The sequence below is a fragment of the Leptosomus discolor genome, chromosome 8, assembly GCF_034619465.1.
Source record: "Leptosomus discolor isolate bLepDis1 chromosome 8, bLepDis1.hap2, whole genome shotgun sequence".
In the NCBI taxonomy this organism is placed as follows: Eukaryota; Metazoa; Chordata; class Aves; order Leptosomiformes; family Leptosomidae; genus Leptosomus; species Leptosomus discolor.
The window spans coordinates 20888856-21177213 of record NC_141398.1 but is presented as its reverse complement, the minus strand read 5'-3'; the positions used below and the strand labels follow the sequence as shown (position 1 = coordinate 21177213).

Here is a 288358-nt window from a genome sequence, read left to right as displayed (position 1 = left end):
GATGTACATTTGCTGGACAAGTTAATTTAGGAAGGAGCTATAGGGATTTTAGCCTCCTACTTCTATCTCTGAGTTGAACATTAACAGCCCATTTATTCCCAGCAGAGTTCAGCAGCCTTCTCTAAATTCTCAATCCCAGCTGTCACATGCAGCCTGTCTCCTCAGCTACACCAAAAGTGTATCAAAGCATAGAGGTTGCATCTTTATCATGTGAAGGGGAGAATTTTTTGCTGAACGTTTTACATCACTGAGTGGCACTGATCAGTGTGTGTTGATATTTCGTTACTGAATGTGCGTTTAGCAACTTAGCTAGGCTCCTTATATTGTTACACAATAAATTCATAAGGATTAAAAGCCACTTCCTAATTTAGTGACGTGAAATAACCTGCATGGTTATCAATCACAGTTTATTTTTGTATTTGTTTTGGTTTTTTTTCCTTAGCTAAAAATCAAAAGTTGTCAGTCAGAGGGAGCAAGAGAAGCTTGAGGTTAAATTGATTCTGGGTAGTACCTGAGGAACACTATAGCCCTGGCTTTCCTTCAGGACGAGAAAAACATTTGCCTGCAGAATTCTGTTCTTTAGCAGGAGCCTGGCAGTGTTGAAACACAGAAGACATTTACCCAAAATAACAGAAAGTTAGTACTTGGGGCTGGTTATACTTTAAAGAAAACTTTAAAGTCTAAGCCAACATTTCTGCAGCTGTCTGTCATCGGAGGTTCTGAGCAGTCTTTGCTAAAAATAGGACAGCTGGCAACTAGTGAGCTAGCTGAGGGACTGATAGAACAGGCTTTCGTTAGGTTTTCTTTTTGACCTTTGGGCAATTGCTTCACCTTCCTGTGCTTCTCTGTCTTCGTGTTTCTCGTGTAGCCAATAGAATAGGCAAAGCTTCACAGGCTGGAGGAGTCTTGTTCAAATACAGGTACATAGAGGACTATAAAGATGATACCTCTTGGAACTAGGGTTTGTGTACATCTCAAGACAGATGTGTTCAATGTCAGTGAGTATTTGGCACCTCTGTAAGTTAAGGTACTTGTGTAAATATCTAATTGTAGTTAATCAGTTTTGGCCATGATAGCCAGGAATGAAATCTCAATTCCATGGTAGTTTGTGTCAGAAATAACATCAATTTAAATAACACTATAATTCTATCTTTAATTCCTTGCCATCCTCTTCCTTTCCTAAACTCTCTCATTTGCTGACCTGTTCAAATTCCTAATCTTCAGGATGTTAAGATGTAGGAAGCAGATCTCTTCTTCATGGCTTGCTCCATAACATGACTGGACTAGTCAGACATGATCATAGAGAAGTTTATGTGCTCAAGTCATTACATCTGAATTTGAACCTCGTTTCAAGGCATGCACTCTGGAGCTGAATGCAACTCCTTTCACTGAGCCTTCACGGCCTAGCAGAAGGAGAGGCTGTTAGCAAGTGTGAACTCTGTGTTTGGGATCAAGGGGACTTCTGAGCTGGTTTCTCTGACTATCTGAAGTTCTCTTATGTCCCAAAAGACCTCTGGATAATTTGGGTTCTGTGCTGTATTGTTTTCTTTAATTTTGGACTAGTGCTGTTTAACTAAACTTCAGCATTTTAATAGTCTTTGGCCTTTTGTTTTTATTTTTTGATGTCTCCATCAGTGCAATATTTAGCCACAACTTAGGCAGATTTTACAGTTTCTGTGCCTATAAGTAGTATGAGCATTAGATAATGCACTGGTTTTTGATGAAATTAATGCATAAAGGATGGTCATTATTCTGATTATTCTGTTTTAATTTATTTCTAAAATCGTATTTACTTCAGCTGCTCTTTGCTTTTGACTGTTTCCAAGGGAGTATCTGCTGAGCTGTTAGAAATTAGAAAAATCTTGCTTCGTAAGGGGAAAGTGGGCATAGCAATTGTAATGTGCTATCAAAATCCTTTTCAAACAAAACCATTCCTTTGTCCTCTTAGTAATTGACTGATCAAAACCGAAGATCCTGTGCTCCATTGTTTAGCAGTTTTTTGACAGAGAACACAATCCAAATCAAATCTAGAATATATAATTAAAAACATCACATTCAAGTCTTTTTCCAAACTACCATGTGTTTACTGCTGTTGTAGTAGAGGTAGTTTTTGCTTTGAGATGGCACATTATACTTTTTCTTCATCACTTCCTACTTTTCCAGGAGAACAGGAGGGAGAGTGTACAAAAATTTGGGAGAGGAAGAGAAGGAATAAACTTATGCTAGGAATTTTACAAAGCAAACTGGGCTTGTAGGGTGCAGATTCACATCGTGAGATAAGATGGGCGCCCACTGGTTTTATAACCTGTGCAATGTGTGCAATATTATGATATTTGGACCGTCATCTCTCATCCTTTTGCAATGTATTTCTCTTTGGCACATTTCAAAAAAATGAGAAAGTAGTAGCAGACATTTTTTAAATGGGGAAGTGCAGCATTGGAAAGACTGTGTTACTTTGGTAAGAAATTAATCTTTTTCTCTCTGTTTTTTTCTCTTCTTGTTTTCTTTCTTAATCCTGAAGTGACTGTCCAGCAAGAATGTCCCTGTCTGGTTGGGTCAGAACAGTTTAGTCAAAGCCCTCTACAGGCTTTATTGAGATTTCATCATATCATAACATATATAGGGATTTCATCGTATCATATATGTATGCTTGGGGAAGAGTGTCTAGAAAGCGGTCCAGGGGAAAAGCACCTGGGGGTGCTGATTGACAGCCAGCTGAACATGAGCCAGCAGCGTGCCCAGATGGCCAAGAAGGCCAATAGCATCCTGGCCTGTATCAGCAATAGTGTGGCCAGCAGGAGTAGGGAGGTGATTGTACCCCCTGTACGCAGCACTGGTGAGGCCGCACCTCGAATCCTGTGTGCAGTTTTGGGGCCCTCACTGCAAGAAAGACCTTGAGGTGCTGGAGCGTGTCCAGAGAAGGGCAATGAAGCTGGTGAAGGGTCTGGAGAACAGGTCTTATGAGGAGCAGCTGAGGGAACTGGGGTTGTTTAGCCTGGAGAAGAGGAGACTGAGGGGAGACCTTAGCGCTTTCTACAGCTACCTCAAAGGAGATTGTAGCGAGATGGGTGTTGGTCTCTCAAGTAAAATGGTGAGAGGAAACGTCCTCAAGTTGTGCCGGGGGGGTTTACATTGCATATTAGGAAAAAGTTCTTCACTGAAAGGGTTACCAAGCACTGGAACAGGCTGTCCAGGGAAGTGGTAGAGTCACCATCCCTGGAGGTATTTAAAAGATGTGTAGATGTGCTGCTTAGGGACATGGTGTAGTGGTGGACTTGGCAGTGCTAGGTTAACAGTTGGACTTGATGATCTTAAAGGTCTTTTCCAGCCTAATGATTCTATGAGGTTTTCTCTTTCTCACTTAAATGGGAAAATTTGAATTCCAATGTCATTGCTTTTATGAAGCTAGACACTGCAGTGATAGACAGCCCTTGTGCTGTCTAGGGAACCAGGGCTGCTAATAACTTCTCACTTGTCTACAAACATAAAAGCCAGCTACCATCTGGTACTTAGCAATATATAACAACCACCCTTACCTGTGCTGAGAGGTAATTAGCCTGCCCTCTATTGCTTTTTCACATTAATAATAATAATGAACGTTCAGCCACTAGCTTGGTACAATGAAAAACTACAGGGTTTAAAGGGCCCTAAAAAGTAATCTATTATAACTGTGTTTTCTGTTCTAAAAAAGAAAAAAAAAAAAAAAGCTGGCACAGAACAGTTATGAAAGGTAAAGACATTTCAGATCATAAAAATGAGGCTTTCGGTACGGTTCTCCATAGCCTCCTTCTAGAGAAACTGATGTGTTATGGTCTAGACAAGTGGTATGTGTGGTGGGTGGGGAGCTGGCTGACAGTCTGCACCCAGAGGGTGTTGGTAGATAGCTCTTTTTCAAACTGGCAACCTGTCAGAAGTGAGGTCCACCAGGGATCAATATGAGGCCCAACGCTGTTTAATATCTTCATAAATGATCTGGATGATGACATCAAGTGTACCCTAACGAAGTTTGCTGATGACATCAAACTGAGCACACCTGGGTCAGGGCAATACCTAGTATCAATACAGGCTGGGGGATGAAGGGATTGAGAGCAGCCCTGCAGAGAAGGACTCGGGGGTATTGGTGGATGAAAAGCTGGACATGAGCTGGCAATGTACACTCGCAGCCCAGAAAGGCAATCGCATCCTGGGCTGAATCAAAAGAAGTGTGGCCAGCAGGTAGATGGAAGTGATTCTCCCCCTCTGCTTCACTCTGGTGAGACCCCCACCTTCAGTGCTGCATCCAGATCTGGGGCCTCCTGCATAAGACAGACATGGACCTGCTGGAGCAGGTCCACAGGAGGGCCATGAAAATGATCCAGGGGCTGGAGCACCTTCCCTATGAGGACAGTCTGAGAGAGCTGGAGTTGTTCAGCCTGGAGAAGAGAAGGCTCCGGGGAGACCTTATTTTGTCCTTTTAGTACTTAAAGGGGGCCCATAAGAAAGATGGGGGCAAACTTTTTAGCAGGACCTGTTGCAATTGGACGAGGCGTAATGGTTTAAAACTGAAAGAGGGCAGATTTAGATTAGATAGAAGGAAGAAACTTTTTACAAGGATGGCAAAATACTGGAACAGGCTGCCCAGAGAGGTGGTAGAGGACTGTCGTGGTTTAAGTCCACCCAGCTGGCAACAAAGCACTACACAGCCACTCTCTCACCCCTGCCCCGTCCCCTGAGGGATGGGGAGGAGAAAATACAACCAAAAGGTCAAGACAAAGGACAGGGAGGGCTCACTCACCAGTTATGATCACGGGCAAGAGACAGACTCAACATGGGGAAAACATCAGTTTAATGAATGACCACCACCACCACCAAGGATAATGAGAAATATACTCAGGTCTTAAAAACATCTTCTCCCCACCCCTCCCGTCTTCCCAGGCTCAGCTTTGCTCCCTCTTCCCCCCCAGCAGTGCAGGGGGCAGGAAATGGGTGTTACAGTCCGTCCATCACAAGGTGTCTCCGCTGCTCCTTCCCCCTTGGGGAAAGGGGCCCTCGCAGCCCTCCCCTGCCCCACCGCGGGGTCCCTCTCCCGGCAGACAGCCCTCTACCCACTGCCCCAACGCGAGTCCTCCCCGCGGGGCCGCAGCTCCCCAGAGCCCCCCAGCGCGGGTCCCTCCCGGGGCTGCCGCCCTCCCACCGACGGGCGGCTCCAGCGCGGGCTGCCTCGGAGCCGCGGCTGCTTTGGGCCCGGGCCCTGCTCCTCCGGCCCGGGGCCCTCCGCGGGTGCAGGGCGACCTCTGGGCCACCGCTGGGCTCCAGGGGCTGCAGGGGCTCAGCCGCCACCCCACCGCGGGCCGCGGGGGAACCTCTGCTCCGGCACAGCTCCCCCTCTCCTGCCTCACCGACCTGGGTGTCCGCAGGGCTGTTTCTCTCACATCCCCCTCCTTTCATCTGCTCACAAAGGACTGCTCAACAGTTTTTTCGCTCTTAAATAGGGTTATTCACAGAGGCACTGATTGGCTGGCCTTAACCGGAGGCAGGTCCGAATGTGAGCCGTGGGAGCTTCTAGAAGCCTCTTACAGGGGCCACCTCTGTAGCGCCCTCCCCATTACCAAAACCCGGCCAGACACAAAACCCCCACAGAGTCCCATCCCTGGAAACATTCAAGGTCAGATTGGACAGGGCTCTGAGCAACCTGGTCTAGCTAAAGATGTCCCTACTTACTGCAAAGGGTTTGGACCTTTAATGGCCCCTTCCAGCCCAAACTATTCTATGATTCTGTGAGTGGGGAAGTGAGCACATTGGAAGGGAAAGCCACCCTGCAGGAAGACCTGGATAGGCTGGAAGAGTGGGCTAACAAGAACCTTATGAAGTTCAACAAGGACAAGTGTAAGGTCTTGCACCTGGGAAATCATAATCCAGGCTGGGATCCACCTGGCTGGGGAGCAGCTCTGTGGAAAGGGACCTGGGGGTCCTGATGGATAACAAGCTCAATATGAGTGAACAGTGTGCTGCTGCAGCAAAGAAAGCCAACAGGATGCTGGGTTGCGTCAACAAGGGCATCACCAGCAGAGACAAAGAAGTCATTATCCCACTCAACTCAGCACTGGACAGGCCACACCTGGAGCACTGTGTTGAGTTTTGGTCCCCATGTACAAAAAAGATGTGGACAGGCTGGAGAGAGTCCGGAGAAGGGCCACAAAGATGGTCAAAGGCCTGGGAAGCCTGCCATATGGGGAAAGGCTGAGAGAACTGGGTTTGTTCAGCCTCGAGAAAAGAGGGCTTAAGGGAGACCTTACCACCATGTTCCATTATTTAAAGGGTGGCTACAAAGAAGATGGAGACTCCCTTGTTACAAGGAGTCACATGGAGACCAGGGGTAATGGGTGCAAGTTACTCCTGGGGAGATTCCGGCTGGAAACAAGAGGAAATTTTTTCACAATGAGAACAATCATCGACTGGAATAATCTCCCCAGGGAAATGGTGGATTTCCTATCACTGGACAGTTTAAAGATTCTGCTGAACAGGGTGGTGAGCTATCTTGTCCAGACTGTGCTTTTGCCAAGAAAGGGTGGACCAGATGATCCTGGAGGTCCTTCCAGCCTGGTGTTCTATGATTCTATGACTGAAAATCAAAGTTGAATCTTCCGAAAGAAATCTCACAAATCACTGAACAGTTAGTATTAGAAACCCACACCATTCTCCCAACTGATGGTGTAAATCTCACCATATGGAATAAACTGAATACAACCAAATGGTTCTGAAAGTATTTATTCGTGTAAGACACAGAAAATCAAGAAGTTAAGAAATCTGAAGCTAAAATGTGAGAGAGTATCAAGAAAATAAATTACAGGAAGGGACTAATGTCTCTTAAGAACTACTGGAATAAAATAGAACTGTGGCTAAAATCCAAGTACATACACACTTTTTTTTTGAGTTTCTCTAACAAGTCAGCCTGTACTTGGGAATATTTAATCCAGCACTCTTCTTGGGAGGTTTGCCAAGTATCAACATTTGGATTGGGCTGCTTTATATTTTGCGGGCAGAAACTGGCCTATAGGAGTTGAATATGAGAAGAGAAACCATGATAGTTCAATCGGGTACATGCACTGTTTATAGTGGTTTTGTAGGTATAGTAGCTTTTGTAGCTATATTTTCATACTTAATTTATTTCAGAATTGGTACATACAACCTTTATTATGTGGAACTTAGTTATAATTTTAAAATTACTCTATATCCTGCCTTTAAACATCATTTAATGGACTGAAGACTGAATTGAATTCTACTGCAAAAAATGATAGAACTCTTCATATTATTAAAATATTAAATATATTTTTCTTTCTGTTACTAGCACAGGGGACAGTCTCTTGACTTCAGCAAATTTCATTTCAGCTTCATCCATCTTCTTACACTTTTTACATTAACTTCAGGACCCTGTGGAAGAAAGAGTTTATAAAGTGAATTCTGGATCAAAATATGTTTTACCTAAATGTAGCATTTATACGTATGGTGATTTCAATTGTGTAATTTCTACATTCAAAGTGTCAACACATTTTGAAAACAAATGTGCCATTTACAAAATTTATCCTAACTTTGTATACTAATTGTGTTGTTTGTTTGCCTACTTAAATTTGTATAAAACCATGTTCTCAACTTCATATCATGGCTATTTTTAAAAATTGTGCCATGTATTCTTGGAACAGAAATATATTGGACTAGGATATTTTTATAGCAGTTTTCTTCAAATAGAAGAGATACTGATTCCCACTTAGAAATGCCCGTTTCACCTCTGTACTGACAGCTGGGCTAGTTCCCTGCCTTAAGGCCACGATTAAATTTTGCCTTACTACACTGACATTGACCAAATCAAGAGAAATACAGAGTCTGATCTGCTTTTGTAATTGCTATGCAGATTGAGTAATCAGATGTAGACTATTCCCCTTGCTCATTCTTTTAGACAGAAACATATGTGAAAAGAAGCACAGGCCTCCTCTTCCTCATATGACTGAAAAGTTTCCTTTTTAATGAAGGAGGTTGTGAAGTAACACCAGCTAAAACTAAAGGTATTCAGAACAGGAGCCCATGAAAAACTTGAGATGACATGTCTTTCAAGAGTGTTTAGAATGATGTTAACTGCTAGTATTAATTTTTTTAACAAAGCTGAATACTTAAAAGATGGGAGATTATAGAAAGGGATAAACCTTTAGAATCTGTATAGACTAGTTAGTCTGATGCAAATCCAAGGAAATTATTTGTATGTCATACTACAGCTTAGAAAGTGCTATATGTAATTGTGTGAACCCACCTTAGTTGTATAGAATTAAGTCTTCATAAACAAGACTTTCTGCTAACCGTGTCAAACATCTAATTAATACATGTGTGTGACTTGATATGGCATACTCAAATTATGTAAATTATTTACCAACAATATTGTGGTTCAAGCAACCTTGTTTTATATACAGTTATTGTCTCATATTAGGCAGATTCAAAAATGAAATAGTAAAAGCTTTTCATTAAGGGGATGTCTTCAGGACTACCTGAGCGCAAAAAGAAAAATCTACCTAAGAATTAAGGCAACTTTATAACTTTCACTAGAAATCTAAATAATTAAGGTTTGTCCCTAACCTTGTATTGGTAGTTTGCAGGTCAAGCAAATACTGGCACAGTATGCAGCTGAAATACACACTGGTTATATAGTAAATTTTGAGGAAGGCAAGACACAGCTTGTAGAGTGATCCTCTAATCTATCTTCTAATGAAAGTAGAGCAATTCAACAGAAGGAAATTTAATACTACAAAATTAAGGTTTTTTATAATCTAGTTTCCCTTATGATGGCAGACATTTTTTCTGAAAATACTCTCAGAAAACTGCTAATGAATCATCACAGAAAATTGCCTCAAAAAGAATTTTCGTTACCCTACTACGGTAAAAAGTGACTGGATTGGCCCTCGAATATGTAGCAATGGGACTAAAGAAAAGAAAAGAGAAAGTGATCTTATGTCCGCACACACATAGAAAGACCACTGTTAAAATACTGTGTATAGCTCAGATGGTTTTATTACTAAAAGGACGTGAAGAGAGCTACACAGTACTTCTAAAAAGAAGGCAAAACAATTATCCAAGATGAGAAAAGTAAGTCTTCTGAAATGAGAGCTGAAGAGTTCAGTTTATTCCAGCATGATCTTTAGATATAGGTACAATATCGATAGACAAGATAGCTGAAAATTACAGGGTTTTTCAGCCTTGTTGACAAAAGCATAACAATATGCTTGATTGAAAGTTGTCAAAAATTATCATTTTACTAACATATGCATACTAGCTGTCAGGATAATTAATGAAGCTCAAGTAATAAAGGTAGGAAAACCAGAAAGCATATTACTACCATAAAGATGAAGAATGTTTCAAAAAGAGAAGTTTTAATCCTTTTTTTTTACTTTATTTCGTTGGTTTGGGGAGGGATGTTTGATTTTTGTTGTGGTTTTTTTTTTGTTTTTTTTTTTTTTTCCTGTGTTTTTTACTTTTTTTTTTTTTTTCTGAAAAGGTTTGTCAGATTGAGTAGTGCAAATGGTTGGGTTGGGCAGTGCTGTTTATCCTTCTAGCCTTAGAACTTTTCTGTATCTGAGTTACGCTAATCATTCTTCAAAATCCCAGACGAAAACTGTATCACTCCATTCTGCTTCCACATGCTTGTCAAAACATTTCCAACTCTCATTAGATAATAACACCATAATCACATGTCAAGGCTCCAGGGCTTTAGCCAGTTACTTGCTGGGTTCAGGGAGGACTAGTTTCCAAACAACCAATGAAAGAAATTTTTTCTGAGCATGGATACATGTTTTCCCCAAGACTTTCTCTGGTTTGTCCTGGACCAAATATGGGACATGGAATAGGGTTGGTGGTCCAGTACTCTTTAGTGACATGGAAAATCTATTTATGCATCTGACTTCTGTATCTTTCTTATAAAGCCAGGATCATGCTAATAAGCAGATTTACAGCTAGAAAGCGAAGATAATTTTATTTCATCTCATCTTGTGTAAGGAGCCTTGAAGGAGTGATAAATAGTTGTGTTCTTCAGCCCAGGATATGGATTGCCCTCGTGGGTCAGCCAAGCATATCTGATCAGTTGCCTCTGCCATGAACTTCTCAAGCTCCTGGTAGAGCCCAGGGCTCTCCCCTTTTCTGCTCTGCTTTACAGGAGTTCAGTCTCGTGTGCTTTGTCCTACACTCACTGGCCTGCAGTTTACAGCAGGTCAGATTAGGACATCTAATGGTTCCTGTTGGATTGTGACCATGCAGATCTACAAAGCTGCACTGGCATGCTCAGAGTATGTGATTCAGTGTGCGTTTCATTGCCTGCTCGCTCTGGTTATAATTTGTTTATTTTTCCTGTTGTTCTTTTGTTTACTAGCTTGAGCCCATGGGTTTCAGCTTTTCCACCTATAGTCATTACAAAAGCATCACTAAAATACTAAAAAACTAGAATATGGTTGACTTCTTTAGTGCCCCTAATCTCCGCGTTCTTTTTGCTTTTCTGCACTTTCTCCACTGTAAGGGCTTTTTGCTTGTTAAAGTATTTTAACCATCTATTAGAAGACAGGGTAGGTTTCCTAAAGAACTAGTACTGCGTTTCAGGTTTCTTTTCAGATCATGTGAAATTCACACCCTGTGAATTGTTCAAGAGCTGGATGAGAGGGAATTTTTGAATTGGAGATTTTGTGAATAAGCAACCCCTTTTTAACCTTCCATCCTGTGTCTCGTTTAAGTTTATTGTTTGTATATTGTCCTTGTTCTGTCACAGTGTAGTAACCGTAGAACTATATTTAAAATATTTAAAATTAATAAAATTGGATACAGAAAGTATTAAAAAGATTGTGGATTATATTTAAAGATTAAAAAGTAATTGACACAATTCCGAGACAGCTCTCATAGCAAAAAGAGGTCTTTTCTTGATCTGCAAGGAATAAGATAATGTTGTAGCAGTCTTACTCAGGCAGGGGGAAAATGTACCAGCAATGCAAATGCATTGTATGAAATTCTGTGAATTTGAGAGCAAACCAAAGAAATGGCCACAGCCAAAACCAGTAAATATTTTGAAATTTGCATTTCCCATACTGAGAGTAAAGGGAAAAAATGCAAACAGGAAAGAATGAAAAATAAAGATATAGAAAAAAATCAAATCATTTTAAAGTGGCACTGAAAATAGACAAAGAGGGTACAGTGTGAATAAAAGTAATACCTGAAAACTCTGCACCTAACTTTATTTAAACACCTATGAAAAGCATCAAAACTGAAAGACATAGATAAAATTCTAATGGTAAGGGCATATGGAGTACACGACTATTCTACAAGAGCTAGTGGCAGACAAAAAGGCTTAAAAATAAGTTTTTTCTATTTCTGTCAAGAAGAAGCCATTATAGGGAAGGCTAGGGAATTGAATGGGATAATTTTTCGAGAGAATAAAATACAAATATATCACAGGATCTCTGTTTCATCCCTAGAAATGAGACAGGAATTAAAAAATAGCAAATCCTGAGAGATGGGGAGGTCTCCTTCTGTGGTTTCCCCAACAGGCACTTTTTTGTATATTATGGTCAATCTCACAATATGAGGGACTTGAAAGACAGAGAAATTTCAGAGGGAGAATTCTAAGAATATTTTCCCTAGTTATATGAAAGAAAACCAGAGAAGGTAGTATGTAGCTCAAACCAGCAGTTTGAGCTTAAATTTTAGAATGGAAAAAACCCTAAATATTTTGTATTGCATGAGATCCTTTGACAGAGATAGAGAGAAGTTACCTTAAATTATTTCAGTGAATCACTTGTGTGAGTGTATCTAAATATCTTCTTTTTAGTGTTGTGTGGTCCCCAGGTGTCTTTTCCTTGATTCGGCAGTCAGATATATACATATATCCTTGCAGAGCTACATTGACTGATAGTCGTTTGCTCCTAGAACATGCAGAACATTGTAATACTTTCCACACACCGAAAATAAATCTCCGCAGTAGGAGTGTTTTACATCCAAATTGTATGCTGAAGATGTAGATGTTGTTTTGTCTATCTTTAATCTGCTAGCAAATTGCCGTCTTTTCGTAGTGATCCAACTGCTAGATGGCCATCAACTGTAGTGTACATTTGTAAATGGTATGTGGAAACAGCAGTGAATTTGTTAACAGTAGCAGAATTTAATTCCCAATTCTCATTCCATTTATCTCTGTATTTTTAAAAGGTCCCACTAATGATTTCTTCATGTAATTAATCATGTTGACACAGTTCGAAGCAGTTGACTTAAATCTTGGTTGTGAAGTAAAGCATTGGTAAACTCTTGCTTACTGTAGCTTCAGTGAAGTTAATGGTGAATTGAATGCACTATGGAGCTCCTCAGTGTAATAGCTTACAGGACTTGATAGTGAGTTTGTAAAACATTTAACATAAATTATTTTAGTGTATCTCTAGTGTTCACTGCTAAATGATCTCCAGAATGCTGCTGGAGAGTATATCAATTATTCTCTTAGCATTGTAGGAAATACACATATTCCAGCAAAGTATTTTAATTTTGTCACAAGTAATTCCTACTAAATATTAAAATAGTATTGTAATTAATTAACAAATAGTGGTATGTTTCTGAAAGTTGAAGTATGCGATAACATTTATAAAATCTAACCTATATAAATGTCCTAAAAGTGTACTGTTGCAAGCAGATCACCAGTAACATTTTAAAGAGTCCGCGAGCTCATGGAGACCAAATTTTGCCCACTCTAATTGTGGAACCTGCTCGCTGTAGAATAATTAAGCCATACATACTAACCTTTGCAGAATTTGAGGACTAATCTGGTATTATGATCACAAAAACTAAAACTGCATACATAATCAGTCTCGTAAAAGTATGTGTCTCCTTTCTGGTGCATGATGGCATTGAAATTAGCAGAATGTAAAGAAATTTGTTTTATTGCTAAAACAAATGAAAATCCCTAAAAAGTGATAAAAATGGTGACCATGTGCTCCATTAAACAATTTGATATTGAAGCTCACGTTTGCTATTAAGCAATGGAGTACAGGAGATACCAAAGATACTCTGATATTTTTAGAAAACAAAGAATTCCACCAAGGGTAGAAGAGGGAAAGAAAGGGTGATAATGAAGCTACAGATACTATAGAAATAAGAATTCCATAATTGGATTTTTTTATAGTGTGTTTTGCCTTCTTCCTTTGTTAGAGGAAAGAAACTGATTTCAGGGAGTTTATCTGTGGACTGCCTCTATAAGAAAGAGCAAAATGAGATGATCGTGCATCTTTCATCTGACGGCTATGAAATATGGAGGAGTGTCTTAAATTTTGAGGATGATGTCTTTGAGACTGACTAAACCCTTTTATTTTTCAACTTCTATATTGGCAGTTATATCCAACTTATCAGGCAAGCCAGGATTGTAATCTCTATAATCATCCCAGTATCTTTTTGTTCTTTTAAACATTCTCAATTAAGAGCATTTTGATCATTCTGTCTCTAGAGCCTCTCACTCAAAATATTAGTTCAACATGTTACTCTTCACAGAAAATGTGCTAGCTGAAAAGACAGACTAGTGCTAAAAATGTATTGAAACCTGCAACATGTTATAAAGACTTTTTCTCTATTTTAAGGTAAGCCAGAAATTTCTTTCAAGAAGTGTTTTGGGTTTACCTAAAAGCCACATGGGATGTCACTTCAATGTGCACAAAAAATGGTGGCATCTCTGAGGCATTAATGAGATTTCAATCGCTAAAAATAATGTCATGACTGCTGCTTGTTTATTGATATTTCCCTGACATTATGAAATACTGTCCATTTTACAAGTCAGTCAACAATTTTTAATCACAGTAGACTGAGTCGTCAATTCAATAGTGCTAAATTTTGGCATACTGTGGATCAATAAACATCATTTCTCATCCATTTTTTTCATAGTTTAGTCTAGTGTATGAAGTTTTTAGATAACTTAGAAGATACTATCAGCAATGAAGACATGGCGTACTGTTTTGATAAGCCATAAGCAACATAGGAGACATTATAACAATACAGCACTAAAGATAGAAGATAGATAAGGAGATTGCAAATTCAAAACCGGAACCAGTTGCAGTATACAGATGATTGGCTTGCTTTCCTTTAACAATTGTCTTGAGTATAACTAAGAAGGAAATCTGTTTTTCAGGTATTACTGTGAATTTTTTTTGAAAAACAAATACATTTTTTAAAACTATTCAATGTTTTTTTCCATTTGCAGATTTTTCTGTCTATGTATGTTTACTATGCAGTTACTATGATGGTTTAGTTGCATTTAAGATGTTCTAAATGCCTAACTGGTGGTCACTTTAGTAATAAAATAGTTCTCTTATCTGTATCAGGCACCAGTATTTGGTTTTGTCCACAAATTTATTGCATTATATATATCACCGGTTTTGTTTGAAGGAGGAGTGTAGTGAAAGAAATGAGACATTTTTACAAAAATTGTTCATTCTCTCTCCTAACTCTTGTCGAAGTTCTACCAAGGCTTTTTAAGTTGGCTGTAGGCTCTTGCAGTACTTTGAAATTCATCCATTTATATGAATGCTTATTAGTACTATCAGCAGTTTAAAGCCAAGGTATCTGTCAGTGCTGAAGCTGGCCTTTGCGGATCTGAAAGCCAGATGGCTTTGCCTTCTGTTATGCTCCCCCCCGAGCTGTCCCCAGTGCTTGATAACCCTTCAGAGCTGCCAAGGGCTGCGTGTTTCCCTGTCCTATTGTGCTGCTGGGCTCACTGGGTAAATCTAACCCAGCAAGGGTTTCTTAAGAGGTTTTGCACATGGTAACAAATGAATCTTGGAGCAAACCTACCCACAGGAAGTAGAGGTATAACCAGGAAAGGAAAAAAAAAAAAAAAAGAGGAAAAAATAAAAGAAGAAGAAAAGTTCTGTCTATCAGATGACTGTGTTTCAAGTATAAGCCCCTGACATGGGTTATAGGTCTTCAAGATACTTTTGCTTGCGTGTATCGACTCCTGGGTTAGACCGTGGTAGCTGGTGAAACGCACACAGCGCTAGCCGTTTGTCTGGTTCCTGGGTACCCTGCTGCCCTCAGGCTTGCAGTGCCCCTCGGAATCACCCCCGTGCAGCTAGTGCTGCACCTAGCACATCCTCTGGCTTCACCCTCTAGGCTTGGGAACAAGTTTGGACAGCCTCAGAAGGCAGTTGCTCTCAAGCAGTGTTTCTGCTTCTGGATCCTTCTTCCTTCTCCTTAGCAGTATGAGGATTTTAGAGAAATGTTTCTGCTGTTTCCAGGCAGAAAAGTCATACTTGTCCCCTAACTATTTCTGAAAATACATATTCTGTAACAGGACTTGTATTTCCATATTTCCATTGGACTTATATTTCCATAAAAGTAAGCGTGTTAATAACTGTAACATTAGCTAAAGAGTGGTTTATCTTCCAGCTGTGGTGATTCTTATGAAACTTTTACAATGGATAGGGTTAAAAAGCATGCACTACAATACAAGCAACAAAATTAGAAAATACATTATTAATTAAAGGGCATATTAAAGGACTTAGGTCTTGGCCATGCAAATAAACCCCTAAATTTAATAATGTCTGTGCTGGAATTTAATAATGCCTGTGTATTAATACTGATATTGCATTGGGACAGAACAGGACAATGCTGGAGATCAATTTTTGCCTATTCATTTAGGTTATGGTGATGTACTGATTCCATTAAAAGCCACTGATAAAAACAATTTTAGATGAGGTACAATGTAGCATGCAAGTAAGGTCAAAATTAAATGAACATTAAATGAAATTAATATTGACTAGTATTAACTTGAATCATCTGAACATAAAACAGTCCACATACTGCAAGTGTTAAAATACGAGCAGTGAAATGTTAGATGCATAAATATATGCACACTGTACACTGAGTTTTCATTTACAGCAATCAACTTCCACTTTTATCGAAGCATTTAGAAGAATGAGAAAGGATCAGTAATCTATAGCCCTATATTGTAAAGGACTGGAAGGATATACTAAGTAGATGTTCAGCTTTGAAAAACTTGCTGTTAAATATTTCTATTTTAAAAATTATTTAAAGATCAACTGGTTAATTGTACCTTATCAATCATAATTTTAAATAACGTTATGGGTTTAGATCATGATTTTCTGCTACACCAAAAATTAATATTGTAAAATGAGTATTTTTCTTATTGAGTATATGTGTTCTCTGCATGCATATAGCTATGTCAGAGCCTTTTAGTAATAAAGGCAAGTTTCTGCTATTTTTTTCCTTTTCTCATTGCTGATCCTATAAAGCCAAGAATTTGACTTGATTGTCTTCAATACAGCCAATTAAGAATAGAATTTCTTCCCACACAACAAAGAGACTGACTTGTTTCTTGTGTGACTCTCTTGAATGCAGAGGTATTGCAGGTGCCTATTGGAGCATATTTTTATTATTTTCAATGCAGGAAAGGGAAAAGAAAGTACTGGTCTGATTTTAAGATACCTAGCTTAGTTTTGCAGATTCAAAGAAAAATTTAGATTGAAAGCCCCCCTCAAGGCTTCTGTTACTTCAGACTTAAATTGGATTGATTAAGAACTTGTCCGGTTGAGTTTTGAAAATCTTCAGATCTTGAAAATCATCCTGTAGTATGTCTCTGAGCAACCTGTCCCAGTGCTTAACCTCGCTTCCTGTAAAAAGCTGCCTCCTTATGTCTCATGGGAGTTTCCTTTATTGCCACCTGTGACCCCTGTGCCCTGCCCTGTTGCTGTGCACCTCCCAGGAGAGCCTGGCTCTGTCCAACTGCTCACTTTCTGGTACTGGCAGACTGCGATTAGATCCCTGCTGCATCTTCTCTCTCTTCCCAGGCAAAACTGACCCAGCTGATGCAGCCTCACCATGTATATCAGATCTTACAGCAACTAAACCACCTCAGTGGCTATTGCCCGGTATGTTGGAGTGCCTCTGAATGTCATCCCATCCCTACAATGCATTAACCACTCCCTCCCATGTGATATCATCTGTCAACTTGCATACTGTCCTACTGTTCGTGTTGTTGATGGAGATACTGAATAGTATTTGGACCAATACCAACTCTTGAGAAGTGTGTTTCCCGGAGTCTTACAGTCCAGTCAGACTTCCACTACTTTGTGGTCCATCTAATCCATAAGTCATTAGTTCGGCTATAAGGATAATGTGAGAGACTGTGTCAAAAACTTTGCTAAAGTCAAGGAAACATAACAGCACTGCTTTGCTGGTCTGTATCTGGTCATTTCATCATAGAGGAAAAGTTGGTCAGGCAGGATTTGTTCTTGGTAAATCCATGTAAGTTCTTAGTATTCCAAGTAAGCTAATTGCTGTCCATGAGCCTGGAAATCTTTTCTGTGAGGACTTCCTTATAAAGTTGGTAGGGATTGAGGTAAGGCCTCAATTACAAGGCTGATGGGCCTTGTAATTCTGTGAATCTTCCTTCTTGCTTTTTTCTGAAGGTGGACATGGTTTGCCATTTTTCAGTTTCTGGGGAAATCCTCTGCTTGTTTAGTACACAGCAGGGAGTATTTTCCTAGTGGTGACAGTCATTCCGCCCATCTTCTGGATGTGTCCTGCCCCATTTTGTATTTCACCAGTCTACCTACATATCTCTAACAAGTTTGAAAGAATGAGAGATGGGAAAGATGAGACATTTTATCAGTAGATTGAACAGATTTTCTTAAAAACTTCCATAAGACAGTAAATGAAGATTACCAAATACAGAAGTCATTAACCATTGGAATAAACTACCATGGGAAGTGGCTGATTATCCATTTCTTGAATTCCTTAAAGCAAAACTAGTCTCGTCCTGGACCTTAAGCATTAATCAAACCTCGGTAGTTAGGCTTGCTACCAAAGAAAGTGAGTGGAGTATTTTGTCTTGTCTTGCGCGTGACTCTGTTATTTAATTGTTCCATCTTGGTTAGAATCCATGTTGCCATTGCGATCATTTCCTCAGAGGGAGCCACTCTTCAGTAGTTTTGATTTAATGGTAGAAAGAATCAGAAGAGTAACATAATAACAATAGTTTATCTAATGTTATATCGAAAGAGAACTGACATTCTACTTTGTGAAAAACTTCTTTCATTTTGGGAGATACGGGATCAAAAGTGAAGTACTTTAGCAAGTCTTTTTGTGGGAATGTCTTTATATGATGTGTCTTTCTGACACCTTTAGTGAACAGATGGGTAGTAATCGATTATGTGTACAATTTGGGCACTAAAGAAAATATTGTCATTTTTTCCCCTGCTAGCCATTTATCTATTTAATTCTTTGACAGAACAAAGGGAATGTAACTAAATGTTCTGTTTTAATTAAAATGAAAGTAGATTTATTAGTTAGGGAAACTCTGTTCTGTTTATGCTTGGGGAACAGAACAAACATATGTCTCTGCATCATTGTTTGTCACTGTCTAGCATGAGGTTATTTCTTGTTGCTTATATGGCCTATTAAGCAGATCACACTAGATATATTCTTTATTTTTTATTAATTCTAAATTATTTTAGTGCGCAGTAATAAGTAAATGGCAGAAGAAAAGCACATACTGAGAAGCATTCCAGTAGGTGTTGTTTTTAAAAAAATCTAAATAAGTGGCAGTCATGACATTGCCTAAATGGAAGCATGTAGCTGGCTGATGGAACTGGAGTGTTTCTTCAAGTAAAAACATGGAGAATAAGAATCAATTTGTTTCTTGACTGTTGTTTCCACTTCTTCAATTGTCTCGCTGCCTGGCTACAGGTGGGGTGGGGGTTTACCTTGGTGATATCAGAGACTTATCTCCACTGGATTTTTAAAACCTTCAGTAAAATCTTACGATTTCCCACTTGTGGTAAGCACACCAGAGGGGGACATACTAGCACCAGGCCCAGGCACTGCAGGATTGGAAGGACGTTGTGCCCACACAGTAGGCCTTAGTGGGAGAGAATCCCCATCAGCTACGGTGCATTAAGGCTGCCCCTGAGGACTATGCTATATATTCTTTAGCCTTGTTTTCTCATTTGACACTTCTAAATGAAAATGCTGTCAATGTAAGCTTTCAGAATTTGGAAGTCACACAGAAGTTTATCCTTTGTTTCACTTCCCCTCAATTTCTTCCTCTTTCATAAATCTACTCAGATTTATCCTTTTCCCTGCTCTAATCGGAAACTAGGTTAATCCAGTTAGTAGAAGCACTGGGATTAGACATTAATTGACTCTACAACCCTGTACTAAATACAGTTGTCCCACAAGATGTAGGTGATTCAGCAACTAAGAGCCCTGCTACGTACTTCAGTAATTTTCAAAATTCAACTTTGGTCCCATGTTAGTGCTCAATATAATTAAAAAATATGTCTACTATAAATATAGTGCAGATTTGTCCCCTTGTGGCAAAGAAGGCCAACAGCGCACTGAGCTGCATTAGGAAGAATGTCACCAGCAGGTCAGGGGAGGTCGCCCATTGCCTCAGCCCTGGTGAGACTCATATGGAGTGCTGAGTCGAGTTCTCAGCTCCCCAGTGTGAGACACACATGCATGTACTGGAGCAAGTCCAGCAAATGGCCATGTAGATCATTAACAGATTGGAACATCCATCACATCAGGCGAGGGAGAGAGCTGGCACTGTTTGGCCTGGAGAACAGGAGGCTCTGGGGTGGTCTTACCAGTATGGTTAAATACCTGATGAAGGGGTGGGGTAAAGAAGAGGAAGCCAGACCCTTCTCAGTGGTGCCCACTGACAGGGCATGAAGCAATGAGCACACATTGTTATCTTTAAACATGTTGTTGATCCTGTACATTTTTGCAAGGAGCGAAACAGTATCTGGGTGCATCCTCATATTGGCAAGAAGTGGTAAAAAGAATAGCTGGTACAACATGCAGTACAGGGGAGGCATGGAGCACTCCTATGTTCCAGTGAAGATTCTATATCAAAAATTACCCAGTTTTTCCTTAACATAGCTTCAGCATGTTCCAGCATTGTGGTTTCAATGGAAAGGATACTCTCACTTCAATAGAAATCTCATCATCACCTTGTAACATTTTAGAGTTCTCTTTTTTGATCTGCTGTTAGCCTACCGAATGATGAGTCTAAGAGAAGCAATTTCTTTATCTTAGTGAAGATAAAAAGTACATAATATGCCCCAGAAATCATGTACTTTAGGATGATATTACAAAAATCTGGCTTTAGAATGTCCCAGGAGCTTTTGCCTGTTAGTATTTACCTTCTGCTAAGCAAAAAATTATTAAAGCTCCTGTTACAGTGGGGAAGAAGGCTGTATCTCATTAGCAGCTGTAAAAGCCATCAAATTCCACCAAATATTATGTTCATAATTTGAAATCAGACATCTTTGTAATCATCTGATATATTATATGCAGTATCTAAACAACCATTTGCAACAATCCAGAGAGAACCTTGACCTATAAGGATTTAATATCAGCCTGTAAATTTAAAAAAAAAAAAAAAAATTGCCTGTATTAGTTTCAGAAATATCAGGATAGTTTCCTTACCAGGTTTAAACTTACAACAATACCGTGTATTGCATGTAAACCTTATATAGTTACCCGGAAGCATCCCATTTTACAGTGGTCACTGCATTATATACAGTTACAGGGTTGTATTGGTTTCCTAGAAAACTTCCCAATTAAGCAAGTTTCTTGATTGAATGGAGTCTATTATATATGCTTGTGTGAAATTCCACAGCATGGGCAGAAAGATCTACTGATGATCTCAGTCAAGCACTTCATTGCCTTTAGCCAAGTCTTCTTTCTTGACTTTCCCTTGGTGTTGTGATGCAGAAACTGAGAGATTGAAACACTGCTATTCTTCTGTTGCCCTTTATGTATTTTCTGGGCTTTCCTGCATTTGGAGGGCGACTGATTAGCTCAGTTTTATGGTAACATGTAGCAAAAATGCCAGGTATTATGTTGTTTTCTCCAAGTCCTGTCAGTATGTTTTACCTGTCATTTCATGCAATACTAAAGGCAAATGGCTGTATTATCACAAGTTTTCTGTGACTGGCAACTGTTATTGGCATCATATATCTAGGAACAGCTGTTGTTGTTTTATTAGAAAATACTCCAGTGATGCTTAGTGTAGAAGGAGCCAAGGCAGAATCAGCATCATTGCCATTCCCTCTGTGATTGTGTAGATTGTGTAGAATTTGCTAATTTGTATTAAAAATTTATTTTTTATAATCAGCTATTTTAATTTTTTAGAGGAAATACATGGCTTAAAGAATATTCAGAGGGAGCATATGCAAAATGAATTGTCTTAATCCTATTCCCTCTGAATATTTGTGCACGTTACCAAATTTAAAAAAATAAAATACATTATACAGTAGGCATGATCTGAGAACCCTTCAGAAAGTCTTCATCAGGAACATGAAGATGGGTCAGTTGTGTGTTCATCCACTAGACAGAGTTAAAAATTTCTGTCCCTCCATTTTGTATCAGAAAATGTTGTTTGGATAAAAATGAAAATTTTGACTGCTGTGATGAATTTTGGTATGATTTTCTATTAGAAATCTAAACATAGAAAAGCAACGATTTTTTGAATGCATTTGATTTTTAAGTTATCTTTGCATTTTTATGCTATATTACTTTTAGGTCCTCTTCTCCATAGAAATAGCAGTGATATGGTGAGTCAATTATGTCCAGTTTTGGTGCGTCAACAAATAATATACATTATTTTTATATCCTACTTGCCATATTTTACTTTTAAACTCTGTAGGACCAACTGTTAATTGCATTTATTGAAATATTTTTAGATTATAGTTTCTAAAGAATTGTCATTAGTAGATCACAGAAATTTATAAGAAAATTCATTTCTGCATATATTAGTAGTTGTAAGAATATTTATTAATAACTCTGTGTGAACAAAAATGTTTATCAAATAACAAGAGAAATAGCAATTTGAGGGAATGTCATTGTTCTCAGACATATCGCTGGGATTGGTTCTTATGCACTTCAGCTGAGAACAAAAATAATGATTTAACCTAGTAAAAAACCCCAACCCAAAACCAAAAAAAAACCCACAATCAGTTACCCAGCCAGTGTTAACTGCTATTTGTTTTCAGAGGTGGTGTTATTCCTCTTCATGCGTTGTGAAATTGGTGGCACGCAATGGTAGAATACTTTTTTTTACCCTTTCACTCTGGGAAAAAGGTCTGTAATTTGTTTATAAGACCAGAAAGTTCCTGCTGAGGGTCAGGGTAACTGGGATATTCCCTAGTGCTTTTGAACAAAACCATGAAAAATCCCAGTACAGTTGTTCTTGGTGTGTGAGCAGAGGTTCTTGGCAGCGACTGCGCACATGCCTGAGAACAAGGCAGAGCTGGGCTGAACTTGGCAACATCCTTACCCCAATACAATCTTAGCCATTCGTAATGTATCTAGGGTACAGGAAATTTGTAATCTATAAATGACCTGGATTTTTCATTGCTTTATGTATTAATGAATCACTTAGTCTTTTGGTTGAAATGTTAGCTGAATGATCACTTCTCTAGCAGCTACCTGCAAGATGATCAATACATGTTTAGCATATTAAACACCAACAGAGAGAGACTGGTTTTGCAGGCATATCCTATACATGATTAACTGGAGCTGTTAATCTAACAAAGAGAATTTCAACAGCAGCAAAAGCATAACTTTTTTTTTTTTTTTTTTAAATCTGTAGAAAGTTGATTACTTTTCGGTACAGCTATATATGCCCCTTCATAATCAGTCCACCTCCTTTTCAGTATTGACCTTAAACATATAACAAGTGCACAAGTTAGTAGGTACAAAAAAAGCCCCTTCTTTTTTCCACCCCTTGTAGTCATTGTCACAAGCTCTCAAGTCTAGGAAGGGAACTTTCTGAATGTGATCTGTAAGGCTGTGTTTTGATATACTGCTAGAATTGTGCAAGTCTACTGGACTCCTGAGATAAACCCTATGCACACAATGACTTCACAGGTTATACCCAAATTTCCCTGGAATTCCTCTGGCAATATTACTGCAGTCCCAGACAATAATTTCATTTTGAGGTTCTTTTAGTGAGGATTTTTTTCCCCCATGACAAATTTAGATTCCTTTAACATTCAAACTGATTAAATGATTGGCCTAACACGAATAACACCAAATCTCAGTATTTAGTCTTGAAACATAGGCTTAAAAGAAATGTCAGAGTTCATTGACGCTAATTGTTCAAACTGTCAGCTTCTTCCTTGAAATGGCGTAATTTTAAATTGTTAAGGAAATTTTTGACCATTTTATACCAAATTAGCCTGCAATACTGGTTATAATCTCTTTACACTGATATTCTTTGCTCCTGCCTGAAAGAAGTCCCTGAAATACGTAGCTATGAATGCATATGCATGTATTTATTATATACATATAAAAGAAAAAAGAACTCTGTGGGTTTTCACTTTTTGAATATTTTTCTGGAGCATCAAGACTTCCCTCTGCTTGTCATACTTCTTATTGCAGAAATAAATGAATCGATGACTTATGCTCTATCTGGTGAATCTCTTATCATAATTCTGCCTTATTCACTGAAAAATGCTGAAAAAAGACCTTAAAATAAAATGTTTTGTTTTCAGCTGTATCCTTGGGTTGTTACGCCTAAACAGCATTTCATCAAATGGTTGGTAGGCTGAAAGGTAACGCTATGTTTTGCCTCTTTCCCTTTAAGCAGTGAGGAGGGCATCTTTGGAGGGTGGCTTGGCATGAATTCTTTCTCATGTGAGATTGTGTGGACCTGTAGAGAATGAAAGGGAAGGGGTGTCTTTTTATTCCTTTTCCCCTCCTCCTTTTTTCCCCTCCATGTTACTAACGTAACTATCTCCCTGCCAAGGAGATTTGAAAGTTGCTTCTCCCATAGTGCAGTAAAATAGTGAAAGCATCTGGATAAAAGGAGCCCGTCTTCCAGATCACGAGATCTGAATCTGGAGCTATGCAAAACCTAACAGAATTTGCATAAGAGAGAACATTCTGAAGACTGTGTATTAAAGCATTGATTCATATGTGCTGCAGTTGCAAGCCAGAGGACATATAAATAGAAAATGGAAACAGCTTCTATTTCATTCCCTCCGAGAGCTTACATCTCCCAAATTCAAACACCTAGCTGTATCTTGCCTTCAGTGCCCTACCCTGCTTGCAAAACCATTTTTAATGTATATCGCTGAGCAGCTCAAAGTGATTTTGTTTGAAAACTTCTCAGAATCCAGCACTGGGTTTTATCCAGACTTGGATTTAAGTGATCTCAGTGAGCAGTGTTGTTCTTTCCGTCTAATCTGGCATAACAGTTTACCTTCCAGTTATGATGAATTATAGAATGACTCTTTTCAGCTCTCCTTTTCCAATCTAGATAATTTATACATGGAGTGCCTGTCGTTTATACTTTGGATGCTGCTTCTGACCCATAACACCGGTAACCAGTAGCTTTCTTTTCTTCTGTCCTGCTGTTTCCTACCTGGGCTTTGGGGCTGGAGCAGGCTGTGGGTTCACGGCTCACTCCAGGGCATGCGTCCTGCTGGCTAGAAGCAAGGTTCCTCTGTGCCAGGAGGGTATGGGCCGGGGCTTTCACTTATATGTTAATTACATTTTTAATACATTGCCTTAGCAGGTTGGATAAGCAGAGTCTGACATGTTTGCTCCGTTACTGAAAACCTGAATCAGGAGAATGCCATTAATCTTAATTCCAAATAAGGTGTATTTGGAGTAAAAATGTTACACGAGGTCCAGATTTTGGAATGACTTTTGCATCAGCCAGCCTGCCTTGCTCCAGACCAGATGGAAAGGACATAAATTATCCACCAACTTACAGTTTATGGTGTAGTAATACGAACATAGGGGTGTTAAAGGGCAGGAAATCTTTAAGGGAGTGGGGCTGATCTGGAAGGGGAGGGGTGGCCAATATGAAAGCTGCTGTGCCCCAGCAGGGAGGGAAAGAGGCATTAAAGGGCATCATTCAAGCCGAATCTTGCAGCCACCGCCGGGCCATGTGGATGGCTGGTGAACGAGCTGGCAGTCGAACGTGTAGCAGGCTGTGACGACTTTGCACGGAAATAGGAAAATTTATCGCCGGCTTGCCACACCGGTGCCGTGCTGCCCGCTTTCGGCGGTGCGCCCCTTCCCTCCGCTCCCACCCCACCCGGCAGCCCAGCCCTCTCATCCCCCGGCCCCCCTTCCCGGCACCGAATTTAGGGGCTTGCTGTCGCCAAGCCGCAGCCGTCCTTCTTCAGCAGCTCCCGCACGACACGGGGGGGTTGGCAGCCGCGCCGCTGCCGGACAAAGACGTGCCGGCGCCCGCACGCCTCGGTGATACCGGTAGGGATGGGGGGGCGGGTGGGTCGCGCCTCCTCCCGAGTGCCGGGGCCGGACGGGGTCCGCCAGGGCGCGGGGGAGGCTGCGCGCTGCCCTGGAGCGCCGGGGAAGGGAGGACGAGGCGGGGAGGGGAGCAGGCCGGGGGCGGGCGGGAGCGGAGCGGGGGCGGGCGGCGGCGCAGCCAATCGCCCGGGCTGCTGGCGCTGCAGGAGCGGCGGCGCGGGGCCGGGGGCTCCGAGGGACGCAGAGCCGGGGCCGGTGCCTCTCTGAGGACGGCGAGCAGCGGTGCCGCCAGCACTGCGAAAAGTCCCCATTTGCTTCGTATAAATTAAAGTGCCTTGTCACCAGTTAGGGCAAGTCAGCCAAGGTAAGGCTCAAATGAAATGACGCTTTACTATGTGGCAGCATGGGTATTTCTGGACAGCGGTGCTGCTAACACAGCCTTCTAAGCAGTGCGAAATATTTTGTGCAATAATGCTGTCGCAGTGGGTCCACAACCTGTAATTTGTCTGTCTTAAAGTTACCGCTGATACGTAAGCCTTACCCTTGTGGGGGTGCGGAATCGCGTTTGCTTATCCGAGGCAATTACAAAGGGACCCGCAACATCCAGGCGTAGAAAGGTACCGGCGCTCTGTGTGTGTGTTTGTGTGTTACCGTGCTCGTAATTCCTACAGTTCTGCTGCTTAACTTATGGGAATAATGTGCAGATGCATTTTGATGGTGATGGCAGGCAGATTCTTTAGCTCAACTCATGTACGTGAGCCTTTCTGTACAAAAAGCTCGCCATGTGAAACGGTACGTGAAGAACATTAAGCTTGATATTTGAATAGCAATTTAAGTTCGGGGTTTTTTCCCCCATGTCTTCAATATTATGTGATAACTGAGGATTGAAATCGCAGCAAAAAAAGACCTCTTGCAGATTTACCTTTAGCTGCTTGTTAAAGCTTAAGCAGTGACCCAACTTTACTTCGTGTAAAGGGCACTGTAAATAATGCACAGCCAGAAATGAATCCTCTCTTCATTTCCTCCTAGCCCACCCCCATGGTATCCATCTTAATGAACAAAAACTACTACGTGCCTTTAGTTCCCACCACATTTCACCAATTGCACTGCCAGTGGTCTGGAACTGAGTGTTTTTGCAAGCAAGGAGTTCTTCAGGATGACTTCGCTAATGTGTATCTTTGAAAATAAGCTAGTCCTGAACCTCTTCTGTCTGTGTATGTCTGTGTGTGCCTTTGAGAGTCTGGTTTGTGTACATGAGTGACAAGATACAAGGACAGGGCACGGAAGCCAATGAAATGTGGCAAATGTACACCCCTGCATGTATTTCTCTGAGTGGGTCTCTGTACAGCACTATGAACATTTCTTATATTGTAATGTAGTTCGTCATTCAGATTAGGGTTTGGGATAAATCCAATTTCATGAGCATCAATGCCCCATTAGTTTTTCATGATCAGAAGAAATACGATGGAAAACACAGGTAAAATTAATACTTCAGTTAGCACAGGTGATAAAATCACTGCCTCTATTCAAGGTACAGATTTTATTTTTCATTCCAAGAGACGAAGCATAGCTCCTACATTTCCAAGGCTTTACTTCTGTGCTGCAGTCAATCATACACGGTTGTGTGAAAACACTGAAGCCTTCCTTCTGCAATAATTGTCCTTCTCTTGAATGACAGTAAATGTTTGTCTTCAGGGATAATATTAAATTCATTTAAAAGTTTGACATATGTTTGGCATTTTGCCTAACTGTAAAGGTATGAAGACTGATTTAGAGAAATAACCCAAAGGCTTCTCTAACCTACTCCACTGCCTTTGAGAGAATATTTCATTTCAGACTTTTCTGAGAAGACATGGTATGTTATAGTTACCTAATGCAAATTAAGGTTTCCTATGGAAACAATGTAATGGTTTTCTTTTGTAGTTGGTTAAAATTACTAATCATCCTACTTAAGGACTCCAGTAAATAACTTTCTTTTATTTCTACTTAAAAAACAGACAAGTAAACAGAAAAAAAAAAAAACCAAACCCAAACCAACTCAACCCAGTCACTGTTCCTCTAAAATGACAGATAGCAGTTTCCTTTAAATAGGAGCAGACCCAGTGCACAAGCGTGGCTTAGAGGGCACTGTGTTGCTGACTGCCCCATTTACAGATGAGATTCAAAACTAAATTCCTTCCCCTTGTAGGTGCTGAGGATCCTATTACGCTTCACCAGGATAAGAGTGCTGACCCTGCTATTAGGACAAAATGCCAGTTGAAGTTTTTATACTTTGACCAGTTTAATTTTAATATAGTTTAATTTGAGAGCAGCATTCTTTACTACCTACAATAAAATTGTTGTCTAGTGGTTTTGTCTTGCAATGCTAACTCAACCACTTTGTTGGTGCATGCTGTGCTAGCTTATGATAATAGTTCTGGTGAACATATGCAGTGTTATAAAACAACTGGGGATAAATGTCTTCAACATCCAAAATAAGTATGTGTGAGTGCATCTGTGCGTGCCAGAGAGGTACACTTATTATTGTACCAGTACTGACATTCCTGTGGCACATAACATTTATGTAATACCCTTCAGGGAACAATCTGTATTTAAAAGTGATTACAAAAAATTTTTTAAAAAAATCATTTTGTCTCTGAACTCGGTTTAACTTTAATCACTGGTTTTAATAAGGACTGGATATTTATCAACAGCTAGAAATAAATACATTAAAAATGTGAGTAGTTGAGTTGTTAGTTCTCAACATGGTTGTATGGAAGACTTCAATACATCTCAGGCTGATAAATGGAATTCGAAGGGTATGAAAAATCCTGTTCCACGTCTGGAAGCTTCTTCTCTGGTTAAGAACTACTTTTCTGTTAATATAAGTAGTGCTGCAAATTATCAGTTATCAGATTGAATCAAACCAGCTAAATACCAGTGAGTCATCTGTTCCATGCAGATGAACATGAGCTCCTGCTTGGACAGTTAACAGCTAGTTAGCTCTGCAGACCTGTCCTGCAAGGAGGCCTAAGCTAAATCAGCCATGATGACATGTTGGGGTACAGTTTGCTTGTAGGCAATGTAAAATAAAGGTGGCAACAGACATGACAGGGAGGAAATACATAGCAAAAAAAATCAATACAAAATGATTCTATTAATAGGAGAGATTCTGTTCATCTTCTCCTAGAGGAAGGAGATGCATATATGAAGGTCATAAGCGGAAATAATATGAAACCCCAAAATTGCCTACAAAGGTTTATATAATCCAGCACGTAAATCTCACTAGCATTAATTATAGTAGAAAACTTATTTTCTTTGATCAACAGTGTTCTAGTTTAAAAAGAGTGTAGTCCAGTGATAAATCAGGGTGAAGTGTTTTAATTTCACCACTTATTTGATGGTCAATCTTGAGTCAAGTCTGTGAAGCACTCTTTAACTTCATGTCTGACATGAACATTGCACAATAATTACAGAATGAATATTGTACAATATTGTTTTAAAGAAATACTGCAGAGCCTAATACTAGAGTGTTATGGTCTCCATTACTCTGTAAATTGGTTTTGATTATTAACACAATTTTGCTCTCAATTTCCAGCAAACGAAGCTACATGGAATTTGAAAATTCAATCCAAGAACTGGAGTAGAATTTTTAAGAAGCTCCTGAATTGGGAGCAAAAAAAAAATCATGTCTCCCCTAAGGGAGAAGGAGGACTGGCAGAATGACATATTTTTTCCTTCAGAAACAGGCTTTATCAGACCAGCTGCTGATACTGAGATGCTTTAAATAACGTACTGTTACTTTTTTGGACTGGTCTTAATATACAGATAGAGATTCAATAGGAATTTAAATGAAACCTGTTGGGGATTTGAAAGGACTGAGGTAACACTACACTTGCTACAGTTACTACACTCCCTTTAAACCCCCGAAGTGTCATGCATAAGCCTGATCTGTTTGGGTGTTGTTCTTTTGTGGAGGGAGGGAGTTGCTGTTTCAAGTTTGATTTTTTTTTTAATAATGTGTGCATTGAGCACAACCAGAACAACATATTCATGTGTCTGTGTAAGTAACTGATAAGCAACTTGGTGGCATTTGCACATCTGCAGTTCTTGTATACTGAAAATGCGGTGAACAGATGCTTGAGGCCTGTAAGAACCATGAGTTTGCGTGATGGCAATTGCCATCTGTATTTTTGTGGAATTTCTTCAAACCTGTGCAGAGTTACGGCTGGGTTTGTTATCACAGAAAAGGCAGAGCATTATTCTACAATTACAAACTTTAATCTTCTCTGTTTATGAAAATGTTTGCTTCTTTTAAACAAATATTCTTGCAAAGGGGAATATGTTTAGGTCACGTATTTTTTCCATCCTCTCTCCACCTTACTTAGATTTCAGTATAATTTATCCAGTGCTTGTATGGACAAATTTTAAAGCGTGTTTGTGAAGTGTCATATAAAAATACCCACACTAGCTCAGTTACTGGCTGCATTTCTACCATAGGACTCTAGTGACCTGTGAGATTTTTTGGTCTGTGTGGTACTGCACAGTCTGTAACGTTGAACCCTGAAAGTACTTTACAAGAGGGATCAGTCACATTGTCTTGACTTAGCAGAGGGGAGGAGTGAGGTGGTAGGACAGGCAAAGTTTTCCTTAGGACAGTCTGCTGGACGTGGAACTGGGGACTGCCGTGTCCTCCTCCGGTTTCCCTGTCAGCAGGGGGACAGTGGACCGGGCATTGCAAACCGGCCAGCTTCAGGTTTTTGATGCACTGTGGTGGTGTCTTGTACTTGAATTGTTTTGAACTGTTCTGTGCAGAAACCTGCCTCTCCCTGCTGGTGACATAGGTAACTTGAACTGAAGTATGTGTCTAAAAGTAAGTGGTCTAAATATCGCCCATGGTTTCTTCTCCCTGTGCACTATTCCTGTTGAAAACACCCAACTCTGTATTTGGTTGTCTCCCTGTTTCGATGTTTCCAGGTATATTACAGAATCACAGGATGGTTTGGGTTGGAAGGGACCTTTAAAGATTATCTGTTCCATGGACAGGGGTATCTTTCACTAGCTCAGGTTGCTCAAATCTCCATCCAGTCTGACCTTGAACAGTTCCAGGGATGCGGCATCCACAACTTCTCTGGGCAACCCGTTCCAGTGTCTCCATCACGCACTGTATTGTTTCATAGTTAATTGTCGCTAAGCCCTTATAGCCACAGTTATGGATGCATATATGGTTACACACGCACACATGTATTATTTGGGAAGGTACAAAGAAATGGAAATCAGCTTTTTAAAAAAACAACAATGCTTGGTACTGTTAAAAGCATGTGAAAGTTACTAATCACATTGTGTGGCAGTACAATGAGCTATTCTTTGACCCAAGTCTGCTTATTTTCAGATGGGAATGTATATTTCCATAATTATATTCAATGATTTATTTTGAATAATATTCTATGATTAGACCACTTAACTGAATGAGTAATACATTGTTATACCAAAGTTATTCAGTTTAATTCACATCTTACTCTTATTGGGTGGTTGCAGAGCTGTGACTGAAAATCTTTTGGTCCAAGAGACTATGAAGTGCCTTTCATTATCAACAATTATGCCTTGCCCAGAGGACATAATTTTGTTCTGTCTTTTCCCTGTGAACAACATTTCTGTATAGGGCGGTTGTTAGAATGAGGCTTAAGCTGACTTGGAATTGGGGCAGGTGGTGAAATTTATGACAGGCTTGGATTTCTGGCTAGGATTTGATCAAACTTTCTGTCATGTTCTGCTGTTGATGATACCCAGATTGATAGAACAAATAACTAAACAAAAATTAGCAACATAGTGACCATCTCTGTAGTAGTAGGGCAAGCGTTGGAGATATTTAGAACCAGGGTTGAGACCCTGTCTCAGTCTATCTGGTGCTATTTGTAAAGTACAAGTGCTCCTTCAGTAGAGAACCTTCCTATAATTAGTAAAAGTTTTAATAGTATGGCAATGGTGGCAGGACAGGAAAAGTCTTGCTATTAATTTTGAGGGTGTCAGAGTGTGTAAGTGTGTGTGCGTATTTGAAGGAAAAAGTAGTTGCTGAAAGGGAGGTAGCTCCTTTAGTTTGTTCAATAGTGAGAAAGATTTCATTTGACTGTAAGAAGGTATTTTTAAAACTGATATATTGTATTAGCACCTGGGAACTGCTGACTCTTCTAAGTGTAAAATCTTGGCTTTCAGGAGAGGTGAAATAAAACTAGGGCATATGAGCAGCACTGTAGCATGGCAGCTATTAACTGCCCATGGGAACTGCCAATATTTAAAAATAAAAAGGAAACTAATTTGTGTCTGGATTACAGTTCTCAATCACTATTTCTTTTATGTTTTACATTTTGTTCCTTCTAATAAATAAGCCTTCTTACTGGAGTCATAAAAAAAAGCTACACATCATTTATTACATGCAATTTCCACACACTTTGCTGATATTTATTTGTTATATATTTGCTGTTCATTAAAGCACAAATTTTTGCATTCATTTTAGGGAATTTGAGCTAAGAGTTATTAACTTGCCTGTTCAGCCTAGAGAGATCTTAAATATTTTTGTATTTGCATGGCAGAAGGTGTAAAATAATAATTTTACTTAGTGCTGTATGTTAACTTGGGGTTTTTTATGTTTTGTTTTGTTGTTTTGTTTTTTTTTTAATTGTGAACTGTCTAAGACTTACAGAAAACTGCTGCATAAATGTAATGTTTGTTCTTACACTCATTCATTTTCATTGAATGCACAACTAAAGCTTTGAAATTCAACATAGCTTTGTGTTAGAAACCCTTCTAAGTGGTTTTGGAAAGTGGTAAGACAATCTGCAGGCAAACATATGTTTTCAAGTGTTGCTCAATGTTTCTAGCTGGTTGAGCTTCTTTCAGTGTCAGGTAAAGACTGCAAAGTATTCACGGTACAATTGATTCATACAAGGTCTAGTGTTTCCTAAATAAACTGGATTTATTTGTTATTCCGTGTGTTCTCAGGACAGCTATCCTAGGCATAAAGTTCACAGTGCATTAACACGGTGAGTGCCTCAGAGTTGCCCCAGGGAACAGCATGGTAGGAAGGTGGTTACTGTTCCTGGAGAAGATGATGTGACCTGCTGCCAAAGTGCCTTCAGGCAGCAACAACCTCTTTCTTCCCAGGTGTTTACCAGGCGTGTTATGGGCATGCAGGCTGTGTGTAGGTTATGGATAGGGAGCGGGTGCCCAGTGCCGGCAGGATACCGTGGATCAGTCCCCGGCTTGCTGCTGGGTCATAAACAAGTTGGCCTGGCGGTGTGTGTGGCTTGTGTGCTGTAAATAGCATGCTCTAGGTTTAGAGGATTTAGAGGGCGTGATCCTGTTACACAGAATCACAGAACATTGGGAGTTGGAAGGGACCCCGAAAGATCATCTAGTCCAACTCCCCTGCCAGAGCAGGATCACCTAGAGTAGATCACGCAGGAACGCGTTCAGGCGGGTTTTGAATGTCTCCAGAGAAGGAGACTCCACAACCTCTCTGGGCAGCCTGTTCCAGTGCTCTGCCACCCTCACAGGGAAAAAGTTTTTCCTTATGTCCATCACCAAGAAGAGCCTGGCTCCATCCTCCTGACACCCGCCCTTTATGTATTTATAAACATTGATGAGGTCACCCCTCAGTCTCCTCTTCTCCAAGCTAAAGAGACCCAGCTCCCTCAGCCTTTCATCATAAGGGAGATGTTCCACCCCCTTAACCATCTTTGTGGCTCTGTGCTGGACTCTTTCAAGCAGTACCCTGTCCTTCTGGAACTGAGGGGCCCAGAGCTGGACATACTATTCCGGATGCAGTCTCACCAGGGCAGAATAGAGGGGGAGGAGAACCTCTCTTGACCTACTGACCACACCCCTTCTAATACACCCTGTTACATGAGTATTGTCCTCGAGGAGGCCTTTCTCTTTCTCAGATCCAGCTGAAACAACTGCATCACGCTAATACTAACCGTGTTTTACACTGTAGGTGAAAAACATAATGTCAGAGACTTCTTGACCTCTTAAGGAGGAGTAAGTAGATGGATGGGTGTAACCAGAGAAGCAAGTCTCTGAGATCTTATGGTGAAATTATGCAAGATGACTCAGCCAACAGGTTTCTGCTTTTTTGTAGGGCTTGTTTTTTTGGGTTTGTGTTTGGGTTTTTTTTTTTTCCTTTCCAAATACCCACTTTTTTTCTCCTGTCAGAGAGCTATGACATTTTACATGAAGGTTTGGCAAATTCCAGACCTAATGTAATGAGAATGGGGGGAGCAACAGAGTGGATGTGGGGAAAGAAAAATAGGGCACCTTTATTTCAGTAATCTTTCTTTAGCCCTGAGGCAGATGAATGGAAAAGATGACTAGAGGGATGTTCCTGTGTACGTGCCTTTGAAAAGTAACCTCCTAGACAGAAACCTATTTGGGAGGTTTGTAAATACCTCTCAAGCAAAGCCAGCTGGAAGAGCTTTGTTGGCTGTATAGCCTTGCATTGTGACTTGAAGGCTAATGAACTTGAGCTGACTATATAAGGTCAGGCAAGGACTGATTTCCGAAAGCTATCAATGCCCGCTGTGCTACTGAAGTCAGTTTGGCTTGTGTTGTTACATTATGGTAGTGTGTTTGGTCAAATATACTATGTCATGTCAACATGCCTATATGTTTCCTAGTTCTGAACCGAGACAGGAGAAACTCCCATTTATGCCTTTTTTCTTCGGAAAAAAAAAAAAAAGTTTAACATTTTTGGAATGCAATGAGTTTACTGCACAGGACCATCGTGTGATAATTATTGCTCATTACATTATAATGAGCACTTGCTTTATTCGTTGTGGAGCTTATTATATTTTAATGAGTGTTGTGACTCCCCTGCAGAATAAAACTCAAGAATGTCCCTATGCACGTGGCTCATTTAAATGGATGTATTACATGTCTTGGGACTTGTGTATACAAACTTATTTGCAACATATAGCTATCATTTTGCTTTTAAAAACAGGATACTACTTTTCTTAATTTTGCAGAAATCCAAATACATGGATGCTTCTATACTTAGTATTCATATTTCACACCAGGTGAAAGATGAGTGGTTTTATTATAAGACTCTTGTATTAAAGGACAACTTGTAAATATTTTGTTCATGACTTCAATATATTCATTAAAATTAAAGCTCATGAATTAATGTGATTTGGTACATGACTCTCTCCAAATCTACAGGTTTCAGATTCAGATTTATGTTTTTTGAAAAATATTAATAAACATTTAAGTACGTTTATGGCACCTGTAAAGTAGATAAAGGAACTTTAAAATAGAATTGGCTTTTGTCTTCTAAGGACTGTTGACATTCTGGCATCACTTTTTCAGGAAAAGGAGAACTAGAAACTGAATGTCATACAAATTGATTTGTAGACAAGGTCTGAAGACTGTCATTCTGCCTAGTCGATCTTTGTAGATTGCTGGTGATCTTTTTGTGACACTAAAGCTCTTGATAATGACATTTCTGTAATGTCCACTTACAGTGTTAGCCCTAGAGGGAAACACTTTGCTCTTCTCTATCGTCTCCTGATGTTGCCACCCAAGCAGCTTCAAAACGAGACAGACTGAATAATACTGTGCTGATGACATTCAGACTTAAAAATATGAACTGATTTTCTGATGTGGCAAAGTTGCAAAACCTGAAGCCCACCTTCATTTTCTTACTTTAAAAACTACAGTATTAGTAAATTCAAACTGATAGATAGCTCTTTAATCAAACTGTATTTTTATTTTCTGTACCCTTCCTCTACTGTGTCACTTTTATTTGAATATCTTTTACCATCCACAGAGACTCACAAGCAGGAATTTACTGAATTTATGAGTACACAGCAATTATTTATTGGCTGATACAAACAGCAGATAGGTAAAGCTAACCTGCTGTTAGGCAGAACATTATAATGCCTGCTAACTTGGATGTGAGTTACTGCTGAGTCCCTGCGCACCAGACAGTTACCACCTGGTGGGGAAGTGTGAACCTCCATTGCTGCCAAGGATGGGACAATCATTCTTGCTGAGGTTTTGTCTTTCCAAATACCCACTTTTTTTCCTCATGTTATTATACTTTTTCATGACTTTTTCATTACTGCCCACTCTATATTTTCGCTTCTGTCTTTATTTTAGCTGTAGCTACATTAGAGGTCCAATTCTTCGCTTGATTTTCGTGGAATCCTCAACATACCTGACATTAGAGCACATTATATTTGCAACAAAGATAGACTTTGATTAGTTGCAGAAACAAAGAACTTTAAATGGATAGTTTAAATCCAATTTGGCCCCATCTGTGCTATAACTGTGAACATACTTTGTCTGCAGGAAGTGTTACCTTATGGACTGCATATAATGACTGGCCTTTTAAGCTCCTGATCTACCATATATCTCATGCCTCATGCCAATGAAAGGAAGTGTCGTAAATGTATATGTATACGTATGTCTTCAAAAAGGGCGAGAAGGAGGATCTGGGGAAATACAGACCAGTGAGTCTCACCTCCATCCCTGGAAAGGTGATGGAACAGCTCATTCTGTCTGTTATCTCTAAACAGGTGGAGGAAAAGAGGATTTTCAGGAAATCATGCCTGACCCACCTGATAGCCTTCTATGATGGCATGACTGGCTGGGTGGATGAGGGGAGAGCAGTGGATGTTGTCTACCTTGACTTCAGCAAGGCTTTTGACACTGTGTCCCATCACATCCTCATAGGTAAGCTTAGGAAGTGTGGGATAGACGAGTGGACAGTGAGGTGGATTGAGAACTGGCTGAAGGACAGAGCTCAGAGGGTTGCGATCAGTGGCGCTGAGTCCAGCTGGAGGCCTGTGGCTAGTGGTGTGCCCCAGGAGGCCTGTACTGGGTCAGGTCTTGTCCAACATATTCATCAACAACCTGGGTTGTTTGTACCAAGTGTGCTGGTGGTACAAAACTAGGAGGAGTGGCTGACACACCAAAAGGCTGTGCTGCCATTCAGCGAGACCTGGACAGGCTGGAGAGCTGGGTGGAGAGGAACCTAAGGAAGTTCAACAAGGGCAAGTGTAGGGTCCTGCACCTGGGAGGAATAACCCCATGCACCAGTGCAGGCTGGGGGTCGACCTGCTGGAGAGCAGCTCTGTGGGGAAGGACCTGGGAGCTGTGGTGGACAGCAAGTGAGCCATGAGCCAGCAATGTGCCCTTGCAGCCAAGAAGGCCAGTGGTGTTCTGGAGTGCATTAAGAAGAGTGTGGCCAGCAGGTCAAGGGAAGTTCTTCTCCCCCTCTACTCTGCCCTGGTGAGGCCACATCTGGAGTGCTGTGTCCAGTTCTGGGCCTCCCAGTTCAAGAGGGACAGGGAACTACTGGAGAGAGTCCAGCAGAGGGCTATCACGATGACAAGGGGACTGGAGCATCTCTCTCATGAGGAAAGGCCAAGAGACCTGGGGCTCTTTATCCTGGAGAAGAGAAGGCTGAGAGGGGACCTTATCAACACTTACTAATATCTAAAGTGCGGGTGTCAAGAGGATGGGGCCAGGCTCTTCTCAGTGGTGCCCAGTGACAGGACAAGGGGCAACTGACACAAACTGGAGCACAGGAAGTTTCACCTGAAGATGAGGAAAAACCTCTTTACTCTGAGGGTGACAGAGCACTGGACAGGCTGCCCAGGGAAGTTGTGGAGTCTCCTTCCCTGGAGATATTCAAAACCTGACTGGACATAGTCCTGTGTAACCTGCTTTAGGTGAACCTGCTTTAGGAGAGGGTTGGACTAGATGATCTCCAGACGTCCCGTCCAACCCCTACTGTTCTGTGATTCAGTGATTCTGTGATACCTGATGTGCAATTCTGCTGAGTAATTTCAGCAATAGATTAAAAAAAAAAAAAGCAGAAAGGAAAGGATAAAAGAGATGAAATAAAGAATTCAATAAAGAAGTAAAAGTATGTAATTTAAGAAAGAGATTGAATCCTTTTTTTGGTTATGATACAAGAAAAGAAGGGCATGACTAAACATGCTTATTGCTCCTCTTGAAGTATTGTTCCAGATTATTGTAGTAAAGGTGTCAATTAGAGTCAGCTCCTTTATGCCTCCTTATCTTTTTCTTTTCTCAAGAAGATGTAGTTAGTTTTACAGGTTGCACATAACAAAGTTGATTTTTTTTTTTTTTTCTCAAGAAGCTACTTATGCAGTAGGTATCTTACTCCTAAAGAGGATTACAGGCTTAGAGCCAATAATCAGTGTTTATGAATTATTTTTAGGATATTGTGAGCAATATACCAGATATTGAAAATTATACCTGTCTTCTGCTTAATTTGTGCTCACCAGGGCAAGGTATATTTGCATATTGAGTTGGATCCAAATCTTGAAATGTGTTGAGATCCTCAGCCAAGGGCCTCAGCTTTTTATTGGCACTGCTCAACAGCACAGAAAGGACTTTTGCAATGGAGGTGGCTTCTGTTAATATTAAACTTCCCATCATACCGACCAAGGGGCTTCTCCACAGCTACCATCATTATTGTCACCTTAATAAAATGCACAGAAAACTTGTATTCAGGAAGCAGGCCTTTACAACATGGTTGACAGCAGAAGCCTTACTTAAGAAGCCTTCTTCAGATGTATATATCTCATTTTTCGATGTTGGATACCACCCTTGTCCCATCTGCAACTGCTGTAACAGAAGTGCTTTACAGATTTAGGAAACTCTTCTTCCATCCAATTGCTTGTCTCTGTGTATCAAAAAAAACCCAAAACTTTTTTATAATAAGGAGGTTTCTTCTTGCTGTGAGGACTAAACGAATTCTGCATTTCAAGTCTTTGCATAAATTCAGGGAAAGAACCCTACTAACTAGGATAATTTTTCCAATACTTGAAAGATGCTAAGTGGAAAACATTAATCTCTTTTGTAGTATGGTCCAGTTGAAAATTATCAGGTTTTTGTTTTGTTTTGTTTTCCTTTTCAGCTTACCTTAAAATGACTGATCTGTTTATACCTGTTACATGTTCTCATGCAGATATTTCCTTTGTCTTTGTATCTGTTCCTTAATGCATAAACACATCCTTTAATTTTTATTGGCTTACTCTGTAAGGTGTAAATAACAATAACAAATGCACCATTGCTGTGTGAAACATCTCAAAAATATTGTTGTAGAGTAGATTCCCAAAGGCCCTGTGAGACTGGCATCTTAGCATTATTCAGTCTGATCCTCTACGGTTTGCACTTTTTCAGTTCGAAAGACCACATAATTCTCTACTGCCTAAAGGCCTGAGAGATTCGTTTTTCTCACAAGCAAAATGAATAGGTATTTCCAGCTACCTCCATTTTGTTTAAAGTTTGTCTTTGAAAGCTTAGCATGATGAATTTGAGATTTTCTTTCAGGCACATACCTATTTCTTTCCATTACTTATATTTTAAGGTTATCCTTGACACTCCTCATTGCTGAAGTGCAGTAGAGGATTATTGAACTCTTCTTTGTCAGGTAGCTCCGACAGAGTGCGGTACTACTTTTTCTTTTGAAGACCTTTTTATATCTGAAGTGGCTTGTGGTATCTTTGATGTTGCCTAATTGGAATCTCAGAAGTGAAAAAATAAATAACTGAATGGAGAGGTGAGCTGCATGCCTAAGGTGGTGCATAATCTTATTTTGCTTTTAATCGTTCTTCTATTCTTACACCTTACGGCCAGGTAGCCCTTTAATACTATTGCTTTATTTATCCCTATCACCTGTGCCAGGGTTTGAGTCTCTCAATTATCTGTCTCCCACACCTTGAACAGAAGCTCCTGAATTTGCATTTGTCTTTATGCTACCTCTGAATCCCGCTGAAAACTTTTAACTGGCCTCTTTTTTAATGTCTTGCCTTTCTTGAACAGTTATTTTTCATCCTGTCTCACCTACTTGTCTCACCTACTTTAGGCTTAAGTTTCTTAGGACAGGACCATCTGTCTTAAAACTCTGAATAAATACTGCTCACACAGGCAGCTCAGCAGAAGTCCTGCACCTGGTTTGGCATTATCAAGCACAATGCTATGGGCAGGCTGCCAATGGCCCTGCAGAAAAGGACGTGGGGATCTGGTGGGGAGTGAGTTACAGACGAGGCAGCCTTGAGCCCTAGCAGCAAGAAGGGCTTCCTAATGCCCAGGCATGGCTGGTGGGTCAAGGCAGGGGATTCCTCTCTTCAATTGAAGTGGAACAGCTGTGCCCAGTTTGAAGTGCTCCAAAACAAGAAGGAGGTCAAGAAAATACAGTGTTGTGTAGAAAGCCACTGAGGTGCTGGAGGACCTGTTTTGCCAGCAGACAAGAGAGAAGGCACCACAAGGAGCTGGTTACAGGAGCATCAGAGGAGCCAGAGCTGGACTGTCCTGGGAGGTGCACAGCAACGGGGAAGGGGACAGTGGCCACAGGTGTCAATGAAGAAAACTCCCATAGGCGGTAAGGAGGCAGCTTTTCACAGGGAGAGAGGTTAAGCACTGGGACAGGTTGCTTAGAGAGGGACCTCCGTCCCTGGAGGTTTTGAAAAGTCATCTGGACAAGGCCCTAAAGCAACCCAACGTAACTTGGTGGTTAGCCCTACCGGGAGTCTGGACTAGATGATCTCCAAAATATCCTTTCAATCTACATTTCTGCTTTTCTTGTCCAATCTGCAGTCCTGTTTGCAGTAAGTGTTTACTTTATCATTTGCTATATTTTAAAAGTAACAATGTGCTGAGTTCTGTGGAGTTATGTAGAGATTTCACAGGGATCACATCCAATTCTAAGTCTTTAGCAATATACTTCTTTAGTAGTCTTGATATGGGAATGAACTGCATCTATTAAGTGCTTATTTCTAGTCACTTTGGATGCGAATGTCCACTCCAAACTTCAGTAATTGGAGAAACCAGATTAGATAGACTCATTTTTGGAGGATACTTTTTTACCTGCACTGATTACAAAGCCAAGTGCCCTTATTCCAGAAATATATATTTTTGTAGAGATTTAAGAGTATTTGTGGAGACATAGGAGCATTGGTGAATGGAAAAATTCAAGACTTGGAGCCACAGGAATGATAAGTAGGGCTTGCTTGTCATAATGGCAAAAGCAGAATTGATTTATAGAGTTTGACGTCTTCAAGGCCAAAGGAGAAGACAAACCTGTGAAGGTGAAACAAAATATTTGACATCTTGGAGTAAGATACAGAAAATAGTCTGATTACCAGGAGGACCAAAGATTTGTTTGACATTGGAGTGGTATGTGAAGGAAAGAAGTTGAAGCCCCATGAACCAAAATTACTCAGATGGACAATGTAGCATTCTAGAAAATAATGATGAGAAAAAACTTCTTTCTGCGCTTTAAATATTACCTTAACTTCTAAGACAACCCTCTTATTTAATAGGGCAGAATTTAAAGTCCCCCTGATTTCTCTGAGTTTAGAATTATTTTTTTCCTCTTGAGCGGCATACCACTAAAATTAAGAATGTTAATTTCCAACATGGCCTGGGAGAAAATACTGATCTGTAGTGTATTTCTCTGTGGGTTGGGGCCTAGCTAGCATTAGGTGAAAGGAAGTGCCAGCTGCCCTGAAGGACTGTCTCTACTGCTTCACTTCTGTGTACGCTTAATATTTTCCTACTTTCCAGTGCAGCTGCATTTGATAATCCTAAGTAAATGCTACGTGTGTAGTGCATTATGCAACCTTTGGAGAAATCTCAAACCACCTTATTATTATTTCCCCGTAGCGTATGGTAAATACTGTGGAGAAAATAGGTCTCTTGCGGATGGACGTTGCATTAACCAAGATACCATCTTTTTCATTATTTGTGATCTTTTTCAAGAATAATACTGTGTTATATATTTGTCTGCTTTAAGTTCTGTGGGAGTGTGTTTTTAAAACAGAATTATTTTTAAATTATTTTACTAAGTTGATTTGATCTTTTAGTTTTAATGTTTTAAATTTTCTCTATCTGGAATGTGAGACATATTCTTAGGCAAGGAATGGCTCGGTGTCAGCTTAGCGAGGTTACTTTCTGTTATGATTTGCATGGACTACTGTATTTCATCTTCTTTCAAACACTATTGAATGTATCAGCTGGCACCTGATGGAATCGTAATTGAGTTCAACTGCCAGCTCTGGCTAGTTACTTCAAAATAATCAAATGTTTCTATTTCCTAGAAATGGCAAGAATACTGAATAATTTTTGCTCTTGCAATATCCCCTAGAAACCCCTAATTTTTTTTCTGCTTTTTTGAATGAGGAAGGGTAATTTAGATGGGTTTTTTTTCTTCCCAGCATAGAAATCAAATTAGAATGTGTTCTATCCAGACAGAAATTATGAAAGTAGCAACTTCACTCTTACCTTTTCTTTCTTTTCTGTGGAAGCAATGTGTCATCTGTTTGGATTTATTACAGATTGCTGACCATGGAGAAAGAAAGCATGGCATATCTCTGGTGTTTATTCGTGATTACCTGGGTTTTTTTTTTTCATAATTTGAAGGGTTAAAGATGCAGAGTTAGCATTGCAGTAACATTGCTTTGCAAGTGCCTTTGATAGTCCCATCTGAAATTTATGATGTCCTGTACAGAACCAAGCCTACAAACACCTCCTAGTCCAATTATTTCCCACAATATCTCAGTAAGATCTTCTTTTTCATTTCTAGGTGTTGTGAAATGAGCAGAGAATGAATCTTATTTGAAGTAAGTAGAGAGGAGAAGCCCAGCCTTCTGGCTAGAGCACTGGTCTGAAGCCCAAGAAGGTGAATTCACTGTTTCTTACCTGTTGCAGCAGAGCAATTTTTAGCTTATGTAGCGGGCACCATTTACTTGTGTTTAATGATTAGTTTTGCTTAGACACATATGCAAAGGAGCTGAACCACTGCCTGATTTTTACCACTGGCTTTGTGGGACTTAGCAATAAATGGTTTCTTAAAGACAGGCTTTACATGTACCCAGCTCATAAGCTCTGGAGCCAGCTGTTGTGGCTGTAAGATGACCAAGGAAGGGGAAGAATCGGGAAGCCCCAAGATAAAAGTATCTGGACTGTCTCTTTAAGTGACTCTACTCACAGTACCTTCTCTCATTGCATAGTAAATCTGAAATGCTGCTGGGTAAGTGCTTCATGTCAGCCACTTCCTTGTGTGAACGTGGTCATCCTGGAGTAAGTCTTGTAAGGATATCATTTTATTAAATGCCACCATCTGCCCTGTGAGAATCCTCCTGGTTTCATATATTTGTTGGGTTTGGCTATTCCATAAACGTAAGATAACGTAGAAAATGGAGGAATTGTTTTTCTCTTTTTTTTAGTTCCAGAAGGCAGAGGTTTTTCGTAAAGCCATAGCCAGTCTCTAATAGAGTTTACTGTTGTGTCCATGGTATTTTGCCACTTCTTGCTCTCATCTGTCCTCCAATACTTTAAGACTGTGTCTGAAATGCTGTCTTGGATGCTGCTGAGCTTGGTGGAAGGATTAGAGCTATGAGCCTACCTCAGCTGCTCTTCACCACATCCTGCCAGAAGTTATTATATCCTCCTATCTGACAGTAGAATTGCTTCTGTAGCCTCTCCTTAACTTGTGTCTGTCAAATAACCTGCATTTAAAACCAAGATTTAATCTGATCCTAAAAGTTTTGGCTGGCACCAGGACTAGCTGTGCATGCAGTTAAGCTAGTGGATCTGAGGAGGCAACAACATGCAGAAAAGAAAGATGTTAATGAACAATTGAGGCAGGTCGTGGATGGTAACTTTTTCACTTAACTCACTGTCAGCCAAAAAGATATCTAGTAACAACTGTGTATTTTTAGGAGTGTGAAAAGATGGGTGGAAAACTAGCAAAATATGTCATAGATTTGATGATAAAATACGTTTTTCTAGACTTTCTTTTTTGATTCTTGTCTTGCTGTGATTGGCTCCAAATGCACATTTTCCTCCTCATAAATTGAATTTTTATGTGGTGAGTGAGTGGGCAGTGATACCTCAAGGTGAGATTAGTTTTTATTTTAAATGCACAATTTCAATGTAGAGAATTGGGGAATGAACCCTGCTTAATGATCAGGGCTCACTAAATTTGACTCTGAAAATAATGAGCCAGAAATTTTGCTGATTAATGCCCGATGAAGCCTCACTAGAGTCAAAACTATTGCCTGGAGTGTAACTCAGAAATAGTTTGTGAACATGTGCAGAAATCTTTCTTTGGCAATTTTTTTAATTCTCTGAAGTATTTCTACTACCTGAAGGTCTGCACCATTGCTGTCAAAGGTAATGACTTGGCCTACAGGTAGTGCAATTGATGTAGTGTCCATTGAGTCTAAAGATTTATTTTTTATCTCCTCAAAAAACTTCTAGCCAAATGTTACCCTGGAACTTTTGAGGTTGTTTCCGATACCGCTGTAGTGGCGATATGGTTACATGTTCTTTGTCATACCTCTTAGAAACCCATACTCAGGAAGATAAAAAAGAATATAAATCTAGGTGGATGTATGTTTGTATGTGGTTGTGTGGTTATCTGTGCTCATATGAAGGCTTACTTTCTGGTAAATACCCATAAAAAATACACGTGTGGAAAGACACAGGAGCTGCACTGTCTATATCTCACCATATTATTATTATTATTAATATTGATAGCCCTTTTAAATTACATTCATTGTTTATCTAGTGATTTCCTAGAGGAGTACTAAGTTTGTATACATAGTTCCCATGTTCTAATGGGCCTAGAATTGACTCATTAAACAATGAAATAGAGGTGGTTTTGTCGCTAGTTATACCAGTCTATTATTAAGGAAAAAAAAGATGATGGCCTACATAGTGCACTTTTGAGAGTCTGTTCCACTTTCATTTTGTCAGTAGATACTGGTAACTGGTTGGGGCTGATAAAATCATAGGCGATTTCTTTCTTGGATCAGATTGGTTTTGTGCCTTAGTTAACTGCAGCACTGCTTATTTTTGCTCTTAGTTTACAGTTCTTCACAGCACAAATATTTTTACAGTCACTGTAATCGCAGGAAGTTTAGTATACAGATCAAGTCAAGTTTCCTAACAGAACTTTTATAAAGAAAATCTCAAAAGTGGTTACTGAGCGTGCTTGTGTAGTGTTACAGCCTTATTGAAAATTGTAGAGGGAGGAAGATCTAGGCATTGATCTCTACTTTCACAGATTCGTAACTTTATGTAGTGTGACTAATTCTGTTCCAGTGGTGGGACAACTTGGTCTGTAATGCTGGGCATCCAGATAAACCTGCAGAGAAACAGAATTGGATAACCTGCTGGCGAGTAGATGACAAAGGTTGAAAAAGCATCTAAGACTCAATGTTGTAACTTCTTTCCTTACAATGTATGTGAGGTATTTGACATGATATGGGAAGGTTCAGTTGTTAGATCTATAAAAGCACCCACCAAGTGTGACCAAGATAAAAGGCGCACAGAGTGGAAGGTCATATTTTCTTCTCAGATGGATGGTTCTTGGTGTGCAGGTGATTTAGCAACTAAAACTTGTGGAAAAATATTTTTGTGAAAATCTTTGATTTTTCTCCCAGGGAGATCTTTTTGTTGTTATATCTTTAGAAGAAAGGGTTTTTTCCCTTTCTATTATCAAAGATTCTGAAGTGGCTGATTACTATTGTAGGCTAACCTTGTCTAACAAAGTAATATCTGAAGAGGTGAAAAAGTGCTGAAAGTAATGCCAAAGAGTGAAAAATGTCAAGAAGTCAAAAATGTCTTCTGGATAGGTTAATAGTTATTTTCAAGAGTGCATAAGTGAAAGGGAAAGAAATTAGGTCTGTTGGGCCTAACTCCAAAATACAGTTTGGCTGTGAAGACTAGCAGTGCTCCACAATGACAGGGTTTTGTCTGAGAAATGTAGCCAGTGATACAGCAAGAGCCTAAAGCAAGTCAGCTGGCTGTAGTGCAGATTTAGTCGTCTTGTAGACAGGTCAAGCATTTTTTCTTTTACAAGTGCATTGTTTGTAATTATTTTTAATGTTACTGAGTTTTGTGGGTTTTCTTTTATTTTGTTTATAATTCAAAAATCAAAACCGAAATAAGAAACGGGATTTGCTGAGGTTGCCCTGGCTCGAGATTGCAGGTTACCACAAGTAGGGATTTCTAGCACGCTCTCTAGAGCTTTCAAGGGTAAAAGATGTCATGTAGATTGGTTTCAGAGCTCATATGAAAACATTAGCAGAGAAAAAAAAAGCCTTCCAGTGGTTCTAAAGAGGATCCTTATGTTTGTGCAAAACATTCAACAGCATACAGGAATATTCAGGACATAGTTTTTTACATTTCTGTAGAAGATCTCCATGCTTAAAAAACATCGTATTCCCCAGTCACCATTTCTTGGTCAAAGTGGGCAAGAGGGGGGAATATAACTCATTATACTAGGACTTATTTTGTACTGGTGCATTTCGACATTCCTGGAAAGTGGGATATTTTGAAGAAAAACAAATACCTTGATTAAGGTTAGCCCTGAAGGAAATGCAAACTCCCCAAATTCCTGAAATCTGATACTGTGTGATGAGCAAGAAAAGAGAAATGTGTCTCGAAATCTGAAAGTAACAAGTAACCTGGAAGATATTTACTGTTTAGGTCATTAACCTAATATGTATTGTACTGTATCAGTAACAGCAACTAAGTAATCAAAGAAAGAAAAAGAGGAAAATGAACCTCAGTGTATACTCTCACCACTGCAAAAATGCTGTTTAATACCTGGAAAAATTCTTTTGGTAGCCCTTTAAACTCAGTAACTATCTCAGGATTTGGCTACAGTTTATATCTGTTTTTGGTTTATTTTGGTTTAATCATAACTGTAAAAATAACATACATCATAGGAAATAAAGTTTTGGCATGACATTGTAGTATTTTAGTTACAATTTTAGGACCTGCTGTGCAAAGCTTTCCCCAGGGAAAGACCAACATGCAACTTACTTTTTGGTAACTCTGTGAAACACTTGTGTTTATAATATAAAAAACAAACAAACAAACAAAAAAAAACTACCAACCAAAACTAGAACCACCTCTTGATGGTTTAAAAAAAAAAAAAAATTGAACAGGATTACTATTTTACATTAATGATAAATAATCTGATTATGTATTTAACTATTACAAGGATAATTCTTCAGTTACAAATATCCTACTTCATTGTGCTGGTTAGTCAGACCAGTGCATGGTTACAAACATTGTAGAGAGCATCTAGAACTGGAAGATTTAGACCAGCTGTGTGATTATTTTTTTGGAAGGTCTTGAAGTCATATTTTCAAGTAATGAGCACCCACCACTGGTTTTAAAATTAACAGAATTTCTCATTAAGATATTAAATAATGGCAATTTTAATTCTAAATGGGCTAGATATTTCTAAATAAGGGATTTCACCTAATATTGTAAAATGCAAAGTCTTAGTTTGCAATTCAGAGGTGTATTTTGTTTCGTAGTTATGTAGTCAATAGATTTTAGTTTATGGTTTAGTAAGGTTCACTTATGAATGATGTTGGCTGTGGACATTCTTGTTGATTATTTCCATTCTATGAAAGGAAAGAAACGACTGATGGGTATAAAGATGATTGTATTTCAGATGAGCCTGATAGGCAGCAGGCACCTAGCTCAGCACTCTGAGCTGTTGGTGTCATGCTTCTGAGATGCAATTCAGTAGCATATGTCAACGCTTCTGTAATATTATTCAGTGTTTGTTCATTGTATGGATTTGCTTTGTCATGTAAATGAACAGAATATGGAAAGAAAAGAAGTTGACATTTATATAATGAAGTTATTCAGATGTTTGATACATACTACTGTGAATTACCATGGTTTATGATCTTTCCTACCTTTCTGCTTGAATGTCAGTCATGAATATGGTTCTGTTGGGTTACATACTGTACAGCCAAAGAAAAACATTTCAAATTGTACCTTGCCCTCATTTTTGAAGAGTGAGAAGCATTTTATGTCATGAGATGATTTACTAGTTGACATTTGGAAAGGAGGTCTATCTAAATTCAATCTGTTGCCTTTTAACCACTTAACCAGTGGTTTGCTAGGTCACTGTTATCTAAGCTGTAAAACACATCCAGGATTGACAGTTAACTACGTCTTCTCAAAAGTGCAATGATGTGTTCATATATCTAAAACCTGTGCTTTTTAAATGTTGCGAATAATATATTTTTGGTTTTAGATTTTGTGTGTTCTTGAACTACTAGATGTTTTTACATTTTTAGTTCATCTTATAGTAAAAATGTATAATTTACAAACTAAGATTTTAATTTTGTGCTTTGAGGCCAATTTGTGCAAAAGGATGCAGTCACGTATCCAACATTCGGAGGCATCTCTGTTAAAACAGCATGTTTTTTGTATGTTTTGGCTTCTGAAGCTCATTTTAGTATGCCTTAAATCTTTTCTTTTTTGATAAAACTTGTATTCTCCTCATTGCCTGATTATCTTGTTGTCAGCAAGGTCTTTTACTGATTAAGATGGCAGACCTGTAAAGTGCATAGATTTTCTCAGCCCCATTGATTGCCAGTGCTGAAGAACAATCTAGTCTGTGTACATGTGATATATTTTCCATATATATATGGCATATCTTTTTTTGGCAAATACCATATGGAAAGGTGTTGACATTCCATGTCACCCTTCATCTGTTTTTACCACAAAATGATGTCTGAAATACAGTATTTCTGTACACATAAAGGGGCAGAAAGTAAGCACATAACTTGCACTAGTCCAGTAATTCAGCAAGCATCAGTTTGTGCAAGTATGCCTGTAAGTGGTAACTTAAGCAAGTGGTCTGTTTTACTTGATTAATTTCCCCCCCCAAGAGAAAAAAACTGGTCGGTGTTGAAGTGGCTTTATAATGAAACTGCAGCAAAGTAAAGCTTTTATTATGGATTCACATGCTTAAAAATGTTAGTCTTGGCATGGAATAGTGTCAAATTTTCTTGTCCATCCTGTCTAGTAAGACTGTATATGAAAATTAGTATCTTCATGATCAGAAATGTCTGGGATGTGTGGATTTATCTAGTTCAACAGTATAAAATTTGCATGGAATCTTGCTTCAACTTCCGAACCTCTTGGCTGTTCTTGCTTGGTACAGTAATAGCAGAGAGTGTTAGATTATGTCAACAACTGCGTGGAACATTGTATATGGAAATGCTGATTTTCAGAGACATGTTTATGCTAAAAAGAAGTTTGTTTAGTCATAAAAAATCTGACATACTCAGCCACAATTCTCACCATCTTCACTGCTCACCCACTTTATTTGATGTATGGTCTTCTTTTGTTGTATCATTTACCTTTACTGCCCAAACTATAAATCAGACTTTATATTCACCTAGTAAAAATGCAGTCTAGGTCTTCCTCTAGAGAAGCAGGAGAAAAGCTGCAAGTGTGAGCCAGAAATCTAGGAGCTGGGATAATATACAGGGAGAATTTGTAAGTCAAACTCTCAAATGTACAAGTTCCTTGAGGCTGTAGGCGTTAGTTTTCCTCAAGAACATTTTTCCTCTGAAGAGTCAGGCTGATCAGAATGATTATTCCTTTCCTGTTACACTGGGATAGTATTCAGCGGTCTCAGTGCAACTGCTCCATAATGTCTAACAGGCTAATTATACCAAAGACACAATCTAATTAATTACCTAAAGCTTACTGTGAAGAGCTGTTGTTCATATTTTCTTTACTTGTGGTACAGTTAAATATTGTGCAGAAGTATGCTTCTAACACCTTGTCTGTGAGGCTTGAAAGACTTCTGACAAATCTCACCCGGATTTGGATAACACTGAAGACATTTTAAGGTTTTCTTTTTTCCTTTACTATATTGCATATTCTGAAACATTAGATCATTATTGCTTAGAGCCCTGTAGAGGTGTGGTACAAAAGAAGATATCTCAGATAGAGAGTAAAAACTTGGATTCACATGCTCTTGCATCCGTACTACCACAGACAGATGCTAAACTGACCAAAAAATGAACTGTTCAAAAAAAAAAAAAATCTTTTGCTTTGTGTCCATTGATATTATCTTTCATATATTATTTGTATTATGGTACCATCTACAGGCTGTTGTTAGGATAATGTATGTGGCTGGGTATTCTACAGATAGAATTAAAGAGTCTTTGTTGGAATTGCTGTGTTTCGTAGTTCTTTATAGTCTAATGTTACAGCACTTGCTATTTAAATGTAATTACTTGTATGGTGTTGTGTCCGTGGCTCCCTAGAAAAACTTTTTAAGTATATTTTGTAGAAGCATGATTCATAAGTGCTACATTTTTAGCATGGTGGTAAAGGAGAGATTTAAACTGGAGAATGAAGTAAAATTTATGGAGAAATTGTGAGCTTGAAGTATGACATGAAAGAAAGTTCAGAGAGATTTGGAAATTCAGCAGGTGTATGTTGGACCTAGACAGATACTAAGATGAACGTAGTGATATAGAAGAGAAAGAGTAGTGAGGAGGGAAATTTTAAGTGAAAAGAAGGGAAGAGGCTAAGGCTGCCTTTCTCTGATCTAGCAAGGGTTGGACTATCTCCCAAGAAAGAGCAAAATGGTAATCCCTTTACACTGTGATCTTACATTTGTCCTGGAAATTAAAAAATAATAGTTTGTCTTAGTGTATTATGGTGAATTTTTTTTGTGAGTCCTCACTATGAAAGGAGACAAATTATTCAACCAGTTACATTACCTGGAATGGAGAAACTTCTGATATCTAGTGGATAATTATAACTTGAAATAGTGTGTACTATTTGCTCATATAGCTGTATAAAATTTATGGGGTCCATACTGGCTAATGAACAAAGTGAAGCAGATAATAATATCAGTTGTTCAACTATTTTTCGGTTTTCAAATACAGTTTCGGATGGTGTTCTTCTACCACTGGAACCTGTTTCTTGTCAAGGACTTGAATATGTATTTCCTAGATATCCTGGTTCCAAGTGTTGCTTATTAGAAGCAGCTTGTGCATAATAAAGGTCTTGATCAGGTCTTTTACTGGATAGGTAAGAGCCTGTTTTAGGTACTAGTCATCCTTGGTCCTCATTGAGTATTGCAGTGTTAGTGATACTCTGATCACTTTGCACATATAATGATCAGATAGTATTTAACTGTACGCAGGAGGATGTTTTATCAGCAAAGGGAATGAATCCAAAAGATCTGATCTTAATTGTGATTCAGGCAGTGGATATCTCATTTGCAGTAATTTCTTCTGTAAAAATTTTGTATCAATGTTTAGTGGATAGCTGAGGTGAGTAATACAGTTAGATTCCTTTTATGGTCTTTATTTTGAGCTGTTTCTGTAAGGAGGGGACAACACACCTGAATTAGACCATGTGTGTTAACAGTGGTTTTATTTCTTGAAATTTTTGCATGTCTGTAAGAATTACCTCCACACGCCAATAAAAAGTAATTTTAACTAAAATACAATCTGTATCTCTCGCATCTTTCTAGTGTGGTTGTATGTATGTTTCTAGTCTCTTTTTAGCAAGAGCTGATGCATCTTCAGGTTGAATTTGGACACATTACCATTTAGAATAAACAGATACAAAATTCTTGACGTATTCTACACGGTGGAAATTCTGAGTATGGACTGACTTCATATGTTTCTTCAGAAATCTAACTTTGTATTTGTGTTTGAATAGTGAAGGAGTTGCACAGATTTTCTTTCAGTAAGTTCAAAAAGAGAAAAATTCATCTCATATGTAGATGCTTGCTTTGCAGGTTGTAACCAGGAGGACACTTTTCTCATGTTTTAGATTTAATAATCTAAAGTTGAGTTATGTGTTCAACATTCATACATTGTGTATACCATATTCTGAATTCCATCCTGATTAGCAAAATCTTAAATTTTGGGCAAAGGCAATCTGGGATGTATATTCAAATGTCTTTTACATTATTACACAGCTGCAGCATGTAAAGGAAAAGGAACTCAATCTAACAATACATACGGTCTGTGTATGTATGTGTACCTGTTACCTTGCCCTCCTCCACTGCTGACAACTTTTTGAACCATTGGTCAGTTTGTGCCAAATTCCACAGCTCATTAGAGATCTCAAAGATGTAAAGTTTCCTGTAAATTGTAAAAAAATAAGTGTTGTTTCTAGGGGGAAAGACTGCTATGTGAAACTACTTGAGTTATTTTGATTTTGTTTTTATGATATAGCTATGTGTTTGTAAGCTTGTAGTGGTTATGAAATGTCTTTCTTTCTAGGGCTGTTGCAAAAGAAGGTGCTAATTGTATCACAAAGGGACAGTCTTCAAAGTTAAAATGGTTTGCAATTAAAAGGATTTCAACTGATGCATTTTTGTAATTTCTGCTGTAAATATATGATGGATAAAAATCTTGTATACTAGTTAATATGCTATTCAATATTATATCAGAGTGCCTCACCAAAGTGGTGAATTTATTCCTGAGTTATGCTAGTACATCTGAAAGGAGATTTTATTATTTGCTTTACTGGACTTTATTGAAACTTCTGGGGGATTGTTATGATTATTTGCTTGTTCTTTTACAGTATGCTTATATATAGCTGAAAATGCTATGTAGCAGCTTTTAAAAGTGCAATTTGAAAGCAGAATTAGAAAATATCATAAAGAAGCCTAAGTGAAATCCTATTCTGAATGAAATGCTGATAATTGAAAAATAATTCTAGATAACTGAAGTATTTAGAGCTTCTCAATGTGAGGACACAGTAAGAATATAAGCTTTAACTGCAGAAAAAAAATCTCAAAATCGAACGAGAGTAGAGTTGCTTTAATCTTGGACTATCAGGTGGAGTGATTGATAGTCGGGAATGTGGGTATAGGAGAAGGAAACTATCAAAAGGATGACAATTTATGAACCATTAAAATAAGAGTTTTAGAAGCTTATGGAAAATAAAGTTAGGAAAAAGATATTTTCATCACGTGGACCAACAGTTTACTGTCAAATACGTATTTATAATACATTCTTTTCCGAGTTATTACTTAAACAATTCTAATGTGCCATTTTTTTCTTAGATACAAAGAAAAGTTGATGCTTTTGCAATTGTTGTTCAATACGGTGAACTCTAAATTTTCTGTCTTATATAGGCAAGAGTCGCTTAACGATGTCTCAATTGCATGCCTAACATACCGCTATCACCAAAACGTGCTAATGAAAGACTTCATCCAGCAGTCACTTTCTAAAGACCGGATGTGGGTCACCCAAACCTTACATAGTTTAGTTTAAATCGTAGTTTGTTCAATGCTTTAGTTATAGATGGTGTTTGAGCAGGATAAAGGACTGTGCACACTATGGAACTGTGGTTCACAGGCTGAGTGCCAAGAAAAGAAAGACTCAGTTACCAGAAGCAAGCTCTGAAAACAAACTAATTCTGGATACGGGACGAAAAATGAACAGATTTTCTCTGTGTGTGTGTGTAGGGAGTGGATTTATGTATTTATAGATGCCTGAACACAAGTATTGGTGAAAATAGAAGAAACTCTGAGTAAAAGAGTTGTAATTTTTTCCTGTAAAGAACATTGATTTAGGATTATTTCAGTGAATAAATATTTGCAAAGCAATAATCTGAATTTGTTCTTACAGTGAAGACTATCAGACCTTGAAAAACTTGGAAGCTTTCAAATGATAATTTAAAGTAATTAAGCTCTTACTTCTTGTCTTTTGAAAACATGACTTAAAGACCTAGATCAATTAGATGTTGTTAAAAAAACCTTCCACCATTCATGTCATGCTATTTCATTTACATAGCTAACCAAGGTTAACACTGGGGTTTTTTTCTTTGACTTCCTCACTAGTGGAAGAGTTTGAAAGTTTCCTGTTTAATGTAAACTTTCATGATTGTTTATTAATTCTGTACTTAAATTACATAACCAGGAAACTGTCTATGGTGAAAATTTCAACTTTTGAGTGAATGGCCCATTGGTGATGATTCTGCTGTAACTACTTTCAATAAGCTAGTACTGTAAGCCAGAAGGTGAGCATGATGCTTATTCTGTATGTAAATACCTGAAACTTTCCTGTTTTGGATTTCACTATACTTGACAAGTTACTTCTTTCTTTGGTCGTAAGTGGTCTGTGTTTTCAAGAGAACAGAAACCTTGAATGAAAACTGTTGTTTTGACCATATATTTTACTTCTGCATTTTAGGAGTTGTTTTTCATTAGAATGTTGATGGAGTGTCTACTGACTAGACGTCTGCAAAATTGTATCACTTCAGTCTCAATGGAAATGGGACAGTTGTCTGCTTTCTTTTCTAACCCTGAATTGTATGTGTTGTTAAATAAACAATTTAAACCATATAATTCATCAGGTGAAACATTTTAGCATCTGAGAATATTGCTTTAACAGCTATTGTTGGGTGATCCATTGTAACCAATCATAACAACCGTGATTATTCAGGAGGCTTACATAAAAAATAAGATTGTTTCTTCAGCCAACTGCATAAGAGAAGCCTTTGACTGATCAGCTGCGCTCTTATCACCAGTATAAACCAGCAAATGAATAAAGCGATAATGAACTGTGTATTTATCAAGGAGGCACTGTAATAGTGTTGATTTCAATACCTTGTTTAGCTGATGAGCTGATTTTTCTCCGTTCCCTCTGGAGTGCAATTCATATACACCAATAAGCTTCTTTGCAGGCACCCTGCTAAACTCATTGCTTGTATGTATTTCAGTATTGAGAAGTTTCTTAATACCCAAAATGGCAATGAATTATGCATCTCAACACTGAAATATTTTGTTTTGCTAGACTTTTGATAACAAAGCTACTGCTTTATAAATAGATGGATGCAATCTGAACAAACACAGATAAAAAGTCATATACTTTTTGAGATTTAATGTGACCTGTTGTGTTTTATATACTATCTGAGTGCCTAAACAAAATAAAAATTACAAACTTTTGTTTCCAGCCCTGGATTGTAGAATAGGCTTAAAGTATACTAAAAGCTAAATGCCTCTTTTTTTCAGCCTGGATTTTGGGTATGCTATTTGTCATCCCTAAATAACCTCTTTAACCTTCTTTGCACACCTGATATTTGATATGAAAAAGCTTCTATTTCTGAAATATGAAAGTAGGTTTTTATTTCTTTGTAATAGAATGTTACTGTCATACAAAAATACCTTGATTCCTACTCATGTGAAATAATACCCTTTTGAAAAGTGTATAGTAAAAATGTATCTGGAAAAAAACCAACCTAAGTTCTTGAGAACATGGTTTTTTATCAACTGTATAATGCATTTTAGAAAAGGCAGTGTAAGTTTTTGAATCCATTATGTTTCACAGAATCATAGACTATCCAGAGCTGAAAGGAACCCATCAGGATCATCCAGTCGATCTACTGATTCCACACAGGGCAACCTAAACGTTAAACCATATATCTAAGAGCTTTGTCCGAATGCTTCTTGAACACTGACAGGCCTGGGGCCATGACTGCTTCCTTGGGGAGCTTGTTTCCAGTACTTAACCACCCTCTCAGTGAAGAACTTTTTCCTAATATCCAATCTGAATTTCCCCTGATGCAGCTTTATTCCCTCACATCCTGTCACTATCACCATCACCAGAGAGATCATCACCTCCCTCTCCGCTCCCCCTCATGAAGAAGTTGTAGACAGCAATGAGGGCATCCCTCAGGCTTCTCTTTTCTAAGCTGAACAAACCTGGTATCCTCAGCTGCTCCTTCTATGTCATGGCCTCTAAGCCTTTCGCTGTCTTTGTTGCCCTCCTTTGGACAGATTCTAATATTTTTATATCCTTCTTATGTTGTGGAGCCCTAAAATGCACACACTACTCAAGGTGAGGCTGCACCAATGCTGAGCATAGTGGGACAGTCACTTCTTTCAGCTGGTTAGCTAGGCTGTGCTTAATGCACCCCAGGATACGGTTGGCCTTTTTGGCTGCTAGTGCAAATTGTTGGCTTATATTGATCTTGCCATCAACCTAACCCCCAGATCCCTTGCACTAACATTGCACAAGCAGAGTATTTTTTTCAGAATATAACCAGCGTAATTTATCAGCTTTTTCTGAGATAAATGGCTGGATAAAGACACTCTAGTGCATATCTTTCACCTGTTGCCTATTGTTAATGCTACTTATTATGCATTAAGAGCTTACTGCACCATACAAGATGGAATAGCCTCTGCAGTTGGGATCATCTGCTATAGAGGGAACAATGAGTTTTACGGAGAAAGCATGGGGCAGAATATAGTCACTTTCTATCAGGCTTACCTTAGTAACTTGGTTTTCCACGGGTTTATTTGTTCAGCAGATCTGTATTGCTCACATTTTTTTTTTCTTCTTGCTAAAGAAGGAGCAACAGAGATATGTTCAAATCAATTTTTAAGTCTTTTATTATGACTTTGATGTACAAATACCAAGCTGGTGACTGTGTAACTCTGGCCGCCCATATAGTTATAGTTTTTTTTCCTGGTTGTGGTTCTGGTTCCTGAAGAGTTGAGTTAAATTAAATAACCTTGACAAACATGATACAAGTATTTGGAAAATATAAGATAAACAGAATTCTCGATAGTAGGTACATTACAACTGAAATCTTCAGTCTGCCTCAGTGGGGTCTGATTGACTTATTTAAGCTCACACCAGAGCACGCTGCTCTGCTCTAAAAAGAGCACCTGCCCTTCTTTTGCTGTATGGAGCAAGTAATTTATTCCAGCTCAGATAATAACTCAGCTTATTTTCTCTGCTGTTCTCTGTACGGTTACTTGCTGATATACTGAGCAGAGAAGGAAGCATGTGGGTTTTCACTCCATATTCTTTTTACCCTGCTTGATGAGGGGAAGGATGCTCTAATAAGTTGAGGCCTTATGAATTTCATATTCAGTTCTCTGATCCAAAAGGTGCTCAGGGGTGTAATGTTGGAGACCACAAAAATAAATAAGATAAAATTTATTCTGCAATAGAAGGGTTTGAACTCAGTAGCCAAATCTTCACTCATGTCTTATAATTTTCTGCTAAGGCAATAACGGCACTGCAAGGATGAGGGATGGACTCCTCAGAGTTGTCCTCTGTAGGGATGATCCCTACTTAACCACAGAAAGTTAGTCCAAATTTCAGTGTGAAGCACAACTGAAGGCTTGTGCTGTACCTCTGCAGTTTAGGTTTCCTCAGGTTTCTCCACAAAAAGGGAGATTCCATTCTCAATGGGCTAGAATTTTGCCCAAATGTGTGTTATATTATCACTCTGCTGATGTGTTTGAGATATGCATTTAAGGCATTTGAAAATAATTTAGGTGTAATATACTTGCCATGCTTTCAATCTTCCTATTCTATGACTCAGGAAAGAACATGGGTTTATGTAAATCATGTTTTAAGTTTGCTTTGTTAAGGCCCCTTGAACAAAAGTTTTGATGACTGTGCTTTTCAGATATATATATAACAATAAAATAGCATTATAGCCTGTTTGGGATTTGTCCGTGTGTGTGATTTCCTGACATACCAGCTCTTGTTAATCAAAATATTTTTTCATTTGAATCTACTTGTGAAATACTTTATTGAGCTTAGAGTGTTGAACTTAATGTCTCACAAGATTTTAAGCAAATTCTTTGCTTGCTCAGTAAGTCATTTACATGTCTGTAGCCATCACAGTTGTTAAGAGACTGTTCCTTGTTCTTCAGAAAACAGAGTCATTTATGCGATCCTTGGGTGTTTTTTTTCTCTCCATCGTTTGAAAGCATTATAAAGCTCTCAGTTTTTTCTCTTTGCCATTATTAAAGAATCCGTAGATATACTCGACCAGATTGACTAGTAGTTGTTGGTTCCTTTACAAGAAATAGGAAATGGATGTTGGATTTGTACTTGCACGCCATGTTAAAGTCAGATTGATGAGAGCTACTTTGAAGTTTCAAGGGGTAAGAAAAAGGGGGTAAACAGAAACTTCTGATTTAGCAAGTGAATATGATCAAAGGATCCGTGTGAGCTTTAGGGTGGTTTGATATTTATATCTGGGACATGAGAATAGTAATGTTCTGACAAATAGGTTTGAGAATAGTCCTGGACATGCCATCTGTATTGTCCAGGGTAAGTAGATGAGACATATTGAAACAAGGAATAGGAAAGCCCTCTCTGTCAGTCACTTGCTGTAACCATCTGAAAGAAAAATAGCTTGCAGAATGATTGTGATAACCAATTTTCTTCTTAAAGTAGAAAAAAGAGAACAGAAAGGACTATGGAATGAACATTCCACTTAATTTCCATAGCAACCAGTAAAAACGAATGTTTGGCAGCAGTACATCTTCTTTGAGATAGGCAATTGCGACTCATGAGGTTTAATTTGAAAAAAAGATCAAATTCAATACTTTTTGTTTAGGAAAAAAAAAAAAGTGAGAGAAATCCTGGTATTCTAATTTCTAGTTATGAACACCTTTTCCTATACAATGCATAAATATAAAAATATGTAGAATACTATATTTGTGTTTGAAAACAGATACTTTTTGTTCATTTCCAGAATACTTTTTGTAATACTGTTAGCATTGTAGGAAGAGAAAAGTGTTCCACCTTGTATGAGGAGTTATTGTGCTAGATTCTGAAAGGGAGAGAAGATTCAAGTGAGAGTTTAAGGTATTGGCCCTGGATTACATAAAACATGGCACCAAACATTATGAAACAAGGAGAAAAGTACAAGGAGTGTTTTAGCTACGTTTTTAAGATCATCAGCTGCTCTGCCTGAGTATGACACACTTCTACCAAGTTTTGAAAAGCCCGTGTCATGAATTTACTGATATTCTGCTGAAAGACAGAATAGCCAAGTTAACACTAAGGCAAAAATGGAATCTGCAGGACATATCTTGTGATGACAGTGGAAACTTTTAGTGAAGAATAGATCTAGGGAAGGTGATTTTTTTTTTTTAGGTAGATTTTTTTTTTTTTTTTTTATGTTATATATCACACCATCTCATAAATATGAAGGGGTAGTATTTAGTTATCACCTTTATCACGTTCTCTCAGGCTTTTATCATCCATACAAGCTGCAGCAAATAGCCAACAGTTCATGTCCTCCAAAATTCCCAGAGGTTTGCTGTTTGGGTTTTTTTATTCATGTATTTATTTGGGAAGAGTTATGCTAGCATCTAGGTTTGCATCTTTCATAAGTTTAAGTAAAGTTACAGGGGTATCCATTTAGTACCGTAAGTGAACTCTTCATACTATAACACATCTTTGTCCATAGCTGATTTATTATTTACCATGACTTTTAGTATATCACAGGAAGTGCAAGGTTTTGTACGAACATGTTTCCTTTCAGTTCAGAGTGGGTAAGTGGGAAAAGAGGCATAATGCCATATATAATTATTATGTTAGAAAATGTGAAATATATCACAGTAGTAAAATTAATCTGCCCTCTCAATGAATGCACTGAAAAATTTGTTCTATTTCGGGGAGTGTTTGTTCTGCAGTTAACTGAGTACTTTGAACAAATGGCTTGTTCTTTTCTGCATCCTATGCATAAAATAATTCACCGTGACACTGACACACTTTCTCTTCAGAGCCATCACAGGGTATTATAATTCCATTCCTACAGTGTTGTGGGAGTTAATGCATTCGCTTAGGCAGAGCTGGAGCTATGCCTTGTGCCAGATCACACATTTCACGATGCCAGCTAAGAAGATAATTTAGTAGGATGATTTCTGCATACAAAGAATCAGTCTAAGAACATTTTCCCTCCTTTAAGTATTCAATTCATGCCTTGTCGCTAATTATGAAGATAGAAAACAGATACCTTAAGCTCCTGGCATTTATCTAGCTCAGCCATTCATTTTGGAGCACTGAGCAGTGTGGGTTCCTGTAGGGTGCTCTGATTATTGTAAGAATCCCAAGCTATAGTAGAGGTGCTTAACATTAATGTCAGTCATGCATAGAAAAAACAGGTGTTTTCTTATTACCTGCCTGAAAACTACAGATGTATCACATTTTTGCACCCAGTTTTATCTCTTAGCAGACCAGTATTATGCTTCTCCCAAGTAACAACTGATAGGACGAGAGGAAATGGCCTCAAGTTGCGCCAGGGGAGGTTTATATTGGACATTCGGAAAAATTTCTTTACTGAAAGAGTGGTCAAACATTGGAACAGGCTGCCCAGGGAGTGGTGGAGTTACCATCCCTGGAGGTGTTCAAAAAACATCTACATGTGGCACTTTGGGACATGGTTTAGTGGGCATGGTGGTGTTGGGTTGACAGTTGGACTTGATGATCTTAGAGGTCTCGTCTGACCTTATGATTCTATGATTAGCAGCATTCTAACAATGTTACATCTCAGGTTTGATATTTGAGTTGAATATGTTTTCTTTCTCTAAGTTTACCTGTGTCAGTATAATGTTTGCCCCAAATACAAACACCTAAATAGGTAAATTGTCTTTTCCTTTAATTCTTTGTGTCTTAATAATGAGAACTCTACATTGCAGCAATGACTTTTTCTACAATGGAGTATATGTTTCCTACCTTATATTTTTATATTGCCTTTCTTCACTTCTCTGACTTTCAGTGGTCTAACAGAATGCAACTATCTATTTTGAAAAAAAAATATTACTTTCTTACGCATTACTGAATAAATAAATATAAGCTTGCTGCTAGTCTGTGACAGAACAAAAAATACTACTAGGTATTATAAGACTCCAGTGAGGAAGAGCTTTCCCAGCATAAGAGGTTTGAACCTTATAGACTGTTAGATATTTGTTTGTTGTTATTTAATATCGCTGATTTTTTCTTTTTATTATATTTTGTCAGTGCTATACTGTGCGTTTTCAAGCTTGTATAAAGCTTGAAAATTAAGTATTAATGCTTGTATATTTCAAGTATTAAGTATTAAAGCTTGTATATTTTTTTCTTTTTTTCTGACTTCTAGTGGTGAAAACTTGGGAAAAGATTCTTTTAGAACAAAATGAAGACTTCTGGAAAATGTAGTTTCAAATCATTGAAATAATCAAATAATTGATTTTTTTTTTTTAGAATATGACTAATAAAATATATTTTCAAATAGTTTGAAACAATTATTTTAAAGTAACAAGATAACATGTTTCTTTTTCTGATGTAGTCAACAGCAATTTCCTATGGAATTTAAGCGTTGTAGAACAAAAACATTCTAACCTGATTCAGCTTTAGCAATATATGTATTTATACCAATGGCTATGTGAGTAAAAAACAGAGAGGTTTATGACCTGGGACCAGTTCTCTGGAGTAATTTTGTTTTGAAGATAGTAGGAGTTACTCTTATCTTTGGCAAAAGGCATAGGGTTCTGCTCATGAATTTACTCTCTGGTAATGACTCTTCATGGTTGTTTGACCTATATCTTCTCAACATCCTGAATTATAGTATAGAATGGAGTAAAACTTATTTCATGATTAGTATAATAGTCTTAAAAATTACTACCTTAATTTAAATAGAAAACTTTTCAGGTTGGTGATATTCTATGTGAATGCTTAATAATTGCAAAAACCCAATGTTAAACTGACAAATTTCAGAATCCAGACCAAATTAAGAAGGAACTAAAACCTCTTAATTATACAGAGCTTCACAGGTGTAGAAGCCAAATGGTCTTAAACTCTGCCTCCATAAAGATTCAATGCTAATTGTTTTTTTTTTTTAATTATTATTATTAGAGAGTCTTGTGAGCACCAACACACTGGAAAGATAACACATATTCAAGCCAGTGATATAAACATGTGTGTTCCTAACTATCTTTTTTTTTCTTTCCTTCTAAAAAAATATATTCTTTAATTTCAGAACAGTCTTAGTGTACAAATAAGGAGTGAAACAGTTGAAGGGGTGGTTATGAAAATGGTAACAGTTTATTGTCTTGTAAGGTATCTGTGTTCTCTGGTCTATAGTTGAAACATAGTAGTGCTTTGGGCTTCTCTTTTGGATTTTGCATGACCTTATAATTAAGATTGAATCAGAAATATTTCAAGGCAAATTAGAGTGAAAGAGAAGGTACAATACAATGAAAAAACCTCTTAATTATTGTTATATAAGGGGGGTGTGTGTATGTAAACATTTTATGTATACTGGAGAGTTACCTTTTAAGTTACATTCTTTGCAATTCAGGGGACCAAAAGAGTAAATATTATGGACTAACATTTGCAAATAACAGGACAGTTAAACTCAAATGTTGTCTTCAGTCAAGAACTGAGATTCCGTCTGCTCAGCTCAGTTTCATCCAAGTGCTCTGAGCTCATTAGAGTTAGCTTGTTTGAACATTTTTCCTTTTTTAAAATCAGAGGTAGTGTGGTAAAGCAGTTGCAGGACCCGTTTTAGAAGAGAAACAGACAGGCAGGAGGCCTTCTTAGTTAGTAGGCAGAGAACATTTGGTTATAGCGTTTTTTGAGTTTTACTATATAATGGCTCCCTTTTATTTCTCCACCAAGAATAATTTCCAAAATTGCTGAGATCACTGGGCAGTCAGCCATGATTCCTGGCATCACAGGCACAGCTGCCTTTAACCTAGAACCTCAAGGGAAGATATATCACATGAAATTTTTTGCAGATAAGGACTTCTACCCTTATTTTCCCTCCCTCCCAACCCTACACCCTCCTCAGTCCTCTTGGTCATGGGGTCATGACTGAAAGAGAAAGTAGGGATTTTGCCTGTGCAGAAGCTGAAAAATTGCCACCATTATAGCCAAGAAATGTGTAGGATTTCCAATGGCTATCTGCAGTTATAGTGTACTTCCTGAGTTTCACAGAAAAATGTTCTTTGACAGTACACTGACATTAGGCTGGGAGTCTTGCTTAACTGCATGTCTTTTTTCTCTAATGAATCAAAGAGTTTATGAACTAAGTCACATATTTCATTCTGATGTGTGTTTTCTGCTCCATTTATTAAAAAGCTATGAGCTATTTCTTCAGAAATTGTTTGAGGGGGGAAAAAACCAACAAAACCAACAAACCTTGCAGGAATCAGAGATGTAAACCTAATGTTACTGAAGTCAATCACACAAATCAAACTGATTACAATGTGACAAGCATTTACTCCTGGTTTTCTCCACCAACTCATAAAATTCAAATTAGTTCATTTTTTATCTTTTTATAACATGTTCTTGTTTATTATAATATTCATCGAAACATCTCGGGTGCCTTGGAATTCTCAGGGTATATAAAAAAGATGACAGAAAGTGCTTCCTAAATCGTACCAATCATAATCCTTAAGCGTACACATACACTTAAAACTAGTTGTCCCAAAAGGACTTTTTTCCCCTGTATTACAGCCATCAAAACTCCAGCTGTTACCTTGGTGTCTCTGTGGTTGCTCTTCCCCTTCAGTAGAGATGCTTGTCTCTTTTGGCAGGGCCATCATAGTAATTTTATCTACCCTATTTTAACTTAACTGATTGTCCAGTTGACGGTTCCACACTCGCGTCCAAGACACTGTGGAAATTATGATCATTTTGAGGCATGAAGAGGATTATTGATGTTGTGTACAAGCCTGAGTATTACAGACCCCTATTTATTACCATTTTTTTCCTTCTTCCTATGCTACTATTTACATGACTGTAGACAAAGTCTATCCTGTGTATTTGTATACAGTGAAAGCCAAAGGATTAGTTAAAAGAAATCTGCTTCCCGTGTGATTACCTTATTTTATTTTAGATCAAGTATTTAAAGAAGCAAATAAAAAAAACCCTTCAGCACAAAATGCCATCACAGATGTTTTTATAGGATGTGGTTAATACTGATCTTTTTGTAGTAAGTAGAGTGTCTGATAGTGACACATCCTACAGTTGAATTTGTTTACTTCATTTACCTTTCACACATGAAGAGTTTGTTTGAATGGCCTGAGGAGAAGGAAGATCTTTTATGCTGGCCTTTGATTTTTACTTATATAAAAAAGAATCCTAAGATTTTAATTCTCTTAAAATGGTAAGTCATGGGGGAAAAAAAAAAAAAAAAAAAAGAGAACTTTTAATAATAAGCCTTTACATTTTCAAACTGATGTGAAAACAGCTGGAATTGTTTTGTGTTATTGGAGAGGAAAGAAGGAACATAGGAAAAGACTTCCCTGCACTAAGTATGGTCTCTATTTCCTATACCTCAGTCTATGTTGCCTCCGTGTTAATGACTCATACACCCTGATAGGAAGAGTCACTGCTGAAGCTGGTTGAGTCTTTGTGTTGCTCATTCAGCTTCCTGAAATGAATAACAAAGCACAGCTTTTTAATGGCATAAGGTGGATCCCAGTGAAAGGAACGACTTCTTATCCTGGATCCTGATTTTAAGACCTGACCCCTGGAAGTCACACCTTCCCTGTCCTGAATCTTCTGATGTGAAAACTGCAGCAGGGTGTCTTCTGAGCCAAATGTCATTCACTGCAGATCAAACACACTGCTGCAGTCCCAACTGAACCGCTTCAGGATTTAGGAGAATTAACTGGAAAAAGTGTATTTTGTAATGTAATTTCATTTTGTTATGAAATGTAACTGGTTTTCTTATCCAGTAAGCGAGCAATCCAACCCAGATACAGAGTGCCCTTGCATGGTCTGTGCTATGTGAATGGAAGAAGTAGGAGAGAACCACTGAGGATCATATTCTATGGCCTGGAAAAGCATGCTATGTGCAGGAATATAAATAGAGTCCGAAGCCAAATTTTGGTTAAAATTGGTGTAGAATATGTTATGTATACATGTAGATAGAAACTCACGCATATCTAGATATAAATAAATGGCTTATTAAAAAATGTTTGCTCTTTCCTTCCCTTGTGACCTTTTCCCAGTTCCATGTCTTCCAGAGTTGTGTGCTTATATAACAGGGAGACAGGTGTTGTTGTTTGTAGAGAGATTCCAATTTTATTGTAACCTAATGTACAGCCAAACTTGAAGGACTCTTTCAACCCATTCAAAGTCAAACAAATACAGTTGTTTATATTCATATGTTGTAACTTTGATGAAGTATTATTGCACACACAACATACTTTGCTTTGTCCAAATGAGCTAAAACCTCCACCCTTTTCCATCAGTAGCATCACTTTTGAAGATATTTCTGTAATAACCTTGTTTCACAGCAGCTGTCAAACAAATGAAAGTCATGTATGCTGAATGATGTCAGAAAAACTGCAGAGAGGGGATGGGATATGTGATGGAGGATATTTTCATCTTGAGCTCAGTTTTGTGAACCAGGTTTAATAGAAGAACTGAAATCTTTTGTGCTGTTGTGTTCTGGGGTGTTGCCTTGCAGCATGATTATTTGCTTTTCTGTTATGTAGACTTAGATGATAAAGAGATATCTTGATGACAAAGTAAATATTTGTTTCTGGTACAGGGGACGGTCTGGGGAAAAAGAAAAAAGAAAATTAAAGCAAAAAAATAGGTTTATTTACCTCTTGAAAGAATTTTCTAGTTTTACAGACTCATATCTTATTTCTGGAATTGTGATAGCAGCAGATTATGAGCCTTAGTTTTTCTTAAAGAAGTCTTGAACACCGTTGTTTCTAAACTTTCCCGTAGTGGTAAGCCCTAAGAACAAGAAGAAATTCTCTTTAGCAATACAGCTGTGATTGTGCCCAAGTCTTTCCACTGTGGAGCTTATCATACTAAGGAAAACGTGATTAGCATTACTCCTCTTTATTTGCTGCTGAGCGTTTCAGTGAGTATATGAGAGACCTAAAAGTAACATGAGTATTTTTACATTTTCTTTTGATGCTTTCATTAATATTTTATAAGCCTGTTCAAAATAAAGTAAACCACAAAGAAGTACATACTAGCTTAGTGACTGGGAACTTCTTTTCTTATATAGGTACAATAAAATATTAATTTTTATTTCTGTAATTGAGTGTGAATCCAAAGAAGCAAAGAAACAGAGATTTAAGCCTACAGGACTTGACCTCTGCATAGTTGTTAGACTTTACATCTCATATTTGGGGAGCTTCCTTATTATTTGAAAAATAAATATGTTTCATCAAGAAATGTATATGTGAGATAATTTTATATCCTGCTGTGAGTTAACTATTGCACACTGCTTTCTACTGCATGTGGAAGTCATACATGTCATGTGCGTTATAAAAAGACTTAATGATCTGTGGACTCTTAATAAAGTGAGTGAGGTGTTTTGCTTGTGGCTATGTCTAGCAGATACCATAAAAAAGGGCACTGAGCAACATGCAGAATAATTTTTCTTCTATTCTTGGCTACAGTGCCAGCTTTATTTGAGCTAACTTTCAGTGACCTTTCTCTCCCTAGTTCCCACTTTCCCCTGAAACAATCCAGCTTCCTCAGCTGTGATCTTCTCATCCGCTAATGATGCCCCTGGAGGTACTGGATTCACAGAGAGGATCTCTATGCAGTTCACCTGTTAAGTATTTAACATTCATAGTAGACTTGTCTGTCCTCAACATGTACTTTGGGTGCACTCACTGATGGCTGCACTCACTGTCTTCACTCCAGTTGTAAAGTGCACTCCACAGACCAATAGTTTGTATGGCAGCAAGTTGCAGATCCATATGCAGGGGGTCTTAGTTGTCTAAGGCAGAATACAAATGAATAGCAAAGACAGAGAGTCTATGTTCCAGCCTGCACAGATGAATGAAGAGCAAACTAAGTGTGAGGCAATTGCAGGCAGAGAGAGGAGGAACTCATGTGTTTATACACTTCATATAAGCTTTTTTTCTCTTGACAGCCTTTTTGTATACTGTCACTATTTTTTTAGAAGACCTTTTTTGGAAGAATCATTTGGCCTGTAGGCTAGTCAGCTCCTCCTAAAAGTGTGTGAGAGCACAGCATTCCATCAGTGCCTTTTACTCCTTTTATATGCACTTTCTCAAACTGCAGTTTCATGAACCAAACAATTTACTTTAGAATTTCAGCTTTAATTGACAAAGAAAATCGGCAGAATTCTGCTTCCTTTGGAATGTAAGAAAGATTTAAAATATTACCTCCCTGTACCCTCCAGGCTCTGCAAGCAAATTAAAAGAAGTCATAATTCATTATGTTAACTGCCCTGCCCCCCCCAAACTGACCTCTGGTAATTTAGTGCTTAGAGTTATCAGTATTAAACTTCTGTAAGAATTACTAAAATTTGAAGCACCAAAACAAAAGTTACTGTCTTGATAAACCATATTTCTGTGATGAAAGACAGCAGTATTTTTAGTTAATGTGCAAAATGAAATAAAAGAGAAGTTGGAAAGATGCTTATCTGTGTACACTTCTCACAGGAGAATGATATTTGCACATGAAGTGTGTGAGACAGTATGAAGATACAGTGGTGCATTTATTACTGGTCAGATTCTCCTTTATTTCTTTTCTTGCTTTATAGTAATCCAAAGCTGTCATCCTAATTATATATAAATTCAAAAATCATTTATTTAAAACAAAACAAAATAAAACAAAACAAAAAACCACTATTTTTTTTTTCCATTTGTATAGCAGACCATCTGCATGCTACTCAAAGGGAGTGAGTGAATAAGTGTAAATAAAGTGATATAATAAATTTTAAAAAGACAGTTCATTCAGCTGAGTGATGTACCTGGTAGGATTTAGTAAACCAGTTCAGATTAAATGAATAATTCTTCAAAATACAGATCTTTTAGTTATACATAGAAACAGACATAAATGTATCATTGGCATGCGACTCCGTTATATCTGAATAAAATGTTAACTGTCCCTTTATATGTGGAACGTGCTTTAAATGGGGGGTTTTTTTGGTCCGCTGAAAGAGAAAAGAAATGAATAATGTGTGATTACATGGTGTATTTATTCTGTGGATCTCAAAGTACTGGGGAAAACAAACCCTGAGGTTATTGTTCCCATAAAGTTGTAGGATTAAAATCAATCACTTGGATTGTAAAAATGCATTGGAATCTAGAACAGTCTTTGAGGTGCAGGCAAGTTAATTAGCGCAGAAATAGTTCTGTCCATAAAGAATGAGCACTGTGCCATTTTATGTTAGAAGTCACATATAAAAGGGACAATAACATTCTGGGCAATGAAGTGGCTTCAATGCACAGAGCTTTGCCTTGGTGCAGTTGACAAGCCAGTGAAGAACTGTGGGTAATGATCATGGGGCAGACCAACCTGAGTAACATAGTGACAGACATCTGCTTCAGCTGCTTAATGAGAGAGTACAGGGAAGATGGAGATGGATACTTTACAATAAACCAAAATGCAATGGGCACAAGCTGAAGCATGAGAAATTTTGGTCAGAAAAAAATAAATATGAGCGCAATCAAATACTGAAACAGGTTTCCAAGTGTGGTGTGGAATCTCCCATTTGAAGACACACTAAACTTGCCTGGACAAGTCCCTGAATAACCTGATCTCATTGTCCCTGCTTTGAGGAGAGGTCCCATCCATCCCAAGTAATTTTACAGTTCTATTATCGCTGTTTAAAATAAGTTAAATGATTAAAAAAAAAAAAAAAAGGCATGAATATTAAATAAATATTTAAAGTACTTAACTTTTAATCTTAAAGTTTCCTTTATTGCTTGAATGTATAGCTTTGTTGTATTTCTGAGCAACTAGATAGGAACTCTGAAATGCACCATTGCCAGTTTATTTCTGGCAAAAATGGCAAAAGGCATATGGTAAAGCTCTTGTTAGGAGCTCCTGAGTTTTCCCTTCTGACTTCTGGAAATGGGCTGTGTTCAAAAGTGTCATGGATAAGCATTGCAGTTGCTTCTGACTTTATCTGAATTGAAATCTACTGTCAAAAAAAAAAAATTGAAATTTATTCATTATTTATGACAAGTCCACAAATAAATGGAAGCAAGACCAATCACACAGTACTGGGTTTGTGAGCGTTTTTTGGTCTTTCACTCAGTTGCTAAAAGATTAGTAGAGCTTTTTGTATGACATATTTTTGTTACTAAGAACATTGTTCAGTGAAAACCATTTTATGCATTTTTATTAAAAGAATTCATGCCTTTCTTGGAGCCAGGACCTTAGTATCACTTTGTTATTTCACTGTACTATTTAAACAGAAAGAAGAAAAACCACAAAAATATCCCAGGTTAACCTGAATACGAGCCTGCAGCGAGCATTCTTAAACATTAATATTTCTAGCAGTAGATTCATATTCTGCTCCTAGTAGAGATATCTCAATATCTGAGGATATAAATAAAATAAACTGCCACTGGTAATTGAGACTGACTTGGATATTAAAGGAGGGGTTGGTTTTTTTGGTTGGATTGGGTTTTTTTAGAATCCATTGAACTGAGAAATGTGCTCTCATCTGGAGAAAATATTCCACTTCTGTTAATTTGCCAAGAATTCTGGGCTCTTAGGAAATACATAAATGCAAACCAGAGGTTTATATCACTGTGAAGAGCGAAATACTTGCTTTAAGTTTTGTGAACATCTCTGTTTAACTGCAGTGATTATACTGCGTTTAGTCTCCAGCCCTTCACAGTTATGCAAATTAAACGTATTTTCTTTTAATGTGCCTGAAGTACACGAGCAGTGATACATACTTAGATTGTGTCTTAGATGTGAGTGTAAACTTTATTTATGCCAACTAAGAGAAAGAGGTATTTATAGAACTTTATTGATAATTCTTGATACTAGAGTAGTGGAGACATAAATTTGTATACATTGTTAACTGCAACATCAACAGCATCCTGATAAACCTTACAGGGCTTGACTGTCAAAACTGTCAAAATTCTATCCAGGGACATGTTGCTAGCTGTGTTGTTGTTTTCTACCTAGAGATGGACTGAAGGAGGTGACCCTTCTGTGGGATTTATTCTAAGGCTTTGCTGCAGGACAGAGGATCAGACTGTAGCTATAATTTTACTTCCCATTAGCTGTCAGTTGGAAATCTGTTGGGAAGATGTCCTATTCACAGATTTATTTATAAAAGGGCCTAAAATTACATATTTGAGCATATTCAGTTGACAGTTACATAAAAGTAATGACATGGTGGAAAGGAAATAAATACTTTGAAGCCCATGAAACTTAACTTAGTTTCATGAGTGAATGGAATTTTTCTTAGAACATACCCTCTGTGGGATGAACATAATTTAAACATAGATGAAACAGGAAATAGTCTTGTAATTACACTTATTAAAGGACTAGTCTAACATTAAGCAGCATGTGATAATTATTTTTTACACTTTTATTCTTCCATATTCTGCAGTTTTCAGTTTGCACTATTTTGCTTAAAGCATTTGCAAGTGAATGAGTTTCTGACATGACAGTGAGCGTGTGGTGTACCTGAGAATCCTCTAATAACCTCTTATGAAGTGGTTATTTCACAAATACTAAACTTGATTGATTGACTCAACTACTTTGCAGTAATCATCGGGGGTAGTGGGGAGAATTAGTTGATTGTTGGGAAGATTTTTAGCTTGGCAGGTGATTTTCTGATTGTGCTAAGTCAGTTACATCCTATGTGAACTGGTAGCCTCTCTGATTTTTGCAAGAAGAATGTGAATTTTTTTTTGCTATGCAATTTCAGTTACACATGCAAAAATCCATCTGTATGAATCCAGTGCAATTATCTTTGAGTTACACTGAGAGGTGGGTATGTCCAGCTCTGACATGGATATAAGCTGGGGGAAAGGAATGGTATTCTGAATCAGTGAGAATTACATTTCCAGTGGAAACGGAGAATGCCTTTAGAATCTGCCCTATGTGGGAAATTTAGATTAAAGTTTGTTTATTCTGTTGAGCTATAAAGCTAAACCCTGAGACTTGACATACACCGTACGATGATTTTCAATGATCTTTATGGACCCATGCAAACTGCGGGAGAAGCTGGATCAAGCTCTGTGTGTTTCATTTTGTTCAGGCTTGGGGGTAAACTGTTGATAGAATTTAAAGACTTAAGTGAAATAGCAGTTCCTGCCTGTAACTTATAAATCAACAAACCAGTTGTGCATTGCTATATAATATAAAGGATTAGAACATGAGTACATTTAGCAGGGTAGTTTTTATGTTTTTTTTTTTTTTTTCCTTTTTTTTTTTTAAGCAATGTACATTAATTATTAGGGGTACCTATGCAGATACCTCTCTTCTAAGCACCACAAAAGTTGCATTGGAAAAATAACTGTTTTCTTTTTTTGTATATTTTACCAACACATCTCCTTACTGTTCTGGTCTTTGATCAACACTATGTCCCTTCTTCTTGCTTATAAGTTATCTATGTAATAATGTTAAGACCATTATTCAGGAAACCTCTTAAGCAAAAGCAATATGCTCATGTGCTCTTTCTGAAAGCTGTTACTTCATTACAACATGTACTGGGAGGGAGAACAGGTTAACTTCCAAGGGTGATGATTCAAACTGAAATCCTGTTTTCATCCCAGTTGCAACTGTACGTTCAGCTCATAAGAAAACACATTGTCATGGTTCCTCCTCCTGACTTGTACATTGTTTAAATAGGAACAGGATGTGGCATGTCCGTTACAAAGAGAAGGGAAGCAGTACAGTGGATAGATGAGCAATCTTTTCTGTTCTGTGAAATAGCAATTCCCTAATACTAAAATGAAAGCTTCTACATTTTCACATCAGCGGGATTAGACTACTAGCAGTCATTGAAGAATGCCATGTCAAGTCACTGAACCGTCTTGCTTTGCTGATCCTTATTTTTCATGTGATGTTAGAACCACATGGAAAACACTGAACAATGAATGGGTGTTACAATTTGATGGAAAATGGCCAACAGGATAAAATAACAAGGAAAAAAAGAAAGAAAGTAGCACTCAGAGAACTTAACCTCTTCAGCAGGGTTTAGTTAACTATCCCAGTTAACTACCCTTGCCAGTTACCTGTCCTTGCGGATGTTCTTTTCTAGGAAACAGGCAAACACTTTTTTAGCTTTAGTTTATGAAATGTTATTCAGTGATTATCTAAGTAATCTTCATTAACATAATCTTGAATAATTTCACAACTCGTTCCCTAATTTTTCAAGCCTGAATTGATATGAATAGTACTTTTCTTTTGCATTGCAGTCTTTGTATATGAAATTTGAATGTAAGAATTTTGAGGTTTCAGGTATACAATTTGTGGATTTACACAAAGCAATTTTTTGAAAACTTCAGACAGTTGAATAACCTTTTTTAAAAAGATTTTTTTTCTGCTATATAGGCAAAAGGGATCATATTTCATTTTCGGGTATCAGATCAACATTTCATACAAAATACTTCTCTCAACAGAATGATTGTGCATTTGAGATTGGAAAAAGTTTTGAAAGCCAGGTTTGATTGTGTGTGTTTTAATAAGTCTTTGCTCACCTTTTTCTGAATTCTTTGAAGTAAAGCAGATCTTGTTTTAAGGAACGCAGAGATTAGGTTAAAGAAAAATCTATACAGCTTGGTCAGACCTCTGCTGCCATTTAAACAAGTTATGAATACTTATCCAGGCCATGTGTTTTATATTTGCAAACTGTTTGGAAATGACTCTTGGATTAGTATTGGATATGAGCAACTCTAAGTGTGTTTTGGTGTGAATCATTAGATTTTTGTAACTTTTACTTGAAAATGGTATGTTTTGTATTACCATGGTAATTACTTGGTATTACCAACAGAATGGCTGTTCTGTTGGTAATAATTTGCTTATTCCTATAGATTGTACACTTTTAGTATCAATTGACCTATCAGTCTTTTATGGGTATCATATTCATACCTCTTTGAGGTAGAAGAGGGTTATTACAGATAGAAACAGAAATTTTCCAAATCCCAGGATAGTATCTCTACTTTTGGAGACTCTCCTTTTTTTTATTTATCCACCTCTATTCAGATATTGTGCAAAATGGTGGGAGGGAGAAGGGAGAAGAAAGACTTTTTAGTTTGTAATGAGAGAGCAAAGCTCTCTTAAGAGAAGGCCAGGAGTGTTTATGGGTAAATCCTTATGCATTTTTTTAGTGTCTCCTGATATTTCACTGGGAACTACTGCGTGCATAACACATAAAAGTCAAACCAGGGGTTTAGTTAGCAAAAGACAGACTTGAAAAGCTATAGTTTGACATAAAGAAAATCTTAAGAAAATGTTCCCAAAGGGTTTAGGTTCCTCCAGTAAGTGGCCTCGGCATCTTTGAAAATTCCGTTTTATCCACTGTCTACCTACAGATATTGACCTTTCTGAGTCTAGTGAAAAATTGAATAATCACTGCGTCAATGAACATGGTCTACACAGGAGAGAACCAAACCAAATCCAAAAAATGAGTTTTTCTAGAAATTAAAGTTCAAGAAATATATTGCCACCTTCCACTAGTCAAAAGGCAAAACACACTTGCCTGACTTTGAGCTTACTCTTAGAAGACCATAGAGTATAATTCTTCCAACTCAATTTCGATAACAAAAGCAAAATACTGTCCTGGAGCTAATTTTCCAATTAGGGAGTGATTAGTAGAAAACAACTAGCAAGTGACTGATATATTAGATGGAGTTTTGAAAGAAGCTCCATATATGAATAGAACAGTTTTCTTGCATCTCGTCTTCATCTCTAGCATTCAAAGCTTTTTGTTGTATCCTTTTTTTCTTTTTTTTTTTTTTTTCTCCATCTTCCAGTTTAATTGTCTTGGATGTTTCTTGGTGTGCAGGAGAAAATGTCAAATTTTTCAGAAGAACTGGAAACTCCAAACTGCCTGATTGAGCTGAACGTTCCATTGAAAGTGTCTTTCATGCCTCAGCAAATATCCCTGTGAAGTGAATAAATTCATTTTGAAATAAGAGAGCTATTTAAAAACATTATGCTTAACTCTGTTCCCTGGTAATTTTGTCTGCAGTAGAGACTTGCATCTTTGCAAAGATTATTTAAGGAAAGGTGGCATTTGGCACCTCGGGTATATTTGTGAATGCAAAAATATTCTTGAAAGTTATTAGCTAATGGCACATGAGTTAGCACATCCTTATCGATACAAGAGAGAAAAGTAGAAGGGAACAAATAAACATTATGTCAAAATTGTTTTAACTGTTTTCTTTAAATCTTCAGAAATTTTTGCAGAGAGGAATTTTAATTTTAATCTTAACATTTTAAAAAATAGCCTTCTCCCTTTCCTGATGTTGATTACTCGTCACTTCTGGATGTTTTCTTCAAGTTCTGGTCAGAACAACTGTGGCAAATTCACACTTCTGTGTTATATGTGCGAGTCCCTCATAACCTTACGTGATTGATAGGCTGTCACTTTGCTTCTAGGTCTGCCCCGCTTGTGCCATTCTTTGGGCTTATTCAGACGTTACGTACACCCAAGAAGGTGATTGGAGAAGAATGGAAAGGATTTAGCTGTACTTTCCATATACATAGTGATTCTGGAGAAACAGGGAGAGAGGTTTTTGGATGGTGGCTTTGAGCTAGCGTGTCTCTGTGACACTGTGAGAGTCATTCCTTGTTCAGAACAGTGACTGAGAGCACCATACATCCCTAAACTTTGTTGGCAACAGACCTAAAATAGAATATATATTGAAGAAGTCTTGCTGACATAATAATTCTCTTTTTTTCCCACTAGGATTTCAAAATTAATGGTGAAAGATGCTTTCTGAGGAATACAAAATGAAAAAATGTTTTGATCCACTTAATAATCTGCAGCACTAGTTTTTTACCGCGAATTATATACAAGAATAAATTGGTTTCATTTGGAAAGAATAAGCAGGAATCAGCACCAGAAAAATCCTTTTGCCATGCAAGGAGGAGATTAACGAAGATACTTAAATCTGGATTTTCTCAAGTAGTTGTTATTGTTGCTATAAATCACATTCCTCAAAGACACTTCTAGGCAAGACAAAAATTATAGTTTAGAAAAAAATCCCTTATTGTTAAGAATAGGTATTTGGTAACTCCTTACTTTATTGTATTATTCATATTGCAAGAAAATACATATATTTTTTAAAGTTTTAATGCTATGGGTGCTTTCACCGCTTACTTGCAAAAGCAGGGCAGGTAAGATAGTCATAAACTTACCTGTTGGGATTGTTGTAGGTTGTAACCTTGTTTCATTATCTTTGTACAACATTGAAGTTAACTTGTTCTGTTTCAAGTGAAGATCTATGTTTTCACTTTGAATTTTCAATTTAGATGTGTTCAGAACCAAACAAAATATTTGTATATATGGGGAAAAAAACTTGTAAAATTTATAAAGGTTCTAAGGGGTGTTTGTATTTATTGTGTGGATCTGATGATAGCAACTCCTGCTGCGAAAGCACACTGAATAACTCCTAGAGAAGCACGTTAGAGCTTTGAAAAAATATTTATACCCTGAAAGGAACAGGCAAACATCTTTGAGTCACGTAACAGTAGAAATCCCAAGAAACAGTAGTTTGTGCTTGGTCCAATTACTGTGAAGTTGTATAGTTTCATTCTGTTATATACTATGAAATATTTAAATGTCAAACCTCAATGCAAAATCCATGCCTTAGTGTCATAACAGGAGGCACCAAAGTACTGGTGAGTTTCAGGATTCCTCAGTTTCTGTATGTGGAATGCAAACACAGCCTGGAGGTTACAAGGCACTTTCCCTGGATCTGCTGATTTTTGCCTGGATCTGAGAGTTTAGAAATACTGGTATTAAGTGGGAGCTAGTTCATGTTATTGAGCTGATTTTGTTTGCTCTGGTTTTGTGGTGACTAAACACTGTTGAAGAGAGAGTCAAGTGGCTTATCAGCTGATTTATTTTCCCTGCTTCTTGAACTTTACTAATTATATATTGTGGCATAAGTGTTTACTTAATGTTGATTATACATGTAAACCTCAGTTATGGTTTTCTAAAACCTGTCACACGTTTTCTTAGTAAATATATTCCCCAAAATCCTTTATATTTATTCTTTTATACTTTAAAAGTATACTTTTATTCTTTCTTTCTCCCCAGCCAGGGTAGGGAGAAAAGTTGTCGCACTAAAAGCCTGATTTCGTTCTGCTCTTGCACATGCAATCCATTTGCTCAATGGGATTCCAGCTAAGTATAGAAACAAGAACAGCACACTGGGGAATACATGCACCTAACAGAGATGTGAAAGCTTCCAACCTTAAGCTTTGCTAATTGTAAATAATCTTAGTGATCTTACTCTGCTGCATCTCAGGCAAGAATTAGAGAAAAGAAAAATACAGGCCTTGCTCACTTCAAACTTAATCGATAATATCTGTCCTAGTATTTTAAATTGCTGTCTGTATGTTGTATTTGCGTGAAGACATAGAAGGCAGTGCTGAACTTTACTTCTTTTCTTAATCTGCCAGGAACTTTTCTGTTGACACGGTTGGGATATGAGTTAAAGCATAATTGCTTGCTGTGATTAGGAATGCATGGCAGTTTACAAAACATAGCGCTGTGTGTTCTGCTCTGTACAATGAGCTTTAGTCTGTTCCTGCTGTAAGCCCACTACAATTGCTGGAGCCACACAAGGGATGAAGCCTCACACAGTTCAAGTAAAGGCTTTGATTACATACTCCCTGTTTTGTCTAATGTTTGGTCAAAAGATGTACTAAATTGTTTAGGACACTTAATTTTTTTCCTTTAACCACTTAAGAAAGGAATTACCACATACAATGTTTGTTCCTGCCTGGTAATAATAACTATGGCACAATGGCTGTCATAGAAGTGACTTGAGAAATAATTGAAATAACCATTTCAGAACCAGAATTTCAGCACTTTAACTTGATTCCCAGAAGTTCTTTCCTAAACGTTTCCTCTGTCAGTCACTGTCAGCACTGGTGCATGTCTAAGTAGCCTTTTCTTACAAGTACGGAAAATACTTCTGTTAAGTGAAATGTGTTCTTTTTTTACTGTGCCCACATTTTATAAATATTTTAAATTTTCAAAGGATTATCTAGGATCATTCTGTTAGCAGAGATTATCATTATGTGTATTGTAATTGGATTTGTGATGCTACACTCTAATTTTCTACAAAACAATTGGGAAAATATTAATAATGATACAAAGCAGATGGTTAGTTCAAGCTAACTATATTCTTCATTAAGAACTGCCCAAATTGTAACATCATGAAGGACATCTGTAGGAATCCAGAGCATTCAGCGGCTTCTGCTAGATACTATACATGAATGGTTTGAAATAAAGTAATTGGTTTCCAAAATCACTTAACAGGCTTTTTATTTCTGCCTGAGAATAAAATTGACACTGGTAAAGCTAAGCCATTTCTAGAGTTTAAATTTCTGGTCTTAATTATAATAATATCAATGAAACTCTTGCACAACAAAGAAAGGATGCAGGATGAGGAAAGCGAACTTGAGAACTGACAGGAATAAGCAAAGTTAGTGGGTTGGTATGATCAATAGACACACTACGTTTGGTGTTCCAACAGTGTCTACTAGAAATTGCGGAACACAGTTTCATCTTAGAATAAATAAATCCCAGACCTCAATGCAAAAAACCTGCAGGAGTTACCCTAATGTTTATAAACAGAGTTATGAACTCGTATCTCTTGCTGTCACAGTGAGCAGTTGAATATTCCTGCATTTGACTTAAATTGGTGTAGTTGCAGTAACTCTGATGGAATTTGTCGTGCTTTATTTTGCTAGAGTTCAAGAATGTAAATACATTCTTTCTATTTTTTTTTCCCCAGTTCTAGATCAGTTTTTAAAAAATGAATTTCCAAATACACCTTATAGTATATTGTACTGAACTGCTGAAGGAAGAGCAGGTTACGTGGTTTAAAAATTGTTTAAAAATATTCATTCAGGCCATTTTAATGCAAGAATGATACAACACTATTTGGAATATAGAAGGTAACAGACATGTAGGTGGCTGAGGTCCAGCTATTACAGATTGAGTGTTAAGAGCCTGGTATGATTGGGTTGATTGTTTAGCCTACTCTTTATTCGTCATTTAGTGATAAAAAGCAAGCAGAAAATACTAAAATGCTGAAGATAACCTTTTCAGATTGTCCTTGTGCAGTTTAGTATTCAGCCAATTTGTTTGGGGCTCCTAAATCCATTGAGCTGATCTAACATCTTACTGCTCCAAGTGCTACTGATCTCCTTGATAACTCGTTTCTTTTCATTTCCTGACCAGTTCCTTAGCTGTTTCCTTGTGCTAAGCAGCTGCTCCCACAATCATCACGCTGAACAATCACCAACACTTCTTGCAGCCCATCATTTTTCTGTAGAAAGGTTGTTATTTAATACGGTTCAAACTCAGCTTATTGAATATGTAAGTATGAGCAAGTTCATGGCTTTAGTTGCCGTAATGGTATTGCTTCAAACTATAGGCTTTGGGAGGTTTAGATCCTTTGCTACAAAATTTGCTTAGCAATACATCAGTTGTGTTCTAGTTGCTCTAGAATCTTATTGGGATACCAGTAAGAAAGTAGGTCTGTATAATATTGATCACACCTATAATTTGAAAGAGAAATAACAGGACTAAAAACAAGAACAATGTTAATAAACCGATTTTACATGTTTTGAAAACAGTGTCTGATTTCTATATATGACTGTGGTTTTCATCTGGTGATTATACTGCAGTTCAGAAAGGAGAAAAATAATTTCCTATTTATTAAAAGTGATTTAAAAATTTTATTTATTAAGTATTGGCAAATGTACTCATTTCCCTTTTCTATTCATGCTTAGAGGAAGATTCAGTGCTGCAATTGGTTTTGTGGGATGCAAAGGAGAACTAAATAAGACGCAACTTTTCCTCTCCAGAAGATACTCCATTGTAACCCTTTCCAAAAGGATAGGGGAAATCAAAAGCTGCAGGAGAAATTTAGGAGGTTTTTTATACAGAAAGTACAGTCTGGTTAGCTTTGAATTCTCTGGTAAATAGAGCGTTTTGACATTCTTTCTGTCTAGAAAAAGGGGTTTGGAATTTCTCTTTTCTAATGACTGCGTTTATCGGTTGGAACACTGCAAAAGCACTGGAACTGTAGGACTCAGGTTGTTAACAGCATGGTACTTCAACCTGTAAGTTTCTAATTTTATTGCTGAGATTTTTTCTCTTTATTATCCTGTTTTGCAGAGTAATCAATTCTGAGTATTGTCTCCAGTTTCATATGTAATAGAAATATTCATATGTAATTCAAATATTCTCCAAAAATAATTATTAATATATTTTAAAATTAGTAGCCCTTAGTATACAAGTTTAACTTGCTGCAGCCTTTTTTACTTCACCTTGCATATTTCCATACTGTACTTTTCCCATAAAAGAATTTAAATACATCCTGTATTTAAGAGTTGATATGAAATCATTTGGATTGAACCAACAGGGGAAAGTGAGCAAAGGGAAGAAATTGAGAGAGGCAGCTGTTCAGGCAGGTACAGCTTGATGTATCTGTGGAAGAAAGGGCTCTGATAGCAGCTCTCACTTGTACTTTTCCCTGTGATCTAACAGCAAAACTGGTTGGTAGCCCCACAGCCTTGCTTTACCTCTTCTGCTCGTCTGTTGGTGGTTTGCAATCTCCTTCCCCTTCATTTCTCTGGGAGTTCTAAAAAAAGAGGATAGAAAAGTGTTTTGCACTTTCTATTCCTTGACCTTTCTTCCCAGGTCTCTTCTGCAAAGTTTGTAGCAGTAATATTTTATTTCTCACGGATTAGCCTTGGGAAGCAGAGCAGTGGAACCACCATGCCGGTGTCCAACATTGCCTCCTGGGTCCGACTCTGTTTTCATTCTGCAGGACTTGAGCACACACAGAAATGCCTAGCGGAGCAGCTGTGCTGACAGGTGTCATTCTGGAGATGAGAAAGATGACAATAATTTGAAATAGGTGAGGAAGGGAGATTAATTAAGCACTTGATAAAGTACTCTGTCTTCAGAAAAGAGACATTATTTTTTGTTACGGGATCTCTTATCTCTAACCAGAGGTTTCCTGCAGTGCAAGAATATAAAATATAATAACACATTTTAAAAAATATTTCTCCCTAAGAGAAATAAATAAGGTATTTTCTTGATAAAATTTGAATTGCAGCATTGGCAAGTTCAATACTAAGGAATTTTTTTGTGTGAAAATAAAGCAAAACCTTTGGGACATCAGTTGGTGGCTAAGGTTCTGAGAATGCATTGGATGTTAGAAAAACCTGTTTCACCTTCTGCCACAGCTGTTCAGCAGTACTTCTACAGGTTGCTTGGTGTCATGGGGGATCTGGGGGTGAGGCAGCCTCAAGGAGCACCACTCTGCTAACTGCCATAGGTTTTCACTTCTGTGTTGGCTGGGTATTGCCAGAGGACAGCTGGGGCAGGGTACGATACACGTGTGGTTTTGGTACAGTGTGCATGTTCATACCTGCCACAGTCGCAGTGCCCCTGCTCACGCTCAGCACCACAGGCTCAAGGCAGAGGCCGTGCAGTGCCAGCAGGGGCTGTGCCCCAGGCCCCTTGGGCAGCCCCTCTCCCCCGCAGCAGTTCACCCCTGGGCTCCTCCTGCTGAGAGGCTGCTGCCCCCTTGTTCATGGTTTTACACCTGGGTGGTTCACCGGGGCCTCACTGGTCCTGTCACCCCCAGCCATTCTCTTTAGCTTTCTCCATGTCTAAAGCCAACGAGCAGTTGTTAGCCAGCTTGCTACTGCCTTCTAGTCTCCTGCTCCAAAGGCATTGCAAGGATGCGAAGTTGGTAACAGTTCATCCGTGTTTCCCTCCTGCGTGTACCTACGCTAGTAGAGTGAGCAGATGTTGCTCAGACCTCATTTTATCCAAGCAGTGCTTTCAAGTCCATTTTACCCCATGACATTTGGCATACCTCATTTTTCTGTTTGTAAGATAGACATAATGGCTGCTTTCATTCAGAGAATGTTTTTCTTCAAAAATACATTTTAATGTATTTCCACTTATGCAGTACAGGGGCTGTCTACTAGCAGTGTGTAAGGAGTGGGCACACGTAGTGCAACAGGGCTGTTTGCATCATCACTTAGCATCAGCACCCACTGCTATGAATAGACAGCAATTTTGTAACTGGCAGCGGTCATTTAAAAGCTGTGTCTGGTGTTGACAAGAGGTACAAGAATGCCACTGACTTTCCTTTTGGAAAGCAAACTGTTCTTATTTCACATTTTAGTAGCAATGAGTTTTACATACTTTGTGAAATATAACTGCATTTAAGATAGCAACATCTAACATACATTAGGTCTGAAATGACAATTTAAACTTTCATTTTCTAAGATGTTATCTGGTGGCTTCTTGTCTATGTTTAGACCATAAACAGAGCTAAGCTGTAACAGTTGCTCTGTCACCCAAAGACCCCTCACCAGCCAGGAAGGGGGAAATCAAGAAAAGGAAAGAAGACCCATGCGTTGAAGCAAAAATAGATTTAATGAAACAGCAGTCATACTAACAAAGGTGTACAGAGTTATACTCAGCTAAATGGAAGATGCAGCAGTTGTAATTGACAGGAGAGCAGTCCTCAGGAGCAAGGAAAGGCCAGAGGAAGAACAGAAGGAACCCCAGAGGAACACCCCTTCCTCAGCAAACCGTCCCCCTTTATAATGCCCATGCCATGATGGGATGGGCTGCACCTGTAGCTCACTCAGGTCAGCTGCCCTGGCTGACTCTAAACTGCTAACGGCCTGCCTGGCATGGCTGGGCTGTGATGCTGTCCCAGACAAACCAGGACAATTGTAAATGAACTTACTGTAAATTGTAGGTACTTCTTCATGCTAGTTTTACAGGAATAATTCTAGCATATTTGATTTGTGCTAGAATTGCAGTTATTAATAATTGTGTTCGATGGCCAGTGTTAGCACTGCATTACTTGTTGATACTGATATCTTTGGGGCACGTTAAGTAATCAGAAGTTACAATGTATTTCAGAAAATATAAATTTCTTACTGCTGCCTTTTTTACAACTGCATTTTATCCAATGGAAATTCACAGCTTTTGTATTAAGAGAAAGATAAGTCAAAAGTTTTTTCAAAGAAGTTTAATACTGCGTCAAGGGGGCAACATATTTGTACTTGCAAGTCAAAAAAAAAAAAAAAAGATACTAATATGGTGGTAAGCGCAAACCCTGGCTGATCCTTTAACACAGTAGGCCAATGGAGAAGGCCTTAGAAAAAATTAATTCACAGTTGAAATATTGATGGCTCACAGTATGGTAAAAAGGCAGAAAATTGAGCTAATGAGAAGGTGATGGATTTGCTTTTTTTAATATTATTTACATATATGTTTTTAATATCATTGCTCTGGTGTTTTTTTTCTTTCCTGTTGTCTAAAGATGTTAACTGTATGCCCTGTCACAGTATCCTTGTGAAGGGATTTTATGTTCAAAGATTCTTATTAATGGTTATGAGAAAAAGTTTAAGTGTTAATACCACTGTTACACTGCTCTTTACTTCCTCTGAAAGAGATTTTTTTAGTAAAAAACCCTCTCCCTCAGTTCCTGGAATTCTGACACATGTGGGTTTTTTGTTTTTGTTTCCCAGCAGCTAAAGAGGCAGAAGGTTTGATTTGCAAGTCATTTGGAAAAGGAGTAGAGAAGTGCCCTGTAACCACTGAACAGTAAGTGCCTGTTTTACCTGCTATTTTAGCCGCAGAAGTAAGTAGGATACGCAGATGGATTGGTATGAAACTTTTATAATACTGAGAAGCATATAAAAATGTGCACACATGGAAGCCTAACTATCCTGAAACTGAAATACTTCAAAAAAAAGGCCAAGAGATCTGCTTGGGTGTAATTATGGATCAGGTCATGAGCAGTGTTGAGGTATGCAGAGTAAATTATTGAAAGCCAAAACTGAGAAGTACATTAAGTGACATTCTGTTAAATTGATTCAGATACTAAGTAGTTTTAAATATTCAATATAAAAAGTCTCTAAAATTAGAGGGCGCAGTTTGGATGTATGCACACAACTCTGCCTTTGGAAATGAGGAACTAATTGAATAAAGACATCCCTGTCAGCTGTATTTGCATGCTACTAAAAACGCCACTCTGTTTTATACTATAAATGATTGTCAGCTTTGTTTGCAGCATTCTTGTCTGTAATTCAAATGCTTTTTTGAACCATGTCAGATTTAAATTTCTTTTTCAAAGTGCAGGTGTTAACTGCTTTCTGTTTCTCCCCAAGAGAAAATATCTCTGCAGCAGAGCAATATGTAATGAATCTTACAGGGTAGATTTGGGTGTGAGAAGCTAAAGTGGAACACTAGTGTATGAAGCTTGGACTTAGAAATGTTTAGACATATTTGCAGGTCTGTTAAGCACTTAAGCTGTTGTTTGAGGACAGTCACACAAGAAAAATATTTCAACTCTGCACGTAATATACGATATCTTTAAAACCTTCGCTGCTTCAGCAGATTAGTTTAAAAGTGAAATTTTTGCATTTCTTGGAATTGAAAATATGAAAGCATCTGAGGCAGAAGTTCATAATGCTAGGCTGTAGTTTTATTAGCTTAGGAATTACAAACATGGCTTTAATATATTGTGGTGCGGTCTTTTGTTTATGCACAAGTGCAGGGGATGAGAATGGCATAAGATCTCCCTGACTCTGGGACAAGCTGCTCTCTGCAGCTTTTTGAATACATAGGGCCTTGACCCTTTTAGAGCAACAAACAGCAGGCTTGGGAAGCAAAGGAACAGTGTCATATTTTAGTGCAGTAGGACTAGCTGGAAAAAGCATGGAGAATGTTTTTTTGTTGATGTAACTGGGGTGCAGATTTGACCCGGTCAAACCAATCTGCTTGCTTATTGCTACCAGGTGCACAGCTCCCAGCTGTGTTCCTCTCTCCTTTGTGGTACCATGTCTGATGCTCATTCATTCCCTTGGGAAGCCAGTTGCAGCACAATAACCAGAGAAAGACTGACTCAGCCAAAAAGCTGAAAGGTTTTCTGTCCATTAAGTGGGCTTGATTGAAGTGAGATGGCAGGAAATGAGAAGAAAACCAGAGGAAGTGAACTGTGTATTTCAATAGCTCTGGAGTGTTGGAGGAAGTCATCTGGCTTGCCTAGCCACAACCTTCATTCGTCCATGAAATTTAGATTCAGTACCTCTGTCTCTGATGGACGGCACATTTTCTTGCCTTCTCCTTGGGCTTTGAGTGGAAGCTAACTTCAGCTGCTGAATAATGACTACTAGTTTGCTAGAAAGGAAGGAAGGAAGGAACCGAGAAAGTGAGAGAATTGATAGATTACACAAACTGTAAGGGTTGTAGGCTGATAATGGAAGATTAGGGTATTTTATAAATAAATAGTACATGTTTTAGGAATGACTCTAATAATATAGGCCATCTCCTGTGGTCAGTAGATGTATGGCTTTAGAAGTTACCTGAGTACAAGTTGCCATGGGGATGTAGTTGCATTACTGTATTAGAAATCGAGGCCAAGACTTTGTGGTAGACAGTAGTGATTGAATTGTAGAAATGACGGAATAAACAGAATGACAGAAATAAAACCTTTCAATATTATATTGGAAAAAAGTACGATGCTTATAAGACTTCTAAATTCTTTGCCTGAGTTTTGGGGGCAATAAGGTAGCTGATGATGTTATTGTCAGAAATAAAGATTCTGATCTTAGGGTACTGGTACAAATCCTGCCCAGTCCAGCAGGATTAGAAGAGTTACTACCTAGTAATTTTTCTACACATTTGGCACTAATGACTCTCTTGTTACAGATTTTAAGGGGAGAGATATGAGGAAGTACCTGTATTGTGGTCTTCTGTATTTCCAGAAAGACTCTTCTTCAGGACAGAACCACAATACATTTGAGTGAGCTTGTGTCAGGGATAAAGAAAGATTACTTTGACATTAGCTACCCAGGGCCTTGCCTGTGCATCTGAGAAAGTTCATGGTTTCTGAGAGTGTTAAATCAGTGATGAATGCTTGTTATATTGGTCTGTAATTGTGCAGAGTGGGAGTGTATTGACACCATAGTACATAACTGTCACTGTGTTTATTTAAAGAAATACTGATAAATGAAGATGAGCTGTTGTTATTGTGTGTTGATGTTATTCTGGCATGTACATCTTTGATGCATTGGATTTCATAGTTGAGCGTCAAAATAGAAGTACAACTGTCTCATATATTGTTTGCTTTCAGTCATTTATTTTGGTACATATCAAAGGATTGATGCCTTGTGGGCTGTGTCTTACTACTAGCATGTGCAGACAGTCCCCTGGAGTCCCATTTCCTTGCTCCCTGGTGAAAATGCAGTAAAAAAAATTAATAAGAAAAAAAGTGTGATCTCTGGTGCGTTACTTTCATAATGCTATTACTAAAGCAGCTGTAGTAGATGAGATGGAGCTCCATCTGTCTGTGACTTCCTTATTCTAAATTATTGGATCTTGGTTATGAAGAAGTGATTTTTATCTTTGCTATTAATGGAAGATAGATAGCCAGTAGAAAGTGGATTTTAGAAATGCAGAAATAGAGAGATTTCCTGTATTTGGAATGCTTGTGTTTAGAATAAGATAGTGGAGGTATATAACCTAATTACATAAAACCAATATGATTTTGATTAGTTACATAATAAAAATAGCAAAAGGTAAGGATGAAAGGGGAAAAAAAACCCACAAGACTTTTCTGTTTAGCTATATAATTCTTTTTGGCAAAATTTACTTATTGACAGAATTGGATTAGTTTTCTCTCGTGCATAAGGCAAAAGACCTAAAGGGCATGGCAGCAATGAATGGAATGTGTGCTAGAAGAAAGTATGACTAGACAGTGTTATGGACCTAATGTTCCTGAGACAGACCAGTGCTTTGCATCTGTTTTTATCTACTAGCTAAAGTAAATTAATTGCTAGGATTAATTTTGGTAGGACATGGAGATTGCATATTTGAATGATTTATTATCCAAGGTATATTGAGTTTATCTTACAGTGTATGTATAGGGTATATTTATCCTTTAATAACCAAGTTTTAAATAGGAAAATTATATAGCAAATTCCCTTGTTCATGCATTAAAACTCTTGTATCCTCATAGCAGGCCAGATTTCTCAGACATTTGTTTGAATACATGCTGAAATAAATAGGGTTGAACTCTGTCACTTAATAATGCATTGGTCTGCTCTTGATCTTTTTTGCAAAGGTAGATGTCACTGATTGGCAATGTCTCCAGTATACTGCAGATACACTGAAATGCGCTCTAAGAAAATTAGCTTACGTGTATATCGGTGTACATGTAGTGTCCAAGCGCCGTGCGGGCAGCCATTTGCATTCTTACCCAGATGGCTGGTCGTGTTGTGCAGGTCCAAGGCAAGTCCTTTGGTCTCAGAGCTGGAGAGCTGCTGTTTACAAAAAGTAACTGCTCTGATATGTATTCCCCATTCCAATTTACAGACAGAGCCTTTTGAGTTCCTGTTTGCATTTTTCCTCTTTTTTTTTCTTTCTCTTTTTTATTATATACACCTTATCCAATTCAACTGTCTCTTGTATGTTTTTAAAGTAAATATAAATTCAAATTTTGAAAGATAAGATGAAAAAAATAACCAAGTGACACACTTTTTATTAGTTTAAATCTTGGATTCCAAACTGACCAACACAATTACAAAACCACTTGTATAGAAGGTTAACACTGCAGTTTAATGAAGAATTCTCCTTTAAATCCTTCCCCCAGTGTTTGCCAAGAGTAATGTTTATAGTGTAATCTAGTATTGAGCTTCTTTTTATTATTTCCTCTCAATTTAATTAACTGAGGTAGAGAATATCTGTTTTCATAAAATGTTGTAAAAAGTATTAGGTAAATAATTACAAAGGTTAACGTAGTGCTATAAAACTTAGATCTTGCTATTTTCTAAACTTCATATCTTATATTAGAAGGCTCTCTAGAAGGGGAAAAAAAGAATATTTAACTCTTTGGAAAAGTAGAACAGATGAGTGTCATTTTTTACACTCTGTTATTTAGAGAAAATACTGTAAGATATTTATAGTCTATTAAGTCATCAGGCTTGATTCAGAACTGTGTTGTTTCTACAAGCATCTTATTTATTTTCATTACCTTTGGTTTAAGCTCTAAATGTGACAATTTTTCCTGTATGTTTACATCTGTGTGTGTATATTTATCTTTTTATATGTCCGTTTACGTTTTCGTGCATAAGAAACCTGCATTATTACAGTGATCAAGAGCCCTTCATCTTCATGCAAGGGACATGCACAAACTTTAAACACCAGTCAGCATTGCTTAAATATGACATGTCTTTTACAGACTCTGTTCAGTCTCAAGACATGTGTAATTCCAGCAATGTCAGCACCTTACAATACAGTTTTAGAAAGAAAACTAATACGCAAATTTTAAAATTACACCAAGCTGCATGATGATGAGTAGGAGATGACTTCATAATAACGAAAAAAAAACAGCTTTGGTCTTCTCCTTTAAGAGAGAGGTGCTGTCAGAAAACAGACAAACAAAACATTTCACTGATGTTTCTTCAGCCTAGAGTTTTGTTTGGGATAGAGCATCATTGCTATTCTAGCTCTTATTCCATCAGGCATTACCTGAGGAGTAAAGATGCTCATGACAGACCTGTTGGAGTAGCCCCTTAGTCTCCTACTTGCTCAGTTGCTTTAGCCTCCTGTGCAAACAATTTCTCTTATCAAGAAGGAAGCTTCCTAAATGCTGTTATATCTGCATCAGATGAGCATCCTGAACTTCTTTTAGCTTTTTAAGCTTTTCTAGTCACTATGTGTTTCTTGATACAGCTGTTCTGTTGTGAAGTTTGTGGCAGTTTGTTTGATAACTGCTTATGTCTTTTAATTCTCAAAGGGTGATTAGGGTTTGCTAGTACCCTCATCAACAGCCCAATCACTTTCTAGTAATAGTAGATCTGTGCTAGAATATGTGGAAATTTGTGTCAATTATGAAATGAAATACCAATTTACTTTCATCAAAAGTAGCAGAAAACCAGAGAAGAAACATGAAACACTGAAATGTGAGAGAACAACCACTGGTGAAAAGCTTGAATGTCACTCTGATTTGTTGGTCATGTGAAATTATAGGTACACAATTTTGAGTTATTATTTCTCTTGATTGTTTTCATAACAGGTATTCCATCCTTTAAAAAAAATCTGGAAGCTGTTACACTTTTCCTTTTTTATTGTTCTATTACTCATTAAATTATGCACTCTCTACTATCTCCATTGAATGACTACTTTGCATGACATAGGATATCACTTATTACAGCTTGCCCACAGGTATTTTACGTGTTGTATTTAGGTACCTCAGTCTATCACTTTTCATGACTTGCTTGAATAGAGTACTCTGGGAACGGTGTAGTTGTAAGCAGTTTGAGGTGTCCTCTGGGTGCAAAGAATCCAGTTTGTTGGTTTTTTTTCTGTTAAGCATACGGTGAATGATTTCTTGAAGACCTTCAACCCACACTGGAAAGCCTAATATCACATACCATGCCTCTTATTTATGAACAATCTGAAAACAGTCTTACAATATTTCACTGCCGTTAGTCTATTATTAATGTGTTAATGGAAGACGAGCACATTTTTAAACTGAATGCTGCATTCCTAAATTTGCCTGGTTCATTAAAGTGTGTAATGTTATTTGTCTACAGAAGTTGTTCTTCCAGATGCTCCATTAAACCACCAGTGACCCAATCTTTAAAAAGTTCAGTGTTGAGCTTAGTTTTAAGCAGGCAATCCTATTTATGTGAATGAGCTTTTCGTTAATAAGCCTAAAGTAAGTCTTTTTTTGTTTGCATAATCAGAAGCTAAGACGTGATCCCACTGATTAACCTTGATACTCCTTCACCTTCTGTTTCTGAGGATTTACTGGTGTTATGACTTGAACATTAAATCTCAATTTGTCTACCTTGGGAAGTTGCGTGGACAAGAAAGGAAGCTAATATTTTCACAAGAATGCAAAAAAGTTGCATATACAAAAACTATGGCAATTCAGTGGGATTAGTGTATTTAACACTTTTCACTATTTAAACCTCAATACAAACTAGTACATGAAAATTGTCATCTGTTAAACATGAACTTATCTTGAGACCATTAATAAGGTTTTCGTGATATGTTTAACTTCAGTTCAAATTAAAAATCAAATACACTCACATTTCTAGAATAATGAAGAACTATTGAAGGAAGAACATTGAGGTGATTTATATCTAGATAGAACTAATGGAGGAATAATGTAAAAATTACAAAAGACTGCCTTGGTTGAAATGAAGGACAGGATCTCTTCCTTAGAAAAGAATGTTAGGAAGAACAATAAAGAACAATCTGAAATAAAAGCATGAAAATATACCTTCCTGTTCTGAAAAGATGAGTGAGAAGGAAGATGACTTTGTATGTTTTAGTATTAGCACATGATTAATTTTTTAAAAATTACTTTTATATGCTCACATTCATGAATTAATTTAATGAAATACTGTGTGTTCAAAGATACCATTGCGTGCATCAGGATTGAAAGAGTTGGGTCTTTTGTTTTGGTGTCCTTTTTTAGCAAAGTAATGTTTCTGAGAAAGAAAGTGGTGGTGATATGTGCAGCTGTTGGGAAAAAACGAAGTATCAGCTAGTCTTAACAACAAAAGAACAAGTTACCATCTTCTTCATGTCAGCATTGACTTCTGCTGGTAGCTGGACGTACCCTGTTATTTTCATATATATTTTTACCTGTTTTTCAAATACCATACTATGTAACGTAAACTTTCTCAAGACAGAAAAACATTCCACTCATCTTTCTACCCATTTCCCTCTCCTAAAGAAAGCAAAAACCCAAAAGATATACAGTGCAAAAATAAGCATGCATATAAGCAAGCATGTTCTGTTAGAAGAAATGCAAGATTAAAGAAGTTCTCAGTTATGATGATTTCAGTTGTTGAACTAAAATTTATTAATCACACCTATAAAGAGTTTTTAATGATTGAGTTTGGGTTTTTTTTTCATAACTTAGAGCAATGGAAATGGGAAAGTGAGTAAAAATGAATTTATCAGGGAACTTTGATTTAGAAATTGTGACAGACCAGTGCAACTACTGAGAAATGGGAGCTTGTAGAGATTTGTTTCACATAGGTACACACATACATATCCATGTCTGTGTGTGTGTTTATACAACCTTCAAAAAACAGAGTATTTTTAAATGGAAAAAATAGTTCTTTGATTTTCTTGTAGCTATAGGTTCTAATGTTTAATAAGAAGAAATGGACTTTAGAACTACAGAAAGTTAGTGGCAAAGAACTGAATTAGTTGCATTTTCTTTAAAGTCACTGTTTTCCTGTTGATTTCAGTGGATTTGTAGAATTTTTTACTTACAGATTATTTGGTCCTGGATTATGCTTGGGTGTAAATTTCTGAAAAATATGGGATGAATTTACTAAATGAATAAAGAAGCAGTGATCACAGGCAGGAGTACTTCAAAGTATCTAAGTAGATGTTAAAGATGTTTTGCTATTATAATAGCAGAAAGGATAATTCTGATAATATACAGTAATTGGAAGTGTGATGCACTTCTAATGTAGCCATGCGTAACTATTTCAATACATTCTCCTAAGAAATACTGTAAAATACCGCAGTCATTTCCATGTCTTCTCAAAACTCACTTTCAGATCTTTTTCATTTAACTCTTCTGTTTCGGTTTGACCTGAATTTAGGACCTCATTCCTTTCTGAATTTGCAATACAACAAGTTGGAAAACTTATGAAAGTCTTTTGTTGGGATACTTCTGAAATTTTCAGTATCTATAGTGGCTGCACTGATGGAAGATACAGAAGTTGTTTCTTACATAGTACAAATCATTGCATTTTCATGTTGATGTCCCATGATAGAAGACCTAGTTATCTGAATTTGGGGAATCCTCCAAAATAAGAAGGATCTTCAAAAATAAGATACTCAGAAAAAAAATCCATTCTGCTAGTCTAGTTTGCCCCTAGGTCAAAAAGTACAAGTAAATGCTTGATGCTTGTGTTCATTTCTACTACAAAGTAACAATAAAAATACTTATTGCCACAAAGAAAGCTGTAATTTCTTCCAAAGTAAAAGAACATTTAAAATCTGACATGCACAATTGCATTTACTCAGTCTGTTGAGACAGGCTTCTGTGAGACATTTGGTATTTTTATAATTATTAGAGATTTTTTTCTTGCCGAGATAACAAAAGTAGGTGACTCAGATATTTCTATATTTGCAACAGTAATTATCCATAGAAAATTCTAACACCAAATTACTCTAATTTTCTTTTTATTTGTTTGTAACTTATAGGCAGACACTTCCTGTTTATGTACCCACAAACACATGCACCTTTATCTGTGTCCCCTTCATTCATCCATCTGGGCAAAGCTGCCTTTGCAAGTTATGTGACTTTTCTGTGTAACAATTCTGACGTGTATACTTTGCAAAATGAGTTGATAAGTTATATTGTTTGCGTTTAACAGATAACATATTTTACTATAGATATCTATGAGGAAGCTGTGACATTCCATTTGAAGAATTATGAATAACTCAGTCTAAAATGGAACAAAATACATTTATTGATGGACATGATAAAGTGAGAAGCCTGATGGTTTAATACTGGCTGAGCTGGAAGAGTGAGAAGAGGAGACAGGAAGATAAGATTTAAAAAAAAAAAAAAAAGTTATGCTTAGTATGTACATTTCAAGAGAGTAGAGAAAGCTACATACAGTGAAAGGATGAGTGCAGTCAAAACCAAGTCTAGTTGGTAGTGTGTAGAAGAAATAAATTTTTAAGCAAATAGTAAGAAAACAACATACTAGCAAAGATGCTGTGTGGTTGACAGTAATGTCACAGGAGAAATCAAAGATTTAATGAGACCTTAGTTAAACTGTGATGTGAAAAAGCATATTTTTAAATACAGACTTCAGATTTAGACTCCACATATATGGATGTCTCCTTTTCTCTTTACTTATGATACTTACTGCTATAGCTGCATGAGAGAAATCCTGGAACTGCCAGTGACTGTTGAACAGAGCTCCTACTCACCTCTGTGTCATTTAAAATTCCTGGGTGATAGTTTTATTTCTGAAGAGGATTTTCTTTTATTGGGGTTTTTGTGATTTCCGTGATTCCTTTTTTATTTGAACTGAAGGGTATAGATCCAAGGAACGACCAGATTCAGCAGTTGCAGGAGTTGATTCACTTTGTACACCTGTGAAACAATGGGTAGGGTTTAACTGAATGGATACCACTTAATTATAGGCTTTATGAAATATATTTGTAATAAAAAAATTAATCTAGTCCTGCAGAAACTGTGAAAGAATCTACGGAGGTCTAAAATGAAGAGAGTGTCGCTGGTGTGTGTTACGGGACACCTGAGAGGGAAAAGTTGTTAGGTGGTGTCTTGGTTTGAAAGACAGGTGTCTGCGGAGGAAGGCAGGAGCCTCCTTTGAAATGGAAAATGCAACCCCCTTCCCTCCAAATTATTATAATTTTGAAATTAACGGGCGTTCAGGCAAAGATATGGGGAATAGGAATAACAGATCTTTACTAATATATATATATGTATATATATATATAACACAAGGCAGGGGAAAAAAAAAACAACCCACTGGTTTACACTGACAGAGTCAGAAATACAACCTGACACCCTGTTAGGGTGGCAGTAGCAGTCTGATAAGATGCTGGCTGCAGTCCTCCTGAAGCGATGGATGTAGTTCTGTTGAAGCAGCGATCAGGTAAAAGAGTCTGGTCTTCCTCCGAAGGTCCAGTGGCAGGTAGGTAGCTCTTGTCCTCTGGAACTCCAGTGGGGGGAAAAACTCCTCTGGGAATCCGGTGGAAGAAGGCTGCTAGGGTGTTCGAGATCTCAGTTTTTATTTGGCATGGACTGCTTGGCTCCTTCCCCCCGGGCGGAGCATCTCACAATGGGATGGCGAGTCGGGAGGCAGTTCCCTGATGGGCCATTAACAGCAGATAGTCCAGGAGCCAGTTATCTATGGGTCAGGGGATAAAGCATTGTTGTGCCCATTAACAGAAGATAGTCCAGAGGGGGGAGGCAGGGAGCACCGCCCCACCTGGTCTCAACAGCTCCTGAACATGGTAATAGAATACTTTTTTTCTTTTGGCACATTTTACACTGTAATCTAGGACAGGTGGTATCCTCCAGAGGTTCCTCCATCATTCCAAGGAGAAGAGCTGCCAGGCCTCCTTCAGCAGCTCCAGGGAAGTCGTACCCTGTCCCTCTAACTGCAGAAGCAAGTCAGACACTAATACAGTGTAAAAACCGTGGTTATTGCCCTGCTCCAAATGGCAGTGGTCAAGCACTGGGCTGCTCTACAGAGATCTCCAAATAACATTGATCACATGATTTTCTGCCTTTTATATTTCCTCCCCCGCATTTTTTCTTTCAGGTTCTTCCATTTTGGCATCTCCTTGTCCCCACCCAAAGAAATAACTCGCTCATAATTATCTTTTCCTTATTTGTTTTAGTCTTTCTACAAATACACCTAAACTTGTTATTTCTGGTAGTGTTTCCTAGGTAGTCTCAACTTTCAAAAGTTATTACTGAGATAGTTACCTAGGCAGTGTAGACCTTGCAAGACTTGACTGTCCAAAAGAGCCCCCATATTCTTCTGGAAGAGTCTGTGAAGTTCAGCTTTTCTTCACATAGGTCTCTAAAATCCAGCCATTCTTCACGGCTCGCTCTGTAACTTCATGCAGTTATCCGTTTCACCCAGCAAGTTTTGTCATATCTGGTGGTTTCTGACCTCCTGTTCAGTTAGCTTAGCCCCAAGCCAGTGCGTGTGTCCTCTTTCCCACAAGCTTCTCTGCAGCTAAACAGTTGCATCCAGCCTAGAAGCTGACCCTGCTTTGAGCAGGGCATTGGACTAGGTGATGCTCAAAGATCCTTCCCAATGTGTTTTATAGGAATCTGTGACTTCACACACATGGTGTGAGTATGTTGTAAAATAGGTAGATAAAGTCTTCATGCCACTTTCACTGAAGCCAGGAGCCATTTGCTTTGGTTTCATGTAGTGCTCAAAACAAATCCAAACTCGAAATAGAATTCAGGTTACTGTTTCTTCTTTGCAAAGAACAAGAAAAAAGATCTTTTATTATTTTGGCAGTAACTGACCCAAAGAGAGTCTTACCTGTCAGAAGTTGGACACTCTTTGACCTCTTAATGCCGATTTCTCAAAATCCGAGGTCCGTAAACGGCATTCTGAACACTGAAATATTTTTTTTATAAAATATATAAATTGCTCTTTATGTGTATTGCTGTTATTAAGGATTTTTTTCATATCTTTATTGTGGGTTTTTACTCCTAGAACACTTACAACTTGAAACTATATTAATATAGATTAAAAAATTTAAAAGATACACAAGAATCTCTCTTCCTGAGGAAAGCAGTTGATGCTGATTGCCACTGAACTTTAAGTAAAAGCTTATCTTTGCTGAAATTTGAGTTTTGCCTTTCACCTATTGGAACTGGAATTTTGTCATTTGAATCCAGCATACAGAAAATTACCTAAGTCAGTAATAATTGTGATGGACTGTGATAAATAGAAGTGATTACTGTTTGAGGAAGAAAAATCCTCAAATGAAGAGCTTACTGGGAAATTTCAGTCAAGAAGTTATTTAACTGCAGTGTTTCAATTTGCTAAAAGCAAAACTATATGGAAGGGTTGTTTCAATTTTAAAAAGGCTCAAATTTATTTACTTATGCAATTTAAATGTTTTCTAATTTAAATGACCTTTGCTTTGCAACCTAGCCGATTTTAAATGTTAAAACTTTCTATTTTAAAAAAAAAAACCAACTTTGGTTTTGTTGAATAGAAGTGGCTTATCTACCTTGTCTCAGTTTTGTTTTCCTTCATTATTTCAGTAATGTTGCTACATTAAAAATGGAACGAAAGATCTGTTTTTCTTCCTGTCTTATGAAGTATAGATAAAAAAGTAGATTATCTCAGAAACAATGGTGACAATTTATGTTTTGATTCAAAAGGAAGAGAAAAATTGGCCAGTAAAAATGTATTTTAGTTGTTTTCCAATATATCACATTTAGGCATATTTTCTCACTGCTCTTGAAACACTGGAAAAGGAATGTTTTCAAATTTCAAGCATATACAGCAAGATTTGATTAAAAGGTTTGTTCATTTAGTATTTTTCTCTAAAACACTGGAATATAGGTTTATGTGAACATATTTATTGTTCTTCTAACCTAAGAAATGTATATATACTCCGTATTATGGATTGCCAAAGTTTTGGTAACAGTATGATGAATAATGTACATAATTTTAACGAGTTTTGAATACAGTGCTGAACTGGTAGCAAACTATGGGAGGTAAACGTCTTTAACTCTTTCTTAAGCATCTAATGTCTACATTGAGTCCCTTCACTTTCTTTATTTTTTTTAACAGTCATTTGGGCTGCTGCTGTATCGCTCAGAGGAGCTCTTGCTATTCATTTTTGAGAAATAATTTGTTAGGACAAACAGTACCTGTGGATTATACACAAGGGGGCTACTGCAAGTTCTTCGTATTTAAACTGGGTAATTGCTCATCAGAGTCTCATGTATTTGCTTTGTTCCGTGATTGGGTGACCTGACCTTTATAAATGGGAGGAATGACTCAAGAAATCACTGAAATCTTTATTCTGCTAGCAAGTTCCTCAGGAAGAGAAACAGAAGAAAAGCCTCTGCTGCTTTGGGAATATAAAAAGATCTTGCATATCCGTATTATCCTTGACTAGCTACATGGACTCTAGATATAAATGCAGATGGATTGGTCTCTGGTTGAGGAAAAGAGGAAGATGTGAGTCAGATTCATGAATCATCTCTCTGTGTTTCACAGTTGTTTCTTTCACAGCAGGTAATGGCTAGCATGACTGTATGTGTCATTATAGAAACGGTGGATGGATTTTACCTGACTAATTGGGTTGTTACTGTGTCATGGTTCTCAGAGTCACTCTGTGCAAATAATATGGCTGTAGTTGCAGAAAAAAATTTCTTCGGTTGGTGATTGTGGCAGAGCGCTTCTGTTGTGCTGAAGTTGCAATGTGCCTGCTTATCATATGTGAAATGGTTTTGTATGCCAACCGAGGACAGGCATTGAATCCCTTAGTCTTGTTTTAATATCATATTTTCACTAACTGTTTGAACTGTTTGTTGTAGCACTGATTGCATTTATATGAGCAGTGCTGTTTGCAAATTAAGTACTTTTTTCTGGTTTGTTTGCAAACCTGCAGATCTGCCTTTGTTTAAGGAAGATCATATGTTTCTTTACTCATTTCCACTCTCTTTCATAAAATGTATTTGCTCAACAGGGTGACAAATCCATTGGTTTGTAGTGTTTAATAGTTTCCGGTACCCATTCATGAATATAACAATGCCTTTGAATAACCCTTTTCAATGTATTTTCTAAAATCAATGAATCTTTTAAACTGTCTCTACAGTTAACCACTCACTGGAGCCATTTATTGCTAAAGGCAGCATAGCAGATCACAGTTCATCTTGCACATCATCTAACCAAAGCATCAATTAGATACACTTTGAAAAATCCTCTTATGACCATAAGACTGGAATTCCATAGTTGTTCTAATATATTTCCAGCATAACAGTGCAGGTGAGGATCTTATGTGACCTGCCTGTTTATATTCTGGCAATGAAAACCTCTTTTCTGATGGGAATTTCAAGGGCTGATAGGGTTTCAAGGGCTGAACACCCCCTAATTTTTTAAGAATATTATTTTTATTTTTTATTAAAACCCGACCATTCCTCTTTGAAAACCGTTTTTTAAAAATAGTTAAAGAAGTTATCTTTATTTTTGTATTACGTTGGGCATCAATGTGCCTAGTATCCTTTATTTGGGCCATGTGGTATCAATCTCCTTTGCCATATAATGTGCTGGATTAGTTGCCTAGCTGTAATGTGGCTATTTTTTACTTCTTGTGTGTGGTGCCTCAGTTGATGCTATCCATTAAGAAATCCATTAAAGCTTGCTTTTAGTGATAAGCTACTCATAAGACCAGAAGAGAGTACCTTGATTACTAGTCCACGTTGCCTTTTATAAATTCCTTGAACTCCTATTAAAGCTGCTGTTTTAAGACCTTAGTGCAAGATGATCTTAGCAGTCTTGTTTATTAAAAAAAAAAAAAAAAAAAAAAGTAATGATAAAGCAGATGGCAGCCCAGTAACTGTTCAGGAGTTTCTTTTGCCACAGGCAACATCAAACCCTTTTGAATCTTTCTTGTGACTATTTATCTCCTAAGGCTGTTTCAGCTTTTCACACTCTCCCTTCACCTTCATGGTGCTGTTAGGTAGGGTTCCAGTGGGGTTTTGTCCTCTGGGGCAGCCCATCTAGGTACAACACATGACTAATCTACTTCAGCCTGGATATTAGGAAGTAGTTCTGCCCAGGGCTGCTTGCCTTAGCTCAGCACTTCTGTTCTGTTTTAATTGCAGGTGCTGCTAGGCTTTCCTTCCAACTTTCTTCATAATAAAATCTGAATTCCAGTTCATATGCCTCCTTCTGTAAGGAATGTGGAGCCTCTTCTATAAGTAATCTCAAAAACTTTTATTCTTACCATGTCCAGTCTGTTTTATGGCTCCAGCTAGTTTAAGTGATGCAACCTATTCTAGCCAGCAAGGTTAACTTTTAAAGGCCTATTAAGCTAACAGGGAGTCTGGATTCTGAACTGCTTTAATACTGGAGATAAAAGTCAAGGAAAAATGAAAACGAACTTTTATCTAGAACTTGAATCAAACCAATGCTGGCTAGTTGTTAGGGCGGCAGCCAGGATTTTAAAGGAAAGTTTTGAATTTTTTTATTCCATCTTGACAAAATAGTCAGAACTAAAAAAAGAAAACTAGAAATATCAGTGTGTTAATGTTGGGTGAAAAGTCATCTCTAGCCTTATCTTCTTCCTTTTCAGTCTCAAGATATTATTAACATAATATAATTCATTTACAAATGAGAAGATCGCACTGGTCTATTGTGGTAGAAGTAAAGAGGTGTTCATACTTGTGCTGTGTTGAAAGTTTAGATACAAACTATCTAAAATCAAAGGTATAATGCAAATAAGACAAAAAAAAGGACCAATTAAGTCTCTGAAATCCAAATTAATTTAAAACTGAGAACATAGTCAGCAGTTGTTTTTGTTAACACAAAGGGATGACTAAGCTGTATTTTTTTGCAGTCTTCACAGAACAATAATAGTTTATTGGTTTCTATGACTTAGAAGATACTGAAATTTTACAAAGTTGAGTCAGTAAAACAAGAAATGTTAATTAATAAAAATCTAGCCATAAACCTCATGAAGTATATCACTGAAGGTAAAAGGAATATTTGGAAATAATATTTGCCTTGAATGGAGGAAGAATTGGAGAGAGAAAAAGAGACATTCTTAGGTTTAAAAAGTAGCCTGGATTATAAGCACTTAGGAAGAAATCTTACGTGATTCAAACTGTAGAGTTAATGGAGCCTTCTGACATTATCTCTGTGGTGGTTGAAGTCAGTAGGAGAAATGGAGCCTCATAAGTATAGATTGTTGGACGTATGTGTGTCAGTCAAGATACTATTGAAAAATTCATCACATGTTACTATCTGAAATAATTTTATGAATTTAAAATAATTTAATGCCAACTCTGCAGCTGAATGCTACTGCTACCTTTAAAAAATCAAGTGGGGAGAGTAGTTTATTCATTCCTAGGAGATGACTAATTTTAGGTACAACATGAGGGTATGTATACCCCATATCTGTGCTGTCAAATTGTCTTTCTGTTATATAGTATAATAAATTACTTTCTGAAGGACCAGCTAGCTTGCTTTCCCGAATGAAAGATTTGTGCCTGGAGTTTTGGTTTTGCTGTTTTAAAATGCCTAAAAATGTGTGATTTCCCTTTCCTTAATAATATCCCAGAATACAGCTGCTGGTTTTTGTTTCTTCCTGGGCTTTTGGTCTGACTGTTCCTTTCTTTGAGGGGTAGGAGGTAGAGGGGGAGAAGAAACAAAAAAGGAGGGCATTTCCTTTCCTTTTCTTGATTTTTATTTGGCAGTGTCAGCAAGAGTGGTGTGCTCATCTAATTCATTAATTTTACACAACGTGTTTCTCTGATTGTAAATCAAACCTAAGAATATCACAGCTTTTCACATGCACTGCATAACAGCCTGTAACCATTAAGCCTATGCAGTTGTCCTTATGCTGTTATATTACTTTATATTGTATATACTTTTTTTTTTTTTCCTGAATCAAATGTGTCATCCATTGACTTGATCTGTGAGTTGTAAGTTAAAATGTAGAAGAAGAGCTTTTTGGGTATGGAAGGTAAGCTTAGGGAAATAAATAGGGGGGTTGTACTTCCCATGGCAATTTCAGCATACGAATTCACAGAACATATTTAGTGTGGAATTTTGTTTCGTAATTTTTGTTTCAGTTAATGTTTTCTTTATGTCAGCTGTCTTTCTCTTGATCTGTATTAACTGGATTTCTTATATTTCACAGAAATTGTACTGCTAGTTTTTTTTACTCGTACATGCTTGAAGGTCTGAGAGAAAAAGCATCTGATAACTTCACATATCAGCTTTCACAGCTTCAGCTATTTCCACTTAAACTTTCCAATTTGGTCTCTATCTTGATTTTTTCCAGTGAATTTTCAGTGTCTTTGTATTTTATTCTAAATCTTCTTCTATTATTTATCTTTTCATAATGTCTAATTGCTTGTTAGGTATGGATCCCTTTTGATTTTCTCACTTTTTTCCCCCCACTCTTTTTTCCCCACAACAGAATTTCTACTGCCTTATATTTTAATTTTTCATGGAGGTTTTCTTTTGTGGTTATTTCTATTTATTTTGTAAAAGTGAGTTTATGTGAAATAATTTACTAGATGAAATAACAGTCGGTTCTAGATTAGCAAAGACACTTTTTGGTTTTTGGTGATTAGAAGTGATCTTTACCAAAAGACACACACGAAAGACAAGAAATAACACATCTTGACATTGCACAGCCGTCAGCTGGGTTTGTTGGCTTAAAGAGGTGATGAGGGTGGTATTCAATGCTGTTTTCTCTCTGTTTCTTTAGGAAACTGATTGAATTCCAGGATGATAAAGATTAGCTTTCAGAATAGTAATATACTTACATACAAATTTTGCAATAAATTGGAAGTTCAATATCTCATGCAGTTACCTTACAAATTAAAGAAAATTTCCTTATACGATTGAAGTAAAAAAGTAGTCCGCTTTCACACTTCTAGAAGATCTGACAATATAGAACTATAGTGTCAAAACATTTGTAGTTACTGAAGTTATTATTAAACTATTTTAAGAACATTTTATTTTTTTTCATAGTTTTTAGTCTCATAGCTACAACGTAACTACATCAAAGGGGCAAGACAACAAGATGTAATACAGTTCTTAAATGCTTTCCAAAACAGTTTCGACAGTACTTATGTCAGATTGACTAGCATGTGCAGAAGGCGCTGTTTTTCAGGAAGCACTGATGATTATATATTGTTTCTGTATCTTCATAGGCTGAGAAAAACTTGATGCTTGCTCAGCTCTACCAGGCTTGGGAAAAGAGAATAGAGATCAACTATAGATGAACCATTTCCCTTAATCTGCCTAGAAATTTCACTTTTTTTCTGCCAATTACCAGGGGTCCACAGGAGTACTGTATATTCTCTTGGCAATCTATCAACCTCCTCTTCAGAAGGATAAACCAAAAAATAATATCCAATTTTTCTTTCTGATACTAGCCTATTATTCTGTCTTTGGTCTCTGTAATAATAATAATGATACATCATTATTTCTGCAGTGCTGAAGGGTGTAACGTTGGCAATGGACTGAGCACAACCAACGCAGGAAGAATGAAATATTTTCCTGCCTGATTATTTATATCTAAATAATGATGTTGACTTGAAGCTGGTTGGAGTTGATAATGGAAGAATCTGTTCTGATGGGGAGGAAATCTAAAGGGCAGAGTGCAGAGGAAGAAGTCAGCAAGTATACGAGAAATGCAATTTATTACAAGTTCCGTAACTAATTGTCACTCTGTCACCGTAGGACTGAAAAGGGTCCCTAAGGGATGTGACAAAAGATGTATAGAGCTGTGCATCTGCAAAACTGAGTCATTCAGATGAATTCAAATATGTGGCCAATTTGATTATGGGAGATGGGGGACACTGAGGTTCAGGACAAGTCTCTGCTACTAAGGATACATCTCCTCATGATGGTGAGGCATACACATTTTGCATCACTGTGCTCGTACTGGTTTCCTGGGAATTCGTTATAGTGACTTGCCACCACACTAACCAGTAACTACTCTGCTGCAATGATTTCCAGCAGTGTTGGTGGAACTTTCCCACCTCATCTTATTTAATTATTTATTTTAAATTTAACTCACTCTGACAGTCTCTTGAAATACCCAATTCATTTTCATGAGGGCTCCCAGGAGACAGCAATAACTCAAGTCTACTCTGCAGGTGCATACATCATTATAACAAAAACCATAAAGCAGGACACTAATCTGAAGCTGCAGACGAGAGCACTGAGCAGTCAGCATCTCAGTATGTTTGCTTAAGGCAACAATTTAAGGGATTTCAGAAAGTTCAGTCCTTTTTTTTCTTTAGTGACTCACAGTTCAAGTTTGTCTGTTCTTTGCTTTACTGTCTTTTCTGTGTTAACCATTCAAGGTCTTTCCATCCATACCTCCCCTTGCAGACACCAGTTTGCTGTCTTCGTGGCAGAGTTGAGGTTTCTTTTGCAGGGTGGGGCAGGTTTTTAATGAATGTTTTAAGTAGGAGGGTGCTGAGTAAGTAAGAATGAGGACCTTTGTACTGAGCATTAATTAGGCTTTGGTTTTAAAAGATGTTTACCAGAGCAAAAACACTTCAAAGAATCTTCACTAAAAATCCTTCCTCTTTTCACTGTTGAATTTGTCATACTGGAAATGATTCTCCAGGCTTCACACTCAATTCAGTTGAGGCCTGAAGTTCTAAGCATGATTATAACAGGAAGTAGACACCATTGTCATCTTTCTTTTTATACTATTATTATTTTAAAAATATTTTTTCAGAATAAAGAATTTCAAAACTTTATTTTGGGGGACAAGTGTTTAACAGTTGATATCTGAATTGAGTTAAATAACACTGGTTTTGGCAAAACATAAATTTAATGCCAACTAGTTAGTGTTCATGCTAAGAAGTACAGATATTTTTCAGATGAAGAAGCCTTTCATAGTTTGCCACTTTTTCCTCTTATTTGTCCAAGTCATGTATGAGCCAGACTATAAAGTAACACAGTTTACAGGCTCCATCTTGGGATTTTTTTTTCTTTCTATGGATGACTTCTGAGAAGGGGGAGAAACAAAGTTCTCTATAGTAAATCTTGATTTGTTGGTATCTTCTGCATTGTTTATATTTACTTATATTTATTATTTACTCTTTTATAAAGCAAGAATTTTCCGCCAGGATGGTCCCCACAATTTTTATAGTGGAAAGTTCACTAGTAATGATTTCAAATACATTTTAAATGTGGCCTTCTGAGAAATCTCAGTGCACTTTATATACCACTTTTAACTTATTATACACTGCTTACAGTCTTATTCAGGCTCCCAGGCATTGCCCAAGATGGAAAAAAAGTGAAGAAAAATAATACTTGAACACATAGAACTGCAGCCTTATCATTTTGTTATGTACTACTTAATTTTAATGTACGTCTGAAGTATAACAATGACTAACCTATTTAAATAGCTCATCTGTAAATACAGAAATCTTTAGAAGGAGTCTTTGCATGCCTCAAGGCAAAAACTGAGTTCTAGCAAGAATCAGGGAAAAATGCAGAAAGGCAAGGAAGCCAAAGAAAAGTATGTAGTTAGAAACAAATGTGAGTCCCGTGGTATACCTTCTATATACGTAAGATGTATTATATATAGGTACATATACATATATAAATACAACATTTAACAGTAAAAAATTCAATATCAAATCACATTTCTACTTAAGAAGGTAACAATACATCATATCGTATGAATCTGTTCTGAGATGGCATATGAGGCTTTTAAGAGGCCAGTGGCTTGGTCTTTCACCTCAACCTTAAGGGTTGAGGGGAGATCACGTTGATATAGAAATAAGAATCAGGGTAATACTAAATGTCTAAAAATTTCTTTTGTCGGTGGAAAATATGATACAGAGTTTCTTTTTGAACTCCTGCCCAGCCACAAGAGACTGGAGTTCGTCCTTTACTTCAGCATGATCCACCGTCCTGAACCAATAGCAATGGAAAATATGTCCTTTCTGGGTATTTCTAATGTACAGCAGTCTTGAAGTATTCTTCCGTTATTCTAATGAGAAAGTGTATTTAGATGAATACAGAAGAAAGTATGGTTGGGCTTCCAGTATTATTACGTATTTGAAAGGAGCATAAGGTAAAAAAATCTGCAGCCAAAAGACAGTTGATAAGCCTCCTTCCACTGCAGTGTTTTTCCATCTGATCTCTAATTTCTTGTTTAGTTCTTCTTTAGAGATTTTGAATTTGGTCTGTTGGCTTCCCATGAAGCTTAGAAACAAAATTAGTTTCATCGTGTTTCTGTTTACTTAACTTGTAATGGCTTTATGATACTCAAACAAAGCCAATACTGGAAGACAGTTCTAATTTTTGTAGATATAGTTGCATGGTTTGAGACTCCTAATTGACTGATCTTTGATATCTTCAGATAACTGAACAAATGGTTACATTAGGGTAACTGTTTCTCTGAGGTTGAAGAGCTATTTTATTCCTTTCAAGGTACTTTGCTTTAAGCAGTACATCAACTTATATGCACATTTTCACATTTTACTAATGTAGTATAAAAAGTTACATTTTCCTTTTTGAATTTTAGAAAATATTGTCACTGGGAACTTAAATGCTTTTATAAAAATAATACTGTTCATCTAAACAGTACTTCTGTCAGTGTGAAATAATTTTGTGAGGTTGTAGTATGATACTGGTTGGAATGTATGTAAAGCACAGGGTGTAAAAGAGCACATTTTGACTGAAAGTTCCTGTCAGTATACTCTTAATATTGACTCAAAATCCTCAAAGACCATTTTGGAGGCTTTCTTTCAAAACCCATCATCACCTTGGTATTTTTCACCATGCTGGATCTCTATGTGGTGTATGGAAGATCAGAACTCATGTGAAATGAATTACCAATCACTATTCCAGAAGTCCCTTCCAACTCCTACCATTTTGTGATCTATCTAATGACACTGTACCGGTGATTTTATTTTACTACCAGACCAACTCAGTGATTTGCAGGTAAAGGCCAAAGGAACTGTCCTGAATCATCCAGTTTTAATAATGTGAATGTTTTCATAGCTTGGAAAAGCCATGCTAATTCTTCAGGCATTTAATAAAAAGAATATGAAAACATTTTTACAGGAAGGATTGAAAATAAATTTTAGTTACAATGAGAGGGTCAGAAACCTGAAAATTGCTGGTTTTAGTGATGAGTAAGTGGCTTTCTTTTCTTTCCCTATTAGAAAATGGTTGGCTGTGGAACTCTATTATGAAGACCTCAGAAGAAATACCAAATTTTCCAGTCAGCTTTTTATAATGTAAATATAATTTGAGCTCTCCCAAATGGGCAGCTAAACCATGAACAAGAAGAAAAACCCATTTTGGACTGTGTTTCTGAACCAGGCTTCACCTTCTGTCTCGGGAACTTATTAAAGGATTACAGCTGAAAAAGACAAGAGAAAGAAAACTGTGAACAGGAAGCTTATCCTACAATGAAAATTGCAAGTACATCTTGTATCTGCCCAGTCCTAGTTTGTCTCTGTTTTGTGCAGAGGTGTTATGGAGCTGCTCACCATGGCTCCATCAAGGTGACTAGAAATCAAACCAAACACGTAGAAGGTGAAACAGAAGTGCATCATCGTCCGAAGCGTGGATGGGTGTGGAATCAGTTCTTTGTTTTAGAAGAACACATGGGACCAGATCCTCAGTATGTAGGAAAGGTAAGGTCATTGTCTTCATTTTGGTTTTGGTTTTGGTTTTCCTGTCCCCTGAAGTGTGGCACTGATAGAGGAAAACCAGGTATCTCCTTAGATGGCACCTCCTTTTTTTTATAGGAGGACACCTCTTGAATTGCTATATACATGCACAGTGAATTTGCCAGTTGTCTATGTATACTTTCTGTGTTTGTTATAAAGAAAAAATATAAATAAAAGTAATTAGGATGAAGATATTAAAATATGGTATAATAGCTCTTCTTCTGAGCTCAGCCAAACACAGAGTGAGTGCAGCTGATCCTCTTAGATCAGATTCTAGAACCACCAAATGCATGGGGCTTAAATATGTCGCTGCTAAAGACTTTTCCAGACTATTTCAGAATAAGATTCAGTTCTACTTCAGGGCATATTATAAATAGAGTTTAGGCTCCATAGAGTATTCATTCTACTCAGGGTAGGGTGGAAAAGGACTCCTCCAAAGGGAAATCCTCTGTGACTGTCTTCATAAAAAGAGGCAGGAGGTGTGTTATTTGTTACAGTTCCTTAGAAACCTATGAAAACAACAATGTTTTGGCATATATGGTGAGCTTCAGGCATAAAGTTCATGGTGATGCAGTTGTAGGCTGGCCAACTGAAGTCTCGTTTATCATGTGTAATGTTGTCTGTATAACTTGGGTTTTAAATTTGCATTAAAATAACACAAAACTGTATATATAGCTTTATTGCAAGATGTATAACAGATGGAGCTTTTCTCCCCCAAATACTGTCTTTCAGCATTATGATAGAATTTTGTATTACATAGTCTAATGAATCTTCATTTCTGTAATGAAGATGGAGAGACGTTGAATATGAGGGGTGAAGAAAGATGGTTAATGGAGATGAGAGCATGGAAAAGGAATTATTTAATTTTAGTTTACCTTTAAGTTGGGAATCCCATAAATTATGTCTTAGAGAATTAAAAATATCCAAGGGAACCAGTATCTTCTGAAATCACAGATGTCTGGTAGCAACGGCATTCTGAAATTTGAACAGTATCGTCTGAGCTAAAAATAGCAAGCGGAGCATCTGTATTTAAGACACTGCTAACACAAATACCAAAAAGAAAATATCTAGTTATGCCAACTTTAGTAGAATACCAAGTATTTCAGCATACTGAAAATTGTTGAGGTTTGTGCAGGAAAGTGTGTAAACTGAGGAAAGACCTTTCTAAATGGAGATTGTGGGTTGCATTGAAAGAGAAGCTTTAAAACGGGTAAGGGGATGAGGAGATGCGCTTCCAGACCCATCTGAGACTGATTAACATTTTCATGAATGATTTTGGAATAGAAGAAACATTTTACAAACATATTGTTGATGCAAAGCTGTGCAGTAGAATCAAAACATTGTCTGGAAAGAGCTAGATAGCATGAATAAGGTTTGGATATGGAGATACAGAGTAAACCTCGGGACCACAATGTGGTAAGGCTCTTACAGAATGATATCATGAATTTCTGTTATACACTGCTGGTATTCAGGTATAAGTGACAGAGGAAGAGAAAGATCTGGTCACCACCTCTACTGTCATACCTTAAAGAAGGTAAATATGATGCTAAGCTGCAAAAACTGAGATAATCAAAACGGAGATAAAGTGGTGTTGAAGCCACTGTAAAAAATAATGTTAACCTGTTTACTGCTCTGAATACTTTTGGCCAAGAAAAATTAATTTTTATATGAAGCTATACAGAGAAAAAACAAATACTATGGCTGGGGCGGTGGTACAGAATAAAATATGTTTGTTCAGTTACTCCCACAAATAATAATGAAGAGCACATGTTATACTATAAATACACTTCAGAAGTAACCACAAGGGAAGAGAAGAGCTATTTAAGTTGATTCAGCTTTTACTTGAAAAAAAAAAATGAGGTTTTGGTGGCCATGAGTTCATTTAGAATGGAAATAAGAAAATACATGAGATTCTGAAAGAGTCTACTAATAGGAAGAGTGGAAACAAAAATCTGAAGGGGTTTCTAAGTAAAATGTGCTTGTCTTTATGAAAGCATTTATAGACATGATTGCATGCAAGAACAGAGGCCTGGATTCAATGACCTAAAGGACAGTCCCTTTCAAATTTCTGTTCCTATGATAGTATTATATATTTTCTTTCATCCTCTGACTGCTCTATTAATGTTACATTTATGGAGATCAATGAATAGGATTTCTTTTAATCCTTCGTGGTCAGAACGTGACTACATGCCTTGTTTGAGGACATTTCTTCCTCTGTACTTACCAATTTTTCTCTGCTTTTCCTCAAAGAATTCCATGTAGTATTCATAATTTTCTACTCTGAATACTTTACAACATTAGTAAGCTCACCTTTGCAGAAGCTTTGTGGGACTTAGAAGCATCCCTACTCTATTTTCCATTTGTTGTGATGGTTCTGATGACCTGATTTAGTGCAGAGATCAATCATTTTAGCTCAGGCATATATTTATAATTCAGAAAAAAGCAAAAGCCTGGCTGACACTGATGTAGTATTAGTAATCAACAAAATTTCAGTAGTGGTCATTATGCATGAGTTCCTTTTCATTTTGAAACACGGATGTTTTACTGATGTTGCATTTAATTGTACACACCTTATCAAGGTCTGATTCTATGTGCCTTTAATTTGACAAGAGGTTTTCATGCAAAGCCCCTCAGTTTATGAAGGAAGGCTGTCTGAGCGGTTGACTTTTAGTTCCATGCTTCTGTTCAGTGGCAGCATGCTATCAACTCTGCCAGTTATTAATTCAGTAGGCTACCCTGCTTCACTGGTGAGTTTTGCCATTTGAGATCTGTCCTTTCACATTTTTCATATCCAATTTGGGAGTAACATCACAGAAAGCAGAGTCATTATGTACAATGCTGTTATAATGATTACAGTCATCATCATGGAAATGCACACTGAGGACAAGAATAGGGTAGGCCTGCAATGAAAATGGTAAGTTTTCTCATTCTTATTGTGAAATGACTGTCAAGAGGATGGATTATTTTACTGCTGTCATCTGTTATACAGCAAGTGTTAGGACAACAAGTCATCATAATATTTTAAGAGCAAATATTTCCCCATTCCTCAGTCATTATTACTTTTCTCTAAAAAAATGTCATTTGGAGACTGGAAATCTATATAAAATTAATCCATATTAGCCATACTCAGAAGGTTTTTATAGGAACATGGCAAAACACAGGTCCTGGAAAAATGAGGTTGTGGTAGAAATGAGAAATGATCCTTCTGTAAATGTTAAGTATTTTCTGTGGTTCTGGGATTATTGAACTGGTTCCCTGCTGTCAGTTGCACTTGGGGGAAATCTTCAATGTTTCAGGGTATGTTTTACTGAACAAACAACTCCAAAAATAGTTTTGCATAAAAAAAGATATGTTTAAAGAATTTCAAACCACAGTGACATTTTTTTAGAATGATGAATTATTCCAGTGTTTCTTGAAAACTTCCCAATGATCAACAGTATCTGTTAGTTCTGACAGACCGCTCCTCTGTGGGTGCAAGTATATTTGTGCACATGCAGTGGAGAAACTGTGGAAATTTGATTAAGCAGAAACAAATATCCTTGTCTCAGATAAGCAGCTTGAATCCACAGAACTGAGCATTCAGCTACATGAGACTTCTTGCTATTCTAATGAAAACTTGGCTGTGAGCACTGAAAGGGGCAGAGCTAGCCAGTGCACCATGACCTAGTGAGGAGTCAGAAACCGACTGCACGAGCTCAGAGGAATGAAGATCCTCCTGAGGAAATCTAGAAAAACTTGTGCTGTAGGGCTGCAAGCTTTAACATTTCTCAGTTGCTATGGCGGATACAGTTTGCATTTCTCCTGCATTTTTTGCGTGCTTCCAGGTTAGATAATTAACATGTCAGAATACGGAAAACAAATAACAACTTTAGGAAAGCAGAGAAACAGAGTACATGTTTCAGTCCATAACCTTCTTTATTTTGAACCTTTGCACCTCTTTGTCTCCAGAAGGTCTGGTCCTTCTGATATTTCTTAAAAGTGAGTTGCCCTGGAAGCACATCATTAACTACACATTCCCTGTCCTTTTCACTCGTGAGAGAAGTAAATGTGCAGTGGTAAAGGGAAGATCAGTGTTGCTTTGAAGCTGAGTGAGTCATGCTATTAGAGGCAGTAGCAGAGGAATATAATGAACAAGACTGACACTTGATTCCTCTGTCAACCCTTTGGGTCTGTGAAATACCTGACATATACCTCTTAATCCACTTCAGGTGTCCTCTGAGGGGTAAATAGGAATGGCTTTTCAGGTATTCAACTCTGTATTGTTTTTCAACTGCATTTTTCTTCACAAATTTGGGGGGTAAGGGGAGTGACACTTAGTTCTTACATTTTTACCTTTAATTCAAAAACACTTTCTGATTTGTGTTGATGAGGGAGATATGGAACAGTTGGAAATGAGTGTGAATACAGGAAAGGGAAGAGGAACGTTACAGCTTTTAAAATGTCCTAAAATGCTTGAACTGAAAGTTAGATTAGGAAAGAAATCCCAGGTGTTATATTGGATTTTCAAGGCAGTGATTCTAATAATTTGTTATTTTAGTTTTGAAACTAGAAATATGGCATAACAGTCTTGTCATTCAAAATTCTTTTCCAAAGTAATACGTGAAATGTCATTGCAGTAAATTAGTTCTAATACAGGAGAGTGAATCTAATCTTCCCTGATCATGTGAAGACAATTTCACATCTCAGATTTAATGACAGTAAGGGGAAAACATGTATGCTTTAGAATAAGTCCTAGGGAAGAAATAAAAGTTTTTTACAATCAAAATGCTTTTATTCACTGTTAGAGGCTTACCTAAAATAAAGCATGTCAGATATTTCAGCATTTTAAACATAAGCAAACAGTTCCGAAATTTATGCCTAATAAAAAAGGGGTTTTCTTTTGTGATAAAGAAAATTAAAAGAAAGTGTAGATGTTGTAGTCTAAAGATTTTGCACATCGCTTGTTACCCATTTTCATGCCTTTGTAAAAAGGCAAGCAAGTGGCATAATCAGCATCTAGAATAAAGTGCATCTCATTTTCTACCTTTTAGGTAGTTAGTTTCACAAATAATATATTTAAATAAACTAATTTTCCTCTATAGCTAACAAAAATGTGGTAGCAATAACAACCTAATTATGCATACACGGATTTTTCTTTTATGGACTTTGGTTATTTCTTTAAAATTTTATACTAGAATAGACCTATGTAGAAAATAAAGTAAAAAGAAAAGGAGAGGGATTTTGGCTCAGCAAGCTTTAAAATCACATAGTTCATGAGTCTAGTGTGAAAGAGGTTAACTTACTAAATTTTCCAAGGCTCTTAGAAAGAGGGAAGACTAGCACTGAATGAGTACACTTAATATTTGAGCAAAGATTTTACCTTCACCATTTTTAATTCAATTTAAGGCTGAGATGTCTCTGGCTTCCTTCAAAGGAACCTTCCTTCAAACCTCTCTCAGCAAATCTGTGAAAGATTAAGATTATATATGTCTGCACTGGAAAAGTAGAGGTTTGTATTTTTAATAGATATCTTTTAATTAAAGAAAAGCTTCCCTGTTATAGTTTCTCCATAGGTCACTAACCTCAGATTTTATAATACTTCCTATTTACTTTGGTCTTTATTGTTTTCTGCTGTCTGATTACTCAAAATCATCTTCCCTGTTACAGCATTTTCATTGCATTAGGACACTAACCTCAGATTTTATAGTACTTTTTATCTACTTTTATCTTGATGTTTTTCTGCTCTATGATTACTCTGGTCCTAATTCTCGTCACCCTTGCTATTGCTAAATAACTTTTTGACTCAGTGGCATTGAAGTTGATGGAAAGCCAGTTGCATTGCAGTTCTTTGACAGAAAACGGCTTTATAAAGACTGACAAGGGCATTTTGACTTGACAGACCAAACAAACAAACAGAAAAGCATGAACGTATTGAAGTTCAGTCCTAGTCCAAAGACATGGGATAAAGTGTTTACCTTGTTTAACTTAATTTAAGTCAATGTGGAATTGCACCAAGAAGAAACTTGGTCTTTTATGTCAAAACAGCAAAATTGAATCTAATATGTCAAAGCAATAACTGTTTTTGTGAGAAAGCTTTATACAGTCTGTCAGTTCTATATTGCAAAACATCAGTTTGCTATGTGGAGAATGTTATTTCAATTAATCGTTCAAAATAATTTTGTCATGGTGATCTAATCTTCCGTGAGATTCGTATGGACTGAAAAAGTCTGTACAAAACTTGACCTCTTTTTTTATTTTATTCTTTGCTTCTTACCCTTTCGTGATTTGACACACCAGCCTCTGAAGTTCTGTGGCTTTTACATCTTCTTTGCACTGAACAGCTATAGTGATGAAACCAACGTCTTTTAGGTGGAACTGCCATTTCTCACTTGAACATTTCAGCAGTAATCTTTCGTTGGGAAAGCTCGCATTGTTCCTACCTAGCCTTGTGCCTTCCTTTATTCTGTTTTTCAGTTCGGTCATATACAGGGTTTACCTGCCCGGCCGCCGCCGGCCCCGGGGCCATCTCTGCCGGGCGGCACCCGGGCGGCCCCGCGCCGGCCCCAGCCGGTTCCCGCCGGCTCCAGCGGCCCCAGCGCGGGGCACAGCCGAGCCCCTCGGCCACGGGCGGGCGCCGCGGGGCCAGCCCGGGTCAGAGCGGGCACAGCGCTGCCCGGCAGCCGGGGCTGAGCGGTACCGGGGGAGAAACGGCCCTGCGAGCCCCGCGGGGAGAGCGGCGGGAGGGGCGGAGGGGCTCCGGGCCCCCGGCAGAGGCGCCCCGGCGGCCCCGGGAGAGACCCCGCTGGGGCAGGGTCTTCCCTGCAGCCCCTGGGAAGGGCCCGGGCTGGGGCGGGGAGCGGCGAGAGGGGGCGGCAGCGGCGGAGACGAGCGGCCCTGGGCTGACCGCAGCCCCGCGGGCCCCGACCCCTGCGCCCCTCGGGGGGAGGAGGTGGAGGAGTCGGGAGTGAAGGAGAGCCTGGGCAGGAGGAGGGTGTGTGGGGAAGGTGTTTTAGCTTTTTGCCTTTTTTCCTCTTGCCATCCAACTAAATTTTAATTGGCAATAAATTAAATTAATTTTCCTCATGTCGATTCCGTTACAGTAATTGGTAAGGGACGTCCCTGCCTTTATCTCCCACATCCCGTTGAGGAGGGGAGTGAGAGAGTGGCTGGACGGGTGTTCAGCAGCCATCCAAAGTTGACCCACCACGCAGTTGGCATGGTACAATTTGCCTTCTCTGTAACTGCATCTTTAACTTATGCCATACTCTATGCATAGCTTCTGACAATCTTTATATGAAAATTGTGTAAAATGTCAAAATACTTAGTTTCTATATTTAAAAAAAAACCCAAACAACAAACACACACAAAAGAGGTGGTGCATCAATTACATCCATAAGATGTGTCAATGAGCAAATAAAGATAATTCTGCATCCTTTTATGTTAGTCTTGAACTTGGTAACATTGTTTTAAGGATATTTGCCATCTAATCTTAAATCAATAGGTGATGAAGCTGAAGATAGGTTGACAAACTCAAGTGTGAATTAGCATGTCAGTTACTTCTCAAGTACCTTCTCAACCAGATTTTAAGGGAGGTGCTCGTTCATGTTTATTGCATGTGTAACTTTTCACACTCACATGCCTTGTTGTCTTTTTAAAGATGCTTCTGCATCATTTGGCTATTTTGTATATTTTGTGATCTCATTTGAGATATATTTACAAAAGGAATTGTCAGCTGGACTTTTACTTAGCTTGTTCATACAATGACAGGAACACTTCTGTTGGATGCTTGAAACTAGATTAAATAACCCTATTTACTGTACATCAAGTTATAAAGATAGAAAAAAGTGCAGGAAGTCAAACACGATAGTTAGGCAAATAGGATGCACATCACCACAGTTAAGTGTTTTCTCCTTTTCTTCATCTAGAAGGATGTGACAAGTGAAACCATACAGAATGTGGTTTAGCAGGAAGATGTCCTCTTTTTCTAGGGTGAAGATGGCTGTAAAAGGATAGGGATTCCAGGTCTAGCAGCTCATTACTTCATCCTAAAATGTCGGGGGGGGGGGGGGGGGGGGGGGAAATGAGTATGAGACTGCAATATTTCTAGGCTCATAGCGGAGTTTGCAGAGGGTTATTTGTGTGGTATTTTCTGTACGGCACTAAAGGTAATGACTCATACTGGTGGATTTTGAATGTATTGCCTTCTCAGCAATTGCATCTTTGCCTTATTAGGTACATGTTTTTAATGACAATAAAAATTCATCAGAGAATAAGAAGTAAAGAAGGAGATCTAAGGTTTAAAATTAAAACTTCTCCATTGTTTTTAATCATACACAGGCTATGAAACTAAAATCACAATGGTGACTTTTCAGATTAATCACCTTTGTAAATATTTAATTTCTAAAATACATGTGTTTTTTTCTAATTGTAGTAGAGAACACCAGCCTGTAAAAACATGAAAACACTATTCCAGATTTTCTTCATATTTTTTCTGCTTATCAGGATTATCTCTGGTTGGCTTTTGACAAGCATTTAGTTTTAATTTAAATAGTTATTCCCACTAGTTTATCAGCTGTGACTACTTAACGTATTTTAAATAGCAATGAAAAGGACACAAACACCTTCGTTTGGAAAGAAAGTGCAGAGGTGTTATTTGCGTACAGATTATGCTCGATGATTTACAGCCAAGAACCTGAGCAAAGGTAAATCTGTATGTCTGGGGTTAAAACAGAACACCTTTAAAGTCATCTTTGTATTCCTATGATGTCTGGTCCCTTTGCTAAAGAGTCTATTCACTCCAGAGTTTAGATGAGGTTTTCTGAGACAGATTGCCTGTACAGAGCTGTGCAAGACGGGAGATAGGACAGTTGCAAAGATGTCTGTCTGCAGAAAGGTATTATTAAAGGACTCGGGGAATAAGCTCACCAGAAGAGCTTGTTCTAAGTCTATTACTCAAGAGTAGTAGTGAAGTTGTGCTATATGCTGTGATGTGTGGATATACAGTCTGTGAGATTGTAAAGTAGGTATGTTTATTCAGCACTGGGCAGCACAGGGGCTAGTCCCACCAAAGTTGTGTTCGCCTCAACGCGGCAACTTGTCTTAGGTTTATACAGTTAAGTGTTACATGTACTAAGTTTTCCCAATACGCCTATCCATATGTATGGCCTATCCCTGCTTCGTATTAAAATTAATCCCAAGAAGTCATTTCCATACACTTCTCCCATCTGCGCTTGCGCAGTGCCTCCTTGTGGTGGTCGTCGGGGGTCATAAAGATGAAGGCTGATGGCTCCTCTTCTTCACCTCTGGTAATCCCTTGTCCTTGCGCAGACTCAGTTTCTCCTCAGTTCTTGCCCAAACTTCAGGGTCAGTTTCAGCCGGTTCTTAAGACAGGTTCATAATTCTTATTGGGGACTGCCTATTGTAGGGGGCCACAAGACTTCTTGCTTCAACTAATTTGTACAATGGCTAACAGAAACATTAAGCAACATCTATTAATTCAATTCCCTGGGCTGTACAGCAATCTAGATACTCATTAAGCAACTCCTTGTCTACTAAGATTCCCTTAACTCCTTCTCTCAGCTGAACATTTGTATGAAATCTCAATTTTTGCTCTTACAGTAGTTTGAAATTTTCCATTAAGTTACCAAAAAAAAAAAATCCTAATCATGAGGAATAGTAGTTTGTATTCATAAATTTACACTTGGGATTTATCTTTGGTTTAGTGTATACTTAATTTGTGTGGTATGGGGTATTGATATGTCCTTGCCTGTTAGTTGCCAGATATGCGTGACCTTAACTGTTGCCAAAATCATAGAATTGTAGAATCATTTTGATTGGAAAAGACCTTTAAGATCATCAAGTCCAACCATTAACGTAATATTGCCAAGCCCACCACTAAACCATGTCACTAAGCGTCTCATCTACACGTATTTTAAATACCTCCAGGGAGGTATTTGTTTTGTTATCTTCCAGTGATTTAATTTACTCCATACTTAAGCTATCAGTATAAATAATACAGCTTTTCAAAGTCTCATATAAAAGACATACCAATAATTACAGTTCTACAGAAGAGATCTTTTCATATTAGTCAAAGGACATACATGAGCCATTCTTGTGATAATGTATTGATTACAAAAGAGGTGCTGCCCACAAACAACTCTTCCTTCAAATTAGGAAAGCCTATTTAGGACAAGGTTTCTGTATATGTTTACCAAACAAATAGAAATGCTTATAAATAATATAAAAATAGTATCTTTTGGAATGCATGGTCCAATTTTTTTTATATAATTTTTTAGGTATGTTTGTATTGCCATTTTTGTTTTACTAATAGTAATTATACATTTTAATTGTAAAATTCAATAGTATCCTAAAGAGGTATAATTTTGGACCTCGTAAAGTAGTACAGAAGCAATGTTTGCACACCTTGATGTATGAATACTTTCTGTCTGAAAGCCTTGAGTCAAATCATGACAACATCACTGCTTCAACAAATCAGAGAGCATCTGTATGGATGTTTCAGATGTAATATTAAAACTACAAGAACATTGTCATTACCCTGCTATTGAAATAACAAAATTGCTGATGATTTGTTGAGTGTGTTCCAGTAGCTTCAAAGGCAGGAAAAATGTATCAATAATAAGGGGCTTCACTTACTCCCTGGAAGGCAGGATAAATTTTACATTGAGGTGGAAACCTAATATCAAAATGCTCTAGCCATGATAAATGACTGCTTCGTAAATTATCTAGTCATCAAATCTCCAAACGAAGAACTAAAGCTAAACTTAGTCTTAAGTAATGCTTAAAGCAAATGCAAAACTCCTGCCAGAAAGATGTGAAGGGCTAAAGGAAGTTGGAATGACTAAATGGCACAGTAGAGAGGGCAAATAAAGGCAGAGTCTTTTAAGAAGTGCAGTTGTTTCCAAATGAGAGAAATAGCAAAGGACTAAGAAGTCTTCCATGTTATTTGTAAAGCACAGTAACCCATCAAAGAAAGTTTGAGGAAAAACTTGCAATAAAAAAAAAAAAAATTCTTCTTTAGAAACATCAGGATTATTATGTCTGCCAGCAACCATTGTGCCAAAAGACAGTTGGGGTATAAAAGGTGTAAAGAGAGCAAAACAAGGCTGTTACAGAAAAGCTAAAAGGTTTTTTTTAAAACCTCTTTACCGTGGGAGACCTTGGGAAGCACAGCACAGCCATTTCATGAGGAGTGCATCAAAGGAAATCTCAGACTGAGGCACTGTGGAAGAGGCAATGGAACAGGTCAACAAATGAACAGTAATTAGTCACGTACCTGGTGCAGCAATCCAAGAAGAAATACCCAACCCAGTAACTGTGGTGTATTAATATCTAAAACTACTTTGGTGCTTGAGGTCCAAAGTGTGCAGTGGTATCAATATAATAAACAAATAAACAAATGCAAAAAAACCCAAGACCCCCTAAAAACTAGCATGTGGGGAAAACCAATACCATTTAGCATTTAAAACTCTTTGTGGGAAGTAGGGTGAAGAGCTAGGTGGCAAATTTCATTAATTTTGCTAAGCTATTGAGAAGAAAAAAAAGGGAAAGACCAACCATAAAGAAATGCAACAGAGGGATCTTCCAAGACTGCCTGAAATTCATTACAGGTAAATGTAGAATGGAGCACATGAGCAGCAGCTGAGTTGAACAGGTTTAACTGGGTTGACAGTTACCTCTCATTAACAAGACTGTAAGGTTATGACCTCTAAGATAAACTTCTATCTGCTAAGTACTTACAAACAATCTAATAAACAAACTGAATATTAGAAATCATTAGAAAAGGGAAGAAGAACCACCATCAAATGTCTTACTGTATCAAGCCACAGCGCGCCTGTGTCTCAGACACAAAGCATACCTCTCATTTTCTTATCCTTTTCCCCAGTCTTGCAAAAGAAACATTTCTGAGAAGGGCTACAAGGCTGATCTAATGTATAGAACAGTTTCTGTATGAGTGACTAATGAAACCATCAAAGTGTCACCTTTATTTGAGAATCTCCACATTTTCAATGAACAACTTGAATTCTGGAATTACAGTGTTTATGTACAACTGTTGTCTGTCTGAATACAGGATTTTTTATGAGATGGGATTGCTTTACTTTCTTGGAAGTAGTATGAGGAACACCTGAGTAGGGGAGGGCTCTTCTGATTGAAAAGAGATGAAATGAAATGGATTGGATAGTAGCCTAGACAGTCATGACTAGTGTGAGGAATGTGAATCAGGAATGATTTTTCACTTTCCATTCCTTCCCTCCTACAAGCAGTAGGAGTCATCCAAAAAAAATAGCACGGTGAACTAGAAATAAGGAAAACGATGCAGTTCTTCACCTATGAAATTGGTAAAACTGCTTAGTATAGGATGCTTTGATCTTTAATGCCACATCAGTGTTCCTAATTAGTCTCTCAATAATGAATTGAGGTAATTCAGCAGGTAAAACCATGGCACATTGAGATTAAGAGCAAGCCACAGTTTGATGGGAAATCCGTGCATTCAAGAAGTCAGAGCTGCGTGTCCATAAATATAGACAGCTGAGTGTTAGTTCAAATAAATGTTAACAAAAATCACTTTTGCCCATCACACCTATAGCACAAGGATTTGTTGTCATATTAAATATTTTTCCAAGCTTGATTGTGTCAGAGGCTATTATGGATAAATTCAGCATTTCTAGTGCATCCTCCCTTCTTAGATAACTTTTCCTCTACATGTCTGTAATAGCATGAGCAGATCTGTTTTACATTTGTAGTGGGTCTGCCTGAGATGCAGCCCTCACCGTGCTGTGCAGTGGTAGCTAGGTAACACACCAGTGTTTTGACTACTACTGAGTAGGGCTCACCCAGCATCAAGGGTATTTCCCCAACATTTCCCCAGTAGGCTGGGAGTGGGTAAAAACTTGGGAGGGGATATAGCCAGGACAGCTGACCTAGACTGACCAAAGGGATATTCCATACCACATGACGTCTGCTCAGCAACGTAAACTGGGGAAAACAGGAAGAAGGGGGGGACATTCATTTCACATTTGTCATCCGGAGCAACCACTACGCATACCGGAGCCCTACTTCCCAGAAAGTGGCTGGACATCGCCTGCTGATGGGGAGTAGAGAATAGATCTTTTGTTTTGCTTTTGCTTCCATGCGCGGTTTTTGCTTCATTAAACTGTCTTTATCTGACCCACATGCCTGTTGTTATATTTTCTCTCCCCTGTCTAGCTGAGGCGGTGAGAGTGATAGAGTGGCTTTGGTGGGTACCTGGCATCTGGCCAGAACCAAACTACCACAACATTTTGTTTGGAAGAAGTAGTTTCTCCATTTTTCCTCTATATTGTGTGAAGTCATTGTGACATGTTTCAGAGCACAAGGAATACATTCATTATAGATAGTTTTCATACTTAAAGGAAACTGGCAATTTACAGTGACTCATTCAAGGCTTGTTTTTATTTAAATCACTAATCATAAGGATCATGTAAAATTGGGATGTAGATTCCAGGTAAAAGCTGAAATATGCATGGTAGTGTTGTTTATAACATTAACAACAGTTTGCGGGTTAAAAAAAAAAAAAAAAAAACCAAAACCCAAACACAAACCAAACTGGAAAAACCCTTCCGTCTTACAAGTGACTGATGATTCTTAGTGGCTCTAATTTAGTACACTGTTTGGAAATTGAATGCTGTTGGCTTGTTTGATTTGTTTCTTTCCAGTTTTGGCTTCAGGGAGTAGATACTTGGCACTTCCAGACAATCAGATCCCACTGAGAAGCCTCTGTGTAGGAACCCTAAATCAGTGATGCCCAGAATTCTCTTCCTCCTCTATCTTTGTTTAAAAAAAAACATTGCTAGATGTGAAAATTCTGTAATTGCTCTTAGTTGTGGCCACGTTCTTACTAATACAGCTATTAACCTTTACCTTGAACTATACAGTCTTTCATCTATTACGTATCATTTTCCCCTTGGTGAATCCCCTGCAGAAAGCAATAGTTTTTGTTAGAGACACTTCTGTGTCCCTCAAATATAATGACTTCTCTGACTTCGTGATAGATGTTGATAGTTATTACAATGGTTAATAGTCACACAAAGAATGGGTATCACCTAATGAGGCAGCATACACAAATGTACTTGACTGGAAATCAAAAAGAGTAATGCTCCTGGTTCTTTCACAAAAGAGATGTGCTATTAAGTAGCAATACACAATGCCAGCAGTAATGCACATTAACCTTACTACGGCTACTTTTTCTTTTGATCTTAGGTGTGGCTTTTGGGGAAGAGACATGATCTTACTATGTATTGTATGCGCTAGCTGAAAAAATCATCCCAATGAGGTACTACAGTAATTCAAGTAATCCTTATCTCTGAAGCTGCTATTTCAGGGGAACTTAAGTAGTTCACAAGGCTTGTACTGACCACTTACACAGTAAACAGACATTCTGCTTCATGTCTCAGCAGTGTTCTAACCTAAAGGATATTAGCATTTATTTGTGTTGATTTTATTTTCTATGGGAGAACGATGTTTTTGTTTGGCAGCCTTTTGTAGCAAACCATAACGAAACAAAAATCCCTAGGTGGAAATGTAATACGAGTATCAAACCACACAGCTACCCTAGGGAGAATGTAAAAGTTTCCCTTCTGCTCAGTACTTACTGAGTAGTAAGTTCCTTTTGTAACATGATTTCTTCAAAATTGCTACAATCGTTTCTAGTCTCTAAAATCAATATTCCTCACCCGAAAAAACCCTGAAAATTTTAAACTCACTACTATTCAAGAGGTATCTTCATCAATTAACCCCCATAGTACATCTGTAGGTGCAATATTGGTTTAATAAACTGGAAACATCTAAATGACAGTACTCTTCCTCCAAGAAAAAATTTCTGTGATGTTTCAGTCTACTGGGTACCAAGTAAGTGCAGAAAAGGAATCTTCTCAGTGTGTCATTTTACAGACAGGAGGGCAAGAGTGCTCCAGTTTGTCAGCCCTTCTGTTCTGCCTTGAATAATCTTCATTTGAAATGCTCCTCATTTCTCATGGTATTCTCTTCTGCTGAGTTGTTTCCAGTCAGTAGTTTCTGCGTTTTCTAACACCTGCATCCCTCCCCCGTCAGCAGTGCTATTAAGAAAGTGGAGACAAACTTTTTAAAATCTGTTGAGATTCTGCAGAAATGCTTTCTCCTCACTCTTCATTATTCAACTGGATTCCCTTCACTTCTTGACATTTCTAGGACTGGAGTTCACAGTTTCCAGCAATTTGTGATTGCATTTGCTAGTTCTTTCTTTGTGTTGTTGTACAGGTGATTCTAAAAGGTTGTCTTGCTCTGACCTCATGTGGATCCTTTGGAGGTTAAAAGATGATTCAGTCTCCATATTACCTCAGCTCTGTGTGGCAGCTGATGAAAGATCATATTAGTGTGTGAACAGAATAGTATGTGTATGTGGGCATTAGAAGCTAAATGAAAGCTGTTCAATGCACTTTTCTTCAAACCTTTCTCATTCTGAAACATGCTAAATAGGAAGATAATGTATATTTCAAGACTACATATTACATTAATACAGCTACATGAACTGCTAGTGGGAAGGAACATAGAAGAAATGTAAATTATTTTGATTTGGTTTGTCTACAGTCTAGGGTCAAAAGATTCTTGAGAGATATTAGCTATCACACCTTCACAGCATGCTTCAGAAACTTAGTTTTATGAAGAATTCAACTGAGGCATTGGGAAGTTAACTGTTCCCAAAGAGCACAGCATTTATTTAGGGGGAAAAAAATTTTTTAAAAAATCAAAGTTTATTCTTCAACATTGATTCAGTTGAGTTGCATCTTTTCAGACCTCTTGCTCTAACATGTACCCTCTGAGTACACGTGGAGTGACAGTTTTCCTGGCTCTTGGCACCACGACAGGCAAATTCTTTTTACGTCAGACAGATGCAGACTTGTTACCAGTATCTGCTCAAATATGGCTGAAAGCCTAATCCTAGAACACAAAACAAGGGAATTAACAAGCAGTGTTGTACCCTGAAATGTTAAGCGCTCCACTGGAGCCAATCATTAACAGGTAGTCATGCAGTGTAAAAGAGGACTCTGCACCTACCATTTCCTTGTTTTCTTCTTCTATGTGGAGATGTTGTGCAGAGAGAAATCTGTATCTCTACTGTCTTGGTTTAGCAGAGCATAAGCATTATAGTGTTGGAGATCTGCAACAGACAGTGGGTGTAGCATCTGCTATGGTAATTAATAACATCTAATATCATATTAACATCTTAGTTTTACATGGTTATACTGAATTCTGAACAACTCTAGCAAACCAGGCTAATGTGACAATAATCTGAATTTCACAGACTGGCTTCTCAGCTGATGTAAATGGCAAATCATTGGATTTGTTCTCTAAATTGTATTTGAAGATCTCGCCACATGTGTAAAAATTCAAGGAGAATTGTATACAGCATAATGGTATGTTGAGATCTGTGTCCTAGTTGCTGTTTATTTCATGCACCTTCTGAAGAGTTTCTGACAGAAACTAGTTATGAGTTGAGTCTGTGAAGCTCTCCCAGAGGGGAGATTATGAATCAGCTTTGTATGGTAAGGTGTTTCAGGAAGTACGTGTGGTTATAAGATGACACATGAAGAACTTGGTTTCTCTTCTCATAGTCATTGGAGAAATATCAGGTGTGGAGAAAAAGTGGATGGGAAATACAGAACACAGGTTGTAGTAGCAAGAGAAAGTGCAAGTGTTGAAAAAATTTACCCAAGTGCAATGTCTGTACAGATTAATCTCAGATCAACCAGAGTTCAGGCGTAAAATCACAGTGAACTTGTTTGGTCACCCTTCAGGATATTTCATCAGTTTTTGAAAGCCTTCTGATTTGGGTCAGCTTTTTCAGTTCTGTCCCGCTTGCATGAATATAGATATCTTTAGGCTTTTACATTAGTTATATGAGACATGCCTGGATTTTGAAACAAATTAAAATGCTCACCTATGAGAATAAAATGGATGACTTGTCTTTGATGTCTATGCAGAACACTTGTAATTCCTGTGAAGTTTCCGTATCTGCAGATCCCTAAGATTTGCCTAGATTATTTTTTTTCTTGTTGTCTTTCAAGTTAAAACAAAACAGTTGCAAATCTGAAATGTCAGATTTAATTATGAAAAATGAAATTAAATCACAGAAGCTTTGGGCTTCATTATAATCAGTATTTCTACTTTCTGGGAATTTTGCAGAACCCTGACTGACCTCAGAGAAGTTCCTGAGCATCGCAGCAATGTTTTACATTTTTTATTAACATCCAGCTGACCAGCAAAAGCTACATTTGGAAGTGACTTTTGTTTGATAGGTTTTTGTTATGTGGAGGCAGCAGGACCTGAGTGAGGTAATGGGTGAAAGATTCTGTTACTCATCCACTAGGAGTTTCAAAGAGTACAAAGGGACAATTCTCACCCATTCTCCAGAGCTGGGGTGCCTATCAGAGGACACACTGAGAAGCTATGTGACTGGATTAATCATGCATATGAGAGGTACAACAAATACAAGTTGATTAATGAATTGATTAGTTAATTAGCCATGTTTATTGATTAGGTGACTTGTGAGTGTCTTGATTTATGGCCTTTAATATCCTGACAAGGAGGGAAATTGAGCACCAAAGACATTTGTTTGCACATATTTGTGAACCTCCAGATGAGGGAGAAGAAATGATTCCCAGTTCAACTCAAAATTTAACTATATGACTGGAAAATAAAATGTGCGTAGTAGGAGAAGAGTTTTTCTTTTCTTGCTTAAACTAATTAGAAACGTGCAACAGCAAGATCAGTGTTATATTTTGTATAAATTTCACTGTTCCTTTTTATTTCCTGTCTGTCAAAGATGTCAAGAATTTTTTTGTGGGTCAGATTCTCACATGGTATTTTTTACGTGGGATCTGAATATTATCTTCTGTAGAGCTACTTTATTCTGTGTGTTAATGGCTCTAAATTGGGGCTGCCTACTAATTTTTTTTCCAGTTTTGCTTTCATAAATGCTTATCATGTTGAAGTAAGTTAAACTGGTTATGAATTTTTTTCTAGAAAAGGGGTTGCTGTGCCTTGAGGAGTCTGATAGTGTTCTGAGGGCAAGGTGGAAGAGGGGGTAGATGGCATCTGGAGTCAGTAGGTGAAACAGTAGAGAACACCGCTGAAGGGTATTCCCCTCACTGACGGGAGTGATTTTTTTTGCCTACTCCAGGATACTGTTAGTTCTCAGTCTCCTGTGAGGAGCAGTGCAAGTGGTGCATTCTCTCATAGCTCAGGACAGCAAGAAGGACCGTGCCTGGAGTGATGGGGTAGGAGTCAGTAGCCAAAACAGAGAAAAAGGACAAGGCACAATTATGTGCAAGAGAACTTGATGAGATGGGATTGACAACCAAAGCTGGAAGCATGAGGAATATGAAAGCTTCAAATCAGTTTTGTTTTCACCGTTTATTTGCCATTAAATTACCAGCTGCAATTATGAACCAGAATGAATGATCCTAATTTAAATTGCACTGTCACCTCTCTGAGTTCTTCAAATTACCAGAACAGTGGAAAGGAGTATTACCTATGTAAGAGTCAGTAGTGTTACATTTTTGATAGTACCTGTGAGTTGAGTAATCCTGCTGACTGACATTATCTTTCATAGTTTTAACATTACCCTTTTAAAAATAATGAAAAAGAAAATGAAATACTGTTTTTAGGGTGTCCATCAGTGTACAGATGCCTGAAAGCATTAGCATTATTTCTTTCTGTCCTGCCTGATAGCTGCAAAAGGGAAGGAAGAAGCTTTTGTCATGTTTTGCTTAAAAATGATAAAAGATGGAACCCCTCCTAATGGGAGGATCCCCAAGCAGCTGAGGAGGTCTCACCACTTTGTTGGAATAATGGGCAAGAGGTAAAAGGACACATATAACAATTAAGTATATATCCCTATGAGTTCAACATGTGTTCTTTTCTTTAAATGTTCCTCCATAGTGAAGCCTCACCTCGGTAAAAACTTCTGTTGTTCTCCAAAGTGGTGAAGTTTTTTTGATGAGCTCGTATTCTGTTTATGTGCAAATACAGCAGAATATTGCCCTGTTATGTGTAGACATGTATTATTAAAAAAGAAGAATAATTAACACATAATAAATGCCTCTTAATACTAGCATTAGTGGTATGATCACACATTATTTTTGTATGTAAGAATATTCTTAGGGGGGCTAATCCTAAACCTAAATATAAACATAAGAAAATGGATAAATCTGTTACTTGTCAAACCTTACACTCCTTAAGAAACTGAGCTAGAACAATCTCTCTTACAAGATGCTGTGGTAGTATTTCAGCACTCCTGCCTGTAAGATAAATTAAGAGTTGCTGATGTACAATGAAATAATTATTCCCTGAAAAAATGAGACCCTTTTTCAACCTTCTGTAAATGCTACCTTTGAACGTTAGAGTCTGATTTATTCATAGAATTGAACTAGTTTACATATCCTTAATGAAGGCAAGATCGCACATTAGAAGGAGATGATTTATACATGAAATAGCTAAAATGCATTTTTAAAAGGCCACAGAATTGTAGGTCAGGAAGAAATCTCAAGAGATCATCTGTTCCATAACCATAGCCCACTATGGGACCGGCTATCGCTAAACCTTTCCTAACAGATTTTTGTCTACTCTGTCTCATTTTGTTAGTACTCTTCTGCATCATCTCATTAATTCATTCATTTTCTCTCCCACTTTCATTTTTTCCTTTTTTTTTTTTTTTTTGTCCAAGATGGTTGTCCATATGTCAGAGTTACTTGAGTATTAACTACTAAAACTACATGCACAACTTGGGGATGATGGAGGGAAATAACTATTATTATCGCAAACTAAAATGGGAGTCGTATCCAAAATGAATTAGCTAAAAATCTTGATCTAGCTTAACATGGTTGTTAAGTGCTTAGTTATTAAGTGCATAGGACATCAGAAAATGTCCTAAGAGTCCCTGCCATGGTGCGATCTGTGCTGGACATTCCAGGACCCAGCTGATTGTGCTCTGGAGCCCCTGAACCAATGCAGATTTTGCAGAGAGGGGTACCTCTTCCATGCAGAGGCTCCATGGAGAATGTAGACTTTTAGAAAAATCTAATTTCAAATCCTGGGTTAGTAGGTAGTATTTCTGATAGTCAAGTCCAATTACCTCACCAGCTAAGGATTTGAAATATCGCCTCTTCTTTTGCGTGAGGCAGGGGAGCACAGCTGTGAAAATAATTTGCTGCTCTACCACGAAGAATAACTTTATTTTCTAAAGGAGTGAACAACTAAAGAAAGCACTTCAGGTTGGGGAGAAGGAGGAAGGTGTTAGATAAGATACCTTTACAGATTATTGTAATAACAAGTTGATTTTTAAACAGTCTAACAGAAAAGTTTTTCCACTCCTTGCTGTTGGCAATTGGATAATATTAACAAAAATGTTAATAGCGTTGTTGTTGTTGTTGTTGTTGTTGTTATTATTATTATTATTATTATTATTATTATTATTGAGGATTGTCCAGAATAGGAGTGAGAAGGATATTTTTCATGAGCAGACTAGTTTGGCCAAAATCTTCCATTGGTTACTGAACATATACTGGAACTGAAATCGAAAGCTAGCTGAAATTCTTTTGTTGGATGTATTCATACACAGTAAGCCAGGCTTACTGCTGGTCAGGCTACATATGAACAATCCATATTCAGTAGAAAGAAATTTGCTGATTTATTGTCAGGTAGTATTTTTTTTCTATTTCACAGGCTTTCATTTTTCCCAAGGACATTTTTAAAACCAAATGAAACTTGAAAAATAATTATTTTACGTGAGGAGAAAAAAAAATACAGAACTCAGAAAACAGCATGAGGTGTGTATGTAATGTTAGAAGTAAAATCACACACAGAGGTAAAGCTGTAACTTTAAGGCATGAATGGACTTAATCTATAACTAGGTGTGCTAATCCCAGTGTACTATGGGCTATGAAACTATTTTCTGGATTTTTATCATTAATTAAATTCTGCTTTCACAAGGCTTCACTTGTCCTTGAGCATTTTGAGAGTTTCACAAGCAAGTATTCCCTTCATATGCTAATTTTCTGAATAACAGCATGATACTGAAGGCATCACTTCCAGGGAGGAAATAAATAGCATGCAAACTCATGCTTTACTGGATGTCTGTGTCCTTGGTGTCTTTCTGCAAAGCTGTTATCACAGCCGTATCATGTGCTTTAAGCTGACTGCCGGAAGCTTTTTTCTTTATATTAGAAATACATACAGAATTGTGAAAATTGCCTTAATTCTCTCTTCAAAAGAAAAGGCAAAATGGGAGTTCAGTGTTCTAAAATATTTGTATTTCTAAGCTGCTTTTCTCAGCTTGATCAGGATTGCATGTGTGCTGTATATGTGAATAGGTGTGCATCTGCCTTCACAGAGTTACATATGGATATTTTGGTGGGGAGGGGCGGGGCGTGCTTTTAAACAAAATGCATTTGTTGCCTACCCATGAAGCCTTTGGATGTGTTTAGGAAAGGCTGAAACACAGATGGCCCTGAGCCAGAGAGCTCCTTTACTTTGAATTATTTATGTTAATGAAAAATCTATATTGGCTGCCTTAATACTAGAAGCAAACAGTTTTGGGGGTTTTTTGTTTTTAATTAGAAAATTTCCAGTTTAATCATACAGGAGTGGTAAGTGCATAAGTTGTCATAATTACTAATTTATGTTTATCTATATAGTGTTGCAAATGTACACTTTTGCACCCTATAACTCTCTATTCACTGCAAAGTTTTGCACCCAATTACCCTCCCAAAATTCTCCATATCATTCAGCAAAAATTTTAAACGCCAGAGGCTGATGTTTAAATTTTAATATATCCTTGGCATCACAGTTGATCTGCGCATTCAATGTGAATACAGTTGGAGGCAGGCTTTTAGGAACCGTCGTGCACGTGGAGTATATGGTTGAATGTTATGTGCTAGGATACATAGGAGAACACAAGGTAAAGGAGGGAAGACCAAAAGTGGAAAGATATGATGGCAGTTTTTGAAACATGGAGGGATGTAAGATAACCTGAAGGACTTGAGGGGAGGGTTTGATCACATGGGGACGTGATATTTTGGGCTGAGGATGGGACTTCTGTCTTTTTGGAGTAAAGATTAAATACAACAAACCATCTGCAGTTTCTGGGGGAAAAAAAAAAAAAAAAAAGGTAATTCCACTCTGAAAACTATCTGAACTCTTTACTTCACCAAACTTCTCCCTTTGATCTCTTATACCACCGAGTACTCTGCAGCTTAGAATTCAGCTTGGTGAGAGGTCACTGCTCCCACCCTGACCTTGATTATGCAGACAGCTGGGCTTGCACAAGCAATTAATAAGGTAATAGCCATCTCATGTATGGAGAACCATCATCTTATCCTGCCATTCATGACCTAGCTTGAATTAACACTATGGAGGCTTGTACGACTTAGTGCCTAAGTAGTGTTTTAGCTATGTGATGTCTGCAGATGTTGCTGACAGCTGAAGGATTATCATTGGTTAGCTCAATAGGCCTTCATCCTCAGAAAATGATGCATTATGTCCTTTTGTTCCTTTTTCATTCAGTTTGAATTCAGTCCTAGGTCTGACAAGGGAGCAACTCTTTTTTTAATATCTATGTCCAGATAGCTTGCCATTACTTTAATGGTATCTGAGTAGTGCTATTCTGATATGGCAAAACATTGCGTGCCTGTGTCAGCGTGACTGGTTCCCAGAAATGCCAAATACTTCAGAGGCATTAAAACAATGGTATTCTTGAAAATATAATAAAAGAGTGAAATAATTTACTACTCTTTTCCAGGTCATCTAACTGCAGATATAGGAGATTATTCCACCACACCTTGCCCTTATATTTTCCTACCATCTTCAGTTCTGAAAATCTGAGGTCTGAGATTACAATTTTCTTGCTTTATGATCTTACCTGGGTTTATTTTAAGATTTATATCTTGTCATACATTATATATATTTATAAAATGTGTAATATGTGCATTAAAAATCAAAGCAATCATCTTTGAAATTGACATTTATTATTGAAACAATAACTATTTTCCATAGTTTTGTCTACCAGCGGTAATGACCTGATCCAAAGTCCACTGGCATCAGTGGGATTTCCTTCATGTTCTGCATTTCATAATTCAAAAGAAAGGAAAAGCATCAATGAAAGTGATAAGCAGCAATTCTGAGCCCACTCCAAAGAAATAAATACACTAATTTTTCCCTTTTTCTAATTTTAAACATCTGTAGGAAAAATCAGCCATCAAATAAAGGAAGCTAGAGAATTTAGTTTCAAAGCATATTTCACACAAATTACGAGGAGTGATGTAAGACACCTGCAACATTTATATGACTTCTTTAGGAGGTAGTTGTAAGCCAGATAAAAAGTCACTCTAAAATAAAACAAAACTGATTCAATGCTAGGGTTACTAAACTTTAATGGAAATGATTAGTGCCCAGAATGTAGATTTTTTTTTCCTACAGCTTAGGTCAACTCAGGAATTTGTCCTTATGAAAGGCAAAATATGTCTTATTGGCATTTCAGAGGAATAGTTTTGATACAATTTTTCTTGTTTAACTTCTCCCATCAGCATCTGTTATGATGCTGAATACTTATTCCATAGGTTTGCTCCTCATGCATAGACAGGAAATTCTCCACAGTGTGGATTTGTGCCTGAACAAAGATTTTATTTATATTAACAGAAGGGCTGGTAGGCAGAAGGCATTTCCATTTGCAAATTTTAGTTTTCAAAAAAACTCCAGAGTTTTCTTGAGCACACCTTTAGTGAACGTGATATTTACTACATTTCCAATATTTGTCTCAGTTTTCTTTAGTTCTAATAGTATGAAATCGTTAGGGTTGGAAGGAACATATTTCAAGCTGACTGAATAATGTTAAAAATTATCACTTGAGACAAAAAAAAGTTGAGCTCTTATAAAAGTAAAATTTGTATTTCTGCTGCCTAACTAGCAGCCTGCTTTGTTACCATGAACTGTGGTGTTAGGGCTATTCTGCGTCAGTGAGCATAATAACCTACTAGATTATTCCTTCTGTGGAATAAGTAGTATTTTAGTAATATGAGTGATATTTACTCACTTTAGGATGGCTGATTGAAAGCTTGTGTTCTCAGTAGGTGCTTGAAGTGCCAAACTATATATTTTTGTTGTTATTTTTTCCTGAAAAAGAATAAATATTTTTCAAATTCCTAGTATTAGTGTAATTAGGTTAGAAAAAAGACACTGGGAGATCAGAATCAGACCCTCAGGTCTTCTGCTAGGCCATATGGGCACTTCCTTCTGGGCTCCTTAAATGTAAAGGAGACAGTCTGATGTGGAAGATGTGTCAATGAATTGACTGTACATCCAAAAGAGACTATAGGTGCTCCGTGTTGACACCTCATGGTACTGCTGGAAAGAATATTTAGTAATAGATATATTAATGGTCATTGTAATTCCTTTCAGAAATTGACTATTTTTATATTAATTTCCCTGTCATTTTACACATACTGTTTTAAAGCATCATTTGTAACTAACTGTTTCTTGGCAGCCAGTAGCTTTATCAATCCTATTCTGCCTGAACATTTTTTGAGAGGGTACAAGGTGTCAAACAGTCTCTGGAAAGTAAAAATTACTGAAATATTCATGATAAATGACATCTGTATGGATTGATATGTCATCATACACATAAGAAACACTAAGGAGAGGAAGATACTGCCTCAGAGTGGGAGTAGTTTGTTTATGGCATTTAAAGTACTTGGAATACTGGTCATGGAGAAAGGTCAGGTGTTAACAGACTTTTTTTTAATGACTTATTTTAATAAGTGATAGCAGTGAATGAAACAGCTTGTCTGGGATTCCTTACATGCACAGAAAGAGAACATTAGTGTCCCTATTGGAATTAGATGATGGTGAATATAGGACAATTCTTAATGAGAAACATAAATTTTGTGTTAAATGTAACATGGAGAATATATTACTGTTCACTTCAGTAAAGTGATGAGGCTCTGACTTGCTTTTTTGAAATATTTTCTGTTAAACACCTTCAAAGGGTAACTCTGTAAGAAAATAGTTCTCAATTAGCTTTTTCTTGTGCTAAATGCAAGATAGTTCCATGGTCAGGATATGTCTATCATGCAGACACGTGAAAACAAGTTCAAGTATCAAACATACATGACTTTACAATAGACAGCAAAGAATATAAATATTTTTTCAATGAGAAATTTAGAACTTTGAGGAGAAGGTTTTATTTAATTTTAAGCATCCATCTATCTAAAGCTACGTAAGATAAATTCTTCAGAACACTTCCTGTGTTTTTTAACATAGGAGAATTTTCATGTAAAAATATTGCTCAGAAATACCAAATGTTATACAATTTTACATCACAATTCCATCTGCAGATACCCGATTCATAGACATAGGTTCTTCTTGTATATCCTATTATACAAAACTATACCATAGCTGCTTTTAGAAACAGACATGTCATGGATTCAATGCAGGAACAATTAAGCATATTTGAAATTTAAATGTGGGTGTCTCGAAATTTGGAGGGCTTGGTCTGTTTGGTTGCTATTTCAAAAGTCTAACGTAATTTCTTTTCCTCATTATTAGAATGTGTGTTGTCAGTCACAGTGAAGAATGGTTGTTGTCTGTGGAAGGATGTAAATGCTCTGTATTGTGCTGAAAAGATATGCAGGACTTGAAATTACATTGTCAGGTGGAAAAAGTAGCAAAAGATTACATGTTACACTCTATAGGAGTGCTCTTAACTCAAAATGCCAGTCAGTCAAAAATTGTGATATAAAACCTGTTTGTAAACGTTTTCAGAACTTGTGTTTTACTTGCCCAGAAGTTGTACTGAACTAAATGTAAATAATGAAGGGTTTACTCTGCCTTACAATCACAGCCTTGCAGTGATGGCAGTACAGATGTTTATGGCAGATAGGGGTCATGATGACTCTAGGAAGAATATGGAAGCAGTAGCACACTAACCCTTTGAAAAACCTGCTTATTGGTAAGAATTACTGATTGAAAAACCCTGTGCTCAGAAATTGTGCTACTTCTTGATAATGCGTGTGTGAAGTAGGGAAATACACAAAAAAGATTCTTGAAATTCCCCGGTTTATGTCCATATGAGATCCAGAAAGCTTTTGTAACAGTTCACAAAAAGCATGCTAAAGTTAAGGACAGTTGTTTAGATTCCTGTTCCCTGGGATTGATATGTTCCCATTTCTTTATTCCTGCTACGTAAAAGCATAATGAACACTGTAACGGTCATGAGCACTTTGTCACCTTTTTTATAGCAGTCATTACATGACTTATATCTTTGGAAGGGGCTAGTGATAAGCTTCTGCTGTGAACATGGATATTCTTCTGACTTACTCAACAAAGATGTTGAAAGCAGCACAGTTGGCATTCTCCATTATCAATGGATTTTGAAGCACTAGTGACCCTTTAAAGAAATTTGTGGAAACATGTCCGCATCATGAGGATGCAGGGCTCTTTTCCTGTATTATGTAGTATTTTTTCCTTCTAGCAAACAGCAAGAGTACTACATTATAGGAAGGAGAAAAGTATCTGTGATCGGAAAAAAAATCATATTCTCTTCTAAGGGAGATACAGAAGAAGGGTGGTCACTTGTGAGGCTTGTAATGGAAACTCTACACAGAAGCAATTTTTTTACAAATCTAAATTTCACTCAACAAGAGGACAAGCTGTAGGCCACATAAAAGAGATGAAATGGCATTGCAGATGCCTTCAAGTGTTAAATACTGTAGCAGCAGTGAATCGATACCCCAAAAAAATCAGTATTCTGATATTCAGTGTTGTCATACCATTTTCTAATACTTAAAAAGTATATAACAAAGAACTCTTAACAAATACAATCACAAAAAAACCCCTGAATAATAAAAACATGCATTTATCTTACCTGAAAAAGTGCATTAACATGAGTTGATAAGGAGTTCACAAATATATGGAGATGAAATCCTTTTGAAACAGTGGTCTCTTCAGTTCTTGATAATACATGGTTGTGCATTCTTTTCACTTTCTTCAGAATGAAACAACTTTTTCACCTGAAATAGAAGCCATTGGACAGTAGCTAACCTGTTTTCTTTCCACAGTCTTATAAATTTCTCAGCAAATTAGCTTCAAAGACATCAAAACCAAAAATGTATGAAAGATTTTTGGAAGGATGGGTTAAAAGGAAGCTGGTAAATTAATTATCTCTCCTTGAACTTTTCCACTTAATATTTTTTTCCTAATCAAGCTCTGTAATTGAGTAAGTAATGGAGTACCTGGCATAAATTTTTCTCTTGTTAGTTTTACATGGCTCACAAATACTACATCAGAAAATCACACATTTATTTTTATCTTCACAATATTATTTAGAAAGAGCAAAGGAGAAAGAAGTAATTTAGAGTATCACATGGGTACACTGCAGAGTTGTTTTTCCTGAGCTTAGAAATGAATATACTGTCTTAAGATCTTTCATAGAGTAAACAGAATTTGCTGTAGCGCTGTCAGACAAACAAGCAAACAAACAAATAAATCATACTTAAGAGTTCGAATACATTACACTTACAGCTCTGTGCTCCAGTGAGCTATTTCTATCACTGCCGTTAATATGAGGAGAAGCTATATACATGGAGGTCATGCATAATGTGGAATTCATTGATCAGAGTTTTAGAGAACTAACAGTTCTTTCTCATTTGGAAAAATTGGAAATAATCCTTAGGTTGGCATTTCTGTTCAGTAAAGGCAGATATGTGTTTTCTTTTTGAACCACCCTGTTACAGTGGAGGTGTTCCCTTTTTTCCCTCTGTACTGCAAATGGAAAGGAAAAGCAGAATTTGATTGTCGCTTTGTGCACATAAAAAATAATAAACATTAGTAAAAACCGCAGTGAGAGTAGCTTGATTGAGCAGACTGAGCAGGCACCAGAAATGAAGATCAAAAGCATCTGTAGAAAGTCTACAGAAAGAGTGTGTAGAAACAGAAACTGTGTTTTTACTCCATCGTTGTCACAAATGTGCAATGTTTTCCAGAGTAGAGTAGCTTTTCACTGCTTCAGTGAATTTCCAAGCCCCAAACTCTTGCATCTCTTTGTGTTTTCAAAGAGTACATGCACTTCACATTTTTCTGACCTTGACCTTTTCAATGTCCTGAGCATATGAAAGCAGGCACACTTCTCCAGATAATGCAAATTAGGATACTGGTACCTAGGGCTACTTTTTGTATCTTTGAGGTCTAATGCGTCTGTGACTATGTAGCTGAACAGTAAGGCATTTATAAACAAAGCAATGCTTCAGTTAGAAGTTTGCAAGACCTGTGCCAGAGAGTAGTACCATGAACTGAAGCACTTTTATTGTATGCTTGTGCCTATTTATAGGAAAGGCACAATTTTTAGAAGTGCTTTATACTGGCATAACACCTCCTTACTGTTTAGTAACAACACAAACTGAAACAAAACATTCTTCTTCCAGTGATGCTGTGGTGTGGCCAGGGCTTCTTTTAGGAACAGTGTATCATCAAGGCATTTGGATTCAGACCGTCAAATTTATGGTTCTTCTACATGGATCTGGGAATATAAGTTACCACCACAATTACAGATTTATTGATTGTGAAGTGAGGTTTTGGTGACAGTGAGTGTGAGGAGATGCTGAAAACTGAAGACCACTCAATTTTATAAATTTGTCTAGAGAGCTTGAAATAGTTTTCTGCATGGCTTAGTGACATACAACATCAGAGGGGAGAAAGGAATCATATATTGCCAGAGCAGAACGCAATGAAATAATATTAACATCGACCCATGCATTAATTTCCTGTTCATACACATTGAAGCCAGACTTTTGACTACCATACACACAAACCTAGCAGAAATCTGGCCTAGATCTTGATAATTATTTGTCTGAATGTAACAGTGAAGCGTTCATTTAAAATCTTAACTTTCACCTCTCATAGTTTAATTTTCGTTTCCTTTCTTTTTTTCTTTTTTTCTCTAGCGAAGATGCTTTTCTGATGGCATAGAAAAGATGAGTTTCTCAATGTCCTGAAATTCTGTTACCTTCCAGGAATTTTTTGTGGCTTCAGGAATCCATCCCTTCCTACTTTCTTTTTTGCAGAATTGAGCATTATCTAATGATATCACAACTGGATAGACCAGAATCTGGCTTGGGGTTTTTAAAATCTGAGTATTTTTTTAACGTCTGGGAAAAATTCAAGTCTGTGAAACTCAGATTACTTCTCTTTGAATGAGAGAAAATTACACTTGCCCTGTAAGGAGGCTGCAAGATCTGAAAAAATAGAAGCTCTGTAGCCTAAGACATTTTAGGATTTTGCTTACTTAGAAGTAAAGATGATATGATATGACAGAGTCAAGCATTTGCCTCACATGAATATCTTGTGGCCATTCTGCATAAGTATCACTGCAGATCAGCATTTCATGGGTTAAAGGCAGTGTGGTTCCACTCTGAAACAACTGTCCGGGCTGAAGAGCAGTACTGAGGAATGAGGAGTCTTGTTTTGTTTTCTGTTTAAAAATAATATTTTTTCAAATAAGACCCAAACAAAAAGACCAGCTTAATTTCAGACATGTTTTAGAGTAATGGTTCAATAAGCTGTATTCACTTAGACCTGGGACCTGCAAACAAATCTAGTTACATAATTATAATTTCAGAATGCTTTCCTTAGCTTTAAAACCTGTAAAACAAATATACTTTCTATGCCCATCACAGCATTTGACTGAGTAAAAGACGTCTGAAATGAAAGCTTACTGCTGTGAAGAGAGTTCAGATGAAAACTTCAGCAGAGTGGAAGTGTTTTTCTTCTATATTGATTTAGACACACAGTACACTGAAAGCACAATTTTGGATTCTGTTTTTCTTAAAAATATATAGTGCTTTTTGAAAACAAAACAACAGGTTTATACATAAACGTTTATTGTGTTGGTTTAGGATTCCATTTTCTATTTTTCTTGTCATTCACTGGAGGAGTCCTTTTGTACAGAGTGAAAATAGAAGCTAATGTTGACCACTTGTGTCAGCTTTAGTACACCTGATGTTATTTTGGATGTGGTTGCTTATGCACCTGAATACTTCTGCCATTACCCAGTCTCCCCAAAAACCGCAAAGAAGACGACTTCAGATAAGCGCATCTTGCAAGAACAGATGTTTGTATGCTGCAGTGTTATACTCTGAAGTTAATACTGTTTCTGTTTTGTTTTTCCTGGATGATTGCAATCCAATTATTTTTTTTCTATCTCAGAAAACCCATTCAGCAGATGGGGGCAATTGCAATTTTGTATTTTCTTCCTCTGTTTGACAAGGGTGTGGAATAGCTTCTTCTCGATTTGTGGACACTGCTATAGATAATACAGTTATCTCCTGGGCTAATGATTCCCTCTGAGAATTCCATCAAAAGGTGTGACATTGCCCAGAGCAGTATATTTCATTAAAACATATTTTATAGCTCAGACCAAAGGAAGAAAGTCTGCGGCAAATCTGAGGACGCTTTTACTGCATAGGCACAATGAACATTTCAGTAGTGTCAGCTAGACTCTGGTTTTGCAGTATGCACCATTCAGAATAATTTTATATGCGGTTTTTAGTTCTACTAAGTTATTGTATAATTTCTTTTAAATTACACGTTATGTCTACCTAAACATTGGAAGTCAACATGATTGTAGCTCTTAATAGAGAGATTTGAAATTTTTTTTCTCAATGTTTTAGTGTTACACCATTAATTCTTTATACGTATCTACATTTTGATGTTTTCGGTGAAGCATTAAATAGTTCTGTGTAACAAAATTAAAGTAACATGCGTACATTCTTTTCTAATATATTCTCCTGTGCTTTGCCTAAAGCTCATAGCTCATGTTGTTGCAAACAGTTTTGTCATTCCTCTAGGTGGGGCACGCGATGGAAGACTTTGCTGTGGTAGTGTTGTGCTGGAGCCCTTTAGTTGTCTGGTTAAACTGAATGGCAATGACAACAGAATTGAGAAGGGGAGTTTCTGCTGCTTTCCTTGAAAGAACATGCTTGCTTCCCAAACAGAAGACAATACTTTATTCACAAGAGATCATGGTAGTGTCACTACCAGAACTTAGGTTTTGTTTTTGGAATTCTGTGCATATAATTTTTATTGTTTATTATTTGTCAACAGTAAGTTTTAAGTTAATTATCTACAGTTATTTCAAAATAATTTAAGTTTATATGTACATAACCACTTCTACTCTGATTAAATTCATTAGGTCAGTGCAACAGTTCTTGATTTTTTCAAATCAACCTCATATTTGAGTTTAGCACATGTATGGGAAGCTCTTCATGATTTTTTTTTCCAACAGAACAGCACATGTCTTACATCCAGATCCAAGAATTTATTGGTAGCCCAATTAAAACATTGTAAAAGTCATTGCTAGTCTACTTAAAAAACCGCTCACACAACACAAGAATCCAAATTGATCAAATAAAGCAGTCATGGGGAAGCAGGTGTGCAATTAAATCACTAATAGACAGCTTCTAGTTTACCACTGCCCCTCTTGCCTAGGCTTCTTTCTTGTTCTTCTGGTCATGCATGATTTCCTGGTTGTGGCTTATCTTCCTTAGGCAAGCGCAGGGGAGTATGGTTATCACTGTGAGTTGTTAGCATCCCACATTTCCAGCAGGAAGGATGTTGACTTCCTCATCAATTTTTTCATTGGTTTTATAGCACTTATTAGTGTGCTTCTCTCCCATTGGTCCCTGCTTCTATACTGTCCAGTAATTTCTGCCTATTTGTGGTCATTTGCTTGACAAGTATGTATGCTTACATGTTCGTATGTGTGATATGGCTAAGCGTTAGCTATAACAATTAGGTAAAAGATGCATGAAGATGAAGGGTAGTAAATAAGACCAGTAGCTAAGCAGCAGCCACTTGACCATTTAGATTTGCGATTAGGCTTTAGCCACCTGATTACTTTGCAGTTACTAGCAGCAACAGTACTGTATTAGCTGGGCAATAAGTCTACAATCTGTGCATTCATTTTACAGTAGTTGATATGCTGGTGGATCAAATTTTAAGTATTTGAAGATTTGTAGGATCAAAATTAATATAGGAATATAAAGAAAACCCATTAACTGGAATGTTTGTTAGACCTCTTAAAATTATGCCTTTGGAAAATGTAGCCCTTCTACAGTTTCTGCAGGAATACTAAAATAAAGTTAAGCAGTTAAACGGGCTGATGGAAGAAAAATGTTTAAGTCTCAGCAAAACAAGGACACCTTGGTTGCTATTCTGCAAAATCGGTCATACACTGCTGATATAGCCTAGTTAGAGATTGAGGAACCATCATAAATCATCCTGAATCCAGGCTGTTATTAAATATGTCAAGAAGTGGAGCCCACTGGGTTGATAAAGGTGACAGTCCAGATATGCTCTTCAGCTGTTATTTTCACTTTCTTCTTTCCATAAAAATTCAGAGAAATAAAGACAGGAATAATGCCCAACGGGATGAAAATTAAATACTTCCTGGTGGCTTCTGGTTGTGGACAGATTCAGAATATTTAAAAGGTATGTTCTTGTTAGGAACATAACCAAATGAGCCATGATAAGTAAAGTTTTCAGAAGCTAGCCCGTCACTTAGGATAGAAACTGCATTTCCACAAGGAGTTAGGAAGACTGCACTGGCTGGAAGTTGGGGGATTGGCGACATTGCTGTTGGGGAGCAACAGAGTAAGACAGCTCCTTGGGGCTGGGGCACTGGGGGTCCCCAGGCGGGTCATGGCAGGGCCAGCCAGGAGCAGGGCAGCCGGGGGCCTCTGAGGCAGCCACAGTCCTGGGCATCGGGTACCTGGTGATGGGACCAGGCCGAGGCTGGGCCGGGGCATGGTCCTGCAGGTGGGCCCAACTTGGCGAAGCCTGTGGCTGGGCAGGGCAGGGCTGTGGGGAGCTGGAGACCAGCCCTGCTGTGGCATTGCTGGGGCAGGGGCTGATGGCCCTGGGGGCGCTGACATGGGGTCCTGGGGCATGGGCAGGTTGGGGGGAGCCCTGGGGGACAGAGAGGGCTAAGTGATGAGTGCAAGTTACAGTCTCTACTGGTAACTATTGGTCTGCAAAGTCATTTTTAAAATAGGGTTTGAAGTCTAAGGTGAGATTACTTCGGGAAGCAGTTTGAAACAATTTAAGAAGAAAAAAAAAGCTTCTTTAGTAGTTAAAAAGTTAATATCACAGATCGATATATAATCATCAGATGAGTTGGTCTATCATAGAAGCTAAGACCTACTGAAAGACATTTTCAGTAATGTTTTCATAGTTCTAGTTAAAACCTCTGATACAGAAATCAGAGCTGTGTTTTAATGTTTGGCATATTTCCCTTGTGTTTCTTGTCACTGCTCATTGCTCATCTCAACATTATGAGTAATCGTGTTTCATTTGCAATGTGTTTATGTTTCTTTTTAAATTAAGAGATTCCCACAACATTCCAACTCTCTATTTCTGACTGGCACAGCAGGGGAAAAAATAACACCACATTTTGTGTTTATCTAAGCTATTCACTCACATTATTACAGTATGTGAATGTCTCATCCTCTGTTGTATACATGTTCTTGCAGTAGTCATTGGCAGAGGGGGTGGCATCTCGTTGAAGTGAAATGTCCACACCCTTTGTAGGGATCTGGGTTGAGATGACTTCCCCAGGTCACACGAGTTAAGTCTGAACTGGTGAATGGAATATGGATTGGACTGAGTCTGCATTGCTTAGCGGCATGCCCCTGTCTGTCAAATTAATCTGAAAGATAAATAGTTACAGCAGTCTCGAGTAGAGAGAGAGAGTACGCTATTGTCCAGCTAGATTTTTCTCCCTTGCTGTCTTTTATAAGTTATTGTAGACATAGCTACAGAAATACAGTCTCCCAAACCACGTATTTGTAACCTAAGCAGTGAATCACATTTGTTCTAATTAGAAATGCTTTTGTGGAATAAACCACCTGTTGTGGAGGTGATTTCGTAGTACATAGGGAAAAGAAAGAAGTGTGCCATGCTCAGGGACACGAATCTTTCATTAACCTGGTAGTCATTGTCTTAAGGAGAGATTTCCAGGGGTTCTTTCAGCATAACACATACTGCAAATAAGTGTTTGAGAGAAGCCTTGATATTTTTCTACTTGGGCCAATTTGTACTGAGATGGAAGAATTTAAGAAGACAAACAGTTTTTTAATCTTTACTTTACAGAAAATCTGAAATATAAACCAACTGACAAAGGAAAAGCACTTTGTTATGCAGAAGTGCTATGCAAAATCCTCCTATGTGATTTTAAGATTCAGCATTAGAAATTAAAAGGCATAAATCAAAGTGTTATATTTCAAAGAATGTAGGAAATATCAGGAAGTAGGAGAGCAAGCACTTTTCTTAGCTTTCTCGTGTTTTCAATTGCTTCCTTACAACTGCAGTATAAAAGACCCGATTGTAAATTGAAGGCTTTTAGTGTTTATTAATACCCAGATAATGTTCTTCTAATGACATTCCCTGCTGCATTTTTTGATTGAAGTTTTTTGGGTAACATGATGTTTAGCATGTATAACATATAATTGGTTGGCCATGCAATCAGCTGAGAATCTTTTGTGTTTCTTAACTTTTATTACCTGTTAGATGTAAATACCTGCTAGATGTAAAAACCCTCTGACTCAAAATGTACCTGGATTTTCTTCACTGCTGAAAAGTACAAATAGTTGTTTCTTTGCAACAAAAAATATCTAATGTTATTAATTTTCCCAAATCTTCCATGCATTTCATGCTATGACAGTGAGTTTCTGAATGTGCCTTTCTGCAGTATGGTATTGGAATGCCACGTCTATGTTGATATTTGGGGTTTTTTAAGAAAGTGTACTTCTTAAATTTGTCATTTTCCTGGGCATACAAATATTCTCCTGATTTTCTTTTTTTTTTTCCCCACCCTTAAATTAGAGACAATCTTTCTGAGGCTAATGTTAACATTTGCAAACAACAACACTTACGAATCATTTTATCAAGAAAGGAACCTGCAGCAAAAGAAAAACAATTCTGATGGTTTCTGAACAATTAGAATACCAGCAAACCAGGGTTTAAATACCAGAATACCTACTATTTTTGTCTTTAGGAATAAATCACTTCAGAGGACATTTTGATTTTATAGGAAGTTTGGATCCCTGTCATTTTACATTGAGTGAATTATTCCTTTGGTAATAGAATACAGTATTATTCTGAGGATAAGAAGACATGTAACCAGAATTTTGCCCATCACTACTGTAATGGAAAGGTGTAAGACTGTCCTGCTGTCCTATAAAAGCAAAGCCAAACAGACGCTTTGTTTCTTTCTTTCTACCATTTTCAAAATTAAAAAAAAAAAAAAAATGAGTCCACAGTTGTGACCCAGTTTTGTTTTGGTTATTTGGTCAGATCTTGTGGCTCAGATAAGTATATGGTACATTGACTGAAGTTATGCTGAAGTTTATATGAGCTGATGATCTTAATTTTATTAACTTCCCCCTCCCAAACCCCCCTACGGGACAAGATATAGATTATGTGTGACACCATAATTTCATAGATTTAATACGTGAGAGGAAAATTACATTAAGACCCATATGCTTACTCTTTTACAGATAGCAAGCTAGATAGTTTTAAAGGCAAGACAAAGACCTGGCAAAAAAAAGGTACAAGGAGAGAGTGAGAAAAGAGCAGCACCTGTGTATCTTATGATTTAAGTCAGAAAAAAAGTTGTTTTATACCTCCAAAAGTCTTGTTTTCTCTTTATCCAGCCCAAATGGTTTCTGAACTGAGAATGGAAAGGGGTCTGGAAACTGACAGCTTGTGTTCTGTTAATTAAGTATAATATCTGACATTCTGCTTCTGCTTTGCTCAGATTCTGTATAGAAACTTAGTAATGCCACATTGCAGATACTGAGAGATAGTGAGGGCAGTGGGATAAGAATAAGAATGAGTGAGTTCTTAAAACCAGTTTCCCTTCTGATTTAACATCACAATATAACTGCACAATGCTGAGTCTGTTCATTTCTGCATTATCATTTTGTTCTCATTGTGCACCTCAATAAATACATTCTGTTCTGTCATTTTAAAGAAAAAAAAAACCACAAAGCCTCTCAATCTGTGAAAAGATCACCCCTCCTTCTCAGAGAACACATGTTCATTTTTAATCTAAATGGGCAATTCTTTAAAGTCAAGTTAGAAGCACTGAGACTTAATGGGTAGCTTTTTGATGTTATCTTTTAATACAGCAGGGTGCTTAGTAACTGTTCCTTCCCACCCCCCCAATAAATATAAGCTTTCTTCTACTCAAGGAGAGTTATAATATACTTAACATATTTTATAGCACAAAATGTGTGTTAGGAACAATGAAAATGCTGGACATATCAGTCGAAGTTCTTTATTATAAATAATTTAAATATAAGCAAATTAGGTGACTTTCTAATTAAGAACAAACAAACAAAGCCCAGATAAAATGGCAGTGGTTTGTTGAGGGATAGAGTAATCTTGGATAGACCTCTGTCCCTGCTGCTCTATGCAGTTTCCTTTTGTAGTAAATGGTGCTGTCCTCAGGGCCACAGAAGATAACATGGGTGGTGGGACAGAGCTACCATCATTGAAGCAAACAATCCTCAGTGTGACTGCTTCAGGCTTAGGGCTTAAGGCAGAGTTTCTAGCAGTGAGTGCCGTAAGATAACTACTATGACTAAAACCAAACCAAAATGAAATAAAACCCACCCCAGTTGCTAGAATATTCTTGACTTAGAGAAGTTTTCTAGAATGGACCTAGAACTCAAGAAATTCCAGCTTAAAAAATGAACTCTGCTGGGTGGAAATGACCCTGAACAAAATGGTTGACTTGCCAGAAATAGCTCATGAGAGATTACAGCAAGAGCTGGGAAGGTTAAAAACAAAGTAGAATGATGCTAAGAGTAATATTATAGTTTTTATATCTTATGTGCAATAACCTTTCATGAAATTTAATATATCATTTTATATGACTTTATGTGTATATGTTCTACAGCTGCACTCCAATTCCGACAAAGGTGATGGATCAGTCAAATACATCCTCACTGGAGAAGGGGCAGGAACTATATTTATTATTGATGACACGACTGGCGACATCCATTCAACCAAAAGCCTAGATCGAGAGCAGAAGACACACTATGTGCTTCATGCCCAAGCTATTGATAGACGGACAAACAAGCCACTTGAGCCTGAATCTGAATTCATTATCAAAGTGCAGGATATCAACGACAATGCACCAAAATTTACAGATGGACCGTACATTGTTACTGTGCCAGAGATGTCTGAAATGGGTAAGGAAAACAAATTGTTCTATTCAACAATCTTTTAATAAGTGAAAATTAATCAGAATTAAACAAATATAAAGAAATGGTAGTTTTCTAGATTATTTTAGACCAAGGTGTCATATGTTTATTTACTTTTATTAAGTTTCTTATAAAGTGAAGTTCAAAACAGTCCTGATCTTTGGTTTTCCCTGTTAGAAATGTAGTTCAGATAGTTTTACTCTTCAGGGTGCTACATTATACAGTCAATTTTATTTATTTATTTCTTCTCTGGTGTTGAAATTAGTTTATAACTTTCCTGTAATACCACAACATCAAAGCTACGTAACTAGGCTAGGACAGACAGATGGGAATACAACTTTTGTGCTAGATAATTTTTTGAGAAAGGTTAACTATCATGACTGGTCTTTGTGAAATATATCTGCTGCTTTTTGTTACTGAATGGACAGTACACATAGTTACCTCATGAACACACGCTTTTCCCTTTCACCCCAAATCCCTACATACCCCATCTAAGAAACAACCTTCAAGTCCAAGATGTGTCAAACTTTCCCTAGTGAAAAGTAGATAATTTGTTCTTTTCTCATTGCTCTTTGTCTAATAAGGTGATACACTTTAACTTCTGCAGAGTAGAATTTTAAAAATTAAAAGGGAAAAATATTAAAATACATGTAGTTATTCAGCTCTCATAACAATATTGATCATATATATGAGAATGAATATTGTCACTGACTCTTAATGGTTTGTCATCATTCGATCACTTTGAATGGTAATGATAACTCATATAAGTAGATCAGAAAATAGCAGTAGTGTTTTGTTCCATACTTGAAAGTCACATACGGTATTTGGTTAATACAGTTATTTTGGATGAGAAGGTACCTTGTGTAACTTTCCTGATGTAGACAGGTGAAATTAATTTTAAACTGGGAATCTGCATGCGGTTCGTCTTCTGTGGTACCACCTGACATTATTCTGAGTTCAGACACACATGGTTGTGTGATGAGGGAAGTTTAATCTGTTTGTGGAAGTCTGCATACTGTTTGAACTGCATACAGTTTCACAATGCACAAGGAAATATTTAACATGGAGAGACTAAACAGGCCAAAACCACAGCTTCCATTACAGATGTGCATGGTGAAAACTGCATTCCAAACACATCTACAGTTCTTCTCTTGTGTATACAAATGAAGTGTGGCATATGAAATATTTGCAAACATGTAGTAATCATACCAGTCCTGGAAAGACCAAAATATATTAAATCTTACTCCTGAACCATGGAGTTCAGAGCTGTGACAGTTGGGAAGCAGAGACTTTTGCACCAGTGGCTTCTTCATTGACCTAAAGGCTGTTAATCTTGTATAAAGTAGAGAATAAATGTCCTTTCCTATCTACCATGCAAAATCAGGTTGTTAAATGGACTCTCAAGCTCATGTTTTGAAAGGATATAAAATATCACGTTTTAAAAGGATATAAAAATTTCCCCCATTCTCTTCCTCTGACTTTTTTACTGCCTCCTCATTCTTTATCTCACTGCTACTGCCACTACACTGACACATAGGAATAGTTTCTTGATTTTCTTCTCAAAATGACCTCCATACTTGATGTTCTGAAAAATAATCTACCTGTGTGCATTGTAATTGTCTTGTTCTAATACTTTGTTCTTCATAGGTACTTCTAGCACCTTTCTCCCTTTCCAGTCTCCTTTCCACCTCTCCCTTTTTGGACTCTTCCAAGTCCTCCCCCAGTGTGCTATTTCAGATGTCTCTCCAGCTGTGGAGAGCTCTAAGCCTTTTTTCCTGTGGTCTGTCTTGCAACAAGGATACATGAAGGGGAAAACATCTTTCATCTCCACTTACTTCCTTCTTTCTTCTTCTTTCATAGGTCATTGTTCCCATATTACCCTTCAACTTCACTTTTATGAGTTTTCTTCTTTCCATAGTCTGTTTCCCTCTAACTGGGAATTGTTACCTCATCTTTGTTTGTAATTTCTATTTCCCCCTCCTTCCACATTTTATTATCATTATTTATTAACATTATTATTTCTAATAGCTTTTTCTGGGTCTTTACCAGAAGAACAGTCTTTATTAGCCATTCTTGTTTCATCATTATCTAGCTAATAAAGATTTTCAGATTATAGATCAAATATATTTTCATTCCTTAAAATAATTTGCAAATTGTACATTGTTCTCTTAAACCATAGCTTCCTCTCAAATACTGACTTCCTTGATCTCATCTTTTGCTTCTCAGAGCTAAAAACACATAGGTCTCCATACCATCTACACAATGATGCTAGTGTGTATAACAGGACATGGTTTTATTATAGAGTTCCCTATTTTAACCATCTAAGCATACTATTGCAAATATAATTCTGAAGAGAAATTTATGGAAGTACAGAAAGGCATATGTCATAACACCAGGACTATTTAAGCAATACACCATTGTAGGAACTATTACAGTGAGGGGATAGAGCTCCCAGCAAGAATATTGTGGGCCTGTATGAAAACTCTTCCGTTGTCTTCAATAATTCACTGTAGCACAAAGCTTTACTGTTGCAGCTCATTTCTGTAGCATCTAAGCTGTTACCTCAGTTGTCTCTTGTCACAGTACAGCCTGACTTGACATGAAATTAATTTCCTTTATCAACTGTCTCCACAAATGCATAACTCTGTCTTCCTCTTTCTTCAGTTTCGTTTGTCTTTAATGGAGACCATTTTAATTCCTTGATTATTTCCTTCCCGTGTGGAAGCCTTTTATTTTCTGCATAGGAGAAAAGACAGTGGAAATGAAATCAATGTTATCCTCAAAGTCAAAAGCAGCTAATGGAATTGGGTTTTATTTGTTTCTTCTATTTATAAAAATTATCTTTTTTTCATCCTCTCAAAATGTAGTATTCTTACACAGACATTAGTCATAATTCTGTAGTAGTCTTAGTCTTGGTATTACTGTACAACTATGTTATACAAGTTACTGTTTTCCAAAAAACAGTTAGTCTGGAATGGCATTTTTGGTTATAAAACAGTGAATTATGCTAAACCAAGGAAGTTTTAGTGATAAAGCATTAATGAGTATGTTATATAAATTAATTTTTTTGCTAGTTGTACCTGAGGTAAATCACTAAAATAGTATTCCACAAAACTTTCCTGTTGTGTAAATAAAACAGAATTTTCATATCCTGCCATCTGCTGTAGGCATACATTATGTTTTCATTGCAATGTTATGAACATTTTTTTTTCCTTATTGATTTGTTGTGTTTGTTGCATATTGAAAAGATTTTATTGCTGCAGTCTCAGGAAGACTAATTCTGTTACTGCTTCCACAGGATACTCTTTCTGTCAGATAATAGAGATCCCTATGCCAGGTTTATTCGTTCTGTGGTTAGCATGTTTTTTGACATTTAGCTGTGGAGTCTATACATAGCTGAACTTCCTGTTGCTATTTGATGAATTTCTAAGGATGTTTCACAACTTTAAAAATGTCTTCTGCTTTTTTACATGGTCATTTAAAGAACTTTCAATGTTACTGCCTCTCCATAACAGCCCTTGTGCTGAGTGGCATGTGGTATTTTTGATCTCCATTATGCTGTTTATTTTCAGCAGCAGGTTCCTGTCTGTCTCCTCAAGAAGTTAGCTGGTATTTTTCCTACGAGTTGAGCCTTTCTTGATATACTTGTAAAAGCTGTAGGACCTTTATGGCTTTTCTTTTGTTTAGGTTACTGATGAGATAGTACAGGTAAGTTTTGTTAAATTATTTGCCCAATAGTAGATCACAGTGTTCACTGTGGCATGAAGTGAAGATATTATTTATGCTTTATGTACTATGCTGAAAGACCTGAAAGAAAACACCTATTCCTTGCCTTCATTTAATGTTTTTCCTAAAAGTTGGCTCAAGAACTAAGGTTTATATCTGAAATGATTTCTTCTGCAGTGTAAAAAAAACAGATTTATTGAGAGCTATAACTGTGCTTTGTTTTAAGGTTTATAAGTCATTGTTATCTAAATGTGAAAGGAAATAAAAACATTTTTCAATCAGTAAAAGCTTTCCATATCTGCTTATTTTCAGGTAGCTTCAAAATGACTGAAATACTGCATAATAAATTTTCTAGTGTTGAGGTCATGCATAAGAAAAGTATTCCAAATAAATTCTGCCTAGAAAATTAGTAGACCTACCAGACTTTTCTGAACTTCTTTCCAGGGTATTATGTGAGGTAGTCATAATTTCAGATAAGCTGAAAGACAATATTCATGGTGTTCATAAATAAGATTTGTATGAGAAATGTCTATTTGTTGTCTTGTGTTTTTGATTTTTGTCTTCTAATGAAGATAGCTCACAAAAAAAAAATTGAGGTTTTCTACAATGAGGACATGGATCAGTAATAAAGTGACTGGACTCAAAGAGTTGATTTCCTCGTGAAATCGGTATTTTCTAATGAAAGAAACTAAAACGTGTTGACTTGTTAGTGTTTTAAGACAATTTTAAGAATTAGTTTAGTTAGGCAGGAAATCCCTGTGTTCATTAAACTTCACCTTTTTTTCACTTCTTTTACTTTTTGTTAAATATTGATCTATTGGAGATTTTAACAGTGCAGCAAACTATGGAAAATCATGCATACAGATTTGCATTCTCAACAGACATTTTATCGAACTGCCTCATTAAACTTTAAAAATTTCTCTTCAGAGAGATATATAGAAGTATTTCCCTTCAGCTTTTCTTTGATGTATAACTTTACAAATTTTTTATTGTAAACATATTTTAAAAAATAGAAAAAACAAAAGATATTTTGAAATAAAACTACATTTTGGTTTCTCAAGTGAAATTATCCTTATTTTTGATAACAGAAAAAAGGGAAAGCTTACAGAGTGGTGTTCAGAGCATGCAGACATATTTTATAGCTCTGTATAAAGCATTAGTGAAGAAAACAGAATTCCCAATATGTAACCTCTAAACTGTAGTGGGAAATCATGTGGAATGGTAGTTGTAATCTGAATAAAGAAAGCTTCCACTTTGAGAAGACAAAAGTGTTTTTTATTGTCTAACTGGAATGTCAAAATGCTTTCATAGCAAAATTTTGAGCTTTTCTTGACAGGCACTTTCACAGTAGGTTAGTGAATAAAGTGTGGAAGGTATGCCTCAGGGTCTGATGTTCGTATCTGTTCTGAGGTCTCCAGGGAAACTAGATCCTTGTTTTTTGTATTAGATTCTTTTCTTCAGAATTGTTAACGTTAAAAATAGCAAGGCAGCTGTACTGTATACTTTTCCAGCTAAACCCTTCATTACACATAGCTCAACAGCAAAAACTGATGCTGTATCTGAATGGTACAAATATATTTGGCACCATGGTTTGTCTGTCATGTTGATGAGCTGAATGTTGCTAACTTTGAAGGGAGTAAGTGGAAGGTAAAGGTACCCTCTTTACCTTTTTTCTCACAAGGCATTCTAACCCACAGCTTTCACAAGCTGCTTTTTCTCTGTGCTCAGCAAATCAGGCAAGAGTTAAGCAGAAGGCCAGTATGGGGATATCTTATAAGATGCTGAGGGTGCTTGTGTAATACAGTGAAAAGGTTAAGCATCTGCTGAGCTACATTGCACTGAATGAGGGTTTGAGAGGTGAGGTGGGGGGTTGAGTTAAAACTTGTGATTCTGAGTGTTCTTTTAGATGGAAAGAGAACACTTTGGCACTATTCAGCGACACCAAATTACTATTATCAAGTGTTTCTTCGGAGAGAGATACAGATGTATTAGAAAATCACTGTGGAGGATTTTAAGGCATAATAGCATTCCATTCCTACCAAAATGACCTGCCAGCTGCTTATGTGAGATATCACCTTTCACTAGCTCTAGTTCTTTGGCCCACATCAATGAGCAATACAAGCACTCAGATTCTATCCCCTAACATTTAAAATAAGGAGAGGAGAGAAGAAATCTCTGAAGAATGAAAGAACCATGAAATCTCAATATTTTTGGTATTTTCTTCTTCTGAAATAGCCAAAATCTGTTCATCCATTCCAAAATCTGCCTTGATTTTCTAGAAGTCTGGGGAAATGTGCAAATGAGAACTGAAGATTGTTACACAAGGTTGACAACTGCTGGTAACTGTTTTCCTGGAAGCACAAAAATCTATAGATTAAAAAGGTACAGAAGTTGTCCAGCAGTCTGGGTAGCAAACTCTGGTAGGTGACTGACTATTCCTATTGGCTGAGTATGTTTTTGTTGTATGCAGTTAAGAAAATAAAAACATTGTGTATCAGTAACACATTTATTAATCTTTAATGATTGCACAAGATTCCAACAGAAAATAATGAAGCCGTGAAGAAAGGTAAACCAACAAATCAGTGTGGATAGGCCTTCACCCTTGAATGCAACACGTTTAACTAGAAGACAGAAAGGTCACAGCTTTTCCACCTCAAGTTAGACATTATTGCCAAACTGGGCTACAGAAATATATCATTACAGTATTTAGATAAGCTGTAGAATAGGGGGGAAAATCCAATTTCTGTTCTTTGAAGTGACCCGATGTGGTTTGCAAGAACTCTTATTCTAAGTTTAGATAGCAAATAAATATGACTGAATAGATTCCTGGAACATTTTAAGAAAATTACACTAACTTTAGTTCATATTTGTTTACCTTGCCACATAAACCCAAATACAGTAATTTAGTCAACTTTACTGTTAACACCTGAATAACTATGAACAGACTGCTAGCTCCAGCTTGATTCTATTACAATATTCGACTTCAAATTCATCAAGGTATTCTTACATCTGCTGTGTAAATATATTTATCTATGAGATGGTTTGCATTTGGGCTATTCAGAGACCAGAAGACATGATATTTCAGTATGCAGACCTATTTGCTGTACCTTTTACTAAATCTGCAGTAGAGATACAAAAAGCAACTTTTGGTGTCCCAGTTAGTGTAGCACAAACAAATGAATAGTTTCTCAAACAGTGAAGAATCCAAATCTGCAAAGATTTGCATGCTTGCTTTGCTGTACTCAAAGTGAGACTCCAGGATTTTAGGTATTTCTGTTCCCGGTGTGGACACTAACAACTGATCTATGAAGTTAAATTGTTGGAACTGAGGAGCCAACATCCACACCATATGTTTTTGGGAAGTCTTATTTCAGACCATCTCTTGTCTGGTCTCTGAGACTAAATGCCCATTAGCAGTCAGAATAGATCAGATGTGCTGCTCAAGCACATCTTCTGGTTTAGTTTCATCTGAAGGAATCTTGTTAGCATGCTCTGAAACTGTTCCATGAAGCAAATCAAAGTGCAACAAGTGGGGGAGATCAAGAGATTCAATTCAAAAGCATACTTCTCCTCACAACTAAGATGTGAAATTGAACACCCTAGAGTGGAGGTGATGCCTCAGTGGTTAATTTAACGGAGAAGCCACTTTCAGATGCAGAATTACATGAGAGCAGTCTGTTCTGTTATTATTATTTGTGTATTTTAATTTGCAATCTTTCATATACTGATTTCTCATGTGACATGTTGGGCAGTGATAGCAAAAAGGATTCATCATTAAATGTCTTGAAAAATACAGTAAAATGTAAAATCACTTGTCTTTATTCTATCTGTGCAGTACTGACGTATTTTATTTTCTGCGGTGTCGCTCATCAGTTATTCCACTTAGTGACATGCTAGAAACTGTGATTTTATTTTTGTAATGGTATTTATTAACAGCATACGACTATTTGTCTTTTGAACTCCTTACCTTTCTAATTTGAGTCCATCATTTGACTTCCAACAAGGTTCTAGGAGTTGCTTCGTTTTCAGCACTCTGATATCTTCCAATAGCTATATTTTTTTGATTCCGTTAGTATCTTTTATTGATTTGGGGGCATCTATGCAGTTTATTTTAAATATCCACCTCAACATTATATGGTGGTTGAAGATAATCCTGAAGTCCATAAGTATGAATTGTTCAGAAGTCTAAGCGATATCCAAGTTTGGGGTCTATATGTCTGAACATGCATAAATATGCATGCTTTATAGTTACTATTTATGTTTATTTATGTGTAGTTGTTACATATACATAGAGAGGGGGAAAAAAGTTTTTTTCAAATGAGTATGAAGACTTTTCCTTAAAAATACGATAGGATAATAACATATAGAGGAAATGTTACTAATGTCTGAATTGTAGAATGTGAGGACTGTAAAGGTTTCAAAAGTTCATCTAAAATATTTATATTTGTCAGAAAATTATATTTATTATCAATTAACTTTTATTTTCCTGTGTATACAGGTACATCTGTTCTACAGGTGACAGCCACAGATGCAGATGACCCTACATATGGAAACAGTGCCAGAGTAGTGTACAGCATTCTTCAGGGACAGCCATATTTCTCTGTTGACCCTAAAACAGGTGGGAATTTTGTGTTTCTGTCAGTGTAATTTGACTAATATGTTGCAGTTAACTAAGTCTAGTGGATTAAATCCAATGCACAAAACACGGGTGGGTGGGTTGTGTTTTTTTTAAAATTCCTATTATATCCTACTTCTTGCTTTAAGACTATGAAATTTATGAGTTGCTGTGTTTTGCTGAGTACTATAATAAGCCTACTGTGTACAGAATTAATTCTGCATCATGCCATGATGTGAGCCATTCAGCCAAACTGGAATAGCATTTTTTCATCTTTTCAAGCCTCTGTTTAGGAAGTGACTCAAGTGTGCCTAATACTTTATGATTCTAAATGCCATATTTTTCCTGAGGCGTAGACTTGGGAGGATTATTGAATGTGTACTTCAACACATATACCATAATAAATTAGTATCTTTCTTGTATTTATAAAACTGTAGTATTGCCATTTTACTGAAAATTCATTCTATGATTCAAGAAGTAGAATTAGCTGAAATATTTATGCTTAAACTCTGTGCATCGCCCTCTCCTTTTTTCTACAAAATGTAAATTATGTATAATGAATCCAAATTGGTTTCTTTAAAAAGAGAAGTCTCTTTTGGGGATGGGGGTTGTAACTAGTTTTGGATTTTCTGAAGAGCATTATCTTGAATATTAATATGATGATATATTTTTAGTACACATCTGTAGTCCTTAATAATGAGGAAAGATAATGTAATAAATTCCTTTTTTCATCTGACTTTTGTAACTGTTTTTCCCTATCTATATCAAAGCTTTAATACTGAGGGGAAAGAATGAAGTACAGTGATACCTATACTTAACTGTAGGGAAGAATATTGATTTTTAAAATGTGCTGAAGTGAAGTAAGTATAGTGTAAATAATTTTCTTTGTAATGTTTTTACATTTAAGTGTCTTTGCTTGTGTACATTAGTCTCTGTGGAGGTATACGCTTGCTTCATTACAAAAGAAGTGTGTCTGTGCCATCTCAGCTAGCTTTGAGGTTAGGCTAGCTTTGAGTAGGAGGCTGGACACAATGACCCCCAGGGGTCTCTCTCAACCTAAATTATTCTATAAATTTGTGAGCTCATGTTAGAAAAGCCTAAGAGTGCAAAGCCTGACAGGATCATGTTGGAGGACTATATAAGGTGCAGGGGGCCAAACTTGATGCAGGCTTCATGGTGTTTCAGGAACGACTGCTGGCACACACCTTACCCAGCCGTGTGCGAGAACAGTCTGGCAGGATACTGTCTGGCACAGGCTAAAACCACTCTGGGGCACATGTTAACGACTAAGAGGTATGGAAAATCAGTGGTACAGTGCTCAAGATCTCTCTGCCCTTGTGCTACTTAGAAATACAACCCTGGTCTCCATTTCTACTTCTGTTTTGGCAGTCTGAGGCAATGGCCTATAATTTTTTATTTTGATAATGGTTTGGCACTGGTAGTCTGGAGCTGCTATTCAGTCAGTGAAGAATCATAATGGATGTTCTCAGTATTAGGTCTGTATCACAAAAGAAAATAGTGTTGTTATGTCACTGTTTGTATGTTATAAAGAAAGCAGATCTGAGTGTATTTTCAATCCCCAAGCCTTAGGCTTTGACAGGGATGTAATAACATCTTATGAACTTAAACTGTATTTAATATGTATACAGTATATGAAAATGATGCTCATACCTTAGTCTATTAAAATGGCAAAAGAATAAATATCTTATGAGGTAAGTAGACAGTGAAACGGTGAAAAAATGGAGAAGGCTTTTTGATTTGATAAGTTGTCTTTTTATAATTGCAGAATAGCAGTTAATTTAATTTGGCGTGATGTAATGGGAAGAAGTAAAATATTGGAAATGATAGGAAAGTCTTGAAGAATAGAGTGTTTCACTATGAAATTTCACTTTGAATTTCTGGATTTTAAGACTCATTTTCTAAAAACATCACTCTTCTGAATTTGGAAGCGTTTCTGTGACCTATTTTTCCTAAGGCTTCAATTGTTCAATTCCATCTTAATTACATTTTATCTGGAAGTTTTCTGAATTTACACTGACATGCACAAACTTCCTTTACAAGAAAGGAGGGACAAAACAGGGAAAAAGAGAAAGGTCCCAACATTCTAGACTGAATGTGATGTTTGTGAGGCCTAAGATCTTTTATGGCTATCAGTAAAACTTCTTGGAGCTATCAGATGCAGACATCAAACTATTCATAGATCTAGTGTGAATACTTATCTTAAAAAGTCCCCTGCTCAAGCTTAGTGCTGCCTAAACTTGGTTTTAAACAACTTACTACCTGAAGACTTTTAAGTTCTGGATTTTTAGGAGCTTAGTTTAGAATAGTTTACATAGGATTTTAGAACTCATACATTTAAAATATTAGTGGGCCAGCATCAAATTACAAACTTGGAAGTAAAAAAAAGATCTGTTCTTGGCAGGAGAACATCTTTGTTAGCTTATCTGATAAAAGGCTCCTCTCCACCTACCCAAATGAGGGCGGAGGTGGAGTGCTGGGAGAGTAATCCCCCTGCCCTAATCAGACACTCCAGCCTGGGCTCCTCCTAAGGTTGTCCCAGGAGAGCCTCAGCTCCATGGGCTGGGTGTAAAACCCATCATGAGGAGACAACAAGAGATGCTGATCTGATCACTCTACAGGCTGAGGGAGCTACTGCCTACAGGAGTATGGGATATGTCATGGGATGCAGGGAAGAGCTTTATGGTATTGTGCTAGACTTGTTACTGGATATTTAGGGAAAGGACCGTAGGCAGGGAAAGGGAGGGATTGAGACAGATTAGAGAGGAAAAAGCGAGGGAAAATAGAGGGATAAGTGGATAAAAGGGTCCAGTCGTGTGTAAACAGCCTCTTGCACAGCACCATTGCCTGGTCATGCCCTGTGCTTGATCAGCACAGTCTGTCCTGTCTTATTATGTTCCATTTCTGTTTTCCTGACTCTATCTGTATGCATGTGTGCATGGAGATTTGAGTGCCAGCAAATGGAGTTGGACCATGGGTCAGGGGGGCCTGTGTGTCTATGGTACCAACAAACTGGAGAGTGCAGAGTGTGTGCTTATTACATGGATGTCTATGTCAGTGTGGGATCACTACTGAGTCTCAGGCTGGAGAAGCCAGCGAGTTGGAGTGGCTTGGTCAGCAGCTGGAGAGGCCAAGAAGTCCAGACCAGTCTGGAGCAACTATGTGATCTGTGGGTTGACTGAGGCCTGTGGCATCTGTGTGTCTATGTGCATGAGGCAAGGGGAGGCCAGGGACCCAGGAGACAGCTCCTGGATAGCCTAGCTACCAAAGCCAACTACTAGGGGCTCGTAATGTATATGTGGGGTTGTCATCAGGCACTGGGGGTCCAGGGACAGTTGCTGGATATGCTCAGTGTGTGAGGCCCATTACTGGGGGATCCATAGTGTGCTGGGGTGAGTGAGGATGTGTGAGTGTGTCGAGGATTAACAGGGGTCTGTACCTGCAGCTGGAGGCAAGCTGCAGGCCTTGGACTGGTATGTCCGGGTGCCAGCAAGTGTGACGACTGGGGATCCAGGTGCCAGCTACTGTATAGACCAAGTGTCTAAGGCAAGTTACCAGAGAGATCCATGCTGAGTACATGTGTATATTTCCAACTATAAACTGTCCTTCCGCTTGATCATCTGGAGAAGGATGAGGCCATTTGTGCCATTTGTGTTTGAGCACTGAGTGTTTCAATCTATATATCACCTGCTGCATGAATGTATTGCATCTGTGTGTGTGCCTCTTAACGCACACTCAGCCTCACTACTGCTTCCAAATCATGGATTAAAAACAGGGGGCTGCAGCAACCTCATCTCCATCAGGCTATCAGATTTGGCAGCTCCCAGCAATCTTTAGTTTTAAGTTGGTTGGCTCTAGGGCCTCTGTTTTTTTTTATTGCATTTTGTTTTCTCCCCTGGGAAGAAGGAATTCTAAACTGTGTAGAAATTTGCTGCAACTATGTTGTTATGACTGTGAATGGCAGAACTACTGTCCGTGCATAACGTAAAGTGTAAGATTTTCAAAATCCTTTGAACTTGAATGACTTTCTATAAAGTGTTTTATATTTGTGTTTATTAATTTTTTATTAACTTTAATGATTAGCTGTGGGATGTAATAGTATTTAGCTATGCAATTAGTAGTTAGCGGTGACAGCCTTTGCTCGTTTCTGTTTGCTTTCCTCCCCAATTGCAGCAAAACATTCTGCTGAATTTTTATAAATAAGTATGTATTAGTAATGCTGACATAAGAAAGGGATGTCTGTGTCTAGATCCTAGGTATATTTGCAAAGGTTATGTGTATTGGATTATATTATTTTTAATATCAAAATATTCAGGGAACACAAGAAAACATGAGTCACTTATCCTTTTAGAGTACCATTAACCTCACTGTAAAAATAAAATAAAAAGTATGTAAAAATAAAATAGTGAAGAATTGAGAAAATAATTTATTAATATACTTAGTATTTCAGTATTGTTCCCCCCCCCCCCCTCCATAGAACTTTGAACTTCTTTTGAAATGCCCAAATATATTTGAAAACTTTTCCTGGGAGTTTGAGTGACAAATTTAATACCCCACCTTTCCCAAACCATGAGGTCTTTTGAGCCATGAACTTTATGTAGGGTCTAACCTTGTTTGTTCTTTCCTTATGTCAAGTGTGGCTCATCAAACAGCAACAGTCAACATTTGTCTGGTAACCCAACCCCAGAAGCTCATTTTTTTCCTGAGAAAACCTCAAATTAGATTATGTGCTTTTTCTAGCAGCTATAGCAGCCCACTTTCAGTTGCCACATGCTTCTGGAATGAAAGTGAAACCTGTAGTCCAATTCCACTGCTTACGTAGTAAACCTGTGTCTGGAGGATGTTAGCTGCACACAGCTCTTCCCAGATGCATCAATCTTAATGAACAGAATTTAGAGAGTGAATTAATCTGTGCGGCATTTGTCCTTTCAAATCAGCAGTTCTGGTTGTAACTGTGATGAAATAAGAGATAAAACCTTCATTCACTCCAGTTTTGATTTGAAGTGTGAACATGGGTGCGATGGGAGAGAAACATCTGTGATTGCATTGAATGAATGCAAAAAAAATTAGATCTTTGTATTTATTTGTATTTATAATAATCTGCTGTTACAGCAGTAATATTACAAAGATCTGAATCATCTATCAGCTTGGTTTTTTGAGTTTTTTTACTTGAAGATATTAAATAGTAAGGAAATATGTATACTTATTTATGAAAGAATGTCACTGCAAATTAGTACAGACTAATTATGAAGTGTGAGAAGAGTGTCAACCTCCTTCTGCTTTCTGTCTTCACAATAATGTGAACAATGCCTTCAAGTGTCCCTGTAAGAAATGACCTATTCACTAATTATCTAGTTTAGTTCCTGACTGAGAGCACAGTACAAGTAATAAACATAGTCAGTGGCTGAATAGATGCTTCCAAATATAGAGATGCACCTTATAAACACCAAGTGAGCAGCCTCTGAAGTTCAAGACATTTGTACTCATCTGTAACTGTTATTCTTATCATTTTCTGGAAGTTCTTGGCCATAGTTCATATAGGAATGGCAGATTTTGTACATTATATTGAGTGTAATTTTAAAGTTGCATGTGTGTTCCTCTGCAAAACAAAAAAAAAAAATTGATTGTTTATCAAGTTACTCATAGATTTGATACTTCTAAATAAATACTAATGCTTAAAAATTTTGTTAATTAGAGGACTCTATTAAAATTATGGTCTTTTAATACCGAGGTAGTAATTATGGATTTAATGGATTAAGGTCTACCTTAGAGAAATTAACTTAAATGGGAGTAAAGAGGAATTGCATAGACTTCCCAGAAGAAAAAGGAAGAGCACCTTTTGTGTGCTTTAGCAGAACAGTCTGTTCTGGTATCCCAGATAAGAATCTACTGTGCTAATTGGAGTAATAATAAGGTATTTCATGACCCTATGTCTCTGCAGTACATAGGAAATCATACTAGTCAGTAAATAATTTCAGAAATCAAATTCTGCCATTTACTTGAATGTGCATCTTTGTTTTTTAGATCAAGAATCCTTACTTCTTTTAGTTGAAATATCTTTCTTAGTGACATGTATTTAAAATAAACGTGTTTGCTGGGGTTAATGATCCCTTGCTGATACACAGATTGGTTCATATTAGAGTGCTAACTGAAACTGGAGAGTCCTATGTTTAACTACCTCTTTGCTTCATGCTGATAAGCTCCAGTACAATTTCTATGACCTTACAGGGCTACAGAGGTGTCTTACATAAATTGAATACTTCTACTCTAAAGAAATACTTTATGATGTCCCCCTAACTCCACAGCTAAGACACCACAGCTCGTGCCCACGTTCCTGTAGTGGATTTAAAGTAAATTTAACCTCCTCTATCACATTTTTTACACACGGGTTCTTAAACTGTTATTGTTCAATAACTAAATCTTATGAAAACAGTAAGGGCAATTGCATTAGTCATAAAACTTTGCTACTAACACATTCTGTTTGAGTTAGGTGATGACATATCTATAGTGAACCTTCAAAATCTCACTTGCACTTGTGTTGCAGACCACTTATTTATAACTCTTAGTAAAAACTCCAACTTAATTATACGTGATTGTTTTCTACTTAGTATCAAGATGAGGTCACAGTGAAGAATCAGTCTGAAAGCTGAGTTATTTTTATGTAGTGATTGTACAGTGTGTAGGATTAAAATAAATTTATTTTGTGCATGGGTACTGTAATTTTGTCTTGAAATTGCAAGAACTGTATTCCATATTCAGGTTTTCATGTATTTATTTTCCCTCAAGGAATTTCTGAAGTGTTGTAACAGAAATTAAATCTCTAGCATATATCATTGCCAAAGTCTATATTTGTAGTCAAGAGAATCACTAGAAATTCAAACTCAAAATTTGAAAAAGTCCTATCTCATTCTTCTGAATCTACCAGGTACTGTACAATGCACTCCTCCATTCCTGAAGGAACAGAAATATGTCCGCCATCTAAAAATATTGTCATGAACACTTGTTTGAGAATGTCATCTGACAGCTCTAAGCTAAGAGTAATATAAATATTTTAATTTCCTTTGCTTTCAGTTTTAAGTAAATACTGGATTTTTTACACCTAGTTTTCACAATTTTAAGATAAACTCTGAACAATGGATTCAATTCTTACAGCTTCCTTGTGTGTTAAATATATTGATTTACTCTTACAGTTTTCCCTAGAGTTATTCCAAGGGTAACACAGGCCATCAGATGGATAGGCAGAGAGATATGAGCAGCTGAACAATCCACTGTTTCTTTTCATTTTCTAGTGGTTCTGTTTTGGTACAGTTGAGGATTTTATGAGAGCATTGGTACAACTGAAACCTTGTTGTTTAGGTCTTGTTTTCCAGTAGCAAGGAAACTGCACAGAAGGGTCCTTACTAATCAAAAGTGTACAAAGAGGAGGGGCAAAATGGTGTGCTGTAGATGCCTGATAAGGGTAATTCCAAAGCAGTGGCACTGCTTCGGAGCGAAAGTCTGTACAACTTAGTTCAGTGTTTCTTATAGTGACTAGTATTTGCAGGGCCATCCTCTTCCCTTTGTATCCTGATGCAATTTTTGCCATCCACCCCCAGGAGATTTTGTGGTCTGCCTGCTGGAACAGGGCTTTGACGAGCACAGGGATGGATTGCTCACTTGTCAGGACCAGTGTTCTGGCACTGTAATTTCTTTGCTGGTTACCTACCACAGCTGTATCTTCCATCATCAATCATATAGTCAAAAAGGAAAGGCATAGGAGGCAGAAAAGCAAGGGCAAAAAGATTGCCTGGTGTTTTAACCTTGTTTTTCCTCTCCTGTGTGATGGACCATGTGTATTGGAGATTAATTTCAGAAATAGGGCAGAAACTATTCCTTGGTTGTTCCACTCTTGTTTGTTTCTGTGTTTGTTACTTTTTCACATCTGGTGTTGTGAATAACTGCTGTGGACAATCTGTGTTGTCCAGCTACAAGCTACCCTCTTAAAAAAGAATTTAAAAATAGGCACATGCTTCTGTAACCACTAATTGGCAATTGGCAAGTTCCCAGATCATATTGACTTCCTAACCAGAACTATTGCAATATGGTAATGCATTCCTTTTGTAGGTAGACACCCTTTTCTTATTTTTTTTTTTCTTTAACCTTTAATCTGTAAACAAGTATTTTTGAACTTACAACATAATGCCTGGTTGTTGTGGGCTAACCCCAGTGGGCAGCTATGCCCCACACAGATGCTTACTTGCTCCCCCCACAGTAGGATGGGGGAGAGAATGGGAGGGATAAAAGTGAGAAAACTCACGGGTTAAGATAAAGACAGTTTAATGGGAAAGCAAAAGCTGTACATGCAAGCAAAGCAAAACAAGGCATTCATTCACTGCTTCCCATCAGTAGGTAGGTGTTCAGCCATCTCCAGGAAAGCAGGGCTCCGTCATGTGTAATGGCTGCTTTGGGGAGAGAAGTGCCATAACTCCAAACACTCCCTCTTACTCCTTCTTCCCCCAGCTTTTATTGCTGAGTGTGATGTCATATGATGTGAGATGTCCCTCTGGTCAGTTGGGGTCAGCTGTCCCAGCTGTGTCCCCTCCCAACTTCTTCTGCACGCCCAGCCTGCTCACTGGTGGGGCAGCATGAGAAGCAGAAAAGGCCTTGACTCTGTAAGCACTGCTCGGCAATGGCTAAAACATCCGTGTGTTATCCACACTGTTTTGTTTACAGATGCAAAACACAGCATCATATGAGCTGCTATGAAGAAAATTAACTTTATCCCGTCCAAGACCAGTACACTGGTGAAGCATTGTGTTTATTTATTCAGCCACATTTAAAGCCCTGTTGTGAAAGCAGTGGGATGTACATGATCATGTAGTCTGGATTCTCTTGCTGCATCCTTTATGGTCTTTCTCTTAGGTATAAAATTGCTATCTGCTCAGCATTGCGAGGTTTTGCTTTTACCTTCTGTGGGACGTTGGAAAAGGTTCCTAATGTTAATGTTTATTAAGCTTGGTTTTCCATACTTCTAGGTATTCATATCTTTTGAGATGTACTGAGGATAGTAAAGAGCCTCCTGTTTTTTTGAAGGTCTAAAATACTGTGTTGTATCTGTTGCAAAAGTTAAAGATCTTCGTATGAGAAAAACATTCCATTGCAAACGTCTGTCAAATGTCTGTTTTTGCAGAATAGAATTACTTCTATGAACAGGTGTCTCTCTCTGTCTTTGAACTTTTCATGAGGGATATATGAACCATTAATTGTAAATTCCTTGTTTTTAAACAAGGAAGACTAATGTTCCATCCAAACAAAGTGTGGAAATTGCATGTGTGATAAAATGTGTTTAACTTCAGGGAAAGAGAATGAATAAGATTTCACCCTAAAGCCACAAATACATTTCTGTAGTTTTTAGCTCAACTGGGATGAGAGCCAGGACACTGACTCAGAAGGTTAATACACTAGACTCTTTAAAGACTCTGCCTCTAAGGACCAGTCCACATGTTAGCAATACTTCAACAGATCAGTCTTTACTGTTGTGGAATTAAGCCGTGGAATTAAGCAGTGACTTTATTGCCTTCAATTGTGCTAACAGGTGTCCTTTTTCTACACAATAGGTTAGTACTGGCATCTTTAGTTCTACAAGAAAGAATTACTGGAACATTGAGTCATCTTTGGGCTTTTTCCCCCTTACATTTTTGACTGGGGGACTGAAATAAAGCTATAGAGCAAAGCATTAAGTTGAACTTTGTAAAGGTGCTTTAATTCATACACAGCTCTACTTCTTGATCCACATTTCCCTTTTCCAATTTAATTTTCCCTTTCACAAGCTGTTGAGGGTATTGGTATTGTTAAAAATAATAATTTTAGAAATGCAGTTAAAGAGTGGCAATGAAACTTTGCAGTGGCAATGAAAATGAGAAGGAGCAGTATTGTGATAATATTCTATAAGCTATGTTGTCTGCGAGCTTGGTAGTGTTAAGATGCCTGCATATGGTTGGGAACACACTGGTTATATTTTTTTAAATGGCTTAACTTCTTGTGTCCCTATTTTATAACTTTTTACAAATATATTGTGTTAATAATGCTATTGCTTTATTAATAAATTTAAGCAAGTTCACATATTTGCCTTTTGTATTTTGAGAAATTACATTTAATTCACACTGGAGGTAGGGAAAAGACCAGTAGTGGTAGACTTGTGAAAAGGAAATGAGGCATATAGAATTGATTGAGGACACTGTTTCCTTTAGTAGCTGCAGATAAACAAGAGTTTTTTATAATGCACACAAATCCTATGATTTGAAAACATAGCTGCTATCAAAATTAATGCATAATCTACATTAGATCAATAAATATGCATGCATCTGGTTTCCCATCAGTCTTCACCTTTTAGAACAATGCATACATTTTCAATTACAGTCTGAATAAATGTGGCTCATAAAGTCTTGTAAGAAACCATACAGACCAACAAACCTAGTATGATGATGATGCTTTTCCAAAGATTGTGTGCAAAGATAATGCTTTTCAAGAAATACTGTCCAGCAAAAATGATCCCACTGCATTTGAGATACCTCCCAAGAAAAACTGAACAAAAGCTTTATAAGCTCCATATCTATTGACCACCTACTTAAAACAAACAAGCACAAGGTCTTTATGAACCAATTTTACACCGGTTTTAACACACGATAAAAACAAAGATGACATTTGGGAAACTCCTATAATTCAGTTCTTATCTGAATAGGAAGGAAAAAAGAAACTACATCCAGAAACCACTAACAAACCTGTGATCTGTGCAGGAAATTTGGCCTTTACCTGCTGTATGTCAGCATTTGTCCTCCCTTTGATATTCAACTTTGCAGCCTTCGCATGGTCACTGCCTATGTGAACAGGGAACACAAAGCCTGACAATAAGGTTTCCTGGTTTCCCTTAAGTGGTGTTCATCTTTTCTGAACTTGCTTCAGAGTGCATTTTCCTTCCCTTGCTAATGTTGTCAAGGCCAAGAGCAGCAGCAGAGGCAGTACAGTGGGCTTTGTCTGATCTTTAAGACTGAAGATAGGCTCTGATCAAACACAATAACCAGCAAATTTACCTCATGTCTTTGTAACCAACTTTGTGATTTGCCAGCATATTGTAAATTTAAAATTTAGGAGAAACTATAACCAGACTTCCTGAGAGTCTGTAACTTCACTTCCAGGAAAGGATACTGTTCAGTACTAGTTTCTTTTTTCTTATCCTTGCTTACACGTGTATTCTGTGACTTAATTAGTGAATGATAGTGGGTGTTAGGTCTTTTTTTTTTGTGTAGGTCAGGTTAATCAGCGTTTGTCCACCACCATATCTGGAACTGGAATACTTACATGACAAAAGCACACACATTTATTATCACATCAAAGGCTCTGTCTTTATTTGTTCTTTCCAAAATTCCATATAGACTTGCCATTCCGTTTGTCAGGGTCCAGAGTCCTCTAACAGAAAGCCCCATCCTGGCAGGGGCCCAGGACCCCATGTTAGACCTGCGGAGCCATCAGCCCCTGCCCCAGTGAAGCTGCAGCAGGGCCAATCTCCAGCTCCCCACAGCCCGGCCATGGGCCCCACCGAGCCAGGCCCAGGTCCCCGTCCCCAGGGAGGTGCCCAGTGCCCAGGGCTGGGGCTGCCCCAGTGTCCCCAGCTGCCCTACTCTTGGCTGGGAGTGGGATGGGCCCTTGGGTGCCAGGCCCTGCCGTTACCCACCTGAGGAGCCCCCAACACCTGGCCCCAGGGAGCTGCGAGCGCCTGCAGTGCCCTGACACTGTCACAAGTGTTGGTGTCAAGAAAGGTCTATAAGATGGCTGGTTTTCTTCACATTTTTGAACACGTGAGCAAAACCTGTCCCTCAGGCAAAAAGAGTTTTTCAAATTCCCAGCCAGTACATACCTGCTGCCGTATTTTAAACATTAGATAAAGCCTCTGTCGTTGAGAAGTGTCAAACTAGAAGAGGGAGAAGCAGAGCTCTGTTTGCTACCCATTGCAGAGAAGTGCAGCCCACTCTGCAGTCTTTAATTTAGGTCCCCAAGGAAGTCCTTTGTTTTCTTGTCACATAGTTCTGTTTTGTTTTTCTCTTGGTACAGAATTCATTGTAATATTTGTGGTCACGATTACAGTATTAAAATATTCTAAAGATGCTGTTCCTCTTCCTTTTTCCTTAACTGGTCCATAGAATTCTCGGTATTTCTATTACACAGTATGTTGAGAGCATACCTATGAAATGTTTGCAAGGGAAAATTCAATTCCATCTGTAACATTGGGGAAGGTGTAAGAGTAGAAGCCTTCCTGGAATTTAGTAAAGCACTTGCAGTCCCGGAAACAGATATAGCCATCATGGGAGCAGTCCTAAGGGAAGAGGGTAGATTAAATGAGGTTTTGCTCTCTCCCAAACTGTTGTTTCAAGAAATACATTTTAGATCAATAGATAGCATCTAAAAGTGTTTGGGCAGAAAATGCAACAATTCCCTATATATCTAACCACCATGCGAGCTAAGCTTCACTTTACTTGAATGGAAGATGAAAATAAAATGAGGGACTTGCCAGATAAGGCTGTTTCTTCCTGAGAAATCTCTCTCTCTGATGAGATTTTCTCTAGGTTTTTCTCTTCAATATGAAATGGCAAAGACTGGTAATACAATACAGGTCCTTTCACTTGAATGCATTTCCCAGCTCTTGGCTGTGATCCATTTGTAATCAGTTCCGATAAAAAGTTAATATCATAGTGAAATGGATTGTCTGAGCCATAATGTTCTGTAAAAGTAACTGAGTCACTGAAAGAACATACGAGTATGTTTAGTTGTCTAATCCTTTGCATTTACTTAAATACATTACCCTTATGTGTTGTAGAGAGGAAGCTTACATTTTCGAGGTGGACTTCTTTATGCTAAGTATCTAGCTTGCTTTGTACTTTGGAAGAAAAGAAAAACTGCTTTAAATTAGGAAAAGCAGACAAAACTCATTCTGTTGTATTTTTATACAGAACTTTGTACTCACATATAATGGCCCTTTTGGATATCTTTTATAAACCTCTGTTTTATTAAGTAGAATAGATTTGGTTCAGGTGCAATACTATCTCCTAGGGATTCTCAGTGGTGTTGACAATATATGTCAACAATTGCATCTTCTGATTCTGAGAAAAATGACATAAAGTACTATATATTTTTTTTGGAAGTTACTCCAAAAAATTTTTCTTCTAACCTCAAATTTGTGTAGTATAGCACATTCTGCAAGAGTTTCAGATTGCTCTGGTGAAACAACAATTGCAAGGTATACTGAGATAATAAAAAATACTACAATACATTGCAAAATGCTATAAGGTGTATGTGCAAATTATTTTGTGTAATCGCTGCCATGAGAAATGATTAGTTATAGGTACATAAATTGATAAGGTAAAGTCTCATCTGTAAACTATTACAAAAGATGAAAGAAGATTAAAAAAAATTGTAAAATACATTTTTTTCTGAAAGTTGTAGACTACTATTACACTACACTTGTTAATTTTAACATAGTTATACATTAAAGTACAGAAAATATTCATATCATATTCAACATGTAGATTTGTTTATGTTATTCGGAGACGCCATCTCCTTGTTCAGCTAATATCTTATTAAGTCAGGAAACTAAGAGCAAGTGCACTGTAATATGAAGTACATGTGTAGTACAATTGAATTTGGATTGTGTAATTGTTTTTAAAATACTGTTTCTTGACATAATTTTGGATACTCATCATTCTTGTAAATTCTGTCTTTCCACTTCTCTTCAGGTAGAACCTTCTTTTTCCCTGGTAATATTTTCCATGATAAAGATCTTGCAAGTGATTTTTTTTTTTCATCTGGACTGCTGAAACAAATGAAACAAATGTACATAAAATCAATATCTCGTAATTTTAAAAGAATTCTGGAGTTGCTTCTTCTCAGTGAAGAGCAGATGAAAAATAAAATCTTAAAACCATGCAAATTTAAACATAGATGATTGGGCTGTGACTTTTTGGTGTGGCTTGAAGAGGAGGTGATACATATTTACCATCCACGTGCTCCTTTCAGGATTTATTGTTCTTTAAAGACACGAGGAACAATTAATGTCTTGTTTCTCATAGGATTGGCCTCCAGGGATAGTAATTTTTCACTTGCTTGTGTGTCAGATACCCATTACAACTTATCTTCTGTTGAAGCAAACACTGAAATAATGGAATTGACTGTATTTTTCTTTATCAGCTAACCATACAAGAAGTGAAAGACCCACAGATACCTTTCATCTGAATGTGGCTTAATCTGACACTGCAGGAATTTTGATCCACTTTGAATAGAAACTCCCTGGCAAGACTTTAGGAACGCTCCAATTTCCACAAACCTTAGTTGTGGGGTATCTCCTGCATTCACCGAGCATGGCATTAGGCTGCTTGTCAGAATCTAATAAGATTTTTTTCTTGATTCATTTTCAATTAATAATAGAACTAACAGCTGTTGCCAGAGGACAGCCACAATGTTGCTGTGTTTTTAATATTTTCTTCTTTTGAGTCTGAAGATCCTTTCTTTCTGACGGGAGTCCTCGGGGTGAATTTCAAGGCCTTGAAATTAAAAATGATTCATGTAGCTGCTGACACAAATTCCTAGGCAGAAGCAGAATAACAAAAATCAAATGTCCTTTACATTTTCTCTCAAGTCAGCTATCTTACTTAAAAGATCCTAAATTAGTAGTGAAAATTTCATTTTTACTAGGACTGTACCACACAGGAAGAGTATAAGAAGTAATAGGTAAAAAAAGAGTAGTGCTTTTAAACTCATGTTAGGTGTTAAGATTTTTTAATCTACCTCACCTTTCACTGCATTTCTATCTATTTTTATCTATAGTTGAGAATTTTGCACCATTTGTTGGTACAACAAACGACTGTTGGTGATGACAAATAATTCCTCCCTGTAGAACATATGAATTGAAGTACTCATTGGCACAAACATATAGAGGAAAATATTTTTTTGTTACAGGAGTTAGGACTTGAAAGAATGTCTAGCCAGATATTTTTTCCATACTTGGATTTTTTATGGCACTTTTAAAAGCCAGCCCATGGTGTTGGCTGTGCTGCAAGCTGCTACCTGTGGCTCAAGAGGATATTGGAGTACCTGCCTCTGTAGTGCCATAGTCAGCTCAATTCACTTCATATCTGGGGCCTTCTCCAGGGCTTGTTCAGTTTACTTGTGCAGAAGGAGACTGCAGCATATTCTAACCCACTGGTGTCCCCTGCCTTCATATGTGCTTCCTGTCCTCGGGAGCAAGCAGGGGCTGAGGGCGCTGGTGCCAACTTGAGCATTGGTGGGACTCATGAAGGGAGCAGCTAGCCTTTGAACTGGTGTTCCCTACAGCTGTAGGCTGCTATAGACGTGCTCTGCTCACAGATCCTGCCGGGTACACAAAAGGCTTTGTTGGTGTTTCTCTTTTTGGCTAGTCAAAGTGGAAAGAGGCAGATGTTCCATGATCATAAAGGTCTTTTCCAACCTAAATGATTCTATCATTCTATGTTAGCATTTCCTTGTGCTGTTTCTCATAACATGGGCACTGAAACACCCATATGTCAAATGGCAGGGAAGTCTGTCTGAGGATCACCAGTCCTCATATTCATGGCAAAAAGCGTCTTCTATCTGGTGGCGATCATCATCGTGGTGCCTGTGCGACATTGTAATGTCATCTGGTTTCATAGGAAACACTTCTGATCTTGCACTCCAAATCACTTTCATATAGATTCAATTTTGCAAGCACAGAAACATATATATATATAATATTGTGTTACTGTTCTGAGAGAATGGCTTAGTGGACCACAGTAGACCACAGTGCAACCCAAAATACAGTATGATGGCATTGCTACTTTTTCATTCCCCAGTGATAGGCTACTTCAATGACTTAGAGATAATACAAGTCAGTTTTAGAAAATCTGTTTAAACTGTTAATTTCAATGATACTTTGTTTTACTATTCCGTGAAATTTATATTAAGCTTCTGAAGTCTAACCTTTCAGTACTGAGTCAGAAATTATTAAGACAGCAGCACAGGATCTGACTGTACTTTATTGTCTTTGTGTGAGGTTTGTTTTCTTCATTTCAGGGTGTCTTCGTTTTCGCATTAGAAAGACCAACAGAATAAAATCAAGTCTATTTTAAGCAGAAAGGAATTAAAAAAACCCAAAACCCTAACATATTTTTTTCCAAATCTCTTAAAATATCATAATAACAAATTTAAAAGGGTCATTATGGAATGTTTTTTATTAACCTTATAGTTTTAACTGAAAATAAGTGATTAGTGCTGAGGATACTTTGAATAACTGTATTACAAGAAATGGTGAAAAATTCCATTTTTATTGTTTTCCTGAATCAAGATGAGATTGTTAGTAATGAGTTTAATAGGTATAAAGTTTCAATCAAGAAATAACAAAATAAGGTATTTCTGATTCAACATCAAACCTCTGATTTGCAAGAATCCTTGTTCAGATTGGTAGTGAGAATGTTTTTTCAGATAGTTTAGTGTAAGTTAAGGGATTCCTGTCTAGTGGAAAAGTGAGGAGGAAAAACTTTTCCTGCTCAGCTGCCTGCCTCCCCCTGCTCCTCAACAAAAAGCACACAAACTGCCTTGTATATGAGGAAACTGCATGTATCTTTGAAAAACATTTTCTACTGAAAGTTTTCAACTAAACTCATAATTTCTCTTTCATATATATTGGTTTTGCTACTTGTCAGTTTAGACAATCCACTCCCATATCTATTGATAGTTTATGTTCCGTGATTCAGTAACTGTTTATGAAGTAGTATGTAATAATCTTATTTTGCTATTCTGCTTGTTGGAAATGTGGGTCTAGTACTGAGAACACAACATTAGAAGTAACATGTTAAAACTTAGAAATTCAAATTGGCAGGTGGTAGGTTAGACTGCTGATAACTCTCTGGATTAAGTATGTAGAGCACAAATTCTGCTAACTGGAAGAAAGTATTAGCTCTCAGAAGTTTGTTGTCTTTTAATATATTCTGAGCAGAGCTGATAGCAATGCCTATAGTTAAGGTTGAATAACAGTTTCCATTAGAAGGCATATAGATTTTGTTAGATTTTATTATTTAAGATGAAATTATCTTTTATGTGACTGTATGTCTGATGATTATGTTAGTTCAGCAAAAGCAGTTTGTAAGAATGTGATGAGTGAAGGAAATTATTTTTCTATTATTATTTTTCACATTTTGTAACCATTTCTGGTTTGAAGTGAGGGTGTGGCCATTGAGAGAAACATATTTCTGGAGCTAAAATTACTAGTATATTGTAATATCTTGGATCCCAGTTTCAATTAACTCCCCTGTTTATATCTCGAGTCATTCTGTGCAATACAATATAGTGCGATTATAATATCCACTATGAAAACTCTTTCTGGAGCTACTCTCTCGGATGAGATTGTGTGTTTACAGTTGTACTCAGCATGATAGAATAAATCAACAAATCCATTCAACGATAGCTCTGATTATTACTAATACACAATGCTAGTTCATGACTTTCATAATTCAGACCTGTTTGAACTGGTAGATGAATTTTTTCTGTTTTGTTATTGTTTGTGTATATTAATTTCTTTAATCCCAAGATAAAACCCTGATCTTGTAAACAGTTCTATAGGTGCTTAGTTTTAATGCTAGCCTATGACTACATTGGCTAATGCCCTGATGTCTATGAAATGGATAATGCAAGCAGAATATTTTAACTGTTATAATCTGGAGTCTAATAGATGTGAACTCCTGCACTTCATACACATAGACAGTGCTGATGTTGTTCCAGGAAAAGGAGAAAAATACTTTCTTGTACATTAGACTTCGTTTTCTCCCTTTTTCATTACAAATAGGAGGTGAAACATTATACATGGTTTTGTAAAATTAAGAAGCTATGAGGTAGAGAAGCATGCAAAAGCTGTTTCAGAAGGATGGAACATCGGATATTACCAGTAACAGGATGACTATATTAAAGAATAAAAAGAGGTTTGGGCAAATAGGAAGGTAGAAAAAAACAACTAATGTAATTTTTGAGAAAGGTATTATTTTCAGGATTGCAAGAACAAAAACTATTTTGAATGTGATGTGGAAGAAGAGTAAGAATTGTCTCAGGGGTGGATATGAACTCTGTATGTTTCAGGTGTCTGCATTAGAAAAAGATGGGATTTTAAGAAACCATGAAAGAAAGTACTGCATTAATCTAGACAAGACAAAATGAAATAGTGAATTAAGATCTTACTTGAAGTAGAACTGAAGTATATCATTATAATTGCTATAATTTGCCCATCTGTGAGGCTAGATACTCATTCCCTTGGGACTGTATTTACGTAAGGAATACCTGTCTTGATTTTTTTTTTTTTTTTAACCATCTACACTTAGAAAAAATCTTGCCTGTCAGATCTGGTACAAAAGAAAAGAGTCACTGGAACCAAAAATTTTGTTGTCCGTGTTTCTGGGTTTTCTCATTTAGGGGCATGAAGTGGGCTGTGGCTCATACCAAATGTTCCGGTATCTTATTTTCTGACATGCTCTTATCCTCTGATGACTGGAAGGACATTTAATACATAGCCCAAATCCAGGCACTTCTTTTTCATTAATACTGTGTGAGTGGACACTGTTGTATTGGTTGTGTAACATGGGCTGGCTCACGAAATCATCCATCATTTTAATGCATAACAAGTTATGCTTTTAGTTGTGCCTAGTATGAAAGGGAAACGACTATAAGAAAACACAATTTTGAAAATCCAGTCTCTAATAATAGTTTTACTCTACTAATTCATGTAAATAGAAAAATGTGGATAGAAGGAGGGAACGTTTTATTTATTTTTCTCCAATTTAATATACTTTCGCACCCTGACTTTCACCTTCAGCCAAACTAATTTATTTCTGACTAAACTAGTTGCTGTCTTTGGAGTTCATTATTGACATAGTGAAGACTTAAATACAAGTGAACAAAATAAGCTAATCCATTTGACAAAATTCAAGCCTCTTTGCTATGTTTAAGTCCTGCATTGTAATTTTGTACTGCGTTTTTATTCTCAACTACTGTACCAGCTGCTGCTGCTTCTGGAAAGAAATGTTCCTGACTTATCATTTCATGAGTTGTAGCTGCCCAAGAGAAATGGTTAGATCAAATAGGGTCTACGGATTGTCCTCTGTTTTTAGTATTCTGCCCTTTGTTTCCCTATGTGTGACACATAAGTCTTCAGTTGCTGTCTTTTTGTGCATATGTGTGTTCCTTGATCTCGTAGGCTGTTCGTATTAAATACATCACAGTATACTGGATTCCTGAGTGACTGCAATTCAAAATCTATGCAAGTCTTGCTTTTGGCACAAGTTGCCATCTTCTCTTAGAACTGAACATTCCTTTCAGACCTAAGCCTATATTATATTAGACATCTTTTATTTGATTTTACTTGAATGAAGACATGAATAATTCAGTCTTGATTGAGAAAATGGAACAAAGAAAATCCAAATGACTTCTAATAAACACTATTGAACAAAGAAGACTTAAGAAATCAGGGCATAATAAAAGCCTTCTGGGTCACAGTAGTGATCCAGCTAGCCCAATATCCTGTCTCTGACAATGTCAGTGGGGAGATGCTGATTAGGGAGACCACATTAGCCTGGGCACTTTCTGTAATCTGCTCCCCTAATACTTTCCCAGCATCCAGCACTGTTGCGTTAGGGTTGTAAGGGGATGGCACCTTGACTAGTCCTCACACTATCCATTTGTGAATCTGCTGTCCAAGAGTTTATCCTTTTCTGAACCTGCTGGTACTATCCTGTGGTAACAAATTCTAAAAGTTCGCTACCTGCATTTTAAAGAAGTACATTCTATCTGTTTTAAACCAGCCTCTCTCATGAGTTTAATCAGTTGTCAATTCTAGTGTTGTTGGATTTGGTGAATAATAGTTCTGGTTTTACATTACCTTGCATTTATTACCTAGAAGAGCTTACTGTCATCTACTGACTCTGAGATTTCACTTAACACTCCTTTGTCTGTGACAGAAATACTGAATAGTAGTGCAAATAAAACTACAAAAATAACATGATGTAACAATCCTACTTTTCCTGCAGCAAAATGCATTACCTTTCTGATTCGTAAACCTTGAGCATGTCTTCCTGCAGTTCTCAGTCAATAGATCGAAGAATGTCAGCCTCTCTGGTCCCTCCTCATAAAGCACCTGCACCAGTTTACTTGTTCATTTCTATACCTTACTTAACTCATGGATAGACATGTGTTCTTACACTAAGGCCAGAACTTCTGTCAGTACTCAAGATGTGGGAACATTGTTAATGAGTGGCACGGTGTCACCTCTGTCCTATTCTTAATACCTTTCCCAATGTGCCCAACATTTTGTTGGATTTTGTAGTTGCCATTATTCCTATAATCTAGAACTGCCAGCAATAACTAAAAACTTTTACTTATTTGTAGCTGCCAATATGCATAGGCGGGGTTTAAGTAAGTTTTTCCTAGTGTATTACCTTACATTTCTGTGCACTACAGCTCGTCTTTCACCTTTCTGGCCAGGTTTTTGAGCTTCTTATAGAATTTCTCGCTGGTGTTGGTGTTGTAGGTGGTTTGAGTTGTCTTCCTGATATTTACTGATATTTTGCTGATTATTTCCCTCTTGGCCTTTTCAGGGGCACAATAAATGATAGCTGTTTCTCCCCTGTGACTTGCATCAGATTGAATGGGCTCCTTTTCTGTATCTATCAGCTTTCTTCCCACTCCTAGTTTAAATACTTTTCTGTGACCTTTATAATTTTCAGTGCCAGCAGCCTGGCTCCATTATTGTTTAAGTGTGGCCTGACAGTTCTGTCCAGTTTTCTTTTGTGTCAGCGGTTCCCTGGTTCCTACTTTGCCAAAATTCTTCCTCTCTACACCATACTCTCATCCACAGATGAGACTGTAAATCTCTACCTGCATCTCAGGTTTTATATATGAATGTGGAAGTTTTCCATGAAGATTCTGGACTTAAGTCTCCTGCCCCTAAAAGCTTGAGTCAGCCACCAGAGCACCCTTTCTGCACTTTTCTGCATCACTGATAGCAACATGAAGCAATGTCTACTGTGTCCTCCCCTGCACCTTCCAGCTCTCTAGACATATTGGGAGACCTATGTAACCTTTACACCTAGCAGACCAGTTAATCTGTGTCCTCTCAGATGTCACAAACTTAATTACCTATGTGTCTAATAGTTAAATCTTTCCACCACCACCACTCTTTCCATCTTTGAAGTTCCTCTGTGGCAAGGATGTTCTTGGAGCATCATGCCAGAGATCAAAGCAATTTCAGTGTCAGCACGGGTCTCAACCAATGGATTAGATCCCTTTTTCTCAGCTACGTGCCCTCCTTTGCTGAGACTTCTGTGGCCAGAACTTTTGTCCACTGCTGCTGTGTAAGAGAAACTGTTCTATAATATTCCTGTAGACCTCAGCTATTGACCTTTCAGATTTTCTTAGCTGTTTCGGGGAGGCAGAATATTAAAAAAGGTATTATCAAATAAATAATCATGTTTGTGATGGTGGGTGTTTATATGATCTGCTCACAGTACACAGATAAAAATTTATCAGTTGACTGAAGAAACTGTGTTTATATTACTTAATATTGACAAACTGAGTGGGAAATGATGGAGAGGAGGGACCCTGGCACAGACTGATCTGGAGTGCTTGAGAAATTGGCATAGGCTAAAATATCACTGAACTTTATATTGTACACTTCCTAATATTTGTTACTAACTTCTGTGCTTTGTCAGTTACTGGTACCTAGTTAACCTCATTGGTGAGGTTGGGATTCATCTGTTCAAATATGCCTTTCTGTGTCTGTGCTAGTCAACCTCAAATCTTTATATGGTTTGTTGAGGGAAATGGGAATTTCTGTGAATTCTCATTTCATTGAAATGTCTAAAGCATCCTAGAAGTATCTAGTTCTGTTGGTTAGAAGGAAAATCTACAATGAACTCAAGCTTAGTCATTGCATGTATTTAAAGTTAAATTAGATGAGTGCACAAATGCCCAGGTAACATGGAAAGAGGAATTGCTGTTGGCTTTAGCATGCACTGGTCCATGCCTTGTCTGGGTAGCAGGTCTATTTTTACTTGAATAACAGATGTACAATCACTTCAGAATTTCCTGAAGAAATTCACAGAATGACAGAATCACAGAATCACAGAATGTCAGGGGTTGGAAGGGACCTCAAAAGATCATCTAGTCCAACCCCCCTGCCAGAGCAGGACCACCTAGAGTAGATCACACAGGAACGCGTCCAGGCAGGAAAAACCTGTTTCAAAATCTTGGGGATAGCTCTTAGGCCACAATCCTGTACTTTTTCCTTTAGTAATCTTTAACAATCTTCATTTAAAAAAAATTATAAAAATTATTATTTCTCATATATTACTTTTTACTGGATCTCAAGGAATGAATAAGTAACATTGATCCTCCAGCCTGCTGCTGTTAATAAATTATGTTTTAGCAAATGAAGCTCATAGTTTCTTTTTTCTGTGGCTTTTCTAGAACTCTACACTTCAACTTTCTTTAGTGTGAAAAATTTTAACACTACCTTAATGATTAACAAATTATTTAATTTGATAATTGAGTGATGAGACCTTGCCCCTTCCATGTTTACTTGTCTTACTTAGGAGAGTGTCATCTCTTGAAAGGCTTTAGAGAATGCTCATTAGCAATGCCAAGGGAAAAGAAGTTTAAAAGCCTAAAATTTGTTCTCTTTCATGCCCAAATGGATGCATCGGTGGAACATTCAAATCCTTAAAAAGTCAATGTTTTAGCATAGCTTACATTTTTTACTCTGAATCACTTTTTTTCTGCTCTTCTAGAAAGATTTGTTTTCTAAAATTCTGTTACTTATATATGTCCATCTATTTAAACAGACCTTTCTGTGTCTGTGCTAGTCAGTCTTGAGTCCTTTTATGGTTTGTTGAAGCAAATGGGTACTTCTGTCACTTTTCATCTCATCGGAAAGTCGACAGCATCCTAGAAGTATGTAATTCTCTTCATCAATTGAAAAGATATTTCATCGATAAGAAGGCAATATGACTTAAATATGTGAATGAGAACGTAGAAGTTACCTCTTATCAAAACTGTATAAATATCTTCCAAGATGCTATATTTTATTAATAAAATTCTGAGTTGAAAGTTATTATTTAAAACAAAATTATATAATATTTTATGTAAAAATATAAATAATTACATTAAATATAATATATAAGTTTATAGTAGATATAATGTATATATGTATAATACAGATTTTGAATAACATTCATACAGTAGAAATGTAGAATATAATGTTGATTGAAGGATAGCTAGGACACTGGAAATGATACATAGGAACATTTCCCCTACCTAAATCTTTAATTAATTTGCTATAAGACATATAATATAATGCTTTTACTTTATTTGACCTTGGTATATCCTCAGCTTGAGTATTGTGTCAGGTTCTTGGTACTCAAAAACGATTCAGATTGTTTGGAAGGATCCAGAAAAGCTGACAAGAATGCTAAAGACTTCAGGAAAAATTTTCTGAAAAGAAATATTGAAACCATTGTCCTTGTTTGGTCAGAAGAAAAGTGACTGGGAAAACAAATGACAAGAGTACTCGAATATCAAAAAAAGACTGTAGCAAAAGGAAAATAATTGTTTTCTGTGCCTGTTGCAAATGGAAGTGCTAATTAATTTTAGATTTCCAGATTTCATATAATGCCATCCTTTATTCTAATTTAAAATAAACAAAAAAAAAAAAAAAAACAAAACCAACCCCTAAACAAAACAAAAAAAAGCCCAAACACATTAGGTTTTACATAGGAAAAAAAATCCAAACCCTATCAACCAAACAATTACATACTGGAATAGGTTAGCCGAGAGGATTTGAAACTTTTTATCATAGGAGATTCTAAAGTCAAGTTAAATAACATCTCGTAAGCATGTGTGATGTGAGGTTGCATGTGGGGACATGGAACCTTAAAGGTGTCTGGTGGTGTGTGGAGAGTGAGCAAGGGAGGGAGGGAGAAAGAGGGAGAGGCTGCAAGCCTCCCATGGCAGGGCTGCTTCCAGCATGGAAGGCAAACCTTCATCTGCTCTGTTTGTTCAAGCTCAAAGTGATGTTAGTGGGGGAACTGCAGATCAAGCCACCTAGTGCCTGGACAATAAAGGAGTAGCTAAGAGACACTGTGCTACAAATGTGAGAAATGCAAGTGCCACAATGGGAAAGGTATGAAGAGAGCTTATGTATGAATGTCTTCTGGTGAAAGAGACATGCTCTTTATGGCAGTGTTTTTGACTGACGTTTGGATAAACTTATTTAAATTTATCAATGAATATAACAACGATGGCAGCATGAATAGAAAAGCAAGGCTAAGAACAAAGTTCATGATCAACTTACAGGATAACATTTTAAAATTCTAAAAGAAATCAGTGAGACTAGAATAGCAACTACATTAGTGAATTAAATTAATTCAACAAATACATTATTTGTTGTATGCAGTTTGCATAAGCCTCCTTCATAGAAATGCTTTTTTTCGATAATGAAGCAACACATGAAACAGCAACATTAGAAATGAGAAACAGGCTACTCGTGTGTTTAGTGCCACACTGCGTACCATAGCTCCTCCAGGCTTATCTGAGCTGTCACAATGAATGCATGGAATATTTACTGTGAATAAGCTTTCCAGCTGTTCACAGTATGAGCAATGTCACTGTAAAATGTTTTTTTTTTTAAGATTTGCAAAAGCTGAAGTTTGTTGCTGCACTGTCTGAAGCCCATCAGCCTACAGTGTTACACACCTTACTATTTTGGTATAGCAGTAAGGGCAGGATATGAGGGGAAAAGCTAAGATCATTTACATCTCTATAACTGCATTTTTATTTCAATTCTGCAGTATGGCTGCGTAAATATTTGGATAGATGGCTTCTAAGAAAAATCAGTTTATTTTATTAACAGGCATTTTACAAATGGTTCATAAATCTATGTTTGTTTCGGATTACTCAGTGATGCTTTGTGTTTGCTGTAATAAAAGAATTTTCCACCAGCATGGTGGAAGAATGAATGATCCATTAAGTACGCTTTCACCATGAGATTGTCAGTTTGCTGATTATCTACTAGAGAACAGAACTTCATTAGCAAAAACAATAGGACCAGTAAGCCATACTGTCCTTAACAGCTTGTATATGTATGTATTTGCCACTAATAACAGCACAAAAGCAATGAACCTGGTATTTTAATTTCTGAGTTGTTGCTCCTTTACATAGAAGGAGAGCATTTAGATTCATATTTATTGCCTGATTTTTCAAGTGGACGTTGCTGTGTGTAAAGAATTCATTCCTGGCCATAAATGTGTCGAGTAGCCCATTCTTAAAAAGAGTGAACCTCAACTGACTTCGAAGAGTGTTTTATTAAGATAAAGTTTCTCTCTGCGTCAGCCCATATCTTATCCTAGCTTAGAAAATTAAAGAGAAAAAAAAAAACAAAACCCCCAAACAAACAAACAAAACAAACAAAACAAAACAAACAAAAAACCAAAACCAGACCTGAGGGGCATTAGTTCTCTGTAAACAAGAAGATCAACACAGTACAGCGCTTGTCTACCCAAGAAACAGCCTGACATAAATGTGACTTCATACTGTTTGTACTAAGAATAGAGTTACTGGCAACTGTTGATGTGGGTGTCATTCACATCATAGTTAAGCAATCAGTCACATAGACTTTTCATATCCCTTTCTTTTGCATACCCGCAAATGTTCACATAGAAAGCTCAAAAGAATTAAGAATTTTTATCCTGTTATAGTTTTCCACAGTTACCATTCCACACTTCCATGTGTGAACCTAAACCTAGGTAAAGGTTTATGGAAGGTACTTCTTAAAAGAATCAAAAGGGAGAAAAAAAAAAAAGATGTTGCAGCTTGTGTATTTATATGTATGTGAAGAACAGATACAATGGCTTTAAATAGAATAGAGTGTAATTCCAGGATTTGCATGTGAGGGTGATTGGTACTAAAGTGAAAGAACAGAGCTTGTGTATAAATCAAAATGCATGATTTGTTTTACTGCTTCTTTCAGAATAATTAACATCATTTTTGACAAAATATAAAAATCCAACAAAAAAGTCATAGCAGTATTTCCCTCTTCCCTGTTCCACTGCAGCAAAATCTCTTTATATAAATATTCACTACTGCAGAAAAAACAAATGTACCCTTGGAGCTTGAGAATACTGTGGGTCATTCAGAAGCATCCTTTTCTGGCAGACACCTGAAGTTGTGTCCAAGCTCTTTTAGCTAGGAGGATGGTCACCATCATATGGGGCCTCTGAGACAGAAGGAAGGAGAATGACGGGGGAGTTAAAGTCATAAACCATTGCTTATTTTTGAAGCGAGCCAAAATTGGAACACTTGCACTTTCTTTAGATACTGTCCTTTTTTTTTCCCCCTGTGACATTTTTTAAGACTATCTAATACTGCCAGAATTTTTAATTTGTGTTTTGGCTCTGAAGATATTTCATTACTGGGCTAGTAACATACCATCTGCACAGGGGGAAACTGCACCAAATGCACAAATGATATATTCAAAATGAAGATTATAAAAAGACTCCTGAAATCCACTTTCCTTTCTGTGTTTTTCTATCTGCTAAATTTGTAGTTATTTCAATGCTCTATATTTTTGAGCCATATCAGGATATTTAGACGTGAAATACCTTTGTTGTTCATAGTTTAGATATTGCCGGTGAGGTAGCTGTCCTTTTCAAAATAGTCAGTCAAAGGTTGGCTGGTTTACTTCCTTATTCAGTAATGAAATTATGCTATGAATTTGAACACATAAAACATGAGCGGGTCATACATTAAAGCTAGCCCCAAGTGGAGTACTTAGGGGCCCAGGATGAGAAATGGATCTTAATTCTATCCCTTGCCCTGACTACCATGCTAAGGAATGAAGCAGTGGTATTTCTTTCTGTTTATTTGAGTTAGTGTGAAGTTTGAAGAACATCACCCATGAAACCTGTCAATGACAATCTCAGAAGCGTTATGATATAGACTGACTTCAGGAAAATGTCTGCTGGCAAGAAGGGAAACTGTGGGCCCTGTTAGGAAGAAAGGATGGGAAAAAAAGTCAGTGCTCAGATTTCTTATTTCCCCTTCTGCACAACATAATACTGGTCTGCACAGTGTAAATGAGAAATCAGTGTCATACATCAGTTTTCACACAAGGAAAGTTCGTGTAAAGCAGCTTTACAGCATTTTATATGCATCAGCAAAGCTGTATTTGGTTCATTCAGTTTTCAGTCAAAGGATCTTCTACAGAAAATTGCCAGTTTTAAACTCCAGGTGTTCATTCAAGTTAGTGAATGCTGTGTTAGATCATTTGTCTAACTGAAATGGTCAATAGATGTAAGGTGTTCTTTAAGACTGTCAGTACCTACATTGTGAAGAATTAAAGCTAAAAATGAACTGCTTGATTTCCATTCAGAAGCAGGTGGGAAACAAAACCTTTTGACAAAATTGGTAGGTAAATAGAATTACCCTCATGTTCAGGAGGAAGTTGTGGCTAAACATCTGACACAAGCTTACAGTGAGAGATCAGTAATACAGCAGGAAAATAACTTTCTTGCCTTTTAGGCAGTTTTTTTTTTTTTCCCAGACTAATAACCATTTATCTTCCACTTAACTTGAAAAACAAAGAAGGGTTTATTGTCAGAATGTGGTCTGAACTGTGAAACTTGGATACATTGTCAGGTGAATTTTGCCAAAATGCTGTGAAAAATGAATCAGACATCAACTTGATGCTAAGATGATTACTCTCACATTTGGGAAACCAGTGTGAAGACAGAGATACTGAATATGGTAATGAAATAGCTGTGCAGATTTGTTTACTTGAAAAGACCCTGTGTGGGCTGACTTTTTCTTTAAATCCATTTAGAGACAAGGTCAATTCTACTGTTTAAATTATACGAAGCACTAATGCATCTAGGGAAGGTTACTTTACATAGAAATTACACCTCAGTTAAATACTCCTTTGTAAGTTCCTCAACCAGAATTTCAATTACACCTTGGTTTGTCCTAGTAAGCCGTTCAGAATCTTTTTGAAAGGCTTGTGGAAGAAAAGTGACCTGTTCCTTTATGCTGTAACATGTAGAGAAAAGGTCAATTTACCTACATTCTAATCATAAATGGAAGAAGAAATTGCTTTTTGGAATATCTGGTGTAATTTGTTGCAGGCTGCCTGTTAGATAGCACTTTCTGAAGATGAGCAAAGACATTAATTGATTTTGTAGTTCAGTGACACTAGGATAAGTGATTCTCTCAATCACACAGCTTGGCTTTGAGACCTGTTTTCATTTTCCTTCTTTTTGATTTGAAAGGTTTATATCAAATATGTAGGAGGCACTTGGTGGGAGAAACATACCATCCAACACATAATTAGTATGATGAATGTATCAGCCAGTGTCTGCCTTTGGTTAACCTGCTGGATTTTAGAGTAAGTGCATTAGTGCCCTAGGAGGAAAAGCAGAGTGTAGATGAGAGAGGGAGAGAAGAGTAAATAAAAATGTTCTTCAGCGTAAAGGGTTAGGTGGAAACTAGCACTTAGGTATCATAAAATGAAAACCAGTTTATTTTCTGATCAGTCTTAGTGTAAGCATTGTTTATCAACGAGTAGCAATATTGGGTGTTATCCAAATGATACATTTAATAACCCATAAGATCCAATATCTCTTTAAGATGTTATATATTCTGTAAACAATTACCAAATTTTTGTTGTCCAGGAATTGAGTCTCAGCAACTTGTGGGCTAGTGGAGAAAGAGTAAATTCACTACTTCAGCCCCTTTTCCCTTCTCCCTTTTTCTCTCACGAATATGTACAGTTAACTACACTGTACTGAGGGAAGTACTGTGACCTCATCCTTGGGGAAGCAGAGGTGGCTTTTTAGTAGCTGGTTTTAAAGACCATCTTCTTTTGCTGTGTGTTGTGACATTTAGCCAATAGGTGTAGTCTCTTCATCCCTGCCCCTATATAGAAAGGAAAAAATAATAATCATGTTCTGTAGATACAGTTCTCATAAGAGGTGGGCTGTGGGGGGGAGCCACATTAATTTCCTTGTTAGTGTTCATCCAGATTCTAATAAATTACATGGAGTAATCACTATTAAAAGAAAAAAAATCCTGACAGTTCCGACCAGCTGCACGTATCTTAGCAGGGAAAGTTAAAATAAAGCTAAATGTCTCTGAAACTAATAATTATATAATGGAATAATCAAGATAAAATGTTTTTGCCAGTCTGTTCCCTCCCATTTCAAACATGTACATGGTTTAATTTCCACAGACTGTATTTAAGTTGATCAGAGAAGAGTCTTTTCCTGCATTTATAATGCACTTCATGGTCAGTTCTGCAGTACACTTATTCAGTCCTTGAATTTTTAGTTTGTTTCATTCTTTCCAGACTTATGTAGCTGTAAGTCTGTGCACTTATACTGAATTTATTCCTGATAGAGTCATTGCCAAGGGTATTGCACAAACTTTGATTTTAAATGTGTCTTGGACCTCTGGCTTTAAAGTGTATTTATTATCAGAGAGTAATAGGATCTAGCTGCCAAACTAAGTTCTGGCTATATATTGATATTTCCTCAGTATTGTGTGTTGCAATTCAATTTCTATTTTATCTCATCTCTAGTAAGAAAAATACTTTTTATTAACAAGGGATCCCTACTTGAGGGTATTAGTGGATGAAAAGCTGGACATGATCTGGCAATGTGCTCTCACAGCCCAGAAAGCCAACCATATCCTGGACTGCATCAAAAGAAGCATGGCCAGCAGGTTGAGGGAGGTGGTTCTGCCCCTGTACTGCGCTCTGGTGAGACCTCACCTGCAGTGCTGCATAGGTCAGGTTGGATGGGTCTCTGAGCAACCTGATCTAGTTGAAGATTCCCTGCAGGAGGCTTGGACTAGATGACCTTTAAAGGGCCCTTCCAACCCAAACTATTCTATGATTCTACTGTTTTCCAAAAAGTTTAAAAGCTGGGCAAAACTGGCAACCAGGACACTTCAGTGTTGGAGGCAGCTTGTTAAGAAATACTGTGGTTGGTAAGGAAAACTATTATAATTGTAAGATGGGGAAGGGTGAGTAGAAATGGAAGTGATAGGAGTGATAAATCTAAGCCAAAAATCACGTGTTGTTTTAAAGTAGGAGATTTAACTACGATCTGTAAAGAGCAAGTTTATATAAGCACAGTTACTTCTCGGGACATGACTCAAGAAGGAAGACAGATAGCTAGGGGCTGTGTTATCAAAGGCTTTTAACAAAAAATAACTTTAACAATATAGTTAATCTACCAACTTCTAGGCAGCCAGCCTGAAAGGCAGGCATGATGATTGAAGAGTTTTCAAGCTAGCGTGCTATATTCTGTACTAGCTATAAAAACTAATGTAAAGCTGCCAACAGTCACCTCTGGTAGGAAATTGCAATACTCAAGCATTTTTGTTACACACATGCATGTTTTTCTTACAAAATCATCAAGATATAAACCCAAGAATTTTGTAACGGAAAAAATCCCCCTCATGCTTTTGAATATATAGTTTTCCATGACAGCCAACAACAATTCTGTTAGAAAATATATTGTTGGAAAAGCCTGGATAACTGAAATTAAAACACTTCCTAGATATGAGTCAGTTTTATTTTTTTGGTCTTTGAAAAGGTCTTTGAAATACATTTTATTTCTATACTTCTAAATGGAAATTCAACTCAAAAGAATTCAGCATTACTAAAGTAAATGTTTTCAGTATTAGTGATCTTTAGAATTTTTTTTCATAAAGATTCCTGAGGTTCTTTTACTTTCATCATGCTTGTGAATGCAGAAATATTTTGTTGTTTCAAACTTCTACAAAGAAAAACATTTTCAAAATATACTTGAGATATGTCAGAAATAATGTCAAAAGTCTTAGTCAGACACTGGTTTTCCATGTCCCTTTGGTGTCCATGAAGGCATAGTATCAGTAATTGAAGTACTGATAAGCAATAACTAACTGTAAATGGTACTATGTTTTAGCAATACATTTATTTTCACATCTTTCAATGTATCTTGCTAATAACACCATGCAAACATACTTCCATAGTTGAGAACAAATTTGAAGGTTTTAAGAGAAAGGAAGATTGAATCTACTCCATGTCTGGGAGCAAACTTAATTTAGTTTTTCTACTGAGCAGAAAATAATGAAATTGGACAGAAGACAAGACAGGTTCATTTGCATTTTGCGATTTTGCGATTATGGTTTAATAACAGGTATTAATTTATTATTTCCTAAAGGAGAGCTGTGGTCATAGTTGTGAAAAGCTACTGAGAAATATAGCATCTTCATATGGACAGCTGTTCAAACGCAAAACAAGTTGGAGATCATATCTGAAACAAGCAACAGCTTCTCTTTGAAAGAATAAAATCCAGAACTATGTGGCATCAAAGAGTGATATATTTTAGCCAAAAAGTGGGATTTGTAACTGAACATTATCAACAGAAACCTATGACTTAAACCCCATATATTTAAGTCATGTATCATGAGTTGTTTCCCATCAGATTGTAATAGCATTGTAGTTATGTGATGCACGATTAATACATATTTGCATCAAAGATGAACATAAAACTTCACCGGTTAAGGCTGTCCTTTCCCTTTAATTTATTGCCAGAAATTATGCTCCAGCACATACTATATAAAGCATAAGATAGGGTATTTCAGAATTCATTACTTTTTTTTTTTTTTTTTTTTTTTTACTCTCAAACTTAACAGTATTCCCTAGAAATAGGCCATTTTTTTTTTTTTACCATTTTATGGATTAATTGTTAGAGATAGACAAGTCCTTGGACCTGTATAATGGCAATTCGGTGTATAACACCCCTGCCTGGCTCACTTTGTTTCCTACTTTTTTCCTCCATAATTCAAAGATTTTGAATACATTTATTCATGAGGCATTTTATCTTTCCCAATATGTGAACCCACAAATTGAAAACCACTTACTTAGTAGGAGTAATCTGTCTGGTCAAAATGAGCAACTTCACTGCATATTTTAGTGTCAGAGATTTGTACAGTATTTTACATTTTCTCAACCCATTAAATGTAAAATTGTAGCTACAAATATTTGTAACTGAAGTGTTTTCACTTTTAAGATGGATAGTATCATCTTTCCAGTACATACCACAAACCATTGTGGAGAAGGTGGATACTTTATCCTGTATGTTGAAAGAAACTGCAGTTCTTTTGCTTCTTTCCTACAACTAGTAGATCTTCTTTTCTTTGGAAAATACAGAATACTTGCAAATTGGACAGAACCCATCTACTGGATGTGGGGGACACTGCTGAAATTGTAACCAGGTTCTGTTGTGGTTCAAGATTGTATGATCTAAACACAAGGCTTAGAAAGAATAGTAAAATGATGTGATGAATGCAGGACAAACTTAGAAACTGCACCATTGAACTGGCACTCTCCTTTTGTAGCACTGTTTAGCTGTGCTTCTTCTAAATGTCACAGAGTTTAATCAAACGGAGATATTCATAGAATCATTTAAGTTGGAAAACACCTTTAAGATCATCGAGTCCAACTGTTAACCTAGCACTGCCAAGTCCACCACTACACCATGTCCCTAAGCAACACATCTACATGTCTTTTAAAAACCTCTTGGAATGGTGACTCCACCACTTCTCTGAGCAACCTGTTCCAATGGTTGACAACACTTCTGGGGAACAAACTTTTCCTAATATCCAATCTAAACCTCCCCTGGTGCAACTTAAGGCCATTTCCTCTTGTGCTTGTTACTTGGGAGAAGAGACCAACCCCCACCTCACTACAGCCTCCTTTCAGGTAGTTGTAGAGAGTGATAAGGTCTCCCCTCAGCCTCCTCTTCTCCAGACTAAACAACCCCAGTTCCCTCAGCCGCTTCTCGTAAGACCTGTTCTCCAGACCCTTCACCAGCTTCATTGCCCTTCTCTGGACACGCTCCAGCATCTCAAGGTCTCTCTTGCAGTGAGGGGCCCAAAGCTGCACACAGCATTTGAGGTGCGGCCTCACCAGTGCCAGGTACAGGGGCACGATCACCTCCCTACTCCTGCTGGCCACACTGTTTCTGATACAGGCCAGGATGCTGTTGGCCTTCTTGGCCACCTGGGCACACTGCTGGCTCGTGTTCAGCCAGCTGTCAACCAATGCCCCCAGGTCCTTTTCTACCAGGCAATGGAATTCATAGTACCAAACAAGGGTGTTATGGCTACAGTCATTCAAAACAATTTAATTTTTTTAAATTGACACATTGGAGGGATTGTTTTGGAAGTCTCAAACTAAGGCTTCTGCATAACATTTTCAGTTTTTCACTTGCTGTGGTATCTGTTGCAAAATAATGCTTATGACATTTTGCACATGAATTATGAAAGTCTTCAGAGATTTGGGGGAATCTGTAATTCCTCTGGGTTTAAAGACCTGAGTAAGTGGTCTTTCTGAGAGTGCTTCAGAGGAGTTATGCCTTTGGAGGTTTCTTACTACTCATCATTTCGGACGTAGCCAAAGTTGAGCTCTGCTGCTTCATTTTTTCATAAGTGTACGTTTAAAGACATTGGATTTCCTTTACATGTTTTGAATCACTGCAGAGATGAACAGGCACAAAGCCATAATTGTGCATGGAACAAATGATTGTCATTTCTAGTCGAGTTCCTTATTTATTTATACATGTAAAAATAGTTGTATAGTTTATTCCAGAGAAATCATATCATTTAGCTTTGAAAAAATGTGATGACTCCTCTTTCTCTTCCCTTTAGAATTCCTTGCTGAAGTCAATTTATTTAACCAGAATTTGGTTTAATTAATTCTGCAAATACTCAGTTACTGTGGAGCAATAGTATGCTAGCTGCACAGGAGAAACATATTCAAACAAACACTGCTTTCAAGTAGAGGTTTATAAGATGACTGAAAACCCATTATCCTTGCAGTGTTTTGACATTTGACAGGTTTGCACCTGCGTGTACTTGTTTGAATTATCTCTGTGTTATTATCAGCATCTCAGTCTTTTAGGTGAGGAATGCACATAATGGTCTGGAAAATTATTTCAGTGATGCTTAACAGCTGTATGTGAGAATGTGGTGTGTGGTACAGTAAACTCTTATCAGTTAACACTACTGTGAAAAGGGTGAAATAAGTTACAGGTGGCACACTGCAAAGTAAGATGTCAAATTAGCCTTATTTCTCATTAAATCATTAAAACCAAAAAAAGAGTACTATGCTGCGATAACTTGTTTGCACATAAATTTCTTATTAATGTCCTAAACTTGGGTTCTGATTATAAATGATCTGACTGAATCTCTGCTTAAATAAAAATAAATAAATTAAAAAATAAAGACCAAAAAATATATTTATAATCAGTGATGTGTATTCTGGCCCATCTGTATCTCATTAAATTTCAGTTTTAAGGAAAATAGAACATGAAGCAATGAATTTGTACTGTATCTAGAAAGATTCCAGCTAGGCACTAGGGAAAATTATAATGGGATTGTTAAAAGGATTGTTTGCCTGGTTAAGAAATGCCAACTTTCGTAATGGATGTCTTTAAAACATGTTAGACCAACAGGTGTGAATAATGTTTCAAATAGAGTTTGTCCTTATTGCAAAAGGAAGACTTGTTTCTCTGATTCTTTTGCTTTCTTCTGGGCAGATCTATTTATGTCAGTAAGACTTGGCGTTTGAAACTGATATTCTTGTACATTGTATCCACGTAGAGATTAAGGAGTAATTCAGGTTGGTAAATCTGTTGAAGTGGGGATGATAGACTATATCATTGCTGCCACAGCAATTTTCATGGTGGAATACTCATTCCTTAGCTCATAGGAAAAGTGAAACTTTTTTTTTTTTTTTCCTGGAAAACATATTCGGTTTCTTTTAAAAAATGTAACATTCAAACTTTTCTAGTTTTTAGATCTATTACATAGCAGACAAAAAATAACTCAGAGCTGTTGAGATGACTGAATGAGTGTTCTCTTGAGGTGCAGGATTAGCCTAGCCTGGATTTAACATGCTTGCTCCTGAGCTGTCTTTGGATGAATGGGCTGAATGGATTGCTGGGGAAAGTAGGTAAAGATTGAAACATAGAAACGCTGGGAGACATTAAACACAGAATTCACTCAGTGGAGGAAGGGATCTCACGTTTCCATCTGACATTTCCAGAGATACATATTCATCTGTGTCACACACTTACATATACAATGTAGTTGTTCTGATCATGGTCAGTAAGTTCATTATCTTCAGGAAGCACAAAACTATGGAGCATGTAAAGACTTAATTTACAGTGGAAGGTCTCTTTACTCCCTGGATGCACGAAACTGTGTAGGTACATACTGTCCATGTAGTACATCAATAGTAAATCCAAAGTGGGATGTACAGGACATCCCATTGTAAGCATCAGCTGGTTAGATTTGCTGTGTATGTGGAAAAAACACAGAATTCCTAAAGCCTGTCTGTATAAAATTTCAGACAGGTATGCAGAACGTATCTGGGAAAAAAACCCAACAGGATGGATGGCAGCCCTGATTAGAAATCTGTTCGGTTTTTTTGTTTGTTTGGTTGGTTGGTTTTTTTGGTAAGTTTTTGGTTTAGTCTTGCAGCATTGTTTACAGTGTAAGATTCTCATTTATGCGAATTTGAAAATTGGAGGCTAGAATATCATATGATAAGTATTTTCCTTTCATGACCCTTCTTTTCACAATTCAAAAGGAGGGAAGAAGGAACTGAACATAGGCGCACATGCACGTGCATACATAGCATGAAAGGAGCTTCTCCTTCTCATATTTTCTTTCCCTCTTTCTTTTTTTTTTTGATGAATCCTTCATTTTGGATGAGTTATTGATTACTCTTGCATTGTATGCTATTCCCAGTATTCCTGTTGCTGAAAAAAGATCATCATATTAAGCTCATTTTAATGTTCATAAGCAGGGAAATGGGAACATCAGCATGATGCAAACTAAGATAGATAACCACAGAAGATAACAAACAAGAAGAAAAAGTGGTCCTTATAACTATGCAGAAATATTCACAGTTGTTGACCTGGTGCGGTGTTTAAATAATCTCAATGTGATTTCTTACGTGAAGAAAAATCTATACTAAAATGTTTCATAGTATTTCAGTGGGTTTCTTGAGATGTGCTGTGTTCCTGAATAAGTTGTTCCACGTGACTCTCTATTATTTAGAATTGTTCAGAGAGAAGCTGAAGACATTGAGAGTTGGTGGAAATTCTTAAGCATTTGCATAAGCACTTCTAGAACATCAGACAACATAATTTGATTGGTACTGCCCGTTAAAATATATGCATTGTGTAATGATATATTGTTTTGTTTTCCAATTTGCACCATTAAAAATAGGCCGTATTTCCTCCAGAGAAAGTGTACCCTTAATAATGAGGCACAAGTCAAAAAACTGTTGCATAGCTTTCAGACTTAAGGTTATAATTGCACAGCTGGCAGATTTTATTTTTTTTTTTTTTAAAAAAAAACATTTTACTGAAAGAAAAATAATACAGAAGTCTCTGACGCCATTCTGTGATACAGGTTTTCTGAAGTTCCTTTCCAAAGGAATAGAGTATCTATATGGAGAGCTTGTCAAGCAGGTCTCAGTTTGCCTTGAGTTTTCAAGTGTGCAGTGTTTGCATTTTAAGCTATTTAGTGCCTGCACTGCTGTACCAAGCCTTGTCAGGCAGCGTGACTACCACAGTCCTTGATGTTTTTCCTATCTGTTTCAAGCAATTAGTTCTGAAGACTCTTTAAAATAAAATTACATAAGATGCATCTTTACATTACAATCCTTGTTAAAGGATCTAGATTATTTATTATATTTCATGTTGGGGGTTCTCTTTTGATGTACAACTGCTGGGAATTGTGCTTGTTCTCCAAGTACACAGTGAGAAATTATAATATTGGCATGCTTTTGCATGAGGAGTTTGTGTTTAATGTCAGAGATCGCAAGGGTCCTTCCATGGAGAGCAGTCTTTAGAGGCAGATAATCTTCCCATTATTACTGGCAATAGCTAGACAATCAGAACACAGTTCTCAGGAGAGGTAAGGCTGGAAATAGCTTAATGGGAAGATTCACTAGATCTCTGAAACATTTCTGAAACCAAAACTGGAAGTTTTGTCTGGTGGTTACAAAGGAGTAGCGATAGAATAGTTTGTGTGTTTAACTTTGACTTTTTGGAAACTGATAGTCATGCATCCATAGGTAATTAAGAGATGTTGTTCTGCTTCATATGTGAGTCCTCCGTAGTACAACATGGAGAAACAGGACTCCAGTCTGTGGATTACTGGTCATGGAAGGACTAAAATAAAGGTCTGGGATTCAGCTTTTGAGATACTATATACTGGTGGAGAAAAATTTAAACTGTTTTTGAAGTTTGAGAGAAGGTTAAGTTCTTTGTATATTTTCTTACTGTTTGATCAGACCTTTGAATATTGCACTTACTGTTCAATCATGTCCCTTTGAATATTTCACTCAGTAAACTCAGTGAACAGATTTATATTTACCAAGGTGCTCTTTGTGACATTATAGAATATGGGTTTAATTCATAAATCCCAGATGCTGACAAGTCAGTCTTTTTATATGCCTTTATAATAACAATAGTCTTACAACAGAAAATGAAAAAGTCCATTTGACAGATTTCTGAGAATTTATGGTGTTTACGCAGAACTGTCATACACAGACATGTCTTCCACTGTCTGCTAGAAACAGCTTTCAAAAATGTCTCTAGGAACAATTATGTGGGATTGGGATGACTTTAAAAAAGGTTCCTCCTGTGTTAGGTGTGTAAAACTCAAATAAATAGCGAGAACTTGTAAAATGCACAGAGCTACAACCACAGCTTTTGTAAGGGAAGACATTGTGTATCTCTGGATGGAAAAGTGTAGCACCTTCCCTGAAATCAAGATGTAATGGTGTATTCTATGTATGAAATGTAGCAGTATTACTCTGAGCAGCACCCTTCTAGAGTTTGCACATGCAAAGAAAGAATAGGAATGGGTGAAAGAGGAGTCAGCTGGCCAGGGCTGCTTTCTAATCATCACTAAGCATTTGCTGTGCATCATGACTGTAATGCACATAAAAATTAGAGGGAGCTCTGGGCGAGAAGCAGCAAATAGTTCATTGAGTGCTCGGTGAAGCACTAGGTCTGTCGTGGGCATCCATTCAGTTCCCAGGGCAGAGGAGTCCCAGTTTATAATTCTCATCTGGCACTGATGGGGAAGATGGAATGACTGACAAATGATAGGTCACCACTGATCTGTTTAAACTAAATGTTCTGCTAGTCATTTGGTCAATATTGTTTATGCAATAATAGATCAATAGTTAGTAAGTGGTAACATTATCCAAGATATGACATAATAAATGATAGAACTCCTGTTTCTCCCATTTTCTACTGTTGGGCTTAGCAAGGCTGATCATTTTCCCCTGTTTTACACAGCAAGACTGAATCTTTAAACATGTCCCTTGTATTCTTCTGAAAATCATTTTTTTAGATACAAGAAACTAATGGTGAAGTCAATATTTTGAAATATCATTGCCCAGTGTTAGGTATGATTTCTCAGGGATAAGTGGGTATGCTTAATTGCAGGCCATGTTTTTAAATTACTGTTTTCAGGCATTTATGTTTGAAAATCACACCTTTTATCTAAATTGTCTTGCTATCATGTAAAGGAAATATTTTGCTACAGCTTTTTTTTGTTTTTCAGAATGAGACCAAAAATAGAAGATTTAGTGCTTTCAGGCAGCTTTTAGAAACTTTTAATAACTTGTTCTTGAAAAAAAAAATACTAATTTGTTCAAAGCAGAGCGAGAGAGCCATGTCCTTTGCAAACTATATATATCTAAACCATTAAATTATCTTAAGATTGTAAGGATATATGTCATTGTCCATTTGATAAATGATATCTTTTAAAAAGGGTAATAAAAATGTGTTCTCTGATCTTTCTGTAAATGGCTTCTGCAACACAGTTAATAAAAAACCTAAGTGATACTATATTACTGTAATGGATCGCCATGCGAAAGTTTTATGCATGTCAAAATATGCTTTTAAGATTTACTGTACAGACTCATAACAATCAGAATACAACTTTTTACTAAGTCTTTGAAAGTATTAAAAAGAATTTATTAGGGTAATATATCCTCTGAGGTCAAGCCAGCAATTGTCCTATATACAGGAAAATGTTCCCCACTAAAAGTGAGTTTTACAAGTGTACAAGAAGTTCTAGTCAAAATTAAGACAATATTGTTGACATAAATGGGCAATCTCTACTATGCTAAAGCAGCTAACATTGCCACTTTCTGGTCAATTATATATTGGGAGTTACGTTTTCTAACAAAACCAGCAGAGCTAATCAAATATAGCAGAAAATATCCATATCATTTATTCAAATATAAAATACCTGAAAATACACATGCTTCATTTTAATTTTTGCCTTCCTGAGAGTTTCAACAACTAAGTTTTGCGAATAACCGTACTGGCTCCAGGAAATACATTGTTCTTTGTAGGTATTTCCTGACTTAGACCTGTTTTACAATGTTTGGGTTAATTTACCATAGCTGAGCTTTAGGGAGTCAAAATTTTCTTTCAGTTACACTCCCACTGTTGGTTTGCTTACAACTTGTCTCAGAAGATACAGTTCTACATTTCTCCAAGAGAGTTTCGTTAGCAGCAATATACTGTTTATAAAGTCTTTTTCTATAATTATTGCTTGTTGTGTGTTGGAGCATCACTTTGTGCCTGCAGCAGATAATGGGTTTCACTTGTATGCTGGGCTTTCTCCAGTAAGACAAGATGGTAAAAGACTCTGGCAAGTCTAAAATTTAGACATAAAAGAAAATGTAGGATTGGAAGTAGAGGTAGAGAGATTTGAATTGAATTGCCTGTTTGTAAGAGGAAGCAAATGGCCCAAATAGGCATGCAGTGTGTGTTTCCTATTCCTGACCTTAAAACAGAGGTTCACAAATACATTTTTTACTCATCAGCTGTGATTTTAGAATTATGGTATAAAAAAGTGTAGTTATTGGCCAGGTTCTCAGAAGCTGTAACAGCAACCTTGCTCATATAAGTCTTCCCTGATATGAGCTCCCCTCACTGTTAACACCTGCAGAGTGAAAACTCAAGTAGATTACTAGATTGACAACTTAGCCTTAATCATGGTAAGAAGCTTTTTGCCTAAAAATAAAAGATAAGATTCTTTACCAGTGTAAATCAGCATAGCTTCATTATCTTGGTTTGAAGTATGTGAAGTATGTATACCAGATCAAGATCAACAATGTGAGGTCCTGCTCACCTTCATCATGTGCTTTAAGATCTTAAGTAGGGTGGACAAGAAAAACACTTGACAGTTCCAAAGATGGCAAGCCATAATTGCTGCACAAGAAAAGCTCCTGTCCACTCTGATTAGGATTCCTATGGCTGGCTTCCTCATACCATGGATTTTTATAAGTCCTTGCCTGGTACATGAGATGAAATGCTGTCTTCTATTTACATATCAGATACTCAAGGCAGAAAAGTTTCTGTTTCATTTTGTTTAAGAAAAATGGTGAAAGAAATTTACAGTGAAAACTGATACATTAACTCTGAAGCTCTGTTTTATTTTGTCATACAAATTAGAAACAGGGGGTACTTTTATACAGGCCATGATATAGTGTTCAAGACCAATTAGGTCAAAAATAATAATTTAGCCTCCGGATAGGTACTTAAACAAAGTAACAGACTGGATTTTAAATAGGCAGCCTACTTCCTTTTATTAAAGAACTTTTAAAAGCATTCTTACTCCTCCTAAATCTTAGCAGAAGAGAGAATAATTTATTTTTTTATTTGTCATTCATATTCCAAAGGTACAGTAATAGTCAAATTTAACATTAGCCATGTTAAGGAAGGCAGTCTTTCTTGGTTTTATTGAAAGTTTTTTCTAATGATCATTTCCCAGTTTCATTTGAATAAGTTTGAATGAACCTTTGCATCGTTAGTAAGAACATACATTTGGTAAACAGTCATTGAGTCTGTACTAAGTTGTAAATCAAGATAGCCCTATTATCTTTTGTCTATGCTATCTTATTGTGGATTTTTTTATATGAAATGGAGAAATCAGAAATAATTTTAGAAAATGTTACATCCTTGAGAAAGGACAGGCAGAGGGTATTGAAGTCCACTTTTTTGCTTCATTCCAGGTCCTCATGAGGCAAGTGTTTTCACTAGGTAGAACCCTAGAGGAGGGAAAATGCTCTCTGACACTGCTATTGGTCTGATTTTTTGCCCTGTATAGATCACAAATTCATTATCCAGACAAGTAGATTCACAGAAAATATAATTTTTAGGAAAACCTTACGTAAAAAAGGTAGGTGGAATTTTGCAAGCATTTTTATTTCGTTTATTACAGTTTCCAAAATATTTATATCTGTGAAAAATCTGTATTTCAACTCTTCATCTTTGGTCATGCTGTTTTTCAATACTGTCTTTCAATAGTACCCTAAAATATTTTGGTATGACATTTCAATCAGTAAAAAATTCATTGTGGAAATTTTCTAGATTTAAATAGCTAATATTGATTCAGTGCAAGTTTGAAATATTACAGTATGTTGTGTTACCAATGCATAATCAAATTGTATAAAGGTTTGAGACACCTGAAAAATCCCAGTTACACAAGCTCACTTAATCTTTAATCAAATTGGTGGTTTTTAAACTGAGCTTGAAAAGGTGCATTTGTACATTTCTTATGCAACTATATAAATATTGCATTCATCAGAAAGGGTCATGTAGTTCGTTAAGCTGGTTGCTGATTGATTGAGGAAATCAAGTTGTAAGTTCATAAGTTTCCTTATTTTCTCAGGGAAATAATTGAAACCTGAAGGTACAAAACAAAGGCTATTCTTGCATTTTTCAATGGTTACAGATGAGAATGGTAGATAGGAAGAGAAAAGTAAACAGGATCTTTTGATTTTTTTTTTTTCCTTTTATACAGAACCCAGCATAGAAGTTGGTAATATATGGTGTATAAAATTGTGCTACTTGTGACTTGGTTTATAAAGTTGTATAACTTTCCTCACTGGGGATGAGATCTGTGACAAAGTCCTAGCTTTCCCAAGGCTAGTGACAAAATGTATATGGAGTTATTTCTAAGCAAGTCTTGCTCCAGTAAGAGCTTTTAAGAGTCAGCACTTGTATTTTCAGATTTGTGTTTTATCTAAATTCGGAATAATTTCAAATGCAGACAAGGTTCAGTTTCAAATCAAGAAATGTTCAATGCTAGTATGTACAGCAGAGGCTGACCAACTTGCAGAATAATGTATTCAGTCAAAACAGAAAGAGAAACAACTTTATAAAATTGTGTCCTGCAATGGAGTGGTCGTATTTTATGTTTCGTATGACCTTATTGTGATGCTTTTTAATTTATCATAGTGTGAGGGTGTCTCTTTTCAAAAAGCTACACCACTTCACTAATTCAGTGGTCGTTTTCTTGAAGGCAGTGCACCTGTAACAAACATAAACTTCTGTTTTCAGCCAACTGTGAGATTTATTGTACCTCTAGGTAGAGATTTTTCTTTCCTGAGATAGGCTAGATCAATATCTAACCCTCAGGTCAATAAGTCCTGATTGAATCTCAACAGAAGTCAGTATCTACCTATTGTGTCACCTAATAGACACAGATTTTGTGGGTGTTAGTTTTAAGAAAGAAAATAATGTTTCTGAACACACATATCAGAAGTTTTATTATAGGATTTCTTTAAATTTTACCTATATAACATCATCATCTTTTTTGTATGTGTCAGAAAGTTATGAAAACTGTGGTACACTTAATGCTACCACAGACACTTTTTCAGCATTCAAAAATACCTATTTGTGATCTACCGTGGTTCCTTAGTCAGCATTCTGTTTATCCAGAGTACAGTTCTTAGACATTTTTTCTCCTATTAGGAGTCTGAACTAATATTTTTCATTGTGCAAACAGATTGGGATTTTTTACAAGTACTAAGGTTTCAATGAATTTATAAATTTTTTGTTGTTTAAAATGTGTTTTTCCAGAAAACTTTACAGTAATATTTTATCTCTAGGAGTTTTCTTTCAAGGACCTATAAGGAAATCAATTAATCATATTTTAAGGTAATGGTTGTAACTTATATACATATATGTACACTCTGATATACAAATCTAGCAATAAAGCACTTTCCCAAATGAAGAATTTTTGCTGATGGTATTTTGCTGATTGTTGAATTGGATGATTTTGATTTGAACAGACATTAACTTGCATGACCTCTGTCATAACACAACAAGCAGAAATGGTTTCATTCTAATTCAAGTACCTAGGATACATGGAAAAAGTGTTTCACATTTCCGTATTGACACCAGTCTCGTATTTCATTTGCACTTTACAAATAAGCATACTTGAATGCTGAGTAAGGTTGCACTCTGAATTATATATAACAATTATAAATTATGCTATACTGCTATAAGGTCCTTAACGTGTTATGCATGGGTCAATAAAGCATTGCAGTTAAGTGGAATGCTCATGGGTATGTATTGAGCCAGTATCACAGGGAGAAAAGAACACAACCACCATGTAAATGCTTATTCTGTTGGCTAAGCAAGCTTTCTTACTGACAGATAATCTGAATTATATGTCTCAACAGCTGTAAGTAAATTAGTCAGCACAGGAAATTTTGTCCAAATGTGGAATCTTTTCAAGATTGTATGATGTGTTCAGTTTTTTAATTAGCCAGACACAATTTTGACCCTATTTGAAAGTCTTTTGTCATGCCTGTAGTCATTGTCTCTCGTCCCTCTTATCAAGGTGATCTACTTTTAAAAGAAACCACAATATTTTTTAACATAATGGGCAACTATGTTAATTATCTCCAATTATTTAGATACATTATCATGTACTTACTGAAGACAAATAGTAAAATTTGCATAAAAGTCTAATTTAATAATAGTAGATGAGAAATATGAAGTCATGTCTGTGGCTCTATTTTTCTTTCCATTATGAAGGAAGTAACAAGGAGCTTTGGATTATGAGTGAAATATTAGCAGCTTTAATCTTCAGCTGTCTATGATTTTGTCATTTTCATTCAAGCTATAGATTAAATATATTTTTATGTAGGCCAGATGGTAAGTGACATTATAAGAAGTAATATTTGATACTGGCAATGTTCAATACTATTTCTATTTTAAGGGAAGAGTATTTCAAAGCTTATGAATATAGGTAGTTAGTTTTCAGATAGTCTTAAGCTTTTTCTGGTCAAATGGGATTTCTTTTGAGAAGATTCCTGTACTTAATTCCCATCTGCTATGTTCAGAGGTTACTGAATACGTCGCCTTTTTACTTAATTGTTTTGTTTGTCTCATGTCATGAGGTTGTTCCTTCTCACCAAGGATTAAATACACCTATAAGAAGTTTATATCTGAAGAAAACACACTTAATGAGTAATTTCCTCCCTTCCAGCACTCTTTGCCCTTGCCTTCACACTCACATCGTTTGCTTGGTTCCTCTGCTTGCCTACCTGACAAGTAATCTATTATGGAGAAGTCCTCAATATCTAAGCAGCATTTCATTATCTGTTAATCATATGTATGTGTGTCTAGGTATGTTTCATAACTATCTTGAACATAATACTTTAAGTATTTCATTATACAACCAGCAGTCAGCAGTCACTTGTTACCAGCTTTGAGCAAACAATTATCTTCCTCCCCAAGCCCGCATTAGGGTACAGAATCTGCTTTGGTTTTTAAATACATTATTAACTGAATTGTCAAAAAAGAAAAAAAATTTCAACACAGCAGTAGCATCCTACTTCTCTAGGCCTCATGCTGCTTTACCCAGGGCACATGCCTACTGCATTAACAGGAACACGTCAGAGTTTGACCACTGTATTGTTCAAGTTAGAGAATCTGTCCATTTAGCCCTGTTTGGTCCTAACCATATGTTTCTTCAGAACTATAGCAATGCCACTAATTCAGATTCAGTTCCAAAGAAATCATGTGAGTCAGTGCAAAACCACTGAAGTGTCTTCTGTTATAAATTGAATTACTTCATCATGCACACTTAAGCAGAGAACTAGTATATAGTGGCATGTTGCCACTAGACACAAGAATACTTTTATTCAATCAAAGTCTGTGTTTAAGGATTTCTTCTACTCCTCCATACCTCATCTCCAACACTTTTGTGTGGAAAAAAGATATTCTTCAATAATGGAGAATCAATTTTAGGAGAGGTCAAAGCCACTCAGACAGAATTGGCATGATAGAATGTTTAACCTATTTCGCTGTCTGAAAATTCAAAGGAACTTATGTGCAATTTATACTTAAAAAATAGCTTGCATGTTTTCAGGACATAAGATACTGATAAATAATTTCTACTGATAAATAATTTCTGAAAATGAAGGAATTAGCCCCTTTGTGAACTCTTTTCAGAATCTTCACATCAAAAAAATTGGCAGAATTTTCCTATTTTTCACCCTGAAATGTTGATTCTTCTGGAAACAGCATTAGATTAGTGGAGAACTATAATTATTGTCCAGTCCCAAAACTAGAAGGATGATAGATTTTCCCTGAATAAAGAAGTGGATAAGGATATCTGCAGAATGTAAGGAAAAGGAAATCTGTAACATGAAGCTGGCAAATTTAGGCAAAAAGAAAAAAGAAAAATAGAGGAGCTGAGAAAGAATTTAGCCAGTAACAACAACAACAACAAAAAATAGAAATAGCAATAATGCCTTTCCATGTGTTTTTCTGGAAAGTAGGTTATGGCAAAGAAACCTGATTTCTTTGTTTTATGAAAATGCATGTTATATTAAAAAGATAACTGCCTTGTCACACGCCATTCTAGTTAAATAGCAATAAGTAGCAATAACAAAGCATATATTAAATAGCTATGATCTGGCTACCTGGGAGGGAGCAAAAAATTGTCATTAAGGCAGAATCATCATGAAAGGAAGAGATTCCACCAGGACTCTACAGGGATCAGTGTAAGACCAACTCTATTCAGCTTCTTTCTATGTGGATTAAAAGTAAATATAAAATTTTTGGATGACACAAAAATGCAAAATGATGAATAAAGATGAGAACAGTGCATTCTTTCAAAATAAGCCAAATTCTTTGATAACCCCTGCCACTCAGTGCAGTAAATGCAAAGTCCTACAATTAGACTAAGGAGGGTGGAACTGTATCTGGGAGAACAGCAGCTATATAAACTAAGAGTAAAGCAACTCAAAATGAGTTTCCAAAGCAGTAATGAGCCAAAAAAAGCCCAATACAACCCTTAAATAGATTATTTATATATTGTAAGAAGATTAGGAGAGTTAAATTTACATCAGAGGTTGGTACCGGGCGTGGGGGATAGCTTTATTGAAATGTTAATAATAATTTCATTTGTCTGTATTTTTACAAAATTTTGGAAAGCTGAAAAAAACAAGTATCACTATGAATGGGAGAAAAGCCTTTAGAGTGAAAAGTTTTTTGCCATTTAGTTTATCAGAAACCTTAGCTTCATGTGAATACAGCAGTACCTATACAAGGAGAAATATGCTCTGAAAGAGGGCAACAAGAGTCAATGGTTTGAAATTGAAAGTACACACTACCAAATAAACGGCAGACCTTTGACTTTATGGTTAGTGACTGGAATATTCAATCAAGGTGATATTTTCTACTTCTTGATCACTTCAGTTCAAAATTACATGCTTTCAGGAGGGTGTACTTTAGCCAAAATCAAACTGCTAGCTTCAGTACACTGCTAGTTCAGTTAATGGCCTGAGTTCTCCAGGATGTCTGGTGGTCCTATCTGGCTTTTAACAGTGAAACCATTAGATAAAGAATTCACCATTAAAGTTGAATATCTTAGTATTTTGAAAGAATGTATTTTGACTGTGGATGCGTCAGGTTGCATAAACTATACTAAAAATCTAAGCTATACTTAGATTTCTTTCTGAGGGGAGGATTGTTCCTTAAAAAGAATCTAAATTTTGAAGATTTTGTTGATCACAAACACTGCACCAAATTAGTGTTAAGCCGTGTGATGTTTAATAGTAATCCATTTTGGAAAAAATACTGCTTTGTTAAATAGAAAAAGACACAGCCGTTTTTCTGGCTTCTAGTGACTCTGCTGCCCGTCTCTCAGGCTGCAAAGTGGTGGCTGCCCTCCACTGGCTTCTTTCAGAGAATCTGAAAATATTTTTGGAAGCTGAAGACCACTTCTTTTTTTTTTTAGTCCAGTTCATGCCTGTGTTGTGTGGATGGTTATATAAGCTGGTTTTCCTTTGACTAGAAAATATTTGAAAAAATGGTGCTATATGTCTTACTGGACCCAACTTAATCCAGTGACTGTATTTTATTGTTACTGTGAAGCAGCACCTCATTCTGTTCCATTTCCCCTGACTGTTTCTGTTAAAATATATTTCCATCCTGTCTATACTACAAGCTCACAACTATTCTGCGCGCCATGATTAACTTTTTTCTGCTATTTTTAAACACAGAAAATATATTTATACACAGTACTTCAAGTTGCAGCCATACAGCCTGCCAGATACCACTGGAGTTGTGCATGTAAACTCAGGTGTATGGTCCAACCTGCACAGAGGTCCTCAGACAGTGAAAACGTGTCTGTACAGCTCAACAGAACAAATGAAAAGACACCTGTACCTTTACAGCCATATAGAGCCACACCAGATGTAAGTTTGTTAAAAGAGTTTCGGTTGTGATTAGGTAACGAGATCTGCATCAAAAAAAGGTCAATTTTGTTTAAATGATAAATTACCTGAAAAGTTTGATGCAAATGTCTGGACCAACGTGAAAAGTTGATGTTTACAGGAATGACAACAATTACAGTGGAATAAACCAACAATCCACTAGCACTAAGTCCAGAAAGTATATTTTCTGTAGCGTAGTAATTTAGAAGAAGCAGCAATCTGTAGACAATGGGACAAGCACAACACTTCAGTGGAAAAACATCCCTGATCAGAATGTCCTGCTGATTAAACCAGCCTACATGTGGCTGAGGCAAATGTACTTTAAAAAACTGTGAACCATACTAACTGAAAGAGCGCTGCAAACCTAGCATCCATACACATAAAAGAAAAAATGACAGTTTCCTGCTCAAATAGGGTGGCCACTTGCAATGGTATTTCTATAACAGCTATTCCTTTGATTTGCAGCAATTGCATATGGCAGATCAGAGTTTCTCGTCTGCTGTCTGGGAGGCAGCATGGCAGCGAATTCTTAATTTAATTCATTTGAATATGCTTGGCATTATGAAAACAGTGGAAGGTGCTATGATTACATTTGGCATTCATGCAATTGACACATAAATTGGTGTATTTTCCACTAAGGCAGTGAAGCTTTCTTCAGATTCCTTAATTCAGGAGGCTTCGGCACAAAACTTTTTCGTTTTGTAAATTCAGGCTGTTACTTACAGAGATTTTTGAGGCAGCTTTATTTACTAATAGTAAATTGAATAGATGTCTTTTTTCCTGGGGGTGTCCATTGTAATATAATCAGTATGGTTAATCCTCCGCTTCTTTTAATTCCAAATGAACACTATTCTAACCTACTTATTTAAAAAACCTTTACTATTTCCTTTTTAAAATATACTTTTTTTTTCAGCAATTTCTATTTCATTACAGCAGTTGTCTTTCAATGTTGGATTAATGTATTTTATTTCAATGACAATTTTTTTTAAGAAAGGGAATGGTGTCTTTCAGTACTATAATCATGACCATTAAACACTAATTGTCATTTCTATAGTGCTTTGAACTTTAGCCACGAAATGTCTAGTGATGTCCCTGTAAAGGAACAAAATGTATAAAATGTATAATGTTAGTTATATAAAGCAGATCTGACTCAAAGGCCTAGATTAAAAACATCTATGTTATAGAAGCATTCAGAAGATGGACTATGACCATAATCTCTGTGTTGCACATGTTGTTTACAGTTATAGTTTGAACTGAATCACAAATCCACGTCAAAGTCTAATGGGAATTCTGAATTTGAAGTTTATTTTGAAGTTTTAAGAAAAAAGAAATGCATCTACAGACTTGTACTTGCTCAGTATTTGTCTTAAAATGCAAAAACTACAAAACCTGTACTTCTTTCACTTAAAAGGGGTGTGTCTAATTCTTTCAAGGTGGAATAATTTTATATTTTCAAATGTATTTTAATATATACAGTATATTCATAATATTAAGTTACAATAAAATAAGCTAACCACATATCCTAAAGCAAAGCAGTGATAAAAATAGAGCTTTTATTCACAAAGTAAAAATAATATTAATGAAATAACCATCTGCAACAGTTTGCTTCCTTCAGTAATTAGTAAAATCACACATTTAATTAGTTATTAAATAGATATTTAATATTATATTTGAACCATTTGGTGGTTGTGATCATGACAAGACAGACATCTAAGAAACTAGAATATGGGGGATATGGTATGACCTACTGGCCCTTCATAAAATTTCTAGTGACCAGGCTCATGATCCTGCAACAGAATGGAAATTTACCAAACAAAAAAATTAACTTGCCCATGAGAAACTAGTTTGTCATTAAAGTGGAGTTGTTTTGAGTTGGTTGGGGTTTTTTTGTTGTTGTTGTTGTTGGGTTTGGGTTTTTTTTTCTTCCCACTAGATAGAAAACCTTTGAGCTCAAAATGTTAGAATGAACCATGGTTTATTCTGGGAAGTTCCCATTCACACATCGTGCAGGAATAGGCTGTAAGATAAAGCTGACTAAAATTCTGCAGTGGTTACTGAATCTAAAATAAGTTCTTATTTTGTATAAGTAATAAGATAAATTACTTCAAGTGTAACAGACTGTCAAGTAAGTACATAGTTAAATACTTTGGTAAACACATAGTTAGGCACTTGCTGTGGCAGACATTTTCTTAATAATTGTCTGCACTTGAATTAAAAAGTCTTGATTTTTACAGTCCCAGTTACAGTTGAGCCTTCTGTTGTAGCTCTTACATGCAAGTAAAATAGTTCTTCACAGAATACTAAAAAAGACAACATAACACATTGTCAGATGTCGCAAAGCATAGAAGTATCTTAAAGTAAAAAGGAATTGACTGCAGTACAGTATCAGGAATGAATTCGGAGAGCCTGAGTGGAGAAGGAAGTAAAACTTGCCAAAGCTAAACTTATTTTCAGGGCTTTCTCAAATTCAGAGGCATTGGGTAAAAGGAAACAAAAGGAGCTATCCACAGTAGTAGACCTATCAGTCAATCTTTCATCTCAATGTTCTTCTCAGTCAGTTTTGTCTGATGTTTTGAGGATAAATGCAGGACTGTCATGAAGAAATTTCCTGATTGCAAAAAGTTGTGAGGAATTTTCAGTACAGAGGAAGAAGTTTATGTCTTTGAGGGCAAGAGCAAGAAGAACATAATGAAATTTAATAGTATTATATAGTAAAGGCCATGTTGGAGGACTCATTATAAGACTATCTGGATGATGCTTTTAGTCATACTGTTTAGTTTTAGTTCGTCCTGTGAGGAGCAGGAAGTTGGACTCAATGATCCTTATGGGTCCCTTCCAACTTGCAACATACTATGATTCTACAGTAACTCTGGTCTCATTAATTTGAAAGTGTCATTGGAGGAGAATATCCTGGGAGCATTAGTCAATCATAGCTGAATCACCAGTGTGATGTAATCTGAAAAAAAAAAAAAAAAAAAGTTGTAATTAGAAAAGGTGGTGATAAAATCCCATCTGGAATGTAGGTAGATTTCTGGTCATCTGTGATCAAGGAAGATAAATTAAAGTTGGAAAATGTGCTTTCCAAGACTGTAGAAGTTGTCAGAGAAAAAAACTCCAAAATTGTTGTGATTTAGAGATGAATAAATTTAGACAAGAAGTTAGAAGAAAAAGTGTGTTCTGGGAGAGCCTTCCATGTGGGAAAACACAGCTCTCATAACTTTAAATGGAAATAAGTATGACTAAACTCAGCAGGCCACAGGTCCGGAGCTGTGTGTCCTTCTCAGCTCCATTCCAATAGATCTAAACCTCCGCATGTTGTATGTGATTTCTGACAGAGCAGCCAAACTTCTGTGAAAATTCTTAACTGAATACCGGAAACAGGGTAGGGTGTCCCCATAAAGTTGTCTACATCTTGCATTTTTTTTTCTTGCTTTCCTTTCTTAGTAAAGGTGAATAAATATTGGAAACATAGCTGACAAGTACTCAGTTAACAGGGTCGCAGTACTGCCTAACAAATAGGAGGCAAAATTAAGGCTGTGTTTAAATTTTAAAAACCTGTGGCAGTATTCTTTTTCAGTTTCTTTCCTCACTGTTTTAGACAGGAGATGTCTTCCTTAATATGAACTTCCTGTCTTCTTGTGGGATGTACAGGAGTCCCTGCCAAGTATACTAAAGATACTCAGGGACAATTCCTACTTTAAAAGGAACTGCTGGAATGTTTCATTTTATTTTATCTGAAAAGGCTACCAAGAAAGTTCTCCTTACACCTTTTGGTCTCATTGGAGAAATTTGAAATTATGTATGATTTTAGTGCTATACTGCCAGAACAGCTGGCGGAGTGACAAGGATAGAGCATTAGGGTCCTCACGGTAGTCACATACTTTGTACTGATGATATAATTTTAGGATATATATATGTACATGCAACCAAGAAAAGCGAGAGAACTAAATCTTCCCTTATCTCCTATCTTTCAGCATATACCAAGCTTAAAACCAGTTTTATTATTCTAAGCATTGGATATAAGGTTTTTGGAATTAAAAACTTGCCCATTTTCATTTACTCAGTTTTCAGAAAAGAGGAATCTGATGCAAGTGGGAGAAATCAAATGCTTAGTCATCCGCAAATCCTTATTAACTGTCTACATGCATTGATTCAGTACCATACCACTTGAAGCAAAAAGGAAGAGGAAAGTAATTGTAATTCAGAGGAATTCCTGTTGGTTTAAATATTTTAAAATGAGACTAATGTACTTATGAAGATTGTACAGAATTGTACTTATGAAAATTGTACAGATTGCAAAATTTGGTCTGTTTCAAATTGAAATATAGGGTTGTTTTTTTTTTTTAAAAAAAAAAAAAAAAGTTGTCCCTCCATGCATATACATAAACATTAAATGTTCCAATTAAATTGGATTCAATGTGAAGACCTGAAGCAACTTAACTGAAAAATGTCAAACTAGGACATTTTTAATCTTAATACTTTTCTATCTTCCTATTTTTCAGTAAAATGAATTTTCAGAACAGTAGTACCAGAATTTGTGAGCCATATTGAATTTGATGAAACTGCATATTTAAGTTAAATCAGTTCCTTTTATACAAATGTCTCCATGCCTTTCTCTTATAGTGTGTATAATTTGTGGTTAATTTCAGTATATCATGGTGAAATTTGTGGAAAAAATATCTGTTTCTAACTGTATCATTTAAAGAAAAAAAAAAACACGCTAATGGACAGACTGGTATACTAACTTTAGCCAGCTTGTACAGAATCTATGCTTCTGATGGAAGGAACTTAACAGTAAAAAACTGTGTTAAAATCATTCTGTATTTTCATGGATACTTCAAAATATTATTCTTTATAAATAGTTCTACTTATTTATGTATTATTTGTTTTCAGAATAGAATGAAAACAATGGTATAAGCCACATGAAAATTTCCATTTTTTTTTGTAATAATGGCTAAATGGTTTTCCTGAAGAAATGCAAGGAAAGTAATTTTAAATTACAATAAAAGTAGTGTTCTGGAAATCACTTTTTGCACCGTCTGAGACTATGGGAAACAAAAACCTTGAGAATCATGCTGTACAGCAGATTGTCTAGAAGAGCAAGGCTCTTCTTCTTAAGTTGCTTTGTGTTAATGGCTATTAGATGTTTAAAATTTACCCAGAAGCAACATGTGATTGTACTGTGGCATATTTTCTTACTAGTTACAACAGCCACTCAGATTAAAAGTCCAAAACCAAATTATGGTAAAAATATTTTTTTGAAAATTTATTGTTAATAAATTTAGCATTTCACGTATTTCTTTATTTATTTGTAAGTAACTCACTCCAGTCTATCAATGTCTTTTATGTACTGGTGAGCCCAGAACTGGACCCAGCACTCCAGATGTGGCCTCACCAGTGGTGAGTGGAGGAGAAGGATCCCTTCCCTTGACCTGCTGGCAATGATTTTCATAATGCAGCCTGGGATGTTGTTGGCCTTATTTGCTTCCAGGACACATTGCTGGCTCGTTTCCAGCTTGAGGGCCCCCTAAATCCCTTTCTGAAAATCTGCTGAAAATCCGCAGCTAGTCTGTCTACAGCATGTACTGGTTCCCTGGCGCAGGACTTCTTATTTCCCATTATTGAACTCGAGGAGGTTTCTGTCAGCCTGTGATCAAAGAAATTAGCAGGGCCTAAAAACAATAATAGAGTATTATTAAGCTTTACAGACAAGTATTAGGTAAGTCACACTTATGAACACAAATGTATATGATTGACATGTATCAAATAAGAAAGTACAGTTTTTCGGATTTGTCAAATAAGGAAGTTTACCTTTTGGGTAGTTTTAAGAGGTACGTCATATTTTAATTCAGAAATTAACTGTTCTTAAAAAGGAATTTGTGTCTTCTTCAATTGGGTAAGAGTTCCCATTCATTAATATTTCTATTAAGTATCTGTTTAAATAGTTATATGAGAAAACACTGGAGTTTTGGAAATGTACCTTTTGGCTAGGAATGTTATATAAGTTGGAATAATTATTTGTTAATATAATAGTTATTTTAATATGTATGATTTTAATTTCTTCATATCCTCAAGCAAGTTGATTGTCTAGCACCATCTGGCATTGGTTTTTTAAAATATATATTTACATATATATAAATGTCATGAACAACTATTTTGATTGTAGAAAACCTTTACATTTCCAGAAAATCTGCTGTGCTCCACCTTCCCTAAAAAAGAAAGGTTATGCCCAGCCTTTCCTCATGCTCAAACAAGCTAATCCTGATCTTTCTTTTGTTTGTTTGTTTTCTTTCCATCACAGGAGTCATCAGGACTGCCTTGCACAACATGGACAGGGAAGCCAGAGAGCATTATTCCGTTGTCATTCAAGCCAAAGATATGGCTGGGCAGGTTGGAGGGCTGTCAGGGTCAACAACTGTAAATATCACACTCACTGATGTCAACGACAATCCACCCAGGTTTCCTCAGAGTATGTACAATTTCAGCATATAACTGATTTGAAAATCGTGTTGATTTTCAGTGAAGTAGAAAACTATTAGTGAAATCCAATTAGTATTCCAGTTCACAGGGGGAAGGCAGCTTGGAAAGTGTTTGGATTTGTCAATACTTTTTAGTTTTCCGGTGTTTTCAGGTGAAGCCCAGAGATGGCATAGCTAGAATATTGAAACCAGTGAAGATTTCTTTCAGTTAAACACTGAGTAAGAGTGAGATGGGTGATAAAGGAATACTCTTGTCATATGTGGGTTATTCTCCAGCCCTTTTTGAATGTATATTTCAATAAGCATGTGATTTTGATCCCACAAGTGAATTACGTTTTTCCCATGGTAGACAGCAATAAAAGGTAACACATTAAAAGATTTAATCCAGCATGCCTTTGGCTGCTTCCATGCACATCTATCAATTTTTTTCTTCCGTTTCTTTCTCTAACACCCATGTGAACTTGTAAGGTCACTTTTTTCATTACAGATAGTCAAAACTTAAGCTGGTTCTCACTGTTGTTGAGCTACGGTGGAGTCTGCCTTTATCCTAGCTAAATGAATTGTTGATGTTGATGTCAAACTGAATGTTGTCACATGCATATATGAAAAGTATATGCTAGAAAACTCTTAGAATGTTTTAATATGACCACTAATAGGAAGTTAATTTCTATCCAGCTCATTGAGTGCACATTGATCTGACACAGCAGCTGGAGTCTTGTAGGAATTCTGAATTCACTCAACAATTCATTTAAAAGTCTTCTGGAATGTAATTGCATAGCTAAACCTGCTTTCCTTTACAGATTGGCTCAAGGCCAATAAGAATATCGTAATCTGGACTCAGACATTGCATGAGCCCTTGCAGAACATAATGAACTGGTAGCTATAGGTACATCCACTGGGAAATGCATTAAGCTGTTTGAATGAGAAGATTTATAAACAATAATAGAGATTATAAAGCTCTGGGGAAAAACAAAGCTCCCGGGCAATACACATTATGTAAAATCTGGTCAAGCAATAAGAAGGCTTGTTAAAACTGTTGTAGAAATGAGTGTTTCTTCTGTGTCTCACAAACACATAAAAACAGAAAGCCTTTGAAACACAACTTTATATAAAGTATATAAGTTTTTATGTTCCACAGAATTGTCATTGCATCCATCACTCTATTTACTACTTCCTAACTATTGGAAAGGAAAAAGGTGAGGCATATCTTTGAACAAATATAACATATAAAGTATTTACAGTAGAAGAAATGTCCTAAGTTTCAGAGGGAAATGGATCCATATATATCAGGTTTCAAGTATTGGCCTCATATTTTGAATTGAAGGTTTTGGATATTAAACTGACTGGCAGGCAGAGCTGTACATTGACACAGCTCTTTTTTTTTTTTTTTCAGAAATGGAAGAAATATAAAAGTTCATGTTATATTCTATACATTTTAAGGGATTTTAATAATTGCAAAAAATAACATTGAAAACTGCAAAACATCATTTCACATTTAATGAAAACTCATTGTTTAACAAAGAAAAAAAAATTGTCATTTATTGATTTAGCAGAAAATACTAATCCTAGAACAAGTCTTGCAGAGTACAAACATTCGCTTTATCTTTCCTTACCCGAGATTCCTATACCACGGTTCTGATACTGCTTTTTCACTCCTTTTCAACAATGTCATTTAAACCCTTTGCAGAAGAACAGTAGCTATTACTCTATGTTAGTAATCCAGAAAAGAAGTATAGACAATCTAAAATCAGGCCATCTTAGCGTCATGAGGTATTACAATAATTCATGAGTATTGCACTAATAGAAATAACTTCATTGTTTATTTTTCTTCTCTTTACTTTGCATGCCATGATTTTCAGTTAAATTTCACTTCAATTTCCTTATTAGACGGAATGCTAAATGAGACTTACTGAGGCTTGTCACATTCAGAATTGAATTCAAGGGAAGTGCTAACCAAAACTGCATATATCAAGTGTAAAAGCCTTGGGACAGGCTGAGCCTCAGCTAAACCGCAGACTTTTCGTTAGTTTCCGCTTCTCCATTACCATACTTGTGAGTTTTGAATCTGACTCTTAACTCTATCAGTACTTTCCTTAAGAACATGCTGGCAAACACATCTAATTGATGCTTTTATTATTTGTTTTATTTAGAAATACGCTTTATTGTATAAATTTAAAAGGTCATACCTTTCTGGCTTTGGTAGATCAGTGTTCATTGGAGGTGCCTATGGAGTAAGGTATGCAGGATTTGTCCCCCTTAAAGAAACCCTTTAAAATTCTATTTAAAACTTAGAAATAGAGCTTGTAAATATGTCTGCTTAAATTAATTCAGTGTGGTTTTTTCCTGTATTCACTTTAAACATAGCTGACTCTTTCAAAGAAATTACTTACAAAAGAGCTACAGTTTTCCAAAATATCGGAAAGTCTAGGAGGAAGGATATGAAACATTACGGCATAATTTTATCAGTCTGAGAATTGCAGTTCTGAAATACATGATAATAATAATATCTGGAATAGGAAACATAGCTGAAAAATTCTTGCGAAACACAGTAGTATGTCTCAGAAGTAGGCAAGGGGTTGTGAATTCAGCAGGAGAATAACCTGAAACCTTAAATACATTTTGCTTATCAGTTACTTCAGCGCATCTTGTACAATACTGATTTCTTTTCTTCATCATCACAAATTTCTTTTATTTAGAGAGTCAAGTTATAAATGAACGATCTATTTAATGTAAGCTGACAGACAGTGCTCTGCATGGGAAGATTTTGCTTTTCAATAATCAGTATCTCTCACTTCTTGTTAGTTTTACCACTGATGGATTCACTTGGTTGGTGGCTGAGGGTCCTAATTTCATAGCCATAAATTTATTTCAGTAACCCGACAGAAAATGTTCCATCCACTGATGACACTGTTAATAGCCTTGACTTACATCAGAATTTTCTGTATAGTTTTCTTTCATTAATTCTCTCTGGCGTCATTTAGGATGAATAGATTTTGCATGTTTTGCTTTGTTTAGGATGAATAGATTCTGATTGCATCAAGATAATCACACTAAGCAGGTGCTTCCGCTGATATGTTTTGTGCATCAAGTACTAACGATTACACTCTGGACAGTGTGTAAGAGATCTGTAGTTCTTGTGTATAGAGCTGAATTTTACAAGGAAATAATTTCCTTGATACCTTATTTGTAATTTTGTTGTTTGTTACATCTAGCTCAGTTCGTTATGATAAAGCAGAATTTAAATACAAGTAATGGCTTAAAATATTTTTTTATGAAGCTTGGTTGTTGAGGCTTGGTTGTTTCATAGCAGTGTATAGACATGATGTGGAATTATGTATGTGCGTAATTAGTTTGACCCCACTTTTTACAATGTCATTGTATGAAAAGTACACAGCCATGTTTAAAAGGAATGTTGTATGAAGATACTCCAGTTAGTTCTGAAAAAGTAAGCTCACATCCCAGAAGTAGACCTCAACTCCTGTTTTGTGCTAGTAAGGTGTTGACTATCTAGCAGTGTTAATATAACTCATTAGCTAATTAAGTGCAAAGGTACCTGCTGTTCATTTTCTTTTGGAATTTATACTCCAATATGGTCCTTTCCATATCCCAGTTCCATATAGTATATCCAGTTCCTATCATCACCATACGTAACCATCAGCATCCTCTGACTCCCCACTGCCATGAACTGTAGACTGTCCTGTCCTCCTAGTGACCAGTCCAGAGCTATGTGCCTCTGAATGACCACTTGGCTACTGCCAAATTAAATAAATAAAGTGGAATTTTCTCTGATTTTCTTTTAGCAGGTCTTTCTCCTCTATTCAACGAGTAATTGGTAAGGTGCTTGTAGAGTCATAATGTCTTTGGGGACTCTTTGTTAGATTTGCTTGAAATTGGACAGGGATTAAAAATTACTGGAGATTACTGAATTAAAAAGATTACAGAAGTTGTGTGTCCTCAGAAAACTCAGATTTAAAACAAAACAAGCAAAGTGCTTAATAACTGGTTTGGGTTAAGATTGCTGACATCTGGTCAACTGCACCTTTGTAAATTAGATTTTGTTCATAGATGCTAATCTAATTTCCTGTTCATTGTGTCCCTTATGTGATAATGATGAGTCCAGCAACAATCCAGTGTCCGGGGAGTATTAGGAAGCACTTAATTCTATAAATTGTTCTACATTTAAATGTTGCCTATTTAATAAGATTGAGTTTTTTCATTATAATCAGAGGGATGCCTTTTTCATATTTCACACTACACTTTTACCTTTGTGACTATTCCCAATAGCTACTGGCTATAATACACTACAGGTAAAATGTATTGCAATGGAATAGTCCCATGTATCAATTATTGCTGAAGAGATGCTTAGATCTTTTAGTAAGACCTTAAATCAGTCTAGAGGGAAATGTAGAAAGTTGATTTAAAGCCAGATTTGCATAGAACTCTAATATTTTGTTCATCAGAAGATATATTCCTGCATATAACTTTATTCCTTTTCTTCAAAAGTGAAGTTAACATCCTGGAAATTTTATTTATTCTTATTTTTCTCACTCCTGATGCTCCACAGATTTTTTTGTACTACCATATTTACTGTTTTGTTTCCACCTGTGGTTCACAGTTTAGGATATGCTTTCCTAGAACTTTAGTTTACCTGTTACCAACAATTTTTATCATTTAACATGTGTTCCAGAATGTCTAAAGAAATATGGATTATTATGATATTATTTGATTATTTTTTTCATCTGTAAGATTTAGGGAGGATCACTTTTCCTTCCTAGCAGTTAGACAACGCTGACTTCAGAAACAGCTCTTTGTGTAAATAGTAGACAGGATGAGCCTGGTGTGCATGATCAATCTACTGAAAGGCAGTTACTAATATCTCATTAAAAGATAAAATGAGTAACATATCTGCACATGCCAGGGGAAATGACAGGAAATTAGATATTTCTAGGTGATAAGAAATACAGCAGCCTATATTATATTTTATGTCCAAACCAGGTACTACTTAAAAATTAAATGTAGCTTCTTTTTAGTATTGTTGTGAAATTGAGTCAACATAATGAGATTGAAAGGATAGACTCCCATGAGAAAATTTAAGAGCTGTTTATTCAAAGAGGATTCCTTTTGCTGTGCTCTTAAAATACCTCTGGTTAATACTGAGAGCTTTCTGCAAATCTGAATTCTTACCCAACATGCTAATCTCAGCTAACTTGAGACAGAAAGATTAATCCAGAACATCTTATTGTATTATTAGGAAATCTTAAATAACAGGGGGACTTTGATATAAAAAAGACGTAGAAATAATTACTTGTAACCTAGAAATTCTGGCTGTTAGTGCTGATCAGAAGTAAAGAGTATTTCAGTATAGACTTTTAAAATTATAATGGTGTCTACATATATCAGGTTTTAGTTATTTGTGTCAGGAAAGAATGGTAGCAAGATTTTCTTTTGTTAAGAATGTTGTTAGGACTGTGTTTAAGGTTGCTGTAAAAATCTGTCAATGCATTTCATGGGCTGCATACATTTTAGAAGCTGTTTTCTTCGTTAAAGAATTGGTTATAGTACCTATTTGCATAATAGTCACACAGCATAATTGTGGTGCTAACAAGTATTTTGCTTCTCTCATGTTGTTAAAGGCAGAGATTTTTTTCAATTAGTAATGTTTGTAAAGTGCATGCTCAGGTTCCAAAGTGAATGGCCAGTGAGAGATATTTCCTTTCTGAGTATAGTTGATGTTCAGTATACTGATTTTCTGCCTTTACAGAGAATCATCACAAGTAAATCTCCAAGCCCTCTGACCTTAATTGCTCTTTGTTTATAAACGGCTAAAGTGTCACATCAGAAACTGAACATGGGGCAGGTAAATATGAGCTAGCAAGCTTCCATTTCTGTCAGTTTTCAGAACATGAGTTTCCTTCTGACTGTGACAGCCAGGAGTGCATGTAAAGGGGAAAAATGCTGTTATATGCTTGTATTACCTGGTGAAGGTGTGTGACTTGAATGTATCAGGCCATGAGACAACAGCTGTTAGTCTTAAATGTAAGAGAAATATGGTGCCTTTTTGATTCTCCAGAAGTACTTAGAATCATCTGCCTAGCCAGGTTGCTGCACAAGGACAACAGGCTGTTTAAAAAGCAAACATCAATAAAGTCCTGATGAAATAGAGTGGGAAAAGGAACAAGGCTCAGGGATCTCAGTGATTTTCTAAAATTTCTCTTATGTTGTATCTTTCTAATGTGCTAGAATCAATTATTCACCTATGGTATGCTTAAGGAGATGGACGCGTGAAATGAGGAATGCATTACTTAAGAGATTATGATATTCATTAAGTACCAAAAAGAGTTAAGAGATAAGAAATAAAGTATATGTAACTTTGAGTGCATGCTTCCATAGACTGGAAAATACTGTGTAAAGTGACTTGTTTAATTGTCTTCTTATTCTGTTTCTTTGTGAGAAGGTTGATATGTTCTCATACTTGCACAATATTTGAAGTGAAAGCTACCAAATTGTTTCATTTATCACTGAAATCCAACATAAGTTATTTAACAGCATTTGATCACATAGGAAGTCTCATGATATTCTGTTCCTTGAGCAGCGTAAGTGTGATTCCTGTAATCAGATTTTTACTGTAAAAATTAAAGGAAATAAATGTAATACTTTTCAAGAGTATTTAAGTGTCAGATTTAAAAACTCTTCTTTAACATGACAATAAAACTTGATCACAGAATTGTTTATGGAGTTCAAATCTGAAGAGAAACTCGGAGGGACAAAAATATATTTATGTCAAAGTCTGACTAAATATTTGTAGAAAATTTGTGTTCTGTATACTGAGATTTAATGCCAGCTATGTGCATCAGCTTTACTCCTACAGTAGGATGGAGTCTACAACTGTTGTGGGTTTTTTTTTAATTGGGTATTGTCTATGAGGATTTCTATGTACAAGGTGTATTATTCATTGCATATATCATACATATCAAAATAATTTTAAAATACTCTCGATTCTAGTTAGGAAAAAAAATGTTGTATAAGTCTTCTGAATGAGGCAGTAATGGTTTTGGCAATGAGGTGAGTAGTTTGATTTTTTTGTTTGTTTACTGTGTGGAGAATTTGGAGCAGGATGACTTCATTTTAAGGGTTCTTCAGAACTGCCTTCATTTTCATGTCCTTTATGAAGCTAAACTGAAATGGGAGCACAATCCTAGCTGTGCTAATGCCAGGGCAAAACAAGCAAATAAACAACAAAAACACAGTCCAAATGGAGCGTATCCCTTTTACAGGTGTTGCTATTGCTCTCTGCTGGCCCAAGCTGCCTGATTTAGCCCCTTTAGATGGCATAGAACATGCTCAACACAGCACAGCTCTAGAGACTGCTACAGTTCATGCACAACAATTAAGTTGCTCATTAGTGATGATTATGGAGTGTATATGTTGTTTTTCCCATGCCTTTTGCATAGAAAATGTGTATTTGGATATTCAATACCTACAGGAAAGTACTGAATCTGAAAATCTAGGAAACCCTGTTTCTGATTTTACCCATTAGTAGCATAAACTTCCTACTTTTTACAAGAAGTCAGAATACTTTTGATCTTTGAGAATTAGTCAGAAAGTTCTCAGGTGCTTTTAGTTACTGTCCGTAAAGGCAAAGTTGTATGGAACATGAATTTGACTCATCACTGATTATAATCTTAATCACAAACATAACTCCTGGGTTGCACTGAGATGTGAAAAGCAGGGGCATGGGGATGCACTAGTCTTCTGCCAGCCAAAGAAGTCTGTTGCATCTAAGAAGAATGTTCTTTCCTAAATGGACCCAAGAGGGTTATGTTCTTTGGAGTTTCTAGGCAAGCAAAATGTCTTGAGTTTTTACAATTATTTTAGTGTCACATTTGCAAATAAGAAATAACTTCATTTACACTTCAAATATTTTTAGAAAGTGCAAAAACATTGTTATTTTGGCAGGGAAGAAGAATAAGCCAAACACACATCTTAAAAATGTGTTCCTTAGTTTAGCTGTATAAAAGGTATGTTGTCATCAAAAAGAATACTCAGAACAAAAACGGTAGATATAAAATTGACTGAGCTTCTGGAATTGTAAAAGATACTATATTCATAATGACAATGGATTAAAATTGGTTTTATTATATTAAAAATAAGCACAGTAAAGACTTAACAAATGTCCAAGGCATACTGTGAGAAATGGACTTCTAAAAAACTTGCAGTCTCAAAAGAGAAATCCAGAATAATCTATTGCCTGTAACAAAAACAAGCAGCTCTGTGAATGAAGACTTTATAGTAGAAAGCCACCAAGCAAGATTGAGCACTGTCCACAGTTGGAGCTTCACTTTAGTTTTATCAAAGCTGGCTGGCAGTAAAACGTGAGACATAACTTCATGAATGACAGAAACATAGATTCATGTGGGACCTCCAAAAGGTCATCTGACCCAAAGCCCTGCCTAAAGCACGTTCAGTTAGATCAAGCTGCGAAGGGCTTTGTCTAATCAGGGTTTGAAAGGTCCTTTTCAGGGCCCTTTCTGCAAAGCCACTTTACAGGCGGCTGGCCCTGAGCATCTGCTGGTGAATGGCATTATTCCTTCCACGGTGCCTTCACTGAGTGCCGAGAGGTTCCTGCCAGCCCATTTCTCCAGCCTGTCCCAGTCCCTTTGAACAGCAGCCCTGCCCTCCAGCATACTGGCCACGTTTTCCCAAGTTGGTATTGTCCACTCACTTGCTGTGAGTACATGCAACCCATCATTCAAGTCATTAATTGAGACATTAAATAGTTTTGGCCACAGTTTTCATTCCTGAAAAACTACCGTTAATTGGCTGCCAGCCGAATTTTGTGCATCAGACTTTGAGCCCGGCTCACTGTTTGTTTATTCTCCGTATCTTATCAGTTTGGCTCATGGCTGAGTATTTAGCTAGTTGTAGGTTCAAGCAACTTCCTTCACTTAGCACTTTGATATACATTTAGGATATGGTGGTCTTTTATGTTAAGGCAATCAGTTGAAATGTTTATCAGTTTGCTAGGAGATAGACAACCGTGTATGAGCTGTGATGTATGAATTAATGGATCTGTTAGTTCCTCGCCAAGCAGTTTGTTTAATTTATCTTCATGTTACTAAATCTATACCTTGGATAAACAAATAACAAGCTGGCCAAATATTTACTTATTTCTCTATTCAGTATTATGCTTCTCCTCCCTTCCTTTGTTAAGTAAGGTAATTCCTACTGCTCAAAAGGACATTATAACCCAGAAAAGTAAGTCAAAATTATCAGTAATATAGATTAATGAATAAAATAAAGTGAATAACATGCTTATTGAGTTGCATTAAATACTGTAATACTTCTTTTTTTGAGAGATTCAGACAGAGAAATTGCTTTTCTGAGAGTAAAACACTGCATTATAGGTTGCCTGTAGGGTAATTGAAATGAGAAGTAAATTGTTCTACAGATCAATAAATTGTTTCTGTACTATAATGATGGATAAACCATGTAGTTTATTGAAAGAAAGATGAAGATTGCCTGTATGTGTTTGAACAATGTTTCAATTAGCAGAAAGTCCTGAAAAGTGGTATGACTATCCTATGCAGTACATTAAATGGAAAGCATCTGAGTGAATGTTAACATAAAAATTGAGAACCAAGTCAGCCTCTACAGAATCTTGATCCATAAGCCACCAGGCAGCTCCTCTAGAACAATTTAGAGCATCCCTAAGACTGCTGAAAATTTGTGCTTTACAACAGCTCATGGAAGGCCATGATGCTGGGAGTGTAGGGACAATCTGTTTAACTCAGGCAGATTTGTTGAAATAGTTTTCTTACAGACTGGTATCTGATCCTTCGGGCTCCTAACTTCCCAACCAATTTTCAGAGGGTTGAGACAGGCTCATAGTCTACAATAAAGAATCAGAAAGTCACAGTATATGTATCCCACATTGTTTTTAATGTCCTATCAAAATTTATTCAATGCCTAAGGAAATGTTCAATTGAGCCTTTAGCTGGTTCCAGTAATAAAGTTTACAATGATTTAGTGTTTAGTAGGAACATGTCCAATTTCCACCACTAGTCTAAATAGATGTCTATAATATATTTTATCTAAACTTTATGTTGCTGAATTTTATCCTCTTATGTGTTTGTTGTTTTCGGATAGTATTGTTTCTAATTATCTATTTAGTTCGTGTCTGTATGAGACATCTTCAGGCTGTCTCTGTGAAGCAGTGGTTACATACTTGTTGGGATACATTTCTGACCTTATCATCTAAGAGTTTTTATTTTTTAACAGTTTTCTTTTCATTCCATCCATTTTTTGGAAACATTTCAGTTCTACAAATACTGACAGATATTAATTTAATGAGTGATTTCAAATATTTATTTTGCTTGAAGTTTTAATATTTCAGAATGTTTGGAGATGGTATCAGTAAAATAATTTTCTGAAACAGATGGCTAACACTTGGAGTGTGATTATAAAGCAGAGTGTAGTGTCATGTGGATATATTTGAACTAGCTTGACTATTTGTAAGTCTCTAATTAGTTCACCCTATCATGTGGGTTATAACACTTTCAGTTTCTCAAGTGGCTTGATTATATAAGACACTCTTTATGGCCTGTACATAACATAATCTTTACAGCCTAACCTTTTCCTTTTTGGAATGCATTAGTCAGAGCAAATGTGTCAAAAGACTGCATTTCACATTTATTTTAACAATAAGTAAATTCCAAAATTAATCTCATCCCATCAGTATAATTTTATGTATGAAATAAAGCAACCAGCAATATGAAAGTGTCAGTTGACATCATCTGTAAGCACGAAGCATTGCAAAAGAATGCATAGCAGAGCATGTATTTGGAAATTTGTGAAAATGGATTTTATATACATATCAAAGAATTGCATCAAAGAATTAACTATACGTTTTAATCGACTACTAAGTAATTTTATCGTTACATCAGTGTTAGTATTTTCTTTGTTACACGGTAAATTAGACTTTTTCTCTTGTTCTGCTGGACCTTTCTTGTTTCCCTTGAGATTTCCCTAATGCATGGTAACTTATTTTCTGTTTTCCTAGGAAACCTCTCTTTCCTTTTGGACTAACAAAGTTTAGTGCATTTGTCCATCCTTCTCACGCTACTATTTGTTTATTAGTATTTTGGCCTAGTAGTACAAAAACAATTCAAGGCTATAAATAGGTTTAGGAACCATTCTGCAAGGAATTAGACAAATTTGTAATAAAATCTTCTATTTTCTAACAGGTGTCTAAAGTTAGTTAGTTGTATTTTAGTGATACATTCATTCCCTCTGCAGTTGCAGGTTCTGCAGATTTGTAATTTCTTCAGTCCATCCAACAAATAGTGGTTTTCTGCCATAATGCAGGTTTACCATCTGAATTCAATTGAAATTTTGTCTTTCTCTTTCTATGTGCTTACCAAAGGCACCTCGGCAGTCATGCTAGCTGGTTTAAACTCAGCAAACTCTAACAGCATGTAGCTTGGATATGTAGCATCTTCTGTTCCACTGTCCTGCACCTCAGTGTTGCACTGTGGCATTCACTATCACGGAATGCCTGAGAGGAATACTGAAGAAACTCTATAGAGTTTCAGAAGATATGCAATAACAGAAGTTTTTCTTTTCTGCATTGGTGGTTGGGCTGTGATGTAAAGTGTGCAGGTTGTTGGGGAGGGATTTGGAAGGGGGAGCAGTTGGTAAGTGCACACCTTCTGTTGAGTGTGTATTCTCCTTTTCAGTGCTGGTAGGTTTTAGCATCCCTGCTGTGTTACCATACTAGCATTACTGGAGAAAATTTCTTTGAGCTGTCTTTCTGGCCTAGTTTCAGATGGAAATTGAGGTCTATGTAATCACATTGTGTCTGTTTGCCACTTCTCCTTGTGGCACCTTCCTGTCCACCAGTCGACTTTGTACGTGTTAGGAGATTTAATCCAAAAGGATGGAGAGAGATAAGAAAATTATCTTTCCAAAATGTATTTAATTTTCTAATGATTAACCTAACAGGTTAGAAAAACACTGAAAGGAGGTCATAGTTATTATGGATGCTTTTTATGGGCACAATTGTGTAATACTTTTATGTACCCATGATGTTCATTTTCCCTTGCTGTGCATGCCAGTTAGAATTTGTGTGCAAAGGGTTTTGTGCCACAACAAACATGCTACAAAGTGGTAATGGTAAAATATTAAGATTTATTCTATTTTTCTGTAGAAAAAGAATGTGTGTTGATTCAGTGTTGCAAAATGTTGATTCAGTGTTGCAAAACTGATCGGATTTCAGAAAAACAAATTATAAATATAACGTACAAAGATTTTCCAGTTGAAAAGTACTCCTTTGACTACTCATTTGATGGTAACTTAGTGAAAATAAATACATTTTGGTTTATATATATATTATAAAAATACTGGTGTGAAGTGAGCTTCAGAGTTAATTTCTGTGTTATGTGATGAACAGCAAAAATAACTGAAAACCAAAATCCTGCGTTAGCTAATTTGGATTTTGAATCAGAAATGAAGGCATCCCAAGTAAAATACAATTCCCTTTTAAATCCTTTCAGCAATCTAAATAAGTTCATAAGTTTATTTGTCAGTTTTGCATATGAAAAACTCTTCCATTTACTCAGAATTGTATCAAGCACATGACAGTTCTCTAATTTAGTTTGGCTAGAAAATGTCCAAGCCATTGTGGGTTTTTTTTTCCCCTCAGAACATTATCAACTGTATGTTCCTGAATCAGCTCAAGTTGGATCAGCAGTTGGCAAAATCAAAGCAAATGATGCAGACACTGGTTCAAATGCAGACATGAAGTACACAATTATAAATGGTGATGGCTCTGGGGTGTTCTCCATATCTACTGACAAAGAAACAAGGGAAGGAATTCTTTCCCTGAAGAAGGTAAGCAATAGACATTGGGAGTTCCCTGTGTATGTAATTAACATATAATGATGAACGCTAAATAAGCAGATAACATGATGAAGATGTTTTACTGTGTAAACCTATTGAACCATGAACTTTAGCAGCGCAAGCTTCTCCACATTGCTTCCTGAGACACGTTAAATCTATGCAAGAAAGGCAGGGAGAAAAGAAATTCAAGGAAAGAAAGAGTTATTTGAATCTTCTGTGCTTTTTGAATGGTCATACCTAATATTTATAATAAACTAAATCTTACTGGATTTTTGATTAAGATGGTTTGTTTTTTCTGAACAATGGTTTTGCATGTTAAATTGCTTTGAAAGAAGGAAAATTTGGCTGAAAGTTTTACTGTTGTCCCCAAACTGCATGAATTTTGACATAGAAAGTTTACCTGTGACAATCAATGTATAATTCAGTTTTCATAGACTGTTATTCTTTGACTTACTTGCCAGCTGGCATCTAAATGGTCAAGTGTTGTGCACTGTGTAATGTAAATACCAACTTGCTTATAAAGACCCAAAATGTAACTGGTCAAACCATCACACAGTTATCGTGTATATGAATTTCCTGTATTTATTACAGTCTATTTAAACTATTAATTACAATGTGTTCTTGCCATCTAATTTCATTCTTTACTGAATTCCATGCACAAATCTAATTCCATAGATAATTTCATCTCCATATTAAGTCCTCTGAACTGAGTTCATAGTGAACATTTCTTGAAGTGTCTGCCAACTTATGCCAATATTCTATGACTAGATTTAATTTTATAATAACACAGGGAGATGGGTTATTGTATTTAAGTAATATTTTTTAAAAAATCTTTTCAACAAAGAGAAATAATTTCTTGATTTCAGTTTTCACTTGGACTAACAGACATCAGTTAGCAATTCTTCTGTGGATTTGTTGTGATTAATCTTGTAGGCATCAATTATACCCATACAGCCTAAAAAATAAAAATGAATTTGTATTCATATTTGGTAATATGTATTCTTGGCCTGATTAACAGTAGGAGAATTGAAAACCAGAGAAAATGTGGGAAAAGAGAATAAATAAAGACTATCATAAAGAATATTTTTTGCATCTGAATAGATATGTATGTATGTAAAGTTTTAGGTGACATCTTATTTGAGGTTTTGTAACTAAATGAAATGTTATTTTTATAATTCATAACGATTTAAAAAGGGCTCCTATCTCTCCCAGTATCTTAAAAAGCTTAAATTCAGTATTTTTTATCAAGGTTGTATAATACCCACCTCTTTCAGCCACATAAATGTAAACTCTGTCTTTTTTATACCACTGGATGTACTTCCTGGTGGCCTTGATGTAGCTAATGCCATAATCTGTTATTTCTTCTTCAAAATAAGCATTGTTCTCTGTTCAGAAGTTTACCATGAGTATTTCTGCTTAAATACAACATTTATGCATATTGATGAAGCAGAAAGGAAGAATTTGCAACAAAATGAGAGAGTCCATACATAAAAAGCGTAAAATCACATTTCTTACCATTTTTGGCGGTTTAAGAGAAATTTTCACTATGTTTTAGAATATGACAAAAGCATATGTTGCCTGTTCTTATACATACACGTGACAGTGATTTGAGTCATTTTCCTATCAAGACAAGAAGGGCTACATTTTGCTTAGGTAATGTTGTATTTCGGTTGAGCAGTAATTCAGCACTTAAAGCTACACCAATTGGTATGGAATACCTCCATTCTTTCCTCTGAGAAGTTATAATATCCCCTTGTACAGTATAAAAAGGGGATCTCTTATTTTAATTGTTTTTTAACTCAGATCTTGTGTGGAGTTTACTAAGTGTTTTATGTACTGTGTGCTGTAATTACTTCTAATTTAGATTGCGTTTGAAGCTGAATTAGTTGAATAGCCTATACAAAACAGATCATCTCCACTAAGAACAGAATTGGTTCTGTTTCATTTATTACATGTCTGTACCTTCTATAACAGTAGAATGGAATGATTTGTCCTGTAATACTCCTTTAGAGGAGTGTACAGTAGGCACATCAGAAAAGCCAGAATTAAATATATTACTGTGCCCGAAGATCTTAAGTCCTCCTTAAACCATTTGAAACTTGACTTATTTGAGGTTCTAGTGCAAAAATAAAATTTCTCAGTGCCTCCATGCAAGGCTGTTCAACAGGCATGCAAAGTCTGTGAATGCTGGAAGGAATCTTTTCTAGTCTCATTTTAGGCTGACCCAAAATATCCAGTACTTTCATTATCTCCCCTATTGACAAGCCCTGTGGAGCCACACTTTGGTCTCAAAGATCCTGTCACAAAGGGTTGATTGCAAACTGTCATCAAGGATTTCCCCTTTGCCTCATGCAATTCCTTGTTTGAGTGAAGACTAGAGGAAAGCAAAACAAAATGGCACAGTAAAAGCCATTACTCTCTGGATCCTTCAGAGAATTACTGGTCAGCACGTTCCCCTCTTCTTGTGACTTTCAGAGAAGTATGCTAGAACTTTCCTGACCTCAAGTCAGCAAGTATCATCCAGACTTTCCAGAAAAAAATGGTCTGAACAGCCCATGTCTCTTCCATTTTGTATAATAAGACTGGAAATGCTTATGAAACATTACATCCTATAAAATTCTGCTATTCCTTTTGGGAGTCTGATATTAGAAACACAAACTGCAGTATAATGAACAGCAGTATTTTCCAGTTAGCCCTGTGAGTGGTCACTTGAGCTACATTTAGTATTTTCAGTTTTGCACGAAAACCATAGTAACCAATGAATACAAACTGAAGATATGTGGATAATTATCATGGAAAGAAACTGTTCTTTGAGAAAATAAGATCCATGAACAAAATTATGTTTAAGTCCATCTAAAATTTAATTTTTTTTTCTTTCCAGGAAATAGGTAATGATCTTCAGTGTTGGGACAATGTCAAGTAAATCTAGAAATGATCTAAATTTCTAGAGAGACAGAGAAATGCTGCCTTTCATAGCTACAGCTAAAAAGACAGAGCATTTAAACTTAGGTTTTATACATTACAAGTGAACATCTTTACAAGAATATTTGCTTCTCTTGGAGAGAGCAAGGGGTCAGACAGGACAAAGTGACATCTCTCTGGCTATTTGGACTTAAATGAGTCCTATTGTGAATCTAATGAGATGGTTAAAATATTTTCTTTGTAAATATATTTATCATTGTATATATATATATATATATATATATATCTTTTTTATGCCCAAACTCTTGCTGAATTAGAATAGCTTAGATATTTTAAGATGAATATTACAATGAATAGATTATATATAAAAAAAAGAGGAGACCAAAAACCTCCTACTGGTAAACATCTCAGATAACCTGAAATAATAGATGAGTCTATGAGCAAATTTCTTAGCACAGGATTAAACAGGCTATATAAATGGGGGCCCAATTTGTTCTTCAAATGTAAGATAAATGTCAATTTTAACACATGCACAGTGTTTAAGTGGAAACCCAGCAAAATACAGTTCTGTAAATTCAAATGGCAACCAGATTTAAGTTTTTAAATATTTAATTAAAAGGAAAAGTGATGTAACAACTGGACTTCTGAGTTGTTCAATGATTTGGAATATCGCAGGGCTTGCTTTGCTTACTTTGTCTATGGTTGAAATGTCAGCATTTTCTGATTATCTGAATGGATTATTCTTGTATTTTTAGACCAAAAAAAAAGTTGGTATTGTCTGATTGAATAACTACATAAAAGAAAGAAAGCAAGACTGTTTTATTCCTCATGTGTTTTCTAGGAGAAATTGATCTTCCAATACAACCTAATCCAGTCATTGTCAAAAGTTAATTTTCCAAAAAGGCATCATAGCTGCAATTTGCAATCCTATTGTAAACTTGTTTAATCTTATAATATATATGCTGCAGAGCAATGCAAATTACTATTTCATATTTCCCTGCTCATAACAGATATGCATCATATACTCTTTTTTTTTGTTTGGTAGTAATAGATTTATCAGTCATCTCTGTCATTGTTGCTGGTGAAGAATTAAAAAGAAAATGTCTGGAATACAGGGATGCACCCTTTCTGATTAGAAAAGCACACAAGCACGTGTTTAGGCTATTCTTAGACATTTAAGTTCCTGTCTGTTATGATAACTGAGTGTTTTCCTGCAAGGAGTTGCGTTTTTCAGTTGAGCATTTAAAAGAAGAGATGCTCAAAAGAATTTTAGTATCCCTATCACTGTCTATTAAACTTGTTAATTGAAGATAGGAATTAATTTAATTTGGGATATATCAGTCTCTACCTTTTTTTCAGAGTTTAGCATTGACCAATAAAAATCAAAAGGTGTTAAAATCCAGACACTTTACATTATCATGGAAGAAGAATCTGAGGCTCATTCTAAATCCTGAGTTCTTCCAAAACTGGTACCTTGCCCACAATTCTGTTCTAGAGAAAACCTGAATCCATCCTGCTTCATGTGTACCCTTCTACTTGCAAGGTATGGCAGTGGCTGCCAGAATATCACAGAATATTTTCTTTCCAGCAGCATGAAGAAATGTGGTTTAATTTGAGCGGAAAAGATGTAGTTAGCTTGCTAGCAGCCTAAACTTAAGTATAGAAAGTCGTTGATAAATCTTTTTTTCTGCCAACAGCCACTCAACTATGAAAAAAAGAAATCATATACACTTAATATAGAAGGAGCAAACACTCACCTTGATTTCCGCTTTTCACACTTGGGACCATTCAAAGATGTAACAATGTTGAAGATCATTGTTGGTGATGTGGATGAACCTCCGCTCTTCACTATGCCTTCCTATGTCATGGAAGTTTATGAAAATGCAAAGATTGGGACTGCTGTTGGCACAGTAACGGCACAAGATCCTGACACTGCCAACAGTTTAGTGAGGTATAGTAAATCCAAATTATATGGGATTGAATTTCACTGGCTAAAGGGTTAATGAGATCTGGGGTGTATGAAACTGTCTTTTATTTTAGTACATAATGGGGAACATAGCTCAGAACAGTGTCATGATCAGTCTGTATAGATTTGATTTAATAATGCAATCTTCAGCCTTTTGTTGGTATGCACTGAAATTGCCATCTGTGTGCTCCTGTAACACCACTTCTCCAAACGGTCCACTGAACAAGGCCAGTATATCTTACCACATCTTATAAAATGGTGCACTTCACTGGCCTGCTGCCAGTCAGTATCCTGCCACTACTTGTAAATCTGGTCAGGATGATAATGCTGGGTTTCGCCAGTCATGCCAGTATTGTGCTGGTCCCCTGCACACTTGCCACACTGTAGTTGTCCCAGGCGTTTGCCCAAGACAGGAACTGGTTTAGGTATGCCTTTCCTAACAGACAAGCAGTGTAATTTTTGTAAAATTGTGTTTGAGGAGGAAGCCATTATTTTGTAATATGCTTTGGTTTTAGTGGGGTATTAAAAGAATAGAATGGATGTAATAATGCACCCCATTGGTGTTGCTAGGGATATGCCATGTCATCTCCAATTGTGAGGTCTAGGGCAAAGAGAAGTGCTGAGAAGCAAGCACTTGCAGCATCAGATGCATCATTTGAAAATTAATTGAAATGTAACATACTAGGAAGGAAAGATTTTGATAGTCTTTTTAATGAAGTTAATTCTTAAAGAAAATGTTCTCATTAAAAAGAAAAAAAAAAGAAAGGAAGAGTTCTGTGTTGCTGCTGTGGCCACAATACTTCTTATAATAACAGAACTGGATTGGAAATAGGTCATGGTCCACACTAAGGAACTGAAATAAAGCTGAAAATATCCCCATAGTGAGCTTGAAAATCATTGATGCCAAAAAAATATGCATACATGTTAATTTGACTACTTCTATACTTTAGGAGCATTTATATATTACCTTGAACACTCTGGAACTGGAGTTTGTGTACATTACTGGTTTAGAGTAAAGTTTTCAGTTACATCTTTTCAGCTATAATGGGATCCAATAACATTTTTTACTGGTTTCATTTGTGGGATAAGTTACTTTCTAAACTAACACGCAGCGTGAGAATTTTGTGGAACAATACATGAATGTTTGTCTCAAAGGTGGTAGTGGATTTAAAATGTTTCAGAAGAAAATTATTCATGAAAACTTATTTGATGCTGTTCCTTTTTATGACATAATGGTATAGCCTTTGTGGAAATCATATGAGTATATACTTGGAAAACAGTTTTTCTTAGCTAATTGGGCATTTTTAGTCTCCTGACTGAGTTGAAATCTGCTGGGTATGTGTAATAGATGGTAAGATGAAACAATTTTTGCAGAACAATGAAAGCATCAGGTTTTTATGGTTCTCTTGTGATAACAGTCCAAGATTCTAAATGTTTAGTGTCAGACAATCAATATATACAATTTCTTAGTGGCAAGTTACTGCCTTTGAAAACATGCCACTATAGTATTTATGACTAAATCATAATATAAATAAGAAAATTTCTCTAAAAAATAACAGCCAAGTGCCTGTAGCTTTAATGCTATAATTCTGAAACAACAGCTAACACAGTCAGACATATTAGCCATCATGGGAGTAGGAAGGACAAGTGACAAGTTCCTCCATAATTCAACCATCTGTGGCCCCTAAGAGTTTTGTCTAGAAAGGGGTAAGACAACCATGGTAAAAGGGAAGCAGCAGCAGTGTATACAAAGGCTGGGAAAACCAGAAATAGATTTTCTGGGTGAAATAGGCAGTAAATTGGAGATAGAGAGATTGAAAGGAAAACTATTTCCAAATCTTTTGCTTTTTGTATTGGCCTTTTTTTTTTCAAACAGGAATTTGTAACCAGGGATTGAGGCCAGAATATTAAATATCAATAGTATTCAAATAATTGAGGAGAAGAATTGACCTTACCTTTGTCTATCCTGTTTCCACCCCAACCCCCTTGACATTTATTTTTGCATTGTTCCTTCCATCTCTCTCTGTTTCAATGGGAAAAAAAAATAAAGTGCTAGCAAAACATACCAAATTGTGAAGCTCTGAAAGGAGCCAGCCCTCAGTTACATGTTGGAGGAGTTTGGCAAGGGCAGCAGCAGCTCAGATATCCTTGATGTATCATTATATTGTTACCAGGTCCACTCTCTAGCCAGGCTTTATCCATCTTGGTGGAACTGACAATGAATGCCATCTGTAAGCGTGCGTGCTTTTTATGACAATGCTGATTGCCTAAAGCCTGGACTAACATGTGCATGGGACTCTGAAGAGGTACCAGGCTGGGTTGGTGTGCCCTCAGGTTCTCCTTGAGCCTCCTCCTGTGGGAGGACAAAGGCTGCTCTGGGAATGGGAAACTTTAATCCCCCTTCCCTCACCTCACTTCCCATACAAAACACTAACATGGTGCAGAAGTGTTTTGTGTCATTTCAAGATTTGGCCACAGCTTGGTAAACTATGGGTTGGAAGTGGCAGATGACTTGAGAAGCAGGCCAGGCCAGCTGGGCTGAGTTGCCACTCAACTGGAGGCAGGGGCCTGCCTCATGCTCCCCTCACAGTGGTGAGCTGTTTTTCTCAGAAGCATGCACACAGTGCACTTATGTCCTTCTGTGCTGGTTTGCAAGAAATGCCTCCACTGTTCGTCTGAAACCCTTATGAGTCTGAAAGATAGTCTGAGGGTAGCGAGATCACATCTCTCCTTTGCTTCCACACAAGTCCTAGTTCATTCAAAATAAAAATAGTGATTATAAAAATAAAACCTGGAAGATTCAATGTAACTTTCTTAGGAAGCACAGATCACAGATTTTCCAGGGAATATAGCTACAGATAGGACTTGCACAGCTGATCTTTGTGGAGCCATGGAGTAATGGTTCCTCAGTCAAATGGCTCAGATACATCTCCAAATGCACAAGTCTACAGCACAAGCTATGGAGCAGCGATTTGCTTAACAGGTTTTCTTAATCTACTTGTCCTTTCCACTTTATGAGGATGCTCATTGCTGTGTGTGAGATTGATAAAGCATCCGGCACACACAGTGGCAACCATATCGCTTCTTTGCTGTCCAGCTGCTAAAAGAGATATAATGCTGTGATTTGTTCACTGACCAATTAAGTAACAGTTTATTTTGGTGGCAGAAACGATTCTTATAACCTGAATAATGGTTAGAGGAGTAGTTACAGTAATTAACAATGCTGAAGGGAAATCTTTTTTGAAAAGTTACTTGAGCTAAACCTGAAATAAATAACAACCTCTATTGTTACCAGTAGAAAGGCAGCTGAAGGGGTTTTTGTCCTTCTTTCCTCACTACAATTGCACCACAGTGGTTTTGGCTTGTTCCTGAGCTGAGCAGTCTTCAGAGGGCACTTTGTGCCAGTGCTTGTACTAATGTTTTACTTTTTCAACCCCAGCAAAAGAACCTCTGTAATAACAAATGTAGCTATTGGAGATTTCTTTTATTCAGACATTATTTGATTGGCGATTTGGGCTGTTTTAAAGGCTTTTTCTTTTCAAGTTGTTTTTTTTTTTTATTCTTCAAATAGATAGAAATCCATTTTCAGGGTAACTTTTAAAAACGCTGTGTTTTGAAATAAAATACTATTATTCTATTGAAATATGAAAAATAGACATATAAAGTATAAAAAAGAAAGATAATAAAACTCAATCATGTGTTAATTTTAAAGATAAATATTTTTTTGAGTGGCTTGAAAAACAGCTATTTACTTTAAAAAAAGTGTTCTAAATGAACAGAAAAAATCCTAAATCATAATTCATTCACTGGGATTACTGCCTTGTCGGAACATTTATGAGAAACTAATCCTCTCTCATTGCATTGTGTCAAGTAGTCTGCTAACATACCAAAATCTTTCATTGCTTGAAAAGATCAGGGCTAAGTCATGTCTTACAATATTACCTGGTGCTCAAGCAGGTCTTGAAAGTTTCCTATGCAATATGAAAGAAAGCATGACTGTTAAATGCTCTAATTATAGTTTTATCTTAGTATATTATTCATTTTAAGTCTCTCCATACTTACTTAGAAATGATCTTTTTTCTTCCTGAACCCATACACAGAAGACTTCCATGGGGATTAGGTATGAAAACAGCTTTTAATTGGCAAGTCGCATATGTTCATGGGGAGCAGCCCTAGGCTGCTACTACTGCCTCAGGGCTGCAGTAGTGCCTGTTGAAACCCTGCCATCTTCCTGTGGGTGATTCTCGCATGGTGAGTCCGTCTGGCCACAACGCATACTCCTGATAATCCTTGGAGCTTTCTGACTGCATCTGGACCATTTTCAGTGGAGCGGTTTTCAGAAAGATAATGTTGCTGCTGTTCCCCAAGCCTCCTCCAAGCTAGTGATTCACAAAAAAGCAAAGGCATAGTTTTAAGATCATGATACTTTCTGAAACTCTGATATAATAGTGACAATAGTTGCATGGCATGGGCAAGTTCCCTCCTATTAACTTGATCCCAGTTTGATATTGTCCTATGAAGAACTGAAAGTCTTTATTAACTCTGGTAAGAGTAGTTTTCGAGAAATAAGTTGTGCTATTTAGAAATACTGTAACATCATCTCACTCGTTTTGCTCCTGCTATGCAATCTTTGTCATGCAGTGGTACAGGAGGCAAATCACAGATTGAGCACCTGTCCCTCTGATCATTTGTTACTCCCACTTACTATGTTTGACAGGTTGTATTTCTGGGCAGGAATGGTCTCTTTCCAGCTATTTAACAGAAGACTCCTGGCAAACAGGGTACGGGTACTAATCAGCGCTCTGCATGTGACGGTAGTGTCGAATGATTGGAAATATAGGCACCTTCCCTTTTCAGAACGATATCTATCTTGTCTTGGTTAAAAATGACCTTTTATTTTTTTGGATCTGTGGAAGGTTGATTAGGTTTTGTTATATTATTGGAATTCAAATAGGTTTTGGATTGAATCCTAACCAGTATGTAATCTACCTTACTATAATGAATTTTGTTCACTAGGACTGAAATTGATTAGCTAGAGGAAGCTGAAGTAGACTTAGTGCCTTCATGATATCACTAGAAAATGAACTTTTTTCTTCACTGCTAAAAAAGCAGTAAAACACAGAAGAAATAAATATGAAGGAAAAAAAAGTACAAAAAAGTGCTTTCCAACACCATATCTGATGTCTAGAAGTTATAATGAATTCAAAGTTGCCTTACCCTAATTTGATTAAATTGACAGCCTTCTCTTCCTTTCTTTCAGGTAGAATACTGAAAAATTAATAAATTACAAGCGCATAGGATTATAACTGTTAATGTGGTGTAGGAAATTGTTCTTCAATTTCTGCATCAGGCAGAGAAGCTTCTTTTAACTTTTCCTGCATTGGTAGTAAAACATCAGCATAAGATCAATACTTTTTGGCATCAGCCTTTAGAAAGTCATGTTAATTTTCAGTAAATGTATTTTAAGGGGAATGCTTATATGTAGATGAAAGGATATACCCATGGAGTTTCATGTATTCCTACTGTTATTTCTGAGAACCTTAAAGGCATAAAGTGTTGCAGAAGATTCTGGTTATAAACTATTTTTCTGATGTAAAGTTTATATTTTCTAGAGGTAGAATAAAACCTGAACTTTTGATTCAAAATCAGTCACTCAAATTTTGGTCACACAGTACCAGCATATTAGGTGAAGGGAGGTGTAGGAGAGAGCTGTGCGAGGGGATTGGGGGAGGTTGAAAGTGAAAATTGTGGCTTTGAATATTTTTTTTTCTTCCTGTCCTCTGAGATCAGTATCAGTTTCTACACCGCTTCCCACTGCTGTCAGCAGGGAGAGGGAATAAGATTGATCCCCTGCTGGAAATACAAAAGCCTCTTCACCTAGTTGTATTCATTTGTCTTACTTGTTCTTTGAACGTCATGTAAGTGGAATAAGATCAGTTTGTTTTCTGTTGTCCTGTGCACAGGACGCCTTGTTAGCTGTACATAGGGCAGCCTGCTGAGATCGGTGCCGTTGTGTAGAGTGACCATCCTCCCTCACATGCCCAATGGGGGAACATCCCCTCAGGATCCTGCCAGCCCTGTGCTTTTGGACGCAAAGGCAGACATCTGTCCTCCATGCTCTCAGACCCTCAAAGCATGTCACTGCCACAACCCTCTGATCAACACCTACAGAGACACACTAATATCTTCCCAGTGTATCTGAATGGCTCACAGTTAGTTAGAAGAGAGGAGCTGTGTCCTCCTCCTATGTCTCACCTCCTTCATTTGCTTGCTCTCTGTATTTCTCCGGTATTATTCTTCTCTTAGATTGTCAGTAAATCAAAACAGAAAAAGAACACCCTATTTTGAACAGCTGGAGATGGAGGGGAATTTTTTCTCCTGTTCCTTCTCTGATTCTCTATCTGTCTTCACAGGGAGGAACCATTTAAAAACATTTCTTCATAGTGTTGAGGTGGGAGAACTGTTGCTGATTTTTTCCTTGAGGCCTCAAATTATTTTTGATTCTTGTCAAGCTATGTGTCCCAGACCTCCCTCTAATGAAAATGTCCATCTCTGTGCAGGAATTGATAAGCTGTTCTGACAGCCTGTTCTGACTAGGAAGCATCCAGCTCAGGATGATGGTCAAAATCTCACAGTAACCAGAACCACCTCCATTCCTCACTTGGAGCTGTGAGAGAAAACACTCATAGATCATCTTTATATGGTGACTCTGAGAGCCTGATTTTTCATGCCAGGACATCATCTTTGTTTCTATAATTTCCAGTGACTTCAGAATGCCTCTAGTATTTAAAATTCTTTTATGATTTTAGGAGTCACCCTTCATATCTGAACATCTCTGTAGTGTAGTCTTTTGATAGGGCCATTCAGCTCCAATAAATACGCATAGATCCATCGATCTTGGGTTTATTTGGTTTAATCTTTAGTATGAGGAGAAAAAAAATGTAAGTAGAATACCATTCTTTAGCTGGTAAACCTTTTAGGAACAAAAAGTAATTCTCATGCAACACTGACTGCACTGTATTTCTTAGCAGCATTGGGATCTAAATGTTAATCTCTGAATAAAAAGCAACTTTGATATAACAGTTCTGCCATCAACACATCTACTTGAAATTAATTTGGACAGTTGTAATCCTCTGAAAAGATTCATAAAGTCAGGAAAAGAAGACAAGCCTTTATCTTGCTTTGACTTTTGAATTATGCCTCTAAGGGTGTGGGCTGTTCTTAGCCTACATTTACTGGCAAAATTAGCTACAAAAGATGATCAGTCGTTAATACATGCAGACAGAAATTGTCAGCTATAAAAGACGGGTGTACAGAAATGGCTCATTTCCTTCAGATGACCAGCATTCCCGTTTTCCAGTGTCCAAGGTGAGCAGTGTGCTAGCAATGCATAGGGGTGGGAGTGGCAACAGGAGCAGGAAGCCAGCTTCTGCATGAAATGCAAACCAGCAGTGGCTGCCTCTCAGAGGCTTTGCTGGGAGGCAGTAGTTCACTACTTGCAACTCCCCCATGCCTCCCAGGTCCAGCCACCTCACATCTTCAGGTCAAGGAGAGGGAAGACTGCCACTTCTGCTGAACTGAGATTTCGATATGAGAGGTGAGCCAGGAGTCCCATAAGGGAGACAACAAGGTACTGCTGATCAGCTGACGGGTGTCAGCTGGCAGCCAGCACCACAGCTAACTCAATGGGAACAGCGTTATCAAACCAAGTTCCTGCAAGTGCTCTGAGAGGAACAGTATTTTTCTCAAAGCTGTGCTATTGCTGTCTGAAAAAAAATCAAAGGAATGTGTTGTGGTTTAACCCCAGCCAGCAACTGAGCACCATGCAGCCACTCCCCCAGGGGAGAATAATCAGGGGAAAAAAAAAAAAAAAAAAAAGTAGAACTCGTGGGTTGAAATAAGAACAATTTAATAACTAAAATAAAATAATAATAATAATAGTAGTAGTAGTAGTAATAATAATAGTAATGAAAAGGAATCTAACAAAAAGAGAGAGAAGTAAAACCCAAGAAAAGACAAGTGATGCACAATGCAATTGCTTACCACCCGATGACCAATGCCCAAGGAGAGATCTGCCCCTGCCAGCCAACTCTCCCAGTTTATATATTGGGCAAAACGTCCTATGGTGTGGAATATATCCCGTTGGCTAGTTCGAGTCAGCTGTCCTGGCCATGCTCCCTCCTAGTTTCTTGTGCACCTGCTTACTGGCAGAGCAGGGGAAACTGAAAAATCCTTATTGTCCTTAACTTAGGATAAGTGCTACTTAGCAACAACTGAAACATCAGTCTGTTATCAACAGTACTCTCACACTAAATTCAAAACACAGCACTGAACCAGCTACTAGAAGGAAAATTAACTCTATCCCAGCTGAAACCAGGACAGAATGGTAAACAGAGAGATTACCTTCTCCAAGCTCTCTTCATTTTCACAACTGGAAGGCACGGTTGAAGGCTGTACTTCTCAGTAGCAGTCTTCTGCTAAGGAGCTCTGGAACATCTGATGCCTCCTTAATCTACCAGACATGCTGCAGGGAGAAATTGGTTACCTGCTGTATTGGCAGCTGACTTCTGACTCACATTTCACAATTGCTTTTCTCTCCTGGAGAAGTTTGTTTGAACTATAGCAAAACAGATTGACCCTGGAAGAGAGGTAATGTAGTGCAAGACAGTCATGGCAACAGAATATCTCCCCACTGCCTCATTCAGCTTCAAGGGGATGCTTCTGATTCCCAGGCTCATGAGGAGTGCTGCTGCCTGGAGGCAGAGAGAAGGGAATGCACCAGAGTTATGTCCCACCATGGGCCATTTCTTGTTGCTCTCCAGCTGGCCAAACACAGAGCGTTTCAGCTGATCCTTTCTCTCACTGTTCATCTTGATGTACCTTCCTCCTTCACTGTGTGCAGTTGTTGCTTACACTTCTTTTTCTAAGTTATTCTTTAGAAGAAAAAAAATCTCTATCCTTTGAGTCTTAGCATCTCTTTCTGATAAAATTTCTTTGCCTAAATTTTTGACTAAACAGGTTTCCTTATAATGGCATTTGATTTCTAATTGATAGGTCTTTAGATGGTGTGAATAATTGGTTTGACAGAGGATCTGTTCTCTTCCCATGACCTTTTTTAAGTTCTTCTTTATAACCAGTTTCACTTGTTATTGGAGAACTGGCTATTTACTTATGTCTCAATATAAAACCTGTGAATCCACACCTGGCTGAAATGTGGCTTTGGATATTCATTAGCAATAGCAGGTTTGTAGCCAGGGTGGAAATTTGTAACAGAGTTCCCATTTGCAGTTGGTAAATAGGGTAATAAATAAAAATAGCATAAGGAAAGGATAAACTAACAACTTGATTAAAGAAAAAAAACACGAATTAAAAAAACTCAAAACTATTTTTAAAAGTGAAACTTAAGGCTCTTTCTTAAAACACAATAACTGGAGAGAGACATACTGGAACAGTAACAGACTGTGCCCCCTGTCTGTCAAGTGACAAATGACATTAATATTATCTTAAATCTGAATAATTTAGAGAGATTCTGAAAATGCTTATGGGTTTTAGCTTCAGAAGCTCTCCTAAAACGTTTGGAAATCGTTAATGTTCCTAAACTCCTTTAGCACCTTTTAAAACTTTCTCCATTTTTAAGCAATCTCTGTATTATTAGAGCCCGACTACTTTAATGCTGCAAACTGATTTACGTGTCTAGAGTGCCCATCTGCATATTATTTCTCTTTATTTCCTAATTCACGCAAATGCTTTTAGTTTTCAATAAAAATGGTGGGAATATCTGTTGCCACCTGCTCCACCAAAAGACAAGAAGTGAGGAATGAAGTCACAGGAGTCAGGGGCTTGCTTTGGTCAGAAGCAGGAATAAGGACATGGATGGAAGCTGGGAATGCCCTTCTGTTGAGTGACTCCCCATAATAAAAAGGTGGCACATGTTGCATTTCCCAGTGCTAACAGGATTGAGTTTTGGTATTTAATTTCCTTCAGATTCTCTTCAGATAGTGTGACTAATAGGTTTTCTATATTCATGATCCTTTTTAATGCAGTTTCCTTAAGATTAGTTTCTGTTGCTGGTTTGGACGTAAACAGTTTATGGAGAGCTGTTTATCTAAGCATGTCTTGTTATTAAGTCTCTTTATTAACATGTGCCATGCAACTCAGATGTGCTGATTTAATGGTTAAAAGTATGCTAATTCCCACAGCACTGTCATGAGCAAATGTCTGTAAACAAATATCTGCAATGAATACTATAAATCCATTTTTAAATGAATGCATTCCAAGTAAGAAGAAACAGTCAACTGAATTAAGGTGAAAAGTCACTTCTGAAGTAACTGTTTGAAATTCAAAACTTGCACTATACCTTTTTGCGGTCTAGAAAAAGCATTGAAAAGCAGCTCAGCAGAGATGGAGGGAAGGGTAGGAGGGGAAGAGTATGACTATATTTGTGGCCACTATAATCTAGCTGCAAGTAAAACTTTTCACTAGATTAAATTAATTCAGAAGCCTAGGTAAAGCATCGCTGGCTCCAGAGTATGCTATATTTATGGAGATATCTGGTCTCTATTCTCAATGTGTAGATAAATTAGTGGCTAATATTTATAAAGGCCTAAGATGTTAAGCACTTTGTAAATACAATGATACTTGTTCTAAATGTCCTCTTACATGTGACAAAAATTAGTGGAGTTTCTTGTACAAAATATTTTTAGAGCACTTGAGAGCAGTACTTAAGACTAGCATTCCTAGTTCTTCTGCTATGTGGGAATATCTCCTGCAACTTGTTTTACTGAGACATTCATGAAGGTTGGGAACCACAGCAGTGCAAATGGCTGCTTTAGATACAATTCACAAAGCAATTTTAAGGAAGACTATGGAGTAATGGAGGAGAACTGAACATTATAATAATGGGAAGACAGAAGAAAGGACCAATACTGAGTTCTTTAAACTGAGAGCTTTCAGCTTCTATAGAATACATTTAAATAATTGATTTAGAAATAAAAGTATTAATATTTAAAAAAATAAGACCATCTTTTAATATATGTTTAGGAAGTGAAGCATTAGATAGTCACAATCCATAACAGAATCAAACGTTAGTTTTTCTAGACAAGCTTCATATTTGGGACAGATATTTGTTGGGTTTAGTTCTGAACTTTACTCAGAGGGAGAGGTAGTGATTTGTCATATGTGACATACACACAAAAGCAGCTGAGTATTCTTACTGCTTTAAGGTTTTTTCTCATTTAAGCCCAATTTCAAATCCTGTCTATTTTTAAGTTACTGTCTACAAATACTTAATAGCCTTATTTTTATGGTTCTGTTGTCAGCACAATGCTGACTCACAGACTAGTCACTGTGCCTGATGTTCATAATAAGTAAACAATGTCCATAGTAATAAATGTTTGCAGAGACAAGACTCTTGTATTATAAACTGGTTCGGATTTGCAGTACATATTCCGTAAGAACAGATCAGTGAAACTATTTTTTTTTTTTGGTGAATAATTCTAGTTGTTATCAGAAGACCCCTAGAGTCAAGAAAAACAAGTAGTTTCTTACAGTAGTAGGAAAGAAGGAATTAAATTTTATCATTGCATACCTGATTATAAGCTTGCCAGTAAAGGGTCCTGCTAAGGTCTCCGGGAAAACTGAGGGACAATTATGCTTCCTGTGCTTCCTCTGTCAGCTTTCCAGTTCATCATGTAAAAGATATTTGTGTATCTGTGCACTGTCAGTCTTGCCCAACACAACCAGTCATTGTTTCTGCCTTAATGGTAGTATAGTCAAGATGTTCCAACTATTTGTCTTACCTCAGGTTTCCTACAATGCCAAGCATAAGGTATAAGGCATGGGGGGAATTGCTTCACCTGAAGCATGTATCTTCTGTACAAAGTTCAAATCTCAACATGGCTCTGAGGCAAGCATGGCAGCTTTATGGACTTTTAGAGGTTCATACCACTCTGTCTCCAAAATTTTTGTAATTAATAAAAGGTAAAGCTTTAGGATAGGAGCATAGGAGTTACAACTTCTCCACTGATATTGGCACAAACTTTCAAAACATTTCCAGGACAAATAAGCATTTGGAGAACCTGAAAATCTATTCTTCATGGAAGGCTAAGACCTGCAGAGACACTGGAAAAATCAATTGATCTGAAATTGAGAAGCAAATCATGATTCCCAAATAAAAAGGTGCAGGTAGCCTAGACCAATACTGCCACGTAAAATAATGCCAACAAGATAGTTGTGTGGTCCTTTGTTTTGTAGTGGGTCCTCAGAGGATTCTGATATTCCTAAAAAGCAACATAAGTTTTCTTAGATAGTTGTAACATTCAGTGTGTCATGATCGGTGACTGACAAATGTTGATCAAAAGTTAGCTCTTAATGCATCTCCTGAGTTTACTAAGCACTGAGAAGCATACCAGCTTTTGGAAGTGTGTCTGCAATGCCCACTGTGATTCAGCAATTAGAAATTCATTGCTTTTTTTTTTGTTTGCTTTGGTTTTGTTCTTTTTCTGGCAACATTGATTTTTTTCATCCAATTTGGGACATGCTGATTAAATAATGTCCTCTGAAAAAAATATTTCCTGTCTTAAATTCTTAAAAATAGTTGCCCCATCCTCTACATAACCAAGATCTTGCCAGTCCGCTTTCAGTATGGAGACAGTTTGAGTCTGTTACTTGTTTGAAGCAACTTCAGCTGCCATTTTGCGCGTCCAAAGTGTCTTTATTGAGGACTTCAAGTGTATTTTAGAATGAGGTGTTCTCAGGTTCTGACTGTAGCTCAGACGGGAGATAATGAGTTAAATCCTGATTCCAGAGAAACATAAAATGGTGAGAACTGAGATTTGCTGTCTCTCCAACAGCTCCCACAGTCATATGGGAGCTGTTTCAGTCTTCACAATGTTGAAAGGAAAGACAGAGAGCAGGCAAGAAATAAAGATTTTCTAGCCTAGTTTTGGCTGCTTTGATTTCCGGTGCCGAACCTGCAGTTCTTTAATTGCTGAAAATACTGAAAACATGAAAAGAAAAACTTGAATACCACAAGCCAAAACAGCATATGGTAAGGCAGATGTAAAATACCTCTTGCAGGTGTGAGAGGGGGGTTCAGGTTCTCTTCAACAAGGAAGATCTAACCTAAGTCATCAAGTGCTAGCTGCCTTTTCCACTAAGTGTCCTGTCCTTTGACCAGTTAAGGTGACTCACTCAAATTGCTGCCTTCTTCTCTAGTGTTTTATTTCTTTTGCTTTTTCACATGTCATATCTTACTTTAATATATCATTCAATGAAATGTTTGTTTGCTTGTTTGTTTTTCCTTTCCACAAATAGTCTAAATAAGTACATTGTGAGAGAAATAAAACTGAAGTTATTTTTAATTTTTTTGAGCTTGGCAGCTTTTATGTGCACCACTCTTTTTATTAGCTTGCAATTACACTTTCAGTGAAGTAGAAATAAGAGCAACTGGATGGGACAAATGGATCATTTTGACCTATATATAGCTTCCATATATTAAAAACTTCACAGAAGGAAAGCAGGGCTGACAAATTATCAGGAAAAACAATTATGGCATATAAAAGACTTAGAATTTTTTCCTTGTTTTTTTTATCGTCTGAAGTTAGTGAAGGCTTGATAGGGGTCTGTAATTGCTTCATTTGTTAAAAGCTGTTGTAAATGAATCCAGCTTTGAGAAAAAAAGTCTTGTCAATCTCTTCTTTTATGTTCCCTCCCTTTGCTTCCATTACCCACTTCAAGGCTTTTACTCTCTCCACTAGGCAAAGTGCCCAGAAACCAAGGGAGTTAAGCAGGGCTGCTTAGTTCTGCTTCTAGGCTAGTGTCAATTGCAGCTCTGGGAATCAGCTGTTTCTGCTGCCAGTCTTCTGTAATGGCTATGTTCAAAGTGGCTTATGTCATCATGTCATCAACTTCATGTCAGAGAGACATGCTTCAAAACAGGTACCCAGACTGAGCATACTGGTTTGCAGTGACAAGCAAAGAAGCAAAAGAATAATGTCTTAATATCTTTCTGTTTCCTTTTCTGCCTTTCCATATGTATCTTAACTTTGACAGGATTGTATACTGCTGTGTAAAATATCAGCTGTTAGCAAATTACATCTTTGTGACTCACAGTGGGAACCTTGTTATGTATCAAAAGAAACATAACATTATGAAAGAAATGAAATACAGTGTTACTCTGGGTGTCTCCATAATACAGAATTTTTCTTAGGGTGTTTTTAAAAGTTTCTATGATTTTAAAAACTTGAAAGTAATATTCTTATGTAGCTTTCTGTTACTTTGGATTATACATACTACAATGAGTATATATTTATTGTTTTGTTTCTTCATAGGTATTTCATAGATCATAACACAGAAGAAGATAGGTATTTCACCATTGATGCTAGTACTGGGACCATTAAGACTGCCAAGGTCTTTGACAGAGAGGACACACCTTGGTACAACATCACAGTGGCTGCTTCTGAGATAGGTAAATAATAAATTTGTCACATAGTATTAAAAAAAATTAGAAAGGAAAATAGTAATATTCAGATTTTTTAAAAAAACTGTCTTGAGATGTTATGTTCTTTTTAACACCATTGGTTTTTTAGCCAGTTTGGATAAAGGAGGGTTTTCTCTGTGTATGTAAATACCCTAAATCCACAGAACAGATAAACAAAACACCACATGCCTATGTGATTACAACTGTATAAATTTACCATGTTTTTCTGTATGTGATAGAAGACTGGCAGTTTACCGAGGAACAGTTCCAAGCATTTAGTGTCCTAAAACCAACAGCTTGTCCTGTTTGTGTTTCATATTTCGTATATCTTAGAAGATAACACCATATAGTACTGTCTGAGAAATTCATCCTTCCTTCTTGTATCTACTATTAATCTGTTTTAGCGAATTGCATGTTAAATATGCCAATATTAATTTATATCTGATGGGTGCCTAGTAGCTGCTGATTATCAGGGTGTGCCTCTGGCCTTTTAATAGGCAAACTGCCCAGTAAAGATACCATAAATGCTTGCCCATGCATTTGAAAGGCCGCAAAGTCTGATGGATTTTCATTGCCTCGGATAAGCCCTGGAACAGTCAAGAAATGTCTGACTGAGTAGTCCCAGATAAATATTTTTACATGAGGCAAGGACAGTTTGAAGAACATTTCAGTTAACCTTTTTATTACAGGGTCTTTATTTTGTCACAGTCGAAGTTTTAAAGTTAAATAACAAAACAAATTTTAAAAAAATCCCAACCTGGATCAATAGATCCAGTCCTGCTAAGTACTCTTCATGACACTGTCTTTCAAGGGCAGTGGTTTTGATCAAAACTGTGATCTACTTTTATGTATATTCCTTTCCTTTTGCTTTTTTTCCTTTTTTTTTGGTGTATTCCGTCATTGCCAGATGACACAGTACAGGTTTTACCTCTAACAGGTGCCACTGACATTGTTGAGCCCCCATTACTTTCATCTGGTTTATCTCTGGGTTAAAATGGAATCTGTTCTGCCACTACATCATTAGCACATACTACAGAATTAACAGCACATACATCTTTTGTAAGGACAACAAATTGTTTCTTATTATTTTACCTGCTTTTGGAACTAAATTGGCATTTTGAACTAAGTAAATTTCTATTGTAAATAGTAGAATCTAGAGGTTTATGCTTAGCCCTTTAAAAAAGGTAACCACTGGCACTTCAGTGTGCTTGACATATATATGTTTTCCTATATAATGTGTGATTTCAGTGAAATAAAATACAATTTAAGCCTAATCATTAGCAAGTGCGTAGTAGGTGTTAATTTGAATTAAGATTTAAAAGCGACGTTGGGACAGACTGAAAAAAGGAGTAGTCACTAGTCTTTTTGGGAAGCCATCCAAAGGTACTTACTTTGCACAAATAAATCGCAATAGCATTAAACTTACATGTAGCTTTCTACACATTAGTTATTTCACATAGTCAAATGAGTGGTAGTACATGTACCATGCTGAGAGAATAGTGTGGAGAATGGAGAAGGATTATATTTATAACTAAAAGAAAATAGAAGGAATAATGAGGATGAAATGCCTTTTTTTTTTTTTTTTTTTTAAGACAGCCTGCTTAGAATTTTACATTCCAGGTGCAACTTGTTACAGGAAAACAGAGATACTTCCCCCCCCACCGCCTTGCATTGCCTTTCTTACTGTTAAGGTTGGGGTTGGAAAGATAAGTAAATTTATAATGTCAATTTGAAAAACATTTCAGTTATGAATTATTGGGATGTCAAGGGCAACAAGAAAAGCTTCTATAGCTACGTTGGTGATAAAAGGAAGACTAGGGAAAATGTAGGCCCTCTCCGGAAGGAAAGGGGAGACCTGATTACCCGAGATATTGAGAAGTGTGACGTACTCAGCAACTTTTTTTTTCCTCAGTCTTCACTGGCAAGTGCTCTAGCTACACTGCCAAAGTCACAAAAGGCAAAGGCAGGGACTGGGAAAACGAAGAACCAGGAGAAGATCAGGTTCAAGACAACCTAAGGAACCGGAAAGTGCACAAGTCCATAGAACCTGATGAGATGCATCTGCGGGTCTGGAGGGAAATGGCAGATGAATTTGCTAAGCCACTGTCCATCATATTTAAGCAGTCATGATAGTCTGGCAAAGTTCCCACTGACTGGAAAAGGGGAAACATAACCCCCATTTTTAAAAAGGGAAACAAAAAAGATCTGGGGAACTACAGGCCAGCCAGTCTCACCTCTGTGCCCAGCAAAATCATGGAGCATATCCTCCTGGAAACTATGCTGAGGCACATGGAAAATAAGGAGGTGATTGGTGACAGCCAACGTGACTTCACTAGGGGCAAATTGTGACTGACAAATCTGGTGGCCTACAATGAGGTTACAGAGTAGGTGAATAAGGGAAGAGCAACTGATGTCATCTACCTGGACTTGTGCAAAGCATTCGACATCCTTATCTCTAAATAGGAGAGGATAGACCACTCGGTGGATCAGGAGTTGGCTGGATGGTGACTCTGAAAGAATCACGGTCAACAGCTTGATGTCCATGTGGAGACCAGTGACAAGTGGCATTCCTCAGGGTCGGTATTGGGACCAGCACTATTTAACATCTTTGTCAGCAACGTGGATAGCGGGATTGAGTGCACCCTCAGCAAGTTTGCTGATAAAACCATGCTGGAGGGAAGGGAGGCCATCCAGAGGGACCTTGACAGGCTGGAGAAGTGGGCCTGTGCTAACCTCATGAAGTTCAACAAGGCCAAGTACAAGGTTCTGCACCTGGGTTGAGGCAATCTCAAGCACAGATACAGGCTGGGTGATGAGTGGATTGAGAGCAGCCCTGCTGAGAAGGACTTGGGGGTGTTGGTGATGAAAAACTGAATATAAGCCAGCAACATGCGCTTACATCCCAGAAAGCCAACCGCATCCTGGGCTGCATCAAGAGAAGTGTGGCCAGCAGGTCGAGGGAGGTGATTCTTCCCCTCTACTCCACTCTCGTGGGACCCCACCTGCAGTGCTGCATCCAGATCTGGGGCCTCCAGCATAAGAAAGGCATGGACCTGCTGGAGCAGGTCCAGAGGAGGGCCATGAAGATGATCAGGAGGCTGTAGCACCTCCCCTGTGAGGACAGTCTGAGAGAGTTGGGGTTGTTCAGCCTAGAGAAGAGAAGGCTCCGGGGGACCTTCTAGCGGCCTTCCAGTACTTAAAGGGGGCCTACAGGAAAGGTAGGGAGGGACTCTTTATCAGGGAGTACAATGGTAGGATGAGGGGTAATGGTGAGATTTAGATTTACATTAGATATTTAGGAAGAAATTCTTCACTGTGAGGGTGATGAGACACTGACACATGTTGCCCAGAGAAGCTGTGGCTCTCCCATCCCTGGCAGTGTTCAAGGCCACGTTGCATGGGGCTTTGAGCAGCCTGGTCTAGTGTAAAGTGTCCCTGCCTATGGCAGGGGGGTTGGACTAGATGGCCTTTAAAGGTCCTTTCCAACCCAAACTATTCTATGATTATGTGATTCTATGAAAAAAGGAGGAGACAGCAGTGAAGAAGAGATGGATGGCAGGCAGACTGACAGGCAGCCTGAATGATGGGCAGCCTTTCCTTGTGTCTACTTCTTTGGCCATGTTCTTTCCTGCAGTAATTTGACAAATTTGTCAGTTGTACAATGCTATACTCTTCCAAATCCATTGTGAAATCAGTAATTGGATCTACAATGGAAGAAGCAGCGTATGTTGTGTATAGCACATCAAGGCCAAAACTCTTATGTTAAGTACTATCTATACCATATCTACAGCCTTTTATGGAATTGGCTTTCAAGTCCATGCACAAGGAATCGCAGAACTAAGACTAAGCTGAAAAAAAGGTGGCAGGTTATGACCAAAATGTTATTTAGCTGTGAGAGTAGCAGTCTTCAAGTTCATCTAACATGGTGGAAGGCATTTGTAGCTTCTGACAGAATTTGTTTAGCCAGGAACATAGCAGAATCTTCAAGGCCCAGAAAGATTGTACTGATTCAATAACAAGTGGTGCTTTGCTGAAATAATGTTATGGTTATAGTTAGTTTCTTGAAGCGTTTTCCTCTCTTGACTTTACATTTCACTGACAGAATTCATTTTTTACCGATCATCCTTTCAGCAGCTATTTGTAGCTGTGCTTATGTTATGCAAAAGAAATTTAGAATCGACATCATATTTCTACCTTCAAATGTATGATATCCTCATGCTTCAGTTTTATTGTTTCTGAACTTGTCATAAGACATTTACTTTCACTTTTAATCTCAGTGATATACACTGCGCTGATCAAATGTCCCCTCTGAAATCAGTGGAGCTTCTGCCACTTTCCTCTGTGGGAGCAATGTTGATGTAATGATCAGTGTGTTTTTTCTGTTTATGCAGACATTTCCTAAAGCACACCAGAGTTCATTGCCATGAGAATGGATAGGGCAATTCTTTTTTTCTTTAACATGTACTGTTCTCTAACAGCAGCGTACAATGAGGAAGAGTGGGATTTTGGTGTCGAGGGCATAGCACTGCAGCTGTTGCTTGGATTGTTTCAGTACTAGTACTTCCTGAAAACTGCTTGTGGTATTAGGGAATAAGAATGATGATAAAATAGTACTATATTTTATATTGAAGGATCTACAGACTATGTTTGGGCAGGGGCAAGGACTACAAGTTGATGGTAATAGGATTTTAAAATACAGTTTCACATAGAATTATTCACATTGCCTTATGCTGTTAGAAGTCTTTGAAAAAGGTTATAAAAGAGTATTTGGAAGTGAAAGGAAATAGAATTTGATTGTCTCTATTAAAGGCTTTTGACTAAGTCTTTAACAAGAGTAATGGAAATAGGAAAATACAGAGCAAGTGCCCAATATTTTGTAACAGATGAAAGACTGATTTAGAGGAAAGGAATACAGTCATAGTGAATGGTTGTTCCTTTGGGAGTGGAAGAAGTTAAGTCTGAACTATCTTAAGGACTGGTGTAGGATCTATCAATTAGAATTCTTTGTAATGGTAGCACACAATGATAGGAGGTGATTCACATTCCCAAATAACCTCTCTAGCTGCTAAGAATTAAGGAAGATTGAGAGAAATTCATGTAAGAACAAGACACATGGAAGCATAAGTTAGATAAATGAACAGTTGATTGAAAATTGTCTGAAATGGAAGGCTCAAAGGGTTGTGATCAGCAGCTCAAAGTGCAGCCCACCCCCCCACCCCCCTGGTTGTGAACCTGGATACAGTAATGTTTAATCTCTTCATTCATGACCTGGTTGAGGGGACAGAGTGCACTGTCAACCAGTTTGCAAATGACACAAAACTGGAGTAATGGCTGCTACACCAGAGGGTTGTGCTGCTGTCCAGAGGGATCTTGACAGACTGGAGAAATGGGTGAACAGGAACCTTGTGAGGTTCAATAACAGGAAATTCCTGGAGAGGAATAATCCCATGTAGCAGTATACATGCAGGGCCAACTGGCTGGAGAGCAGCTTTTCACTAGAGGGTGTGGCGGTCCTGGTGGATGCAAGCTGAACATGAGCCGGCAATGTGCCCATGTGGCAAAGAAGACCAACTGCATCCTGCCCTTTTTGAGGAAGTGTTGCCAGCAGGCTGAGGGAGGTGATCCTTCCCCTCTGCACTGGTGAGGTCACATGTGGAACGCTGGGTCCAGATCTGGGCTTCCTCGTACATGAGGGACGTGGAGAAACTGGACTAAATCCTGTGAAGGGTCATGAACTCATTAAGAACTGGAGTATCTGTCATATGACAAGAGGCTGAAAGAGCTGGGACTGTTCTTCCTGGAGATGAGAAGGCTCAGAAGGAGCTATCATTGTGTTTAAATATTTGATAGGGGGAGTAAGTAAGATGAGCAAAGATGAAGAAGGACTCATCTCAGTACTATCTAGTGAAATGACAGGAGTCGATGTGCACAAATTGAAGTACAGAAAATTCCATTTAAGCATAAGAAGAAAAATGTTTTTTACTGTGGAATTGGTCAAAAAATGGGACAGGTCACCTAGAGACTTTGTAAAGTCTCTGTTCTTGGACATATTCAAAACCCAACTGGACAGGGCCTAGAGCGATGCACACCAGTTGACCCAGCTTTGAGCAGGGGAGTTGGACTTGCTGATCTACGGGCGTGCCTTCCAACCTCAACCATTCTGTGATTTTGTGATATTTGGAACTGTGTCCTGAATGTGGGGAAGAAAAAGGACAACTGTTTCTCACAAATAGTGATGTATTCTCAAAGAAAATAGGTGGTTGTAAAAATAATTGTAGGTGATTCAATTAAGGCTTCTCTCTAGCACATAGTAGTGCTGATAACAAAAGCAAAAGCAACAATAACAGCAAAACCCCAAATCACAGTCCCTGCAAGAGAAATGTGGCACTAAAATATAAATTGATGGACTTCTGCCAGTTCCAAAGCCAATTTCAGCTAGAAAAATAAACATGTACTTGAAAGTTTTCAAAGCAGTGCTGCAAATAGGACAAATAATAGCATCCTTAAAGTCTTTGTGCTCAAGAAGGAATAAAAGCTGCAGGGAGAAGTACACACTGATGATTGAAGGAATCAGAGAATATCTTGATTTCAGAATCAAAGTGAGGATTATAGCTTTCACTAGAAATTTCTACTTAGAAATCTAGCAAGGAAGAGTGTGTCATGAAATTCGTTTTAGATGCTAATTCTAACAACTGAACTGTGTTCAATATCTGCTCAATAAACAGAGCAAATCAGCTTCTAAATACGGCTTTCAGATGATGGTAACATCAAGAGATTACTGGGACTCATAAAGTACTGGACATTTAGATGGATAATAACAATATTTGTGGCTGTAATAAGAAACGTGATTTTTTTAAAGCAAGATAAGTACTTATATTTCAGGGCAGATCCAAAAGTTTATATTTCAGAGAATTATAAGATACTTTCTATTAGGAGTTTTTCACATATTTCTCTTTTGCAGCTGTTAAGTATACCAGTGTGTAAAATTGATTTCTTTGTTTACTAAATCATTGATCTTTTGGGGATGAAGTTACATTGTTCCCGAGTGCCTCCAAAATGCTCTGCAATGGCTGAGAATGGAAAAGCAGATAATTTCCTACTATTTACCTAAGGGACCAACTTGAATGCAATGAATGCACAAAATTATCTTTGAAGGGTCCATAAAGAGTTCCTATTCTGTAAAGCTGTGGAAAGGCTGTGGAAAACAGGAGAACTGAAATAACAGGGTTCCTGCCAGGTTCTGTCAGATCCCCCAAACTGAAAGAAATTCTAGCAAGAGACAGTAAACAATGATAATGCACATACAGTGCTTTGATAGCACAGTGCATTGGAAGTCAAAATACTTGAGACATCATTATGCAATTCATTTTACAGACAAAACAAAAATCTCAAGGCTATCAGACACAATCAGATAATTCTAAAATTGGGGGAAAAACCCAAAGATATTTGTCTTTGAATATATGTCTTCTGTATTTGCTTCTCCATGCATATTCCTCATATTATCTTCAAGGAATAAGATGCTGAAGTGTTGAGTTAGAGCAAATACCTCATTGACAAAAGATGCAATACCGTGTGATGTGGTATTGAAAGGATCCCAGGAAAATATAGTCAGTACAAAAAATACACAAAGAAATAACTTTCAGAGATATTTTCATAGAGGGTCAATAAACCCCGTTCAGAATTAAATATGTGAAAAGGTAGGACAGCTCACAAGACTAAGAGTTTGGAACAGTTAGCTTGCAAGAATTAGGGTAAAAACATTAAAGAGCATGTTCTAGTTATAACCTAAGCAGTTTTTTCATCCATAAGTTTTGGTAGAAACAGAAACAATAACAGAAAGGTGTAGTTATACAATTCAGAGCAAAATGAGTTGCACGGAGAGAAATAATAATTTGCATCAGTGACGTACAAAACCCCTTAAGATTTTGAATGAATATTGAAAGTGCTATAATTACATTAAACAAACAGATAAAGTATATAATTATAGTGAGGTGCCGTTATATTTTTTCTTTAGGTACACAGGGATATTGTGACTTCATATTGCTATCAGTGAACAGCAAGTTATGAGAAGAATTTGCCAGTTCTTTTTCATGTTTTATGGTTTCAAAACTTGCATTGCAGCAAAAAAGACATTCCTAAGATTTTGGTAGGAGATTGAAATATATGTTATTTCTGATAGCTCTACATGAGGCTGTCATATGGAGAATGAGAACTGAAGATAGAGTGGAGATGTAAAGTAAACAGAATAAACCAGTTAATGCTATTAAGGGGCAAACTGATTTAACAAAAAGTAAAATCAAAAGACAAAAATACACAATTCATTTCTGTTTGTTCTGAAGCACACGAAAACAACATATGCATTGCTTAAAGGAAATAAGTGTATGGAGTAATATCTTCCTGGCATACAGCACTGAAAGAATTAGAAAAGAACTAGAATTGATATTTTATTTTCTCATTTAAACTTTTTCCCATAATCAAGAATAACTTTAATGTCTTGTGTCAAATAATTAATTTTCAGAAAAATAAACTCTTTTCAAGGTCTAAAAGAAAGTGATCTAAATCATGATGAAGTGTTGTTACAGTATTATAATCTCCTAACCCTGTCTATCTGGTGGACAACAGTATGATTGTTTAATACCAGTGAGTTTGTTGCTAGATTTGTGGCTGGTTTTCCTTTAAATTAATATTTTTTTTTTACACTAAATATAAAATTTCCTCATAGTGATTTTCGGTCTATAATTTTTTCTTCAAAACTATTTTTTTTTTAACAATACAGAGTAGACTTAAATAATAAAATTCACACCATTTTTTTAACATCAGTACAAGGAAATTTTATCTTATGTATTGTTTTGCTACATTTATGTTTTTCTATAGGTACATTACAGAAACAGACATAAAAGTGTAACCTTAAACCCTGCCCCCTCCAAGAAGAAAAGCACGATCATCCCATTTCTTTGACCTCACTTGCATTCTGCCTGCTAGCTCAATTTCAGAAGGAGTTTTGGTATCAATAACAATTGCTTTATTTTTCCAAGGAACAGAATCTGCCACAAAAGTATGTCTCTAAATGTTGACCGGATTAAAGCAGATTTTAAAAACAACAAGGTCTGAGTTTTAAGACTATTTTGCTTGTGGAATAGCGACACACCGGATATCTGATAGCTTTTTAACGGTGAGAGCTAGACACAGTATTGGTACCCTGTACAAACTTTCCAATGATACACAGTATATTTTCAGCCTTGGCAAGTTGCCTACTAATGGACCATAAAATCATAATAATATGATTTGTAGCAGAATCTGCCGTTCTTTTAAATGTACTTACCAATGCAATAAGGAAAGCCTACACAAAACTATTAAAAACCCCCGGTTGTCAAAAAGCAGCTTGTTCTCCATCCTGCTCAGGAAGTGATGCTTCTACTTCCAAGTTCGATGCTTATTTCCCTATTTATCTTGGTCTAATCATTGGCTTCTAGGAATGGTGGATTTTATTCTCCTCTGTTTCTTTGGGGAAATGTATGATGAAGATATTCCTACATTGTCATCCGAAGATGGTGTAGGGTGTGGCTCTTCCTGGCTACCAAGGTGGGTCCCCAAAGAAGACACAGTCTTTGGGATCACATGACATTTCCCTGTTCAGGGCTTTGTGAATCGGTACCAGAATCTCAAAATGGACATACCTGGTGACAGAACCAGTACATTTTGTGGTGCCTGATCTACTGAGGAGGTGAGCACCAGTGTCTGTGAGCTGCAGAATTTTTCTTGCTTTAAGGCAGAGGGAGTTACCAGCTAAATGTTTTAAGTCTGCTGCAGTGCTATTATTCCTACTGTTACTCCAGTGGCTATTATTGCTACCACTACTAGCATGATCCAAGAGAACTGATCAGTGCCTTCAGGTTTGTGTTCATCAGTGAACAGTAAAATTTTGCTATAAGAAAAAATAAAATACTTTTTAGCCCACTTCAGGTAACAACATTTAAAAGTACCCACCACCTTAAAAAAGCAGAATAGAACACTACACTTATTACTAGATTCTGCATAATTTTCACCTTGCCATAAAATTTAGTTTCACATATGCACCATCCTGAATTAAACCCAGTATTTTCTGAGTATTACCGCTCTCACTTACATACTAGACATTCTTTCATCATTTTAGTTCTGTTTCTGTAGTATATTTAATGCTTCCTAGACCTATGTTTAGTCTTCTAATGTGTCAAAACTAATTATTGTTAGAGAAGTGTGAAGAGTGCTTTTAGCTTCTGTTTAAAAAAGTACCAGAATAGATAGTTAGTTGAACTTCCTAAATATTGGCTTGCTTCATAAAGTCTTGAAAAGATGTAAAAATGAGGAAAAAAAAATTTGCTATTGTACTGATTAAGATCAATATTGAATGTTGATCAATATTGCAAAAGCAATAGACATTCATTGAAATCCTACACTAGGTGAAGATTTTTATTCTGGATCATGAAAATATGTAAAATTATTCCACTTTTTGTAAAATCCTTCAATCTTTTAATATAGTTCAGGCTGTCTCTGGGTTAAATTATTCACTCATCTTTCATAACAATAACTGTTTAACTATACCAGTCTAACTTAAAAAATGAACAAACAAACAAGCGAAAAACCAAAACCACAAATGGCTGTTGATGTCAGGACTGTTATTCTGAATGTTATTCAGTTAGAAGTTATTTTCATAAAGTCCGTGGGAATTTTGTTAATATGAAAAGGAAGTCTCAGACAGCAGTAGCTGTATTAAAAAACTTTCTTCTTAAATAGAGGTTTTTTAATTTGCCACAGAAATTAATGGAAGAGAAGATTCAAGACTTCAGACTGGCTGTTGATAGGGACTTCTGTAAGTTTACAGAGGACTTGCTGGCGGAGGGGCTGATAATGAAATTGATTCACTTCACAGATACTTAGTATTCTGGCAGAAGAACTATTTGTTCTGGGAAAAGTCTCAAGCATAAGAAAGCAAGTCCCTAGCATAGGTGAATCAGAGCAATGTTTCTGCTTCAGTTACCCCTTAAAACAGTGAGCATTCACTTTGAAAAATCTGCTCTTGAGGCATAATGATAATAGGACACAGAATGGCTCTGGCTGTTTTATGATGCGCAGGCCTGTAAATGTATGTCAGCACTGATTATCTTAAAACTGGAAATGTGCCAAACTGCTGCAAGAAATTTATCTAATTAACAAAAGTGCACTGAAAGGACCTGTTATTAGAGTGGTTTGGTGATTGCAGGTGAGTTGTACACCTGAAAAAGATTGGAGTTTATGTTTGTTTTATAATAAAAGAACAATAGCAAACCTAAAAAAAAAAAGTTTGTAAGGCCCCTCTTAATTCATTCTCATTCTCTACCCCCATTATAAACTCTGATATTGCCTTGCATGCACATCCATGTAGTATAGACAACCTGACAAACTTCAAGACTGTTTTGGTAAGCCGTGTTAGTACTTTCCCTATTAGCATTTTGTAGTGAGTAGGCTGTCAATATGGAAATTTGCCTGCAAATGTCAACGATCCCGTGAGGTAACTGCTTCCAGAAAGATACTAATAATGCCTTCTGCATTAAGAACTCTTTTGAATTGGTAAGGTATTTATGACTTCTTTGTACTGCAAAGCAGCTTGCAGAACAAATAAAGGTAAACTCTCTGAATCTCCGTGAAATAACTGTGAAAATAATGAAAATTTAACAGACTAGAGTAAGACCACACTGGGTAGTAGTGATAGGCATACAGGGGACACGTTCAAGGTGGTGCAAAGAGGTCTGATACACTGTACTGAAACAGAAGTATTTACCATTTTTTTAACACTGTGTGGACTAAAAAATTTGATTTTCCTTCTCCAGTAACTATTCCAAACATACCAGACCTCAGAAAGTTCTCTATTTCTGGTACGCTCCAGCCTGTGCTCTTCCTGCATTTTTGCTCCCTTCCTCTTAGATGCATTGTGCCCCCTTATAGTGTTGAAGATGGCCCTGCTTTGAGCTGGAGACTGGACCAGCAACCTCCAGAAGTCCCTTTCAACTAAGATTTTTCAGTGATCCTATGATTATCTGATGATCACAACTTTTTTTGCCTTCTGGCAAAAGCTTCTTTGGGAATTCTCTAGTAGTAAAATCTTCAATTCCTTCACCATAGTGAAGTGAATCCGCTCCCAAATGAGTTTATTAACCTTAAGCCTTTACTGCAATCTCTGCTTTCCATCTCCTTTCTATGCTTTTGTGTGCTCTTTTTATCTTCTTTGTGTCCTTCCTTTAATTGATACCACTTTCTAGTTCACATACCTCACAAACTGTGTGCGAGAGCCTCCTGAACAAAGCCTCAAGAACAAAGCTTCTTTGAGCCGAAGATCACCTCTACATCATCTATGGCTAGATATCATGTTCTGTAATTGTAATTACAGGACTTTTGTAACTGGATTGTCTGATGACACTGACAGAGTAAGTTACCTAAATGAGTTTGTAAGCTATATTTCAGTGAGCAATAAGAAATATTCAATCTCTACTGCTTATGCTGTTCTGCCAAGTCTCATGACCTACTTCCAGGGAAGGACCAAGCATCTTTTTGTGTTAATACTCATGCTGCAAAGGGTCTCCTGGAGAGAAGATTGCTTCCTTCAGTAATAAGAGCAAAGGTAGATGAATGGATCCTTTCTCCTAACTGCTTAGTGAACAGTCAAGTGAAGTGTCATTCTTCCTCACCTTCACTTCTTATATTCCTATTATTTTAACGTTCCTTAAAGTTTTCCACTAAAAGTGTTTTCTAGCTAGTGATGGAAAGTCTTCATCTTGCATGAATGCAGTTCAGATGATAGCCTACTTCAGTGCCTTAGTTCACCTGTTATAAAGATATTAATATTTTTGAGGTAAAACTGGAATTACCAGCAGTCAAGGAAAATTTGAGCAAGAAAACAGAATTTGCAAGTCTATAAATGTCTACTAAGTGTGTTCTTCTAACTTCTAATGCTAATGTTGGGAATAGGAGTTCTTATATTAACTAAGTTAAATCTTCCTTTTCTGTTGACTTTTTTGATCTCCTTTCTATTCACATTTTATGGTGATAATCGACTAATTTCCAAAAGTGAATTGAAATCTTCAGGTGAACATAGATATATTAGTTAAAAAGCAAATGTGAGATATCTGAAGAGAACTTCTAAACCCCAGGCTCGTTAAATAGTATCTCAGGTGAAAACAAAGAAGTATAAATCTCTCACTTTGTCGAAAGAAACTTCAACATTCTCAAATATTCTTTCACTGGGAGGTTACATTACTGGTGGCTTTGAAGCCAAATATGTGTCTAGTGTTTTTCAGAATTCTGAGCAGAAATCATTAGAAGTGTGACAAATCTAAGGCATTTTACAAATGACGCTTTTTCACAGAAACATGATGTGGATTAATTAAGATCAAAATAACCAAGGTGAATGAAGTTTAGACTACTAATGTTTCTCTTTTTTTTTTTTCTTCTCATGAGCACACATGGGGACATGCCCTTTCAAAATGTCAGTCTGTAAAACCCCATTCTTCCATCTTGTTGCATTTCAAAGACTGACTTTGCTGTCTTCTACTGGTAGTTTCATTTAATTGTTGACAGTAGAAATGAAGTTTGTCATCTAACCAATTGATATTTATACCCCCCTCAGAAGGTGTATTTTAAGTAATTATACATAGTTTTAATATGTAATTCTTTCAACAAAATAAAATTTTCTTAGCAGTAAGAACAAAGGAGTTATGGATTTTAAAAAACTGTGGATTTTCCCATTTTATCATGGAAAGTGTATTCTCAGTGAAAGGATTCTATATATTGTGCTTTTTGAGGGTGAACTCTCTTCGAGGGTGAGCTCTCACAAAAGCACAGATCATAGCCTAAGACACTGTTACTTAAACATTGTTTCTTTACTGGTATGTCACTGCTAAAGCAAGATTCATTAACTATGTGTAATAGCATAGTAACTTGTGAGGAAGCTGAACTCAATTTTGGGAAAAGTTTATACATGCCTATGCATTTACATTTTATTATTTTGGTATTTTATTTCCTAAACTTTTTAAGGGACTGAGAAAAAGGTTTTAATATTTTTCATATTAGATTTTACTTAACACTGTGATGACACTTCCACATTCATTACAAAGCAATTGGTCATTTCTTAGGATACAGTGTGATAGTATGCAATAACTCCAACAGCATTCTCCCACTTAAGTTCCACAGTAACTTGCATTTTTATTGATACGATATAGCAGTGACTTAAGACTTGTATGCCATACTTTTCACTCTTTTTTTAAAAAATATTTTTCAAAATATGTTTTGAAACATATGAACAGTTAATGAAGCACATCAAACAACATCTTTTAGTATCTTGCTACCTAAATTTCTTCAGCGGTATCTAGTTCTCATCCAGTTATTGTGTTAAGAAAACTTGTCTAAATTGAGGATGTCACAGACTATTGAGTATTTCAAAAGGCTTAATACCCCCTTGTGTATTTTGCAGACAATCCTGGGCTAGTGAGTCACGTTCCAGTTGGTATTAGAATCCTGGACATCAATGACAACCCTCCAGAGCTCGCCAGAGAGTATGATATAGTTGTCTGTGAGAATGCAAAGCCTGGTCAGGTAACTCTCACAGTTATTTTTCTCCCAGTGAGAAAGAATCATTACTTTATTTGTTAATTCCACATGTGGTAGAAGTTTGGTTCGGGGAACATGTGTCATAATTCCTTCTATTTCATATTTGATTCAACATTTTAACTGTATTAGGCTGAAGGGAGAAGATTTGGGAATTTGTTCAATATATCTTTCTTGTTGCTGCAAAAAAATATCCAAACTATCTTCAGTAACAACAGGCAAAACTTTAATCTTGTCAGATAAGTGATGGAATTTGACAAGCCCCCATCCTGAACAAAATGGATTAAGCAGATTTAATCTCTCTCATCTAAGTGCCACATGGTAGCAAGTTTCAAATACAGCCCAGTGAAATGGCTTGTTAACATGGCTGCCATGCTCAGTTTTTGCATGTTGATTGACCTTGTCTGTGTAGGGTCATTATGGAAAAGATGTTGAATGGGTTTTTCACAATTATGAGCATGGGGAGTGTCAGAACTAGAGACTGAATAGCTGAATCACATTCCAGCCACAGTGTCTGTGATCGATGCACTTCATTGCAGTCCACTGTTTCACAATTTTACCAAATGCCTTTGTTTTCTTTTGCATAGATTGAGCACAGGTTGTAAGTTGCAATTGTGAGCTCATATCTTTCCTGAGAAATATATTACTAGTAGTAACAGTTTTCTCATCAAATCTTTAAAAGCAGTGTAAAATGCATGGTAGCATATTTCCATTTTTAACATTGAGACTACAAAAATGCTGTACTTCATCAGACTACAGGCTGACCAAAGTTATCTTGACTCTAACAGTGGCCAAAAGCTGATACCTAAAGAGCAGTATAAGAGCACAGCAAGCATGTATGATACATACCCCAGGTATGTCCCTGGTCTCAGATCATTTTCAGATCATTTCCTGATCCAGATGTGGTTTCTATGTTTATAATATTCCTTTAATAACCATCTCATATGAATCTGTTTAGCTTTTCCTACAACTAAATAAACTTTTGATGCCTGCTGCCTCATGCAGCAGGAATTTTACAATTCAAGGAAGTCCTACCATGTTCTTTTTTTTTTTTTTAATCTTCCCATGCTGTCTTAATCAATATTTATCAGTTCTTGTGTTGGGGGAGAGAGAGAGCAGTTGATCCCTATTTATTATCTCTGTGCCATTCATAAATCTCTAGCATATTGCCCCTCAGCTGTCTCTTGTCCAGACTGAAGAGTCCTACTTAATTTGGACAAGCTGTGATAAAGCCCTTCTAGACTTTTGATTATTCATCTTGTCCTCCTCTAAACTTTCTCCAATTCCTCTCTATTCACCTTGAGATGGGGAATCAAGATTCAAGATGCAGGTATGCAGTGGTTTATAATTCTTACCATAGCTTATGCTTCATAGCATATGATGATCTCTGCTTTGTTCTCTATTCTGTTCCTAGCAATTTCTAACAGTGGCTTTGCTTTTTAACCACTAATAAGCATTGAATGCAAACAACTGCCTGCCATAACACCAACTTCATTAGAAGTAGTGGTCAGCTCAGAGGTCATCATCACATATGTGAAGTTAAGACTTTATGTCTATGTATAATGAATTTCACCTGTCTTCGTATTGCCTGGCTACTGAGTATTAGTCTTTAGTGTCAGCGCTTCTTCTTTCTTCCTTGAACAACTCAGTATCATAAATAGATTTGATGGGCTGGTTATTCATATTCTTTATAAGATGTTTAGTATTACACTGACCAACAAGTGGCCCAGCATAAATCTATGTGGAACGGGAAATCTCTGTGACTTTCACTCCTTGTAGAACAGACAGTTTACAGAAGAGACCCTATTTCCTGTCTTTAGAGCAATTATTTGTGCAAGGACCTTCTCTCTTCCCTCATGACTGCAGTTTTTTCAGTGCTCTTATTGAGACACCTCACTCAAAGCCTTTGAAAATCTAAGTAGATCTGTCTATCAACTGAATATCTCTTATTAACATGTTTATTAAAGTAAAATTAATGTTCTGAAAACCTCAAATAAATCCAAATATAGAAGAATTAGAACTTGTAGAAGACTAATTTAACAAAAAGGAAGATAAAATCTCTTAAGCATTAGTTGCAATTGCTTTAAAATATTCTGATGTTTTTAAAATTATGTAATTTAACAGTAATTGTTAAATTGTTATAATTAATAATAAGCTAAAGCATGCAGTGAAGCTAGCTGAAATGCTCTGTTTGACGGGGGTGTTGTTGGTGGTGAGTAGCTAGTGTTTCTTATTAGCAAAGTTTTACCTCTCCAATAGCAGCTTTGCAAATGGAAATTTGAGGGAAATCTTTAAAGGACAAAGTAAGTTTTACTCTAATAGCATTTGCTCCTGGTTTGGGTCAGCGTTGTATTTCTCTGTGAGCTACTGTTGCAAGTGTGAATGACTCTAACCTCTGTAGCACTGCAGTTTACCACTCAAGTTTAATTCTACCATGAAGGACTCTGCAAGTAGTACTTTAATATGAAAGCTGGATCATCATGCTGTTGTATTCTTAAACTAACAGGAGTCCATTACGTATATGACATGCACTAATTTTTATTTGCATTGCACAAGGGTTCAGAAAAGATTGAGATACTGTTGCAGTCTACAAAACCCAAAACCAAAACAAAACACAAAAGTCCATGGCTCTTACTCAGAAGATCTTACTGTCTAGTTCAAGAAACAAAATGACAGGGTTCAACAAATATTAAGGAGGGACAAGTAAAGAAGGATTACAGAACAAGACAAGTGTTCCGTATGCTAAAAAGCATGCCCAGATGGATGGTTTTGAATCACTGAAAAGGCAGTATTTACTCATGAGTTATCCATCATCTTGTGAGAATGATTCATAAGATTTATCACTAAAGAACAAATTCTGTCAGGTACTGCCAGGCACTTCTGCTTGACTAGTGCCTTAAGGTTGAGCTGCAGCCCTGCGCTGCCCTGTGAGAGTCCTTATTTCTTTCCTCAGCACATCTGTTTTGAATTTATTATGTGCAAGATAAACTAACCAATAGTTTGTCATTGGAAGACGTTTTGTGTTTGCTTGTCAATTTTCAGAAGAGGCTTCTATGGAGAGAAATCACAGCATCATTTAATTGTACAGCCTCTGCCTCCTGCTTCTTTTTCCCTCCATAGCTCAATTTATTTACTTAAAAAAAAAAAAAAAAGGCAATAAAACTTAAGGACTTAAATGCTTAAATGAACCCCTCCTAAGGCATGTCAAACAGAAAATGCTTGTGGGAAGATGATAATTTCCACACTGAAGTGACAGCTTTACTCCCTTAGCAGTCACCTTGTTCAGAAGATAAACTAAGTATCTCCAACAGCTTCCAGGTGAAGCCTCAAAGATATTATGTATTGAAGTAGATAAAGCAGTTGTATTTTGGTCTTAGATAGTATCCAGACTTGGAGAACTCTGACTTCTAGAAATATATTGATTTTTGTAAATGATTGTGAAATTTAGCTAATGTAGGAAAATGAAATTTTGCAGTCTTCCACAAAGTGAACTTACAAAAGAAATTTTCCTTTGCTTCAAATGCAACTTGTTTTATTATTTTTAAGACAATGGGAGCAAATAGTGATGTTAAGAAAAGTTTAAATGTTTTGTTCTGGAAAGTGAAGAAGTGAAGTGTTGACAGTTTTCTGAATGTTTCCAAGTTCAGTGTTTGTCCTGGCAGAGTAGGAAACTATTAAAATACCTGACTAGATCTGCTAGTCATATCGCTATAGCTCTCCAAAGATAATATTTTTTCTGGGTGCTTTTCAGAGGAATAATAGAAAAAATTATGACCGTAGTGAAATGTCATTTCCCTGACACCATCTATCACTGTAAATTAACACACAGGTGCGTGTACATGTGCCTGTGCACACATATACTCACACACAAAGAACTTCAGAATCAGAGTGTATAAATACTGTGCTGCCAACATGAACTACCTCACCCTGGCTGCTGGTATTCCTAATAGCCAAAGGAGATCAGTGTTAGCTGGCAAGGTAAGCCTCTGCTCTAAGTTTGCCACGTGTATATTTATTTATTTATTGATTCAGTTCTGAAAAGGATCTGAGTAGAATCTATCACCCATTCTCTATCCTCTCCCATTCTCAAAATTCTTTCTTTACTTGCCAAATCTTGCTGTTAAAAAAATAGCATAACCCTTCAGTTTCACCGCTTCAGTGCTGTCAAGTGAGATTTACAACAGCTGAGGTTCTGTGTCTACATTTTTATTTTAATCAGCTTTGGTAAGGTGTATGTTAATGTTTGCTAATACACCATCAAATAGTTGGCTTATTAATTAGAAAAGGGTTAACAATACATTTGGGTGTCAAGGGGACACACACTTTTGTTCCTTACCTCTGAAAGAATGTCTTAAAAATCTTTTCTTTAGAAAGCAAGAGCCTTTTCTAAAAGTGTGAACTTTCTGTTTAAAAAAATTCTGTCAAAAGTATTGTGACCTGTCCTATTACCCATACAACGTCTGTTTTCCACATGGAAAAGCATGATTTCTATACCATATGGTGCTATGCTTTTTACATACATTGGTGAATTCAGGGGATACTTGAATTTCAATGTGTGAAATCAGGGAATGTAGACAGTATATTTTGTTGAGTTTTAAAATTAGTCTTAAACCCAAGCAAATTTTGTACTAGTCTTGTGGCACTGAGGCCTTTATCAAAGGTAGACTAGACATGAGGAAGAAACTGTTTTACAATGAGGCTGGTGAAACACTGGCACAGGCTGCCCAGAGAGGTGGTAGAAGCCCCATCCCTGGGAACATTCAAGGTCAGGTTGGATGGGGCTCTGAGCAACCTGATGGAGCTAAAGATGTTCCTGCTCACTGGGGGGGGGGGGGGGGGGGGGTGTTGTTGGACTAGATGGCCTTTGAAGGTCCCTTCCAACCCAAACCATTCTATGAGTCTATGAAAGGTATTTTTGTTGCAAAATGGCGTGTTCTTGAAGCAAGATCCTGTAAAATGTCACTGAACATTTTATGTGAAAGAGGGCAACAGGACAGAAGTTTATCTACTAGGCTGTCAAATAAAAGCTGAAGGTGCATGGCAAAATGAGTTACATTTCACTGATAAACAGCACTGAGGATTTATAAACAATAGTTAATAAATTCTTTTTTTTTTTTTTTAAGGTCTTACCTGATTTTTTTACAGCTATGTATGGTATTTAACAGTATTTTTAATATTTGAGTAATAACAGAAACTGATTCTCTCAAATATATTCTTCCATCAACTACTTTTGTCTTGCTTTGCCTCATACCATTTCAACATTATTGACTAAATATATCTGGCCAAGATAATCTTATATTTCTGTTTTTACACAGTAGTTGTTTCAATAACAGATATGCCACTTTTGCAAAACTCAATAGAGAACTAAGCTTTTGCCAAACTTTTTCACCAATATACCATGGCTTTGGTAAACTGTGTGATTATAGACCTTTCAGATTGACCATATTCTGCTACAGTTCAGCAAAAAAGTATTACAACAGACTTTTAAAATATTCCCAGCAATTATCATAAGTATTGTTAATTGTCTCAGATGTGTATAGTCAGTATATGTACTATATTGTATATAATCAATGGAATCTGCATTGTACACTATTGGCTTTAAAATTTATTTCTTTTGCTTCTTTTATGTGAATGGAGGTAGAGAACTGTGTGTTGTCTTTTAGTTTTAAAACAGACCAAACCACTTGAGCCTACACTGTTTATGCTTCAGGTTCAGTCCAGACAGACTACAGCTGAACATTGAATAGAAAAAATCTCATTAAAAGAGCACTTTCCCTCCCCCTTTACGTTTCCCTCAGGATATCTATCAGCTCTGTGCAGCAGTCTGTGTGGCTTCACTACCTATATCACAAGAACAACTTTTATTAAATTCTACTTTGGCACTTGAGCTTCAAGACCCAGCATGAAAATGAACGCAGAGGTAGAAATATTGCTTGGTCACACATTCCAAAAGCTTAGCTCAGTTTTATTTGAAAGTAAATATTAAAAATCACCAGGGCTTTCGAAGGCAGAGATCCTACCTTTCAAATCCTACCTCTTCCATACATGGTTGCTACATCTAGTTCTGTTCCTTTGGGGCAAACCAAACTAGAACCAGAAGTGGCTGCTCTTCTTCCTGTTGTGTTCTCTGGCATTTTAAAACTGATTCTTAACAGGGATTTTAAACAGAGAGCTGGTATTATATACCTACCATTTTGGTTAAACAATTATTTTTCCTAATCAATATTGAAGTGCATCTAATTATTGGGATGGCAAGCAGATGATGCTCTGTATAGACCATCCTGGTTCAGCCTGAAACAGATGAAAACAGGTAAAAACCAGATAAAAACGGGTGAAATTGTAATTCTGAAAGTCACCAAGATGCAATGCAGATGGTAAAAATTTCTGTACCAGGTCCTGACCATATCAGAATGTCAGAAAGTATAGAAGCTTTAGATGTTTCTGTCTAGCTCTGAAGTGTGGTGCCTAAAGTATTTCATGCTAGAGAAATCAAGCTAAAGGCCCAGTCATTTCATTGGTTGAATTGAGCAGCAGTCAAGTAGAAAATTAAAATAAGCAAAGTTTGAGCATCCTGGTGAGGTCAGGTACTATTTGGGTCAAGTTCAAATTTCAACATATTCACTATTAATTTTTATTTCAGGTAATTCAGACTATCACTGCAACTGACAAAGATAACTCTGCAAATGGGGCAAGATTCCATTTTTCCCTTGATGATGGGCTTTCTTTGAATCCCAACTTTACTCTAAGGGACAATGAAGGTAAATCAAACGCATAAATCTCAAGGAAATGGATCTTTGTTTTGTCTGGGATGTCTCACTGAACAGAACATTTTCCATGCGTTTCTTGACAGAAGGGGGAAACTGTAATCTGTTATCACTGAACTGGCTGATATCAAGGATGTGGTGTATACAAATTGCAAGCTGCGAATAATCAAATACTGCATTTTATTTTTATCTTCCATTTTATTGTAGCATTTGTACTTTATAAATTCAGGATGTTTTTAAAAAGTGGGTTAATGAAAAGATGTTGGCAATTCGGTCTGTTTCTAGGTGAATAGCACTGAGTGGGTATTGTCAAGGTTATTGAAGGTTATCGCTTAAAGAAGAAAATAAGAATTTAAGGGGCATAAAAAGTTGAATTCATGCTTACTTTTACGGATACGATACCAAGAGCAGGTCCTTCAGTGCTTCCTGGATGATAGTCTTATCGCTTCATGCCCTTCCAAACAAAGTGTGCCTAAAAAGTATGATCAGAATTTCATAGCAGATAGGCCCAGAAAGGGCCTTCAGAGCCACCCAGCCAAATGTTTCTTAACATTTCTTGAATCAAAGAACCATCCAGCCTTTCAAAAAACCAAAACTCTAATCAGCCTTACTAAGCCTTACTATTTGTTGAGTATTGCTGCATGGTTTCCACTTTGCAACCTGATGAAAATGAGAGTGAACTTTAAATGCTTGTCTGGAGCTTTCCTTGTGAGCTTTTGTGTATGTGTGTATTGTGTGGGTTTGTTTGTATGCATATGTAGAAGCGTGGGGGGGTTGGCTTTATTTTACAGTTATATTTTTGCAGTAGTGCCATGGAACACCTTCTGAAATCTTACAGATCGCTACTCATCTGTATTGACTGAGAAGCATTAACTCCGTCATTGGTACATAAGGTATATGCACTGATGTTTACTGTTTGTAAAACCTTTCAGGGAAGAAGACTGCATAATCTTCCTACAGAATCTGTTCCAATGTTTAACTATACTTAGAGCAGAAAGAAAAAAATCAAATCACGCTATTTGTTCAGACTAGATTAATGGCCTTCATATACTGGTTCCAAAAGACATCAATCCAGTATCTATCCATATTAAAAAAACCTTATAATACTTGAAGGACTAATTCATATATTAAAGGTTTTACCTAAGTGATGACTCCAGCCCTTTCCCAGATTAGTGTGTCAATTCCACTCAGATTGTGATGAAGCATTATGGCAAAAGCCAGAGGGTTCTTCCCGAAATAAAGGAAGTGCACCGGGGTGCATTTTTGTATTTGAGTTTAAGATTCAAACAAACTCATTGAGTTTGTGGGAGACCATGGCCATGTTGTTCATTATATTTTTATTTCAGACAAGGAGATACAAGAGGTAAATATGCACTTCCTGTAGCACCTTGCATATAAACCTTCTACATGTACAGAGACTCCAGAAGTGCCATTTCCAATTTGCCCATATAATTAAGACAATAACAGTTTAGCTCAAATCATAACAAGAAATATATCTTAGAAAGAAAAGCATTGTCACTACTTTGCTCGGTGCATGACTCTGATTGTACTGTTTAACACTTCCTTTATTGGGACCTTCTCTTTGTGATACAATGTATATGTAAAATATCAGTGAAACGTTTATAAAGTGCATTCACAATATCCAGATATCTAGCATCTACAACTTGCATATTTATACCTGTTCCTATTCAGAAATGGAATTTCTGTTGCTTTCTATTGTAGGAAATAGCAGAGACATGGCAGGCCGAAGAGGCTTTTCTTACGTTTGCGACAAGTTTTCACTTTTGAAAACTCATGTTTTTGAGCATCAGCTGTTAAAAAGAATCAGAATGTTCTTAAGATAGCTGCTATTTTTACTTCTGGATTTAGTTATTCTATAAAGGCTGGCATTCTTTGAGGGTTTTATTTGTCTGTTTGTTATGTTCTTTAAAGAAAAAAACCAACAGCAATTGCCTTAAGAGAGTTTTCAATAATGTTTTGAAGAATGATAAAAACCAAAATCTCGAGGTCACATTGAAAGTGTAGTCATTGGTAGCTGTATCTGTTGCTGCAAAGCTGTATTTCTTTTGCAGTCGTCTTTAGATCCCGTCATCCGCTCCTTTTATTTCTTCAGGACAAAGGTTTAATTTCACAAAAATCTCAGTAGACATTTTTTCCCCTTGTTTTCATAACCCAGAACAACGGAATTCTGCTTTTTGAGCCCAAACGCACTATTGCATAAATGTTCCCTTACTCCATTATCATCAGTAGAGCTATAAAATCAAAAGACTCCACAGTAGTGAATTGGATCTTTAAATATTATGCTTGTATCTTTGCACTTTGACTGAAATCTAGAGGACTTGCACAAGCATAAGATTTTGTAGTTTGTCCCTACCTACCTGTATAAACTGCAGCAATCTACAGTCTCAGCATGTGTATGATTCAGGTCAATAATATCTATGGCTTCAGCAGAGGAAATAGACATTAAAGTGTCAGTCCAGATAATTGGATCATCTCTTGGGCCTTTACTCGGTAACAATCCACAATGTTAAAGCCTTTGAGCATGCACCCTCATAATGCAGAGCTTAAAACCCTCAGGGAAGTGTAGGTCAGGAGACAACCACAGAGCCGTACCACATATGCAGTCCAGCAGAACCTAAGAGTTGCTTGGATCACCTTCTGGATGCTGTTTGTGTTTACAATTTTCATTTTAATGGAAAAAATGGAAGAGATGGAATATGATGCCTTTTTCTGTACTGACTGGATTCTTAAGCTACAGTAGGTTCTTTGTTGCTATTTGCCTTTTTTTTATACTGTCAAAGTACTATTCAGAGAGTAAAGGCGTACGCGTGTGAACAGCCAACGAAATGATGCAGTATCTGTAGACATGTTAAGCAAGACAGAACAAGAGCTGCAATAGAATTTCTTTGCTATACAAAGAAAGAACATTAATTTGTAATTGTTTCCTGCAATTTTAGAGAGCAAACCCAGCATAGATGCCTTTTTGTTTACCGGGGAATTGTACTTATGAAGGCTTTTCAATAAAACAGGGCTGTTTACAATTTATTCTGTCCATAAAAATGTTGCAATTTCTACTAAAACCTGAGCTAAATAGTTTTTTATTCTGGAAGGGCTTTTATGTTGTAGTTCAGATGCTGCCTAACTCAGTTCATTGTTGTCTGTGTTCTTCTTACTTTGTTTTTTAGAACGTTATCACAGCTAATTTTTAAATCCTTTTTTCACCTGTGTGTAATATTGCAAATTTACACTTTTTGCCTAATCAGCCTTTGGATGTCCCAGTAAAAATTTGCCAGGGCAATATGAGACTAAAACCACCTTCTGTTGAGGAATCAGGGGGAAGATGAAAGAACTTCTTCACAATAGAGCTGTTTCTAAGTACTGAATTTTAAAATTGTCCTTTTTTTTCCTGAAAGAATCGTAATATTTTCCCAGATGCTTAAAGAATGGTTGATACATTTGTCAAAATGTGTTAGTTTGATGGAAAATGCATGTGAGCATATGTCATTGTTATGATATCCCCAACCGTTATTATATAGACACATACATTTGCTTAGCCTGTCTCTCTGAGTTTAAAAAAAACATTCCCTCTTTCTGCCTATTTTGTTACCGATGAGAGACCTCTTTCAGAAGCTACAACAATTTTCAAGGAGCTGGCAAAAGATCGATCCCTCAGAGAAGAGTTCACTTAGGTGCAAAAGAACATTTATGAATTTTATGCACTGTAAAGTAGTTTTGCCAGTGATATTTTTGTCACAAGATATACAGTCTACCATGGATGCCTCGATGGGCATTGTAAATTTCCTGGACAATAAGGGTGTGTGCAGAGACTGTGCACTTTCAGCCAACACTGCCAATAAGATTTGTACATTCTCTTACTTTAATAAATTTAAACTGCCAACTTCTGAAAGCAGACAAAGTTTACCTTACTTTCAAGGAAGAACAACTCCCTAGAGAACGCTTTGCATTTGTTCTGCTCTCCTTTTCTTTCTTCAGGACAAAGGTTTCATTTTACAAAATATTTGCAGTTTTATTTTTCCCCTCTGCACACTCTTTTCAAAATCTGGGCTTTTGAAAATTGCCCAGTGATAGAGAATATTCTCGAGTTGGAGCAAAGGTAGGCCATTTTTCTGATACTATCCCTTTGGAGATTTGTTTTCCTTAATGTTATGCCACAAGATACTTTAATACCCACAGAAGCAGAGACCTGCTTTTCTATAAAATCTGGAGCACAATGAGTTCAATGGCATCTGTATAAAATGAAATTTGTAATGTGTTCATCCACCCATGCCTGTGATGCAAATTAACATTTTTCCTGTGTCACAGATCATAAATGAGTATAAAAAAGATCAGTTTTACTTGGCATTGCTGTTATTTAGGGCAAAAGCAACCTCCAGAGAGTCATTAATCCCATCCCAGCATAAATTCCCTTGCAGAAGTTTCTGTTTATCTCTTTTCCCTGATATGTGCAAAATTCTTATCTCCAACAATATTGCACAAGACATCTGTAGCAGGCCAGTGAACTGACTTTAGGGCTTTAAAGTTGCAAATAAGCATGCCAGGTACCAGACCATGTCTTAATTACTCTGAAGTGTCTGAAGTGGCATTAAAAAAGGTCAGGTTGAAACCCGCACTTTGCGACCCAACTTGAGCAGGAAACAGCTACCTAGTTCCTGCCTTCATGTACCTCAAAGTGGCAGGCTTGCTGTGGTTATGTAGTATTCCAAGTTACTACTGCCCTTCCATGAAATATCATCTTGTAAAGATGACAAGTTGTAACTTGAGAGAAATGGTACCTGAGAAAGTGCAAAGTCAGCACTGTACAGGGGGACTGCGTGTACAGTCCATTGCAGGGCTGTTACTGCAAACAGGTTGGTTGCCTGAGCAGGTATTATCACCAAATCAACATATGAAAGTGAAAAAGGAATTCCACCACCAGTGTGAAGGACAGAAATCTAGGACTAGCTGCCACAGAGGGAGACATTTTTCTTCCTCAGGCCTCTGAACACCTTTGATCATTTTTTGATTTTAAAAAGTTGGATCTAAGACTGATCAGATACCTGAGTTAGTGCACTGCAAATAGGTTCTTCATGCATTTTTTGTTAGCGCTGCTAACTGTTGGTGTTTCACAAACCAACCTATAAGCAAAGTAATGTTTCAGGCCCAAAAGATCTTCTACGTTGCTTTTCATTTTTGCTACCCACTGAACTAGAGATTGGAAATAGCTTTTTGCCCATTGGCAATAGCTTTGAAACCAGCACAAAAAAATATTTACAAGAGATATCAGTAAAGAAATGAAACAGAAATGCCTATCAGTATAGTCCCACATAAACAAATTAACTCCTATAACTTTAGAAATATAAGAAATGCAAATCATTGCAATATATTTTATTTGGTTTTAATTAGTTATGACTTCTCAGAAAATTTATAGAAGTTGAACTGCTGATATAAGCAGAGCTGAAAATTAAAACATGCCTGAAGCTATAAACAGGATTTTTCTCTATTTTTTACTTCCATTTCTTTTGTATCTGCCTGTAACGTATAATGTGTCAAAGGAGTTCTTAAACTGTGAAAAATAAATGAGCATCCTCCAAAGTGCTCCCGTAGTCACCTTCCATGGTGTTGTCATTGTATCTCGGCTTCCTTGATTTTTCTATGCCCTCCCTTCTCCTGTTCATTCAGAAGCTTAATGGCAGAGATGATGGAAAGAGAAATATGATAACAGCCTTGTATACAGTGTGTGGTCTGGCTTAATAAACTACCACATCTTCAGAGTGTGAAGAGCTGCTGTATTAGAACCATGCAGTATTTCCCATGCATAACCTCAAACCCACTTGAGATGAATCTTAAGTTCTAATTGCCATCTTTGCAAATCACAGCCCAAATATAAGAAAGTTTAGATCATGAAATGGGGCAATGTGTACCACAGGGAATCAGATAAATGTTTCTTTCCTATGTTGGAGGTGTTAATTTCCCTCAGCAGTCAGCCCTTTCATCTTCAGGGAGTCCTGGGTCTTATCATACTTCTCAGTGGTGAAGTTCACAGTTTAAACCTGTTGAGATAAAAAGGTCTTTCCTTCCAGGCCTAGAAGAATTAGATCTGTAGTTCTTATCAGCCTAGTGCCATTGCTGCTATTCTATACACTTGTCTTCCCTATCTGCTGTATCTGTTTTCAGGTATCAAAGGAATTTCTCAATCCATGACCCCTCTCCTCCCTTTCAGACTACCTTTGTTGATACAACTTTTTTATTATTTTATTTCTTTTCCCTCAGTAAGCTCCTTCCTAGGTCATCAGCATCTGTCTTCATATTTGACTGCCTGTAGCTGTTACAGTTTGTGGGATTTTTTTTGTTTCATGCTAAGATCCTTCTCTTAGACATTGCTGTCTTTCTAGCTTCTCTCTCAATGGGTTCTCCAACAGTTTTTGATAAGGAATGTAAACAAATAAAACATGGAAGCTTAGAACATCAGAGTGGCTGTCAGGATGCAGCTGGTTCTGCAGTTTGGCTAAACTTGTATTATCTATTCATTTTGTGACACACCTTTACATACAATTGTCCTGAAGAACAGGGCTCTGACGAGAACATGAGACATGATTTCTGTATTATGCCAGTGCCTTTAGCTTTGGTCATTTTCCACTATACTTGATTCTCAGTGACCTTCAGAAAATCAGTTCTTAGACCCAGTTTCCTTCTCTGTAAAAATGTCAGAGATCTTGTTTGTAAAATATTCTAAAAGATTTAATGAGAAAGAATAGCATACAAGAGCTGAGTTACTACAGTATTTGATTTATATGTACACACAGGCATGCACTAAAGGTTCCTATATGTAACTCTGTAATAGTGAGAGTAATAGTAAGAATTAACACCTCTGATGATATTTGGAACAGAAAATTTCCATGCCAGTGCCCAAAGGACTATGATCATACTTTTTACTTGTATTCAAATTTGTGAAATTGCATTCAAGGAAAATCTTTACATTGTTTCTCTGAGAATGCTTATAATTGTGTATGTTGTTACAGAATCTCCCGGGTATATGTCCTGTACCATCTGTTTCTACAGAAATCTAGTTATTACTGAAGAGAATACAAACAACTTAAATTAACTGTGGCAATTTTTTTAAATTAAAAATTTGATTCTCTATTCTTCTTCGCCTAAAATTGTGTCTTATACTAATATTTAATTTTATGAAGTTAATAATACAAGAAAAACAATGTAATGTCGAAAGAACAAATAGAACATTAAAAGAAAAAAAAAAGTATTTTTTTTTCAATTTGTATTTATTTTATGCTGTATAAAAATGTCAAATCCGTGGCAAGACCTTCCACCCCAGAGAAGCATGGTTAAATTATAGCTCTTAGATTTTTTCACTGTAACATTTGAATTGTCTAGCTTTGTCCATGGTGATACTGGATCATTCACTCTTTTTTTAGATGTATGCCAGAGGATGGAAGGAGGAGGTTATGCTTTCCTGTTCAGATTTGAATACTGGGCCTTCTTTGGTTATAGGCCCAGGAAGATTCACATGGACAAAATTTTGTGGGAGTTTCTTACTTACATGGACAAGGTAGCTGAACTGAAGTGTTTGAGGCTTGTAGACACCGTAACAGAAATACAGTATTAAGCAGAAATGAAATACCATTTTTCTTACTGGTAATGACACTTGCTGTCACCTTTTGGATTTAGCAGTAGAAGATCTGAGAGTTTTTTTCCTTTGGGATGAGAGACATGACAGTTGTTAATATTAATGCTTAGCTCATGGATATAGTGTCACTGACTACCAATAGGGAATTACGTTTCAAGCCGAGTCCTTGAATATATCCTTAGGTTTTTAAGGTATTATTTCTGGATAACCTTGTCGTGTGATTGTGTAATTCTCCTTAGAACTGTGACTTCTTTGAAATAGTTTTCTCTTTCTGTTGGTAAGTACATGTAGAAAAAAGTGGATATGGAGGTGTTGCACTCCTCTAATGACTTCAGTGGCATTTCTAGGTGACCACTCGGACATTAGTTTATTGTGACAGTATTGGTGCTGAGGGAAAAAAGGAAAAAGAACAACCCACAAAGTAAAACAGAACTGTTCTCTTGCAAGGAAGCTTAATAACACAGGCTGTGTACGTTACACAGCACTTGGCCTTGTACCTCATCTGGACCCAGCGGAGCTCAGATTTCGTTATTATGTGTTTGTTTCTCTTCTGAGTTTATGAAATTACATGGAAGTTGTATTGCAGCCCAATAGCAGTATTATCACATCATGAAAGGAAGTTGTGTGCTGCAGAGTGTGTAGCACGAGGCTGTTTAGGGATGCTGGTAGAATAATGTTGAAGCACTGTGTAAAGTGGGAGGAGACAACCCTGGTGCACTCTTGTCCATACTGCATGCTGGGAAGGGTCCCTAGTGTATGTTATAACCCTGACTGTGGCTGGGTGTTACATGAGAGAGTCTTAGTTGGCGCAGACCAACAAAATACTGAGGAAAGTACTAAAATTTAGCACTGTGAACATTCAGTGTTCCACAGACCATACTCACTCCCGGCCTTGTTTTGTTTAACAACCTGCATCTGCAGGAGATAAAAGGGGAAAAATGTTAGAGTGGAGCTCTGCTAATAATCCATACCAAGTTGCATTTGAAGGAAGGGAAGCACTTATAAATTAGATTCTGAACAACTAGAAAGTCAGTGGAGTTTTTCATGCATATGGAGAATGATAAAGCTTTTTCCTGAATGTAGAAAGGCAGAAGCAGCAGTCATCACCTTATATATATACTGCGAACATTAACTTCTTTTTATGCAAAATATATATTCGTTTGAAATTCCCTACTAATCACAGATATGTGAGTTTATTTCTGTTCTTGGGCCTCATCTAGAGCTCAATCTGTGACTGCTTTGGCAGCTCACAGGCAGAGCAGCTGAAGGTCATTTCATATTCTGTGGTGGTTTCTGTCTTTGAACCACTGAAGATTTTATCTGTGTCCTCCAGCAGCATTAGGGAAGTTAGGACTGAGAGTCTAGCATAAAAAAATGGAGAGTGGCAAATGGACAAGATATTATTTTTTTAAAAAAAGCATGCAAAAGTTTTTTATGCAACATTATGTAGCAAAACCAGAAAACAGCTGCTTGCTTTACCCTCTGATTATACCAGTATCTTGTCTTGAAAAACCAAAAGACATGCAGGCAATCTACCTCTTTGTAATCTGTGTTCCAGAAGATTAATTGCCTGTTTTAGAAGTATTTTAAAATAGATCAAGATCGTTCATGTACTGCATTTAATTAAAAGTAGACCATACATGAACAAAGTGGTACAAATCTGTAAAATAAGACTTGGAACTTTTTGGTATATCTAGAATTAGACTGGCAGAGCCTAGTAAGACCTCCATGGGTGGGCATAGTGTGTAATTATGGCCTTAAAGCCACTGCTCAGTCTGCTTTAAGGGATAATTTTCTTTATACAATAAATGCAATCTGAATTTCAGTGATATCAAGATTGATTTCTTCAATCGACTCAATTATAACACAGAACACTTTGCTCCCTAGTCTAGTTGCAGAATAATGGAAATAATTTATTTCTTAACAATAAGATAATGAAAAAAATCAGCATTAATGAGAATACCACAGTATGTTTTTATAAGGTTTCACAAGCCTAGATTAAGCAGTATGGAGAAGAGCTAATAGTAGAGTTATTATAAAAGTGAAAGAAATATTTCTGCATGTCATATGCTGTAGGTATATAGGAGCCATTTCCACAATGCTGTATCAAAAGAAAATATGATTTACTGTATATCTTTTAATCACCTCTGTGTTGCAGTTCTTTTGCAGGTTATTGAAAACACTTCTTTTATTTTGGGTGTGTGTGTGTATGTAGTAAGTAACTTTGTAAGGAAAAGATTCTGTTTTATCATAGGTATTTTATAACCTCTATGGAAATATCATTTACACAATGTGATGATCTTACTCCATGTCAGATTTCTTCAGATTAAAGAATTACCTGTTCATCTCATTCTGATTTCAGTAAGGTTCTGTAAATGGAATGAATATAAATGGCATTATAAGTGGCTGGTGTCATGCCTCTAAAGAGGAAGCTGGCATGAATCTTGAGATTCAGTCATCAAACATATACCTTGACATGAACAAGCAGAAGAGGACTTCAAGGCATACTGCAAATAAGTAAATAAATAACAATCATATTTTGCACCTATTGCAAGCAAAAAGAACAAAACTTCATGAGTTTATAACAAACTCACCATGCTGGAGATTCCCAAGAAAAGTAGGGGGGGATGGAGAAGAAAAGCTAACAAACTTCAGTGCAGTGGAACCTGATGCTCGGTTCTTGGCTCAACAGCAAGGGTATCACTTCCCACCTTACATATATTTCTCATGTGAAACCTGTTACCAAATGTATTGCATGATGATATTATGCTGGTGTGGGGCTGTACTACCAGCTTTTCTCAGTGCTGCTCTCAGGTGAGATGCAAAAGAAAAATGTTGAGAGAAGTGAGTAAAAATGAATGTTTTAAAATTTGGCACAGAGCTTGATATAAGATGTAGCATGAAGACTAGTCACCTGGTAATCCTTTGTATCCAGTTTAAACAAAAATTTAACTCATTCATTCAAATCTGCACGGGGAAAGTAATCAGTCCTATGGGCTAAGATATGCCACACTAGCTGTAGTGTTGCACTAGATTTTCAAAATGTGCCACAGACTTCATTTTTCCACAGAGTACGATAAACCCATTTAATGCTGTAGCTACAGTGGTAAGGAAAAAGAAGATATTTTCTGTTTTGTTTGCAATAAGAAAAGAAACCCAGCAGACATATTTTTGCACTTATCACCCCTGTGGTGTTTGTTAAAAAACTCCAAACCCCCAACCCCTCAATTTGGAAACTGTGTGACTGTTAATCATGGAAAACAGTACGAGAGGAGAGCTCTTTTCTTCCAATCTCTTCCAGTTTCTATTCCAGTTTCTCTCTCTCCACCACTACTCATGTCTCTGATTTCTCACTGGCTCCAATTTTGTTTAGTTTATCTGTGGGCTCTTATTCAGGGGCCAAGACTTTTCAAGTAGTGGCAACAAAATGAAATTAAATTTTCCAGATATGAAAATAAGATATAACTATGTATTATTGTAGTATTTCTTCCCCTGCAGTCTCTTATGCCCCTTAATTTCTTGGAATTAAAGGGATATGGGTGGCAGCTTACTATCCTAATTAGTGACTATAGATGCTCTTGCAATGTGGCTGTAATAAGCATTAGTATTCACATTGCCTGTAATATATGCCAGATGGACCTGTAGGTAACATAATTGTGACGAAATCTTACATCACTACCTCCCCTTTGCTTACCTACCATTAACCTCTACCAGTTTAGAACATGTAATATCTGCTCGCTTTCACTCCCTTCCCCTTCCCTTCCTCCATCCTTCTTCCCTTCCCTTCTTCCTCCTGACCTCCCCACAGCATGAGTCTTTGCCTATTGTCCTTTCAGATGTTTTCTGAAAGCTCAGTTGATCTATAAAACCTGTCACAAACAGTAAAACATGAAAGTCTTGTTTTAACTTTTACTAAAGACCTTTTAACATTCTTCTGAGAATCAAAAGGATTTTATGTCATGGATGAATTCCACAACAGATATTCTCAGAATTCCAGGTATTCACATTTACAAATGTCCATATACTCCCAGCAGCATTACATGGTATTAAAACACTTGCAATCTGGGTGTAAAATGTTTGTCAAAGTTAATTTAGACTCTAAGAAAAGTACATGAGCTTAAATAATCTTATTTACGTAATGCTAATTACTTTTCCCTGCCTCCTCTTTTCCTTCTATTGGCCACAAATGTTTCCTGACAAATTTTAATTCTAGATTGTGCATTTTCACAGATTAAGACTGTCTAGTTTTAAGATACTCCATGGTTCTACTCGATGGGAAACAAACAGTCAATAACATTTTTCATTTTCTCCTTCATTAAAATGATATTTTGGTTTTGATTTTGTAGATAATACAGCCAGTATCCTGACAAGACGAAGGAGATACAGTCGAACTACTCAAGATATCTATTACCTCCCAGTTTTGATTTCTGATGGTGGAGTGCCCCCTCTCAGCAGCAGCAGTACTCTCACAATTAGGGTTTGTGTGTGCGAGAGAGACGGACGAGTGCGAACTTGCCATGCTGAAGCTTTCCTCTCCTCGGCTGGCTTGAGCACAGGAGCTTTAATCGCAATCCTGCTCTGTGTTGTCATTCTTCTTGGTAAGCCATCTTCACTATTGAGGAATGCCATCCTTCCACTGGCTCGCTGAATGTGACGGGGCAGAAATTTTTAATATGATGCTTTTGAACCAGAGGCTGCCTGGCAGTAGGAGGTAATTAGAAACATACAGCTGTGATTAGGGGTGAAAGGTTTAGCTAAAATTAATAGGGAAAAATGCCTTTAAAGTACATTAATGAATATCTGGGATCCACTAGAAATTATTTTTCAGACGTTATCAAGTAATTAGCACTGCAGATCTTTTTTCTGTAATTTGGAAAGATTTCAAAAAGCAACTGACTCTAATTCCATGTCTAGAACAGTGTGAAAAATGATAGAAAAGAGATGAGGAAAGCCTTTTGAAATGCATTGCACTGTACAAAAGCCATTTCTTAATTACCTTTGTGGGATAAGCTGATAGCAGTGCACAACACAATCCTCAGGGGCCAGGGACATATGAGACTGTAAGATGACTCCATTAGATAAATGCCATTGCAAGTGCATTTTCTCTTGCCTTTTTTTTTTTTGCCCAGGCGAAATTGAATGTTACCCATTAGTTAATATTCTTTCTCTTTTTTTTTTTTTTTTTTTTTCTGACAACTTGCTGGGTACATATCTCTGTACCACTCATGTGCCTTTCTGCATTCTTACAGAGGAGGCAAGAAATAATGGGAATGGCAGTGTGACCCGCATAGGAGATTTTGTGGATTTTTTTCCAAAGGCTCTATATTTTCTAAAAACTACTTTCCTCACAGCTTACTTCAGAACCTCCTTGTCAGAAAGCTGTTTTAAAACATGTACTAATACATTTAGTTTATAATCTTATATTTTATCGTACAAGATTGAATATTCGTAAGAGAAATATAACCTTTTACATTTTAATTCAATATATATGTTAAATACTGGTTTTGAGGAAGCACTGAAAGCCCTTAACAAGCTTCTGAAAAACGTCAGCCCTAGATACTCATTTCTCATTTAACTGAAAGAAAGTTAGCCCCTTTTATATCCTTTATGAGATCTCTAATAATCTAACTAGTGGATTTCATTCTTGGCTCAGGAAACCCCAGCAATCCCTGCAAACAAAATACACAGTGGAGAGTGTTCTTTACTGACCCTTTGGAAGACCAGGCTGTACTGGAAGTTTGTAGTTTCAGTACAGCATTATTAATTTTCCCCTTAATTGTGTGGTCTCAGCCTGCTGCTCTTTGGCATATTGTTATGTCAAAACACAGCCGTATGGGTTTCATGGGTGCTTTCCAGGCACACAGTAATCTATCTTCAGGTAACACGTCACACAACAAAAGCATTGCTCACTTAGGAGTACACTTTTCAGAATTGCACAGGTTTGGTGACCCTTTGTTACAGACACACACCTGACGTAATGATCCAAATACCAATATTAGCCTGAAAATGTTACACCTCTGTATTTGTGACTTAGTATCTGCAGTTTCTTTGGCATGTATCTGCTTACTTCAGATGTAAACTCTAATATCTGCAGTTTTCTCTTTAGCAATTGTCATCCTTTTCATCACCCTGAGACGCAGCAAGAAGGAACCCTTGATCATTTCAGAAGAAGATGTCCGGGAAAACGTTGTGACATACGATGATGAGGGCGGCGGAGAAGAAGACACAGAAGCATTTGACATCACAGCACTGCGGAATCCATCAGCTGCTGAGGAGCTGAAATACCGGAGGGATGTTCGTCCTGAAGTGAAGCCTGTGCCCAGGCATCATCCCTCCTCAAGCCTTGACAGTATAGATGTTCAGGAGTTCATTAAACAGAGACTGGCAGAGGCTGATCTGGACCCCAGCGTGCCCCCGTATGACTCGCTACAGACATATGCCTATGAGGGTCATAGATCAGAAGCTGGGTCTATCAGCTCTCTGGATTCAGCCACAACACACTCTGACCAGGATTATAATTACCTTGGAGACTGGGGACCCGAGTTCAAGAAGCTGGCTGAACTCTATGGGGAAATAGAATCAGAAAGAACAACTTAGCTGTAATTCCCAGAACAGAGAAGTTCCTAAACAACTGGAGATACAATGACAGCAACGGTAACAAAAAATGAATACAGTACTCGGAACTGAGCAAGTTGTATGCAGTTACTGTAGAACAAGTGCCCTTTTCATATTTGAAACTGGGTTCTCCAACTGGAAGTCAAATTTTGAAAAATATAGAAAAAAGAAGCTATTGTCCCTTGTGTATATTTTTTAATGGCTCAATAAAGTCTGTGGTACCGTATCTGTAACAATACCTAAAGTAAAGCCAAGCAATGACATTTTCATTGCAATATGCTTAACATCTCCAAGCTACAGTAACTTTATGGTCATGCCTGTTTGGGAAGATAGCTAACAGAGGAACAAGTCTCTTGCAGGTGGTTGTGATGGTGCATTTCTAGCTATGCTCTTGGCCTTGTGATCCCAACAGGAGGTAGCCATGGGGTTTAATACCAGTGGGAGAAGTGCTAACAGTCTGTTTCCTTTGCAGAAAGGATAAGCCACACCTGTCCTCTTGAACAAATGGTCCTTTGATGATTGAATCTTATTGAATTAGCAGGTTGCATTGAGATGATGTCATTTCATTGTGTCCTTCACCATCTTTTCATCCATAACCAGCTAACAGAGGGAGGACATCTCCAGCTGTTAGCTCAAACATGGCTCTAGCCCATGACCCCAGACCTGCTTTGTTACTGCGTGCTAGAGGAGCTGTTGTTCCCAGTGTTGTGCTTTTTCTGTTCGTCTTTTCACGGGAACATCATTCATTTAAAGGGAAGGGGTCCAAAGTACTCTTCATGCCGCAAAGCAGATGAAGCATAGGCTCTTTCAATAAAAACAACAATGGCAGCACCATTAAACTCCGCAGTGGTTTGGATCACTGTGCTTCCCTTATGTCGATAAGTGAAGCTTTTCAAGTCTTTTGCTGGTCTGAGTCCAGGAGCTACAACAGTTAGTTTAAAACACAGAGTTCTTAATCATTACATTTCCTATTTCCGTGTGTGACTGAAAGCAAAATAGAGCTGCTAGGAAGATACTGGGATAGCGAAAATTGAAACAGAGTAAGACGATGATGCTTTTTTTCTTTTTAGTTCAATCAACTGGTATTTAACATCTCTTAGAGTAAGTCCCACCTAAACAGAGCAAGCTTTTTCCTCTCTATTTCAAGCATCATGGGAACAGGAACATTTTAAGTCAGTGGAGCAAGAATAAATTAAAATGTACTGTTATTGCAGTTCCTATGGATTAAATAAATTGATTTCTTATGTTAGTCACACTTTAGCGTTGCAGAACTGCTAAACAGTTCTGCTTAACATTGCAGGCTGCTTAACACCTAATCCAGCAGATTCTTATGTTCCTTTGTTTTGTTTGAAACCTTAGCCTAACCTTTTGTTTGTCTTTCATGTGATAATACTATGAGAGGACCAGGAGCCCATAATATTCCATGAAAGATTATGACCTATGAGGCTCACCATCTGTTAGTCTTCTGCTTCTAAGAAAACTGTAGCCCCATTAGGGGAGGTGGACTCCTTGCAATATGTATTTGGTAGGGAAACTGTCCAGAGCAGCAGCTGTGTGCTGGTTTGTTACTCTCTGGGCTGGTGTGGAGGGTGATGCAGATCTGTACGCTCCACCAGACTCCTCCCTATGCATTTTAGGTGCTTAGCAGAGAAGGGTATGTCTTGCTGGCCTACTGTGGGCCACGCAGGTGAACCAGATTATTAAGCCTTCCCTTCTTTTCTGTGTGGTTGGGTAGGTCCTAGACATGACTGAAACCTCTGATCAGTTCTACTTTGAGGATTTTTTTAATTTTTTTTTTTTAATGAACTCCCTCCTGAGATGTAGCTGACCACTTTTGGTTTAATCAGCCTTCTGGAAAAGTTGGCAAGTAGCTTTGTAAGAAACTTTTCAAACTCTAAAATGCATTGGTTGCACTGTAGTTCCAGAATTGTTTTTTACTACACTGGTTTGTTGCAACTTGAAAATTGTAATGTTTCCCTTTCTGTCAACACCTGAGCCCACAAGGCAATTTAGAGGTGAAAAAACCCTAAACCCTAAAATGTTCTGATGATGATTTGAAAGTAGTTTAATAATGTGTTCAGATTTTTAATATTTTTTTTTCTTAATTTTTACCCGATACAGAATCTTCTAGAAATGCATTTAAGGAGACATTCTCATTGTAGAGTGAAGTTAAACAGATGCTTTAATGCAGTAAGAGTTATGCTTAAGCTGACAATGGTTTATGTAGAGTCTTTTTTGGGGGCAGAGTTAGGATATGTCTCAGTTTTGTCCCAAGTGAAGCAACTAGTAGTGCAGGATTTTATGAGGAGAAATTTTCTTTTGATTTAGATCACACTTGTTTTATGCTAACATCTAAATTTTTATGTTGTATAAGTAGAGTGCTAAGAAGAAAATCTTTCAGCATTAGTAGTACCATGGTCCATAATGCTCTGTACCACATCTGCATGAAAACTGCATTCATTGTTGCAGTATAGTTTTGAGAGCCAGGTATTAGTTATCTTTATGTCCGTTCCCTCTGGCCCTACACCAAAGGAGGGAAAAATCAATTGTATTTTGTGCTTTAAGCAGTGTTCCCACCTTTGTGTTCTTTTTATTTGCATCATAGAACATTCAGGCTTAAAGCCAACTGAAGTGCAGTGACACAAGCAAGTAATCACTCCTTATGCTCATGTTCTAATTAAGTTGATGAGAGAAGGTCGTATGTCAGAGAAATAAGAATCCCCTTTTCACCTTTCCTGGTGCTCTCTTTGCTGCTGTACAGCACGTGCATCATACCCACAGCCCCGGGAATTCTGAATCCTTTACAACTCTGCAGGGTTATTGAGACGCTGCTTCAGTGATGCTGTGGTGTGTCCTGTTTGGTATGTCCTATCCACAGTGATTGCCCAACGTGCTTTTCTACCATGATACGTCTGCATGCTTGCTATGCTGTTTTTTACTCAAATACACATCACAGTGCCGTGTCGTTTGCATGACAAATAGCAGAATATTAAATCTTCAGGGCTGCAGAAAAAGGCCTCACAGTGCAGAAAGAACAGGTTTACCAATTTCTTTTCCTAAGCCGACAAATTTTTCCTTTGGTCCTTTGTGTCCTACAAACAAATTTAAACTATATTTGAGAATTTCTATTGAAGATTGATTAAACTGGAAGAAAACTAAGACCATGTGCCATGGAGGGCACGATCATTTTGCAGCATTGCTGATTTTAAAGAAGTTTAGATTCAGTGAGAGTATCGTGGGAAACTTTCCTAGTTCATGGCTAAGTCTGATTGTATAGACTTTGCTTGAAGCTTTTATGGATCTTTTGTGTACTCGTATTATCAAACATTTTCCTATTAGCCTAAATATTAATCCTGTTGCCACTTCACAATTAAACGCTGAAAACTGCCAGTTTTACTTAAACTGGAAGATACCAGGTAAAGTTAAATGGCACATACAGAGTGGTGCTTAAGGGCTTTCTGATTTACAGGTTTATTTCCACAATAGCTGTTCCACTAATAGAATATTTACACCAAATTAATTAGTTGTATTCCTTCAAACAAACCCTCTGTTTTGTAATGGTGAGGGCACTTGGTATGCTGTAATCTTGACACGTCACCTGAGAAAATGGTCTGTATAAGTATTTTAAAATGTGAAAATATATTGTCAACCTAAAAACAGTCAAAAATGTAATTTAATATACCTTAAAGACAAGGAAGAGCTTGAATTCAACTGGCATTAGATTAAGATTCATACATTGAAAACAAATTAATTTGTGTATCAGTGTTACCACTTATTACATATACATAGAAGACTGTAATTTCACTCTGTTATGCACTTTATTTTTTGCATTCTTCTTAGAAAACCAAACTAATTGTACACATTTTTGGTTTTGAATTCTAACTGATGCCGTTGTTTTAAGTTGTGAATACTGCAAGAAAATGTCTATGTGAAAATATTTTCACTGGTACTTAAGAGTTACAAAATTTCAGTGGTCTAAGGCTTTGTAAAATCATCATTTAGAAAGTTTATGTATTGAACTAGTCTGGAATTAACCAAACTCATAGATCACACAAAGGGTAACAAAGGAAATATTCTAAATGCAGAGAAGAATATGAAATTATGCTGCCTAGGGTTGCTTTGTGGATTATAAATTGATAAGACCTTGTACTTGCAGTACGTATAAATGGCACAGTGCATTCTAAGGAAGATTAGGAGCGTGTTGCAAGTATTGGGCCATCCTTATTTTTCCAAAGTCTCCAAAAATATATATATTTTTTTTAACAAAAGAGTAATGTGAAGTATACCTCCTTATGCAAGTGTTACTGATAGAAATTGTTACATTTTCTTTTAATAAACAAAAGGGACAAAATCTTTTATTCGTATTTTTCAAATAAAATATGCTCTTTGCTATGGTGATGGGTTATTGTATTCCTCATCACAACTAGAACGGGTTATTTTCTCTTCGCTCCTGTATTTTATTCTCACCAAAGAAATATAACTATCTAAAGACACTCTGTCTTTAGGAACCAGATGTGATACAGCAGTGTTAATGAAGTCAGTGTCAGAAACGGTATGGTAACTTTAACTAGATTTTAATGCCTGGTATAGTCTCTCAGTTGTGTCACTATTTCAGAGACTGTCTTGCATGATTATTGCTACAGATGGGTTGGGAGACAGAGACACCGAGAGATGCTTTGCAACAGACTGCAGTATAACTGCTAAATGGTTCATTACTTTTACTTGTGGCAACTATTCCACTCCAACCATCACTGTCGTGAAACTGAAATACAGCGTTATTGGCCGAACACATTATCCGCATGAGTGAGTGAGGGAATTGCACTTCTATGAATCCAGATTGGTGGTAACAGCCGGGGCTATTATCCTAAGTTGACACAGAATAGAAGAGGAAAAACAGGCAAGGACATGCGCAGTGATCAAGCTCAGGCACATGCAATGCCAGTGCACAGGAATCACTCATTCTCTCACAAAGGAATTAACAGGTTTTACCAACAAATTACATCTTAGAAAATACTGGTACCATGGCTCACAAGGAACTTGTTGTGTGTAACACCTGCTTTCCAGCCTGACATAAAATTAAAAAATAAAGCTAAGGTTGACAGGAAATGAAAATACGATCTTGTTACAGTACCCTGCTTGCTCTACCTTATTGCCTACAGGCCAGTTTAGATTGTGTACTGCCATACTATGCAATTTCCACATGTGCCTCAGCACAGGTCCAGAAAAAAATTATTATGGTAAGATAATATTTGCAAGACAAATCTAGTGCAAGTTCAGGGGAGGAACTAGTGGTTTTGTGGTTTTTATTTTGTCCTCATTTGAGGTGTTTAAACTTCCTAAAGAGCTATAAATATTTTGTATCTCTTGTATCTAGGATTCATTGAACTTTTGTTTTGTCTCAGCAAAGCTTACTATCCTCTTACATTATTGTTAAATTAAATTTTAGGTTGCTTGAAGTTCATACTATTTCTATCTGTGGCAAATGTATTCTTCATGTTTAGGTGCAGAGAGTCTTCAAAAGCTAGAAAGCTTTGCTTGTGAGCTTAGTAGACTTCTTCTGTGGGCATCATGATTCCGTGTAGCATTTTTGTGCTGTGTAACTCCTCACAAATCCATCAACATACTTCAGCCTTTAATTAATGAGAAAGTCCTGAAAATCCAACAAACTCTTTCCACAGTAGCTGCCTCTGAATTTGGTTTGTTCTGGAAGTGTATGCAATAGAGCATATTATAGCTGGTGGGCAGTCAGTACCTACAGAAACATCCTCACCCAGCAAAGCAACCTTCAAAGGGGAAAAGGACATTTGGATTAGGACTCTTAGAGGATCATAGGGCACACAGAGCTTGCAAGGTGTTAGATTCCTAGCCAAGCTGGAACAAAATCAGGGTCCATGGGACCTTTGTAGTGGACCTTGTCATCATGCATGTTCAATGTCCAAACAGCTGGCGAGCTCAGCGGAAAGCCCAATAAAGGTACATGTAAATAAGTGAAGTGTTCAGATATTTGAACTGCCACATCTCCTGCTAGAGTCCTGGATAGCAGCGGATCAGTCTTAATGCGTTTGCCAGGCTTACAGTGTGAATACAATTCTGAGGCATGCTGCAGATCTAACACACACCTTCACCTGCCACATTATCTATTTTGAAACAAATTGGACTGCTCTTGACTTTACTCTGAAGTACATTGTTTACGTAAAATCTGAATTAATATCCATATTCCATGTTTAAAAGTAATTTTCCCCTGTAGCTTCTGGAACTGATTTGGGGATAAAGCACCTACAAGTAAAATTCAGCCCTGTTTTGAAGACTAAGGCACAACATATCTAACAACCAATTCCATGATAGGATTTGGGTTGGGCACAAATCACATACTGGTTGTGTTCAAAAAGTAAAGTTCACTCTTACTAAGCAAACTATTTTTTGTTAGTTTAGGTCTATTGATTTATGCTTGAAGTGTAAAAGTATATGAAAATATACACATCCTGATTATGTCATGAAGACCACATTTGGATTTCTCAAAGTAAAACCAGCACATTTGCAACCACTTTGAACTTCCTCTTTTTGATCAAACTTGTATTTTCCAGTTAGTTTCAATGTTTTGTGCTACATCAGTTTTCAACTGGGAAACGGTAACATGGAGGAGAATGGTTCAGAGATTAAAATCTTTTTAATCTCTATCTGCTATAACTATTAAAAAAGAATAAATTGAAAATGTCTTTATGAAAAAAAATGGATTATCAGCACTGAAAAGCAAGTCACTTGCGTATAATGTTGGTAATAATAAAAATAATAATGTTTGTGTTCTTTCTTACTTGTTTTTATCATAAAGCATCAAATAAGAAATTGTGGTGCCATTTCTGTTGTATGTCTCTAAAATGTTTCAAGCCTAACATATAAGGGGAGCATCTGTGAATGAGGTGTCTGTAAGTTGTTTTGTCTATCCTGAGACAGATTTTTAAAAATAGTTTCATACAGAGAATTTTTTTAATGTAGGATGCCAAACTATGCAATAAGTGTTAACTAATTGAGTTATGTAACTGCAAATACAGCATCCAGTTTTATGAGAGAAGAAAGTGAAAGGCAAAGTAAACCTCTCAAATCTTGCACATGGAATACAAGCTCAGACTCTTTAAGCAGGTCTGAAACCACCACCTCATAAGCATTCTATCCTATGTAGTGTTATTTAAAAATGAAAACAAAAAACAGCTCTAGTGCTCACTTCATGTTGTGTCCTTATTTTCCAAATGAGCATTTCATATATCTTTATCATGCTTTTTTCAATATTTTACTGTTTCAGCAAGACTTATTAAAATTTTTGACCAATTTTCTTCTCGTGATTTCCTCAGAATATTAGGAAGTCACTTCTGTTGAATTTGATGGATAGTCTATCAGAAGCACCGTTCTTTGACCAAGTCCAGGATAGAAGTTCTCATCAAAATCTGCAAGGACTAATCAATAACTGACTGGTCAAAGCACTTTATCATGGATGTGGAAGACTGGCTTCAGAGCAGGATGTTAGATGGGGATCTCCCAGTTCAACTATTCCTCTATCATAATCCCACATCACAAATTTCAAAAATTTTTTACTGATTGCTTAATGAGTATTTGGGGGTAAAACAGCATTCTTATTTTCTGTCAGGATCTCTGCAGCTGAGTGATCCTGAAAACGTGAGTTATGTATTGTTCACTTTATATCCTCTTTTATTGTTTCATGCTGTTTTCTTTCTTGTTTTACCTCCACCATCCCCCTTTTTGTGCTGGTGCACTATAGTACGATAATTTATCTTAAGAATGTTAGGGGAAACTAGGAATAAAACTTCATCTCTCTGAAAAATGGAAATACTTACCAGTGGTATCGGATGCCAAATGTACTACTAGTCTGCACTTTTAACTCTGGGGCAAATATTTTAATGGGACTTTGCCACAGCTGAATTCCTTACCTTTTTCCTATGCATAATAATAAGAAATTCAAATCAGCTTCTATAATAACTTGAACAATCTTGGTGTTATTAAGCTTTTATATTGGCCAAGACCCTAATGTCCTAGGTCATATAGAAAATTACATTACTTACCTAAGGAATTTATGGCTTAAAAGGCAAGATTTCTGAATCCAGTGTTACAAACCAAAGACATGTAAGGGAGGGAAGTGGATTCTAGGAAACGTGAAGAGCAATGGAAGGGTAATAGAGTACGTAGCACATATCATAGGGCAGCTACAATTACTGGTACAATGATCAGAGGTAAGTCATACAATCAATAAAATACATAGTGATATGGGACAGATTTTTCAGTAATGTATTACGATTATTACTGTAAAGCTTTATGAATAAATACTGCAATAACTTATTACTATTCCCATTACAGGTATTAAAACCATGTTATATTTGTTATATAATGGGAATAGACTATGAAATTCAGAAAAAGACTTACAGTGAAAAAGAACATATTTAAAAGTGACTTATTTATTTGTCTTTGTGTTTCTTTACACTATTCAGCTAATGCTAATTTCTATTGCTGATATTGTAAATTCCCCAGGTTGCTGAGTCAGTCATGTACATGCAGATTCCCACCGGTATGCTTAGGTTTTTGGCTTGCTGGTTTTACATAAGGATTTTGGAAAAATCTAGCTTGTTCTGCAGGAAGCTTTGGACTGTACTTTTGTAATGAAAAACTGCTACAATTTTCTCACCTCTGGAGCAGAAATTTAGTTTTTCTGATAAAGATTACATATTCCAAGAACAGTGAAAATGGCTACACAGATGACTGCAGGTGAAAACAGTCATGTGTCTCCTTACAGGAATTTATTACTCTTTGCCTGATTTGTATCCACGCAAGATATTGGCAGAGCTCACAAGACACTGGAGAAAGCTTCTGTTATGATGTACATACACAACCTCTGCTGACTTTTCCAGCTCTTTCACATCTAACCAAATTTCAGATTAGGTGAGTTTAATACAATTTCATTGCTTACACTTCGTTTAGCTTGTGTGGAAAAAAGTCAAAAGAATACAGATGAACTACAAAACACAGAATGTAAATGCACAATGTGTGCACCTTATGCTATGTTCAGCTATCTCAGCTTTATCACTACAAGAAGGAAGTGAAAAGGGGCAAACTCGTTGGCTCGCTTGGACCTTCAACTTCTACACTGGATTCTCAACTGTCATGTCAATGAAATGATGATTTTAATGTGTATGTACAAAGATGCAGCATGTCCCCTGAAAATTAAGTGACTTTGGACAGCAGTTTAGACTTGAACTCTGGCTGCCTCTTGCCAAGTTACACTTCAGAAGGAAAGAACACTTTGCGAGAAAATGGGTCAGATGATAGAAACGTCCCAGTTTAAGTGCATGGAAGCGGTACTTGGTGTCTTGTAGAGTTTTAAATGATTCTGACAGACAAGAAGACACTGCTATAATTTGTTCCTGTGGAAAAGAAAACTTTTTCTCTCTGAAAATGAAAAGCTTTTCCTTGTTTGCAAGGTGGTTTATGTCAGACATTATCACAACTTGAAAGGATTCATCCTGAATGTGAGAAGTTGTGATGGTCGAGCTTCCTCTTTGCAACTTGTGCAGTTGCTGTAGATGGTGCAGTCTCTATGGTCACTGGTATTGCTAAGGAGCATCCCATTCTTGACAGACTTTTAAATAAAAGTATGATGGTGAATGTATTTGGTTAAAAAATTAATATGAAATACTGAGCATTTCAGTTCAAGGTCACTAGTTCATATTTGAAGTGGAAATGAGAAATGCAAACATGATTAGCACCAAAAGACTGCTTCTTTACGTGAAATCTATTTGTAATCTCACCTCAGCATCAGTACAGAAAACCTGCATGATGGCAGTGCCAAAGAGAGAGTCACTCAGTCTCATCATCGTATTCCTGTTTGCTCCTAATTATATTCTGAGTTTCTTGTTTGACTTTGAGGATCTGACAAGTATTCCTGTGAACAGACCAATGCAATTTTCAAATGATAGCACTGTGGCTATATTCAGCACAGCACTCCATCTCCAGCTTCCATCCTTGCTACATCACTGGTGGTGTTTCCAGATTGGAGTGGGACACGGTCATGGCTCCACAGCTATCAAAATCTGAATAAATCTTTCTATAGAACTCATCAAAGTAAACTTGTTCTGTCTGGATATGGAATGTAACTCTATTTTTGTCTGGTTTGATTCATGTAAGATACAGTGTAAATTCTCACCTCCTGTCATCATGCAATTAAAGTTTAGCAATGTTGCCTCCACTTTTATAAAGTAGAACCTCAGCCAAGACATTTCACAATTAAAAATCAAAGAAAACGTCCAAATAATATAAAGATATGGTGACAATAATGTTAATTATAATAAACATAAAAATAATGTTTAACCCAATAAATGGGTTAAGGAGCAAATGGTAGAATACTTTTTTTAAGCAGAGAACTGTTCAGTGGCCTCTGAAGGGCCACTGGTAATACAGAACGATTATAGATCTGTTGTGGAAAAAACTGTGAACAAATCATACTACTAGACCCTCAGCATACAGGACTTTCATGTACTCTAAAGGCCAGAAATGAGAATGGCTTTGTTAAATGGGAAATTCTCAGAAAATTATTTATTTATAATGCAGTATCACCTGAAGAATTTCTGGATGAGCAGGACATAAACTTCTTGGTGCTGAATAAACACCAGCTGAGATTTGCTGCCTCAGGGACCTCAGCATCTACATGAGGCTGAGAAAAGCTGTCACCCAGCTGATGACAGAAACAATATGAATAGAAATAAAGGATAATCAAGTATGTTATATAATTAAAGTCCAAGAGTCAGCCTAACTAAGGGGAAGATAAGATTGAATAATTTCTGAGAGAACTAGGATAAATAGCGTGATGCTTCTGGGTGATTTAATATTTCTAGCTACTTGCAATGAAAAGTCTATGGGTGAGCAAAAGTCCTTGATACAGGTTTTTGAAACATGGTAAGTGATAACTTCACAATACACACAGGAAAGAGGAATAACCATACGAGATCCAGGAATAATGGACATGAAATTGTAGTTCCCTTAATGGTAAGTACTTTGTATATATAATGATGTAGAATGAAGGCCAAAGATTTTGCTAGTAAGAAGAGTAACAGTAGAAGAAAACTTGTTCCTTGAGCTTAGTGTAATAAAAGTGAAATTCTGTTCCATGAAAAAGAAACATTGATGCATCCATAAACAAATAATCTTCTCCTGTCTCTGCCATTGGTTCACTATCTGTCCTTGAGCATATACCCTAATATGTGCCTGTTAGCAACTTACTTGTATTTTTTCCAGTGTGTAACTAATTAGTCTCAACTGTTCAAATATGCTTGCCTGGAATTAATTCTTTCCATATATCAATATACACTAAAGAGAAGACGCTAAAATGAAAGGTGCTGAAGCTTCCGGGTGATGATTTCTACTAATAATCTGGAACCTTAAAACTAGGTGATGTAGGAGCTCAACTTTAATGTCCAGCTTTGAAAATCTCATTTTGTTAAGTGCTTTAAGAACCTGGAGTGAAAGTCCTAGAAAAATTAAAAACCTGCTTGTTCTCGTCTTATCTTCAGAAGTGTCTAGAAACTGTCACAAACAGCAAAATCAAGTGGACACAGCAATTCATAGGATACGTGAGGGAATGGTAAATCTAGTTTATGTAGAAGGCTAATCTACTAGAATTTTTTGAAGGTGTCAACAAGTCTTTGAATAAGGATAATCTGATTGATTTAGTACACTTGGATTTCCAATAAGCTTTTGACACGGTCCTTCATCAAACCTCTTATGTAATGACATAATCTTAAAAATGGATTTAAAAACAGGAAACAAAATACAGGGAGGTTTCTCAGTCCAAAGAGTACAGTTGGGCATTATTCTAGGACTGGAATTGTCTGATAGAGTCAAAGACAATTTAGAAAAGCAAACTGTGAAGACTTGCAAAGCAATCAATGGATACTTAGTGCATGTACTAAAGTAGTGAAAGACATGCAAGGTAATGAGCAACTGCAAAACCTATCCAAAATGCACCTGCACTATGAGCTCGGAATAAATTGTTATTACTCAGGGAGAATATTTTGAGTTACTTTTTCTGTCTAAATATCTGCTAAGCAGTCATCAAAACCAACATAAATAAATCTGGTGTTAAGAATTATTAGGTAATAATAGAAAACCAATTAGAAAGTGTCCTTGTGCTACTTCAAAATCCCAGAATGATTCCACATTTTAACTACTCAGCAAAACAATCTAGTCCCATAGGAAAGCCAGAGAAAGCACACAGAAATCAAGAGCAATGTTCAAAGATATAGAATAACACCCATCTTAGGAGATTTTAAAAGTTAGGACTCTTCAATGTGGAAAAGAAATGACTGGTAAGAATAATATTTAATACATTATAAAATCAGAACTGTTATGCAGGAAATAAACAGAAAATTACAATCACTGTTTTTCACAGTAGAAGAACTAGGGGCCACAAAATGAGGTTTTAGTTAACATGTAAAATAAACAAAAGTAGATACTTTTTCACATGGTATGCAACTGAATGGTAAAAGTCACGTCATGGATACAGAGCCGATAGAGCCTTTTTTTCACACCAGATGTGGCTTTGGAAGTTACACAGCTGCAATTTGGTTTTAGGTACAGTGTTGCTGGCCTACACCATCCTCCTGGCATTGTTTTTAAAAACTGCTTCAACCCAAAGAAATTTTGCCTAGTGGCAATGGAAAGAAAAACGAAACATCTGGCTTCTGGCAAAGGTAAGAGATACTAAAAATGAGACCAAATGACTATGGTTAGAACTGGTTCCAATGTTTCATGCCTAATGGTCTGGAGTACAAAGAAACCATCAAATAATTTCCAGCCCTGTGATACTTCCCTCCATTGCCTCCTGTGTCTTTGAAATTTATGTGTCACCCAGTTACAGATGTAGTTCATGAACCTTCTTCAGCTGACCTGGTTCATCTATGGATAATGCCAAACAGGAAAGTGAACCCACCAAGTCCATTTAAGTCCAATGAATTATGAAACTGAAGTCAAAGCACTGCTGGCCTCTACTCATCCTATGCTGTCCACAGGCATCTATTAGCCCATTCAAATTGCTCCAAAGTGAGCCATTACTTAATTAAATTACTGAGAGCTGAGACTACAGAGCAACCACATAAAATATTCAGAGTCAGTTTTAAAGAGAAATAGAAATGTGAACCATTATATCTCTCAACTATTAATCACATCACCTCTGACATGGGGTTCTTTCATATTATGCTTGAGATTGTAGCTGACAAAATACTTCATAAGAAACTAACTTAGCTATGTGCTTTGTTCAGTGCCACAGTAGCTCAAAGAAAACTTTAACATTAAAGATTCCAACAATGTTAAACCTTAAGAAATTCAAAGCAAACCCAACCATTTAAATCCAGCTGGTTTTGGAAGTGTTAATTCAGAAGAATGCATTAAACTATCACATCTTTTCTTACAAATGTGATAATTTGAAAGAAAGGAAATCAATATTTTAATCATACAAACTTATACATTTTACATTACTCATGTAATAAGCAAATAAATTATTCATATTATGCATAAGAAAAGACGTGTCACCAAAACACATTTATTTCTTCCTGTAAATTAGTGAGTGGTTTTGTTAGAATTACACCTTTTTTCCAGTACTTAAACTTTTCAAAAGAACTCCTCTTAAGTATATTACCTGGTAATGTTTTACACTGTCTAGGCAAAAATAGACTGCTTTTCATAAAAAAGGTCTAAATGCTGCTTTGTCACACATGTAATTTAACAGAACATGGTCGAATCATATTGATTGTAATAAAATACATGTATGGGACTTGGATTACAAATGACTCTGTGAAGGTCTTCCTGTGTGTACCTATGTATAGGTATGTATACCTATAAATGTATGTGTACATAGGTACGTATATATGTATACACATGTATATGTATAAATAAATAAAGTAAATATGTATACATATAGAGTAAATAGATTTGTCGCTTGTAATTATTACCTTCCTTTTGCAGAATGAAGACTGCATTACATGCATACTTAGAGTTTATTGATAATGCACTAAGATTTTGTAGGGGACTGAGCTATGTATTTCTTCCTACTTGATAAGCGGAACATTTGTTTCTTGTATTTAAAATTCATCAGGATACACAAGCTTATATCTAACTTAGAGCACTTTATTAGTTCTGTCAATGTCATTTGCAAATGTCACAGCTACAACCCATGGTTAACATCTTACTTGTTTATGCTGAACTCACACCAATATACTGGCCACAATAGTCATATAATCTGGTTAGGTATCGGCATTTAATGTGCTTCTGCACAAAATACAAGAGAAAAATCTTCCTCATATAAATAAAAAACTGTCTATTTTATTCAGAATATTCTAGGAACACCAGAAAAATAGAAGCCTTATATTACAAAGTTGTGCTTATAGATCCAATTTCACTCAGTAAAGCAGATCTACAGATCCACATCACACAAACACACCCTTGATACACTGTTCCATTTTAAACATTTTTAATACACAGTAAAAATAATAACCTGGTGTTCATAAAGAGTTTTAAATACTGAGAAACAGCATTTTAAAGGGAGAAGCAGAAAGTCATAGCAGAGCAACAAACTCCATACACTTGTGTCGAAACTAGATAGCTTTTTTCCTTGTACTGAAAAGCTTCAATACATCACCTTTACTATTGTGGTTATTTGATAAAACCAAGGGGTTTTGTTGCATCAAACTGAAAAAAAAAAAAAGCTTTCTGTTTGGTGATCTATACTTACTGACTGGGATATTCATTCTTAGTCATTTGGGGTGGCATTGGAGCTAGGTTATTTCTGTATGATGTAGCTATGTATCTGTGTCCTTTTTTTTGGCATTGCTGCATGAACCGCAAGACTGAAGGGACCAGTTTGTTCTGGGATGGCTCGCCTGCTCTGCGGCTTCCATCTGAAATAGGCTCAGATTGTCTCTCAGTTCAAAGATGCTACCCTGATAATCTTCCTGGGGGAAAATTGCTTTGCATTCCAACATGTCGGCAGTATATTAGGAGAGGAATGACAGTGGGTGGTATGTGCTAGAGGCATTTATTTTTCTGTTTCAAAAAGCCTGGGGCAGGCACAGTTCTCATCTATATTGTAGCCATGACTGATGCCTCTACATTACCTAAGAGCCTTACAGAGCATTATGGAATATTATGTATAGGAAAAATACAACCGACATGTGAGATTCATATGTCTTTTATTCAGAAATTTCCTATTCTAACCACTCCATATAAGCCAAAAATGCAGGTAACGGCCTATAAGTCAAGGCTGTGGTATTAGAAGAGATAATGATGGGTTTTATTGCTCTATCCCACAGAAACACAGTGGCCAGCTGACCTCCACCAGGATATTGCTGCTGCTGAAGGCTAAATTTTGTGCCACTGGGTCTGATGAGCTATCTTTTGTATATTGCTGGATGGAGTGAAACCGCCTCCCAGCAGGACTTTCTAAATGAATTTTTGCTCTAAGTCACACATCCCACTGCACTGTGCTCACACTGTTGCCAGACCTGTGTCCCTCGACTGCCCTGTTCCTGGCTGGGCGCTGGGACAGGCGCTGGCTGCTGGTCACTGCCATCGCCCACCCAGGGAGCCCTCCACACCCTAAGAGAAGATCCCTCTTCAATCAGTGAGCGAATTACTAATTATATCAACTTGAATCATGTGTTCCTTTTCACGGGCTTACCAAGTTTGTTCTTTAAATTCAGTTTGTTTTCCTGCCCCATCCGTCCTTAGTTCTTGGTAGGCAGCTGTAGTGGGCGGACCTTGGCCGGCTGCGAGGTGCCCGCCCAGCCGCTCCGTCGCTGCCCTCCTTCCTCAGCAGGGTGAGGGAGGAAAGGAGACGGAAAAACTCGTGGGGCAAGATAAAGACAAGGGAGACCACTGACCGGTTGCTGTCCTAGGCACAACTGAGTTAACTTGGGGAAAATTAATTTAATATATTGCCAGTTAAAAATGGAGAATGGTGAGAAACAAAGACAAAACCAGGCCCACTCCTCTCCGCCGCTCCCCGCCCCAGCCCGGGCCCTTCCCAGGGGCTGCAGGGAAGGCCCTGCCCCAGCGGGGTCTCTCCCGGAGCCGCCGGGGCGTCTCTGCCGGGGGCCCGGAGCCCCTCCGCCCCTCCCGCCGCTCTCCCCGTGGGGCTCGCAGGGCCGTTTCTCCCCCGGTTCCCCTCAGCCCCGGCTGCCGGGCAGCGCTGTGCCCGCTCTGACCTGGGCTGGCCCCGCGGCGCCCGCCCGTGGCCGAGGGGCTCGGCTGTGCCTCGCGCTGGGGCCGCGGGAACCGGCGGGAACCGGCTGGGGGCTGCCCGGCAGAGATGGCCCCCTCGGCTATCAAGGCCTGGAGAGCTGGACCCGGTACAGCCGTGGTTCGTCCGTGGTTCTGATACATCTCATTGACTTTCCTTTTATTCCGGATCCTGCATGATTTCCAAAAGGCTTTTTGGCTTTTTTTTTTTTTTTTTTTTTTTTTTTTTTCTCCCTAAATCTAGCTTGTCCCCTCCAACCTCTGTAAAAACCACTAGGAGTGTTACAGCCCTTTGGACTGGGCTTTGAATACCTGTCTACAGTGTGTATTCTGTAAACTTAAGAGTATCACATCATGTTTAGTGGTCAGACAAGCAGAGCTCTGTGATGATGCAATGTTTACCTAATTATTCTTATTTTGTTGCTTTGGATAGAGCTTGAAGGCAGCTGATTTGATTTAATACACACAGAGAATA

General features: G+C 37.1%; 1 protein-coding gene across 3 annotated transcripts; it reads left to right on the top strand.

The window, feature by feature from the left end:
* Nucleotides 1–103546: 103546 nt before the first annotated feature.
* On the top strand, nucleotides 103547–271578 carry CDH18 (cadherin 18). 3 transcript variants are annotated; one of them, XM_086469061.1, is made up of 11 exons: nucleotides 103547–103774; nucleotides 140829–141123; nucleotides 149360–149479; nucleotides 203518–203685; nucleotides 216396–216583; nucleotides 221212–221465; nucleotides 235811–235947; nucleotides 250442–250563; nucleotides 257216–257333; nucleotides 269328–269579; nucleotides 271088–271578. In XM_086469061.1, the coding sequence occupies exons 1-11, from the start codon at nucleotides 103547–103549 to the stop codon at nucleotides 271576–271578; spliced, it is 2373 nt and encodes a 790-aa protein (XP_086325187.1). The 3 variants fall into 3 exon arrangements, with proteins under 3 accessions (XP_086325187.1, XP_086325186.1, XP_086325188.1); XM_086469060.1 differs by having other exon boundaries at nucleotides 271076–271578; XM_086469062.1 differs by lacking the exon at nucleotides 149360–149479 and having other exon boundaries at nucleotides 103706–103774.
* Nucleotides 271579–288358: the final 16780 nt, after the last annotated feature.

Bases quoted from the DNA above. Each gene is read 5' to 3' on its own strand.
- CDH18 (XM_086469060.1), top strand. From the start codon at position 103,547: ATGAAAATTGCAAGTACATCTTGTATCTGCCCAGTCCTAGTTTGTCTC. The intron at 221,466-235,810 runs GTATAGTAAATC...GTTTCTTCATAG, and splicing joins ACTGCCAACAGTTTAGTGAG to GTATTTCATAGATCATAACA. The intron at 235,948-250,441 runs GTAAATAATAAA...TGTATTTTGCAG, and splicing joins AGTGGCTGCTTCTGAGATAG to ACAATCCTGGGCTAGTGAGT.